This window comes from Desmodus rotundus, chromosome 9, assembly GCF_022682495.2.
Source record: "Desmodus rotundus isolate HL8 chromosome 9, HLdesRot8A.1, whole genome shotgun sequence".
NCBI classification, from domain to species: Eukaryota; Metazoa; Chordata; class Mammalia; order Chiroptera; family Phyllostomidae; genus Desmodus; species Desmodus rotundus.
Genome location: NC_071395.1, coordinates 47216490 through 47496568, shown reverse-complemented (window position 1 = coordinate 47496568; position 280079 = coordinate 47216490). Strand labels below are relative to the sequence as shown.

Here is a 280079-nt window from a genome sequence, read left to right as displayed (position 1 = left end):
GTGTTCAAATGTTCGAGTCTTTTCTAATCTCTTTAAAAGATTTTGGAAGATAAAAATGAAGATGGAATGGCCCTGGCTGGTGTAGTTCAGTGGATTGAGCGCCGACCTGCAAACCAAAGGGTTGCTGGTTCGATTCCCCATCAGTGCATGTGCCTGGGTTGTGGGCCAGATCCCCAGTAGGGGGAGTGTGAGAGGCAACCACACATTGATGTTTTTCTCCCTCTTTCTCCCTCCCTTCCCCTCTCTCTAAAAATAAATAAATAAATAATTTTAAAAAATGAATGTGAATGTAAGTTTTTCAGTTTTCAGTTTTCTCCTCACATGAAGTGCTACTAATGCACAATTCGTGTGTGTGTGTGTGTGTGTGTGTGTGTAAGCACCCTTCCCATTGCAGTCTGTGTGAATGGCGCCCTCCCCCCGCCCCAGGTTAGTGCAGTGCACTACTTTCTCCACTGTTTTCCTAGCGGCGCTGTTTCATTCTCCTTGGAACAACTAGCCTGCTTTGCCTGCTCTGCCTGCCCGACTTCGACAATATAGCTGAAGCGAGTCCATTCTCTTGTTGTGGGATGTACTCTAACCTCACCTGCTTGGCATCAGGATTGTTTACAATATGGCTTCAGTTGACCTTGCCAGTCCCCTCTACAGTTAGTTCCCATACCCTCTGTCTCCTAAAATCATGCTTTCTCAAGCCTTAGGACCTTTGTACATGCAGTCTCTCTGCTAGGAGTGCTCCCATCCTCCAGACTAGTGATTCCTCACACTCTGCTCCCCAGGCCAGGTCCAAAGCTCTTCTTTTCTCCATGACATTTTTCCTTCTCTGCTCACCAACCCAGGACCCTTGTTTTGGCCCATCCCTAAACATTTGGGCCAGTAGTATCTGTGTCCAGCTCTGTGCGTCCACCACAATGGGAACTTCTCAAGGGCAGGGTCTTGAACGGAGCTTTCTCTGCTTTCCCAGTACCACTCGGCATGGGGCTGGGCGCAGTGGGCTGGCAGAAGGTCAGGCACTGTCGTTGAAACAATAACCAGGGGTTTCCAAGAGGACCTTGTGAGCCAGTATTCACATTTTTGTAATGGGATCATGTGGATTTTGAATTGAGTGGAAATACTGTACAAGAACAGATCTCATGCTCATGAACCTCTTCATTCATTCATTCATTCATTCATTCAATTGTTATTGAGCATCTACTATGTGCCAAGCCCTAGGCCAGGTGAAGAAAACATCTTGCCCCTCACCCAGCTCACAGCTGAGTGAAGAAGACAGGCAGAAATCTATATTTGCACAAATCACAAGTTTATGGTTATAATGTGATGTGAGCTCTGAAGCATGTGATGCTAGGAAAGAGGGGCCACGGGGACCTGATCTGTGGTCAGAGAAGGCTTCACTGAAGAGGTGCTTCTGAGATGAGACATGAAGAATAAGTAGGAGTTTAGTTGGCCAAAGTGGGAAAGGAATGGAGTCAGGCAAAGGAACAGTGTTTGTGAGGGCAGGAGGCTGGCTGGGGCACCCTCAGGCACTGCGCTCTTGGCGGTCCTGCCCGTCCTCATGGCAAACGTGTTCAAAAGCATCATCATTACATCTGTTTCTTCCTCTGCTTAAAAAGTGGAAAGAATGGTTATATTTTTTCTTTTGAAATTATTTAGGTGCCATGAAAAACTTTTACTTATTGTGCATCTCCAGGAATTCTTGCAAACAGAGAATGTCTAACCCAGATAACTTTTCAATGTAATGACCTTTTGGGGAAATGTTATGCCAACAATGAATGAAGTCGACATCGTGTTGGCCTAAGAAGAAATTTCATTAGAAAGTTTTAATTTTGATTTAGCACACTTCTTTTTATATTTTCAAACATTAGACTGGTTTTTAATTTTTTCCTGGTCTTGAACAATCTCAGAAGACTGTTGGAAAACCTACTGGTGCGGCGATATACCAGCGCCCCACAGCGTCCATACCGGGAAACGCACACTGCGAGGATGTAGATCAAACCCAACTCGGGGCTGCGTGAAAATCAACTTAAAGCCGTCGATGGCCTCCCAAATCCTCCTCCTCTTCTCTCACAGTTGTCCTATCTCCAAGAAACCCAAATTCCAATGAGAAAGAAGTGCTCTTCTCCCCCGATACAACATTCTTTTCACACTTCTTTGCTTTTGTACCCAAAGTTCCCTCTTCATTCTTTTATTTATGTCGCCATTACTCCTAATTCTTTAGAGGAAGACTTCGAAGCACGGGGAGTCTTCTTGGTCCCAAAGGCCTCTGTTATTAAACATTTTGATATTGGAGCCAGTACAGCTTACATATATGAAGACTTTCTGGTCCCATTTATACAATATGAAGACAAATTAGTCAGGGCTCAGAGAGGCAAAGTCTCTTGCTCGATGTCACACAGCAGGTTTGGTTGACTCCAGAACTCTTGCTCTTACCTTCTGCTCCCACCTGTTTACCTTTCTCCCCACTTAACTGGCAGGTGAGTTATGGTGTCAGGCACTAAGCTCAAGGTGGCCTCTATAGTTCTGCTTTCTGGATCTGGTTGTATCTGTTGAGTGGTAAGCTGGGTTGCGTGGAGAAGGGGGTCTGAGGCTTCGAGTGGTAGGAAGGTAGGTATGCAGTCCCTCAGGAATGAACCTGAGTGCTCATATCCCAACCCCCGAGTGCCTTGTTAGAGACTGAGATGCCAAATGATTGTCTTGCCTTAGGTGGAACCGCTGCTAGATGTGACCTCTAGAGGAAAGCAAGCAGCATCCATCAGTTCTTTCTTTTTCCTTTTCCTCCACTTCTACTGATCCTCGGGTGGTGAGAGATGCGGATCTCTGAGTCACTTATCCTGAGGAGAACTTTCCTCAAAAGCCGTACAGTACAAATGGCAGCATTCCCCGTGGCAAAATTTGCCTTTGGAGAATCTTGGGACCGACCTACTTGATTTTGAAACGCTAGCGCCCCCTAGCTATTGGTTTGGAATACAGGCATGGAACAGTTAAGGATTAATGTGAATGGGATTGAGGAGTGAATTCATCTATTTTATATATGTGTGTGTGTGATATATGTCATACATATATTCTGCATATTTATATATAAAGATATATACCTTTATAAATATATACCTTATAAGTATATAAAAGATATATCTATCTTCTTAATGAATTGACCTTTTTATCATTATGAAATGTTCTTCTTTACTTCTGATAACCACCATTATTTTCAAGTGTGCTTTGTCTGGTATTAATACAATAGTCCCCTTTATCCACAGTTTCACTTTCTGTTTCAGTTACCCTTGGGCAACCGCAGTCCAAAAATATTAAATGGCGAATTCCAGAAATAAACAACTCATACACTTTAAATGACATGCCATTCTGAGTAGCAGGGTGATGCAATCTTGTGCCGTCCCGCTCCATCCCTCTCAGAACATGAATCATCCCTTTGTCCAGCGTATTTACCCTGTATACACTACATACCATTTTTTTTCTTTATTTCTTTTAGCCCTCACCAGAGGACATGCTTATTGATTTTTTAGAGAAGGGGAAAGGAGGGGGGAGAGAGAGAGGAACATCAGTGTGAGAGGGAAACATCGATTGGCTGCCTCTTGCATGCGCCCCAAGTGGGGACCCAACCAGCAACTGAGGCATGAGCCCTGGCTGGGAGTCAAACTCACAGCCTTTTGGTTTATGGGATAACACTCCAACCAACTGAGCTACATCATCTAGGGCTCAGCAACTTTTCTATGGTTAGTATTTTCATGATTTGCTCTGCATACTTTTTACAAGAAATCCATAGTCAAGGAAATTTGAACATCTAATAAACTTATGAGAAGATGTGCGTCCTCACTGAAAATCGGGGATATATTAAAAGTAATACAATCAAGAAATACAATTTTTCTCCAGGAAACTGAGAAAAATGTGAAGTTTTATCACTCACAATGTTGGTGACGTATTTGGGGAAGTGAACACTCTCATTCACAGGTGGCAATCTTTGCAGGGTATTTTGGGACTATCTATTAAAGCAAAAAATGTGTACACTTTAGTTCATCTTTTAGACATCTCGACTGTGTGAGAGAAGGAAGAAGGCAGGGGGAAGAGGTGAGTGATCCAGGCCTTCTGACAGGTCGATGGTGCGGGTGAGGGAAGGGGAGGCGTGGCAACCAGGCTCCTCATTTTCCCCACTGAATGTGGCTTAAAGCCTTTCACTCTTTCTGCAGTGTCCATGAAATGTGTAAAAAATAAAGCCAACTGGCTCTGGCTGGTGCGGCTCAGCTGGCTGGAGCATCATCCCGTACCAAAAGGTTTCAGGTTTGATTCCTGGTCAGGACACATACCTGGGTGGCAGGATCAGTCTCCCATCTGGGCGCCTTTGATTCCCCATCTGGGCGCATGTGATCCCCGGGCCAGGTGTGTACAAGAGGCAATCAATTGATGATTCTCTCTAGCGCTCTCTCTCTCTCTCTCTCTCTCTCTCTCTCTCTCTCTCTCTCTTTCCTTCAAGGTAATTTTAAAGTGTCCTCGGGTGAAGATGTTTTAAAAAATGCTTAGGATGACATGCCAACTGAGCCTTTGTATGCATAGAAATGGCTGTTATTCTTAATCCAAAGATTCATTAGATAAACATCTCTGCAAAGATAAAGAACAAAGATAGATCATTCCTCTGGAAATCCTTAACTGAGTAATCTTAACTCTTGTTCGCATTGGTGCTGATAACAGAAGCTTACTAATTGGAATATCTAATCATACATCATCCTGACGAATCATTCAAGAGTGACCTGTCTGTTCTGTGGTGACTGAGACGGCAAAAGTAACACCTGCTTTGGCTGTCTAACCAGGGGCATGTCTGGTGACAGTCTTCCACGCTTGTAAAATTTAAATGTGACTCAGACAAAGACACTGCTAAGAACCAGCACAGGCAGGGATCGTCCGAGCATCACTGCCGGAGCACCGCCCCCGAGTCCTCCTTCTTGCTTGGACTTTAAGGATTGGATCTCCAACACTTCACTCACTGTGCAGAAACGTATAAGAGTGACTGTAAGGCTGGACACTACCAGGTGACCAAAATATCCATGAGCTGGGGCCCATCTCTGATGTTGGATTGTCCTTCATATAGTAAAAATTTCCTTCTATTTAAGACTAAATAACCCAACCCCTCCTCTTTTTGCTATGAGATCACTATGTTTGTGTCCTGCAAATCCACAACAGAAAAAGTGAGTCTCGGCGGAGGAAGGGAGCTGACTGCAGTACACCTTGCACCACATGGACTGCAAATGGAACAAAGGTCTTAGATATAAAGGAGGGTCCCCTGGGCAATTCAGCACCCACTATAGGGTCTTCTCTTTGATCTGAAACTGGTTCTGCCGAGGACCTTGACCAAAGCCACTTGAACTTCTTGGTTCCTCAGGCTATAGATGAGCGGGTTGAGTGTGGGGGTGATGAGACTGTAGAAGAGGGAGACCACGTTGTCTTGCTGTGGGCTGTGGTACGTTCCTGGCACCATGTACATGAACACGGCTGCCCCATAGAAAAGCCCCACGACTGTGATGTGCGAGGAGCAGGTGGTGAAGGCCTTGTGTCGGGCCTCAGATGAGCGCATGCGGACAACAGCTCCCAACACCTGGCTGTAAGAGGCAGCGATGAGGGACAGGGGAAGCAGCAAGATCAGCACTCCCGAGATGGACAGCGCCAACTCATGGGCAGAAGTGTCTGCACACGAGAGCTTCAGCAGAGCTGGCAGCTCACAGAAGAAGTGGCCCACAGCATGGGAGGCACAGTAGGGGAAGTGCAGAGCGACAGAGGTCTGGATGGAGGCCACAAGCACACCTGACATCCAGGAGGTGCCCACCATGAGCAGGCACACCTGACGTCTCATGAGCACAGGATAATGGAGGGGGTGGCACACAGCAACATAGCGGTCATAAGACATAAGGGACAGCAGAACGCCCTCAGCGACACCCAACAGCATCAGGGAAAACATCTGAGCTGCACAGCCCCCAAAAGAGATGGAACTCTCCCCCTGGAGGAAGTCAACCGCCATCTTGGGGATGGTGATGAGTGGGAAGCCAACGTCCAACAGGGAGAGTTGGCTGAGCAGAAAGTACATGGGTGTGTGGAGCCGGGAGTTTGTCTGGATCAGGAAGAACAGGATGGCATTGCCCAGAAGGCCCACAGTGAATATGGTGACCACAAGGGAAAATAGGACCATATGTGGCCCTGAGTGGCTGAAGAGCCCCATGAGAGTGAAGTCCAAGGTCATTGATTGATTTGATTCCCCCATCCTCTGGGAGGCATTATTCATCTGCGGAAAGAACTGAATATTTGGCAAGAAGTCTCAGTGGGGAGTAGTTTCACCTTATGTACCAACTGCAATCGTTTGACAGGGGCTGCTGGAGTCTCCTGGGAGGGATGATGAGCACATTCAGTTGCAGCAGGAAACAAAGCACCGTGATTGATTCGTGATGCCTGATCTAGTCAGGAGATGGAAAACAGCAAAATGGTGCCCTGCTATTCCCCTTTCTTTGTAAAATTCTTGCCTTCACCCTCCAGGCAAGCACTATTCATTAGCACTTGCAGTTAAACTGTGTGTCCCCAAGCCACAGAGTGCAAATCAGCCCCAGTGGAATATTGGAATACACATTGTTCCAGATACCCCGGGGACAAAGTGGAAGGAGGATTCTGAATAGACTAGAATATGAAGTAGGGAGACTGTCAAATGATGGGGGTGATGAAGATGGATCCAATATTAAAACCATGAGGAAATTCTCATTTCCAAATTTGCCAAATTGGGGGGCAATGTCTGGAAAGAGTCATAGGTGGGATGATATTTAGGATGTGGACTCAAGGCATCTACACAGTAAAAAGGCACACGAGTGACAGAGGTTGGAACCGGATGGTCTGGAATGGTGGATGGCAAGTTTTCCAGAATATCAGACGTCATCTTGAGGCTTAATTTCATAGGGTAGGAGTGGAGAGCATTATGCTCATGTATTAAGTGCTCAGTAAAATCCTGCTGAATGAATGCAGTGGACAAAGGAGATGAAGGATCAGGATGGACCGCCTGTGCCTAACTAAGAACACTTATATGTGACCTTCTTACCTTCAACATCACCTTGAAGATAGCCCTGGAGTATTATTTACACACATCATCTTCAACTTCTGACAACTTCTGAGCCAAAGTGGTGTCTGCTGCCACCATCAATGGGGAAGAACAGAGATGTGTACAGGTAAGTATAGAGAAGCCCACATTTTAAGACCAGGAGGATTCGACCTTGCATAGACCTTGAACAGCTTTGCTTTACCAGATGTCCAAAGGAAGTGGGCTGCTCAGAGACCAGGAAGAGTCAGTGTTGGGTCGGTGTCTACTCAATGCCTGCACTGAATGGTGTGGCTCGGTTGGTCAGAGCATCATCCCATAACAGAAGTGTTGTGGGTTTGACCCCTGTCTGGGCTTGTACAATCCCAGGTCCGGGCACATACGGGAGGCAACCAACCATGAATCTCTCACGCTGATGTTTCTATCTCTCCTTTCTTTTCTCTCTAAAAACAATGAAAACAAATGTCCTTGGGTAAGGTTAAAAAAAGAAAAAGACCCTCTGGTGCCCAAACCATTGATTTTACTTAGTTTGGCTGTCTTTCATCTTTTCTGACTTGGTTCCTTCTAATCATGAAACTTGGTCAAGGGTCTTTCCCTTGTCTAACTGCTGACTGTCCCCTTCACTCTGTCTCTCTCTCTCTCTCTGTTTCACTGATGTCGATGTTGCACTAAAGTCAGCCCTTTAAATCACTGCCTATTCTGATCTTTCATCACACAAAAGCTTGTTATTATCCCATCCCCAACCATTCATTCAATGAATATTAATTCAGTTCCTCCTAAGTGCCAATCCCTGAAGGAGCCATAAGCTACACAGTGGTGAAAAAGATGGACAAAGCCTCTGCTCTCATGAGACACAAGAAACAAAGAAACAAGTAAGGCATATACTTTTTCATAGAAATAGACGTGAAATATAAGCAGAGTGATCTTTTAGGAACTTGCTAGTTCCTAAACATGATGTGGTTGAGGGCAGCAGCTCTGGACAGAAGAGAGCTGCCCTCAAAAGCTACCTGTTAATAAGAAGGAGGGAGAAGATCCAACTGCCTGTTTCTAGCTGTGGGTGGAAACTAGACAGGCCAATTATGGTTGAATGGAGAGCTTTATGAGGTAGTGTCTGTCTTATTCGATCCATGATGTATGAACTGGAGGTACAAAGACCTCTTAGCACCACCCTCAAAGAGCTTAGAGTTTGACAGGAGGTGCAAGTAGGTAAGCAAACCACGTTAGGACAGTGTATATTATGCTGGGGGTTCCCAGGGGCTCATGCCCAACTCTGCCTGGAGGGTGTCAGAAAATGCTTTGCAGAAGGGGGGACCTTTGCGGTGAGTTGTGAAAGTCAGGTAGGGTTATTTTCTAGGTGTGTAGAGAAAGAAAGGTCATTCCAAGGAGAAGGAACATGGTGTGTGTAGATTGTATGGCATATAATGAAGAGAACACACTCTGGGCTCAGAGCAAGATTTGAATGTCAATTCAGCTTCATCATATCTTTGGGACTTTGTGACCTTGGGCAGGTTATTTAACCTTTCTGGAGCTCAGTTTCCTCATCTGTCTATTGGGATAAATGAGACCTTCTTCATAGGAGCAACTACAAGCATTAAATGAGACAACGAATTAAAAAGTTTAGCACAATGAGAACTGTGTGGCAATTTCTTAAGTTCACAACTATTATTCACACCGTAGAAGAAATGTAAACATTAGAAAAGATCAGGTGGGTGACTTCTGAAACATTTTCACATGGCTGGACAATGAATGTATGCTGGGTGCTTAGCTCAGTGTCTGGAATTTAATAAGATTGCTCAATACATATTAGCTTTTTTGTTGACATTATTCAACACTATAACTCTTGCCCAGTAGTATGGCAAAAATTTATTAATTTAAGTTCATTCTCAGTAATGTTCTTCTACACGACAATCCCCCTGTTACTAGTTTAACTCAGTGGGTCTCACCTAGAGGTGCTTTTGTCCTTTTCCCTGCCCAGGAGACATTTACAATCTCTGGAGACACTCTTGGTTGTCACAGTTGGAGGTGTTACTGACATCTCATGAGTAGAGGCCAGGGATGCGCTGAACACCCTACGATGTGCGAGACGGCCACAGAGAATTATATGTCACAAATTTCAATAGCACCAAGGCTGAGAAACCTGTCCACTGAAATCCCACACCTTCCTCTGACCTTACCTGGAGGCTTCTGGAAGGTCTTGAGTCCACTGATGTGGTTGTTCAGTGTCATGTCCCATACATACCTAGAATTAATTGTGAAATTGAATTTCCAGACACATTTAAGAGGAAATATAAGTAAAACTAGTCCAAACCTAAATCCCTGGACAATTGCATTGTCTCCACATCTCTGTATAGAAAGCTTGTTCTTTAATCTTTATCTTTTGGGGCCAACTCATAGCCAAATAGTCCCACTGGACCTTGTCAAAGGATTTCCAAGTGGACAATGTACTCGGTTCTTTTGATCTCTATCTCCACCTGCCCCCCCATTTAAAGGGAAGAAAAGAGAGCTGATTTCTATTAAGCATTTACTACATACTGGGCACCAGGCTAAGATCAGAGAATGGCTGACGGGTTTCAGTTGATGGGTTTCTCAACCTTGGCACCATTGACATTTTGGGTGAGATAATTCCAAGTATTTTACAGGCACTTTTTTCACTTGATTCTTACCAGTAGGTGTTATTATCTGTCTTGTATGGGAGATGGAACAGAGACGGAAAGAAGTGTAGTCACTGACTATACTGGATTAAATGAATAGTGTTGTCCCGGTTTCGCATCAACTTGGTACCAGTGACTGTGACCTTATTTGGAAGAGGGTCTTTGCCGATGTGATTAGTTAAGGATCTTGAAATGAAATTATCCTGGATTTAGGATTTAGCCCTAAATCCTGTGACCAGTGTCCTGATGCAAAGAGGAGAAGCCACACATAGAAACAGAGAAGACGGTCACGTGAAGACAGAGGTGGAGACTAAAGTCACCCAGCTGTGAGTCAGGGAACACCAGGGACTTCCAGAGCCACCAGGCATGGAGTCTTCAGACAGGTTCTCCCTCGGAGCCTCCAGAATGCATTGACTTTGTTCACACCTTGATCTCGGACTTCTGGCCTCCAGAACAAGGAGAGAATAAATTTCTATTTTTTTTAAGCCACCAAGTTTGTGGTGTTTTGTTACAGCAGCCACAGGAAACTCATACATTAAGCCGAGATCACCCAGGAAACAAGTGGTAGGATCAATTTTTAGACAAAAGCTGGTACAACCTCAGAGTTCCTGCATTTCCCTTCATATCTTACTTTCCAACTAAAGATAATGGATTATTCAGGTACTGCTTCTCCAAGTAAACCTTTGGCTTTCCTGCCCCAATCACATGATGTTTACCTCTTCGATTGGATCACTGTCTTACTGCCTGGCCTGGGGCAGAAGCCACCTCACCAGTTAAGGGATCCAGGGTTCTCTTGGATGTTCTTGCCCCATGTTCCCTCTGGTCACTCACCCAGTTCTGGCATGGTGGTCATCTCAGCTGATTGGCCAATGGCCACTCAGTCTCCGCCTTGAAAAATACCATGCAGGTCAACTCTGGTTTACCTCCAAGGAGTGTCGACTGCTCTGGAACATGATGTGAACTCACCACCACCAACTGGTACTTCAGATCCTCTGCCTCTGCAGACTATACAGCATCTCTCCAATGTCTTACCCATAAAGGCCCCCCTCCTTCCTTCACACACTCAGGGCTGGGTTTCCCTGACCTCACCTTCCTTTCCAGAATTACCAGGTGGTGGAAATGGTGAATCCACAGAGCAGAACATCCCCCGCCTCCCCTCCCCACCACCAGATTTTGGGGTCCCTGTAAATAGCTTCTCCAACAGGACTGTGACCCATCTTGTCATGGTTTGCCTTGGGCTTTCCACATATTCTTCCTTCAGGACATTTTAGGTAAAAGACAGTTCCCTCCACTAAACCCACCTCCCCAGTCAGGCAGGCAGGGCTAGACAGAGACAAGTCTTGGCCTAGAGTTTGTTCTCTTCTTGTCCTAAACCAGCCCCTCCACACCTTGGGTTGAAGAACCCCTCCAGCCAGTTTTTTGAGTTGACTTTCAAAACCCTTCCTTTTCTTGTTTTCCTCTTTGCTGCCTGCATTTCAGACCTGATGCCTTTTGCTTGAAAATGAAAGACGAGAGAAGAGGCATTGGGCCAATAAAACCCTCACAGCATCTCTCACCTATGATGGAGCGAGCATGAGCCCTTTCTCCATCAGACATAGAAAGGCCACAGAAAGGTTTTGATTTCTTTTAAATTCAAAAGAAAAAAAAAGGAGTCTATCCAATCTGGAGTACATGTCTTTATGCCAACAACAAGCTATAAAATATAATTTTAATGTTATTTGTTTATGGAGGAAGAAGTCCATAGAAGCAGAAGTGCCTGTGACCCATTCAAGATCCTCTGCCGGCCCTCCTTTGCCTCTCTTGACGAATTGGTAATCAAATGAGTGACTTGAGAGCCCAATTCACAAACCACTTCTGCTTTTATCGTCTATTCGACCCTCCCTTCCAACCACATAGCACACCAGGTGCACAGCAAGCACTCCATAAGCACTTTCTGAATGAATAAAACTGTGAGGAAAATACTTAGCGTAATGGCGTGTCTTAGGTGATGAAGGGATTGACTGTCAGAGCTGCACCCATTCCGACCAGTTCCAAGTCACGTGTTCCCCCTCCTCTGATGGTCCCCCGGGGGCCTGGTGCTTTCAGCTCTGGCCCTCCAGGCTAACCTGATCTTATCTCTGAAGCTGCATCAGGGTGGCCGTGTTTTAGACCATCCCTAGCAGACCGCTGAAGGGGTCTCTGGGCTGTGCCAGGGAGTGTGTCCTAAGTCCAATCTCTCAGCAATGATCTTCCCAGCTCGGCAGCTTCTGTGCCAGTTCAAGTCTGGACTTTAAAACAGATGACTTCCCCTGGCACGCTCAGGCTCCTGGCAGTGCTGATCAGCTGAGATAAAACAAATGGTTAGATGCCCACCTGCAAGCTGGGCAGGATTAAGAACAATGTACTATCACTCTCCCTCCAAATGCCTGCATATAGTCAAACTCAGTGTATTTATGAAAATGCATTCTAAAACCATCAGTTCCTGGGGCTTTCTTGCTATCAATACCTTCCCTCTAATCATGCCCAGGACCCAGACACCCCCACAAGCAGAGGGGTACCAGACTCTCACCTCCGTTTGCCAGTGTCTGAGAGAACTCCCCTTGACACCCACACACACTTCAATTCTTGTCCTGGGACATCTTGTTAGAGCCTGCCTGGAATCCAGCACCTTCAGAGAATGAATCTTGCCTTGGTCTGTGGGGTGACTGACAAAATTGCCTGAGGATAGAGACTCTGGGATACAGTGTTGCATCAGAAAGCTCCTTTTTATCTCCCCACCCTTTATTTTTTGTCAGAGAGAAAATGAACAACCATGGGAGCTAGGGCCCTTGGGACTGGAATTATCCCGGGACATACAGTTTTCAAATCGCAGTTCCAGGAAAGTGGAAAGCACCGCGGTGGATAATGGAACTTTCCACAGAATCTAAATTCAAACAATTGTGTCAGGTCATTCAGAAGTCCTTCTCTCACCCTGGCCAAGTGGGTCAGCTGGTTGGAGCCCTGTCCTGTACACCAAAAGGTTGTGGGCTCAATCCCCATTCCGGGCGTATCTGGGAGGCAAGCGACGGGTGTTTCTCTCTCACGTCAGTGTTGCCATGTTTCTCTCTCTCTCCTCCTTTATCTCTCTCTAGAATCCATGACTATATCCTCGGGTGAAGATTCTTTAAAAAGTCCTTTATCCTCTTCTGGGAAAAGGGGACGTGAGGGGTTTTTTTTTTTAGCATGGACACACGTGCACAACAGAAAATAACGTTACTGATTTTCAGAGACTCTCTTCTGAGTGAAAAATCACCAAAACTAGCCCAGCCTCCTTAGTCTACTTATTTGGAGTAATGCCTTCTCAAATCCATATTCTTTTTTCTTTTCTGAACAGATTTGATTACGCAAGGGCATGGGGCTCAGTCCTTCTTGGCTGCTGCCTCCCTCAAGGCTGCAAGGACATTGCCCAGCTCCTCTCTCTTCCTCTTGGACCGGATGTGTGTCCCCACGCTTTTCTTGATGAACTTCAGGGCCCTCGTGTCCTTGGAGACCTTGAGCAGCCCCATGGCGCACTGCTCGTAGGGGGCAAAGCCACACACCACTCGGATCATGTCCCGCATGAACTTGGTGTGCTTGGTGAGGCGCCCGCGGCAGCAGTGGCTCAGCTTGCTCACGTTCTTTGTCACTTTGTGGCCCTTGTTGAGGCCCATGGCCATGGGGTAGCGGAGAGCCATGGCTGCTGTTCCTCCATGGCAGCCGTGGCGGAAGGGTCAAATCCATGTTCTCTGAAGCTGCTCACAGAACTCACGTATGCTTCAGAAAAGCATTGAAGGCATCAGTGCCCACGAGGACCTTGGCAAGGTCACTGAAGAAATGGAAAGGGTCTCGGTGTGTGTCTCTGGATGGCATATTGTCAAACGAAACAGACAGGGGGAAGCCCAGGCCCCTGGCATTGAAGGGTGTGAGTCACAGCCCTGCCAGACACGATTTTCTGCCCAAGGTTGTAAACACACACCTTCCCCCTAGACTGCCTCCAGCACACGGCACATCTAAGTGCTGACCAGCTTAGCCTTCGATTTGTAAAACACGCAACACCTGTGAAGCCCAATACAGCAGGACGCTTGTGTATAAGAGTCAATACTCTCTGCGGTTTCAGACATCTGCTGGGGGTCTTGGAACATATCCCCCTGGATAGGAGGGCACTGCTGTATTTGTTTTTATGGTTCCATGAACCCGCCCATGCCTCATGGGTGAGGACACCAAGTCAGGGAGAGAGACAGAGAGAGCTGTCCATCTCTCTGTCTGGGAAAGGGAAAGTTTCCTTTCAAGGGCTGGGGGAGAATAACTGCAAGGTGGAGACAGCTCAAAGCAGAGCTGGCTGCTGCCTGGGCTGAAGGCAGGTGCGCGCTGGAGGACTGCGCAGAAAGTCAAGACCGCCGGGCCCAAACCTGCACCCAGACCACAGGCAGCAGGTGAGACAAGGGGTTGGGCAAGGAAGACCTTTAATGCACTTCGACAGGCTGGAGTCTGATGTGATGCTCTGACCCTGGGAGGCGGTTGTGGGGGAGGCTCCTCTGACCCCATGAGCTTCCATACCCAACAGCAAAGGAACCTCAGCTAAGCTTGTAAACTATTTTAATTTTCAACATAAATCATACTTCAACCTAGCATCCCACTGGAGACCAGGCGGGAGATCATTGTGGGGGATGGTTTTCTCCTCTAATCTGTCAGAGAGAGACCCAGCACCAGACAATTTAACGTTGGGAGCTGACTAATCTGACCTTACTGAGGAGTGCTGTAAGATGTGACCAGACGCACTGCCAGGGGCAGCTGCAGGGGGTTCAGAACAGGATGAATGAGTGAGATTTTTTTTCTTAAAGATTTTATTTATTTATTTTTAGAGAGACTGGAAAGGAGGGAGGAAGAGAGGGAGAGATACATTGACCTGTTCCCTCTCATGCTCCCCAACCAGGGAACTGGCCTGCAACCCAGGCATGTGCCCCGACCAGAAATCTAACTGGAGACCTTTCCTCAATCCATGGAGCCACACCAGCCAGGGCTGTATGAGTGACTTTCATGAAAACACGTTCTAAGTGTACCTGGGACGTTTTTTCATTGAGGTGTAACTGACGTGTAGCATCGCGTTAGTTTCAAGCGTCCAGCGGGACTCAGTATTTGCACATATTGCGAAGTGCTCACCACGGCAAGTGTAGCGCAGTTAGCACGGGTCACTACGCAGTCACAGAAGTTTTTCTGTACACTACATCCCGTGACTTGCTTATTTTATAGCTGAACCTGGACTTGTTTAAGCAGGCATGGCAAGGCCCACTCACCTGGAAATTACTGCCATCGAGGAGGGTTTTACTCCAGATGCAGGAGGCCAGGCGTGCCCTGCGAGCCACGTGGGGAAGCCCCAGGATCGGGCTGGAGCAGAGGGAGCGGGAGGAAGGAATGGGTGTGGGAGGGTGAACAGGCTTAGGGTTGGCCAACTTGAATAATTTTGGCAGGCTCTGGGGCAATTGTTCCTAGTCCTGTACAATCTGGGCCTGGGGTGACTCAGGCAGGTGGATAATGGCCTGATGTGTGAGGGCCCATCAGAGAGGTGGTTGGGGGTAAGGGCTGCTTTGCGTATGAAGGGCGTGCTCGGGGCGAGTTGTCGGCTTTCCTCCAGAGCTCGGTCTGTGTCTCCAGAACCCACAATAGGTGCCGAAACATCAAGAAATGAAGTCACGACTAGTGCAGAATGCCAGCGCAGATTCCATAACTGCGCACTGTGACGCAAGGGGGAGGAGGCACATCGACCGCAGCTTTAACGCCGTGGAGATGAAGCTGCAAATCCGCCATAGCTCCGCGCCCACCTGCAGGTTACACGCGTGCATCCTGGATGTTTTCTTTGTTCGTTAATAAATTTAGCTAATCCTATACATAGAACTTGGCGTGTTCTTTAGGTCTTGATTTTTATTTCCCCAACTCCTCCAAGTGGCCAGACAGTGAGTCTGGGTGTATGGAGTCTCTGTCTTTACCTTCGACCTTCCTCAAACAATTTCTCCCCCGGACGGTGGAAAAACAATTTATGGGAATTAGTTAGAAGACCCTATTAGCCAATATCGGACAGACAAAGATTCCGAACTGGTAGTCATGTAAAAGCCAACGGTGCTGTGTAAAAACCAGACAACATGACTACTGCGCCGGCCTCTGAAACAGATCCCCAGAAAACGCTGTTCGGTGCAAAGACCTCAAGCAGGCCATCCGAACTGAAAAGTTAGTCTGTTTTTACATTTGATCACAAAAAGGAAAAGAGGGTAATAAAAGCCCCTTATCCTATTAGTATATATACTAATGTGTATATATAGAGTTGTATATCCCAATTATCCATATATATTGTATACATAATGCTTAGCAGTTATATAGCAGTTTAACTTTGCAAAGAATTTTTTATATCCCTTACATTTTTTGCCTTTTATTGTGAAACAGAATGCACATGCAAAAATATATAAATGTATGTGTTTATGGATATTTACTATGTAACTGTGACAGTGAGTAGTCACACAGTGAAGGTCCACACACCTACAATGCAGGCATGACGAGAGGTGTCTGCCAGACCAGGAGCCCATGGTCTCTCTCTCATCACATGGGCTGGTTCTCCGGAGTTTGCTGTCAGCCTGGAGTTCTGAGAGACACTTCCACACTCTGGGTGCACCATCTTCCCTTCACCTCAGCATGTTCACCTACCCAGAAGTTCTCCAAATTCTGTTATTTATTTATGCAATTTATGCAGGTTGCATCCCCTATGCTTGGTTGATTAAATCAGCAGCCAATCACTGGTGATTAACCACATCTTCAACCCCATTCCCCTCCCCAGACGTCATGGGGGTGGGGCTGAAAGTTCCAGCTCTAATCATGCCTGAGTCCTTCTGGTGCCATCCTGAAGCTTCCTCGGGCCCCCAGCCAGCGGTCACCTCCCCAGAGTCCCAAAACACAAAACACTCATCACTCTGGAGAGTCTAAGGATGTTAGGAGCCGAGTGTCAAGAACCAGGGACACAATGAGGGCATCTCACACCTGTCAAAATGGCTATTATAAAAAAAAGAATAAAACAAGAAATGACAAGTGATGTTGAGGGTGTGGACAAAAGGGAGCCCTTGAGCACAATTGGGCTTGTAAATGGATTCAGTTACTACAGAAAACAGTATGGAGTTTCCTCAAAGAATTAAAAGAACTACCATATGATCCAGCAATTCCACTTCTGGGTATTCAAAGAAAACTAATTTGAAAATGAAAGTGTTCATTGCAGCATTATTTACAATAGCCAAGATATGGAAACAACCTAGATGCTCACCAGTGTATGAATGAATAAAGGTGTGGTGCATGTGTACAGTATCACTCAGAAATGAAAAGAATAAAATCTGCCATTTGCAACAACATAGGTGGACCCGAGGGTATTATGCACCGTGAAGTGAGTTCGACAGAGAAAGACAAATACCTTATGATTTTACTTAGATGCAGAATCTAAACACAGCACAACACAAAACAAATGAACAAACTAAACGAAACCGAACTCACAGCTACAGAGAGCAGACTAGCGTTTGCCGGAGGGGAGCGGGTGGAAGGCTGGATGAAATGGGTGAAGGGGATCAGGGGGCACAAAATTCCAGATATGAAATAAATAAGTCATGAGGACATGGTGTAAAATCTGGTGACTACAATTAATAACAATATATTTCACATTTGAAAGTTGCTGAGAAAGTAAATCTTAAAAGTTCTCTACACAAGAAAAGGTTTATATAACTGTGAGTGAAGACAGATCATAACTAGCATTGTTGTGATCATTCTGCAATGCATACACACACGAATCACTACGGTGTACATGTGACATTGATACAATGTTGCACATCAGTTACATTTCCATTAAAAGAAGAACTAGGAACAAAGACCAAGAGCAAATATTTATGTTTTACTACATCACAGGGAGGAATGAATATCCTAATGTCAGACTGCCTGGCTTGGACCTCTAGGACAACGGGAATAGGGTTGAACTTGATTGAGAAGAGAAGTGGGACTCTCCAGTTTGGCCAGAAGACCCTGGACACTTCTGCTGTCCAAGAGAAACCGCTCTGTAAGACCCACTGCAGTTTACCTTTTTCTGGGAAGCCTCCAGCTGCCCGCACCCAGGCCACATCCCTGGACTCCCACTCTGGGCTCCTTCAGCTTCTGCCTTGCTCTCTGACCTTCCCTTGACCCCAAGGGGTTGAGGGCATCTGCATCCTGCCCTTGGAGGGTTTTAGTCAGAGGAGGGAAGGTTGGTACTGCCTAAGATGGGAAGGGGGCAGGCAAAGCAGGCAGGAGGGCAAGACTAAGACACAGCCAAAGGAAGAACTGCCCTCCTAGGCTCAGCTTCAGTATCCCTGCTGGCAAGGTGGTCCACCTTCCTTCAGTGGGTGTCCCGCAATCTAGCTCTGACCACAAGGAGGGGTGTGTCTATGCCCGGCTTTGCCTCTCCCAAGACAGAGGGCTTCTTCAGTGCTGGGTGATGGCAGGCTTCTCTTTAGGGTGTCAGATCCCGATGGAGTTCCTTAGCCAGGGCTCAGTGAAGACTTGCTAGATGGATGAAGGAAGAAGGGAGGGAAGGAGAAAAGGGGAGTGGAAGGATGAAAGGAGGAAAGGAAGGGAGGAAAGAAAGACAGAAGGGAGGGAAAGAGGAGGGAGAGAGGGAGGGAGGGAGGAAGTTAGGAAGTTAGGAAGGAAGAGCTCTCAGGGCCCCTGCTGCCCTCTTAGGATGTGGAGGCCCTGGCATCCCACATGCCCACGCTCCTGGGACACACCTGAGGGAACCCACCCCTGGGAAAATGCCTGCAAAGATAAAGCTCGCCCCCCACCCCACTGTTGGCCCCGGCCAGGCTGCAGGCTGGCTCCCCCCAGAGAGCAAGGCAAGTGGTGCTTCTGTTTTTACCATTTTCCAGGAGCAGGTGATGAGAGCTATGGGAGCTGGAAGGGGGAGAACATTTGAATCATGGAGAACTTGGGCAGAGGGAGGCCCTAGCTGAGAAAAGGACGTAGGGATGAGGAGGACAGAGAGGGGAGCCTGCAGCCCCAGTTCCAGCTCCAAGCTGGGTGAACTGGTCTGGGCTCCTGGTCCCACACTGAGAGTCCATCTTGGCTGCCTTCTTCCCCCACAGCAGCCCCAGTTGCCAGGGCCTGTGTCCAGGCAGGGAGTGATCTTTGTATCAGGTTAGGGGAAGGGTCACACTGGGTGTGTCACATGCGTGTGTGTGCTCCTGTGTGTATCACCTGTGTGTGCTTCTGAGTGTGCTGAGGGTGTTTGTGTATGTGTAGTCGTGTGTGCCTGTGGTTGTTTCCTATGGCTACTGTAGCAAAGTACCACAAACCAGGTGGCTTAGAACACCAGAAATGTATCCCCTCCCATCCAAGGTGTCAGCAGGGCCACGCTCCCTCTGAAGGTTCCAGGAGAGGACCCTTCCTTGTTTCTTCCAGCTTCTGGTGGCCCTCAGCTTTCCTTGGTTTGTGACTGTGGCGCATTATGCTGTGCTGGAGGCTCCTACTTTTTCCTAATGTTTAACCCAGTGCTATGTTGTAAGAACCATCCATGTTGCTATGTGAGGTCTGCTTCCCCCACCCCCAATTTGTTTAGGGTTTCATGGTGCACCCCACCACATTTTATTTCTCTACTCCCACAGATAGTGGGTGTCTCTGAGATTGTCCCCAACTCTCTGCCAACACAGATGGTGCTGCAATGAACATTCTTGACTGTGTCCCCTCACTGACCTGTGTGAATGTTTCATTCAGGTGTTTGCGGGACCGAGGGCACGAGTTCCCCTCATTTGGCCGCCAGGCACCCGCCAGGAGGACTAAGGTTCACTCATCTTCGCATCTGGGCCACCCCAGCTCAGCATCCAGCTTTCTAATTTTTGCTTCTCTGACAGGCGTAACTCTGACAAGTTGGTGCCAAGTTGCTGCTTTAAATCGCATTCCTCTAACTGCTCAGGAGTGGCAGCCTGTCTTCATTTCCTATCGACGGCTCCGTTTCCCCTTCTGCACATCACCTGAGCCCGCGCTCTGCCCACTTCCCTCCCAGTTCCAGTCTCTTTCCCCTCGGTCTGCAGACATTCCTCGTAGGGTCTAGGTGTCAGTCTCCTGCTGGTGTTTTTGCAGGGTTATTGAGGTACACATAATCAACAAACACCTGCACATATTTAAGGTGTGCATTTTCACGGGGCTGGACAGACACCTACGTCTGCAACGCCATCGCCACAATCAAGGTGATGAGCATGTCCTTGGCCCCAGAGGTTTCTCGTGTGCCTCTACTTTTTGTGTGGTAACAATACTTAACATAAGACCTCCCTTCTTAACAAGGCTTTTAATTGAGATATATTTGACATATACCCATGTAAATTTAAAGTGTACATCTTAATTTAATACATTTATATATTGCAATATGATTATTATTGTAGCGGTAGCACCTTTGTCAGGTCATGTAACTAGCATTTCTTTTATGTGGTGGGAATAATTAAAACCTAGCCTCTTAGCGAGTCTGATGATTACAATGCAGCCTCGTTGTCTACACTCCTAACAAGCTGTTAAGTGTGCGCGAACATGTCGTTAACTGCAGACTGATGGGGTCCGGCAGGCCTCTAGGACTTCTTTAACGTTGCCAATATGTTCCTGCTCTCTGTCATCTGTTAACGTTGTCCACGGTGCTCTTTGTTAATATGATTTCTAATTTTTTAATTTTTATTTTTAACCCTTATCCAAGGATATATTTATTGAATTTAGAGAGAGAGGAAGGGAAAGACAGACAGAGAGAGAGACAAACAGCGATGTGAGAAACACCCATTGGTTGCCTCCTGTGTGCGCCCCGAACCCACAACCTTTGGTGCAGGGGGCGATGCTCCAACAGAGCCATTCGGCCAGGGAAAGATTCATAATTTTGATGTAATGGAATTAATTATTTTACAGTTTGTGATTTTTCACTTTAAAGAACTCATTTCCTGTTCTTAGGTCACAAAGATCCCACTACACTTTCTTTTATTAGCTATGTTTTCATTTTTCAATTAGGCTATTAATCCATCTTGAACCTCTCTAATTGAAAGTCCAATTTTGTTTTTGTATAGAGAGATGCTCTCCCCTACAGCATCACTGGACAATTTGTCCTTGTCTGATTTATCTGTGGCGTAGCCTTAACCATGTCTGAATGGCTTCATATCTGAAGCGTCCACTGGTCTGCCTGTCCTTGCAATAACCCTACACCCAGCTTCTGGGGAATTCTCAGATTCTCCGAAGGCAGTTTCCACCCCCTCCTCCCACTCTTCATTTCAAGGTTGACTTAGCTATTCATGGCTCATTATCTTTTCATAGAAATGTTAGAATACGTTTACCATCCTTCTCAAACTTGGTTTTTCTGAGAATATTACATTGAATATAGAGATACTGTCTTTCCATTCTGTCCACTTATTTACATCATCTGCCGTGGTTTCTATTAATTAGAGGTTCCCTTGTTCTCTGTGGAGGTCTTGTGGGTACTTATCTAAATTAATTGTAGATACTTGATAGATTTTGTGCTACTTTGGATGGTACCTTGTTTTTTAAAACTTCTTCTTTTTAACTAATTTTAAACTTTAAAAGTTGCAAAACCAATACCAAACATTTTTGTGTGCCCCTCACTCAGCCTCCTCAAATGTCAGCATCTGACAGGACACCAGAACAAAGATCAGAACCGGGAAGTTAACATCGGCATAACGCTGCATAGCAAGCTACAGCTCTTACTAGATTCTCTCTAGTTTTTCCACAATATCTTTTTTCTATTCCACGGCACAATCCATTACATTTAGTTGTTTCAACTTTTCATTATCACTCTGTTCTTGGTATTTCTTAATTTTCTGTTTAGCCCAGAGTTTAGTGAGTAATATGTTACTATGCCGCTGTCAAAGGGTTCCACCCAATACTGAGTTCCGAGTGCATGGGAACTTCCAGGCATCCTCTTCTTATCGAGGCCCAGTTTCGGCGCAGCGTGGTAAGGTACCCGGGTCTTTGGAATAGTGGCTCTTGGAAATTTACCTAGACTTCCTTTATGGCCTCACACAGGTCCTTTTTGGTGAAAGTTCAATGTTCTTACTAGGTTGTTTTTTTTTTGTCTATTTGTTGTTTGTTTTTTTTTAGCATGTGTATTTGGTTTAGCAGATAGGAGTATGTGCATATTTTTGTCTTTGTATATGTTAAATATGCATGTATATGTATATATTAGCTATTTTTATTAATGTATATTTACATTTTGCACAAGTATTAAATAAAATGATGGAATTAAGTCCAAAACAACAGTAATTACCAAAAAGAGACATGTATTAAATGCACCAGTTAAAAGAGAGATAAACCATAGATTGCTACATTTTAAGAGGATCCACTTCTGGTCAATCAGGCCCGTCCTCAACCTTAACCTCCACTGTTTACAGCAGGCGCTGTGAAAGGGCCTTATATTTCTATCTTGTTTAATCCTCATAACAACCTCGTCGCTGAGGGTTATCAGGACCAAGTTCCTTTAAGGGATGAGAAAACTAAGGTTCAAAAAGATTCAGGAACCAACCCAATGTTGTTGCTGAAGCAGTGTTTTAAAACAAAACTTTTTAAAGGAGGTGTTTTTTTTTTAATTTTTAATTTTTGACTTTAGAGAAGGGAGGGAGAAAGAGAGAGAAACATCAATGAGAGAGAAACATTGATTGGCTGCTTTCCGTGATAAGAACCTGCAGCCCATGCACGTGCCCTGACAGGGAATCCAACCGGGATGATGCCCAGCTAACTGAGCCACACTGGCTGGGGCTCAAAAATTTTTAACTCATGTGAATAACATGTAGAGTTTTGTGTGAGAAGAAAATAGCTGCCACTTACTGCTGAAGCCTTGCAGACGGTTCAGGAATATTTAGGCACAGTGATCACAGGATTTGCATTATCCTTTCAAAGGCAAGCTCTAACCAGCACCAGATTTTTCCAATTCAAAAAATTTTATTAAAGATCCCACCATATGGTGCAGCCACTGTGGAAAACAGTATGGAGGCTCCTCAAAAGTTAAAAATGGAACTACTTTATGACCCAGTGATTCCACTTCTGGGTATATCTCTTAAAACCCAAAACACTAATTTGAAAGAATATATGCACCCCACGTTCATTGCACTGTTACTTACAATAACCAAGATTTGGAAGCAACCCAAGTGTCCATCAATAGACGAGTGGATAAAAAAAACCCTGATGCATAATATTACTCGACTATAAAAAAAATGGGTGGACCTAGAGGGTATTATGCTAAGTGAAGTCAGTCAGTCAGAGAAAGACAAATACCATATGATTTCTCTATATGTGGAACCTAAAGAGCAACATAAACAAACAAACAAAACAGAAACAGACTCACAGACACAGAGAACAGACTGACAGCTGCCCGAGTGGAGGGGGCTGGGGGACTGGGTGAGAAAGCTGAGGGATTGAGAAACACAGCTGGCAGTCACAGATAGTCGTGGGGATGTAAGTACAGCATAGAAAATATGGTCAGTAATACTGTAATAACTATGTGTGGAGCCAGGTGGGCCCTGGAAATATCAGGGGGTCACTTTGTAAAGTATATGATTGTCTAACCACTGTGGTGTACACCTGAAACTAATACAAAATAACACTAAATGTAATTGAAAAAATAATTTTTTAATAATTATTTAAAAAATAAAAGATCCCACCATAATAATTTTTTAAAGGACTGAATTGTTGCTTTCTTTTAAATTTTTCATTCCTATTTAGAAAAATGGCTAAAAACAATGAAAAATTCTAAAGTGTGGACTCTGTAACTGCAGAACCAGCTCAAACGGGCCCTGTCCTGTTTCTAACAAGACCCTGGGACCAAAGATTAAACTTTGGATACACCGCTCAGCGTAACCCATGTGAACCCTCAGCTGCTCCTCCCACGGAAACAAAGGACGGGACCCTCACCTGAACCTGTCCTCCCACACTCTTTCAGAGGCGAAGGGTCTGCTGTCCAGGAAGATCTGGTGCTGAAACCCCTTAAATCCTGCCCCCACCCTGGACCTGGGAAACAGACTGGAGCCTTGCCTCCAGTCTCCTTGGCTGAACGCACACACAAAAGCTCTTTCTTTTCTCATGAGCCGGTGCCATAGTCCTGGCTCCTGTGCACGCCGTGCAGCGAGCTCTTGCTCATTAACAACTCCACACAGGTGTGACTGAATAGAGACCCTGAGTTCCTACTACTGGGATTTAAAAATAGTAGTAATTATTATTATTATTATTATTTATTCATTGAACTCTTACTATGTGTCAGGACTTGTGGTAAGCATTTTAAATGCATGATTGTATTTAAACCTCAAGTGGCTCCATGAAGCACAGCCCATTATTATGAACGTCATTTGCAAATAAACTCACCATAACGTGGAGAAGTGAAGGAGCTCCTCAAGGAAGTCCTCCCAGACAAGCTCACTAGAGACCTCAAGTTTCTACCTGCTGAGGTCTTCCCTCTCTCCCATGCCAGCTGTGACCGCCATGCTGGGGCTAAACCACACCTTAGTGTCTGAATTCATCCTTGTCGGCTTCTCCACCTTCTCCCACCTTCAGCTGATGTTCTTCCTGCTGTTCCTGCTGATGTACCTGTTCACGCTGCTGGGGAACCTGCTCATCATGACCACCATCTGGGGTGAGCGCAGCCTCCACACACCCATGTACCTCTTCCTGTGCGCCCTCTCTGTCTCCGAGATCCTCTACACCTTCACCATCATCCCGCGCATGCTGGCCGACCTGCTCTCCACCCACCGCTCCATCGCCTTCGAGGCCTGTGCCAGCCAGATGTTCTTCTCCTTCACATTTGGCTTCACCCACTCCTTCCTGCTCACGGTCATGGGCTATGACCGCTACGTGGCCATCTGCCACCCCCTGCGCTACAACGTGCTCATGAGTCCCCATGGCTGTGCCTGCCTGGTGGCCTGGTCTTGGGCAGGTGGCTTGGTTATGGGGCTGGTGGTGACAACAGCCATTTTCCACCTCACCTTCTGTGGGCCCAATGAGATCCACCATTTTTTTTGCCATGTGCCACCTCTTGTGAAGTTGGCCTGTGGAAATAATGTACCAGATGTGGCCAAGGGTGTGGGCCTGGTGTGCATCATGGCCCTGCTGGGCTGCTGTCTCCTCATCCTCCTCTCCTATGCCTCCATCGTGGCTGCCATCTTGAGGATCCCCTCTGCTGAGGGCCGGCACAGGGCCTTCTCCACATGTGCATCCCACCTCACTGTGGTGGTCGTGCACTATGGCTTCGCCTCTGTGATCTACCTCAAGTCCAAGGGTCCCCAGTCTCTGGAAGGAGACACCCTGATGGGCGTCAGCTACACAGTCCTCACACCCTTCCTCAGCCCCATTATCTTCAGCCTCAGGAACAAGGAGCTGAAGAACGCCATGAAGAAGACCTTCCTCAGCAAGCCCTTTCTACAGAGCTCCCAAAGTGGCTGGTGTCATGGCAGGGGATGTGGTGGGTGAAGACACTTCAGTCTTCCACTTGTAAAATGTGTAAAATTATGCTCCACTGGTGACGATTCTTATATGTGAACTCCCCCTACCTTCACCCATAGCAAGTGCTCTGTAAGCTCTCTCCTTTCCCAGTCTGTCTGACCTCATTTCTCCTGGATTCACTGGGGTCATGACCTTCCCAATATTGACCTTGTGTGACAATATTCCTGTTTCCTGTGCCTGAGAGTGGCCTAGAGGAGGGGATGCCCACATTGTGGTGTTGGGGGACTTGTGTTCATGGCTTATATTGAATGAATGAGTGAGGGATGCTTGCTCTGCCCAAAACAACAGGGACATAAACAGTGACAGTGGTTTGGCGCCTCCTGTGTACCAAGCATCACGTTCTGTGCTACAGACACATCATTCCCTCTCATTATAACTATTGTCTTGAGAAAAGGAAAGCATTTTTATGGTGAAATGATATTTCATTTTAGTTCTTCGTGTTTTTGCAGGAAGGGTGTTTCCTCCTATGAGGGGCCTCTGTTGGCTGAGCTGAATGACAGGCCTCAGGGTGCAAATTACAAAGAGAAAGGGGACCTGGATTTCTCCTTGGGAGAAAAGAGATGTGTAGAGAAATGAGCTGAGGGTATGGGAGAAGAGTGAGAAAGTGGTAGCTGACTTAAGGGAAAGGGAAGGGACAGGAAGAAAAACCCGATTCCTGGCACTGGACCCAGACCCAGTGGCTGGTGAAGACATTAGAGGAAAAAGCAGGGACATGAATATAAGGTTGCCTGTAGAGTGTCTGATACAGATCTCTTTCCCCAACTCCCTTGAAATCCTCAATAAAATGTCATTTCTCTTTCATGTGTTGGGAGTCACGTATGTTGGGCAGGTGCACCTGCAGGCTGGGCCCTACATCAAAAGGGAGTGCTCAGGCAGGTCAGGCAGCCCCTGTGGTCACACCGCATTTAAAGATGAGGAGATGGACACAGTGAGGTTTGGGACTTGCCCAGGGTCATGGAGCCAGTGAGGAGCAGGGATGTAGTATGAAGTCGGCCAAGTGAGTCCTCTTTGGCAACAGGTCTGCAACTTGGGGGCACATCAGAGTCACCAGAGGGGCTGGTTAAGTCACAGGCTGCTGGGTCTCACCCAGAGTGTCTGATTCAGTGGGTCTGGGAGGCGCTCTAGAGTCTGGTACTCTAGCACAGATGCTGCTGGCGGTGGTCTGGGGATGACACAATGGGGACACTGCTCAACAGAATCTATAGCTCAGAATAAAGCTGGATATTTGGACTGGAGACAGAAGTAGCCCCTTTCCCTCCTTCCTTCCTTCCATCCTTCCCTCCTTCCCTCCTTCCCTCCTTCCTTCCTTCTTTGTTAATAGTTATGCTGATAACAGCTTCCATTTTTTTGAGCATTTATCATGGGCTAAGTATGGTCTTTTTAAAATAGCTTTACTGAGCTATAATTCACATACCATATAATCCACCCACTTAAAAAGGTATGTAATCACCACCACAGTCAACTTAGAACATTTTCATTACCTCCAAAAGAAGCCCTACAACCTTTAGCTGTCCTCCCTCTTTCCCCCTTTCCTTCAGCCCTAAGCAACCACTAATCTACTGTCTCTATAGATTTGCACTTTCTGGAGATTTTGTGTAAATGGAATCATTTATCTAACCCTTTGGGTCTTTTATTTAACATAATGTTTTCGAGGTTTATCCATGTCGTGGCCTGTATCAGTACTCTCATTCCTTGTTATGACCGAGTAACATTCCATAGTTTAGATTTACTACATTTTTGTTTATTTATTCACCTGTTGATAGATATTAGGATTATTTCCACCTTTAGCTACCATGAGTGTTGCTACTATAAACATTCTTGTTTTAGTTTTTGCATGGACATACGTTTTCATTTTGGGGCGCATTTCTACCCCCCAGTGGAGTTACTGAGTCCCAGGTAGCTCTATGTTTCATCATTTGAGGAGCTGCTGACTGTTTTCCGCAGTGGCTGCACCGTTTTACACCCCCACCGGCAGTGCGCAGGAGTTCCAGTTCTTCCATTCTCACCGACACTCACTTATCTAACATTTTGATTATAGCTATTCCAGGAGTTCCTTATTGTGGTTCTGATTTGCATTCCCTGATGACTAATGATAATTATGGTCTTAAACGCTTAACACATCCACTATTTTATTTCACAAGGAAGATCAAATTATTAGTTCCATTTCTGAAGATGAGAAAACTGACATATAAAGAGATGAAGTCTGTTAACTTAAGGTCTTATCCCTGAAGTGAAAAAACTAGAATTCTTTAAGTCAGAACTGGGGCTCAGAAGCATACCCAGCGGGGGCCTGTCTGTTCCAAGAAGGGAAAAAGACCTGGATTGGAAAGAAGAGACCAATATTAGCTGGCAGCAATGAAATGAGTCCAGAACTAAAAATACGCCATCCTCAAGTGCTTAGAAAGAAACGAGCAGCGTGAGGGAACTGGGGAGACACATTGTACATCCAACAAAACTGGCTGTGGAGTCTCCTGCTGCAGATGCACTAGTACAGAAAAGAATGTCATCTCAAAACACGAAGTTTTTTGACCTGAAGAAAACTGTGACTCCTTTTAAAGCCAGGCTCCTGGGCTATCTTGGGAAGACCTAACATTGTTAATGAGAAAGATCTGGGGACATTTTTTGCCTCCCGTACAGATTGTGAAGAGTACAGATGGGAAGACTGTCCCTCTTGGAGTTGTCATGTATGAGGGATATGTTTTTTAATTTTTTAAATTGATTCTTAGAGAGAGGAAGGGAGAGAGAGAGAAACATCGATTTGTTTTTCCACTTATTTATGCATTCACTGGTTGATTCTTTTTTAAAAATATGTTTATTGATTTTAGCGGGACAGAGAGAAACATTGATTGACTTCCTCCCATATGCACCCCAATCAGAAATTGAACCCACAACCTAGGCTGTGTCCTGAGCAGGACTCGCATCCCCGACCTTTTGGTGGACGGCGTGGACGATGGAGCCACCCCGACCAGGGCCATCGGTGGATTCCCGTACGTGCCCTGACAAGGGACTGAACCCACAACCTTGGTGTCAGGATGGTGCTCTGACCAACTGCGGTGCCTGTACGACGTGGGTAAGGAGCCAGCAATCTGAAGGATGGCCCCTCTGCTTATAGCCCGAGGCTCCAGTACAAACCTTGTGTGGTCGAGTCAGCGCTTCATCTGCAACTCCATCCCCCAGCCCTCCCCAGCACTTCAGCTCCACTAGCTCCCTGGCTGCTCCTGCAATAAACCAAGTGCACTCTGACCTCAGGAATTTTGTACTTGCTTGTCTTCTGCCCGGAACTCCCTTTCCTTACTCCTACACATCCTTAGGTCTGACCTTAGATGGCACCTCCTCAGGAAAGCCTTCCCCAACTCCCAGGGCTCTTTAGCTGATCAGGGATGGGGAGGCATCTTGAAATATACGGTTGTCCTGGAAAATAGGTAAGAGTCAGACTGTGAATGTGAAAGAACCGACAGCAAAGCTGGCGTCCGGGTGATGTCTGGGAGGCGTCAGCGTGGTTCCCTGCAGTCATCAGAGAACAAACGGGCTGGTTGTAGTTTGGTTGACCGATGTCAGTGTATTCTGGGGTTTAAATAAACCTTCCTTGTGCTCTTTTACTTTAGTTTGAATTCTTGTTTTGTAAATTTAAAACAACCTAAGAAGTTGAACTTAGTGAACAGCTGTCAGAGCGAGATGGGTGAGGCAGGGCTGAGAAAGTGCAGTGTTGTACCCTGTCTTTATTTAACATTGATTTCTTGTTTATCATGGAATTTTTGCATTAATTTTGGCTTTTCAAAATATTGCATTAAATGTGATTTATCTTAATCACTTACCTGAAATTTGGAAGTCAAGGTGTGTGTCTCCCTTGCCTGACCCCAGATTCCTTCACCCCTCCAAAAAACCCTTGCATTTCTTTTCTCTCAAAAGACCAAAAGTAGAAGCCATCTTTACCATCTGGTGATGGAAAATAAGGATAAATGCCAAAAGGTAAACAACCAGGGTTTTGGGGTGCTGGCCCTCCACACCACAGCCCGGCCCCTCTGCTCACTGCTGTCATCCAGGACCCCCAACCTCCAGAGACCCTATCCTCCCTTCCCCTCTGTTACTTAGCTTCCACTTTCTGAAGTACACCCATGCCTGCATTCCTAGGTGTTTGTCATTCCTGGCTAATGGTCCCCTCTGCGCTGCACCCTTTGGTGTCCCAAGGCAGGGCCAGGGCCCAGAGAAGTGATTCAAGGGCCTGGAGAACAGAGAATGGTTGTTGATGGGGAGATCGTCCGGCTATAAGGGATGGCTCCCTGTGCTAGCTGGAACCCCCCTCGGTGTTTCAATGCTAATTGTTGGGGGCAAAGGCCAGCTTGAGAGATGCAATTTACTGCCTTCACCTCTCTTGCTCTACTCTTCTGAAATGTTGACCCCATGCCCTTGCTTGTGGGTGAAAGTTGGGTCCTCCCCCTCAAGGATGTTTCCTTCCTCCTCCCTCTGTCCACCACCCAGCTGTCTCTGTCCAGCAGTCAGACAGATCTTCATGAAGGGAAAATATAAAAAATCACCCCTCTGCTTATAGCCTTAGGCTACAGTACAAACCCCAGTGTGGTCAGGTTTGTGCTTTATCTCCAACTGCATCCCCCAGCCCTCTCCAGCATTCCAGCCCCATTAGTTCTCTGGCTGGGAACTAATGCAATAAATCAAGCATGCTTAGACCTCAAAAACTTTGTACGTGCTGCTGCTTCTACCTGAAATACCTACTCCTACACAACTTTAGGTCTGATCTTAAATGTCACCTCCACAGGAAAGCCTTCCTTGATTCCCATACTGAGTCACCACCTCTATTATAAGCTTTAATAGCATCCCCTTTCTTTTCCTCATAGCTTTTATTACAATTTATCTCATATTCATTAGTGTGATTATTTGTTTAATATCCACATCTTCCCCTCTCAAATGCAAGCACAGGGGTCGTGTCTAATTAATTCAACATTGTATCCCCAGTGGTTTCTAAAAATGTGCCTGGCACAAAGTAAGTGCTCAATAAATGTTTCCTGAATGGATGCATTGTCATCCTTCAACTGTTGAAATTGGGGGCTGGTTCATTCTTTTTTAGTACAGTCTGTTCTTTGCATTGTAAGATGTTGAACAACACCCCTGGCCTTGACCCACTAGATATTCTAGAACATTTCTCTCTCCTGCAGTTTTAACAACCAAAAATGTCTCCAGAAACTTCCAAGCATCCTCAAGGCAAGGGGGAACACTGGTGGGAACCATTGGATATAGGAACAAGGGAAGGCCTGGCTGACGCACCCCCAGCTACAGCAGCCTCGCCCTCTTTGGTGGCCCTTAGCACTTGGTCTGCCTCCTGGTGAGAGCACTGATATTTCTGTGTGTATCATTCCACCCAGCACCTGGAAACTTCTCAAAGACAGGGAATAGAAGCAAGCCCATCTCTGTACTCCCGGAAGTAGCACAGGATTTGAGACACAGAAGGCCACAAATAATTATTAAATAGATCTTGAAAGGCTGGCATTTATTGAGTGCTTCTTGTGTGCCAGTCACTGTCAATTGCCCTACAGAGATGATGCTGTTTAATTCTTGGAACTATCCTAAGAAGTAGAGACATCACTATTAAACCCATTTTGGTGATGGGAAACTGAAGCTAAGAAGTGAATGTGATTTAACTAAGGCCTCTATGCTTCATCACTTAACCACCGCACAGACCTTTCTGCAATTCAGAGCATCTTTCTTTATCTCGTGAGAGTGCAAGGACTCCTTTGCCATTCTTTGCCATCTGCTGTTGATGAGTCATGGGGACCATTCTTGGAGGCTAAGAGCCATAGAGAGGAAGCTATTCCTGGGGTAGGAGGTTCAGGGAGAAGGGAGTCAGGTGAGGCAGCTCAGTTGGAGAAGCACTTCTCCCTGTGGCGCCCCCTGCTGGACGACAACACTCTTCATGAGGACCTACTTTTCCCGTCGCACTGATAACCCAAAGTAGGTGGCTCCAGTTGGTCATTTCCTCAGCTTACTCCTTTCCCTCTGACCTAAGCTCATCAAGCAAAACATGAAATTATATCGCCCTAACTACTGTTCAAATCACCCGCGGATTAAAGGCTCTTAGGATGCTGGAGAGTTTAATTTGAAATGGACTAGTCCTCCTTGGACAGGGGACACAGGAACCCCACTGTAGCAAGACGGTGTGTGAACTATTGGAATCAGAAAAGACTTATCTTGGAAACCTGGGCCTACAAGGTTGCGTGATCTTGGATAAGTCACACAACTGTTTGAGCCTCAGTTTCCCCTCTTTCAAATGAAGCGGTTGAGTTTATCTGCCCTGAGCCTCCACTGTGAGGCTATGATGAGATGATGTACTGAGGCGCAACAGGAAACATGCAGTATATTCCGCAAAGAAAAATGCTTTGGCCTCCCCAGTTTTGACTGAAATTGTTTTCCAAATCCTCCCACTTCATGTTAACATGGGATGTTTTTACTGCTCAAGTTATGGAGAAAGACTGAATTCAACTCTAGGACAAATGATGCCCAGTTGACTATTCAACTTAAACAGGAATACACCTATTTTTCCTTTTTTTCTAACTTTGGCTAATTTGATTAATTTATTGCTTGTGCATTTTAATTACATGTTGTTATATACAATATAGCATCACCATAAACTCGTGTCCATTAAGTATTATAAATTGATATTTTAAAATAAATTGTATAAATTCATATCCAGAAACAATTTAAATTTTCAAGGAAACCTTTTTAAAATTGCTATTATAGTTTACATGTAACCATGTAAGTTGAAGTTATACAATGTGTTCATTTGATACATTTATATATTGCAATATGATTACCACTGTAGCGTAAGCTAACACCTTTATCACATCACATCGTTATTTATTTTTTGTGTGATGGGAACGATCAAGGTCTAGTCTCTTAGCCACTTTGAAGTTTATGACACGGCAAAGCTATAACCACTATATTTTGCATCAGACCTCCAGGACTTACTTATATCATGGCTACAAATTTGTGTCCTTGAACAGCTCCACATTTCCCACATGCGTCGGCTTGGTAAGCACCATTTTACTCTGCTCTCACGAGTTCGGCTTTTTTATGTTCCACATATAAGTGATACCATACAGTACTCATTATTCTCTTGAATACACATATTTTCAACAAATTATAAATACTGAGCAGTACAGTCGACCTGAAACTCCCCCTTATGTCCATGAGGGGGCAGTAAGCCAGTGTGATCATGGGTACAGCTTCATCTAGGACTCTGTACCCACTGAGGTTCAACGAAGAGCTCCCCTGCTGGCCGGGGGGCCACATCACTCTGACATAGCAGGTGACTTCTCATCGTGGGACTTTTCCCCTTGAACTAACTGTAGAGACTTTTCTGTCTCTGCAGCTGCTCAAGCTTCACCCTTAAGATGCAGAGGTTTCCTTGAATTTTTCTTCAAGTCTGCTTGTTACTGTTTCTAACTGCTATTGCACAGATCTGTGCAATGCTGATATTTAGGGTGCTTTGGTCTCCTTTGCTGGAATATGGTTTTGTCTTTTGTAGCCTTACAAAACCAATGTTGTAGCTACCTGTTGCTACCTAGTAGAGGGTAGGGGTCTGACACACTCCATTTCTCTTTGCAATATGGGTTGATAGTAGTGGGGGTAATTAGACCACCCTGGTTTCTGGCAGGAGAAGAACAGATTCCTGGTTTAATGCTACCTGAAAAAGCATCCTGGAACAGATGGGAATAATTGAACTGGATTTTCTCTGTTACCATCTCATACATCCTTCCACGCTGAATACACCCTTGATGCTGCTTAACCCTTGTTTGTACATTTGAATGTTGCCTGCAAGGGTCCTTGCAAACCTGAAAGCATCAGACAAATACAGATTATTAGTGTTTATGGGGTGCCATTTCTAATGGTAGCATCAAGTAACCCAACTCACTTGTTCCAAGGAATTCCTCCCAGATTGTCATATGTTTTCTGGGTAGAGCTTGCTGAGGAAGGTCTTCTTCATGGCGTTCTTCAGCTCCTTGTTCCTGAGGCTGAAGATAATGGGGCTGAGGAAGGGTGTGAGGACTGTGTAGGTGATGCCCATCAGAGTGTCTCCTTCCAGAGACTGGGGACCCTTGGACTTGAGGTAGATCACAGAGGCGAAGCCATAGTGCACGACCACCACAGTGAGGTGGGATGCACATGTGGAGAAGGCCCTGTGCCGGCCCTCAGCAGAGGGGATCCTCAAGATGGCAGCCACGATGGAGGCATAGGAGAGGAGGATGAGGAGACAGCAGCCCAGCAGGGCCATGATGCACACCAGGCCCACACCCTTGGCCACATCTGGTACATTATTTCCACAGGCCAACTTCACAAGAGGTGGCACATGACAAGCAAAATGGTGGATCTCATTGGGCCCACAGAAGGTGAGGTGGAAAATGGCTGTTGTCACCACCAGCCCCATAACCAAGCCACCTGCCCAAGACCAGGCCACCAGGCAGGCACAGCCATGGGGACTCATGAGCACGTTGTAGCGCAGGGGGTGGCAGATGGCCACGTAGCGGTCATAGCCCATGACCATGAGCAGGAAGGAGTGGGTGAAGCCAAATGTGAAGGAGAAGAACATCTGGCTGGCACAGGCCTCGAAGGCGATGGAGCGGTGGGTGGAGAGCAGGTCGGCCAGCATGCGCGGGATGATGGTGAAGGTGTAGAGGATCTCGGAGACAGAGAGGGCGCACAGGAAGAGGTACATGGGTGTGTGGAGGCTGCGCTCACCCCAGATGGTGGTCATGATGAGCAGGTTCCCCAGTAGGGTGAACAGGTACATCAGCAGGAACAACAGGAAGAACATCAGCTGAAGGCGGGGGAAGGTGGAGAAGCCGATGAGGATGAATTCGGACACTGCTGAGAGGTTGGTTCTCAGCATTGAGGCCGTGCCTGGGTGGAAATGTGACAGGGAGAGGTCAGCTGTGATGGAGAAGGTCATCATCTTCCAACTGGACCTGTCCAAGGGGCTACTTCTAGTAAATGACAGCTAACATTGATTGAACTCCCACTCCGTGCCCCCTGTGATTTAATCCTCTCCTCAACCTAGTAAGGAAGGTGCTGTTTTCATCACTGCCATTTTGAGTATCGTGAGCATACTCATTGAGAATATGGGGGTGCACAGAGTCTAATTAATTTGTTCAGGTGAGGCTGTTAAAATGGCAGAGCCAAGACTTGCACCCATGGCTGACTATTTCTAGGTTTTCTCCTAAAATGAATATGCTCCTTCAGCCCTGGCTGGTGTGGCTCAATGATTGAGTGCTGGCCTGAGAACCAAAGGGTCACTGGTTCAACTCCCAGTCAGAGCACATGCCTGGGTTGTGGGCAAGGTCCCCAGTAGGGGATATGTGAGAGGCAACCACACATTGATGTTTCTCTCTCTCTTTTTCCCTCCCTTTCTCTAAAAATAAGTAAGTAAAATCTTAGAAAAAAGAAAAGAAAATCCTCCTTCAGAGCAGGCTGCCCCATCTTTCTACTCCTCTTCCCATGGCTTCAGATGCCAAGAGATGTTCCCTACCCCATGTCTACAGCTCCTTGGACCGGTGTGCATCTCTAACTTAATGTGAGTCAACCATGCCAACAATGAGAGGCAGGAGACTGTGTGGAATTAATGTTCTGGATTTCTCCAGCTCCCATGAAGCAGGTAAGTGCTTTCTGAGGCGATGCAACATAGCCACAAGGCCAAAGGACAGGACAGTCAGCCAACGTGAGTTAGAATCCCAGCTCTGCCTATTGCATAAACTTGAGAGTGTTTCTTCACCTCTCTGTACCTCCATGTCCCCTTACCTACCTTAGACGGCTGTCGTTAGAAATAAATGAGCTATTCTTAGAAGGTGGCCTGGCACACAATTGACGCTACCTGTGATAATTAAATCAGTACACTAAGTGAGCAAAAGTACATAGTCTATGCTCACTAAATAACATCAATTTAATGAGATCAATGATTCTTTATGAATAACTTAACTATTTTCAAATCATCTTATTGTATTAGGCAATGTAAAGTTTAAAAAGCAGCAAACCACTAACCTCCTTTCTGTCTCTATGGATTTGCCTGTTCTAGACATTTCATGTAAATGAGATCACATGCTATGTGCCTTTTTGGTCAGACTTCTTTCACCTGACATGTTTTTAAGTTTCACCCATGCTGTAGCATGTGTCGGGTGCTTCATTCCCTTTCATGGTCAAACAGCATTCCACTGTGCGGATGGAGCGCGTTCTGTTTATTCATCAGCTGATGGACATTTGGGTTGCTTCCACTTTTTCACTGTTGTGAATAGTGTTTCCATGAACATTCATGTGGCAGTTTAAAGTACATCAGTGGATGCCAGGGGCTGGGGAAGTGGGGGTATGGGGGGCAACTGCTAGTGGGCATGGGGTTTCCTTTTGGGCTGATAAGAAAGTTCTGCAACTACACATAGGTGGTGGTTGCATAACATCATGAATAGTTAACATCACTGAATTATACTATAAAATGGCTGAAATGGTCAATTTTATGTTACGTGTATTTCACAATTTTAAAAACAGGACAAAACTAGTAAATACCCTCGTAAGTGGGCTGAGGTCCTTGGTCAAGCCTTGACAGGTTGATAACAAGACAGGAAGGAGGGAGCAGGCACTCTGGTGAGTGCAGCCTGCATTCCCCAAACATCACTGGTTTCCAGAATTTCTTGGCTTCCTTCTCCTGGAATCGCTTGCATCTTTTCTCTACTTCCGGGCAAGCACCTGCCAGTACATCTCTAGGATGGTGGCCCAACAGCCCCGCTCAGTCCTGTGACTCTGAGATCTTACAGGGCTGAGTCAAAGTCAATGACTTAGAAACAAGAGCCTCTAAGAAGAGGCTGAATGGGCCCTGGCTGGTGTAGCTCTATGGATTGAGCACAGGGCTGCGAACCAAAGAAGAGGCTGAATAGATGAGACCAGGGCCATTGGGCTGTGCACACAATTCTCTGTGCCCTCCAATGTCTAGTGCAAGGTTTCTCAGCTGTGGAACTTTTGATACTTGGGGCCAGATCGTTCTTTATTATGGGGAGCCATCCCGGGCACTGTAAGCTGTTTAGCAGCATCCCTGACTTCTACCAGTTAAATGCCAGTAGTCCATGATCAGTCATTACAACAAAAAATGTCTCCAGACACTGCCAATGTCCCCATGGGGGCAAAGTCTCCCGAGCTGACTGGAGATCTAATAGTGAAGTTGCAATTCTTTGGCACTCTCCCTCTGCCCAGAGCCCAGTTTCTTCCCTTCTCCACCTGCAAGTTCCTATTTATTTTGAATATTCAGCTTACTTGTCACCTCCTCTGTGCAGCCCTCCTGGACATTCTCTTCACAAAGCAGATTTAGCCCTTCACTCCTGGGTGCTTCCAAAACAACGACCCCTGAGTGAGTTTAAAAATCCTTGTTTCATAAACAATAAAAATGAAAAGAGACTGGCAAAAATCTATACAACAGATGTAATAACAGTTTAATTCCATTAAGTATAAATGGTTCCCGAAAAATCCTTGCTCCTAACTTTGTCACAACCCTCATTGTTATGAATCCTGTTTGAGATACAATTGTCTCTGGCACTGGATTTTGGGTTCTTGATGAGAGTAGTTACCTGTTATTGGATGTGCCTTAGTGTAACCGCAGAACCAGCTCAGACTGGTCTTATCCTGTTTCTCGCAAAACCCAGAACCAAAATTTAGGAGCAATACTTGTGAACTCTTTCCTGATCTCCCCGCAGAAACAAAGGACCCGAACACGACCAGAACCTGACCACCCTTTCAGAATTGAAGGATCTGAAGATCCTGTTGTCCAGGAAGATCTGGTGCCGAAATTCCTTAGACCTTGCTCCAAACCGGATCAGGGAGACCGATTTGAGTGTTGCCTCCTGTCTCCTTGCCAGCCAAACTTGCAAATAAAAGCTCTTTCTTTTCTCGAAGGCCAGGGCTGTGTAGTATTGGCTTCTATGTGCTTAGGCTGTGAGCCCTTGCTTGGTAACACTGTGGTCCAAGCTCCTGTGCTCATGCATTTCTTAGTTGTTTATTGTTTATTGAATGTTCATTGAAAGCTTGTGAAGCACGTGCTATTATCCCTGTTTTACCAGTGTGGCGGCTGAAGTCCACAGAAGACACATCACTCGCACAGGGCCCACAGCTCCAGATCTGAACCTGTGTGTTATTGACCCAAAGCCTGTCCTTTCCTAACCTCTGTTACACTCACCACTCACTGGTGGCTGTTAATGCAGAAGCCACTTCCAGGACCAGAGAGATGTTGGCTTCACCATGCCATTCCACTCACACACTCCCTCCTCATCAACTAAGATCACAAAAACCCACAGTCATGAAGGAAGAAGGGGAAGGGACTGAGAAGACAAGAGCTCGCCGTGGCCTGGGGAGGTGGCCCAGGGCTGCATGTGCCGCCCTATGAAATGATGGGGATGCAGAGTGCAGCTAAGGGTGCTGCCCATTCATTCTGGAAAAGGCAAAACTATGCAGACAGTGGAAACATCAGTGGTTACCAGGGCTCAGGGGGAGAGAGGAAGGGATGAATAGGTGGAACTCAGGGGATTTTTTTAAGGTGATGAAACTACTCTGTATGATACTGTAGTGGTGGGTAAGCGACATTGTGCATTTGTCAAAACTCATGGGGGTACAGCACCAAGAGTGAACCCAAGTGTGAACTGTGAGCTTTAGTTAATAATAATGTGTCAACATGGGCTCAGCCGTGGTAACACAGCACCTCAGTAATGCAGGGTGTTCATAACGGGAAACTGCAGGGAGAGGGATGGTGTACAGCAGTGCTCTCCTACTGGCTGAATTTTCCGTAAACCTAAAGCTGCTCTAGAATGTAAAGTCTATTCACTTTTAAGTAAGAAAAAAAAAAAAAGCCATAGAGCCATGATGGGTGTGGGTCCAGGACGCCAGAGAGGACCACTAAAAGCCTCCTGGCATTAACCCACCAGAGCACCTAGTGGGTTCCTCTGTCAGTAAACCGAGCGGAGTGAGAGGGCGCACATTCAGGGACCAGTCCTGCCCACGTATACCCCTAGACCAGTGTGTCCCAACTTCAGCATTAGGGACATCTGGGGGCTGGATCCTTCTTTATGGGGGGCTGTCCTGTACATTGTGGGGTGTTGAACAGCATCCCTGGCACCCATGGATGCCCGTAGCATCTCTCAGCTGTGGTCATCAAAAGCATCCTCACACATTGCCAGATGAGAACCACGGGCTGGCTAGGTCTGTCTTGTCTCTCAGATCCCATCTTGCCTTACCTGTCTGCCCCATCCTGGCTGTCTCTTCTTAACGTGATGTTTAGTTTCCCTCCGAATTCTCCTTCATGTATCAGCCACCTCCTCCCTCCATTTTCTCTCCCTCTTTTCACCCTCAAATCCTTACCATTACCCCACTTACTCCCCCCTCCTCCATACTGCACCCCCCTGGGAAGTGGTTGAAGCCTTCAGTCCCGAAGCCTCTTCTCTCTCTCTTTGCTCTGCCTGCCTCCAATTCTTCTACCACTGGTTTCTGGCCAGGACAGAGAGGGGAGAGGCAAAAGTCAGACAGGTGTGCTGGCTAACTTTGAGTAGCAGCGATTCTCTATGCACCTGAGCTTTCTCACCTGTCCACTGAAACTTCCATATAAAATAATAGTCATCACATGGCCTTGAACCTAGGAAGTGGGACCCACCCCATAGGCTCAAATTGCACCAGGAGTTGTATAAACAGGGGTGCTTCTCTGAGTCCAGGGCAGATGCTGGTTTTCCAGGTGTTTCATGGTCAGGTGAAAGGCAGGGAAGGTGACTTACCTGGGGCCCTGCATCTGCTTCTGTCTTACCCCAGTGGAAGGCCTAGCTTGGCATCTCCCTGTGTAGGTGAGGGTTAGGCTGCAAGGTAAGGAGCCTGCTGCCCTGAGCATGCCAGCGGGCGGGGGGTTTGTTTGAACCTCACCTTCATTACTTATGTCACCTCTGCTCCCTGCCCTCCGCCTTCACCATGGTCCTACTGCCTCTGCCTCTGCTACTGGGATGCTGGGACTCCTGGGGATCCCGCAAGGGAGAGGACAACCTCAGGGACACTGTGTCCTCCCCTCCCTGCCCTCTCTGCCTGCCAGAGGTGAATCAATTAACTGAGCTTCTCAGGGGCTGGAGCAGAGCCTAATGCTGGGCAAACCCGGGGTCTGGGGCCCTGGCTGCTGACTTTGGCAGGAGAGCAGCCCTGCCGTTGTCCACCAGGGCAGAGGAGGCTGCCTGACGTGACCCTCTACCTTCATCCTTCCCGACCCATGTCTTTTGCCCAATTAAATGTCTTTTTAAAGCTTTAAAAAAATCAAACGACACACAAATATTTGTTTCTTCTTAAATAATCGAAATGTCACAAATAAGGCTATAAGTTATGCAATGGTCAGCCGTGCGATCATGAAAATAAATTTGATGGGCGTCCTTGCAGACTTGTCTGCATGTGGAGTGCAAACAAACACAAACCGTAAAATACGGGTGCAATGGTGGGGTTTCACTGTACTTTTTTTTTTTGTTTTATTTTTGAGGTAAATTTCACATAACGTAAAATTACGCACTTTAAAGCAAACGATTCAGTGGCATTGTGCAACATCATCTCTGTCTAGTCCAGGACGTTCTCTTCCCCCCAAAGGAGGCCCTGCCCTCACGGACAGTCACTCCCCATTCCCGCCTCCCGCTTCTGGCAACCACTGATCTGCTTTGTATCCCTACGGTTCTGGAGATTTCATATGAATGGAACCGCACATGTGGCCGCTGAGGTCAGGCTCCCCTCACTCTGCACCATGTTTCTGAGATTCATCCGCGCTGCAGCCCGCGTCAGGCTTCGCCCCTCTTTGTGACCGAGTGACAGTCCCTTGCGGGCATGGACCGCGTTGCGCGCATCCATTCACTGCGGGCTGCTCCCACCTTTTGGTTATTGTAAATCGTGCCGCTGTGAATATTCGTGTGCAAGGATTTGTTTGAATTCCTTTCAGCTCTTTGGGGTACCTACCTGGGAGTGAAATTGGTGGGTCACAGGGTAATGCTATGTTTAATTTTTTTTTTTTTTTTGGTTTATAAGAGCTTTTAAAAATTATTTTATTTTGTATTTCTTATTATTTATTCTATTAAAAAGTATCCCAATTTTTCCCTTTTGCCCCCCTCTACCCAGCCCATCCCTCTAGCTCACAGTCCATCCCCTCTCCATCGCCCATGTCCATGGGTCATCCTACATGTTCTTTGACTAGTCCAGCCCCCTCCTTCCACCATCCCCCCTCCTTCCACCATGCCCCCATCCTGCAGCTGTCAGTCTGTTCCATGTCTCCATGTCTCTGGTTCTATTTTTCTCATTAGTTAGTCTTGTTCACTAGATTCCAGTAATAAGTGAGGTCCTATGGTATTTGTTTTTCACCAACTGGCTCATTTCACTGAGCATAATAACCTCCGGTTCCATCCATGATGTCGCAAAAGGTAGAACTTCTCTCCTTCTGCTGTGTAGTATCCCATTGTGTAAGTGTACCACGGTTTTTAATCCGTTCATCTACTGATGGGCACTTGGGCTGTGTCCAACACTTAGCTGTTGTAATCTCACCCTAATTTTTTGATGAACTTGCCTAACTGTTTCCCATACTGTGTGCTTTAACACAAATACGATTGTCTCTATCACTTGGCTTTTTCATTCAGCATCTTGGAGTGATATCCATGTTGGTTTATACAGACCGCACTTTCTCAGCCTGGGCACTGGTGACCTTTGGGACTGGATCATCCTTGTGGTGGGTGTCATTCTGTGCACTGCAGGACATTTTTAACAGCATCCTTGGTCTCCACCCACTAGATGACAGTAGCCTTCCCACCCCAGCCATGACAAAAGAGTCTCCATGTCACCATAGGCAGTCAAAGTACAGTGGGGGGAGGCCTTCCTCATTGGTCAGGGGGGAGGTTCTTACACTCAGTGGCACCAAAAGCTAGAAAGATGAATGGCTAAGGACCCAAATGCACCAAAGGCTGGCAAGATAATTGGGTAGAAAAAGCCCTCCCCTCCCTACCCCTATAAGAACTGAAGGAGGAGGAGGAGGTGGTCTTTGAGATGGAAGTCCACCTCTCTCCTAGGCTGTGTGGCACCTGAATAAAACCTCTTTCCTTCTGCACCAGCCTCACGAGTTTGGCTTTTGTTGTGGCAGGCAGCCGGACCTCTGTTTTGTTCGGTTTCATCCAGACATTGCCAAATGTCCCCTCGGGGGGCAAAGTCACCCCTAGGGGAGAACCGCTGCTACAGAACCACCTCACTTTCATAGAATTGGTTTAATATTCAATTTCACGAATATATGCAGTGTATATTTAACTGATAGACACCTTGGTTGCTTCCAATTTTTTCACCATCATTAGGTGTAATTGCAATAACTATCCTTGTACATCTTCTGTTATATAAGACACTATTGGATTCAAATAAAAATTAAGTAATGAGATAATCAGGTCACAGAAAATGTGATTCCTGAATTTAAGAAGCATTGCCAGACCAAGCTCTTAAGTGGCTGTGCTGACTCACACTCCCAGCACCTGTTGTCGGAGGATACATTTCCCACACCCTCACTAGTGCTTAAGAGTGTGAAACTTAATTGTTTTTGGCAGAGCCAGCTGAGACTTTATTTTTGGAAAAAAACATTTGATTTGGCTTTTAGTCGGGGGCCTGGGTAAGAGGCCGTCCCCCAGGCAGTAAGCTCCCCCACCCCAAGGTTGAGCTGAGGGCTGGGTCTGAGCCTCCGGCGGGTCTCTGGTGCCCACCGCTCCCCTGCACAACTCCTCTCCCACTGGCTCAGAGGACAAGGGGGACTGCAGTGGTCCTTCGCTTAGGCAGGACATCAATGACTCAGACACCAACTTCTCATCACAGGTCTCAATCTTCTTCACAACCACTGTCTTGGAGGAGCTGGTGCTGCTGCAGCTGAAGGAGCCAGGGCCCCCACCAGAGCCCAAGCTGGCCTGGAAGCCCAGGCCATAGTTGAGATTACCATAAGCCTGGCTTAGCCCACCTGGGTAGCTGCTGGTGGTCTTGGTGTGGGTACTCATGTTCTGCACCCCAGGCTCCAGGCGGTTCTCCTCGCCCTCCAGCAGCTTGTGGTAGGTGGCGATCTCCACGTCCAGGGCCAGCTTGGCATTCATGAGCTCCTGGTACTTGTGCAGCTGCCAGACCATGTCCTGCTTGGTGGTCCTCAGAGCAGCTCCAGCTCAGCCACCTTGGCCTGAGCATCCTGGACATCCAGCTTGCCATGCTGCTCAGCATCAGCGATGGCAGCCTGCAGGGAAGCCCTCTGGCCTTTGAAGTCCTCAACTTCAGCCTGGATTCAGCTGATGTTCTGGTTCATCTCAGAGATCTCCACCTTTGTGTGACATAGGTCATCGCCGTGCTTCCCAGCCAACATCTGCAGCTCCTCATACTTGATCTAATTCATTCTCCATCTCTGTGCACTTGTTGATCTCATCCTTGCACTTATTCTTCAAGTCCTCCACCAGCCCCTGCATGTTGCCAAACTCCGTCTCCAGACTCAGTTTCTCCTGGGCCGCTGTTTCCAGCTGCTGCGGCAGGTTGCTGATGTAGCTCTTGAACGTATTGTCCATGTTACTGCGAGTCGTCTACTGCTGCGGGGGAGTCCACTTGGTCTCCAGAATCTTGTTCTGCTGCTCCAGGCTCCGCACCTTCCTATCGATGAAGGAAGTAAGCTTGTTGAGGCTCTTGATCTTCTCCTGGTTGTGCATAGCCTGGATGTTGGGGTCTATCCACCTCAGCAAGCTCTGGTTCAGTTGGACGGCTTTGAGGCTCCCCATACTGCCAGCTCTGCCAGAACTCCCAGCCAGATTCATGTTGGCGCCCAGGCCAACCCAGTAGCTGCTTCGCACTTGGGAAATGGCTGAGGAGCTGATGCTGGGCCCACTTGAGTACAAGCAGCTGCTGAAGGCCTAGGGGCCAGAGGTGGACATGGTGGAGGCTGGAGTGGAGGTGAGGAGGCAAACCAGACAGATATTCGAGAAGGAGCCAGAGAGCTGCTTCTGAAACTTAACTTTGCGATATGGTTGTCAAGTGGGCTCCTGGTATCACTTTAATTTGTGTTTCCCTAATCACTAGCAGGATTTTAAATCTCCATTGTTTATAAGCCACATGCATTTTCTCTATTTGTTATGTCTATTCAGAGCCTTTCCTCATTTTTCCATTAGATTGTCTTGTTCTTATTGATTTGCAGGCATTTTTAAAAGAGATTCTAGTCCTGGCCACATGGCTTAGTTGGGTGGAGCATTGTCCCATGTGCCAAAATGTTGCAAGTTCGATCCCCAGTAGAGGCATATATGGGAAGCAACCAATCGATGTTTCTCTCTCACATCAGTGTTTCTCTCTCTCTCTCTCAAATCAATACACATATCCTTGGGTGAGGATTTTTTTTTTTTTAATGGGGAGAGAATCCCAAACACTAGCATTTTTTAAAGATTTTATTTATTAATTTTTAGAGAGGGGAAAGGAAGGAGACAGAGAGAGAGAGAAAATATCAATGTGTGGTTGCCTCTCGCACACCCCTCATTGGGGACCTGGCCCGCAATCCAGGCATGTGCCCTGACTGGGAATCAAACCTGCAATGCTTTGGTTTGCAGGCCAGTGTTCAATCCACTGAGCACACCAGCCAGGGCTTCCTTGGGTGTGAATTTAAAAAGAGAGATTCTAAATACTAATTTTGCCTATCAGTCTTTTTCCTTTGCCTTCTGTTTCTTGTGCTGTAATACTGTTCCTGTCGGAAACATTCTCTTTTGTTTCTTCTAATGTTTTTTATAGTATAGGTTTAGGGGTGAAAAACTACAGCATGTGGGTCTGCTGCCTGTTTTTATAAAGTTTTATTGGAACACAGCCATACCCATCCATCCATATCCTGGCTGCTTTCGCGCTACGATGCAGAGTTGAGTAGTTGTGACAGAGACATGTGGCCTACAATGTTGAAAATGTTTACTATCTGGCCATTTATTTTTTTTAAAGTTTACCAAGCTCTTAAACTTCCACCTACAAAAAAATATTGTGCAAACATTTCAGGTTGGGTTTTAACTTTTTTTAAGACTATTTTTTTAGAGAAGTTTTAGGTTCACAGCAAAATTGAGAGACAAGCACAGCGATTTCCTGTGCACCCGACCCCTACCATGCGCACAGCCTCTCCGGTCACCAGCCCCCCACCCCTGGGTGGTACACTCGTTACCACTGATGAACCTATACTGACACATCGTCTTTGCCCAAAGTCCATAGTTCACATTAGGGCCCACTTTTGGTGTTATGCGTTCTAAGGGTTTTAACAAATATATTATGAAATGACATCATTACAGTTTCACTCAGAGTATTTTCACTGCCCTGAAAATCCTCCGAGCTCTGCCTGTTCATCCCTCCCTCTCCTCTAACCCCTGGCAACTGCTGATCTTTTTACTGTCTCCATAGTTTGTCTCTTCTAGAATGCCCTATAGTTGAAATCATACAGTAGATAGACTTTTCAGATGGGCTTCTTTCCCTTATTGATATGCATTTAAATTTCCTCCATATCTTTTTATGGCTTGACAGCTCATTTCTTTTTAGCACTGAATAATATTCCATTGTGTAGATGTACTACACTTTATTTATCCATTCATCTATTGAAGGACATCCAGTTTACTCTAAGTTTTGGTAATTATAAATAAAGCTGCTATAAACATCCATATGCAGGTTTTTGCATGGCCCTAATATTTTAATTACTTTGGGTAAATATCAAGGAGCATGATTGCTGGATTGTACGGTAACAGTATGTTCAGTTTTGTAAGACACCACCAAGCTGTCTTCCAAGGTGCCTGTACCATTATGCATCCCCACCAGCAATGAATCAAAGTTTCTTTTGCTCCACATCCTCATCAGCATTTGGTGTTGTCGGTGTTCTGGACTGTAGCCATTCGAACAGATGTGTAGTGGTAAAACTTATTTTTCACTGTCTAATTAATTGTTCCAACATGATTTAATAAATAGGCCACTGATTTAAATGTCACCTTTTATATAATAAATGTATTTATACATGGACGTGAGAGAGACTTGGGAGTAGAGAGAAGGAAAATCATTATCCTGGAAAGATCTAGAAGATAAGTGGGACAGAATTTCATCACCAAAGTTCAGCTCTGGCAAACTGTTTGTTTTCCAAAGTCCAGTAAGAACGTAAAAACAGAACACCAGCAGATGAAGCTGAACTTGTTGAAAGGACTACCTCAAAAATAAAAATAGATAGTTTCCTGTAGCAATAATTAAATTCAATGATTTTGGGCTTTCTTTATTGTTTTTTTCTCTAAGCCCTCCCTTTAAAAATAAACATTGTATGTCAGCTTGGCACAAAGGTGGGCATTCACTCTCAGGAGCACTATAAGACTTTGTTTTTTCAACACTGGTGTTTTCTTCTGCCTCAAATCCTGCTGCTTCTCATGAACTGACAAAACTTCAAATTCTGGGGGCTTTTTTCAGGGCATTGTGGCTTAATTTTTTTAAAACAGAGTTTAAAACATTTTTCCTTTATTTTTATCATTGGCACTCATACAAATATCTACAAATATCCCCATTTTCCTCCTGTTGGCCCGCCTCCCCCCATCCTCCGCCTCCACTTTCCTCTGGCCAGCACCACACTGTTGTCTGTGTCTAAGAGTTATGCATATGTGTTCTTGGCTCATCCTTTCACATTATTTCATCCAGTGCCCCTCCCTTCCATCCCCTGACAGCTGTCAGTCTGTTCCATGTGTCCATGCCTCTGTTTCTACTTAGTTTGTCATTTTATTTTGTTCATTAGAATCCACATATAAGTGAGATCACATGGTACTTGTCTTTCTATGACTGGCTTATTTCTCTTAGCATAATATTCTCCAAGTCCATCCATGCTGTCGCAAAAGTTGTTTTCCTTTTTTATGACAGTGTAGTATTCCATTGTGTAAATGTGCCACAGCTTTTTATCCAAGAGTTGAAAACATTTAAAAATAAGTCCAACAAATAACTTTGCAATTCTTATTTGAAAATAAAATAGTGTTAAGTACAATCAAGCATATTTCATTTAAAATAGATTTTTAGTTTCTTGAACTTGTGGTGTCTGTCTTTTTCAAGCCACAGAAGTCTGATTTATCTAGTGCTTCCTATGTACAGAGCTTCCTGTGTATGTATGATAATTAACTTACATTGTATTTGATGTAATTCTCACAAGCCCGCAGGGAGATTGGTACCATTGCTAACTCCATTTGACAGCTGAGAAAACAGTATCACTGAGATGTGAGCTTAGCTGATGAAACAACAGGGGAGAAAAAAAGTGTTAAATAGCCCCACTTTGCGAAGAATTCCCACTCAAAGAGAAAGTGAGAATAGATAAGAGATAGCCTATTCACAGGCAAATGACAGAATTTGAACCCAAGTCTGTCAGAATTAAAAGCCAATGCCTCCAAACCATCCTGAAATTCCAGTCTTTTTGCTCTTGACTCAGCATGGACAATCTCTTTAATCCAGTATTCCCACTCCTCAGGCTACATCTGAGTACCACAATGCCAGCATTTGCTCAGTAACTGTCTTTCAGCTGAAGTCTTTAAACCTATAAAGTTCTTCATTATACATGCATAGGTCACTGGCATACATAGAAAACCAACACCGTTTGGTAAGTGTGCCAGCCAGACATGTTCTCCATTTTCTCACCTGAATCCCAACTGTTACAGAAGAGTAAAGAGAACAGCAAGAAAATGAGAGAAGGTTGTTTAAATTCTAGCCTGCTGAAACCTGTAAGCCCAAGACCCTCCTCATTTTCTAAAGGGATGCTATGTGAGAAGTGTTGAAGTAATAGTAGCACTAAACCAAGATGTTCTCAGATTGTGAGCAGAAGGACAGAAGGAACTAAAAAGGGAATACCTTTTGTGAGCTATTTAACGTGTCTATGGGCCGAGCAAAGCCACCCTGAAAAGCTTTACATTTCAACTAATGTTCAACAGGGAATCCAAAAACACCCAATGGGAGAAGGACAGTCTCTTCCACAAATGGCGTTGGAAATACCGGTAAACACACGCAGAACAATGAAACTGGACCCCTATCTCACACCACTCACCAAAATTTACTCAAAATGTATCAAAGATGTATATATAAAACCAGCTACCATAACAGTCCTAGAAGAAAGCGTAGGGAAGAGGCTTCTTGATATCGGTCTGGGCGATACTTTTTTGGACGTGACACCAAAGCCATAAACAGAAACAAAAATCAACAAATGGAACTCTATCTAATTCAAAACCTTCTGCACAGCCAAAGAAACAACAAAATGAAAAGACAACCTACAGAATGGAAGAAAGTTTTTGCAAACCATGTATTGGATAAGGGGTTACTATCCAAAATACATAAAGAAGTTATACAACTTAATAATACAAAACCTAAAGAATTTGATTAAAAATCAGCAAAATTAGATAGAAAATTTTCCAAAAAAGACATCAAAATGGCCAATAGGCACATGAAACAATACTCAACATCCCTGATCATCAGGGAAATGCATATCAAAACCAGTGAGATATCACCTCACACATTTAGAATTACCATCATCAAGGAGATAAATGAAAACAGGTATTGCCCAGGATGTGGTAAAAAGAGAATCCTCATATACTGTCGATGGAAATGTAAATTGGTGTAACTGCTGTGGAAACAATATGGAATTTCCTCACACAACCCAGCAATTTCACTTTTGAATATATACCCAAAGGAAATGAGAACAGGATTTTGAAGAGCTATATACACTCCTGTGTTTATTGTAGCATTGCTCGCAATAGCCAAGATGTGGAAACAACCTAAATGCCCATCAATGAACTAATGGATAAAAAAGGAAGTGGTATATACTTGCATATTTAAGTGGAATATTAGGTAGCCAAGAGAAAGGAGGATATCCTGCCATTTGCAATAACATGGATGGACCTTGAGCACATTATGCTAAGTGAGATAAGTCAGGGAAAGACAAGTCGTATACGATATCACTTATATGTGTAATCTAAAAAAATCAAACTCATGGAAAAACAGAGAATGGTGGTTGCCAGGAGATGGGGGTTGGGAGGACAAGACTGGTGTTGTTTAAGGATATAGACTTGCAATGAGTAGTGAGTAAGCCATAGAGATCTAATGCACAGTAAAATGAATATAGACAACAATATTGTGCTACAACCATCAAACTTACTAAGAGGATAAAACTTCATTATTTCAACTACTAAAGAGAAAAGAGAATTATATAATGTGACAAGTACTAAATCACTACCACAGCAATCATATTACAATATATAAGTGTATCAAATTAACACATTGTATACCTTAAATTTACACAATGTTACATGTCAAATGTATTCAAAATATATTAAAAATAAAGTACTTACATGAATAATAATTTTGTTTCCACCTTTAAAAAAGAAAAATTAGGAAGAAAATCCACTGTGAGCTCTAACATTGGGAAGCAGTAGTTTGTTTCAAAAGCGGTTGGGTATAAGAACGATCTTCAAACAAACTTAGCAAAGTGGTTCTTGCTGAGCAGTTTCCTGAGGGCCCTCTGCAGCTCTCGGCTCCGCAGGCTGTAGATGAAGGGGTTCAGCATGGGGGTCACCATGGTGTATACTATGGTGGCTGCTATGTCCGTCTGGGTGGTGTGTGTGGATGTGGGGTTGAAGTAGACCCCAATGATAGTCCCGTAGAAGAGAAAGACGACACAAAGGTGAGAGCCGCAGGTGGAGAACGCTTTCCACTTCCCCCGGGTGGAGGGCACCTTCCACACAGCCACAGCGATAGGTGTGTAAGAGGCCACGATGCACACAAAAGGGACCAGAACTGCCGAGCCCCCGAGCACCAACACCAGCACCTCGTCGACTTGCGTGTCAGAGCAGGAGAGCTTGATTAAGGTGTTGAGGTCGCAGAAGAAGTGTGGGATCCTATTGGTGCAAAAGGACAAGCGGGTCATCAGAATAGTGTGGACCATGGAGTTGAGGTTGGCCAAGACCCAGGGTACCGCCACCAACAATGCACACCGAAGGACGCTCATGATTGCCACATATTGCAGCGGGCAGCAGACGGCCAGGTAGCGGTCGTAAGCCATGGCCGAGAGGAGGATGCTGTCGGCGCCCCCAAAGGCGAGGAAGAAATACATCTGGACCAGGCAAGCAGCTGAGGAGATGGTGGTGCTCCCACAAAGGTGGTTCAGCAGCATCTTGGGGATGGTGGTAGAGGTAAAGCAAATGTCAAGAAGAGACAAGTTGCTGAGGAAGAAGTACATGGGGCTGTGGAGGTAAGGATCCGAGATGATGGCCAGGATGGTGAGCAGGTTCCCCAGGCACCCAATCAGATACAGGCTGCAGGACAACCTGAAGAATGCCTGCTGCTGCAGGGGCTGCTGGGAAAGGCCGAGGAGGATGAATTCAGAGACTTGGGTCTGATTGTCCATGTCCGGGCAGTTCTAAAACCAGAAGCAAGGGTATCAACAATGGGTGGACTCCTGGGGAGGAAACAAGTCACCTCATTGCTGTCCTTCCTGTTCCTCTTTCCAGGTTTATCTCAACTTCTCTGAGCCTCCGTTTCCTCATTTGTTACATGGGACTAATAATTCTTACCTGTTAGGATTGTTACAAAGATTAAGTGAGAAAAACACGTCTAAGGGGCTTACATTCCTACCTGACATATTATATGGACAATGATTTTTATTAGTGAGAGCTCTTAGTGATGCTATCGAAATAGTGATGTTAATTAGCTTGACTGTGACGATGAATTTACAGTGTATCAACACATCAAGGTTTGCACCTAATCATATATAATTATTTATTTATTTATTTATTTTTAGAGAGAGGAAAAGAGTGGGAGAAAGAGAGGGAGGGAAACATTGATCAGGTGTCTCTTGTATGCACCCTGACCTGGGACCAAACTCACAACCCAGGCATGTGCCCTGGCCAGGAATTGGACCAGTGACCTTGCAGGATGGCACTCAACCAACTGAGCCACACTGGTCAGAGCTAATCATATATAATATCAAACAGTTGATCATACCTCAATAAAGATAGGAAAATAGAAATAAATGCATAATAAATAGCATCAAGATTTCCAGGATTTAAAAAAATAAAAATAAATAATAGAGTTACAAGGGCATCAACTACAAAGCCAGACAGCCTAGGTTTAAATCCCAACTCTGCAACTTATTAGCTGTGTGACATTAGGCAAGTTACTTAACCTCTCTGTGCCTTAGTTTTCCCATCTGTAAAATTAGGATAATAATAGTATCTGCCCCATACAGTTGTTGTGAAGATGTGATGGGTTAATATGTAAAATGTTGAACCTTATGAATTTTTCTGAGAATTAAGATCTCTTAGAACAGACAGGTGATTGCCAGAGGCAGGGTGTTGTGGGTGGGGTGGTGGACAGAGTAGATAAAGGGAGTCAGAAAGTACAGCTCTCCACTTTCAAGTAAGTCAGTCCCGGGGATGCACTGTTCATCATGGCGACCATAGTAAACGACACTGTGTCGTATATTTGAAAGTTGCTAAGAGAGTACATCTTAAAAGTTCTCATCCCAAGAAAAAAACCTGCAACTACGTGTGGTGATGAACATTAACTAGACTTATTGTGGTGATCATTTTTGTAATATATGCAAATATATTATGTTGTACACCTGAAACAAATACAATGTTGTATGTCAATTATACCTTGATCTAAAAAATCTCTTAGTGTTTGAGAGCAAGAGCTCTGGGGTCCAGATGAACCCTGTTTGAATGCCATTCCTGACACTTATTAGCCATATGAGCCAATGACAGACAAGCCCAAAGCCTCAGTTTCCGGAGAGAATTAAGTGAAACAATGAGTGTGGAGCTCTGTAAAGGATGCTTTTTTGAAAAGGCGCCACTCTGAAATGTCCCAATAACTCATCTTTCACAACACTGATGTCTCTCTCCTCCTTGGGCTATGAGAGCATACAGATTCATTGTGTCCTGGGGCAGGTTTTTTCCAAAAGGAGCTAATTTTGCTCATTTTCTCTTTCTTAACGTCAATCTTAGAGACAGAGGATCTTAATTTGTCCACAAATTCTGGCTTCTTGCACCAGGTAAGACTTGCCTGACCTTGAGCCTGGCCTCCCCTGGACAGCCCATTGCCTCTGTATTAGTGAGTGTAGGCTAAATTATGCTGCAGTAACATGCACGCCCCAATCTCAGTGGCTGACAGCAATGAAGGCTTATTTCTCACGCAGGCTACATGTGCATCACAGTGGGCTATGGCTGTGCCCCTCACTGTGATGGATTCCCTCCAGGACGCAGGCAGATGAACAAACCTTTGTCTGGGACACTGCCGATATGGCAGCAGTGGGAAAAGTGAATTGTATGCTGGCTCCTAAGTGCTTCTGCCAGGACACACCCTGCTCTCACCCTCACTCACATGTCTGTGGCTCATCCTGGTGTCAGGGGTAGAGAGGTAGAAATCTCTCCCAGGGAGCAGCAGCAAATATATGTGAAAAATAATAGACTCTCCAAAGCTTTGCAGTGGCCATACTATTCTATTGAAGGCTGAGGAGAGGAGTGCACTCATTTCTCTGTGAGACAACATGCCTAGTCTTTGTATCGCTGGAGTCCTATTCTCAGAACCCAGGAGAGCTGTTTACCCTGCAATCCACACACTGGATGCCACGTCAGGCTCAAGGCACATGTGAGGCATAAACATATTTGTAATACAGGTGGTAGATGTCTTGATGCGGAGGACTCGGTTATCTTCCACACTACCTTTACTCGTTTCAGTCAGTGACTGAACTTCTGGCTCCAGTATCCACTTCTCTCCAAACTCCTACTTGATTATCCTGTTGTTTCCCGATCATCACTCCTGGACACCTCCTTCCCCAGCCACTCAGTCTCACGAGGTCCGAAATGGGATCTCCCCCACCAGAGCTGCTGAGGTGTGGACTGCACACCTGGGAGTGGTGCACTGCACAATTCCACGGGGTGCACAGGCTACACAGCCCTAGCCAGCACCACCAACTCCTCTCTTGCCTCTCACATCCCATCCATTCCCAATTTGTGGGTTTAAAACATCATCTTCATCTCTTGGACAGAAGGAGAGAATTTATTTCCAGAGTGAACACCCCGATCCAGGCCGCCATCATCTCCCACCCGGATGACCCATCGTGGAGTGGGCTCTCCATGGCCACTCTCGCCCCATGCAGTCCTTTTGCATACTGCAGCCAAAGGGACAGTGAAATGTAGATGGCAGTCTTGCCCCCCACCAACCGTCACCCTGCCTGGCTCAGGACTGCTCCTCTCACTCCCAACACCCTCCATTTCCATCTTCCTGGTTTTGTCTCCTGCCTTGGAGCCTTGCACCTGCTGCTTCCCCTCACCTGCATTGCCTTCTATTCTACTTTCCTAATGCCCCTCCTTTGAGTGGAGCCGAAGGGCTCTCTACCTGGACAATACTGACATTTGGAGCTGGATCCTTTGTTTGTAGTGGGGGTGCCCTCATGTATTATTGTAGGAAGCTGATCCCTGGCCTTGACCCACTGGATGACAGGAGCACCCCCTCTCATTCTAGTTGCAACAAGCAAAAATGTCTTGAGGCCACCTGGGAAGGGCTCCAAATCCTCCCCCACCACCTTGAGGATCATGGATCTAGGTTAAAGCCCATGAACTCTCTCCTGCAGCACCTGCTCAGGCTTTGAGCGGGACCATGACATTTATTGGATGCAATCCATCTTTGAGCTAACAACCACTTGGTACACATCATTCTACTGAGCTCTCCACAACCCCACGAGGCATCCACACTTAACTCCTGCTTGGAACTAGGATCCCATCCAGGCTCTGGTTCTAGTGTCCACTCTCTTGACCAGCTCCCGACAATGCTGCCCACATGTGAGGCTCTGTGCAGAGCACCTTGAGTCCTCATGGGTGGAACTGAGCAGAGAGCACCTCAGCCTCTGAGGGGGAGCTCCAGGGCAAGTAAGACCACTCCCCTGTACTCATGCACCTCACACACTTACTTGACCAACGACTTCTGTGCCTCCATCAGATGCCAGGGCCTCTTAGCCCCCAGGTGGTATGTTTCCAGGGGCTTGGGACTGCTGCTGCCTCAAGTTTGTCTGTGGTTATGTGGCTATGGAGGAGGGATCTGCTTTCTCTGGGAGCACACAGAAGAGCCACTGTATCAGGTTTATACCAGACCCTGTGGCCCCTGGGGTGTGTGCCCGGAGAACCTCATTAGAATGAATACAATGAACTCATCTTCCCTAAAGGGGCCTTTGAGGCTGGCACCCCAGTAGGAAAAAAAGAATTTTGTCTCAAAAGCATCTTTCTTTAGACCTGTCTCTCCTGGTTGACAGAGAATAGACTAGGAAGATTTTAAGATTTTATTTATTTATCTATTAGAGAGAGGGGTAAGGAATGAGAAAGAGAGGGAGAGAAACATCAATGTGTGGTTGCCTCTCACATGCCCCCAACTGGGGACATGGCCCACAACCCAGGCATGTGCCCTGACTGGGAATCAAACCGGTGACCCTTTGGTTTGCAGGCCCGTGCTCAATCCACTGAGCTACACAGCCAGAGTAGCTAGGAAGAAGTTTTAAAATATATTAGGACTAATAATGGTTTAGTATGTTAAGTATTTTTTATGTGGTTGGAGCTGTGGTAAACCTACAATGTCCTATAACTCTCAGAAAAGCCCACTGAGGAAGGAAATGAGAATCTCACTTGCCCATTATCACACAGCTTGAAGTGGCAGACCTAGGATTCATTTAGGCAGTCTGGCTCCAGGGCAAAACTAATGAACATAAAAGGCTCTGAGCACACACACACAAAGATTTTAATTTCCTTTATATGGCTGAATAATATTGCATTGTATGTATATAATCCAAAAGTTTCTAGTATATTCACAGAGCTGTGCAACTACCACCATAATGAATTTTAGGATATTTTCACCAAAACGAAGCTCTGTACATTTTAGCACTCACCTCCAATTTTCTACTTCTCCTCCAGGCCCAGGCAATCATTAACCTTCCTTCTGTTTCTTTAGATTTGTCCAGTGTGGACATTTCATATGATACAGACTTATTAAAAGCTTGTATATTTGGTCTGGTTTCTTTCACTCACTATGTCTGCAGATTCATCCATGTAGTAGCATGTATCAATAATTGGGGATACAAGGTTTTCCCAGAAGGTACCCAGCCACGTACTATGAAAAAATAAAGACATTTATTGAAGAAGATACAAGAAACATTGTACATAGGACAGTGACACCTCAGTCCCCTTCAAAGCAGGCACCTTGGGACCTCACACAGTTCTCCCAAGTGCCATCATTTATATTTTTCTAGGAATATATTTTGCCTAAGTTTATAAATGTATTGGTGTAAAGGTATATTCTTGCATTATCTTTTTATTGAGATATATTATACATATACTAGAGTGTATAAAACATTTGTATACATTTTAAATAATAATAACAAAGCAACACTTTATAATTAGCATGCACATTAAGAAATAAAACACTACCAAAAAAACAAAGAGAAAAAGAGAAACTATAGGTTCACTAGTATCATAAGTGAAAGTCTAATGACTACATTTTTAGCACCTTTTCATGTACTGACAACTGCTACAAGGTGGATAAATCTCAAAAACATCATGGTAAATGAGAGAAGCCAGACACTTACCTGGTAACATATTATATGATTCCTTGTATATGAAATGTCTAGCACAGGCAAATCCACAGAGACAGAAAGTAGATTCATGGTTGCCAGGGGCTAGAGGGAAGGCAGAGTGGGGAGAGACTCTTTCATGAGATGGGATCTCCTTGTTGGGGTGATGAAGATGCTCTGGAATTACAATAGATAGAGGGGATGATTGCACAACATTGTGAATGCCTTAAATGCCACTGAATTGTTCACTTTACTGTTTAATTTTATGTTAAGTGAACTTTACTTCAATACTAAAATAGATCAATCTCCCTCATGGCTTAAGTAATTCCAGCAAGAACAATGAAATACAGCTTTGGACTGGCAGACTGGTAGAAATGCACAACATGGATAACAGTATTGGCAAGGATATAGGGAAATGAGCATGCAAATTAGTACAACTCTGGGGACGGCAGTTGATGGGTGGAGTTTGTCTTGTTGAAAAACGATAGTCTTGGGATCCTAGACACCTCAATTATAGCTTCTCCCAAAGTCCATTGAAGCACAGAAGACTCAGAGCGTCCAACAAGACCTGGCCAAGTTTCTGAGATGGATTTGCAAATAGAGCCCTCTACCTACTGTGTGCTTGCTCAGGCCCTTCCAGAAATAGATGCCAAAACGGGATGAGATATGCATGCGAGGGTCCACTAGGGAAGGTTCAGGGAACATTTCCTGAACCTTTCCTAAACCATGAGGGAAAATGGGAAGGTTCTGGAAGAGGCTGGGAGAACTATTAAGTCTGGGGCAGTTTGGGCCCCTGTGGAGAAGAAAAGAAAGAAACTAAGATTGGGTAGAATTATCCTTGACCACAGCGCAGTTGTAAGAAAGTTTTGGTAAAGCTGATAGGGAGTGCTGGGGCCTAAGTCTTCATCCTTGGAGACCCCTGCTCTCTGACCTTGGCCTTGGCATGAGAGCAATGGTGATTTTAGGTTGTCAGTCACATACGTTCCCCACAGTTGTAGGCACGAGATATTCACGTCCCCATACCTAGACTCCTTTGTCAATGGGGTCTCAGCATTGGGACTGCATGGGTTTCTAGGCTTGGAGAATAATCAGACTGAGTTGGGTCTCGATCACAAGAAAGAACTGTCTCAAATTTTTCACTCCTCTTTGGTGGCCATCACCTGTCATGGACAGCACTGGCCCCTGTTTCTCCCTTTTGTGGTACTCTTAACTCTCAAGCCCACATAAAGTGTTGACCAAAGCCTAAAATAGCTCTAAGGTTTGCTTGGTGGCATGAAATTTATTTTACAGATATGTCTGGGTTGTGACAACCTGACGGTGGTAAGGCACTGATTTGAGAGGACATTTGCCATGGACCTTGGGAGAGGTCAGGGATCTGGGATACAGATGCATCGACATCACCCCGGAGCCTGAGTTGTGCATTGTCCTGGGCAAGTGCTCTTGTGTGTTCACTTCATGATGTGGTCTCCGGTCCTCAGTTTCCAAATGGGGCAGGGATGATGGCAGAAGTCCTTTCCCCTGAGCATTTTCTGCTGCTGGCCTCCAGTGGGGTCTCCATAGGTCAGCTACAGGCTCTGTACCACATGTCCGGCCACCCACCATGATGTCCACGTCCCTCTCCTCTAAAGGCTTTTGACATTTTCTCTAGTCCCTGTCAATCAATGTCCTCTTTAGAGTCCAGGTCCCCGGCTCCATTGTCAACATGTCATTTGAGCTCAGAAAAAAATTAATTGTCAGAATGGATCTGACAAGGGGTCATGTTCATGTGAACACACTATGTGCACTTATTATGCCCACAAAAGCACTGTATCTCTGAGTTATTACAGGACATCCAACACCAGGCTTGAGATCTCGGACTCTGGGCAATAGGAATGGCTCTGCCGTTGAACTCCATATGAGGCATAGATGGTCCCCAACTTACAGTGGTTCAGCTTATGATTTTTTCACTTTACAATGGTGCAAAAACAGTCAGTCGATACCATGCTTCTAGCACATGCGGTACTCTACTCTCTCCTGACCTGGTCAGACGCAGTGCACTGTGGCTGCCCGCCAGCCATGCAATCACGAGGGTAAACAACAGACACTCTAAAGAGCACTCATTGTGCTGGATGATTCTGTCCAAGTGTAAGCTAACGCAGGTGTTCTGAGCACATCTAAGGTGAGTTAGGCTAAGCTATGATGTTTGGTAGGTTAGGTGTATCAAATGCATTTTCAACTTACTATCATTTCAATTTATGATGGGTTTATCAGGATGTAACTCTATTGTAAGTCGAGAAGCATCTGTATATTGAGCTTCACCTGCATTCCCAACACTGTTACAGGCCCTGGGAACACAGAGATACATCATATCCAGTCCGAGACGCACGATCCACCAGCCACTGTAGGACTGTAAGGGAGAAACCTGACGGAGACTGCAGGAGAATGTGGAGGAAGGAATGTTTTCTCTGGGACTTAAAGGATGACATTCTCTAGGCTGGTAGCAGGGGAAAAGGAATTCCTGCCACAGGGACTGAAATCAGTGAAAGTGTGAGTAGGAAACTTCATGGTTGGATCATGCCCACATGCTGGGGCACTAGTGAGAGATTAGCTGTGGACGAAAGGCTGGGTTTGGAGTGGATACTGCAGGGACAGGGGCATGACCATGCACTGTCTTGGGACGGGCCCCAAAGGTCCCTCCTGTCCTCTCCGCCTCAGTTTAACTGTTGATAGTGATTAGGTGAGCACCCTCGTGTGCAAGGGAGCTTTGGCTTAATTCTGGAAGAGTTGTCTGTGGAGAAGTAGGAGCCCCCAAACACCTGCCAGGCATTGGGCTGGACTCATAGGAGGATCTGGGGGAAGAGGTAGGCTGTCCTAGGACTGAAAATTGGGCATGTCTCCTCCAGTTCCAATACCCTCTCTCCAATTTTGTATCTCTGAACTAAAATGAGATGGAAGTACTTTCAGTGTCTTGAATGTGCCAGACTCTCCCTTTCTCCCCAGATGCCACCATATCCTTCATATCTCACTCCCATCTGCCTCGATTAACCAGTCTCAGGTCACATGTTACCACCTCCAGGAAGCCTACCATGCTTCCCACACCCGTGACTGAGTCAAGTGCCTTTCTGACTCCTGGCTTCTCCTGAAGTCCCTCACCACAAGGTGTTGTCATTGTTTGCTTTATGTGTTTGTGTCACCCACTAGATTCCTATGGACCCCTGAGGACAGAGGTGGCATCTAGCTGGTTACTGCTGTTTTCCCAGCACCTTACATGGTAAATACTAAATAGGATGGTAAATATTCAATAAATATATACACTGAAGAAAATAATGAATAAAAGTCCTGCGTGACACCATGAGACCCTATAGCACAAGCAGAGGAGTAGGGGAGGTGCCATCTGAGCTGAACTTTGAAGGGTGGACAACAGTCCCCAGCACACATTGCCAGGGAAGGAATTGCAAGCAAAGGAACAAGCATGAGCAAAGGCATGGAGAAGTCCCCAGAATGAGGTCAAGGGGCTGGGAAGTCAGACTGGGGCCAAAACATGAAGGGCCTTGAAGGGACCTTGAAAACATCACTCTAGAAGCCCGGGGAAGGGTGGGCTTGAAGGATAGTCCAGTAAGGGGCTGGGACTGCCAGCTTGGCAGGGCAGGTGTCATCCTGGACTAGACAAGGGTCCAGCCAACATTATCCTGTAAGCTCTATCACATTGGGACAGCAAACAACCCAGAATGTAGGGAAAATCTCGGGGGATTTCCTGGCATAACTCAAAGCGGGGAAGGACATCAGAGGGACAGGTGTTCAACCAAGAAGTGAATCCAGGACAAGGAGAAAGCTCCTCAGTGCCACTCCTGGATGCCCTGAGAGGTCAGTCAGTGTGGCAGGCTGAGGTCGCAGAGCAGGTCAATACTAAACCAGGGTTGGAGTGGAGGAGACCAAGGTCACACAGTTCACTTGCACTTTACAGGTAGCGCTGTGACCTTGGACGAGTGACTTGGCCTGTCTGGGACTTGCTTTCTCTTTGAAAATAGGGCTGAATTAGGAACACAGTATGTGTAAAGAAGTTGGCACAGAGTAGGTGCTTGGTCAAGGTGAACTCCCCTCCCTTAAACCCCATTTCAAATTTTTCTTCAACTATGGGTGCTATGCTTTTATTTATCTCAGCTTTTTTGAACACCTACTGTGTGTCCACTCGAGAAACAATGATGAGTTACCAAAATGTCTCTGAACTTTATAGCTTTGCTCAATTTTTCTCCCAGGCAGGAGCCATGCACTTCCAGATCTCTCCACTGAATTTGACCTAGGGCAGGGTTGTCAAACTCATTTTCGCCGGGGGCCACATCAGCCTCACGGTTGTCTTCAAAGGGCCAAACATAATTTTAGGACTGTATAAACATAACTACTCCTTAACTAGGGACAAGGAACTCAGTGCTGCCGCCAGGTAGAAACAAGGTGCCTGGCCAGATAAAACAAGGTGGAGGGCCGGATTCGGCCCGCGGGCCTTGTGTTTGCCACCTGTGACCTAGGGGATAACCAATAAATATTGGTTTGAGTTGTTTCACTGCCCAAACATTCATCAACCGCTGCTCTGTGCCAGAACCGTGCAGATGAAGAGGTGGGTCAGACTCCAACCTCCCTCATGAATAATGTTCCCAGCTACTTCCCTCTATAGCCATGCCCTTGACTTTGGAGTGTGGGGCAATTTCCCATGTGTCCTCAATCTGATCCCAAATATATTAATCTGGCAGATACTCTTTAGTGTTTACAGTAAATTGATTGTCAGTGGATTTCCTTTCTGGATTTTTTTTTTACCTCAGTGGGTTAAAGGAGCAGTAATCTCAGGGGTATGCCCCCTCTTCCTGGCACATATCGCCTGTCTCCCGCCCTTGTCCAGAAGCTCTTAGAAGTAAAATTCGGGTACCGGTCATCCTTCCTGTCTACCACAAACTTGGTATGTCATAAATATGTATAGGATAAAATTCCCACTGAGGGTTGGACAGTTAAGATGAGTTGAAGAGCTCTTCAAATCTTTGGTCCACGTTTTGCTCAAGAGGTCTCCTATTCTTTGAGATCAGTGGCTGTCTGATGGTAAATGGAGAATTGGTAGCTCATGTTTGATCTACGCATTGACAACTGAGTACAGTTAGAACTGGCCACACTAGCTGGTTAGTTGGTAAGCATGACCAGCCTAAAGACCATGCATAAGATAGCTATTCTCCCCAGCTCAGAGAAAATCCAGCCACAGAAACCGTGCATTCAACAGATGTGTCAGGAACATCTGAGCCCAGCACGAACACAACACCCGCTCTCATAGACATTACAGGGGAGGGGAGAAGGTAGATGGTGAATAACTGAATTTAGTAAAGAGGGTGAGGAGTCTGAGGATGGAAAATATTAACCTAAAAATAAAAAGGCCTTTCAAAGCAAGAGGCAACAAGCATTTATTTGAGCTCCTTAAGAATAGTTATTCAGGAAGCACTGAGTCGCACAGAAGCCCAAGCAGGGTTCTGACTAGGAGACAAAGGCAAAGGATATTTATAAGAAAGGGAAAAGGAACAATTACATCAGCAGAAGGAAGGCATTTCTATGGATGCAGATAACACAGTGACAGTAATTTTAAATAATGTTTTTAAATTTTAGTTCGGTAGTCATCCGTCCAGTAGTCATCGTATCTGCTTTCTTGGCATCGTCGCAAACATTTCTCTGGGGCACAAGGTTGCTTTAGGCTCAGTCCAAAGGTTATTTTGCCTTTCAACATTCCAAATGTCTGAGGCATGAGACATGCAAGGCAGTTCCTCTGGAATGGCAACTCTGGCTTCATTTTTAAGTGGCTCCATTTATTTACTAATTTATACATTTTCTCCCTTTTGATCAAGATCTTTCCTAGAAAGCAGCATTGATCAGTTATGAAAAGTATCATTGGTCCTCCTTTGGCAGATGGTTCATTCCTGGTATGTCGTTTCCCCCTAAGAGGGAAAGTAGTTTGCTTTTTTCTTAGGAGCCTTAAGCAGTTGGCTGAGACAGCCCACAGAGAGGGCAGGCTGGGGTTGTTTCAAGGACAAGGTGGTATTTCAGCTGAGACATTCTGCTCCAGGGGCAGAGGCAGCAGAAAGGGTGCACCAGGAAGAAGAAACAGCCCACGCAAAGGACCTGATGTGGGAAGATGATTGCCCATCCGAGGGACAGAAGGCCGATACAACAGAGGATGTGAGCAGCAAGGTGGAGGGGCAGCTCAAAATGTCCTAAAAGAACATACGGGGTCAGATCACCAAGGGCATTACCCGGTAATACCAACAGGCATGAGATGACACTCCTTCACACAGGGGATACAGACTGTGATACACATGCAAGGGAAGGTGGGCTCCTGTGACGTCAATCACACCTGCAAAGTGAATTTCAGATAAATTTAGGGAATGTCCATTCACATTTCAGAGCGATTTTGCAGCTCACAGACTAGCTATAAGATTTTGATGAGTCATTTGTTATTCTCAGCAAGTATTTATCGGGTACCTATTAAGTGCCAGGCTGTGTGAACACAATGGTGAGCAAGTCCAGGTGGTCCTACCCTCTCAGGGCTGCAAGTTCAGTGGGGGGGTGGGGAGGGCAGGTGTTGATCATGTAAGTTATACAACACATTGCAGTGAGCATTACTGTGGAAAAAGCCTCAGCATGCTCAGAGCTCTGGAGACCTTCACCTCCATGCCCACCCAGCAGCACAGGGTGCTCACTGTGGCCACGGTCAGCACCGGCTGCTTTGGGTTCTCCTGCCCTGGGCACCACAGTGCATTTGGCTATGGATCTCTGAGCATCTTGTGGCTCAGGGAGAGAGAATGCCACCTCTGATTCCCACTTGTGTCTCTTGATACTAATCAAGTGCCCAAGTTTGGGCTTCAGCCTAAGGGGGAAAACACCTGGGGACCATCGCTGGGAAGTGGGGTGAGCACGTGGCTATCTCCACTTTGCCCTGAGCTATGCAGCAGACCTCATCTGCCTGCAGCTTTGCAGCTGCTCCTTAGGGACTCTTTAATTTGCACAAAGGAGGTGGAGGTGGGGAATTGAGAGTCAACTTTTAATGAGCTCCCAGGTGTCATTGAAAATCCTGTGGCTTGTTCACTAGGAAAACTTGAAATTGGCTCCTTGGGGTTATTATGCCAGCAGAGTTTGGCAGAGTGTGCAGGATGCATGTCCCATTGGGCTCTTTAATACAAGTCGAGTCCATAAGATTCTTAATCTATCTGTGTTCTCAAGAAAGTATGCCCAGGGACCTTGACTGATGGGCACAGAGGGCACTGGGGTGGGACTGGAGGTGGCGGGTTCAGACAACTTCTACTAATTGCCTTCTAAGAAGAACTTATCACATCCATTGAATTCTCTGGGGACTTGTTTTCTTTCTTTTCTCCTTAATTAATTGTTTTCATTTATTAAACAGAGACTAGCTGGCCATGAGTGTGAATTGTTTCTTTTCAATTCTTAAGCAGATTAATAGGCAAAAGGAGATTTGTGTAGTAGCAGATAGCTTCCTGCTTTAGGGTGCTCATTCCACTCAGACAGATGTGGGCTCAAGTCCTGGCCCTGCCACTTGGATGCCATCTCTGAGTCTCTGTCTGTAAATCGGGAAGCTGATAGTACTAGCACCTGCCTCATGGTGTGGTGCCTATAAACTTGCTGGCCCTTCATACATGCGCATAAATGCTAGGTGGTATCATTCCATCACTCCATAGAGTTCAGTTGGGTGTTTGAGCCAACCAACTCCTTCATTTACCTGAGCCCATGCTGTGAGAACTCATCTAGTCATTCATCCAAACCAACATTTATTGAGCACTTTCTGGGTTCCATGCTCTAGGAATTCAAGCACAAAGCAAGCAAGATAAGGTCCCCTGCCTTCTGATGTTTATCTCCTAGGGGAGTGAAATGAATTCACAAGAATATGAGTAAGTGAATCAAAGGGTTGCACATTTGTATTAACGTGTTAAAGGAAATGAACAACATGCTGTGGTTTTCGAATCATGTGTCCTAAGCCTTGAACTAAACGTACCCATGTTTCTGAGATTGTTACACTAACACCCATACGCGTGAGTATTCAAGGCCTGACAGTCCGGGGGAGAGTTTTCTCATGATTAAAGACACCCAAAGAGGAAATGACCTACCCAGGGAGGAAGGGAGACCTCAAACAGAGGTCATCACCACTTCCCCCATTGGATATGGAAGGGGTGACAGACTCCTGAGTTCTTTTCTGATTTGGTGGGGCTGTAGAAATGTAAATTTTAGGGGGAAAAATCCCCAAACAAACAGAAATCCTGTCCTAGGACATGCAGGTACTGGGGGAGGGTATCTTGGGACTTGAAGTCATGTCCTCAAGGCTCTGTTGCTTTGAAATTTCCAGTTCACCTGTGTGATTTTATTTTATTTGCTCTTTATGCAGACAAGCATCCTTTCAATTACTCTAGATAGTAGACCCCACTGAGGAAGAAGAGGGCTTCTCTCTCCCACCATCCACATGCTTTTCTGTTTTACGGCGAAGACCAGTTACTACTGTTCCTGCTCATAGAGGAAGAGCCACGCCTCAGTTAGTGGGAGTTGTGTGGCCAGTGTGAATGAGCGTGCTACAAGACGTGGTCAGCTTCCACCTGTGACCAACATCTTCTCAGTCCCCTCACCCTGCAGCCTCTGGCAACCACAAATCTACTGTTTCTATGATTTTGGCTTTTTTAGATTCCATATGTAAGGGAGATCATACAGTATTTGTCTTTCTGCTTGACTTATTTCACTTAGCATGATACCCCCAAGGCCATCTGTGTTGTCACAAAAGGCAGGATTCCCTTGTTTTTTTATGGCTGAGAAATATTCGTGTGCGTGTGTGTATACCCCAGATTTTCTTTATTCATTCATCCGTTGATCACTGATAGACATTTAGGTTGTTTCCATGTTTTGGCTGTTGTGAATAATGTTGCAATGATCGTAAGGGTACAGATATCACTGTGAGAGAGTGATTTCAATTCCTTCAGGCAAATACTCAAATGATATTGCTGGATCATATGGTAGTTCTATTTCCAATTTTTTGGAAGAACCTCTGTACTGTTTTCCATAGAGGCAGCACGAGGGTTCCCTTTCCTCCACATTCTCGCCATTGGGCCATGTATCCAATTGTATGCTTTGGGCCAGCTTAGCATGAGGCCCTTGCTGTTTCCCACAGATGTAACTAATGGATATTTTAACCTCATATATATTGCACACAATTAACAAATAGGATTATTTCAGATGGTGATAAGACCTATGAGAGAAATAAAAGGAGCAATGGGGTGGGCATTAACTGGGATAGGGTGCTACTTCTGCAGTGAAGGAAGAGCCTCTTCAAGGAGGTGACATTTCAGTCAAACTCCGAATGATGAGTCATAGGCACATCCCCAGTGGAGGGAGCAGCATGTGACAAGGCCCAGAGGAAAGGGAAGATTGAGAAAGCAGGAGGTCAGAATGGAGCCAGGGGGCCGAATGTAGTAAGGGAGGGAGATCAGTTGGAAGAGGAGGTTCAAGGTGTCAGCAGGGGTTGGTGGGGCACAGTCCCTTTGGCTATAAAAGGAGATCAACATTTGTAGCAGGATACTGCTTTGAGCCATGAACTGAGGTTTCTCTCATTCTCCCACCCCCTTACATTTTTAGGCACCCCAACACCCTCAGCAATTACTTCTGATATGTGTGGCCTGTAAGGGGGAAAGAGAGCTGATGCATAGATACTGGAAGGCTTGCCTTTAAGTTCCAAGAGAAAATCTTAAAACTCATAGCAGAAAAAAACAGGTGTGAGACACAACATGCTTTTAGACCCAGGCTTTCTGCATTTTCCTTAAGATCAGGGGCAGGGATGTCCACTTTCACCACTTGTATTCAACTTAATACAGGAAGTCCTATCACAGCACTCAGACAAGAAGAAGAAATAAAAGGCATCCATTGGAAAGGAAGAAGTAAAACTATCATTACTTGCAGATAACAGGATACTATATAAAGAGAACCTTAAAGATTTCACACACAAAAAAAACTATTAGAACTGATAAATAAATTCAGCAAAATAGCAGGATACAAAATAAATATTCAGAAATCAGTTGCATTTTTATACACCAATAATGAACTGTCAGAAAGAGAACTACATAAACAATCCCATTTATAAGAGTATAAAAAATAGCTAGGAATAAATTTCACCAAGGAGGTAGCCTGTACTTGAAAAATTATCAGACATTGATGAAATAGAAAAAGATACAAATAAATGGAAGCATATACCATGCTCATGAGTAAGAAGAATTAACACTGTTAAAATGGCCATACTGCCTAAAGCAATCTATAGATGCAACACATTTCCTAGCAAAATATTAATGACATTTTTCACAGAACTACAACAGTAATGCAAAAATTTACATGAAACCACAATGGACCCTGAATAGCCACGGAGATATCATGCTACTTGATATCAAACTATACTGCAAGGCTATAGTAATCAAAACAGCATGGTACTGGCATAAAAACAGACACAGCCTCAGCCAGGTGGCTCAGTTGGTTGGAGTGTCACCCCATACACCAAAACATTGTGGGTTTGATCTCCTGTTAGGGCACACACCTAGGTTGTGGGTTCAACCTGTGGTTGGGGCATGTATGGGAGGCAACCAGTTGATGTTTCTCTCTCACATCAATATTTCTCTCTCTGTCTCTCTCTCCCTTCCTCTTTCTCTGAAATCAATAAAAACATATCCTCAAGTGAGGATTAAAAAAAAAGATACATATATCAATGAAACACAATAGAGGGCCCAGAAATAAACCTATGCCTATATAGTCAATTAATACATGACAAAGGAGGCAAGAACATACAATGGGGTAAAGACAACCTATTCAATAAATAGTGTTGGGGAAATTGCAGATACATGGAAAAAATGAAGGTAGACCACCTTCTTACACCATCTACAAGAATAAAGTCAAAATGGATTGAAGACTTAAATGTAAGACATGAAACTATAAAACTCCTAGAAGAAATCACAGGCAGTTAACTCTGACATTTCTTTTAGCAATATTTTTTTTTTGATATAACTCCTCAAACAAGGGAAACAAAATAAAAATAAACTAAAGGGACTATATCAAACTAAAAAATTTTGCACAGCAAACTATCAACAAAACACAACCACTGAATTGAAAAAGACATTCACCAATACATCTGATAAGGGGCTAATAAAGAACTCATACAACACCAATCAAAACCCTCCAGCCCCCTCCCCCAAACAATCCAATTAAAAAATGGGTGTAAGACCTGGCTATCAGGTCTGTCAGAATGGCTGTCATCAATAAATCAACAAACAACAAGTGTTGGGGAGGATGTGAAGAGAAGGAAACCCTCGTGCCCTGTTGGTGGGAACGCAGACTGGTGCAGCCACGAGGGAAAACCGTGGAGGTTCCTCAGAAAATTAAAAATGGAGCTGCCTTATGACTCAACAATTGCACTTCTGGGTGTATATCTGAAGAAACCCAAAACATTAATTCAAAAGAATATATGCACCCCTATGTTCAGTGCAATGTTATTTATAATAGCCAAGACATGGAAGCAACCAAGTGTCTATCAACAGACAAGTAGGGGAAACAAGTTGTGGTACATATACATAATGGAATATTACTCGGCCATAAAAAGATTAAAATCTTACCATTTGCAATAGCATGGATGAACCTAGAGGGTATTATGCTAAGTGAAATGAGTCAGAGAAAGACAAATACCATATGATTTTACTTATATGTGGAATCTGAAGAACAAATTAAATGAACAAACAAAATTGAAACAGACTCATAGATACAGAGAACAGACTCATGGTTGCCAGAGGGAGGGGGGGTTGGAGGTTTGGATGAAAAAGGTGAAGGGATTAAGTACAAATAGGTAGTTACAAAATAGTCACAGGGATGTAAAGTACGGCATAGGGAGTATAATATTGTAACAAATACATATGGTGTTATGTGGGTACTTGAAATATTGGGGGGATCACTTTGTAGAGTATATGATTGCCTAATCAATATGCTGTAGACTGAAACTAATGCAAAATGATACTGAATGTCAATTGTAATTTTAAAATAAAATTAAAAAGTAAAAAGAACCAGGCTTTCTGAGAGGGAAAGTAATAATGGCAACATTTATTGAGCATTTACTGTGCACCAAGCACAGGTGGTCCTTGAGACCACCCTGAGATACATACTGTTGTTGTCTCCTTTGCATAGTTGAGGAAACCAGGGCACAGAGAGGGGAACTGACTCGTCCAAGTCACACAGCAGAGCTGAGACTTAAACCCAAGCAGCCTAAGTCTGAAACCCATACTCTTGGGGGTGTTGTTTGTTTCCAATGGTCTGGCTTTGAACTTCAAGAGTCAAGGGATGGTATTCCACCCCCACCACCCCACCACTCCACCCAAAGACAGGTCAGGGGTGGCCTGTGAGAATAAAAGAGGAACTTGGAGGTGAAAGGTCAGAGATGAGAGCCCTTCCAAACACACTCTTGTGAGTTCCCGCTACACAGTGGGTGCTCAACCAGTGTCTGCTGGATAGGCTGCGTGGGCAGCATCAAGGGGTCCAGAGAAGGAAAGAGAGAGGCTTCCTAAAGGCAGGTCAGTGGGTCACCAGGGAGACAGACTGCGGGGGAGGGATGCAGGGTAGACACTGGGGTGGAGCTGTTTACAAAAGAAAGGGAGTTAAGAGTCCTGGAGAGGATGCCCGGTCTCTGTGTTCTGGGCTGGCCAGGGACATCTGTTTTGGGAAGCATCCGCACCCCAGAGGAATGAATCCACCTCCCTGGGTTCTCAGTGATTCGTCACCTCAGCTGTGCCCCTCAAGTCCGTCTTCAACCGTGCTGCCCCTCCTGCTCAAACACCTCCCATGGCTACCAGTACTCCACAGGATAAAATCCATAACTGGTCTCTGAGAGAACCCGCAATCGGCTTGGGGCCCTGCTGAGGGCTGGAGAGGCAGGCAGGGGCTCCGCTCAGACACCCGGGCCCAGCCACGCCCACGCCCTGGGACCCCGCAGAGGGAAGTGTGTGGGGGCGGGGCGGGGCGTCACTGAGCGCCCGCGCCCCCGCCCAGAGGCTGCACCCGCAGCCACAGTCCGCCCTCCGCGCGCAGGATCAGCTCGGGCTTCCTGCGCGGCTCCGCGCCGTCGGGCAGCACGCGGAAGCGCAGCAGCGTGAGCGCCAGCACCGCCTTCATCTCGGCCATGGCGAACGTCTGCCCGATGCAGTTCCTGCGGGCGCGAGGGAGGGCGTGGGGGCTCCGACTTCGCCGGGACCTGGCCCGGGACCCCCTATTCCCTCCCGCAGGGGAGGCGTAGAGAAGGGGGCTAACCGCGCCTGGGACCCCCGTGCGGACTGGCATATGCCCTGGCTCCAGCCTGGAACTCAGACCAGCACACAGCGGGGAGGGGGTCTGAGCCCATCGGGGTCCCCTCCTTCGGCCCACCCAACCCCCGTTCCTCAGACCCTTACCCATAACCTCTGGAGGAGGGAAAGGAAGGGGAGTCAGAACTCTTATCTTCTATTTTCCCCCTTCCCCGCCCCACTGCCCTGCCTGGCATCTCAGTCTCAGATCCCCGCCCCCATCACCCCTTTCCTGCCTCAGATACGTGCTGTGCTCACCTGGGCCCCGCTGAGAAGGGAATAAAAGCCAGAGGTGACCTCTCCCGGGCGGTTTCTGGGTCGAAGCGGAAGGGGTTATAGACCTGGGGGGAGGCCAAGACAAGGCGGCTGGATGAGGTCTCCCAGGACAGCCCGCCTTGGAGAAGCAGAGGTGTGTGCGATGGGGCGCAGGGGTGTTTGATTTGCCAGGTCAGAACCCTGCTCCCTCCCCTCGGCCCCCAAAGGGGAGTGGACAAGAATGAGGGAACGGGAAGGCAGCACCTCAGGGTCTGGCCACACGGATGGGTTGTGATGGGTCCCGAAAATACTGATAAGGCAGATAACACCTATGGGAGAGGAGGGGCCAGTCAGGTCAAGAGGAAACCCCTGCCTGACGGGCTTCTCTTTCTGCTGGGGTGGCCCCTCCCCCTGCCATCGCCAGCACCTTTCGGGATGACCCGGCCATCAGGGAGCGTGATGTCCTGGGTGCAGCAGCGGGAGATGACCGTGACTGGGGGGTGCAAGCGCAGGCTCTCCTTGATGCACATGGTCAGGAAGGGCAGCCGGGCCAGGTCGTCCCTAAGGAACACCCCCGGCAGTTATCCAGGGAGCAAACCAGAGACCCACCCCCACCAGCTCCGTCAGGTTCTCTCTCTCTGTAACAAAATAAATTCCAGATGGGTCAAATATCTCCAAACTCGTATGTACATTAAATATCTACAGCTTTTTGTATGTCAATCATACGTCCACAGAGTGGTTTAAAAGAAAAAAGAAAAGAAGCTCATTGTCACAGAAGTACTAGAGAAAATTTAGCTGGGTATTTTTAGGGGCTTTTCTAAGTAAAACACAGTACCTGAACAACCATAAAAAGGTTTTCAAATTTGCACAAAAGCATTCTTTAAGGCAAGAGAACAAAATCAAAAGGCAAATAAGTAAGAAAAAACAGATCCAATATTTTACTTACTATGATACTAGAGATAGTAGCTAATGCAGTTAGACAAGGGGGGGAAATGGAGAGTAATGTAGTTGGAAATGTAGGGGTAAATTGCCTTTTTTGGCAGGTAGTGATTTCATACTCAGAAAAAAACCACAAGAGAATCCACTGGAAAACTTGTATAAATATTGCAGCTCCAGTAAGGGGGCTTCATTCTTTTTCTTCAACCCCCATCTTTCTGTGGGGCGACTTAAATTTTTCATAGCCAGTACATCGCTAACCGGTCCGAAACTGGAAAATTGCAGAGCGCCGCCCCGAAAGGACTCGCGGGCCCGCACTAGTGGAAGTCACTCTGAGGGTGGGGGTTAAGAAGGAAGCTTATTTTCATTATAAAGTTTTGTGTACTCTTTTTCTTTTGAACTAAGTGCATCATTGTGTTTGAAGTCTTGGAGGAAAAAGCATAAATTTTTTTCCTCACCTCACAGGACTGCTGTGCTAAGCAAAGGCTCACGGGGAGAACATTACCTGCAAATTGCTTGCCCAGCCTGATGCTTCCTCACCATCCCCCAGGCCCTGGCCTAGCTCAGGCCTCAGAATCTCCTCCCTGGGCCCCCACGCTGTAGCTCGTCCTGTCCAGCATGTCCCTCACACTAGCCCCAGAAAGATCTCTCTGGTACCAGATCCGACCTGTCCACCTGCTCAAACGCCCCAGTAGTTCCTCATCATCCTTGGGTTAAAAGTGAAGCCATAAACATTGCTTTCAAAGTCTTCCGCATCTCTCTGCCTCTCTCTCTCTCGCTCCTTTCCTTTCTCTTCTCTCTCTCCCTTTGCCCCTCTCCCCCAACTCCTTCACTTGGCCCAGGCTGCCTTTTTTTTTTAACCCAAGTGCACCCAAAGTGCAGGCAAGTATCTACTGATCAGCATTCAGGGTCTCAGCTGACACGCCCTCTCCACCCTCAGCCTTGCCCATCTTCCTGGCAAGCCCATTTCTGCCCATGTGGACTGGGAGTGGCCTGAGCTGGGACTATTCCCCCACCAGGCTGGGAGCTCCTGAAGGGCAAAGGCTTGCTTTGGCTCCTTCCTGGGTCTCTAGGACACAGAATGGGCCTTGGAAGGATTGGAGGAGGCACAAAATTAGAGATGGAAAGGCAGTGTTTGTTGAATAGGGGCTGGATGAAGATTCAGGTGTTCCTGGACAAGAGTTGAGAGACTTTAATCCCTACATGCCCCCCTGTGCATCCTGGAATAAAAAATATGGGAGGAATTAGGAGGCAGGAGACAAGCAAATATTCCAGGAATAAAGATATTTGGAAAGAAATGTGATTTCAGAGAGAAAAGGAAGGGCGTGGAGGGAAAGTTCACTTACTGAATATGTGCTCAGGAAGTGGCATCATCTGCCCTCACACATTGTCTCTAATTCTCTCAGCAGCCAAGATCGTTCTGTCCCTAAACCTGGCAAACCTTCCCCTGCTGTCTAAGCTGGCTACGGGACCCTGCCTCTGCGCTCTGCCTCCGTTCCCACTAAATGGGATGACAGAATGGCAGAATCAACAACCACAAAGATCTTCCCTCTTTCCCACTTCCAGAGCAGAGCAAATGTGGGGGTGGTGGGGGCTCAGGAAGAGCCATGAGAACCTGCACTCACCACTCAATCTCTTTAGGCTCCCGGTCCCCCAGGAGCTGTTGCACCTCCTGCCGGCAGCGCTCCTGGTATTCTGGGTGCCGTGCGAGGTTGTACAGGACCCAGGACAGGCCGCTGGCTGTGGTGTCATGGCCTGAGAGGCATCAGACAGGTTGGGTGTCTGGGCTGCTTGCGCACCAGAGGTGGGCAACACCCTTATGTTAAGGCCCTCAGGGAGGGTGGGGAGGATTGAGCAGGATGGGGTGGCCAAGGATCCACCTGCCAAGTCCCTGGGATGGTGAGACCCACCCCCTCTGTGGTCCCACACTGGGACCCTTACCCTCAAACATGAAGGTATCAGCCTCGGCTCGGATGTCCTCATCTGATAATCTCTTCCCATCTTCATCCTGCAGAGAAAGCAAGACTCCCCAAATCACTCCAGCTCCTAGGACCCCTGAGACAATCTCTGAAGCTCCATCATCTATTCAGAAACCTGAGCCCACACTGCACACCTGGATCTCCCTGCCTACTGTCAGCAGAGGCCTCAACCCACAGGCCTCCTCCTTGGCCTCACTGCCTCCTGGTGAGAGGAATCAGTGACCCATGAGTATTTTCAGGTCTCTACGTGATGAGGGATTTCTGATTTTAAGAAGTTACTGGCAACCTGGGTTACAAATTATTGAACTGCCTTGGAAGTTAGAAATGGAGCGTTGCTGCAGAACCAGTTGCTCGTATTCAAGGCTGGTAAATCCAGAGGCTCTGTCTTCCCTGGAGATAAGGAATGGGGTGTAAATCTATCAAATCTATAGACTTTGCCTTCCCAAAGGATTTGTTTATGCTCCAAAGCAATAACAACCTCTTTGTCTCCTCCTCTTTCTTCCTTCCTTCCTCCCCACCATAGGGCAGAAAGGACAGATAGGTCAGCTGATTTATATAAGTTCCAAGATTCAAACTGTGCAGGTACCTCTCCTGCGACGCAAGCAGGATACATGTCCAGGTAAAAGCATCATGCAGCCCTCAGAATAATTTGGGAACAGGAAACCAGAGCTACAGTTCTACTCTGGCTACTGTTACTGTGATGAGTAATGAATGGGCTGCTCTGATCCACGGTTCTGATAAAAAAAACCTTAGGCCCTTCACAGTGTCAGACATAGCAATCCCCTACAGACTGCACTGTACACAGTCATCTCTAAAACTTATTGCTGACTCATCCTTCCCTTCCTCAAGCACCTGCCATGGCTCCCCAGTGCCCTCTGCATCAAATCCATTTTTCAGTCCAACATTTGAGCCCTCGCTGGTATGGCTCAGTGGCTGAGTGCTGGCCCGCAAAACAGGAGGAGACTGGTTCGATTCCCAGGGAAGGCACACGCCTGGGTTTCAGGCCAGTCCCCAATTGGGAGCGTGTAATCAATGTTTCTCTCACACATTGATGTTTCTCTCCCTCTCTTTCTCCCTTCCTTCCCCTTCTTTAAAAATAAATAAATAAAATCTTTAAAATAATCTGACATTTGAAATCAAGGGCCATTCTATCTCTTCAATTCAGATGCAAGAGAAGCCCACCTTGGTCAGCAGGAGCACATCGATGAAATCCAAAGTCTTGGTCTTAGCCTTGGCTTCCAGAAAGTCATCAACACCCTGATCAGGGAGGGTGCGGCGCCGCTCCTGGATGACAGCGTCTGTGAAGTCATGCACCAGGCGGCAGGCCCGACGGAAGCGCCGTCCATCAGGGGTGAGGTGGTACAGGAAGTCCATGTACAGGAAGAGCTGATCGTGCCGTTTGGTCACAAGGGCACTGAGCTCCAAGATGGCGGCAATGTATTCACTGGGCTTCCTGCAGGATGAGGGCAGGTAGCGAAGCAACAGTTTAGCTCACTGAAGTCCAAGGTGGACCTCCCACCAGAAGCCAGGAGCGACCTCCCGTTAGGAAACTTAGCGTCCAGGAACAGACGGCCCCATAGATACCGGGAGGGGAGAATCCAGGAGACACAACCCTGCAGACTTTCCTCTCTCCCTGCCTCCTGTCCCTGTGCACTGCCTACATGCCCCAGGCACCCAGAAACAGCTCAGACACATGTTTCGCTCCTCTCTCCCACCAGGTACCTGCCCCTCTCTGTCCCAGACTTTATACACAGCTCAGACTCCGTCCTCTCCTAGCTGGTCAGTGGGCCCAGCCCCTTGCTTGTCTCCTTGCATTCAATGCCAACACCTTTCCAGTGTCTATACAACAGTTGGTCTTCTCTAGAGTCACATATCTACGCTCAGTTTTGGCCAAACGTTCATCTGCTCAAACACCTGCCATGATTCCCCGGAAACCTCAGGATAAAGTTCATACCTCTTTGCCTGGCTTTTTAATGGCCCAAATATCTAACCCCTGCCAAGCCCTCCCACCTCATTTCCAAGATGTCTCCTCATTGGCACACACACTCTGCTCATTTTAGTCTCCTGGCTCTTATCAAACATTTCTACCTACCTGAAGGGATCACTCTTTCTCTTTCCCCGTCCTTGTCCTTCAGTGTCCAGCTCTGACCCACCTTTTCCAGGAAGGCCCTTGGGATTACCCTGGTCAGTCCTCCCTCCACCTACTCCCTTATGTCTATGGCTCATGTTCCCAGGCTCTAGGCAGAGACTCACTCCTGGCAATTGCTGTCAAAACTGAAGACACATTTCTGCAGACTGTCCAGGGTCATGAGGCTGATGTGTTCAAACATGTCCAGGCGGGTGTTACCCTCTGAGGCCAGGTGCTGCCACTTGGCCTGGACAGAGAAGGGGACAGAGCTGGGTCTTCCCTGAGCCCTTCCCCCAGGGCAACCACCTGGATGGACTCCCCTAGACCCTGCCTCTTGGTCCTCTGCCCCAGGCACCCATACCCAGGGAGGACCGGGCGTGAGTGGGAGTGGAACTGTTACTCTTAAGACATGAAGACTCCATGGCTGGGAGCCAAGAGACCTGGGTCCAAGGTTCAGCTCTGCCTCTTATGCTCTGTGTTCCCTTAGTCAACTCATTGTGCTCCTCTGGGCTCCACCTGTCAAATCTTGAGTAGTAGTTAAGATAACCTACTTTGGTGTCAAATAAACCAGGTTGGAATCCCAGATCCATTTATTAACTCACTTGCTAGATGGGTGAACATGGGCAAGCCTCCTAACCAATATGAGACTCAATTTAATCATTCGTAATGGGGAAAAAAGAATCTCTACCTCTCAGAGTGGTAAAAATTAAAGAAAACATATGTAATGGAATTGGCACATTATTTCTGACATATAGTATATACTCAATTAATGTAAGCTTTCACCATCTTCATTGTTATAAATTGACTAGGAAAATGTCCCTTGTGTTGGGAGAGTTAACCTTCCATGGTCCCTGAGCACCCCTGCACATTCTTGATAAATATGCCAAAAATGCACGGCCCTGGTGTTCTTTACCTGGGCCATCTCTCAGAGTTGTGTTTGCTGCCAAAAGCCTTGAAGGACGAGATAATGTCTTCCCCTGGACAAATATCAGGCTTTCTTCCAATTGCTATAAAAGTCAGAGACCCTGAACTTGGTGCCCCCCATAATGCAACATACCACATGAGCAGGCATCCACTTAAGCCCACCTGTGTCATCACCTGAGATCTGGTGACTTGGAGAAAGAATGCAAACCCACAGAGGCACGTGCAGCTTGCTGTGCCATGAGTAATAAACGTCCTTTGTCTCGTACCCAGACATCTTATGTCTTCTGGCAGAATCCACAAAGCAGTAACAAGCTCACTTGTTAGCTTGCAAGTGAAAAGGTATTTTTTCCCAGCACTTTCCCAGCACTTCCCTGGGATTTTTCCCAGCACTTCACAAAACCTTACCTCCAATTCCTCACTTCCCTTTATATATCCCCATTCTTTGCAACATGATTTTTCAGCAACTCCCATTAGGAGTTGGAGCCTGTTGCACTACCCTTTCTGTGCTGGCCTTTTGACTTGCTTTGGCCAATAGACAGTGGTGAGAATAGGGAGGTGATGATCCTGAGCCTAGATCTCAGGAGGCATTGCAGCTTCCTCTCAGTCTCTAGGAACCCTGCCTCTGCCATGTGAACAGACTGAGATGTCCAAGGAGAGAGAGAGAGAATCTCATGGAACTAAGTCCAGTTGTGCCAGCTGAGACCATCCTAGGTCAAGCCAGCCAAGGCCTTATCATGTGAAAGGACTGAGCCCAGATCAGCAAAGCTGCCCACAGCTGATCACAAGTACATGAATACCTCATCCACATGCAGAAGACCCAGCCAACTGACTCACAGACTTGTTCACAATAATAAGCCCTTATTGTTTTGAAATGGTTTGTTACTCAGCAATAACTACATTATTCATCATTATTCATCAGTAATGCAATATTCATCATTATCATCAACCATGTCTCAGGACTCCAAGGCTTCTGTGAGGGAAACAGAAACGAATGCCTTCTGAACACCGACTATGTATCAGGGACATGGCTCCATTATGTCATCTTGACCACACTACAAAATGATGACCGTTATTTCAATTTTACAGCTGAGGAAACTGAGGCTCAGAAAGGAAGAGCAATGGACCAGAAGCCAACCAGAAGAGCCAGAATTCCTCTGAGAGATGCCTCTGAGTCCCCATTACTCCTGAGGCTCCAGGTGTGACCCTGAGTTCAAAAGACTCACGTGCATAATATTCACGCTGTCATTGAAAATCTTCATGTAGGGCTTCAGGATGTTAAAGTGGAAGGCGGGTGTCAGCATTCGACGATGGTGGCTCCACTTGTCGCCAGCACTCAGCAAAAGCCCATCCCCTAGTACAGGCAGCCACAGGGAGTGGGCAGGGGCAGCGTCTTCCCCTGGCCTCCCAAGGGTCCCAATCCCCATCGCCCTCAGTTACTCACCCAGCCAAGCCTTCAGGAATCTGTAGAAGACCATATCCTTGGGCGCGATGGCAGCTAACATGAATGAAGACCATCAGTGGCCATGCAGAGGGGGAGGAGAGGGACTCTTGGAGGGGGGAGGAGGCACCCAGCATAGCAGAATGGGACAAGCACAGAGGAAACAGTGAGGAAGGGAGAGGTGAGGGCCATGACACAGAGCAGAGCAAAGGCAGAGCCCAAAGGCACACCTCTACATGCTTAGATACACCCCAACAGGGCACAACAAAGAGCACACCTTGACATGGCTCCTACATGATCCAACATGTTCTACACCCAAACACAACCCAGCGCTCTACCAGGTGCCTTTACAGGGACCTCAGACACCCTGTCTATCCCAGCACACTCTTTGACATCTCCTGGGACACTGGACATGTCCCAACCTATGTTAACATGCCATGTCATGGCTTAGACATGCACGGCACACCCTGACATGATGCAACATATTCTGACATGGATGAAAAGACAATCTGACATGACCTCAATGTGTCCCTCAGATGAGACCCAGATAGGACTAAAAAGTGTCCCATTAATGTCACAGATGTGGACCAGGGGTGACCCAGACATACTCTATGACCTGCCTTGAACAAGACTCACATAAGGTCTCAGACATGTCTTAGAGGGGCAAAACAAGAACATAGCCCAGACATGATCAGCAGCAAAACCAGACAATCTCACATGGCATCTCAGACAAGCACCACACAGTCTCTGACATGCCTCAGACATCACTGGCCACAGCTAAGCCCCTGACGTGACTAAGGCTGTCTCCGTTTGATCCCAGGTGTAAACAAATATCAGCAACAACTAGGCACAGGTGGAAACACAAATGTGACCAGACATGGCCAAACAGAAGACATCACACAGGCACACCCTTGGCGTGAGCAGACATGACCAGAGGTGGGGCAGGTGGGGGTCCAGGCAAGACAGAGGTAGTGGCATCTCAGTCACAGCCTCTCCTGTCTGTATCCAGGTGACCTGCCCAGCTGGAGGCAGCACAGAGACCTCAGCAGTGAGCAAGCTGTGGCCAGAGGGATGACTACCTGGAGCAAAGAGCACAGGTTTGATGTAGTTGGGATGGAAGATACGGACGACGGCGTGCCAGGGTCCCACCCACCAGCAGCACACATCCCCATAGGCGCTTGCCAGGCCCTGTGTGTATAGGAGACCTTCTTCCGAGCTCCGAATCTGGAGAGGAACAAAGAGGAACCAACTCGCACTCTTCTGGGTGGCCAAAGGGAAGAACATTCAGAACAGAGACCCAGACCTGAGCCCCATGAATCTTATCCAGCAGGTCATCTTCTTCCTGGGGTAACCCCCACACACACCCTTAACACAGAGGCAATCAGGGTCTTTTCTCATTTGGATTCCAAACACCACATTCACCTGACTCCTCTTCTGTTCCCATTTTCCAGATAAGGAAACTGAGGCTCAGAACAATGGAGACACTTACGCACAGTCTCCCAGACAGTGGGTGGCATGCCTGAGACCTGAGCCCAGGTCTGTCTGCATGCAGGTCCTGAGTTCTTAACTATAGAACTTCTTTGAACTTCAAGACAATAACTCTGAGAACCCTATGCCTGCCAAGACTGGGCAGTCAGAGTGGCAGTGACTGGAGGAGGAACTGGCCCAAGCCAGGCAAATTAAAGTGAATCCTGCAAATTTGCCTGGAACTGTTGGGAACAAGCTCACTTTTCCATGGGGGTTGAATTTCTGGGATTCATCTTTACCAGCATGAGAGTAAAGATCTCACAGAGGAAAACAACTAAAAAAAGAAAAATGAAGACAGAATACTGAGAACATTGTTTGACACCTGGACCCAACTGTGCCTGAAGGCATCGTTCATGGGCTTGACAGTGGATCGATTCCCTTTCTTTGCTTAAACCACACAGGTTTGAGTTTCCACCACTCAGAACTGAAAGAGACCTTAGCAATCAAGGAGAGTCACCCAGAATTTTGGTTCTGAGCCAAGCTGTCTGTCCAATGCTGCCTTTTTTCCTGCTCAGCCTGAGCTATGTGTGGGTGAGAAAGGTAGAGAACAAAGGAAGGGATCCAGGCTGGAGTGGGCTTTCCTTGGAAACCTTCCCAGGGCCTTCAGCCAGAAGGCAATCAATTTGAAGTGCACGAGCTGCAGGGTAGGGTAGAAGGCCCACCAGAGGTGGACATCACAGAAAGAGCAAGCCCTCGTTGCTCTGGGCCTTGGGGGAGGGGAGAAGGGGCAGGTCTGGGATGCAGAAACCTGGGATGCTAGCAATGCCCGCGGCTTCGCTCTACCCTCTGCTTCAAAAAATCTCTACTCATTGTTCCAGACCCAGTTCCAGGAACTGCTCCTGCAGGAAGCCTTCCAGGCTGCCACAGCCTGCCTCTGGCCACCTCCTGACCACCCCGGGTTGGGGGTCCCCCTGTCCCTATGTGTCTCCTCAAGTTTGGGAGCTCCTCCAGAACAGAACCTTGGATTGAAGCCTGTTGGGGCTCCAGGGGTGCCCAGGACACAAGAGCAGAAGACAGATGACACTGGAGGGAGGAGGTAGTGAGACGCGGGTTTGAATACATGAAGAAAAGAGGAAGATGCTAAGAGAGAAGGGAGGAAGAGGGCCAGATCCTGCAGAGGCCACACAGAAGCATGGCAGGGAGGAGCTGGAAGCCTCAGATGTGCCACAGCACCCACCACCACGAGCTCTGTCAGTACCTGAGGCGCTGGTGATAGCCCGGATCATGTCTGGGTGGCAGAAAACAATGAGGGGGAAGATGGGGCCCTGCCATAGCATAAATCCCTGGGGGAAGGTGGTGACCAGCCGAGTGATGTCCCTCATGCCCTGTTCATTGGGGGGGACCTGAAAGCAAGGCAGGGTTGTCACTCCTCCAAAGGAGCCTACAGCCTCCGTAGTGGACAGCGTGTCTGGATTTTGTGTGGATGAAAAAGATCTGCTTCCTCCTGCTCTTTCCCTCTCAGAGCAGGTGGGTCCTGGAGGCCCCCCTACATCCTCAGGGTGCACCCCAGGTTGTGGTGAGAAGACCTGCTCTCTGCCCACAGAGAGGCTAACCTTGGCTCAGAAAGATGGATTTTTCTTGTCCTGAGAGTGGTTCCAGGCTTGGGGCTGGGGACCACAGGAAAGGTCCCCTGGGGGAGGTTTGTGGGCAGCACAGTGACCTCAGGATTTGTCCCTGAGTCTTGGTCCCATATCCTTTCATGTCCTGGCTGGTCCACAAGGCCTTCAGTTTCTCAAATGGTGAAGGTCTGCAGACCTGGGACCCTCCAGCCCCAGCAAACCCCAAGGGACAGATGTGAACTCTGCTCAGTGATCAGAAGGGCGGCTCCCACCTTCTGAGCCCCTTCTGCTGACCAAGCTCTGTGTACAGTGCGCCCTATCTATCCATCTACCTAGCACAGTCTGTCCTGTCTGTCTGTCTGTCTTCTATCATAATGTATCATGTCTGTCTGTCTATCTTTGTAATAGTGGGTCCTGCCTACCCATCTATCTATCTATCTATCTATCTATCTATCTATCTATCTATCAAAGTTCATCCTTTCTGTCTCTCTAGCTGTCTCTCTCCTCAGCCTATGGACACACCCACCAATCATGCTATTTAGAAATGAAGAAACTGAGGCCACATCCCCCCAAAGGGGGAGGAGGATGGATCACCTGCTGGTGAAGCGTCCTCTCCAGTCCCTCAGGATGCCCCATCAGAATCTGACAAATACTCCAGGTGCTCCAGGCAGGTGAATATAAGTCATTGTCACCCTAGTGATCTGCTCCTGGGCACCAACGACCATGAGGGGAAGACCCAAAGCCCTTGATGAGATTGGCCCAAAGAGGGAGAGTGACTCAGCTGAGGTCACACAGCAGAGGGGCTGGAGGAGAAAGAGTGGCCTAGGCCAGCTCCCGTGGCTGAGCCCACAGAGCGGGAGTCGGAATGGCTGTGACTTCGATTCCAAGGCCCAGAATCTCAGGCAACCTTCATGCTGAGCTTGGGAATGTCCCACTGTGACCTTGGCCATAATAAGTAGTAAAATCACAAGAAGTCCTTCCCCAAGCTGTAGTTCTCACCCTGGGCAGGAAAGGAAAGCTGGTCTGGGGGTAGGCAGGAGGCAGACACTCATCTTTTTGGCCTTGACCAAGAGAGGTGACAGTAAAGTCATCACATAAGGGCTCAAAGAGTTATTGAGTCCCTGATGTGTGCCAGCCTCTGGGCTGGGAACTATAGACAGAGCATCTGCTCCCCAGAGCAACCATCAAGTTGGAGAGCCAGATAATAAGTAATTAAACAATTAACTGTGTAATTACGGAGGAGCAGGACCAAGTCAAAAGTCCAAGCCTGGGGTGTGGGTGGGGAGTTGAAGAGGGCTTCCAAAAAGAGATGTGAGAGGCCAACTTTAACCAGGTTGTGCAATGGGCCTGTTGAGACATCTTAGGAGGGAAGTGTAAGACAAGAGGAAGATGTGCCAGGAAGGTGAGGGGATGGAGAGCTGAGTCCTTGGGGGTGGGGGTGAGCAGACACAGGGAAATGGACCAGTCACAGGGAGCAGGCCTTGGAGAGTACCCCTGAGGTGGTCTCAAGACTAGCTGTAGACACTGGGAATGCTAGGGGACCCAGCTCTGTGCACCCCACCCTGGGAACCCCTCAGAGGTGAACTAATATGGGGAAGACAGGCAGGAGGTGGACCCAAAGCAGGCCAGGGGTGGGGAAAAGGATGTGGGAAAGGCCAAGGATGGCAGAGTGGAGGAGTGAGGAAAGAGGGGCTCCTCTTGACCCCCCTTGCTTCTCTCCTGCCTTAGACCTCAGCCCAGCCCCTGAGCCCCATTCCCAATCCCTTGGTGAGCCCACCCACCCTGATGTCCAAGACTCATTTTGCTGCCCACACTCACCAGGCCCAGGTGACCGAACAACCAGTTCCGCTTTGGGGGCTCTGGGAAACACCGGAGGCGACGGCGGTTGTCATAGAAGGTGTAGGTCCAGGCCAGGACACGGGCCAGGAGCCAGGAGGCCCCCAGCAGCAGCAGGAGTAGCCATGGGGAGGCTGCCAGTGGCCCCAGTCCCAGCCAGGACAGGCTCAGCTGTGGCATCCTGCAGGGCAGACACAGGGGGTGCTCCTGAGGCCAAGGGCAGGGGTAGGGAGGCGGGAATAGGTGAGCTCAGAGGTAGAGACCAGCTCACAGACAGAGGGAGAGGGTGGAGGGTGTGAGGGACGGGGACACAGGGGCAGGTGAGTGCTGGGTGCAGGGCAGGGAGGGCTTGGAGATGGATGAATGGGGGCTCAGGAGAGAAGGGAGACCCAGGGAAATGCAGAGGAAGAGACAGAGACAGAAAGACACAGAGAGGAAGAGAACTGAGTTAAATTACCCACTGTTTTCCGCTCAACTCCCAGGCCAGTCCACTCTCTGGAGCCACCCCTGCCTTGAGCGACACCTCTCCCCACCCTGGGCCAGGATCCCCAGCTCCCTTGCCCCAGGTCTGGCACCTTCTGCCCAGAGTCGCTAGTCCCACACGACTTCCTCTCCCCTCTGCCTGGGCAGCCTTTGCCCCTGGTTTCTGACCCAGGGGAAGTTGACAGGGGCTGGACTAAACCAGCCAATCCCCAAACACCAGCTTTCCTCCACCCTGTTGTCACTGGCGCAAATACAGGGTGGGGGTGGGGGCTACCATGTTGGCTACATGGGCCTAGGACTAGCTCGGGGTCACACAGTGTGGACACTGGATCCTCAGGACTCAGCACCCCCCAGTGGGATGGGGGCAAGTTGGGGGATAGTCAAAGATGACTCTGGGCCCCTGAGTTTACTGTCTTCCCTCCCCTCCCACAACCAGGATGTGGCAGGTCAAAGCTTGAACTTGATTGTTTAGTTGCCAGGTGAGCCTTGTCCCCAACATCTCCCCGGCTCCTCTCTTCCAAACTGGGCCCAGTTTGTCATGAGGTTTCTCTGCTCAGAATCCGGAACCTCAGAGGTTACAGCCTCTGGCCTCCAGGGGCACAGCCTGACAGGAGTTAACGTCCTGCCTCCAAACAGAACTTTCCCTCGGATTCAGGGGAGGAAGGGCCCCGTGGCAAGGGAGCAACTGGAGGTGAGGGGGTAGGTCTGAGGGTCCCAGACAGGGGAGGCAGAGCTGGGAGGCCCCGGAATGAGTTTACCTTGCCCTTGCTCTGACTGCCATTGGGCCAGCCCCTCTGGGATCAGTCTTCCATCTGGGATGTTGAAGGAGGTCTTGAGAGGGAGACAGAGAGGAAGGTCGCACAGGAAGGGGGAAAGAAGGATCAGGAGCCCCTCCAAAAAGATGAAGTGAAGGGAAAGAGCTGGCAGCCAGTACTTGTGCTGCTGTGTACCAGTATACCACATAAAGTAGACCTGCTCCGCACAGATGACTGTATGTACAGCGTGCCTACTATGTGCTGGGCACACTATATCAAACATGCCTACTGTGTGCCAGGTGCACTGTATAAAGCACATCTGTGTGCCACGGCTCTTCACAGACTGTGCCTACTGTGTACTGGGTAATTCAAAAAGCATGCCTACTCTGTATCAGCTGCATACATAAAGTGTACCTACTATGTGCCGGGTGTGCTATATAAAGTGCATCTGCTGTGTGTCAAGTACTCTAATAAATACTGCCTACTGTATGTGAGGTGTTGTACATAAAGCATGTCTCCTGGATGCTGGGTATCCTCCATAAGGCATGCCTAGGAAGTACCAGGAGCTCCATATAAAGCACACCTACTGCATGCAAGGTAGTGCATGTAAAGCATGCCTATCGTGTGCCGGGTACTCTAAATAAAGCACACCTATTATGTGTCAGGTGCTCTACATAAAGTAAACCTACTCTGTGTGTGTTGAGAGCTAGGAAAGAGGGCTAGCCAATTTTAAGCATTGCTAAGCAGAAAACCTCTTGAAGGTCACCAGAATAGATAGGGGAGAGAAACAACATTGTCGGCCAAAGTAAGGGTAAAGGTAAACAATACGTGATTTGCAGAGGGCTTATTCTGAGTTACAGCCAATTAGAGGGCCATAAAACTTTGGGTGCCAGACTCATCTCGGGTCTGGACCCTTATCTTTAAACTGAGGGTACAAATTAAGTGGGACAGACAGATGGTTCTTATCAACAGGAGACAGACAGATAGTTCCTCCTGACCCCAGAGCTATGCAGAGATAGCCGCAACTCCCACTTTTGTAACTTGCTTGCTTGCTTCTCACCGTATAAAAGAGCTAGCCTGTGAGCGTTCGGCGCGACTCCCCTTTGCAGCCTTAACGGGCACCCTGGGAGTTCGCCCCTGCGCAGGTAAAAATAAAGTACCATCTAAGTGCACTCCACACGTCTCCATTTGATTTTCTGCTCGCGTACGGGATACAACATTTGGAGGCCCCAGCGGGATCTCCCTTTTGGGAGTTTTGCTTTCGGAGACTGGGTGGACAGTTCGAACTCAGTAAGTAATTTGTCAGGATCCTGTTTCGGTTTTGGTTTCAGTCCTCCGGAGGCTTTGCCCTGAGGTAGTAGGCAGGACGCTGCCGGTACCCTACCCAGGGGTTCGGAGAATAGTGGGACGCCACTTCCGAATATAGGTTTTGTCTCTGTGCCGCGCGGCCTTGTCGTGTTTGTCTGTGTTATGTTGTCGGAGGTATGTTATTAATGTAGTGAGAATGAGAGTGTGATTGTGTCTGTGGCTCCACCGGCATCAGCCTACGGAGCGTGCGTGGGCCCCAACCTGCGGTTCCTTAGTCTGTCATACGGCATAACGGCTGGGAGTTTAACCCGAATTCTACGCGGGCAGCCTTAGCTAAGACAGACCTAAGTCCTCGCGAGAGGAGAGGCCAGGCGGGCGAGGCGAATATCCTCCGACCTCGTTAGCTGTTTGTCTCGATATTGTGCTTGTCTCAGTTACGTGAAACTAACCCTTGTGAAAATGGGCCAGCGGGAGTCCACCCCCGAACTCCCCGCTTGATTGCATCTTGAATAACTTTTCTGATTTCCAGCGTCGTGCACGCGGCTACGTGAGCGTGCAGCTCGATCCGGAGTTCCTGCGGACTCTTTGCCAGCTAGAGTGGCTGACTTTTGGTGTCGGATGGCCTGCAGAGGGGACTTTCGACCTCCCGGTATTGTTTGCAGTTCGGGCCACAGTTTATAGAGCCCCACACCCCGATCAGATAGTTTACATCAATGTGTGGGTAGATATAGCCCCAGACAAGCCAGGCTATATTCAGAAATGTCTAAGAAGGAGTGCTTCCCGCGGAAGAACGGTTCTGTTAGCCGCGGGAAGAGGAAAACAAAAAGAAATTCCCGGAGCCCTCCGCGCCTAGAGGGCGGAGGGTGCCTAAACTCTACCCCCACCACTACCAGGACCTGGGGAGGACATGTTAGACCCCTTGAATGCGCTCCCTCCCTACCCTAGGAGGGAAGTGCCGCATTCTACCCAGCCGGAGGAGGGAGGGACACTCTCGAGCCCTCCTCACACCCGAGGGGGAACTAGAGAAGGGGAGGAGGCTCTAGTATTCCCAGCACCTCCGGCACTTCTGCCACTCCGTGAGGCACCGCCCGGACCGGGTGCCCCTGCTGGAGCACCCCCTCGGTTGATATATGTTCCTTTCTCCACTAGTGATCTGTATAATTAGAAACACCAGAATCCCCCATTTTCTGAGAAACTGCAGGGATTAATTTCCCTACTAGAAACTATATTTAGGACTCACCAGCCAACCTGGGATGATTGTCAGACTCTATTTACCTCAGAAGAAAGGGAAAGAATTTATAGGGAGGTTGCAAAGATTGTGTTGGGAGAAGGGGAGGGAGGAATCTCCCGCTGCTTTCCTAGAAAGATTACTGCAGGCAGGTGCGGTAGTTCTTAGGAGCAATAGGATAGTGCCGCCTCTGGATTCTAGGGTTTGCAGAATTGGCCAAGCCTCTCCATGAACTTACGAGGGGAAAAGAGGGAAATATAACTTGAACTGAAAAAGAGAACCAAGCCTTTGAGGCGCTTAAGGCAGCTTTGGTATCTGCACCTGCCAAATTTAGGAAAGCCATTCCAGCCGTTTGTGGCAGAAAACGGAGGCATTGCAAAGAGAGTGCTGAGCCAGGCTTTAGGACCCTGGGGAAGGCCCGTGGCCTATTTGTCCAAGAGATTGGACCCAGTAGCCTCAGGGTGGCCAGCCTGCTTACTTGAGCTCTAGTTGCCACAGCCATGCTAGTGAAGGAGGCCAGCAAGCTCACCCTTGGACAGAATTTGCAGATAATTGGGGAGCATCATATAGAGAGAATTTTGAAATCCTCTCCTGATCGCTGGTTGTCTAATGCACGGCTAACTCAGTACCAGGTGCAGTTGCTGAATTCCCCATCAGTCCAGTTCCTGAAAAGTGCCGCCTTGAATCCAGCCACCCTGCTTCCAGCCCCTGATCCAACCATCATGCATAGCTGCCATGAAATATTAGAGCAGGTCACAGGCATGCGCCCAGACTTGCGGGATGAGGCATACAAAAAACCAGAGCTCGCTCTGTTCTCGGATAGCAGTAGTTTCCTTAGGGAAGGGCAGCGGTACACGGGGGCTGCGGTAACCACGGAAACTGAAGTCCTTTGGCAGCAAGCCCTGCCAAAAGGAACTTCAGCCCAGAGGGTGGAGTTGATGGGGCGTTTGCAAGGTCTAATCTTAAGAAAGCTGCAGGATATCTCTGCATATCTAGGGACTTTGAGTAGAAGATGCCTGTACTGGTAGGGACTTTTGGCTGCCACGTACTGAGTTTAAGTGCTGAGTTTAAGTACAGTCCTTCCCAGGGTGGGAAAGGAGCAGGGATTAAAGGTAGACTGTAGTTAAATCTGGATGGGCAAAAATATGTAGAAAGGTTGTGAAAGTTTTAAACCTGGAGGAAAGGAAACCTCAACTACTTGTTTTCTGGTTTTATGGTAATGTAGTTTCATTTTGCTTCCGTTTCTAATCAGAAACCCCCTGTATCTGAAGACCTAGTTAGGGTCACCTGAAGACCTAGTGAAGGTCGCCTGTAACTGGTTGGAGAGAATGCCTTTGCCACTCAGGACCCAGGAAGGGTCATTTGGGCCTGATGTGTGTTTCAGCCTGAGGCAAAGGAGCATGTCTCTGCCAAGAGACCGGACCTGAATGGCATGTCTCTGCGGAGGCTCCAGTAGACGCACCGGTGCAAGAGGATGCCTCTACCTGTGTGCTGTTCTTATAGAACTCCGTCTGTGTTTTAGATTTTGTTCTGTATCTGCTCTGAAAAGAAAATTGAGGATTCCAGGGATAGTTAAAACTTCACACTCTGTAGGAAAGTGAACAAGGGAAAGTGCAAGATATGTAAATGAAGATGTATGAAAGGATACAGAAGGTTAGTGGATGTTGCAGAAGGTCTATGGGAAGCTGTAAAGATAGAAGAGGGTTTGTAAAAAGGTGTGTAAAAGGTTATAAAAGTTTGTGAAAGTTTTGGAAAGAAAGTGTGTGGGGCCAGTAATAGAAGGTATAAGGCATAGAGATGCAATCTTAGTAGATATCAGAAGGAAAAGGATTTTCCTTCGCACTTGGTATTTTTCTCCCTACCTGATCCCTCCAGAATTTGGCATTCTGAAGGAGTGAGTAATGACATAAGGTTTCTCTGCATAAATCCATTAAGACCAGTCATTAATAATTTGTTAACCGATGCTTTGACTGGAATGTCACGCCTGAAGGAGGCATGTCTGGGTTCTGGTTGTCACCAGGAAGCCCCGAGGAACTGGGATTGACTTGAGAAGCTAGCAAAAGCCCACAGGAAGAAGTTTGGTACCTTGGTTGATTGTGTGGTTCGTGGCAGTCTTTCCAGGGAAGGAGCGAAGGTTGCTTTCCTGAAAGATGGATAAAAAGGAACCTGTAGGCACAACGAAAGCCTCAAGGATTTAAGTGAAACAACTGGTACAGGCGAAGCCAGGTGGCAGATGTGTGGCTCTGCTTCTGTGCCCTGAGGGGCGGACTAAAAGTCAGTCTAAAGGTTCCCTGAGTTCCAGCGAAGCAAACTTAAAGATCATAGGCGATCCAGGCTGCTCTTGGTGTGTTTATGCAAACAGACAGGCAGAATTAAAAGTTGGACTCAAAGTAGTCTCTTTAATAACGATGAGGGTGATCTTAAGGAGAAAAATCATGGTCTAAGGAAAATCACAATGCTCAGTATTGGATATAGGAATCATGCAGCTGTCTTGAAAGTTTGCTTTCATTTGAAAGTTGAAACTGGGTTTGTAATATTACCGAAGATGTTCAATTTACAGGTACGAAGGGCCTGTCAAATTGCCATTGCTGTATGTCATCGCAGCAAGGGCCTTGCAACTGAATGTCTTCCCAAAAGACAGTCTCACCAGCATAGAGACTGGCTTGGGAGTGGTTGTGTAAATTAACCTGCGTGTTCCTCCTTCTGTTTTCATAGGGCGTGGGACTATGGCCTCATTACCTGAGAGAATGGTTGCAATATAGGCCTCACTTAAGGATCCCATCTTCATCATCTACCCCTGAGACTCAACTAGTTTGGTTAAACTAGGTAGTTGGGTTGGTAAAGGGTTTGAGAGATCTGTGGGCTTCACTTCAGAGCTTATCTTCCCTTTTCTGTCCTAATAGCCAAGACAGAAAGGGCCCAGAGATCTGAAAGGAGAGAAATCCTGATATATTCCCCTCAGCCCGAGTGAAGTGTAGTGAGCCACAGGGTTTTGGACAGGTGTAGCATGTCTCATACACCTTCCTCCAGATAAGCCATTCTTTACCTAGGTGCCTGCCTTTCTGATTCGGTAATTATGATTTAATTGTGCCTTCCAACTCTCTTGCCAAATCTGTCACCTCCAGAATATGACGAGGATGCCAACTGTCCAGTAATGCCAGCCTTTGGACACCGAGCTTGCAACTTCGCAGTGACAGCCAACTGACTTGGATTAAATAAGGTCCTTCCCCTTACAGGAAAGGACTACCTCCGTGCTGCACCCCCTTTCAGGGCACCCCTGACCCAAGGTTAGGTAGGACAACGTCCATGTCCAGCCGGAAGCAGTTACAAGAAGATGAGACCTTCGCCCATTGTCCTTTATATAATTATAAAGGGGTTATATATCTGAAAGGAAGGATTGAAGCAGGGTGCCGCCAAGAGGAGGGCCCAGGAAGGGATTTGTAATAGGGTCCAGAACTCAAGGTGTACCATTCCTAGGCCCCTTACTCATAATTCTTCTGGGGATTAAGCCTAGGGCCTTGCATCCTACAGACCCTAGTTCAGAATCTAGAAGCCACAGTCACTCGTACTGCAGTAGCTAAGGTGCTGGCCCTTCAGAATTATCAGCATCAGTACCAGAAACTAAGGCAGTTTACTGATACCCAGAACTATGGCCAGCTCTATAGTGATGCTAAAGGAGCCGAAAACGACTTTTTGCATCAAAAGGGGGGAATATAGTAGATAATGGTTTAGTTAGTATGCTGCTCCCAGTTACTATGCTGCTTCCAGGTTGCCCCTGGCTGCTCACTTACAGGTTCAGTGAGCCCAGGTGGCACTAAGGGAACCTGTGCTCAGGTTTGGGGAGGAAGTGAACCCCTAGGCTCTATAAGCTGAGCCTGCATGAATATTAGGAATTGGATACTAAGCCATGTAGGTACACCACCATTTTAGGTAAGCCGATTATAGAAATCGTTGTTTAACAACAAGGAACATGACCCACTCCTCCGAAAAGAATCCAGGATTACTGAAAGCCCCTGAGGGCATTTGGTTTATATGCCTCCAAGGAATATATCTTTGTTTGCCACCAATTTCTTATCCAGAATTTCGTGTAACTGGGTACATAATTCCCCAAGTGTATCTCTATGCAGGAAACCCAGATTTTGTTCTCCCCTCTAGGACTAGGAAAAAAAAACCTCCCCTTCTTATACCCATAGTAGCCACTGTTAGGATCTTAGGGTCCCCCGCACTCAGTGCCGCAGCCCTCATTCGGGAGATTTAGAGTTAAGGCAGCTTTCGCAGACTTTCTCTAAGGACATATCTCTGCTGCAAGATCAGGTAGCTGATTTAGAAAGACTGGTAGACTCCTTAGCAGAGGTAGCTGTCCAAAATCGGAGAGGATTAGATGTATTGTTCTTAAGGAAAGAAGGATTATGTGCAGCATTAGGAGAAACTTGTTGCTTTTATGCTAATCATTCAATTAGAGATAGTATCAAGGTCTTAACCCAGAGACTAAAAGAATGAGAAAATCTAGAAGAACCAACATAGTACACAGGAATCTATTAAGATGTCCCCATAGTTGACTACCCTGATTTCCTGTATTAGTGGGCCTTTATTAATTATACTCCTCTGTTTAACCTGTGGCCCCATCATTAGTATGATTCAAGGATTTGACTCATAAGTGCCAACAAGGAAATGGGGGAATGTTGAGAGCTAGGAAAGAGGGCTAGCCAATTTTAAGCATTGCTAAGCAGAAAACCTCTTGAAGGTCACCAGAATAGATAGGGGAGAGAAACAACATTGTCGGCCAAAGTAAGGGTAAAGGTAAACAATACGTGATTTGCAGAGGGCTTATTCTGAGTTACAGCCAATTAGAGGGCCATAAAACTTTGGGTGCCAGACTCATCTCGGGTCTGGACCCTTATCTTTAAACTGAGGGTACAAATTAAGTGGGACAGACAGATGGTTCTTATCAACAGGAGACAGACAGATAGTTCCTCCTGACCCCAGAGCTATGCAGAGATAGCCGCAACTCCCACTTTTGTAACTTGCTTGCTTGCTTCTCACCGTATAAAAGAGCTAGCCTGTGAGCGTTCGGCGCGACTCCCCTTTGCAGCCTTAACGGGCACCCTGGGAGTTCGCCCCTGCGCAGGTAAAAATAAAGTACCATCTAAGTGCACTCCACACGTCTCCATTTGATTTTCTGCTCGCGTACAGGATACAACAGTGTGAAGTACTTACATAAAGTAAGCCTACTGTGTGCCAGACATTCTACATAAAAATTGCCTACTGAGTACCAGACATACTATATAAAGCATGCCTACTATGTGCTGGGTGCTCCATATAAAATGCTCCTTCTGTGCATCAGGTACACCCCATGAAGTAAGCCTACTATGTGCCGGATGTTCTGCCTGCAAGGTGATGCATCCTCCTGCCCTCTGCTCTCTGGGCCAGCGCCCTGGGGAATCACACAGAGAGACCCAGGTGACAGCATCCCAAGGGGGAAGACACCTACTTACATAAGAGCAAACTGAAGCTCAGAGAGGGCAAGACTGTACCCCACATTGCAGGGCTGGTGGGAACCCAGGTTGGTCATACTCTCAACCCAAGCCTTTCCCTCTGCCATGCTGCGCCACCCCTGTGAGGAAGGCCTGTGCCCTATTAATCCAGGGACATTTACAGTGGTAAATGTCAGGCAATATGGTGACTCCAGAGGGGAGACATCCTCTCAGTGGTCCTAATGCTCCACTCCTGGCCATCCCTGGGTCCCGCTCAGAATTGCCTTGGGGGTGATCTCAGATAAGGGAGGGCTTGAAGGATGGAGGTCCTGATGGAGCTGCTGAGCAGAAGAGCAGGGAAAAGACAGGCCCCTGACACTGGTAGAATGTTGGGGAGACTCCAAACGTCCTTCTCCCCCTCCCACCGGTTGGGGCATTCAGGTGGCTTCCCCCAGAGTCCTCAATGAGGTGGGGTGCACCCTCCCCCCAGAATCTCCTCCAGTCCGCAGGGGCAGAATTCGCCTGCTGGCAGGTCCATCCACAAGAGGGGCAGGGGCAAGGCCAGGGTATGATAAACCACACAGAGGCCTGGACACATGGGAGAAAGGACCCCCAGTGCTCATAGGGTCCAGCTCACTGCACATCTACTGAGCATTTGACAACATAAGCCACTGAATCTGTTTTAAGCCCTTTAGATATATTAGCCTTTTTTTTTTTTCATTTTACAGATGAGGAAACTGAGGCTGAATTCCATATGAGTGACATGTCCAAAGTCACATAGCTCTTGGAGCCAGAATGTGCCCCAGGCCTTACACGGGGGGTGCCCTGAACCAGTGGGCATTTCATCAGCACCCCCTACAAGACGGCGGGAGTAATTAAAACAGACAATGTCTGTGAGGCATTTGAGAGGGAGGACTCAGAGGATGCCAGTCATCACTATTGTTGCTGATGTTGTTGCTCTTGCTGGTGTGTGACCATCCAACAGCCCGTCAGTATCATCCTCATGAGCCCATTTTTACAGAAAAGGAAGCAGAGATTCAGAGAGGTGAAGCAACTTGCTCCGGCCTCACAGCAAATTTGGTCAATATGACAGCAAAGCCTGGCATTTAGTAGGGGTTCATTAAATACCTGGGGAAGAAAATGAGCTCTGCAACCATGAGCTCTAAGACTCAGCTACACAAAGGGTGGTCCTCAGCTGAGAGCTTACAAGGAGTACAGAATGTAGCGCCCTACCCCAGAAATACTGACCGAGAGCTGCATCCCCACTAGGGCATGGTGAACACTTGTTCAATTTTTAAGACATGTGGCTTTAAAGCCTCCAAGTCCAGATTCTGCAAGGGAAGCAGGGAGGGAGCACCTTCACCTTTCTGATTCACAGGGTGGTTTTTGTTTCAGTTATAAAATAAGGGCGGGGGGAATCTATACCTCCTGGGGCTGTTTATGTAACCACGTGTTTATTGCACATCTATTATGTGCTGGGCACCATTCTGGGCACTGGGGATGCAGCAGTGAGCACAGCAGACATCACCCGTGCTGTCCAGGGGCTCACATCTTGTGGAGAGATGGGCAATGATTAAATGAATGATCAGACATATATATCAGACAGTGATCAGTGATGTGCCTGCGAGAGGGGTCCTACTTTAGGCCAGGGATCAGGGTGAGCAAAGACCAGAATAGAGAGGGAGGGCATCCAGGGACAGGCTTGGAATGGGACACTCAGGCTGCACCAAAAGCCAGTTGGCTCTGTTCCTCTGACACTGGAGCTGAGAGCACTAACCCATGAGTCATGCAGTGAATCCTCGGGAAGGCCAAGGTACGCAGCAGAATCTGACCCCAAATGGCAGCTATAAGCGGGGTTGAACTTTCAGTAGCCATGACCAAGGACTCGAACTTCAGCAGGGCTCCGCAGCCATCATGAGGCCAGCGTCTACTCGTCCAGGGCTCCCCACACCCCATTCCTGGGTCAAGTGATAGGAGAAAGGATGCCTCGGGTGGGGACTTGACTCAGGGCCTGAGGAAGCTGCAGCATCCCTAGAAGGTGAAGGTCTCAGCTTCCAAATCACACAAGCCTGGCTTAGGAAACGTCCCCCAGCCAATATCGGGGCTTCATGGTTTGCAGGCACATCCTAGGCCTGTAGCTTCCTTGTCAAAGGTCAAACTTTACCTTGAGTGAGCCGGTCTATTGTCCTCTTGCATCTACAATGACTCACCTTTGGGAAGTCAGAGCAATCTCCTTTGCCAGACCCCTCAGGGCACAGCGACCGCACCAGAGCAGGAGACCACAGAGCCCCTTATCGTCATCTCGCTCCCCGAGTGCCGTCTCATGTGCTGTAAATGTTAATTACTAACTATCCTCTGCCCACCAATGTATAAAGCGTGTGTACCTCTCTATTTTACTTCTTATCCAGTCCCAGAGTTTTCCGGGTTTTGCTTCCTCCCACCCCCTTAATCTACCGCCAGTGGATTTCCTGTATCCCTCCTTACACCTCGGCCTTTGATTGTAACGCATGACAAAAGCTGCAAAGCTGCCATTCTCCAGAGCATTTTCTCAGTCCATTGAGAGTTTGCTCCCAACAATTGTCAACTGTTTGGCTCAAATAAACAAACAAACAAATAAAATTCTTCACAGGTTTGAACATTTCTTATGTCAATAGGAACAAGTTCCAGATTCTGCAAACCAAGTTCAAATCCCAGCTCTGCCACTTGTTATGTGACCTTGGGAAAATTGCTTGTCCTCTCTGAGACTCATGTCCTTCTTGGTAAAATGAAGACGTGGATGTATATATCCCAGGTTGTTCATGCCTCAGCAACAAACTGTGCTTGGGCACTTACTCTGTACCAGACCCAGTGCTCGGACCTGAGACCTGGGAAGAAGAAGGCAGATAAGGCTTCTGGATTGCAGTGCTCATGTCTAATGGGGAAGCCAACAGGAAGTAAGACCAAGTCAGATGGGGGGGTGGGGGTGGCAATAAAGATAATGGACAAACTGAGATGTAGTAGAAAGTGACAAAGGGGGGACTGTTCTGGATGGGACAATCTAGGAGGGCCTCTCAGAAGAGGCGGCCTTTTCAAACACACCTGAATGACATGGAGGAGTGAACAGTGAATAAACATCCCCCACCAGCCCACAGGCACTCCAGGACTGTAGAGACCCAGCACAAGGTGTGGCAATTGAATGGCCTAAAACGTGTGTCATTTTTGCTTCCTTCCTCAGACATTCTGAGACAAACAGATGAGCAGAGCAGGTGAGGCAATTTGGGTCAGCGGCTCAGGGAAGTGTGGGAACCAGATCTGCAAGAGACCCAGGGTGGTGATGAAATCTGGGCAGGCGTGGCCCTGAAGGCACGTCCAATGAGAGCCAGCTCTGCACACTGGGGCTGCTGGCTTCTCGGCAGTGGCACCAGGTGATCAAAGGAACTGGTTGGGGGGAAAATAAGGTGCAAGGAGAACTTCAGCCAAGTCCTGAGAACCCACCCTCATTGGCATCAACTTCCTCTGGGTGGGATTTTTGGGGTGAAAAGTAGCCTGACCACACCCACCACTCAGAAGGGGGGGTTCCTCAAGAGGCTCAACAGAGACCATCCTCATGCAGAGGGAAGGGGTGCTTCTCATCCAAAAACCAACAGGGGGGACCCCAAGGATGTTGTTCAAAAGGAGCAGAGGAGACTGCAGGAGAAACAACATTTTGCTCCCTGTATGGGAACCTGCTTAGTCAGCTTGCAAGGGGCCCTCCCAGGTGTAGAGGAGCTGAGTGTATGCCCATCGGGCGCACGTGCAGCTGACATTGACCCGGGCTGAGCTGACGGGCTGCATCAGGTGTCTTTGGCCACCTTCCTGCAGCTCCTCTGAGTCAGTCAGATAGTGTTTGGTCAGTGGGAGGCCACTGCAGGCAATCAGAGGGGATTAGGGGAATGACATTTGTCCTCTGCCAAAGGCTACCTCCACCTTCAGCTTCAGCTACTCCCTATGGATTCCAGGAACAGCTTGCCCCCTGGTCCCATCAGTCAGGGAGTGGTGGCAGCCCCCAGCTGATGCCAGCCTCTAGATGCTGCAGCTCTGTAAATGGCCCCTTCTCAAACCCTCTTTATTTAACTCTGAGGTGGCTGCCAGAACTGGACCATACATTCCCCAAAGGGATGAAAATTCCAAAAAAACCCAGTTATGTGGGCATTCGTCGATGTATGTCTAGGCACAGAAAAATCTGGAAAAGTACTTCCAGTCCCTGGAATGGGAGGGGGAGAAAAAGGAGCAACTTTTTTCTTTTAACTGTCTACACTTACTACTTGATTCCTTTTCTTATAGAAAGCTGCACCGCACTTTAAATAATGATTACTAATATATTTAATTATAAATTATATTTTTTAAAGGAAAAATGCATAGTGCCACGCCTGGCACATAGTAGGACTGAATATATAAGGCCTGTGAGAAGCGAGAGGCCATTGTGTTAAGAACAAAGACTCCAGTTTCCAGGTCAAGTCCGTTCCAAGCTCATATCTTTGTTCTGTCATCAAATAAGAAAAATAATGGCAAACACAGGCTTGGAACGGGCTGCGTGTCGGCGGACGTCGCTACAGCACTATGTTCATTTCGGCCCATCTGACTTTCATAACCGTTTCGTCATTACCCCTAGTTCTGGGTGAGAAAACTGAGACACACAGAGGTAGAGAGACCTGCCTCGATTCCCACGGCTGGTCCTGGTGGGAACCCTGGTGTGCTTTTTCCTAGGAAGCCTCATGTGGCAAGTATCTGAGGCCCTGCGCGGCCTGTCAGGTTCCCCTTCTCCCCTTCCCCCTCGTCCTTTTATTGTGTTGGCCACAAAGTCTGTTTCACTTTTTCCATAAAAGACACGTTTTTCATTTTCACCAGTAACTTAATTAATTTGGATATTCAGAGGATGTCCTCTATCTCCCACTATTGGTGTCTAGTGGGCAGAGGCCAGAAGCTGCCAAACATCTTCCAATGCAAAACGCAGCCCCACAGCAAAGACTTATTTGGTCAAAATGTCAATAGTACCGTGAAACTTCATGAACCACTTTTGACACGTTCGATCAGTCACAGCACCTTCTCCATACACTGCACACGTCTTTTTTTGTGTTTCAGTTGTTTTTACCTTTCTTGAAATAATAAAGCATAATATGCCAAAAATGTTGCATGTTTCCTTCCATATTCAATATTAAAAGGGCTGCACAAAAATTCACCAGTTTTCATGTTTTTTAAAAAAATGATGCTGATACGACAGCTGTCACAACACAATCTAACAAAATTGTTTCGAATGAAGTTAAAGGCAACTAAGTGCTACTAGAACCACTGTACAGAAGAAACATAACAGACTTTTTGGCCAACCCAACACAATCCTTTACAAACAGAAAACAATTATTAGTTTAAAACAGGCCAGACTGGGTTCATAGACCATAGCTGGCTGGCCCCCGGAATACAGGAAGAACAGAATTAATTTTGTATATGGACCGCGTATCCTGAACTCTGTTGGATCATGCCTCCTGGAGTAAACTTGTGCTGTTATTTACTCAGTCTTAAAAACTCTTCCTTTGACCCCACTTTTCCACCAGCTAAGGCACATTTCTTTTCTCCATTATGCAGCGAACCCCTACAATGACAAATGTCTCCTCTCCCAGTGCACACGGGCTTTGAGTTCCCACTAAGGGTCTTGATGGTGGGTGAACGAGGGAGGAGGGGGCCTGAGTGGCCTTGGGACTCACTGCACCTGTGTGTGTGATTCTTAAGACACACCTGGGCCTGGGCCTGTCACTTGTGGCTGTGGAGCCTTCTTCCTCTGCTGAGTGGCATGTCTGAGGCTCTCATTGCTGGAAGGTTCAGAGACGACAGGGCCTGGCCTCCATTAGCGTAGTGTGTATGAGTGAGTGACTGAGTGTAAGTATATGTGTGGCTGTGTGTGCACTCGTGCAGTTGTGTGCATGCATGTGTGAGTTTCCGTGTGTGCAAGTAATTGTATGCACACGTGACCGTTTGTGTGCACATCTGAGTGTGTGTCTGTGTGCACACATGTGCGTATGGCTGTGTGTGGCTGTATGCAGTTGTGTGCATGTGAGGGTGCATGTGTGTGTGCAAGGGTGTGAGTGTGTGTGTCTTGAAGTCAGTGGACCACTGTGACTGTCTGCCCCAGGCTGTGCTCCTGCTCACCAAGGCAGCTGCTGTCAGAGGTCCCCACACCAGGCCCCAGACCTCAGCCTTGCAGCAGGTAGGACATTCTGGAGAAATAATTTCCCGGCATGCAGCCCTGTCTAATAATTGTGGGTGCCTGTTCTCTGCTCTTTCCCATATGTCCCCAGAGGGACTGAGCCACAGGTGCCCACAGTGGGAACTTCCTTTCGGAGCACATTTTTTTCTGCTGCCTCCCCTCCCCACTGCCTTACAGGCATCTCCTGGGACCACCTCCCAAAGAAGCCACTTGCAGTTGAATTCTTGTCTCAGGGTCACCTCTAAGTAAGGTATTTGCACTCAAGGCTTTGCATGAGAGTTTGCTTCTGGGTAACCCAAATTAAGACACACAGGAAGCCTTGCTCTTCCAGTCCTCACAGGCCTTTTTTTTATTTCCGTTTTACCGAAAAGGAACAGGAGGCTTAGAAAGGGCAAGTCACTCACCCAAGGTCACATAACTGAAGAGTTATACAGCTGGGCTTTGACCCCGAGCCCTCTGCCCCAAGCCCATCGTTCGTTTCCCTCCTGGATCCCCCTGCTTGCTAAGGGGCAAGGGCACAGGAGAGACGTTCACAGACAGTTACATAAATCTAACAAAATATGTGCAGGATCTCTGTGATGAAAACTTCAAGACACGGATGAGAGAAATCCAAAAAGACCCAAATTAATGAAGAGAATTGAGACTCCCTTCCGTCTTCCTCTCAACTGCTGCAGACACAGGAGACCTCCATGTCCTGGAACATCTAGGGGCCAGGGGTGTCCCACCCACGGCCAGCAGCCCGCATTCGGCCCAGGATGGCTATGAATGCGGCCCAGCACAAAATCCTAAATTTGCTTAAAACATTCAGATTTTTTTTTTCATTAGTGTTTGTGTGTTTAATGTGCAGCCCAAGACAACTCTTCTTCCAGTGTGGCCCGGAGATGCCAAAGGGCTAGACACCCCTGATGGGTGAAAATAAAGTCCAGGTCACTGGACTTTATGCATCACTAGAGGGAAAAAGAAAAGTGTTTGTTTCCCAGTTCCTAGCTTCGGGCCAGCTTCACATCAAAGACGCTTGTAATTTCTCAGATGTGACCATGGACATTTTAAATTTACTGAATCTTCTTCTGACAGCTTTCTTTTTATTATTTGTTCTTTTTTTTCCTTAACATTTTGTGGGGTTTTGTTGTTGTTGTTGTTTTATAGTTTCCTTTAACAGCAGGTTGACACATTTCCCAAAATTTAAAATTAACTTTTAAGAGTTTTTTAAAAATTCAAAATTTGGAATGTGATGCAAAAAAGAAGGGAAAGGGAGGAAATGAATCCTCACTAAGGACTGGCACTTACTAGATGATGACTCTGTCCTGTTGCACGCGCTTACTTATTCAGACCCCACAATGGACAACCAAGTGGCCCCTGTTGATTAGCGAAGGACTGAGGCTCAGAGAGGGACGCGATGTGCCCGGAGCTAAACAGCCAGTGAATAGCAGACTGCGGTTGTGATTTTGAGAGCACAAGTCCGGGCTGTGGTGGATCCCGGGTCATCTGACCCTGACTGCTCCTGGGTCCCCCCTCCACCTTCCTTAAACAGTCTTGTCCTCAGGATCCAAGGTGATCCTTACCTTTAAGGAGACACTGTAACAGCGACCATAGGGACATTGTGAAGGATTCCAAGGCGGGTATATTAGGAGATCAGAACTGAGATCAGGAGGACCAGAGGCAGCATTACTATGGGTTCTCCTGTGTGACTCAGACTCAAATGTACCCTTAAAGCCCATCCTTAAATCTGGTCCTTCTCCTGTTCGGACACCTGCCATGGTTCCCCACTACCCGCACTATAAAGTCCCTGCTTGGGCCCTAGGAGAACCCGCAATCAGCGTGGAGCCGTGCGGTGGGCTGGAGAGGCAAGCAGGGTCTCCGCTCAGACACCCGGGCCCAGCCACGCCCACGCCCTGGGACGCCGCAGAGGGAGGTGGGTGGGGGCGGGGCGGGGCGTCACTGAGCGCCCGCGCCCCCGCCCAGAGGCTGCACCCGCAGCCACAGTCCGCCCTCTGCGCGCAGGATCAGCTCGGGCTTCCTGCGCGGCTCCGCGCCGTCGGGCAGCACGCGGAAGCGCAGCAGCGTGAGCGCCAGCACCGCCTTCATCTCGGCCATGGCGAACGTCTGCCCGATGCAGTTCCTGCGGGCGCGAGGGAGGGCGTGGGGGCTCCGACTTCGCCGGGACCTGGCCCGGGACCCCCTATTCCCGCCCGCAGGGGAGGCGTAGAGAAGGGGGCTAACCGCGCCTGGGACCCCCGTGCGGCCTGGCAGTATCCCCGGAGCCCAACCACCCACACCCCATCCCCACTCAGACACCCGCGGGCCTCACCTGGGCCCGGCTGAGAAGGGAATAAATGCCAGAGGTGACCTCTTCTGGGGTGTTTCTGGGTCGAAGCGTAAGGGGTTGTATACCTGGGGGTGAAGAGAGGCGGGCCTGCTGAATGGGGTTTCTCAGAACACACGGCCACCCCCAGAAAAGACATGTGGATTCAACGGAGGGGCAGTGCCCGGTTTCCCGGGTCTGGATCCCGCCCCGTCACCGGGTCCAGGATGCCAAGGGGGTCGGGGCAGCACCTCGGGGTCCGGCCAGACTGACGGGTTGTGATGAACCCCAAAGATGCTGATGAGACAGATGTTTCCTGAGGGGCGAGGAGGGGCCAGTCAAGATGAGGTCCCCAGTTGATGGACTACCACCCTCCTCCCCCTGCCATCGCCAGCACCTTTCGGGATGACCCGGCCATCAGGGAGCGTGATGTCCTGGGTGCAGCAGCGGGAGATGACCGTGACTGGGGGGTGCAAGCGCAGGCTCTCCTTGATGCACATGGTCAGGAAGGGCAGCCGGGCCAGGTCGTCCCTAAGGAACACCCCCGGCAGTTATCCAGGGAGCAAACCAGAGACCCACCCCCACCAGCTCCGTCAGGTTCTCTCTCTCTGTAACAAAATAAATTCCAGATGGGTCAAATATCTCCAAACTCGTATGTACATTAAATAAACAAAGACACCCACTCCCCACCAACCCCCTTCATGTCCTCCTGCCCCAGAAGATCCTCTTCCCACCTCATTCTAACTCTCCCTCCTATAACAAAATAAATTCCAGATGAACCCAAAACTTAAGCAATAGAAAGTCAAATCACAAAAGTTGCTAGAAGAAAATGTAGACTGGTGTTTTTAGAACCGTTTCTGAGCAAAACACAACGGTCACAGGGTAGTCTTAGAAGCATTTGCACCCGCACAAAAAATAAAAGGCGCACAAGGCCTTTTAAATTACATGATTACCAAAATATAAACATCTTCAGCACAGACTTAGAAGTTTATTTGAATAAATAAGCTCCACTCCATACTCTTTAGTTAGGATGACCTAATGTAAAAGTGCCAATTGAGTGTAAATTAATCAATATTTAATGCAATCCAACAAAAATCTACTTCGTGTGTGTGTGTGTATGTGTGTGTGTGTGTGTGTGTTTGGAACTTAGCTATGTTATTCAATTTGAAAGAATTAAAGTTCATTAAGAGCTAGGTCAATTTAAAAAGAAAAGATCAGCCCTGGCTGGTGTGGCTCAGTGGAGTGAGCACTGGCCTGTGAACTGAAGGGTCACCGGTTCAGTTCCTGGTCGGGGTGCATGCCTGGGTTGCATGTCTGGGTTGCGGATGGGGTCCCAGGTTGGGGCCTGCAAAAGGCAGCCAACTGATGTTTCTCTCCTTCTCTGTCTCCCTCCCTTCCCCTCTCTCTGAGAATAAATAAATAAAATCTTTAAAATATATACAAATAAAAGATCAAAGACAGGGAACTAAATCTACAAAAGAGCAGTAATTAAAAAAAAAAAATCAAAACCAAACACCTGTGTGGTAACACCTGTGTGGTATTGTCCAAGAACAGGAAAACAGACGCATGGAACAAAATAGGGAACTTGGAGACCACATGCAAATAGGCGAAATTTGAGCATCTGGTAAAGGAGGCCCCACAAACCCCTGGGCAATGGATAGATGGTTTGATAGAAGGTGCTCACAACTGATGAACAACTGATGACGTGGAAATGAAAAGAACTAGGTCCTCATCTACTCCCCGTACAAGGTGATGAGTGTGTCAACTAACCTCACTGTACTCCTAGTGCAATACACACATATATCACTTCACCACATTGTGCACCTTAAACCTACACAGTGTCGTATGTCCATTACAGCTCAACAAAACTGGGAAGAAAAAAAGACGAAGGCTTGCAGTCATTGTCAACCATTTTGCATTATACTATTTGAATTTTTACCAACTGTGTAATTTTTTGAAGTTGGGGGAGAAACGTTTCTCCACCTTACAGGACTGTGGTGCTGAGCAAAGCCTGGAGGTGGAGGACAGCACCTGCAAGGTGTCTGGCCAGCCTAACATCTCCTTTCCACCCTTTGGAACTTGGCCCAGAATCTGGCCCCTGGGCCCCCAGGCCCCAGCTCATGCCCTCCAGTTTGTCCCTGCAGTCACAGGAAGATACTTCTAACACCCATATCTGACCTGTCTCTCCCCTTCTCAGACACCTCCCATGGCTCCCCATTGCCCGATGTTTGTCATGGCTCTCCCTTCGAGAAAGAGTCTGCTGTGCAGCTGCAAGGAGAACAACTGGCTGACAGCCTCCCTTGTAGGGTCCGTGGGCACTGCTGCATCATTCACGCCAAGGCCACACTTACCTGGGCAGCCCCCAGCCAATGACTGAGCACGTGGCCACTGCTGCCTGATTATTTCTGCCCAATGGGGGACCCTAATAGCGGCATCCCTGCCTGCTTTTATCTTTTATCCAACATCAACTTCCCAGAAGAATTGAAGTGACATCCTTGGCAACTCCTAACATGGTTTCCAAAGCACTCTCAGGGGGGCTTCCATGACCAGCTTGGCCTCATGGGGGGCCCCTCTGGTTCTTCACACTGTAAATGTTACAAGGATCCAGCCACCTTTACTCCCTCCCAAACATGCCAAGCTCACTCGCACTTGCTTCTCTCCTGGCCTTTGCACAAGCATTCCCCCTGGTCAGGAGCACTGTTCACTCAATGTAGTGAATCACATTCACTGTTCCGTGACCCCGCCTCACCTCCTTTCCTCTCTGCCCCAGCCCTGCCCAGGTGGGACCAGATGGGACTGGATGCTGAGCTAGGAAAGGACAGGCAGCATGGCCATGTTTAGTGAATGAAAAGATGGATGGTTTTTTACCCCCAAAGACATCTTGGGAATCCCTGGAATAGACTATTAGGTGGGCATTAGGAAAAAAAAAGCAAAAATTAAGGGGAGTGGGGGTCTTTGGGAAAAGATTGTGACTCCAGGCAGAAATGCAAGGGAGGGGAAGAGAAGTTCATTTACTAAATACAGGCTGGGTGGCCTCTGTTTTACACACGTCACAATTCTCCAAGCAGCCCTGTGGGCGTGAGGTTCAGACACACACACGCACACGCGAACGCACGCACACACAATTTACAGAGGAGAAGAGTGGCATGCAGAAAGGGAAACTGACTTTATTAAAGTCACATAGCAAGTTAGTAGGGCAATAAATGGGGACACTCAGATCTTTCTGTCCCCAAAGCTGACAAACTTTCCTCTGCTGTCTAAGCTGGATACCAGACCCTGCCTCTGTGCTCTGCTTCCGTTCCCACTAAATGGGATGACAGAATGGCAGAATCAACAACCACAAAGATCTTCCCTCTTTCCCACTTCTGGAGCAGAGCAAATGTGGGGGTGGTGGGGGCTCAGGAAGAGCCATGAGAACCTGCACTCACCACTCAATCTCTTTAGGCTCCCGGTCCCCCAGGAGCTGTTGCACCTCCTGCCGGCAGCGCTCCTGGTATTCTGGGTGCCGTGCGAGGTTGTACAGGACCCAGGACAGGCCGCTGGCTGTGGTGTCATGGCCTGAGAGGCATCAGACAGGTTGGGTGTCTGGGCTGCTTGCGCACCAGAGGTGGGCAACACCCTTGTGTTAAGGCCCTCAGGGAGGGTGAGGAGGATTGAGCAGGATGGGGTGGCCAAGGATCCACCTGCCAAGTCCCTGGGATGGTGAGACCCACACCCTCTGTGGTCCCACACTAGGACCCTTACCCTCAAACATGAAGGTATCAGCCTCGGCTCGGATGTCCTCATCTGATAATCTCTTCCCATCTTCATCCTTGAGAAAGGTTAAGATGCCTTGGATCACACTGGCCCTGAGGATGTCTGTGTCTAACCTCAAACAGTCCTTGAAGCTCCATCATCCAGGCAGGATCCTTCCCTCATCAGCTCCAGAGCTCACCCCACATGCATCCTCCCTGGTCTCCTGACTCCTGTTTACTCCTTCCAGACAGCCTTCTACACAGTCATGGCTACAGCTTATCTCAGACCCATTCCTCCCTTCCTCAAGCACCCTGAATGGCTCTGCTGTGCCCTCTGCTTCAAGTCCAGGTTCTTTGATCCAACATTTGAAATCAATGTCCATTCTACCTCTTGAATTCAGATCCCAGAGAAGCCCACCTTGGCCAGTAGGAGCACATCAATGAAGTCCAAAGTCTTGGTCTTAGCCTTGGCTTTGAGGAAGTCATGAGAACCCTGACTGATGAGGGCGCGACGCCGTTCCTGGATGACAGCATCTGTGAAGTTGTGCACCAGGCTGCAAGTGCTGCGGAAGCGCCGCCCATCCGGGGTGAGGTGGTACAGGAAGTCCATGTGTAAGAACATCTGCTGGATCCGTTTTGTCACGAGGGCACTGAGCTCCAGGATGGCAGCAATATATTCGCTGGGATTCCTGCAGGAAAGGGCAGAAAAAGCAGCTCCTTAACACACATGAAATCCCAGGAGGCCCTCCCAGCCAGAGCTCAAGACCATGTTCGATCCAGACAAGGATGCTCTGCAAACATGCTTCCATCTCTCTGAGCTGCCCCATGTCCTAGACCCCAGAACAAAGCATGCTTATCCCCTTTCTCCCCTATGCAATATCTGGCCCTGCCCATTCTTCCTTGTTTTCTCTCAGATATGTCCCATTTTCTCCACCAAACTCAGTCCTCCTACTCACTCTCTCCTTGTATCCTCCGGGTACACACCAGTCAATCATCTCTAGACTCTAGAGCTCAGCTTGGAGCCAAAACCTTCATCTGCTCAAATGCTTGCCATGACTCCCTGGAAACCTCAGGATAAAGTTTATACCTCTTTGTCTGGCTTTTAAATGGCCCAAATATCTAACCCCTGCCAAGCCCTCCCACCTCATTTCCAAGATGTCTCCTCATTGGCACACACACTCTGCTCATTTTAGTCTCCTGGCTCTTATCAAACATTTCTACCTACCTGAAGGGATCACTCTTTCTCTTTCCCTGTCCTTGTCCTTCAGTGTCCAGCTCTGACCCACCTTCTCCAGGAAGGCCCTTGGGATTACCCTGGTCAGTCCTCCCTCCACCTACTCCCTTGTGTCTATGGCTCATGTTCCCAGGCTCTGGGCAGAGACTCACTCCTGGCAATTGCTGTCAAAACTGAAGACACATTTCTGCAGACTGTCCAGGGTCATGAGGCTGATGTGTTCAAACATGTCCAGGCGGGTGTTACCCTCTGAGGCCAGGTGCTGCCACTTGGCCTGGACAGAAAAGGGGACAGAGCTGGGTCTTCCCTGAGCCCTTCCCCCAGGGCAACCACCTGGATGAACTCCCCCTAGACCTTGACTCTTGGAACTCTGCCCCAGGCACCCATACCCAGGGAGGACCGGGCGTGAGTGGGAGTGGAATCTGTTACTCTTAAGACATGAAGATTCCATGGCTGGGGGTCAGAAGACTTGGGTTCAAGGTCATTGCCCTCTTCTGTGCTCCATCTGTCAAATTTTCAGTAAAGTTAAGAGGACCTGTTTTGGTGTCAGACAAACCAGGTTAAAAATCCTGATCCATCACTCATAACTCACTCCCTAGCTAGTGAACTCAGGCAAGCTCCCCAACTTCTCTGAGCTTCTGTTCTATCATCTATAAAGTGGCAATAATAATCATCTCATCATTTCCAGCCAAGATGGAGATGTAGGTAACTTTGCCTCCTCCCACAACCAAAAGAAGGACAACAACAAATTTATAAACAAAAAATAACCAAAACTGCCAGAAAATCATACTGCATGGAAGTCTGACAACCAAGGAGTTAAAGAAGAAACATTCATTCAGACTGGCAGTAGGGGTGGAGATGAGCAGCCAGGGTGGAGAGGACATGTGGCAAGGCAGTGACTGGCAGACTGGGCAGTCCCACATTTGCATGTGGATAAACCAGGAAGAACAACTGGGGAGCGAGACACACTGTACAACCCAGGATTTCAGGGAAGGGAAATAAAGCCTCAAAACCTCTGGCTGTAAAAATCTGTGGAGGTTGTGGTGGCAGGAGAAACTCCCAGCCTCACAGGAGAGTTGTTGGAGAGAACCACAGGGTCCTAGAACATACACAAGCCCACCCATCTGGGAATCAGCACCAGAAGGGCCCAATTTGCTTGTGGGTAGTGGGGGAACTGACTGAAAGCAGGGCGAGAGCCAAGCAAGTGGTATTGTTCCCTCTCAGACCCCTCCCCCACATTACAGCACCACAACACACGGACTGGGTTGCTCTGCCCTGGCAAATACCTAAGGCTCCACCCATTACTATGTAACAGGCATGTAGAGACAAAAAAATATATATGCCCCAAGTGAAAGAACAGATCAAAGCTCCAAAAATACAACTAAACGGTGAAGGTATAGCCAACCTATCAGATGCAGAGTTCAAAACACTGGTAATCAGGATGCCCACAGAAATGGTTGAATATGATCACAAAATACAGGAAAAAGTGAAGGCTATGCTAAGTGAAATAAAGAAAAGTATACAGGGAACCAATAGTGATGGGAAGGAAACTGGGACTCAAATCAACGTGTGGACCAGAAGGAAGAAAGAAACATCCAACCAGAAAAGAATGAAGAAACAAGAATTCAAAAAAATGAGGAGAGGCTTAGGAACCTCCAGGACGTCTTTAAATGTTCCAACATCTGAATCATAGGGGTGGCAAAAGGAGAATAGGAAGAGCAACAAACCAAAAACTTATTTGAAAAAATAATGAAGGAGAGCTTCCCCAATCTGGCAAAGGAAATAGACTTCCAGGAAGCTCAGAGAGTCCCAAAGAAGCTGGATCCAAGGAGGAACACACCAAGGCACATCATAATTACATTTACCTCAGATTAAACAGGAGAGAATCTTAGAAGCAGCAAGAGAAAAGGGCACAGTTACCTACAAAAAAAGTTCCCATAAGACTATCAGCTGACTACTCAAAAGAGACCTTACAGGCAAGAAGGGGCTGGAAAGAAGTATTCAAAGTCATGAAAGGCAAGGATCTACATCCAAGATCGCTCTATCCAGCAAAGCTATCATTTAGAATGGGAGGGCAGATAAAGTGCTTCCCAGAGAAGGTAAAGTTAAAGGAGTTCATCACCAAGCCCTTATTGTACAAAATATTAAAGGGGCTTATCTAAGAAAAAGAAGGTGATCGAAAATATGAACAGTAAAATGACAAGATCACAACTATCAACAACTAAACCTAAAAAAAACCCCAAAAACAAACTAAGCAAACAACTAGAACAGGGACAGAATCACAGAAATGGAGATGACGTGAAGGGTTATCAACGGAGAAGAGGAGAGGGAAGAATGGGGGAAAAGGTACAGGGAATAAGTAGCATAATTTGTAGGTACAAAATAGACAGGGGGAGAGTAAGAATAGTGTAGGAAATAGACAAGTCAAAGAACTTATATGTATGACCCATGGACATGAACTAAGGTGGGGGAATGCTGGTGGGAGGTGGGGTGCTAGGCAGAGGGGAATAGAGGGGAGAAAAAATGAGACAACAATAATAGCATGATCAATAAAATATATTTAAAAATAATAAACAATAATCATATTTACTTCATAGGGTTGTTAAAATTAAATTATACAACATATGCCATAGAATTGGCACATCATTTTTAATATACAGTAAATGTTAAGTAAGTAACTGTTAGCTATCATTGTCATCTTCATCATCATCATAGTGTAGGTGACTGCAAAAATGTCTCCCTTTTTTTTGTCCCTCCCTATATCCTCATTCTTTTCAATGAGACACTGAAGTTCTTCCATTAGGAGGTGGAACCTTTTTATCCACCTATTGAATTTGAGCTGGATATCAACATGCTTCAGCCAATAGAAGATGGAAATGATGATGTGCTAATTCTGCAACTGGGCTTCAAGAGGTACCACAAGTTTCTACACCTTCTCTTAAAATGTAGTCTGCACTATGCAAGAAATCCCAGGCTAGCCTACTAGAAAATGCAAGGCAAATGCAGGAGTCCAGTTGTATGACCAAGGCCATCCTAGACCAGCCAACAGCTGGTCAAGCCTCAAACATGAGACAGAGCTGAGCCTGAATCAGCAGAGCTGTCTACTGAACCCCATCGGGACCCCAGACACTGTGTGATTCCAGCCAAGACAAGAACCACTCAACTGACCCATCATCTCATGAACAATAACAAATACTAATTTTTTCAAGTCCATGAGTTTTAAGGTGGTATGTTATGTGAAATAGGCTATTATTCAATATTTCTCGTTATTATCTTGAATTTAGAGGGCTTCAGGGAGCAGACTAGAAACCAAAGCCTTCTGACCACTAGTGCCAGGAACAGGATTCATTATGTCATCTTGACCACCATTTAAAGGAGATTATTATCTCGATTTTACAGATGAGGAAGCCGAGGCTTAGAGAGGAAACACATTGGCCCCACGACCATCCAGCAGAGCCAGGACTCCAGACCATGTGTCTGAGGCCACCTCCCAGCCGCTTTCCCAGGGCTCCTGCTGGGACCCTGAGTTCAAGAGACTCACATGCATGATGTCTGCACTCTTGTTGAAAATCTTCATGTAGGGCTTCAAGATTTCAAAGTGGAAGGCGGGTGTCAGCAGATGGCGGTGGCGGCTCCACTTGTCACCAGCACTCAGCAGAAGCCCATCCCCTAGTAGAGGCAGCCACAGGGAGTGGGCAAGGGCAGTGCCTTCCCCTGGTCCCCCAAGGATGCTCCAGTCCCCTTCACCCCTAGTTACTCACCTAGCCAAGGCTTCATGAAGTTGTAGAAAAATATATCCTTGGGTGCGACGGTGGCTGATATAAATGAGGACCATTAGGGGCCATGCGGAGGGAGAAGAGAGGGACTTTTGGAGGGGAGAGGAGGTACCTAGCCAGGGGTCTGCATTCCCCCTCCAAGTTCAGCATAGCAGAAATAGGACAAAGGCAGAGGAAATAATGAGGAAGGTGGATGTGAGGGGAGACCAGGGCCCAAAGGCACACCCCTGCATTCTTAGATGTATCCCAACCTGGCATGATATGCCCATCATACCTTGACATGGCTCCTATATGATTCAACATGCTCTACACACCAGAGCATAGCTCAGCGCTCTACCAGATGCCTTTACAGGGACCTCAGACACCAAGCTACCCAAGAACTCTCTGACATCTCCTGGGATATCCAACATGACCCAACATGTGTTAGAATGCCCTGACATGGCTCCAACATGCATGCCACACCCTGACATAACACAACATGCTCTGACATGGACCAAAAACCCATCTGGCATGACTTCAGTGTGTCCCACAAACAGGACTTAAATACGGTTCATTACTGTCCCAGACATGGTTCAGGGGTGACCCAGGCTTTCTCAGTATTCTTCTCCACAGTGTTCTCACTCAGCAATACGTGCTTAGCTCAGGGGCTCTTCTATCCTTAAAGAAACCAGGGGATGCTGCCCCTCTCACCCTGAAGAGCTGTCACTGTTCCTTCTAGAACACACCCCAAGGCCAACCAGACAGTTAACCAACCTGGGGGTCTGGTGGATGTTCCCCACGATAGTCTGGCTGTCTGTCTTCCCATCCCAAATCACCTTCAGCTTAGGGTCCCTCCCATCAAGGTCAGCTAGGGAGGGCAGCTGAGAACAAACAGAACTAAGAGGGAAGCTTCTGCATCCTCTGTGGCCTTGAGAAGTCACCATGCTTCTCTGAGCCTCCGTTTTCTCACTCAGGAAGTGCCCACCTAGCAAGGATGCTGGTGGATGGACATCTGGGATCGGCCTGTCCAAGGTCCATCGCCTTCTCCTGGAACCAGCACTCCATCCCTCCTCTACTCTCAATCCAAGTGGTCAGGAGGGTGGCCATGCCAACCCAACCCCCAACTCCAAAGCTCGGCATGTGGCCCTGAGCCTGGGCAATCAAGTCACAGTGATTAGATGAGGAACTGGTCCCTGTAACCCAGGCCAGGCCAATTCAAGGAATCCTGTCATTTTTCCTGGGTCTGTAAGGAATGAGATCCTTTTTCCAGGGCAGGGGAGCTCTAGGATGCCTTTTCACGAGCATGAGAGTGAAGCTGGCACAGAGGAACACAGGACTCTGAGATGAAGACCCAATTCCAATGGCATTCTTTAAGACCTGGATCCAGCCATGCCTCAGGACAGCCCTCCCTGAGCTTTTCAGTCAATAGATCTCCCTTCTTCACTTAGACCAACAGTGCTGAGGTTCTGCCACTCAAAACTGAAAGAGATTTTGGCAACTGGAGAGAGCCAGGGACCTTCCCAGAGTCACCCAGCAGGTGAGAGTCCCAGCTACGGTCTCTGTCAATGTCGCCCTGTCTTCCTGCTCAACCTGGTCTCTCTAGGGGTGGGAAGGGCTGGGAGCAGAAGCAAGGGAAGGGGTTGGGGGCTCCTGGGAGAGATACCTGGGGCCTGGAGCACGGGGGCAATGAACTTAGGGTGGACGAGCCGCAGGACGGGGTAGAAGGGCCCAACCCACCAGAGGTGGACGTCACGGAAGTAGTGGCCCAGTTTCTCCATCAGCTGCAAGCCCTCCTCATTTGTCTTCACCTGGGAATGAGTGGGAATGAGGCAAGGCCTGGCAGGGGGCTATGGCTGCCCACTGTACCCCCTACCCACCACACCCCACTCACCCCCTTAACTCCTTCTGCCTGGATTATTGGTCTACACTTGTCTCCATCTCACTACGTCAGCTTCTGTCTGTTGGCCTCTGTCTTTTCTTGTGTCTATCTACCTATGTCTCTCCCCTGTCCCCTCTCTCTTTTTATCTGTTTCTTTAGGAGATAGATGATTGATAGATAGATAGATAGATAGATAGATAGATAGATAGATAGATAGATAAGGGATGGATGGAAAGAAGTAGATTACTCCAAGTTCTGGAGGTGAGAGAGCCAGCACCCGGCTGTGAGCAGCAGGAGGGAGTTCCGTGCAGTTGGAGTGAAATGGGTGAGAGGCAGAAAAAGGCAGAGAGGGCCGCAGATCAAGCAGGGAAGCACGAGTGGGTAGAGGCAGGAGATTGATTGCAAGGGTGATGGGGAGCCATGGAGGGTACGGAAATGAGGAGACACTGATGGGGAGTTGGAGAGAGGGACAGAGAAATAAGGGTAAATAAAGAGAGAAACAGAGAAAGAGGGAGCGGGGACAGAGAAGAGCACACAGAGGGACAGGTAAACAGTACATACACAGTGTGCATGCACCTGTCTCCTGCTTCTATGTATGTATCTCTCTACCGCCTATTCACCTACCATCTCTCTTTATCAATCTATCATTCATCTATATACACATCATAGATCTATATCTACCAATCTATCAGTCTATTCATCCATCATCTATCATCTATCCACTCGCAATCTATTCATCCATCTAGCATTTATCCATCCATCCATCCATCCATCCTCTATTTTTCTATCATCTGTCTATGTATCATCTATCTCTCCATCATCTCTCACAGTACATCCCATCTATCTATCTCTCCTGAAGCTATGGACATTCCCATTAATCGTACCATTTACAAATGAGAAACTGAAGCCACATCCCCCAAAAGGGGAAGGAGGATGGATCCTCTCCTGGTGAGGCATCCTCTCCAGCCCCTCAGGATGCCCCATCAGAGCCTGACAAATACCCTAGGTGCTCTAGACAACTGAACATAAGTTGTTTTCATTTTGTGACCTGCTCCCAGCTCTCCAAGGACCCTGAAGCACTAGATGGGATCGTTCCAAAGAGGAAGAGTGACTCAGCTGAGGTCACACAGAAGGTGGGACTGGAGAAGGGAAGAACACCCGAGGCCATGTTCCACGCCCAAGCCCTCAGAGGGGGAGTCAGAGCTGCGGTAACGTTCTAATACCCCCTCTGCCTCCAGGGCTCCTGAGATCGTTCCGAGAACCAAAATCTCAGCCAGCCTTCAGGATGAGCCTGGAACCTCCACTTCTGTGATAAGCTGGCGGGAGGAGTGGGGAAGAGGGGAGAAGAGCTGTTCACTCATCAGCTTTGTCCTTGGAAGACCAAGAGAGGTGAATGCAAGTTCACCCAGGCCCAGAGCATGGCCTCCACCATGACATCATCAAACATTTGTTTGTTAAGTGCATGGACACTGTAGATATTGTGTCTACCTCCCGGGGCCATTACCTAATGGGGGAGATAATAAGTAACTGGACAATTTACTGTTTAAGTGTGAGCAGGACCAAGTCAGAGGTCAAGGTCTGGGGGTCAAGAACAATTTCCATGATGATGTTACATTTGAGCTGAAAGTGGGAGGATGAGGAAGAATCGACCAGGAATTGACAGGAGAGAAGTGCTTCCAGTCAAAAGAGCAGTCTAAGCCAAGGCCCTGGGCAGGAGGGGCTTGGCTGATGGCAGAAATAGAGCAGCAGCTCGGAGTGTCTGGGGTGTAGGTGGGGCTGGCAAGGGCAGGCAAAATTTAGTCTTTATTTTCCGAGTGACGTGATGGGCACTCATCAGTTTTTAACCAAGAAGAGGCACGATCTCAACTAAATTTCAGAAAAATCTCTCCAAGCCTAAAGAGAGAGAGGAGAATAGGAAACGAGAGCCAAAATGAGGAGACCAGAGAGGGAGCTGGGAGAGGCTTCCGGAGAAAGATGATGGCGGATGGGGCCAGGGGTGGCAGGAGGATGAAGAGAGGGGGCAGACTGAGGAGAGATTGGGGAGGCGGCACAGTCAGGTGTGACAAAGGACCAGATGTGCAGGTGAGAGAAGAGAGGGTCCAGGAGACTCTAAAGGGTGGGATGTGGGCAACTGGAAGAATGAACTAGACCAAGGGCAGAGGCAGGATTGGGGATGGAGTCATAATCAGATTCCGCCTTGGTGGAATGAGGTATTTATGAGATCCCCATGTAAGGAGGGGAGGAAGGGGCCGAACACATGGCCTCAGACTCAGAGGAGACAAGAACTTGGAATTCAGTTATGCAGCGGGGACTGCTGGTCTGTCTACTCAGGAGTTTGAGCCATAGGTAAGGAGGTGGCCTTGGGAGAGAAAGGAGGGGTTAGGACTCTGGGGGATTCCCACGTGGAAAGGTGCCACGACTGGAGACAGAGTCACAGGGCGGTTGAGAAAGACTAGGGCAGGGACTTGAACTGGAAGCAAGAAAACAAGTAGGTTTTAAGATGGCAGAATGGTCAGCAAGGTCAGAGTCGCTTGGAGGTGGATGAGATGGGATTGAGGGACCAGGAGTTCACATGCCCCTCCCAGGAGCATGGTGGAGGTGGGTCAGACAGGATCGAGTCGGGAAACAGAGGCAAGGAGGGAAGACAAGCCTTTGTCCACGAGGAGAGAGGAGAGAGCGGAGCAAGCAGATGGGAGGTTTTGTGCGGATTGCGGTGCACTGGAGATGGGCGGGTGCGGGTTAGCTGTCACCCTGCCATCCTGCTTCCTGACCTTCTCTAGCATCATTGTGGAGAACCAATCAGATGACATGGTGATTGAGCTCAAACAGGCAAAGTTTTTCCAAAGGGCTGTGAAGGAAAGCTCGAGTGGCAAGAGACCTCAGCCCATGTGCAAAGGGTGGAATCCAAGCTAAACGCATCCAAGGAAGAGGGGTCAGAAGGAAGCCCTTGGTCTGGGACAGGAAGGGACTGGAAACCCTGGCAGGGTCTAAGATGGGAGAGGAAGAAGAAAGAAGCTGGAAGGAAGAGGGGCTTCTGCTCAGAGGATGCAACACTCAGATCAATGGCTTTGGAGGTAGAGCCTTCACAGGTGACAACAAAGTCCAAAGTGTGATTGTGGAAATCGGGGGAGGGGGCAGGATGGACAATAGGTCTCTGGGGAAAAGGCCAGGAATTGGGGGAGGGCAAGAGCCCCCTCCCAGGGAGCTTGGCCCTGAGGGCAGAGGCCAGAGTGATTTCCTCTGAAAGGTGGAGTGGTCGACTTTGATCCAAGTTGGGCAACGGGGCCCACAGGTAAACCTGGGGGTGGTGGGGAGGCAGGGTTGGAAGGCCAAAAAAGAGAAGTACCTGAGGAAGGAGAGGAGGAGAGACTGCAGCCCAGCTCTGCCCCCGTGGAGGAAGGGATCGCAGAGGTCACAGTTAATTCCTTTGGGGAAGCAGAGGCCCAGAGCGGAGCAGACACCAGGCTGAGGACAACAGAGATGTACCAGGCGGGACTCAGGGAGGCCTCCGGCCCGGTGGTGGGAACTGTGGGGACACCAGCAGACCTGGCTCTGTGCAGCCCACCATGGGAAACCCTCAGAGGTGCACTGATGGGAAGAGACAGGCAGGAACAGGAGTCGGAGCAGGCTCAGGGTGAGGAAAGGTAAAAGCAAGAAAGGTTTCAGGGCATGGGATGCACAGAAGAGAGGAATGGACCTGGTGGGGAGTGAGGAAAGAGAGCCCCCTCACCTCTCTGCTGCCCTAGACCTCAGCCCAGCCCCTGAGCCCCATTCCCAATCCCTTGGTGAGCCCACCCACCCTGATACCTAAGACTCATTTTGCTGCCCACACTCACCAGGCCCAGGTGACCGAACAACCAGTTCCGCTTTGGGGGCTCTGGGAAACACCGGAGGCGACGGCGGTTGTCATAGAAGGTGTAGGTCCAGGCCAGGACACGGGCCAGGAGCCAGGAGGCCCCCAGCAGCAGCAGGAGTAGCCATGGGGAGGCTGCCAGTGGCCCCAGTCCCAGCCAGGACAGGCTCAGCTGTGGCATCCTGCAGGGCAGACACAGGGGGTGCTCCTGAGGCCAAGGGCAGGGTGGGGGTGGTGTGGGGGGGGAGGTGGTAATAGGTGAGCTCAGAGGCAGAGACCAGCTCACAGACAGAGGGAGAGGGTGGAGGGTGTGAGGGACAGGGACACAGGGGCAGGTGAGTGCTGGGTGCAGGGCAGGGAGGGCTCGGAGATGGGTGAATGGGGGCTCAGGAGAGAATGGAGACCCAGGGAAATGCAGAGGAAGAGGCAGAGGAAGAGACAGAGACAGAGAGATACAGAGAAACAGAGGGAGAGAGAAACAGACAGAGAAAGAGGGAGAGGGAGAGCAAGAGGGAAGGGAAAGGGAGAAAGAAAGACTACTGAAGAACCGCCGAAAGGAACCAGCCAGTGGAAGGTTGCCAGGGGCTCCTGTTTCAAGGAAACCATACTCCCTGGGGCGAGCTGGCTCCCTGGAGCCACCACTGCCTTGGCCAGCGCCATTCCCCACCCTGGGCCAAGGGCCGGCAGCCTGGCAGCCTCATCCTGGTACCTCCTGCCTGGAGCACCTAGTCCCACGCAACCTCCTGGCTTTCCCCTGTGGGGTCTTCGTCCCTGTCTGACCTCTGAACTAGGGAAGGCTGGGCTTGAGTCAGCCAATCCCTGCACACCAGGCTGCTTCCTCCCAGATGGCAGCCACCCAGAACTTGGAGCCAGAGCCTTCTGGGTCCCAAGAGGAACCGGCTCAGTGTCACAGGGTGTGGGTGCCGAGACTCAGGACTCAGCACCTCCCTTGGGGGGGGGGGGCAGGGGGGGCGGTTTGCAAAGGTGACTCCAGGCCTCCAAGTTTGCTTCCTCCCCTACCCTGCCAAGGCTAGGGTTCGGCAGTTAAAAGCTTGAACTTGAACGTGGAGTCTTGTTCCAAGCATCTCCCCTGGACCTCCAGGGCACACAACCCTGCCTCCAGGCAGCCCAAGGCCTGCGCTGAGACCTGCCTGCTGTGAATGGGAGCAAAGAAACCAGCCTGACTGGGGACTTTCCCATCAGATTCAGGGGTGAAAGGGCCCTTTGGGAAGAGGGCACCTGGAGGCGGGTGGGGTGGGTCTGTGGGGCCATGAAAAGAAGGTGCAGTCTGGGGAGGGAAGAGCTGGGAGACCTGGGGGGAGTTCTGTCTGTTCCTCACCCTGCCTGCTGGCTTGCTGGCCCCTTCTGGGCTTAGTCTTCCCATCTTGGATGAGAGCCCAAGAGGGGTCACATGTTGTCCATCTCCTTCCCAAGTTTCCCTGTGAGGGGTTCTCAGCCCCTATGAGGTCTCCCCCCAGTCAGGCTCCAAAATGAGCGAGAATTTGAAGAATGGAGCTGAGTGGAAAAATTGGGGCAGACTTTCCTCCTACAACTGATAGAATGTTGGGGAAATGTCCAAACTTGCCCCCCACCCCTGCCCCTCATTCCTTCCAGTCCTATGTGACCCAGCTGCAGGTGGCTGTTCCTGGAGCCCCCAGCAGGTTGGGGCACACTGCCCTAGATCCTCCTCTTCTGCTGGGCTGGGACCACCTGCTGGCAGGTCCATCTGGAGAAGAGCCAGGGGCAGGGCTGGGATGGATGAGAGGCAGCCGGGTTGGCCAGAGAGGACTGGGAAGCAGCAGGAGGAAAGAAGAAGAAACAGTGGTCCAGAGAGGTGCGGGGCCTTGTACCAGCCACACGGCAAAGCCATTCAACATGACAGCACAGGAGAAAGTGGATCCTGGCACATAGTAAGTGCTCACTAACTATTTAGGAAAGAAAGGTACTTAGGAGCCATGAGCTGAAGAACTGTCTGCTCAAAATGTGGTCCTCAGACCAGCAGCCTGGCTGTCACATGCAGCATCTTGGAAATGTAGAACCTCAGGCTCTAACCCAGATCCACCGAGGAGATGACTGCAGAATTTTTGCCATTTTCCCCAGTAAAAGGAGCTTGTTTTCCTTCTCCTTGAATCTGGACTGGCCTGGGATGCTTCATCAATAGGATGTGGTGCAGGTTGCGCCATGCCAATGATGGCCTTGAAAACAGCTGGCAGTGTACACTTCTACTTGCTCACAGGGCACGTCGGATGCTGTCAGGAAGCTGAGGCCATGTGGAAAGTCCTGACATGTGTAAAACTGATCAACAGCCCCCACTGACCTCCCTGCCGACAGCCAGTTATCAACTGCCAGCCGTGTGAGAGAGCCTTTTGGGTGGTCCAGCCCAGTGGAGCCTCCAAATGACCGGTTGATGTGCAGAATCATAAGAGAAAATAAAATGGTCATTGTTTTAAGCTACTACGTTGGGGGGGGGCTCTTTGTTATGTGGTGATAGCTCACTGATACACCGACTGCATCTCTCCCTCAATCTCTCTCTCTGTTTACTGGGTGAGGGCTGTCCACCAAAACTAGTCTGACTACCACCACACCCACAGGGGGAGACTTGGGAAGTGTGGTGTGTCATAAAAAGAAGTCATTTGTCCCCTCTCCTTCCCAAGTAGTAGAATATATATACATACATATAATCTTGAAAAAATATATATGCTTTAACATAAGTCTGTATAAATCTTAAGATATAAGTGTATATATAAGATTTATATCACACATAAATCTCAGAATAAATATAAGTATATACAGAAGACTGACAGATGATAGATATAGACAAATGATAGCTAGGCAGATGATATAGATAATAGATAGGTGATGAATACATAATGGATGAATGGAGAGATAAATAGATGATCGATAGATAGATGCTATTAGTTCCGTTTCTCTGGAGAACACTGACTGATTCAGAGGCAAATCTAATTCCTCTCTCCTTGAACTTGAGCTGTCCTCAGTGTCTTCCAGGACTTGGAGTCTAGATCACGAGAAGACTTTCAGCTTCCTTCCAAGCCCCTTAGAATACACCCTCCCGGACACAGTTGCCATGTGAAGAGGAAGCCCAAGCAACCCCACAGAGAGGCCCTGCGCTGGCAGGAACTGAGGACCCCGGCCAACGGCTGGCACCAAACTGCCAGCCATGAGAGTGAGTTCTTTTGGAAGTGGATCTTCTGGCTTCAGACAAGCTTCCCAGGTGAGGCCACATAGAGTGGAGAACACCAACCCAACTTAGCCCTGTCAAATTGCAAATTGATGAGCAAACTAAAGTTTGTCAATTAAAGATACTAAACTTCTTGGTAGTTCATTATACAATAATATTCTAATGGAACAGACTGTATTTTTTTAAAAGATTTTATTTACTTATTTTTAGAGAGAGGGGAAGGGAGAGAGACAGAGAGGGAGAAACATCAATGTGTGTTGTCTCTTGTGCACCCCCTACTGGGGACCTGGCCCGCAACACACGCATGTGCCCTGACTGGAAATTGAACCAGGACCATTTGGTTCACAGGCCAGCACTCAATCACTGAGCCACACCAGCCAGGGCCAGATTGTATTTTTTAATGTTTGGAATCCTCAAAATATGATTATGTGTGGAAGCATTTGAGATCTTGCTCATTGGCATATGTCATCAGTTTGGCTCAAATAAATTCTTATAAAAAATTCTCTTGCCCTGACCGGTGCGGCTCAGTTGGTTGGGTGTCGTCCCATAGAGCGAAGGGTCGCCAGTTCCATTCCCAATCAAGGCACTTGTCTGGGTTGTGGGTTCGGTCCCTGGACAGAGTGTGAGGGTATGAGAGGCAACCAATTAATGTTTCTCTCCCTCTCTTTTTCCTGCTTTCCCCTCTCTCTGAAAGTAAATAAATAAACTCTTTTTTAATTCTCTTTAAAAAGTGGTTATGTCAGGTTATATAAGTGTATATAAGTGGTTATATAAGTATGTATATATATATATATGAAAATATTCATATATGCAATTTTTAAAACTAAAAAAAAAATCAAACCAAACTGCTGGCCTGGGGATGGGGAGTAGAAGTAGAATTTCCCTTTAAAATGTTTACATTTACAACATTTTTTACACCAAGCCCATACAATATTTGGAGACAGGAGATAAATAAATGAAATGCTTATAACAACATTCCCTTAACACACAGTCAGCGCCAAGCGTGTGTTTGCCATTATTTCTCTTATTTTGTGACAGAATGAAGGCACAGGAACCAGCCACAGTGAGTCTAAGGACCTCTGGTATACACATCATGGACTTTGCTAGCTGTGAAGGACCCCATTCCCTTGGCACTTTGCAAGGATGAGGGCTTCCAGGAGGGAAACAAGCACTGGGCTTGGGGTCAGAGGGCCCAGGGTCAAAGCCCAGCTTTGTCACTCTCCAGCTGTGGACCTTGGGCAAGTGACTTGCCCTCTCTGATCCTCACACCCCTCCTCAGTACAAGGGGCATAATAACAGGCCCATGGAGATTGGGGATCAGGCATAATAACAGGCCTATGTGTGTATGTTAGTTTGCGTTCCCTGAAAGCAGACTGTGATACAAGGATTCAAGTGCAAATATTTTATTCTGAAGCAAAAATTCAATGCAAGTTGCTTCTTTAGGAGGTGACTTCAGGAAAGTAGGGAAGTGGAGAAGTGAGATAGGGAAGGGAAGGCAGCAAGGAAAAGTGCTTTAGAAAGGAAGTCCCACTGTGGGCACCTGGGGCTCAGTCCCTCTGGGGACCTCTGGGAGAGAGCAGAGAACAAACACCCAACTGTCATTAGTCAGGGCTGCTGCAAGCCTGTGATTTCTCCTGAATGTCCTGCTTTCAGCAAGGCGGGATGGGGAACTCGACAGGGGCTCCTGCCTTGAGCAGGAGCACAGCCTGATGTGGACAGTTACAGTCGTTCAATGAGTGGGGGTCTCCCCTCCTCTCTCCCCAACACACCCAGCCACACACAGTCTCTCTCACACACGCGCTAAATGGAGACCCAACTCCTTAGAGCCTGTCGCCCCCGAACCGTCCAGCAGAGGGAGCGTCTGACACGCTCAGGAGGGAAATGAGCCCTCCTCAGCAGTCTGAGCCAGCAGCAGGTGTGTCTTAGGAACCACACGCAGTTGGAGCCCAGTCCTGGGCCAAACTGACCCCAAGCCTCCTCTCCTGCTTCATTCGTTCACCAAGACCCTACGCCGAAAGTCAACGTGCATTACACGCATGATGATCCCGTAAAATCCACAGGAGACCAGAGGAGCAGAGAGGGGCAGTCGCGTGCCAAGCCCACCGCAAGAATCAGAGCCTGGGATTGAACCCATGTACGTCTCCTCCCAACGTCAAGATATTTTTGCGGGCGGATGACGGGTTTGCACCCAGGCACTGGTTGGGGCTGAGGGGTGAAGTCGAGGGAGGCCGGTGGGATGTTTGGAGAATGATGAGTGCTTGGAGAACCTTGGTCGGAAGGGAGTGTTTGAGAGGCAGCGTCAGCACGGTGGTTTCTTCAGGGCCCAGGACCACATGCTTTCAATTGATCTTAAAGAAGCCTCGCACAGAGCACTCCCACCAACAACCCCAGCACATGCCACCCGAGGGAGCCCCAGCATCAACAGCCCAGCTTTGATTCATCACATCCGCCACCCAGCCTTATCTGCTGACTCTCCTAGGCAGAGAGTCTGAGGACCCAGAGCAGGACCAGGAGGCCCAAGAAATGGGTTATAAAAGGACTCAGGGCCCCTCTGAGCTCACATGATATCGCTGTTGGACCTTGGGTGAGTTACTTCACTCTGAGGCACTCAATTTCTACCTCAGTTAAATGAGATAGTAGCAATACCCATGTCATAATAATAGTACCTGTGAGAATTGGTTGAATTTGGTCACAAAATAGAGGAAAAAGTGAAGGCTACACTAAGTGAAATAAAGGAAAATGTACAGGGAACCAATAGTGATGGGAAGGAAACTGGGACTCAAATCAAGGGTGTGGACCAGAAGGAAGAAAGAAACATCCAACCAGAAAAGAATGAACAAACAAGAATTCGGAAAAATGAGGAGAGGCTTAGGAACCTCCAGGGCATCTTGAAATGTTCCAACATCCGAATTATAGGGGTGCCAGAAGGAGAAGAGGAAGAGCAACAAACCAAAGACTTATTTGAACAAATAATGAAGGAGAACTTCCCCAGTCTGGCAAAGGAAATAGACTTCTAGGAAGTCCAGGAAGCTCAGAGAGTCCCAAAGAAGCTGGATCCAAGGAGGAACACACCAAGGCACATCATCATTACATTAGCCAAGATGAAACAGAAGGAGAGAATCTCAGAAGCAGCAAGAGAAAAGAACACAGTTACCTACAAAGGTCTTCCCATAAGACTGTCAGCTGATTTCTCAAAAGAGACCTTACAGGCAAGAAGGGGCTGGAAAGAAGTATTCCAAGTCATGAAAGGCAAGGACCTACAGCCAAGATTGCTCTATCCAGCAAAGCTCTCATTTAGAATGGAAGGGCAGATAAAGTGCTTCCCAGATAAGGTAAAGTTAAAGGAGTTCATCATCACCAAGCCATTATTATATGAAATGTTAAAGGGATTCATCTAAGAAAAAGAAGGTAAAAAATATGAACATTAAAAGGTTGGCAAACTCCCAGTTATTAACAACCACACCTAAAACAAAAACAAAAGCAAACTAAGCAAACAACTAGAACAGGAACAGAACCACAGAAATGGAGATCACATGGAGGGTTATCAACAGGGGGGTGGGGAGGGGGAGAGAGGGGGGAAAGGTACAGAGAATAAGTAACATAGATGATAGGTGGAAAATAGACAGGGGGAGGGTAAGAATAGTATAAGAAATGTAGAAGCCAAAGAACTTATAAGTATGACCCACGGACATGAACTAAAAGGGGGGAATGTGGGTGAGAGGGGGTGTGCAGAGTGGAGGGGAGGGAAGGGGGGGAGATGAGACAACTGTAATAGCACAATCAATAAAATATATTTAAAAGAATAATAGTACCTGTGAGAATTGAATGAGATTATTAAATGGGAAGGACACACAGGAAGCACTCAATCAATTTTAAATATCTTTATTGTTATATTAATTGTGCAGACCCCCAGGGCTCAATCCTTGATTCCCTCCTTTGTACACACACACACACACACACACACACACACACACACATCCTGGTATCTCACCCAGTCTTTGGGCTTTAAACACCATCTAAATGCTGAGGCTTCCCAAACGCATATCCTAGCCTAGAACTCTCCCAAATTTGAGACCAATCTATCCAACTGCCAGCTTGATGCTCCAGCTCCTCCTGGCCCAAACTGACACGCTAATCTCACCCCCAAAACAACTTACTTCATTCAGCATTCCCCATCTCGGTCGATGGCACCTCCATCTTTCTTTCCAGGTGCTCAAGCCTGGGGTCCTGCCCTTTTCCTGAACCCCACATTCTATCCATTGGCAAACCTGCCAGGACGACCTTCATAAAACAATCATTCCTCATCCGAATCCAATCGCCCCTCTTCAGCTTTACAGCTCCTAGTTTGCTTGGAGCCACTGCCGTCTCTCACCTGGGCTAATGGAGCCACCCCCACCCCTTCTTCCTAGCCTATCCTTGCCTTCCACTGTCTCCATTCAACACAGCAGCCAAAGACTATAAGACAAATCTCGTCTGTCCTCTGCTCGGGACTCTCCATGCCTCCCTATTTCTCTCACAATAAAATCCGTGGTTTCTAAGGCCCTGTGTAAATTTACTTATTTATTTGCTTGTTAATCATTTATCAGCTCCCCTTTCTAGAATGTCAGTTATGCAAGAGCTCAAACACTGCCTGGCTCACAGAAGATTTTCAGTTTGATGAATTAATGTGATTCTTGTAGACACTGTCATTGCGCTACCTTCAGTATCACCACTGTACTCCGCCATCCAGTTCCCCCAGCCAAAGACTGGGGACTCACCCTAACCTCCTCCCCCCTCAGCCCCCGCCCTTCCCATCCCACTTGAACCTCTGCCTCCCTCTTCCCTGGGTCTCCAGCCCCACATACTCTCTTCCAAGCCACTTCCCTGCCAGCCCAGATCCGATCGCTACATGTGTGTCCCTCCTCACACCCCCCCTATAGCTCCCTATTGCCCTCACCACAAGATCTGAACTGTGACATGGCCCACAGTTCTAAGCAGTTGGCTCCTGCCCACCCTTCCTCCACTCTGCCCCATTCTCCAGATCCAGCCACGCTGGCTTATGAGTTCTTCGAGCTCTTCCTCATCTCAAGACATCTGCAGATGCTGTTCCTTCTGCCAGGGATGCTCTTCTCTCCCTTGTCAGCACTCAAATTCTACTCCCACTTCAGTATCAGTGAAGCTGTCCCGGAGCCACCCTCACCAGCTGTTATGCTCACCCAGTACCAACGACCTCTCCCTTGGAGCACTTGTCACAGGTGTAAGTAAATATTTATATGTAGAATTATTTGCTCAACATTTGTCACCCCCATCCTCCTGAAGGCAGGAACCAGGCTGGCTGTGCTCCTGGCCCTGTGCCCACAGACAATTACTATGCAGTCTGTTGATGAAATAAATTAATACACACTGTCCCCAAAAGTCTGAGTTTATGTCCGAGGACAAATGGCTTTCCAGCCTTCTGGCTCATAGCTTCCCTCAGCTGCCTCCTAACTGTTCAGGGCCCCTCATTTCCTCGCTGGGCTCCAAGTGTCAGGGTCTGGTCATGCTAGAGGGTGGACGGTGGTGGGTGTCTGTGTCCCTTGCTTTTATTCTACAAAAATCAGAACACTTAGAAAAGGGCCTTTGAGTAAGGGAGGAAAGAAGGTGCTGGGAGGGAGGGAGGGTCTGAGTTTTAAAAACAACAAAAGCAAACAGCCATGGAATGTAGCCTGATGCCTGGGAGGTTCACCCATCTGAGCTGGGGTGGCCTCAGGAAGGTGATGTCCAAGTTGAAGGCTCTGACCTCAGGCTGCATCCTCCATTTAGAAGCCTGCCAGAGTCCATGTGGGGCCGGGCCTGAGCCCAGGATGCCTTAGATGTCTGGTCTTAGGGTCTTAGAAGGCTAAGTGGGCGGGGCCTGAGGACCTGAATCCACGGGATGCTGGGGACAAGGTCTGGACCCGAGGGGTGTGGCCTAGCCTGGTCCTCAAACAAGAGAACTGGACCAGCACTCAGGTGGATGGGACCTGGACCTCAAGGGGCGTGGCCTGTACCTACCCGCTGCTCTAAGGAGGACCCTGACTCTCTAGGAGTGGAGCCAGGACTTCGAGGGGCGTGGCCTATGCCACAGGTCTGTGGGGGCGGGGCCTCGCCCCTTGAGGGTGGGGCCTCGCCCTCTGGGCGGGGCTTGGGCTCAGGGGCAGGGGTGCACCTGCGCTCAGGCCCTTGGAGGTAGTGGCTCCACATTGAGCCAGAGGCCATTCTCTGTGCGCAGTATAAGCTCCGGCTTCCGCCGCACCTTGTGAGTCCGGTCCACGCTCAGGCGGAAGCGCAGCAGCGTCAGCGCCACAACCACGCGCATCTCGGCCATGGCGAAGCTCTGTCCGATGCAGTTCCTGGAGGAAGGATGACTGTGTGAGCGGGGTCCCTGAGACCGAGTAAATGACCTCCCCCTCTGGGCCTCAGTTCCCTCATCTGCAAAATGGAACAATGCGGCAAAGAGCCTTTGGGAGCCTATGAGCCCAGAACTCAGGGCCTGGCACACAGTAGGTGCACTTAATACCCAGGGGTGCTATCGCATATCTGATTTGGGGGCTTACAGGTTATTGAGGATATGAAGAGGGTTAGCGGAAATGACCTGTAGGTGTGATGTGGTCTCTGTCCCTGATAGGCACATCCCTGACTATCCTTGGCCACGGTGTTCCTCCTATGCTTGGCTTGGACTGGGGGAAATAGAAGAGTTACCTGGGTCCTGCGGAGAAGGGCACGAAGGCCAGTGGTGAGCGCTGCTGTGCGTTGTCTGGGTCAAAGCGATAGGGATTGTACACCTAAGTAGGAGCAGCCTGGGTGAGTCTGAGGACTGGCACATCCATATCAGCTTGGCCCCCTTCCTCAGCCTCTGGGGAGCAGCCCAGCTGGACAGAGAACCACACTACAGTCCAGCCAGACAACCTCCTTGTGCTGTTCAGGCATGCCAGACTCATTCCCACCCCAGGACCTTTGCACCTGCTATAAACAATGCCTGGAACATGCTTCTCTGTGCTCTTCAAACTTTTCAGGTCTCAGCTCAAACATCTCTTCTTCCACAAGATCTTTCCTTACCATGTGAGCTAAAGCGCTCCCCTATTCCCCACCCCACTCCGTTTTTTATTTCCTTTGTACATTTACCAATACCCAAAATCATCTTAGTTTTGCTCTTCTTGCACTTCACTGTGAGGGTAAAGACAATACCTCTCTCTGTCCTCAGTGCCCAGCACAGGATCTGGCACACAGTAGGTGTTCAACAAACATTTGTGGACCTGTGAATTCACACTAAGTGGGGGGCGGGGTGCTCAAATCCTGCACTCAGCCCTGCTGTCTGGTTCCCTGGGAAGCAGGGCAGGGGAGGCCCTGCTGTCTCCCCCCACCCCACCCCCTCGCCCACTGCCCCTTCTGAGGACCACGCTGAGGGGGAGGAGGAGCTCACCTTGGAGTCAGGCCACACTGTAGGGTTGTAGTGGATTCCGTAGATGCTGACCAAGCAGATGATTCCTGTGGGGAGGGGTGGGGTCAGTGGGGCATAGGGGAGTCAGGGCCTCCTCTGGGGACCTACCCCCTCCCCCCACTTCCTCTGGAGCATGGTGTTCCATGAGCCATCTGCCACCTTTCCTGCCTATCCTTCCCTGAAAAATTCTGCCACATGCCTCCCTAAGAGGTCCCCAGCATCTTTCTGGCTACTCTGCTGGCCACACAGGGATCTTTCTCACTCACATGTCTGGCATTTCTCCTCCTCAGCTCAAATGCCACCCATGGCTCCCTGCTGCCCTGAGGATCAAGTTCAAGTGCCTAAATCTGACATTGAAGGCCTTTCACTATCTGTACTCTGAGGTTCTCACTCTTTCATTTCCAACCTCCAAGGCTCACCTCCCACATTTCCTCTTCCAAGCAGCCCTCCTTGCATTCTCCCCCAGATAGAGCCATGGCTCCTTCTTTTGGGCTGCACCAGCCCCTGTCCCGCCCTTTAGCCCATCCATGACCCCATGTGGCTGGGAATGTCTGTGCGCTGCTTTATTCCCCAGCCTGGTCCTGGGGATGAGGCCTCTCTAGTTCCCTAGCATCACCCACAGGGCCAGGTCTCCAGGGGATATCTGTCAACTGAATGAAACCAGCCCTTCCCTATTTCTACCTATAGGTGGGTCTACCCTGCCATACCTACTGCTTCTTTCCACCTGAACTCACCCACCTCTATCTCCCCCTACACAACATCCACACAGAGCTGCCCCATCTATAGGGATGGTGCACCTGCAGCAAGCATGACCAGGCCCCCATGAACAATAACACAGCCAGGCAGCAGGGAGCACACAACGCGCACCTTTTGGGATGATGCGCCCATCTGGGAGCTTGATGTCCTCTGTGCAGCGGCGGGAGACTAAGGTCACAGGTGGGAACTGGCGTAGGCTCTCCTTGATGCACATAGTGGTGAAGGGCAGCTGGGTCAGGTCATCCCTGGGGAGCATGGAATGGGGGTGTGGGTGACTGGAGGCCAGGCCACATACACACACATACTTGGGAGCAACCACACAGGAAACTAGCCCAGGATCTTGGAGTCGACCCAACTTTGACATTTGCAGCTGTGCCTTGCACACACCACTAACCCTCAACATCTGACTCCCAGCAAATCAGACCAACACCAGCAGGCTCCTGAGGGCCCAGCACTAACCTTTCAACTGATGAATTATGTGGAAATCAGGGGCACTGGAGGAGGTGCCAGGAAAGCCAAGGGGTCTGGGCAGCAGCAATTTACCAGCTCGTGTGGATCAGTTTCAGTATTTAAAACCCATACATCCTCTCCTTTTACTATTACTTACTTATTTTTTTCCTTTGAACTTCAGAGTCCAGAATTGGACTAATTATAACTCTTGGATTATAATCTAGATTGTTTTCTTTACACCAACAGGTTCTCTTTTAAAGAAAACCTTATGTTGCTACTTTAAAGGGCAAACAGCATGCCTCACATAAAAGTGTCATGAACATAAGCACCGCTGGGAAACCAGAAGAGAGTTATTAAGTTCTGGCTAGAGACCAGCTCCTGCACAGTTCTCAGAACCTGGGGCATCTTCCCCCTTAGTTGAAAAGGCAGGTAGCAAGGTGTTGAAGACCCAGTAGCACCCAAGTGAGAGTTCGTAATCTGAAGGGTTGACACTGAACCACTTTCTCGCTGTTCTACGCTATTTAATGTTGTGCTCTCTTTGCATCACCCAGCTCTATACAACACATATCCAAAGTCAATTGGATTATTGTCCTTGATTCTTCACTTCCTTTTGTATTCAAATTATACACTTGTGCCCTGTGATTCTGCAGTGTGTTCCACTTAGGCGGGCAGAGCGTATGTCCCACCCCATTCATGTTGGGCTTGGCCATGTGACTCACTTTACATAGTGGAAGGTTACAGTGCAAGCAGAGGTTTTAGTTGTGTGGCTCTCAATGGTGATGGAAGGAGATTTGACTTGGGGTGGTGAACACACGATACAATATACAGATGATGTATTGTAGAATTGTACCCCTAAAACCTGTAATTTTATTAAGCAATGTGAATCTTTTAAAAATTTCTGTGGCTCTTTGTGCTTCTGGAGTATGCCTTGAGATGAACATGCCCAGAGTAGTTGCTGGTTCAAGGACAATGAGGAGGAGGCATATGGAGCAGACCTTAACCTGAACCTCAGTTTGGAAGCAACCTCATTCAGTTCAGCATCACCCAGCAGTAATGAGAGTAATATGCCGACGAGAACAAGAAATATGTGCCAACAAGAGCAAGAAATAAATGCTTACTGCAAACCCTGAGTTCGGAGGCTGTTTGTTATGCAGCATTACTGCAACTATTGCTAAGACACTCCTGAGAACTACATTATGACGTAGGCAGATGCATTATCATCATCCTGTTTTACAGTTAAAGAAGTTGAAATTCAAGAATCTTAAGTGATTTGTCTGAGATTCAGAAAGTCAATGAGTGGTAGAGGAAAGAGATTCACACCCAAGGCTCAAGCTGCCCCCACCATGCCCATAACCACAGACTGACCACTCCAGCTCCTCCAGCGCCCGGCCTTTCATGACTTCCTGGATCTCTTCCCGGCACTTCTCCTGGTACTCTGGGTACTTGGCCAAGTTAAACAGCACCCACGACAGCCCACTGGATGTTGTGTCGTGACCTGCAGGCAGATGAGGAGTTCAAATGGAGGCTTCCTGGAGATAGCAGAGATGCTATCTTCAGACAGTGGGTGCCCCCCATGCTCCCCTAGCCTTGCCCCACATCCTCACCCTCAAACATGAAGGTGTCTGCCTCAGCTCGGATGTCCTCGTCTGTCAGTTCCTTGCCATCTTCGTCCTGGAAAGGGCAGTAGACAATGCTCAGTCTACTTCATCCCACCCTCCACATGCTAGGGGCTCCTCCAAAGTCAAAGATGCCCGCCTCTGTCTCAATTCACGAGGAGGTGTCCTGGGCAGGGCCCACCCTCCAGGCCCAGCCTCACCCTGGCCAGAAGCAGCACATCAATGAAATCCAAGGTCTTGCCCTGCTTGGACTTAAGCCAGGCCTTAGCCCCCTGCTGGCGTAGAGCCAACCGCCGCTCCTGGATGACCTCCGTGGTGAAGCGGTGCACTGTGTCGCAGGCCTCACGGAAGCGCCGCCCGTCTGCTGTGCGATAGTAGATGAGGTCGATGTAGTGGTGCAGGCGATACTGGCGTCGGACCACCAGTGCGCTCAGCTCGATGATGGCTGAGATGTAATCGCTCATCTTCCTGCCAGGGAGAAGAAGGGCTGTGAGTGTAGACCCATTCCCTAAGACAATCACCCTCTCCCAGTGGGTAGATGACAAAGAGAGGCCCTGGGTTGACTGTATTTTATTTTTGTATATTTCTGATGCTCTACCATCAGGGACCTCGCTGCCTGGAGTGACACTGCCCCTCTCAGGACTAGCCTATTCCTGGAGACTCACTCAGAAGCATGCCTTTCTTCTGCAAACCAACCACGCCATAGCCCCTACTCCAAACGTGATCCATCTGAGCCCCTATTCTCCTACTGTAATTGCCCCAGAGCCGGTTACTGGACAACACAGGCACCCCCATGCCCCAGAGCCCACTGAAATTATCTGAGCTAGCCAATCCTGCATATCCTGCATTTCCCATTGCTTCCTAGGACCGCCCCCCAAAGGCTTTGCCGTGCTTCCTCCTGGTGCTTCCCCACATGGCCTGTGTGGTGTGGCGTCCCCCCCACCCCCAAACCTGGGAATGGGGAGGAATGAACTATATTTTCAGTAGCAATCATCTTCTGATCTGTTGGCCTCACCACACCTGAGTAAAACCGAAACCTGGGTGCATTTTAACACAGGCCCAAAGAGGGATGAGGACTTTCAAATTGATGTAATGTCACTAAAACTAAATTGCCACATTTGCAAATCATGTATATGATGAGGAACTTCTATCTAACCTGCGTAAAGAACTCTTGCCCTGGCCAGGTGGCACACTGGCTGGAGCATTGCTCCGTGCACCAAAAGGTTGTGGGTTCAACTGCTGGTCAGGAGGCGACCAGTCAATGTTTCTCTCTCACATTGATCTCTCTCTCTCTCCCCTACTTCTTCTCTCTCTAACATCAATAAAGACATACCCTTGGGTGAGGATTTTAACAAAAAAAAACTCTTAAATCTCAATAACAAAAAATAAACTCTTAAATCTTAAAAATGGGCAAAGGATATGAATAGACATTTCTCCAGAGAGGATATAAAAATGGCCAACAAGTACTTGAAAAAATTCTCAACATCATTAGCCATTAGGGAAATGTAAATCGAAATCACAGTGACATACCACTTCGCCCTGACTAGGAAGGCTATAATAAAAAGAGATAATTACAAGTATTGGTGAGTGAGAAGAAATTAAAGCCCTTATATATTACTGGTGAGATTGTCAAATGGTGTAACCACTTTAAGAAATAATCTGGCACTTCCTCAAAAAGTTAAACATAATAGGTTAGCATATAACCAGCAATTCCACTCCTAGGTATATACACCCAAAAGTGAAAACACACATACTCAAAAACTTGTGTACGAATGTTTATAGCAGCATTATTCATAATAGCCAAAAAGTGGAAACAACCCAAACGTCCATCAGCAGATAACTGCATAAATAAAAGGTGGTATTATTCGGTAAATAGAATATTATTCAGCAACTTAAAAATGAATTATTGACACATACTACAATGTGGATAAATCTGAAAGATTATGGCGAGTAAAAGAAACCAGCCACAAAAGTCTGTATAATTCTGCCCATGAAGTTTCCATAATAGACTAACCGATAGATACAGAAGCCAGATTAGAGATTGCTGCGACCTGGAGGAGAAGTGGGCACTGGGGGTGAGCGCTAAAATGTGCAGGGGCAGTTTGAATCACGGGGTGACCTTGGAGGCAGCGGATCTTGCTGGGTGTCTGACTAGTCCTTTCTCTGCTTTGCTTGTTTGAGTTTCAGCAGAATTTGAAATGACTGGCAGTAAGGCTGGGAAGGACTCTGGGAAGGCCAAGGCCAAGGCCATTTCCTGCTCACAGAGAGCTGGCTTACAGTTACTAGTGGGCCCTGAAATCTGGGACGACCAGTCATGGACGCGTGGGTGCAACTGCAGCTGTGTACAATGCAGCCACCCTGGAGGACTTCACTGCAGAGGTACCTGAATTGGCAGGAAATGCCTCAAAAGACTTAAAGTATAATTACCCCTCACTTGCAACTTGCTATTCATGGAGATGAAGAATTGGACTCTCTCTCATCAAGGCTACAATTGCTGCTGGTGGTGTCATTCCACCCACCCACAAATCTCTGATTGGCAGGAAGGGACAGCAAAAGGCTGTCCAAAGGATGCTTGGATTTCTCATTATCTCAGGGCTAACAGCTGACCAGTATTGGTGATTCCAGTGGGTTGTATCTCTATGAAAAACACAATTTTGCCTTTCTGTAATTATATTTGAGCAAGTTGGAAGTTAATTAGCTTCCCAACCAACCAAATTTCTGCATTTGTGTCTTAACCATATTTAAGTGTTACTGTGGCTTCGAAGAAGCTATTGATTCTGACATAGTGAATTTTGATTGAGTTGACTATTTTTTAAAAACTGGACTTTAATTGTAATGCAAAAGTTATAGTAACAAACATTTGGTTTTATACAGACATTATTTCTACTCTGGCAGGTAAGCTCAATAAACATCATATCCCCCCCAAAATAAAATAAAATGTACAGGGTTTCTTTTTGGTGAAAGTATTCTAAAATTGATTGTGGTGATTGGAGAGCTCTGTAAATATACTAGAAACCATTGGATTGTATACTTTCAATGGGTGAATTGTATGGTATGTGAATTACATCTCAGTAAAGCTGGTATTAAAACAGTAACAACAACTAAATCAGGGGTGTCAAACTCATTTTCACTGGGGGCCACATCAGCCTCACAGTTGCCTTTAAAGGGTCAAATGTAATTTTAGGACGGTATAAATGTAACTACTACTCCTTAACAGTTAAGCAAGAGCTCAGTGCTGCCACTGGGTAGAAACAAGGCACCTGGCCAGATAAAACAAGGTGGAGGGCTGGATTCCACCCGCCGGCCTTGTGTTTGCCACCTGTGAACTAAATCATTGGGGCAGGGTTTTGAGGAGCTGTCCTTGGTTCTGAAGTGTGCTTGTTTTTCATTCACTTAACACAGTTTATCAATTTTTTGTTTATTTGTTCATGGTTACCGTCTTTCTTACCACCAACATATAAGTTCTAGAAGAGCAGGACCTTGTCTGTTTTATTGACCACTGTATTCACAGTGCCTGGTCCAGGACGAGCACATAGTAGGCACTCAGCAAATATTTCTTAGATTGATTAATTAATTAATTACTAAGGCCATCTCCACTTTACCCAACTGAAACACACCCCTGCAAGACCCAGAGTAACAAAGTCAGAAGCTTGTTATTGAGAGCCTATTATGTACTACAAACTTAACATTCATTACGTCCCTTATTCCTTATATCCCCCCCTAGACTGAGCTCCAAGGAACTGAAATTTCATCTGTTTCCCTACCATACTCCCAGTAGCTAGCATGGTGCCAGGTACATAGTAAGTACACAGTGAATATCTGATGAATGAATGAATGAATGAAAAAACCAGGACAATGGTTGTGCAATGGTTATGTTACTAATTCATTCAACAAATACCCACTGAGTGTCTATTGTGTGCCAGGGCAGTGCTATATCATTTTATCTTTAAAGCATCTCTCAGACAGTCAGAGACTGTCATCAAACAAGAAAACAGAGGCTCACAAAGTAGGCAGATACTTTCCAAAGACCACATAGTCTTCGTAGGGAAATGAGAGAAACTAGCATTTACTGAACAGGCTCAGAGAGATGACATGAGTTTCCTGGAATCACACAGCCTGTCGGGCAGAGCACCACAGCCCAAAGGTGCCTCATACCACCTTCCTTCTTCTACCACCTTGCCCCTAAAGCAGCTGGTTCTGTCTTCCCCAGGTAGGCCACACTCACTCCTGGCAGTTGCTATTGTAGCTGAAGACACACTTCTGAAGACTGTCCAGGGTCATGAGGCTGACGTGCTCAAACATGTCGAGGGAGACCACAGGACCCTCCGCCAGGCGCCGCCATTTAGCCTGGAAGAGAGAGACATCAAATGGGCACAGAGACCACAGACTTAAAGCCTGGCTGACAGTGACCTAGCTGCATGACAAGCTTGACATAGATAAAGGAAGTGAGGCTTCATGACATCGCATGGCTCACCCACGAGCTGGAGTCTAGACCAGTCTCACTACAAGGACATCCTCTTCCCATGAACCCTTGGGACTCACATGCATGATGTTGGTGCACTGGTTAAATATCTTCATGTAGGGCTTCAGGATATCAAAGTGGAAGGCAGGTGTCAGCAGGCGGCGGTGTCGGCTCCACTTGTCACCTTTGCTAAGTAGCAGCCCATCCCCTGGGCCACGAAGACTGAGATTAGGGATCTCTCCTATTACTCTCAAACACTCCAAGAAACCTCATGCTCCACCCCTCTTCCGTGAAGCCCCTGCCTACCCAGTCCTGCACTCACCCAGCCAAGGTTTCAGGAAGCCATAGAAAAAGTCATCCTTGGGGGCAATGGCAGCTATGGAGACAAACAAGGCAATGATGACTTAAAACAGAATTCTGACCCTTGACCTCTGCTTTTGATCTCTTTGGGGCTCCTCTCTGGGCTCCAACCTCCCACTTCACCCCTCCAATCCATCCTAACACCTACCCCAGAAAGATCCTTATAACATGCTGACTTGAACATGAGGCTCCCCTGCTCAAACACCTCCCATGGCTCCCTATCACCCTGGTAAAAAAAGTTCAAGCTCAGGTTAACATTGAAATCCCTGTCCCATCTTGCCCCACTGTGCCTTTCCCACCTTGTCCTTCAACATACACTCAGTAACCCCACATGCTGTCTCTTGCTTCCAAACCTGGCTGTGCTCCCCATGCAGAAGGCCTTCTGCAACTTAAAGCATCCCCACTTTTCTGCTAGCCCAGGTTCCCAGCCCGAAGCCTTGCCCTGGCCAGGCTATCCTGAACCCTGGCCCCATGGAGATCTTATCTGACTCTAGATCTAACCATGTCCCTTCCTGCACCAGTTGCTTGGCCCATTTTCTAAGCCCTGAATAATCTACTCCAGTCCAGATGTCTCTCAGACTTCTCTATCCCCACCCCCCAATGCACACTCAATGTTCTAACATCACAAAACTTTTCTTGGCTCCATGAAAAAAGCTGTGCTGTCTCTCTGCTCTGAGTCTTCTCACCAGATGCCTCTCTCTGCCTAAACACTCTTTTCTCATCCTTCTGCTTGCATGCCATACCCTCTCCCACCAATATCTCTCTGGATTGTGTCCATCCACTTACAAGCCCCTTCAGGAGAGGGACCACGTCGGTCACTGATATACTGGTGCTAAATAAATTTTTATTGTATGAATGAATGAACCAATCAAAGAATGCATGAATAAAAAGGTGAGTGAGCTAATGAATGGATGGATGGGTGAGTGAATTTCCTTTCTTTTTTAAAAAAAAATTATTTCATTTATTTTTAGAGAGAAGGGAAGGGAGGAAGAGAGGGAGAGGAACATTGATGCTTGAGAGAAACATTGATTGATTGCCTCTCCCATGTCCCCAACTGGGGACCTGGCCTGCAGCCCAGGCACTTGCCCTGACCAGGAATTGAACCAGCAACCTTTCAGTTTATGGGACAGTGCCCAACCCACTGAACCACACCAGTCAGGGCAATTTTCTTTCTATATGCTAAACAAATGTGGGACAGAATGGGCAGGAGCCTAGGAAGGAAGTACCTGAAACTCCAGTGACGTCACTTTTTACCTGAGCTGTGACTCAGCCTCCTACGTACACACTCCCCAGGAATTGGCCAATCGTACACATAGTCATCTGTCCACTCATTCTCCCATTTGACACACACCTCTTCTGCTAGCTTCCTGTGCCCAAACCATGCTGCGTGATGCTGGAAACCAGAGGTGACTCAGCTCCACGCCCTGCCTGGAGGAGCTTGGGGTGGGGTGGGAAAGGGAAGCAGAGGCATGCTGTGCAATTATCAAGAAGGTAGAAAGTGTGCCAGGAGAGAAGGGAGGCACAGGGAAAAGGCTGCTGGAAATCAAGGCAGGCTTCCTGGAAGAAGAAATATTAGAGAGAAAAGTAGGAATCTTGTTGTTCCTCTCCTCTCAGGCAAGGCCCTCCAGAAGTCTCTCTGACTCTCAGACCTATCCAATGGTTGTCTTTCTCAAACACCTCCCATGGCTCCCTATCACCCCCAGAATAAAACACAAGTTCATTCACTTTGCATAAAGGCACTCTGAGTCCAGCTCCTGTGTCATTTTTTTACTTCTCCACACATATCATCTTTGCTCCAGACAGCCCAAGTCACCTGAATTCCCCTTGCACTTTCATACATGTGCACCTTTGCACTGGTAGGGTCCTCCACCCAAAATTACTCATCTGGCAAAGTCTTATGCATCCTTCAAAGCCCAGCTTCACTAATGCCTCCTGCAGAAAGCCTTCTCCAAACCCTCTCTCCAACTGCACCCTTGCTTTCCCATCCTTGGGTCCCTCCACCACTCCAATGCTAGCCACTCAATGCCAGGAGAGTTTTGCCCAGCCTGCCTCTTTCATCAATTTTCCCTCCAGTAAAAAGGGGGTGGTAAAGTCTATCCTGCAGGAGGTCATAGAAGAAAAGCCCCCACATGATGCGCAGTAGAAAGCTGCATATCACTCTGGTTGAAAGCTTTGCCTCTGGGCCGGCAAAGTCTACGTTCAAATCCCAGCGCTACCACTAACTAGGTGTGTAAACTCCGCCATGTTGCCACTGTGCCCTGCCATATCCTTACCTGCCAGAGTGGAAATAGAACAGTGCTGCCTGCTTTGTGGTCCCCTTACAAAAACTCAGAGAATGATCTAATATGCTCGCCTGGGATGGGACAGGCCTGGACCAAGTCTCAGACTTCATTTCCCCCTGGGGCGTCCTTGGGGGACCACCCCTGGGGGTCTTGCTGCTCTGAGCTTAAACCAGCACAGCTGATGAGCCCAGAGAAAAGCATGAGTCCTCTTAGAACCTCTGTGTTTGTTTTTGTTTTTTTAATCTCCTAGTGGGCTTTTGGGATAGAGAACATTAGTGGGGAAAAATAGGCGAAGATGCTTTACCGAGGACAAGACATGCTGTACAGGCATATAATAGCCTGTATAGAGCACAGGCTATTCTATTATTATATATTACATAATTATTATACAGTCCTGGCATACAGTAGCTGCTCATTAAATATTTGTGCATGTAAATGAATAACCAACTGTTGACAATTTTTACTACTATGATTATAATTAGTGGTCATTGGTGTCAAGAACCTGTGAGGTGAATATCTGGGTCCCCAGCTCACAGCATAATGGGCCCCTCTTAGTAAAAAGTGGTTGCATAGCTGCTGTGGAAAACAGTTTGAAGGTTCCTCAAATGTTAAACATAGGATTATCATATGACCCCACAGTGTTTTTTGGTAGATACTCCTAGGTATAAAAATAGATGTACACACACATGACAAAACTTGTCGTGTGCGTGTGTGTTCTTATCAGCATTATTTATAACAGCCAAAAGGTAGAAACAACCCAAGTGTCCATCAGCAGATGAATGGATAAACAAGTTGTGGTCTATCCATACAATAGACCGTTCACTCAGCCTTTGAACCTCAAAAACATTATGGCGAGTACAAGAACTCAGTCATAAAAGACCACGTTTTGTATGTCCTTTCCTATGATATATCCAGACTAGGAAAGTCCATAGAGACAGAAAGTAGATTAATATTCACCAGAAGATGGGGAGAGGAGTGAATGACAAGTGATTACTTAATGGGTGTAGGGTGTTGTATGGGGCCATGAAAAAACTTGGAAACTAGAGAGAGCCAATGGTTGCACAACAGTGTGAGCATATTAATTACCTTACACTCTACACTTGTACACTTGAAAATGGTTAATTAGATGTTATGTGAATTTCATCTCAATAAAAAATGAATGTATAAAACCAAGCTCTAATTACATGCCTGTACAGCATGTCTTGTCCTCGGTAAAGCATCTTCACCTATTTTTCCCCACTAATGTTCTCTATCCCAAAAGCCCACTAGGAGATTAAAAAAACAAAACAGAGGTTCTAAGAGGACTCATGCTTTTCTCTGGGCTCATCAGCTGTGCTGGTTTAAGCTCAGAGCAGCAAGACCCCCGGGGTGGTCCCCCAAGGACGCCCCAGGGGGAAATGAAGTCTGAGACTTGGTCCAGGCCTGTCCCATCCTAGGTGAGTAGGCATGGAGGGGCCAGGACACCCTGAGGCCAGGCCTCACTTGACTCACAGCCCCACCCTCCCTGACCTGAAGTCCCCCATCCTGTTCTTCTACTGGGGAAGGCAGTAGATATCCTGCCTGCTCTGAGGGAGGAGAGGGAAGAAGAAGAGGCTCAAGCATCTGCTAAGTGCCCAGCCCATGCTGGGGGCTCTACTTCCTGAACTACTTGGGAGTCTCACACCACACAGGATGATACTCATGAAACTGATGCTCTGGGGGGAGGGGAGGTCAGGAGAATAAGGAAGAGTCAGGGAGACAGAGAAAAGTATATTAAAAAGGCAGAGAAGAAACCTTTATTAGCACCTAGCTGCATTGTATTTTTGAGTGTTCACAATGGCCCCATTTTACAGATCAGAAACTGGGGCCCTGATGAATTTCTGGGTCAGATGGCAGGCGTGCATTCCAGTCAGGACCCTAACTCAACCCACCCAAGTGCTGGCCCCAGGGCTCTTCTCAAACCCAGTGCCAATCCCTTGGAAGAGTCACCTCTTCCTAGGCCTCAGTCTCCCCCTTTGTACAATGTGGATGGTCACCCCCTCACAATTGCAACAGTGGGGGTGGAGAGGCAAGGGGAGGGCATCACTGGAGGGGGAAGGGATGGCAGTCCCTTACTCTTTCACGGCTCCTGGTGGCAGCCTTGAAGGCGGTCTCCAGATGTGTGTTTGTAGAGGCCCAAGCTGAGGCAAGAGATCCTGAAATTCCTGGGGCTTCCTTTCCCATCCCTGCTCTCTCAAATGTCCCCTGATGCTTTTGGAGGTACCCAGCTAGCTACATGCAAGGCCACACTGAGGACCAGAGCCCCACTTATGAAAGAGGTTGAGCTGGACACAGACACACTCAGCCCTTCACTGTCAGGACTGAGAATGGGAAAGTCTGGGAGAGAGGGCTAGGTCCTCTGGGGTATCAGGGAAGACTTCCTAGAGAAGGAGGTCATTGGAGCTGGGTGTTGAAGGCTGAGCAACAGCTTGCCAAGCACACAGGAGTCCTATACCATGGGGTAGGTATGGATTGCGGAAGGAAGAAATAATCCTACATCTCTCTCTCCACTAGTCAGGGTCACACCAGGTGAAGAGAGCAGGGTACAGGCTGGGACAGTCAGAGTGGGAGTGTCAGAATCCAAATGATGGGAGTGCCCGTAGAACTGGGCAACAACCAGCTGACAGAATCTTGGGCAACTACTTATCTGAACGTGTTTGATTCTGACTTCCCAGTAGAAGAGCATCCTCTCAAAGTTCCTGGGACACTATTAGTCACACCTTTCTCCATGCTCTCCCCACTATCTGTATTGCCATTTCTGCTTTGGTGAACTCCTATTCATCCTTCAAAGCCTTCCTCAAATAACCCTTCTTCTGGATAGCCCACCTGCCTAGAAGCCAGAAGTTGAGGATTTACCCATCACTCAGAGGCCCTGCCCACCTACCTGAGGCACCCACCACGGGTTTGATGTAGTCAGGGTGCACCAGAACTAGCAGTGGCAGGACAGGTCCGATCCACACCAGGACCACGTGGTGCATGCTGTCCAGCACCTTCTTCTCATCCTGGAGGCCCGTCTCATTCGGAAGGTACTGTAGGGGATGGTAGGGAAGGATAGTGAGGAGGTGCCCAGCCCTGGCTTCCCCCACTCCTTCCTTCCTGCCACCTCCCCTGCCCTCAAAACAAGCCAGGAAGGGCTATATGGCTGCAGGGAGTTGGCTGTACCTCACTGAGCCTCCACTTCCTCATCTGAAAAGTGGGAAAGAATCAGCTCCCCATCTGAGGACAGTTGAGGGGATTCATGAAATAACAAAACATGAGAACCCCAACATGGGGCCTGACACCCAGCTGGCATTCAAGAAATAAAAATGGGAACAGTAAACACAAGGATAGTGGCTGGCGTTTATCGAGTTCTTGCTCTGTCAGTAATAAAACATCACTAATATTGTCATATTTAACACATACGTATGCTTGCAATGTTGGGTGTAGCTTGGGGCATTTTTCATAGATGTATATTCAACCCACAGATGAACCCCGAGACAGTTGCTACTATTTCCCCATTTTACTTTGTCTGAAGTTACAGGTGAGGAAGTGACTGGCCTGGTTGGACCTCCCCAGAAGCAGGTCCTGAGACAAGAGCTCTAGGGCAAGGAGCTTTTTTCAGGGTGGTGATCCCAAAAAACATGGGTAAGGAAGCAGGGAAGTGACAGAGTGAGGGAAGGCTGTCAACAAAAAGTGAGCTGTCAAGGAAGTTACCGCCATGGGCAACCAGGGGGGACCCCTAGGAGACACACATCTCTGTCAACCCGCCTGAGGGTAGAGGGGGCTGAGGTGTTTATACACGAACTCACAGAGCCCCATAGTCACTGGTGGGGGGACCGCTCTTAAGCTTTCAGTACACACAGCAGAGTGGACTCCAGCTGCTAGAGAAAGCCCCAGAACGCAGGTGCTGGCAGCCGGAAGTCAGGCCATTGTATCCAGAAATGGGCCCAAAGAATGTAGACAGGCACTGGCACCATCTGCCACTGGGCAGAGCCAGGATTTGAACATGGGCCACCCAGCTACAAATGCCTGCTCTTAACCAACATGCTCTATGAAGCAGAAGCACTTCAGGCTCAATGTCAGAAGTATCTGAACTAAAATCCACCCTCAGCTGCTGTGTGACCTTGAACAAGTCACTTAGCCTCTCTGAGCCCCAAAGATCAAATCCACACTGTGAGGCAGATGCATCCCTAATTCACAGGCTGTGAGAATTACAGGAGAGCTTAGATATGAAGGGGCCTGACTCAGTGCCTGGCCAGTGGTAGGGCCCAGCAATTATCAAATGAATAAATGAACAAATGACTCCTCTCTGGCTCCTATGTCTCCTTTTCTATCAGGATCAGCCTTGAAGCTGTTCCCACTCAAGGGATATCATGGCCTCCCCCAGGTCTTGTGGCCCAGGGAGGTGGGCTGGGTCTATGAGGTCAAGGCTGGACTTCAGAACAAGCTCTGGTCAATTGCCTGGGGTACCAGGGCCTGGCTATTACCTCTAGGACCACCATCCAAACCAGAGGGCTTCCTGGAGGAAGGGCACTGGAGATATGGCATGAAAGAGGAATAGATATTCATCTGATGGAGAAGGATATTCTGGGCAGCAGGCACAGTTTCCAGCAAAGGTCATGAAGCGGGGAGTGGGAGTCTTGCTATGGGAACAGGAAGTCATTCATTTGGTGGGACAGAGGGGCATGGTGGCACAGGAGAGGACGGTAGGGGTCAGAGTCAAAAGGGCCTTGAACACCAGCTAAGGAGCTGGGACTTTCCCCAGACAGCAGTGGGGAGCCACGGAGGGTGTATGAGTGGGGAGGGGGAGGTGGCTGAATTAAAGAATCCTTCTAGGGGCAGGATGATGTATGGACTGAGGAGGCGAGACTGGAGGCAGGAGCCCAAGGAGGAGGCTGGACCAGGGTCCAACGAGGGAGGATAAGGCCTGAGCAGGGCTGGAAAGATGGGAGAGGGATGGGGTTCAGGCACAAACAGGCAAAATTTGGTGAGTGCTGGCCCCAGGGAGGTAATTCAAAAAATAAAATAAAATAAATGTCCTTTGAACTACTGAGTGGAAATGGATCTCCTACTTCCTTCTTCTGAGACACTCCCTCTAGGCAGTATCTAAAATGTTTCTAGAATCCCTTGATATTTCCTGTCCCTGCAGGATCCAAGAGTTGAACAGATACACCTACCACTGTGTAGCAGGCTCCAGGCAAGCCTGCCCCCAGATGTGGCTGCAGGAATCACCAAAACAATCCCATGAGGTTATAGGTGAGGTTATAGGTGTGATTACAGCCCCTGCATTGCAGAAGAGGAAACTGAGGCATGGGGGTGTGCAGGAGCTTGCTCACAGTCTCACAGGCAGTAGGTGGTAGATAAGGACATCAAGTGCACACTGAGGACGGCTGCCCCGAACTGCCTCTCCAAAGTCCAGTTCCACACTCAGCATGGGGGGCCTCAGCACCCTCAGGAGTCCCCTGACCTCTGGAGCCCTTCTAGAAAAGTCCAGCCTTTCTTATCCAGAAACTAGAGGTACCAGAGGGAAGAGAGCTAAGAGCAGGGGCACTGGAGCCAGACAGCTGTGTTTGAACCCAGCTCTGCCACTCACGAGCTGTGTGACCTAGAGCCAGCTACTTAAGCTCCCTGAGCCTCGGTATTCTCAGGTGCAAAATGAGGACAGTCACAGGACCTACCTCCTAAGACTGTCAAGAGGACTCAATGAGTTAACATTTATAAATTACCTTGGCACATACATGTGAAATAAGAAATGAAATGCAAGGAAAGGCCTGGGGTCCAGTCCTGGGAACACAGCATTAAAGAGGGAGAGAGAGTAGGAAACCACGTTGGGGTTGGGGATGGAGCAATAAAATCTACAGGAGCGTGCCCCCCACATCCCCAACCAGAGTCCATGAACCTGACGAACTTCACAGGCATTCTGAATTCTGTACCTATATTCTGATTATATCATGTCTCATTATATCATAGGACATAACATATATCATATAAAAGGTATAACAATAGCCTGGAATTATACAGAAAAGTTTGGAGTAAGCTCTGCCTCATCCCAGCTATGTGACCTTGGACAAACTGCTTGCCCTCTCTGAGCCTCAGTCTCACATCCTGTAAAATGGGTATGTTCATGGCTCCAACCAGATTCTTATTGTGGGAGTGGGGGGGTGGGGGAAGCAGAGGTGGTAGGAAGCCAGCAGTCCATTGGACTCCTTGAATACCTGGGATCTGCTCAGCCCTGCCCCGCCCGGCCTACACACCATGCCCAGGTGGCCCAGCAGCCAGTTGCGCCGGGGCGGCTGGGGGAAGCAGCGCAGCCGGCGACAGGTGATGTAGAATTGCCAGGAGAGCCTCAGGAACCGCAGCAGCAGGCGGAAGAGGAAGAAGAGCAGGGAGAGCAGGATCACAGACACGGCATACAAGCGGAAGGTGGTCTTCTCCAGCCCCAGAAGGTGCAGCAGGTGTTCCGTGATGGGCAGCATCCTGGGGGAATACATGGGGCAGGGGTCAGCAAAGGTGGGAACCGCCATCTAGCCACATGCATGCCATACACCCAGTGACCTGTGGAGTCAAGCATGCTGTGCCTGGCACACAATAGGCACTCAATACATTGAGTCCCAGATGCCAAGAGTACATATCTCTCCTGCCCCCAGTAGTGACCTCCAGCCAGTTGGCCAGATGGATGCACCAGTGCCCCACCATGTGGCCTCAGCCTTGACTTTGCGGGACATCCCTCCTGACTTCTCTGCCCCCACGGCTGGCCAGGGTGCTGGAACGTTAAGACGCACCCCACCCCAAAAGCAGCTCTCATCAATGACTGATGAGGTGGCTGGATAAACACTCCAGACTTTTTTCCCCTTGGGCGCAATGGCCCCGAGTGTGGGTTCCACATGCACCACCAATGAGATTAAACTCCTGCTGCCCACAAGAGAAAGTTTCTCTATTAAAGGCCTCACTTCCTTCTTTTGCCTCTTCTTCCTTCTTTAAATTGAGGTGAGAGTCACATGACATAGAATGAACCGTTTTAAAGCACACAATTCAGTGGCAACCAGTACATTCACTCTGTTGTGCAACTATCACTTCTGTCTAGTCCCAAATGCTGCATCACCCCAAAAGGAAACCCCATCCCCATGAGCATCACTCCCCATCCCCTGTATCAGCCCCTGGCCTCCACCAATCTACGACCTGTCTCTATGGATCTGCCTATTCCGGATATTTTATATGAATGGAATCATACACTCTGTGGTTGTTAGGGTCTGGCTCCAGTCACCCAGCATGATGTTTTCGAGGTTCATCCACATTGTAGCCTGTGTCACTGCTTCACTCCTTCTGCTGAGTGACATGTCATTGTAAGGGTTTATCACAGTTTGTTTGATTCATTCATCTGTTGATGGACATCCCAGATGTCTCCACCTTTTGCTTTTGGGACATGTGCTGCCATGAACCTGCATGGACACGTGCCAATATTTGCTTGAGTCCCTGTTTTCAAGCCTTTCAGGTTCAGTTTCTTCTTCCTTACTGTCTTTTTCTGTGGTCACTTTCCAGACAAACTACTTGCACTCGGGTCCTTGATCTAGAGTCAGCTCCCGAAGGAACCGAAACAAAGTGGGCGGGTAACAATAATATTAACACAGCAACCAGGTGTGGAGCCCTTACTACGTGCCATGCAGCACACTAGGGAATGTGCATGCCTTGTCTCATGGCATCTTAAAGTAACCCTTGCAGGAAGGTCCTATCATTCTCTCCATTTTCCAGACAACTCAAACTCAGTGCCCCCAGCTCAAGGAAGACAGGAGCTGGCAGGGGCCCCCAGAGACCCACCAGAGATTGGCCTCAATCACCTTCACAGTGAGAACCCATGTATCTCAGACAATGCCAAGGAAATTCCTGAAAATGGTGGGCTCTGTCCTCACCTCTTCTTTCCAACCAGTCTTACTAGCCAAGGGTTCCCTACATGCTCCTACCTCCTCTGGCAACACAGATAAAGAAACCCTGCACTCCAGCCCTAGCCAGGTGGCTCAGCTGGTTGGACTGTTGTCCTGTGCACCAAAAGTTTGAGGGTTCGATTCCCACCTGGGGCACATACCTAGATTGTGGGTTCAATCAATGTTTCCCTTTCTCTCCCTTCCTCTCTCTGTAAAATCAATAAAGAGAAGGAAAGAAGGGAGGGAGGGAAGGAGGGAGGAAGGAAGGAAGGGAGAAAGAGAGAAAGAAAGGAAACCCTGCATTCCCAAGTCTTTAGCTGAGCCTCGGTTGCCACCTGCCTTAGCCGCTGGTGTCCCCACTAGGGGCTCAGACCCAGGCTTGCCACCAGCTGATGTCCAACCTCATCAGCCATGAGGAAGACATGAAGTTTCTATTGATTACTACAGCCTGTGAAAAGATCTGGGTGGATCATCACCAAATTTGGAGAGGCCCACTGGGAGGGTGTGACTTAGAATGAGGATGACATGACCACTCATTTTTTTATTTTATCAAAATAAAAAAACACAAGTGTTGACAAGGATGTGGAGAAACAAATCCATATGCATTGCTGGTAGGAATGTAAAATGGTACAACCATATTATGGAAAACAGTATAGAAGTTCCTCACAGAAAATTAAGCAGAAGTACCACATGTTTCAGCAATCCTATTTCCGGATACATATCCAAAAGAAGTAAAAACAGGGACTCAGATATTTGTACATTCATGTCCATAGCAGTGTTATTCATCATGGCCAAAAGGTGGAAACAACCCAGGTGTCCATGGATGAGCAAAATGGGGTATGTCCATATAATGGAATATTATTCAGTCTTGAAAAGGAAATTGTTACACGTGCTACAACACAAATAAGCTTCAAGGGCATCATGCTAAATGAAATAAGCCAGTCACACACACACAAAAATATGCCCTGGCTGGTGTGGCTCAGTGAATTGAGTGCCAGCCTGTGAACTAAAGGGTTGCTGGTTCGATTCCCAGTCAGGACACATGCCTGGGTTGCAGGCTGGATCCCCGATTGAGGGCATGCCTGAGGCAACCAGTCGATGTATCTCTCACATATCAATGTTTTTCTCCCTGTTTCTCCCTCCCTTCCCATCTCTGTAAAAATAAATAAAATCTTTAAAAATATATATACTGTGTGGTCCCACTTACATGAGGTCCAGAGAGGAGTCAGATTCCTAGAGACAGGAAGTAGAAGGTGGGAGCCAGGGGTTGGGGGAGGAGGGATGGGGAGTGAGTGTTTAATGGGGACAGTTTCAGTTTGGGAGGATGAAAAAGTACTGGAAGTGGATGGTGGGGATGGTCACACAACAGTATGAATGTACAGAATGTCACTGAACTGTACCCTTAAAATGGTTAAGGTAGTAAATGTTGTGTGTATTTTACCACAATTTAAAATCTTTTGTAAAATATAGGCTGCCTGGCATAGGTGATCTGCCCCCTAAAAGGTCCAGGTAAGGGTAGGGGTGGGGAGTAGGCAACCTCCCAAAATGAAGCACAGAGAGGTCCAAGTCACAAGTCCCAGGCAGATGCTCTGAACTGGGGACTCTGCTGTGCAACTGGGCTGCCTCTTGCACAGGGAGTGCCAGGTGACACACTTGACAGGAAGTAGCCATGGGTCTTTATTTCTTTACCAATTTAATGGTGCATAATGGTTCTCCAGAGGGAAGCCAGCTAGTGATTACTCCTGAGAACTGCGACCCATGGGTCAGGCCCTTCACCAAGCACCCTACATGCATTTCTCCAGCATTCAGCTGGCAAATCATTTTTGAGCCCCTGCTATGTGTATGACTCTTTTCTGGGCACTGAGGATATAATGTTGAGCAGGACAGACATGTTCCTGGTCCTCGGGGGAGGTGACCACCAACACACATGATAAAATATCACACAGCCCTGGCTGGGTGGCTCAGTCGGTTGGAGCATTGTTCCATACACCAAAATGTTGCAGGTTTGATCCTGGGTCGGGGCACATACCTAGGTTGTAGGTTTGATCCCTGGTCAGGGCGTGTACAGGAGGCAACTGATTGATATTTCTCTCTCACATAGATGCTTCTCTCTTTCTCTCTTCCTTCCTCTCTCTCTAAAATCAATAAACAGGTCATTGGGTGAGGATTAAAAAAACACACCACATAAAGGCTATGAGTCAAGAAGGAGGTAAAATGGAGGGGTGGCTGAATATTGTCCCTCCCCATCAAAGACACTGCATCCTAATCCCTGGAACCTGGGAATGTGACCTTATATGGAAAATCTTTGCAGATGGGATTAAGGACCTTGAGATGGGGAGATTATCCTGGATTATCTGGGGGAGTCCTAACTGGAGTCACAAGTGTCCCTTAAAGACAGAGGCAGAGAGAAATTGGACAAACAGAGGAGAGGAAGGCCATGTGAAGATGGAAGCTGAGACTGGAGTGATGTGGCCACAAGCCAAGGGACGCCTGGGGCCACCAGAAGCTGGAAGAGTCAGAAAGGATCCTGCCCTACAGGCTTCAGAGGGAGTGGAGCCCTGCTAGATTTCAGACTTCTGGCCTCCAGACCTGTGAGAGAAGAAAATTGTATCTTGCGGGGGTGAGGGGGACAATATTCAGTTAGGGGTCATTTGTCACAGCAGCCCCAGGACACTAATACACAGAGTAAGAGGAGAGAGGGCAATTGTATTAGAGGAGGCTGTCCAGGAGGGCCTCTCTGGGGAGGGGTGTCTGAGCAGAGCCCTGAGCGAAGTGAAGAATGTAAGTCAGGGGCTTTCTTATTAAATGCACACACATGGCTGAAACAGCTGGGTACTAGTCCTGACTCCTCCACTGACTGGCTGTGCCCCAGGCCTGTTTCCCCACCTGAAACTGGGCTGGCTGTAAAAGATGACCTCTAGGCCCGCCCTAGTGTGACCTTTCCTGCATGTGGCAGTGGCAGGGGTGGGGAGGCGTAACCATCTTGGCAGGGGCAAGACCCCCAGGGCTAGAAGAGTCAACATATTCAGCCAACGGGGGTCACACCAATTGCCTCTAACCCAGGGCAACCTGGCTGCAGTCTGGATCCCATCTCAGTCACCACAGTGACCTTTCTGAAGGTCTGCCACTCCTTTGCTCTAATGTCCTCCATGGCTCCCCACTGCCCTCAGCCTGGCATCCAAAGCCCTTCAGAAGCTGATCCCTGCCCATTCTCCACATCAGCCACAAGGACCCCTTTTCTCAATCTGTTTTGGGCCCTTCTTCATTCAATTTGTAAATGTTGGGGTTCTGTGGAGCTTGGCTCTGTGTCTTCTCTTCCTCTCATTATACACCTCCCTCTTTCCCTCTCCGGTGGTTACTGTGACCTCATCTCGGAAGCACCTCCCATGTTTTGGTGTCTGGCTCTGAATACCCCCCTGGCAGGTCCAGCAACCTCCTGGATACCCACTGGGGGCATCCCCAGATCCTCAGATTCATCTCACCTCCCTCTTTCTCCCCACATCCAATCTGTTGTGTGCCCTAAGCATCTTTCACATCTGTTCACTTCTCTCCATCTCCATCATCCCAGCCCAGGTCAGGCCGCCACTGCAGGCTGCTCCCACCCCCAGCAGTCCATTCTCCACACAGCAGCCAGAGGGACCTTCCTAAAATGAAACAAAACCATGGCCTTCCCCAGCTTGGTATCCTCCTGTGGCTCCCCACTATACTCTGAACATCATTCAGAGTCCTTTCCATGTTCCATAATGCCCTGTGTGGCCTGGCCCCCACTGAGCCCTCCAGCCTTGTCTCCTATCACTCTCCCAGTCGCTCACTCAACTCCGGCCACTGCTGCCATGTGCCAAGTTCATTCCTACCTCAGAGCCTTTGCACATGCTGTTCCCTCCACCTGTCATGCCTTTCCCCCAATTCAGCCTATGGCAGCTCCTCAGTCTCCTCCTCCTCCTCCAGACCCAGCTCTGCCTCAATAGCCCGTTTGTCACCACCATCAGCCAGCCCCCTTCCCTCACTTTCTAAAGAATTACTGAGCACGCACTGGATGTGGTGTCTTTCGCCATCATTCCCAGTAGGCCTCACAGGGAGTTGGGGGACTTCTGAGTAGAGTCACAGCAAGAGCCCCACCCCCACCCAGAAAGTCCCAGCTGATATCCAACAAAGAAAATGTTTTCCTGAAGGATTGGAACAAGAGAAAGCGCCAGCCCTGGAAAAGGGGTCCCTGCTCCAGGTTAGTGGGTCCATGGAGAGGTCAGAGAAAAGAGTGAGTGAAGCCCTGTGCCCGTCTCACAGGTGGGTGGGTACCTGGGGAGGTGGGTGCATGAGGAGGACGAGGGAGGACAGTTCTGAAGCCTGTGCCCACCTCACCATCCCCCTAATCCAGGTGTGGGCTGCAGCCTTTCCCAGGACAGACACCAACCAGCTCTGCTCCTAGCAGAAAGAGCACAAGCTGTGGGTCCCAAACCGGCTCTCACCCTGGGAGCCTCAGTCTCCTCCTCTACAAAATGGAAATAATAGCAAGAGGTCCAGCTGATGCTCAGGGGAAGAGCTCAATAAATGAGGGAGTTGTCTACTTTCTGCAGCTGGGTTGCCCTTGCCCCCCAAATGACAGCACTCCTGCCCAGCCCCCAAAAGAAAGTGCCACAAAAAGCTTTGAGATGCTGCAGCCACTGTTGGAAACAGTTTGGTGGCCCTTCAAAAAGTTAAATATCGGGACTTCCGGCCAAGATGGAAGCATAGGTAGACACACTGTGCCTCCTCGCACAACCAAAAGAAGAACAACAACAATTTAAAAACAAAAACCAACCAGAACTGACAGAAAATCGAACTGTATGGAAGTCTGACAACCAAGGACATAAAGAAGAAACATTCATCCAGACCAGTAGGAGGGGAGGACACGGGCAGCCAGGCGGAGAGGACACACGGCAAGGCAGCGGCTGGTGGACCCAGCGAGGTGGGCAAAGCTGCAGCTGGCAGGGAGGCAGCAGCTGGTACACCTGGCCACAGACCGCGCAACCCAGAGTTCCAGCGTGGGGAAGTAAAGCCTCAAACCACTGATTGAAAACACCTGTGGGGGTTGATGCGGCAGCAGGAGAAACTCCCAGCCTCACAGAAGAGTTCGTTGGAGAGACTCACAGAGTCCTAGAACACACACAAATCCACCTGCTCAGAAATCAGCACCAGAAGGGCCCACTTTGCTTGTGCGTAGCAGAGGAAGTGACTGAAAACTGGCGGGGAGCAAGCGCCACTGCTCCCTCTCGGCCCCTCCCCCACATACAGTGTCACGCTGCAGCAACCAGCTTCACCCTGCCCTGGTGAACACCTAAGGCTCCACCCCTTTATGTAACAGGCACAACAAGACAAAAAAAATGGTCCAAATGAAAGAACAGATCAAAGCGCCAGAAAAAATACAACTAAGCAACGAAGAGATAGCCAACCTATCAGATGCACAGTTCAAAACACTGGTAATCAGGATGCTCACAGAATTGGTTGAATTTGGCCACAAATTAGAGGAAAAAATGAAGGCTATGCTAAGAGAAACAAAGGAAAATGTACACGGAACCAATAGTGATGGGAAGAAATCAATGCTGTGGACCAGAAGGAAGAAAGAAACATCCAACCAGAAAAGAATGAAGAAACAAGAATTCAAAAAAATGAGGAGAGGCTTAGGAACCTCCAGGACATCTTTAAACATTCCAACATCCAAATTATAGGGATACCAGAAGGAGAAGAGGAAGAACAAAAAATTGAAAACTTACTTGAACAAATAATGAAGGAGACCTTCCCTAATCTGGCAAAGGAAATAGACTTCCAGGAAGTCCAGGAAGCTCAGAGAGTCCCAAAGAAGTTGGACCCAAGGAGGAACACACTAAGGCACATCATCATTACATTATCCAAGATTAAAGATAAGGAGAGAATCTTAGAAGCAGCAAGAGAAAAGAACACAGTTACCTACCAAGGAGTTCCCATAAGACTGTCAGCTGATTTCTCAAAAGAGACCTTACAGGCAAGAAGGGGCTGGAAAGAAGTATTCCAAGACATGAAAGGCAAGGACCTACATCCAAGGTGACTCTATCCAGCAAAGCTTTCATTTAGAATGGAAGGGCAGATAAAGTGCTTCTCAGATAAGGTCAAGTTAAAGGAGTACATCATCACCAAGCCATTATTATATGAAATGTTAAAGGGATTTATCTAAGAAAAAGAAGATAAAAATATGAACAGTAAAATGACGACAAACTCCCAGTTATTAACAACCACACCTAAAAGAAAAACAAAAGCAAACTAAGCAAACAACTAGAACAGGAACAGAACCACAGAAATGGAGATCACATGGAGGGTTATTAACAGGGGAGTGGGGAGGGGGAGAGGGGGGGAAAGGTACAGAGAATAAGTAGCATAAATGGTAGGTAGAAAATAGACAGGGTAGGGTAAGAATAGTATAGGAAATGTAGAAGCCAAAGAACTTATATGTATGACCCATGGACATGAACTATAGGGGGGGAATGTGGGAGGGATGGGGTGTACAGGATGGAGGGGAGTGAAGGGGGGGAAATGGGACAACTGTAATAGCGTAATCAATAAAATAGATATTTTTTAAAAAGTTAAATATCAAATTATCACATGACCCAGCAATTCCACTCCTAGGTATACAAGGTCTGTCTGGAAAAAGTCCAGCCATTGTTAATATAACGAGAACAGTTTGCACGACATTGATGAAACCTGGCAGCAAAGGAGAGTGGACTGGAATGCGCATGCATGAACAATGACAACTTCACTGTACTAGTCAGTGGGGACTATAGACGCTGTTGAGTGAGCATGTGTACTATGTGGCTGTTGCTTTCAAAACAACTGAGCAAGTAGAGCAACGAATCTGCATCAAATTTTGGTTTGAGCTTCAACATTCCTCCGCGGAAACTATTTGAATGATTCAGAAGGCCACAGCTATGGACAACTGGTGATTGGCAGCTTCATCACAACAATGTACCCACTCATGTATCACATATCGTGCAGAGTTTTTTTAGCAAAATATCAAATCACCCAGGTGACTCAGCCCCCCTAAGGCTATATTTGGTGCCCTGTGACTTCTGGCTTTTCCCAAAGCTAAAATCACCTTTGAAAGAGAAGAGATCTCAGACAGTCAATGAGATTAAGGAAAATATGATGGGGCAGCTGATGGCTATTGGGAGAACTGTGCGAGGTACCAAGGTGCCCACTGAAGGGAACTGAAATGTCATTATCCTCTGTACAATGTCTCTTGTATCTTGTATCTTCTTCAATAAATGTCTCTATTTTTCATATTACATGGCTGGATACTTTTCATATACCCAAAAGAACGGGAAACAGGAACTCAAACAAATACTGTGTACAAATATCCAAAGCAGCACTATTCACAGTCGCCGAAAAGGTGGAAATGACCCAAATAGCCCTCAACTCATTAATGGATAAATATCATGTGGTCCATCCATACAATAAAACATTATTCAGCCATGAAATGGAATGAAGCTCTGGTGTATGATGCAGCATGGATGGACTTGAAAACATGCTGAGTGAAGGAAGCCAGAAACAAAAGGTCTCATAGTGTATGATTCCATTTATATGAAACGTCCAGAGCAGGCAAACCCGTAGAGAGGGGAAGCGGATTAGTGGTTGCCAGGGGCTGGGGGACAGGGTCTCCCTTTGGAGTGATGGAAATGTTTTGGAATAAAATAGAGATGGTAGTTGTACAACATTGTGAATGTACTAGATGCCACTGAATTGTTCACTTTAAAAAAAGTTATTTTGCATTAGGTGAACTTTGCCTCAATTTTTTTAAGGGGTAGAAGGGAGACTTAACTTTCCCGCTTCATTTTGGGGGACTTTCTGATTTTCTATACCATGAGTACATATTGTTCATTCAAAAACATTTTTGTTGTTTTTTTAAATAAAATTAATGAGTTGACTGTACAACCCAGAGAGTGAACTCTAATGTAAACCATGGAGACCTTAATTAATAATCACGTGTCTATATTGGGTCATCAATTGTAACGAACACACCACACTAACGCCAGACATTAGTTAATAACGGGAAACTGTAGGTCGAATGGTGTGTTGGGACTCTATACTTCCAACGATGTTTTCTTTTCTTTTTCTGTAAATCTAAAACTACTCTAAAAAAAAAGTCTATTTAAAAATTAACTACTTGAAATTAATGAAAAATGAGTTAAGATGCTTTCATTGGCGGGAAGAGGCATGTTCTAGGGTGCCGGCAGTTTTCCTTCTCTTGATCTGGGTCTGGTGACATGTGTGGGTTCAATTTGTGACAATTCCTGAACTGTCTAGTTCTGGAATGTGCACTTTCTCTACATATATTACATTTCAACTTTACTAAATAAAAATGAAATGAAAAGTTGTTTGGGGATGGAATCACCCTTTACAATGTGTGGTTTTGACTCAGACAAGCCTGGGTTCACACCATGACTCTGCCCCTCCCCCATAACACAGCCTGGAGCAAGTCCAGTCCCCACGCTCAGCTTCCCCTCACCCACCTGGGAAGTGGATTCCTAAGAGCAGGACCTACCTGTTGAGGTTGTTTGGGACACTTCAGCAAGATGAGGCTTGGCTGGTAGCTTGCAAAATGTTAGCCATTACTCCTATTTCTACTGTTACTTACTGTTTTACAGAAGCAAGAGAGACTCAAAACTGACACTCAGGATGCTGTGGGAGGCCGGCCCGCCCACTCCTTTCTGCTCCAGCCCCAGATCGCATCCCCAACACCAGGCAGAACACCCAGCAGCCCTGCCCTGGCAGAGGTAGCTTAGCAGGTAGCCCAGCTAAGGTCCCAATTATCTGGAGATGGAAGTGCCAGGTGCTCCAAGACTGACGCCCATGGAGCTCTGGTTTGTCAGGTTAGCCCAGCAGCCAGTCAAGGACTTGTCATACGAGGTGTGTGGGCTCCTAAGAAGGAATGCAGGACAGACACCCTGACCTGCCCGAAACCCCCTATCTGCCTCTCTTTGAACCACAGGTGCTGGGGCTCTCCAGCCTGGCAGCCAAGCACGTGACACTGGTCCCACTGCCCCACATCCAGCTCTGCTCTCCACCCCCTCTCTAAGCCTGTAGTCAAGATGATCTGCCCCCACCCTGGCTCATGGCACCTCCTTGACCCCATCTATGCAAAAGCACTGCCCCAACCAAGACTCATACTCTGCCAAAGTGCCAGGCCCCAGAAGGCCTGAGCTGAGAGGGAGCTTACCCCAAATTTCTGGAGTTCTGAGAAAGAACTTCGGGGACAGTTCTGAAGACAAGGCCAAGTTGACAAATTGGCGTGGGGAGTGGGGAGTCTCACTGCAGCTTTGGGCATACTGTAGGGGATCCTGGCAGAAAAAGAAGTTTAAAAACCACCAGTAGTAATCTACATTATTCCAGGGCTGCCATTGTCTCTGAGCACCATCTGGAGCACGACCGGCCACACTTAAATGTGAGACTCCCAGGAAAGGATTCTATAAAGCTCTGCTGTGTGACCTCAGGTTAGTGTCTGTACCTCTCTGAGCCTCAATTTCCTCCTCAGTAAAACAAGAACCACATTACCTACTTCATGAAACTGGGATGACAACACAGAATTTTTAATGTGCTCAGCTTGGTGCTTGGCACCCAGTAAGCCCTTGATCAGAGGTACCTCTTATTGCTGTTGGTGCCACCATCATACTCAATATTGTTACCCAGCCACCTGGGATTTGTAGAATCCCGCCCAAGTCTTGCCAGAGAGGAGAGGGAGGGTCACATTCTGTGAATGACTCCTGAGTCATCCAAGCCCCTCTGCAGATACCAACCCAGGTCACCGCCAGCCACCAGCCCAGAGCTAATGTTACCACTTAGAAACCCAAGCTGGGCTATACAGAGAGGCCGGGGCCATTGGATAGTGCCCAGGATGTTGGGGTTACACAAGGCTGGCTTGTTCAAATCCCAGCTTACCCACTGTCCCCCTTGTCTTCCTCCCACCTCCAGCCTGATATTCCCCAGCTGGTGGGCCTCAGCCACCTCATCTGGTCCAGGAACAGTCCAAGGGGTGAGAGCCTGGCCCCTGGGACCCCAGAGGGCATCGTGGCACCAGTATCCAACAAACATCAGGTAGGATCAAGGGCAGGACCTCACATGACTCTCATTCTGGGGGCCCAGGAGGGCATCCTGTTCTCACAGAGGGGCAGTCAGCGGTGCTGTGCCTGCCGTGGGTAGGTAGAGCGACCTGAAGGCAGCCAGAGCAGAACATCAAGTCTGTAGGGTGCCCTCTTTTAAGACAATGAAATTCCACTGACCTCAATCAGCCCTAAGGAGGCGTCCCAGGGCAGCGCTTGGATCTGTCTGAGATGTCCTGACTGGGAGGTCGGGGGAGGGCAGCGGGGAGGTCTTCTTGAGGACCCTGCCCACCAGGGACACCCAGGAAGGATATACCTAGGACCCAGCATGCACAGAAAAATCCGCGCTCAAACACAGGGACCGTCTGGAGTACAGCCTTATTCCCCTAACCTGAGTGTCCTGGACACGTAGCTCTGTCCTGGGTCCTGGGGACCCACGAGTCCCCGTGCGCATACACTCGCACTTGCCCTGTCAGCCCGGGAGCCCGAGCCCGTAAGCCTCGGGTTCCAGAGCAGGGCGCGCTCAGGTTACCCCCATCCCGACCCCCGCAACACACACACACACATTTCCGGCTCTACTCACCTCTCGAGTCTCGGCCTCAGGCCCTCAATCCGGATCCACCGGCGCCGCCACCCTGGTTCTGACCACGCAGTCCCGAGGTGCAGCCCTTTAACCCCGCCCGATGGTGCGGTGAGGCCCGCCCCCGGACTCTGGGCGGGGACCTAGGCGCTGCCCGCAGAGACAGACAGAACTAGAGACGGAGTCAGGGAGGCACGAGAAGGGTGGTAGGAAGGCAAAGACGGCGAGGCTGAACTGAAGAAAATGACAGATGGAGAGATGGAGAGAAAGACTCAGAGAGACAGCGAAAGAGACATAAGAACACTCAAAGCCTGGGACATCCAGCAACGGCAAATGCTCGGGCTCCTTGCACCCCTGCTCCTGCCTGGTCCCCATTAACACCCAGATCCTCCTCTTGCCATCCTCCCTTAACACCCTTCTTCCATACCAGCATTCCTCATGGCCCTCACCTCATGGTCTGCTGCCAAGCTTGGACAGAGGTCCCTAAGCTAGCAGCCCTGACTCACCAGGGCCCCCCAGGAGCCTCCTCTGGGTCCACCAGGAATCCTCAGACTCCACCAGTGTTGGGAGCCAACCTTTATGCTCCGTCTGGATCCTGTGTCCAACCCACCCCTCTGGGGGTCTTGGCTCTTCCCTCCAGGAAGACCTCTGGCCTCAACAAGCAGCTCCAGACTCTGGTTCTGCTCCTCCCAACCCACCCACCCAATGCCAGCCACCTTGACCCTCCCTTGATCCTACTGTTGTTGTTGGCCCGCCCATCTGCTCCAGATGTGTCCAGACAAGGTCAGCCCCACCTCTGGATGTAATAAAGACATACCATTCTTGGCCCGGTGGGTGGCTGGCTGGCTGGCTGACCTGGGCAAATGCGCAGGCAGATGGGAGAACTCACAGCTGACCTCAGGCTCCCCATCATCTCAGGGCCGAGCAAAGCAGAAGCCCAGGAAATATCTGTCAAGTGGAGAAAAAAGACACGGGAGACTAGAGAGCAAAGGCACAAACTATTATTGCAGGCCCATCTGGGGAAACTGAGGCACCAGCTGAAGGCTCAAGGAGAGGTGTGACTGCCTGTGTTTTGGCAGGACCAGGTCAGACACTGAGAAGCCTGAAGCTATGAGAAAACAATAAGTTCAAAAGATAAAACCACAGTAAACACGGCCTGGACAGGTAGTTCAGTTGGTTAGAGCATCATCCAGATGAATTAAGGTTGTGGGTTCAATCCCAGGTCTGGGCGCCTACAAGAATCAACCAATGACTACATGAATAAGTGTAAAAATAACTTAATATCTCTCTCTCTCTCTCTCTCTCTCTCTCTCCCCCCCCGCCTTCCTCTCTCTCAAATCAATTTTAAAACATTTTAAATACTTTTAAAAAAAGGAAAAAAAACTACAGTAAATAAACCATAAAGAAGCTGAGGATCCCTGGCTGGTGTGGCTCAGTGGATTGAGTGCCAGCCTGTGAACCAAAGGGTTGCTGGTTCAATTCCCAGTCAGGGCACATGCCTGGGTTGCAGGCCAGGTCCCCAGTGGGGGGGTGAGGGGGCGTGAAAGGCAACCACACATTGATGTTCCTCTCCCTCTCTTTCTCCTTCCCTCCTCCTCTCTAAAAAATAAATAAATAAAATCTTTAAAAAAAGAAGCTGAGGAAAGGAAGTGCAGATATTTTTCCCCAGGAGGGCTATTCCAAAGTCTTATGATTCATCAAAAATGAATTCTGGATGCAGTTATAGACTTAGTGCCTGGCAGGTGAGCAAACCAGCTCAGATGTCTGCCCTCGGGGCTGGTTAGGCAGTGATGTCAAACTCATTTTCACCGGGGGCCACATCAGCCTCACGGTTGCCTTCAAAGGGCCGAATGCAATTTTGGGACTGTATAAATGTAACTACTCCTTAACTAGGGGCAAGGAGCTTGGTGCTGCTGCCTGGTAGAAACAAGGTGCCGGACCGGATAAAACAAGGTGGCTAGATTTGGCCGCAGGCCTTGTGTTTGCCACCTGTGGTTTAGTGGATGGGCTGAGAGGTGAAGCATGTCCAGAGCAATGCTGACCTCTCAGAGCTCAGAGCCTGGGGTCCAAGTACAAATTCAAAGCCATGTTGCACAGGGGTTAGAGCATGGACTCTGGAAGCAGAGGGTTCAAATAACTCCATTACATACTCACTGAGAACCTACAGTGTTTCTCACTTAAGGCAATTGTCTCCTACCCCACCCAGGGGACATTGGGCAATGTCTGGAGACAAGTTAGGTCCCCACACCTGGGAGTGGGGATGCTATGGGCATCTCGTGGGTAGAGGCCAGGAATTCTGCTAAACACCCTCCAGTGCATAGGACAGCCTCTCACAACAGATTGTAATCCTGCCCCAAGTGTCAACAGTGCCGAGGTTGAGGAAGCCCGCTTCAGCGTGTAAGAAGCACTTCTGTATTTTAGCACATAATAGGTGCTAGGTAAGTGCTGACTGCTATTCCTAACAACCAATGGAGTTTTCAGGCTTCTCCCTCACCAGCAAATCCCGACTGCTAATCCCGTGCTCTGCCCACCTCAGTTTAGAGAAAGCAGTGGCTTTCCAACCCATCCAAGTGCAACCTTCAGTCAGGTAGGTCCTGTGTTAGCCTGACTTTCTACCCCCCTGAGACTAGGGTCTCCATGGAGGTGGGACCCCAGGGCCAGCTGGTGTGGGGCTGGGCAATGCTTTGCTCATAATAAATCTGTACCAGTGGCCACTCTGCTCTGAGCACAAGAATATAGCAGAGAATAAAGAAAAACCAAATCCCTATTCTCATGGATCGCGACTTAAGTAGACAAAACAGAGAAGCATCTCTATAGGAAATTTCCATCAGTGAAGGGGTGTCTAAGGCAATGGGGCAGAGGGGATGCTGCTGTTCGAGGTTGAGTGTTATGTCCCTTCCTTTTTGGAACCCAAGTCATGAGAATGAATATTGAATCCTATTTTATACCTTAAATGTATAATTTTTATTTGTCAGTTGTACCTCAGTGAAGCCGAAGGGGGAGAATAGATGTTGAATGAATGAATGAATGAATGACTTTGCACAAGTCTGAACCTCACAGAAAATACTGTGACTGGTTCCCAAAGTCTGATACAAGTATCCTCAGCCGTTAAGCCTGGTAATTTTAGACGGCACACAGAGAAACATTTTCTATTTTATTTTCTATGTTATATATTTATGTTAAATAAGATTTGGTTTGATAAGTAAAGAACACATTCTTGATGGTACGACAGTGATGTAAATTTTTTAAATAAATAAGGTTTAAAAGGAAGACTACTGAAAGAAAACTATTAATTAAGCAATAGGAACATAATCCATAGATAGGGCAAACGTGGTAACAGAGGATTGTGAGTGGTTGAAATTTCAGAATCAGACACCATATGTCTGTGTTAACAAAAATGGAAAAAGACACTCAAGATCTCTAAACTTGAGTTTTGGAAATATTAGAGCACCAATCTTTCCCAAATTCCAGAAAACAAGAAGCAAAGGGCTCACAACTTAGAAGAGAGACTTTAAAAACAAGTGTAAGACGCCCCCTTGGCCTAGCAGGTGGTAAACTTGGACTCTTCATTTCAATAATGTTCCCTCACTTGGTGCTGGCCCTTGGCCAGGGTGGGAGGGGGCGGTGTTTCCAGGTGAAGAAGAGTTGACACAAATAATTGAAGCTTTGCTGCTTGGAGGAGGCAGAAGGGACACCAGGGAAGGCTACGTGAAGGATGTGACATCTGAGCTGGTACTTCAGGGAGAGGTTGGATTTCAACAGGTGTGGGAGAGGGGGTGGGGCTCAGGCACAGAGAAACCCAAGGGTGTGGCTGGGCAGATGACTTTTCCTGGCTTAGGGGTGTGAGAGTCAAGGAGGCTGGAGGGGTACAGGGGTGGATGTGAAGGGCCTTGAAAGCCAATCCCAGTGTCTAAGGGTTGATGTGGTGGGCAATGGGTAGCCACAGATGGTGCTCGAGCATGGGAGGATCTCCCTTTTGATTGATTTGTTTTAAAACACATTAGTGAGATTGGCTTTAGCTCAAGTGGTTACTTCGTCATGGCAGACTCTAAAACATGTTAGTGCTTACTGAATTTTTAAAGGGTGTGAATTTTTTTAGTGATGTGAGGCACGTCCTCATTAGTGACTCGCTGGATGTGAGGTTCCAGGGAGCAGAGGAGGAGAAAAGCGTGTGTCAGCCCAGTTTCTCTGCCCTCAGAGATGGAAGGAGAACCAAGTTAAAGGGCCTGCGGATGAGCAGTCACTGAAAGTAGCCTTCCTGGCTGTGTGACCTTAGTCAAGTGCCATGACCCCTGTGAACCACCATCCCATACAGATAAAATAAAGGAGAGAATCACAAGATGAGGTGGTGGTTACAGGGTGCTCAGCCTCCTGCTTGGCACACAGCTTAGTCTGGACAAACTGCAACACTTCAAGTCTGCCATTTGATTTGGACTATCTTAGAGGGTCTCATCCAGGGCAAATTCTCCCCCCAGGGGACATCTGGCAATGGCTGGAGATAATTTGGTTGTCACACTGTGGAGGGAGAGGTGCTACTGGCATCTAGTTGGTAGAGGTCAGGGATGCTGCTAAGCACTCTAGTGTGTAAGACGTCTCCACCCCAGAGAATGATCTGGCCCCAAATGTCAACAATGCCAAGGTTGGGACACTCCGGGTTACCTTGATTCTAAAAGGCCTGTGGGCCACTCAGGGAGACACCCAGGATGCAACAGGGCCCAGTGTCTCTGAGTCTCCTGATTGGGTAGACAGTGGATGCCCTAGAGTGGGTCAGTGAGGTCACTCGGGGAGGGAGGAAGACATCAAAGAGGGTGGGAAGCCAGCAGCTGCATTAGGGAGAGGACAGGCAGAGGCCTGGCCCTGGAGGTGGAGACAGCCACATCTGGAAGGTTAAGGAAGAGTGGCAATAGGTATCAACACCTGTGCCCAGAGGTCAAGGAGCCAAAGCCCCAGAAAGGGGCAGGGTTATGGGATTAGCAGGTCACCAGAGTCCTCACCCTGGTGGCAGCCAAGGTCCCAATGAACTAAAGTCAGAGTGGGAGGATAAGAAGTGGAGGTAGTGGCTGGATTAAGAAGATGGTACCAGAAAGACATCTGGAAGTGGGAAAAGGTGGAACATGGCTGGGGTGATAAAAGGGCTTTTGCTGGGGCTCCAGAAGCTCATGGTAGACTTTTAGAGGCAGAGATAGAGATAGAGGTAGAGATAGAGATGATAGAGATAGAGAAAGATAGAGATAGATATCCCATCATACATTGTTCATGGGAACATAAAATGGCACAGCTGCTATGGAAAACAGTTTGATGGTTCCTCAAAAACAGAAACATACAATTACCATATGACCCAGCAATTCCACTCGTAGTATATAGCCAAAAGCATTGCAAACAGAGACTCAGACAGATACATGTACATGTGTGCTCATAGCAGTACTATTCACAATTGCCAGAACGTGGAAACAGTCAAGTGTCCATCAACGGGTGAAAGAATGAACAAATGTTGTCCATCCACATGATGGAATATTACTCAACTATAAAAAAGTATGAGGCAGCCTCAGCTGGTGTGGCTCAGTGGACTGAGTGCCGACCTGTGAACCAAAGGGTCGCTGGTTTGATTCCCAGTCAGGGCACACGCCTGGGTTGTGGGCCAGGTCCCCAGCAAGGGGAGCACAAGAGGCAACCACACACTGATGTCTCTCTCCCTCTCTTTCTCCTTCCCTTCCCCTCTCTCTATAAATTAATTAATTAAATAAGTAAGTAATTTAATTATAAGAGATGAAGTACCCACACACTACAACATGGATCAGCCTCAAAAACATGCTGAGTGAGGAAGCCAGGCAAAAAACCACATAGGGTGTGATTCCATTGATATGAAGTGTCCCAAACAGGCAAATCCATAGAGACAGAAAGTAGATTGGTGGTTGCCAGGGGCTCGCTGTGGGGGTGAGGAGTGAAGCCCAAACTCAGGGAAAAGGGGTATGAGGTCTCCTTTTGAGGTGATAAGAAAAATTGGGACCAGATAGAAGTGGTGGTTGCCCAACATTGTGAATGTACTAAATGCCACTGAATTGTACACTTTAAAATGGTTAACTTCATATGATGTGAATTTCACTTCAATAAAAAATAACAAGGAGTTCTGGCAGGAAACAGGGCACTCAAATGGGGTGATTTGAATAGAGTTTGATAAAAGCACTATTTTCAAAGGGATAGTGCAGCATCCTAGGGGCTAGGAATAGCCAGACCCATCATACTGCTGGGGGCTCAGGCCTGGGCCCAAGAGGCTATAGTATTAATGGTTACTGGAACCTGGACCAGATAGGGCTATGTGGGGAAGACTGCCTGGCTGGGGCTGTGAACCTTCAGTCTGGGGACACAGCCAGCATGCATGGGTTATTAAAGAAAGGAGATGAGGTACAGACACCCTGACCTTACTGTCCTCCCTCCCTCCAATGACTGCTGTGGCTCCCCATTGGCTGGACCCAACCAGAGCCACAAGGCAAAGGAACCTGTTGAGTGGTCCATGCAAGTCATCCTCCCAGAACATAAAATATGGTGCAGAAGGGCTGGGGACAAGACAGGAAATATCAGAGATTTGAAGCAAAGACCAGAGTAGTTCAGAAGTGTGGGGTGAATGGGGGAGCAAACCACCCCTTCCAACTCATTACTCACCACTCTCTTGCTCAAGGCCCACAAACCAGCCACTTGGGGCCATTTTTTCCAAACTCACCACGACCATCTCTGCCACCTTTGCATAGGCTATTCCCTCTGCTTAAAATTCTTTTTCCTCTCACCCCACAGCTAACTCCTACTTATCCTGCATGTCTCAGCTCAAGAGCCATTTTCTCTGAGGACTTCCCCCTCTCTCAGCTGGCTGAGTTCAAGCCGATACTCGATGCAGCCACATCTCCTGTGCATCCTCAGTCTCAGCAAAATTGCTCTTGGGATGATTTGTTTAGCGACTATAGGTGGATGGGGCTATGAGCTCCATGCAGATAGGCAGGGTCTTTTGCATACCCCTTTTTTCCCCCAGCCTCAGCAAGTGGAGATCACATATTCCTTCAACAAACATCAAGTTCACCGAGAGTAGCAGATGTGGTTTACACTGAAAAAAAGGGATCACATTCCTGCTCTCTGGAAATTACATAAAGCACAACTAGAAAACACATAACAAAAGGGGGTATTCTATGTGATATGTACTACAGGGGAAAGTCCAGCAAGACAAGGAGATGAGGATGGGCTCTCTGAGAAGGTGGTATTTGAGCAGAGACCAAAAGGGAGGATCTCTGGAGGAAGAGCATTCCAGGCACCAGGCACAGAGACCAGGGAGGCTGGAGCAGAGTAAGCAAGCGGGAGAGTGGGAGGAGATGAGGGTGAGGTGGTGACAGCACAGATCATGCAGGGCCAGAAGGGCCAAGGGGAGGACATAGGGTTTTGGACATCAAAGATGGCTGAAGTCTGAATGGTCTTCCACCCTCAGCAGTCCAACCTCCATCTTTTGGACACAGGCCTCTGTGAAAGGCGAGAGCCACAGATGGTCTGAGCCTAGGAGGAGGGGGCCTGACTTAAGCTTTAGCAGATTCCCTCTGGCTGCAATATTGTGGACCAACTGAAGGGGGCACAAGAGCAGCAGGTGGTGGCTGCAGCCCTGGACCTGAACAGCAGCAACAGAGGTGCTGAGAGTTCTGAAGGGTGGTGGAATTTGGAATTTAAAGGTGGAGCCGATGGGATCTTCTGACAGATTGGATGTGGTTGTGAGATGTTAATCTAAAAATAAAACGGTCTTTCAATGTGAGAGGCAACAAACGTTTATTTGAGATCAATAAGAATAGCTATTCGGGAATCATTAATTCAGGGAGAAGCCCAAATAATGTTCCAATTAGGAAACAAATACAGGGGTGTTTATAAGAAAGGGAAGGAGAACAATTACATCAATGGGAGGAAGGCATTTCTACTGGTGCAGATAACAATAATATAGTGATGTTAATTCTAAACAATGTTTTTAACTTTAAGTCCAGTAGTCATCAGGCCAGTAGTCATCATATCTGCTTTCTTATTATCTTTGTAAGCATTTCTTTGGGGCACAAGGTTGCTTTAGGCCCAGCCCAAAGGTTATTTTGCTGTTTCAACATCCCAAATGTCTGAGGTATAAGACGTGCAAGGCAGTTCCTCTGGAATGGCAGCTCTGGCTCCATTTTAAAGTGGCTCCATTTATTTATTTACTTATTTATTTATCTATTCACAGAGAGAAGAAAAGTCACAGGTGACTACAAGGTTTTTGGCGTGGGTCACATTAGGCTGGTACTTTTCAATGGAGAACAAGAGAAAAGGAAAAATGGGATAGAGCCCTGGCCAGTGTGGCTCAGGTGGTTGGAATGTCATCCCATACACCAAAAGTTTGGTTGTTCGATTCCCAGTCAGGGTAGATACCTACATTGCAGGTTCGGTTCCTGTTCAGGGAGTATATGAGAGGCAAACAATCATTAATGTTTCTCTCTTTCTCTCATCAATAAACGTTTTTTGTTTTTTTTAAAGATTTTATGTATTTTTAGACAGAGGGGAAGGAAGGGAGAAAGAGAGGGAGAGAAACATCAATGTGTGGTTGCCTCTCACACTCCCAGCACAGGGGAACCTGGCCTGCAACATAGGCATGTGTCCTGACTGGAAATCAAACCAGCGACCCTCTGCTTCGTAGTCCAGCACTCAATCCACTGAGCCACACCAACCAGGGCTTTTTGGGCTTTTTGTTTTGTTTTGTTTTGTTTTAAGAAAAAAGGGATAGGGAGGAAGATAGCAAATGGGGCAGGAGGGAGGCATGGAGGGGAGGGCAGACAGGGGGAGGAGGAAATGTACAAGAAGGAGAGAATTCCCAAGGGAGGAGAAGGACAATAGCAATTGAGAGCCAGATGGGTGAGGGGAGAGCCTTGGAGTGGGTGCAGAGAGGAGAGGTCCTGGTCCTCAGAAACTAAGGAGAGAGATGGAGAGGTGTCCCCCTAGAAAGTGTGGCAAGTGAGGATGCTGCAGGGAAGGAATAGGGAGCTAGGAGGACTAAGGCTTGAGGACCTTGCTCTCCACCTGGGAAGTGGCTCCTCTTGCACCTGGGCCAGAAATCCTGATGGTCAAATCAATCTAGAGGAGGGCAGATAGGCAAAGTCTGAATTGCCTGGGATTAGCCAGAAGGATGAGTTCACAGGAAGGGACTGGGAACCTAAATTAGATAAGGTGATCAGGGCTAGGCTTCTAAGAGGAAGTAATGTTTAAGTAATCCCTGAATCACATAGGAAGACCTGAATTGGAGCAGTGCAAAGTAAGCCTCAAGTGCAAAGGCCCTGGGGCTGAATGAGGGTGGCATCCTCAAGGAGCAAGAGCCTGGCGGGCTAGAGTGGGGAACCCACTAGGAGAGGAGGTCAGAGGGGTTGGTGAAAACCAGATCATGATGGTTCTAGTGTATACAAGGCAGAAATGAGAGAAAAGGGGAAAGAGTGCCCTGAGCAGAGGGGCCAGCTGGAGCCAACACCTGGGGGCAAGCAAGTACCTGGCCCACGCCTGTTTGGGGCACAGGAAGTCAGACTGCCTCTGGCTGTGCTGATATAAACTGTACAGCAAAGAAAAGGAGTGAGCGGGTTGGGGCAAAAGTGACTTCCAACAGGGGACCAGTCGTTGTGGTTTGTGACCACAGGCCACTCAGTCTGATTCAGCAAGATTCTGTGTTGTCAGAGGTCAGCTCCCCCAAAGAGCAAAACAACAAAGCAGCAAAGCGGAGGACCTGCCCTAGGAATCTCTCCTTCTCACTAGCTCCCAGAGGGGTTAAGTTTCAGGAAACTTCTCAAAAATGCTTGCAGGCTGGATTAGGTCACCAATGGCTGTGTGACTTTTGGCAAGTTACTCCACCCCTCTGAATGTCTTTTTTGTTTGTTTGATCCTTCTGTAAATCAAAGGCACCATCCTCTGCCTACATTACCATAGTCACTCTCCACAATAGGGCAGCGACTCTGATCATGGTCACTTATAGGTAGAGAAACAACGGCTTGGAAAAAGGAACTCACTTGCCCAAGCTGGGAGCTAAACCGAGATCTGTCAGATTCCAGCAATGGTGAGGCTTTTGGGGACCCAAGCCTAAGATCCTCTATAGCAAGTGTCTGGCACCCAGTGGTCACTAAGCAGACAGGAGCTATTCTTATAGTCATTAGCCTTAGGATGGTGTGGGACCACCTCTCCTTTCCCAACCCTAGTTTCCTAGGTTGCAAAATGGGGACTTAGAATCCTCCACTTAGAATTCTCTCCTTACCAGCTTTGGGAGACATCAGAGATATAAAGTGTGTAAAAATAAATGGTGGGCCTTTGGCAATTCCTTAAAAAGTTAAATGTATAGTTATCACATGACCCAGCAATTTCTCTCTAAGACATAGACCCAGAAAAATTGAAAATGGTACTCAAACAAGAACATGTACACACAGGTGCATAGCAGCACTAGTCACATTAGCCCAAAGTAGAAACAACCCAAATGGTCCATTATACAGTGATAAAAAAAAAGAGTCAACATAGTATTGGAAGTCCTAGCCACAGCAATTGGATAAGAAAAAGAAATAAAAGGCATCCAAATTGGAAAGGAGGAAGCAAAACTCTTATTGTTTGCACATAGAAAATCCTATAGACTAAAAAAAAAAAAAAAAAAAAAAAAAAGGAATGAAGCCATAAAAAGGAGTGAAACACTTACACCACAACATGAATGAACCTTGAAAACATTATGCTTGGTGACATGAGCTAGACACAAAAGGACACATATTGTATGATTCCTTTTTGTATGACATGCCCAGGGTAGGTAATTCTTAAAGACAGACAGTAGATTGGGAGTTCCCAGGGGCAGAGGGGAGGAGGGAATGGAGAGTGATTACTTAATCGATATTGGGTTTCTATCTGGGATGAAAATGTTCTGGAAGCCTGAATTGTTCGTGGGATCTCCCTGACCTCAGACAGGTTCCACTCCTCTGCCAGAGAGCCGTGCAGGTGATATACACCCACAGTGAAGTCACCACCCTTGGTCACAGGTGACTCAGCAAGAGGGCAGGTAGCAGAACCCAGGATATTGGACAGTCTGACCTGGTTCTTTCCCCCTGGCCCAGGAGCACCCAGCCAGGCAGGACCAGAGCTTAGGAGCTGTCGCAGGGTTGTCAAACTCATTTTCACCAGGGGTTACATCAGCCTCATGATTGCCTTCAAAGGGCCGAATGTAATTTCAACTCCTTAACATTTAAGGAGCAGTTACATTTATACAGTCCTAAAATTATTTTGGTCCTTTAAAGGCAACTATGAGGCTGATGTGGCCCCCAGTGAAAATGAGTTTGACACCCCTGATTTAGAGAGAAAATCCTCTGTTATTTTCACTTCTCTATGCTCAGCCTTGTGCTGATACCCCAAGAAGACTCAGCTCTGGAGCCAGCACTCAAGGAGCTCCCAGTCTGGAGAGTATGGAATTGGACATAGACACTCCCAGCCTCTCAGAGTCAGGACTGAGCCCAGAAAAGAGCCTGGAGCTGGGAAAGCCGATCCAGAGAAGAGAAGGCCTCCTAGAAAGGGGAATATGGGAGGTGGGTTTTGAAGAATAAATAGGAGTCCACCCGTGCAAATGAAAAGGCTTGTATTTTACATACATGCATACTTTACTAGTGGAAATGCAAAGTGATATAAGAAAATGAAAAAGTTTGTTAATTTTTTACACACTTGAGTACTTTACTAGTGGAGAGGAAAATGGGTGATATCTGGCAAAATTATGTATGAATTTATATAGTTGTGTGAATATATCCCAATGATTCTTTTGCAAAAATAAGAAAGATGAATGAACAAGGCTTTTCATAGCAACACTATTTAAAGTATCAAAACCCCGTAAATATCCTGTATGTCCATCAGTAGGGGACAGGTGAATAAACCATGGCACAACCACACTCTGGAGTACTATGCAGCTGTAAACAGGAATAAGAAAGATCCCTGTACACTAGAAACAGTGTTAAGTGGAAAAACAGCAACTTGGATTCATATATATATATATATATATATTTATTTATTTTAATTAAAAGCTAGACCATGAAAAATTATAAATGGTGGCCTCAGGAAGAGGCAGAAAACATGATAGAAGGCACAGGAATAGAAGGTAGATATCTCTCTGTATACTATGTTTTATAGATTTGACTTTGAAACCGTGTAAATATCTTACATAATTCTAAAATAATATTATGTTTTAAAAATAAGGGGTTGGGTGCTGGGCTCTGAGCGGCGCCTGACCAGATGGCAACAGTGGTTCTAGGGGGAGACACCCTGGGCCCTGAGCATGTCTTCCCCAATCAGACTGAGGTCCGCCCCAGGGCCCTACAGAAGGCACTGGGAGCAGTGAGGAGCCTGAGGAAGAGCAAGAGGAAACCAGGGCAGGTCCAGCTGGCTACTCCTACCAGCCCCTAAACCAAGATCCTGAACCAGAGGAGGTGGAGCTGGCACTAGTGGGGGATGAAGAAAGATGTAGTTGTTGATATCCAGGATTGGATCCAGGCCCCGGGGGTTCATTTACCAGACCCACTGTTAGAAAACACTGATGAAAAAGAGGAGGGAGGTACAGCATTGAGCAACACACAGCTCTATTCCCATGGGCCCAGAATATGTGCAGCTGGTGAAAAGGCCAATGGCTGGAGTAAGCCTGCCTACACCAGGAGCTCCTGCCTGGGCTCAGAAGATATCAGGTACCCAGTGGGAAGACATGGTACAGAAGGCTCTCCAAGCCCAGCAGGCATCCCCTGCCTGAAAGTGACCATCTTGAGAGCTGCCTTACCTGCCAGCATTCCAGACTGGAAGCAGCACAGGACTGAACACAGTCCTGGTTGTAATGCTCATCTCCATCCTCCCCATCTCCCTTCCCACATCAAGGCAAACCAGACTGCTTCTCAGAGACCCATCTTATTTATTCAGTTCTGTATGTATGGGGACACCGGCCCAAGCCCAACTCACCACTGCATGTATCACTCTGGAGAATAAAGCACCCTATGTACACAGCCAAAAAGTAATAATCCCCTCAGTTCACACCCACTAGGATGGCTATTATAAAAAAACAAACTAACAAGTAGTGGTGAGAATGTGGATAAACTGGAACCCTCGTGCAGTGCTGGTGGGAATGTGGGATCGTGCAGCAGTTGTGGGAAACAGTGTGGAGGTTTCCTGAAAAATTAAACATATAGTGACCATATTATCCATCAATTCCACTTCTGAATAAATACCAGAACTAAGTGACAGCAGGAACTCAAACATATTTGCACACCTGCGTTCGTAGCAGCACTATTCACAATAGCCCAGAGTAGAAACAACCCAAATGTCCACCATCAGATGAATGGATAAAAAGCACAGTCCATCCATATAATGAAATATTATTTATTCTTTCAAAGGTAGGAAATTCTGACACCTGCTTCAACGTGGATGAAACTTGAAGACATTTTGCTAAGTGAAAGAAGCCAGTCGCAAAAAACAAACATGATTCCAGTTATATGAGGTCCCTAGAGGAGTCAAATTTACAGAGACAGGAAGTAGATGGTGGGTGTCAGGGGCTGGGGGAGGGGGAATGCGAAGCCAGTATTTAGTGGGGACAGAGTTTGAATTTGGAAGATGAAAAAGTTCTGGAGATGGACGGTGAATGGTTGGTCAATAATGAGATTGCACTCGATGAGAATGCCAGCTAAATGTACACTTAAAGATAGTTAAAATGGTAAACTTTATGTCATGTATATTTTACTGCAATCGAAAGTAATGTGGTATTATCTCACTTGAATGACTCAGTTACTCTCAGCTGCATTTGTTACAATACAATATATCAGAGATATTTTTTAATGGGGAGGGGAAAATGAAGAATGAGGTTAATTTTTTTATCATAATAAAAGATTGATAATAGTAATTACAACAATATTAATTCTGTTTTTTGAGATTTTTTAAATTACACACTGACCCATTTCAGTAAATTCATGGGTTCACAAATATGTATATAGGAAAGGAATCTCATTCTTTACCTTGGGAGGACGTAAAGGAGCCCAACAGCCATTTTGGAAACTAGAGAGAAAGAAGAGCCAAGCATTTACCTTGCCTTTCCCATGCAAATTGTACCATTGGGGGACCAGGTGGCAGAGGAGAGGATGTTTCTTTTTCCAGAGGTATTCCAGCTAATAAGTGAAGAAGCAATAATATCATTCTAATATTACTCTGTTGTACTTCTAATGAATTAGTTGATCTAGACGATGATCAGTAATGTGAGATAACATTGTGGAAGAGAGCCAGTGGGTGGAGGTCACAGAGAAATAAGATGGCTCAGGAGTTGGCACATGTCAACTGGATGATGGATGTACATGGGGGTACATTATAAATATTATAAAATATTACACAATATTTTTTAATATGTTTGAAATTTACTATTTAGAGAAAAATGTTTAAAGTCCTTTGCCTTGTATCATTCTATTGAAACAGGGTGATGACAGCTAGGAGCCTGTAGATCACAGGTGGCAAACACAAGGCCCAAGGGCCCAATCCAGCCCTCCACCTTGTTTTATCCAGCCTGGCACCTGGCGGCAGCATCGAGCTCCTTGTCCCTAGTTAAAGAGTAGTTACATTTGTACAGTCCTAAAATTACATTCGGCCCTTTGAAGGTAACCGTGAGGCTGATGTGGCCCCCGGTGAAAATGAGTTTGACACACCTGTTGTAAGTGCTGGGTAATTAAGTCCCAGGGGGTGCCAATGTCTGGCCCTGTTTACCCCACCTTTGGTCTTGGCCTCTAGCATACTGCCGAAGGCTGAGCTCATGATTTCGCTGTAGTATCCAGTGTCCTCAGTTACAAAACTCCCGTCTCTCCTGTTCCAGGACCAGGTGTCCTAGAGATTAAATCTTACCTCTACTCTCCTAGAAAGATACAACTTCAGTCAACTTCTACCCACCGGGGAACTGTAGAATAGCCCCAGCTGCAGGCTGTGGGATTGATTGCTCACACCATGACTTGCTTTTCCCTTTGGCAAATTAGGTTCAGCCAATTCTGGAGCTGGCCTGCCCTGACTTCAGTGATTTGGCTGGGGTTCCAGACTGGCTTAAGGCCCAGCCCTAAAGCCCAGCTGGCTGCTGAGGGGCCAGAGCCAGTAGGGAAGCCTGGGGTTGGACAAATGCCCCAGCTGCAGAAATAATACATGACCAGAATGTGGGAGTCAGGTCATAACAGATTATCCTGTGGGCTGGCCTCTGCTGGGGAGGCTGGAGCAGGTGGGTAGATTGGCAGAAATGACTCCTTACTCACCGAACGCTTTCCACATGCTAGCACAGTTTTAGCTAGTTTAACCCTCACAGTAACCCTATGAGGTTGGTACTATTGGCCTATTTTAGAGATACACAAAATGAAGGACAGAGATTAAGCCACTTGGTCCAGCTAGTAAGCCACAGACTGAGAACTGAATCTGGGTGGGCTGGCTGAGCATGGGCCGGCAAACTTTATTAAGAGGCCGCATAAAAATAATTGTACAATAGTTTGTACATAAAGCTTGATTAAAACCCATTTTGAAAAATTTTTTAAAGGCCACATGAATTTGAACTAAATGAAATCACTATTCTGAACAGATATCTGCACCCAATGTTCACTGATACATTATTCACAACAGCCAAGACATGGAAACAACCTAATGCCCATCAATGGATGAACAAAGATAGAAGAGATACATATACGTGTGTGTATGTGTATATATATGAATATTATTCAGCCATCAGAAAAAAAGGACACCCTGCCATTTGTGACAACATGAATGGAAGTTGAGGGCATTTTGCTAAGTGAAATAAGTCAGACAGAAAAAGACAAATACTGTATGATCTCATTTACATGTAAAATCTAAAAATAAAATCAACTCGTAGAAACAGAGAGTAGAATGGTGGTTGCCAGGGCCTGGGAGATGCTGGTTGAAGGGTGCAAACTTCTAGTTACAAGTTAAATAAGTTCTGAAAATCTAATGTACAGCTTGGTGACTATAATTAACAATATAGTATTATATGCTTAAAATTTGCTAAGAGAGTAGATCTTAAAAGTTCTCATCACACACAAAAAAGGTAACCACGAAGTGATAAATGTGTTAACTAAACTTACTGTGGTATTGCATTTTGCAATATGTACACATATCAAATCAACTCACTGTACACCTTAAACTTACACACTGTTATATGTGGGTTATGTCTCACAAAGCTGGGGAAGGGAGAAGTCACACAGTAAGAAATATTTTCAGCTTTGCAGACCAGATGGCCTCTGTCAAATCAACTGAATTCCACTGTTATAGAATCAAAAGTCATAGACAACATACAAACAAATGGGAAAAGATGTATTCCAATAAACCTTCATTTTACATAAACGAATTGTGATATATCCGTACAATGGAATATTATTCAGCCATAAAAAGGATCAATCCCTGATTTTAAAAAAGCACTGATTCGTACTATAATGTGAATAAAACTCAAAAACATTATGCTCAGTAAAATAATAAAAACCAGACAGGCCCTGGCTGGCGCACCTCAGTTGGCTGGAGCATCATCCCCTAGCCAAAAGGTTGCGGGTTCGGTTCCTGGTCAGGGCACATGACTAGGTTTTGGGTTTGATCCCTGGTGCAGGCACATACAAGAGGCAACTTGAGGCAACCAACTGATGCTTCTCTCTTGCATCAGTGTTTCTCTCTCCCTCTTCCTCTCTCCCTTCCTCTCTTCTCTAAAAGCAATGAAAAAAAAATGTCCTCAGGTAAAGATTAAAAAAGTAAAAATAAAAATGAATGCCAGACACAAAATGTCATATATTGCATGATTCTGTTTATATGAAATGTCAAGGCAAATCCATAGAGACAGAGAGTGGGTGGTGATCGCCGGGGACAAATGAATACTGGAGAATGACTACTTAATGGGTACAGGGCTTTATTTCAAGTTGATGAAAATGTTTTAGAACTAGGTAGAGGTGGTGGTTATACAACATTGTGAATGTACTAAATGCCACAGAAGTTCATACTTTAAAATTAGTTCACTTTATGTAAGATAAATTTCACCTTGAGGGGAAAAAAAAATATTGTTTTTTTCCATGTTGACAGCTTATCCATAGGCTGTAGCTTGCTGACTCCTGCTGTACAACATCTCTTCACAAAACCCAGAGCCAAATGAGAACACACAGGCATATAAAATCTTAGCTTAGCCCTGGCCGGGTGTCTCAGTTGGTTGGAGCATAGTGCCCATACATCAAAATGTTGCAGGTTAGCTCCTAGTAAGGGCAAATACCTAGGTTGTGGGTTTGATCCCTGGTCAGGGTGTTCGGGAAGCAACTGATCAATGTTCTCTCTCTCTCTTTCTCTCTCCGTCCCCCCTGCCGCCCCCTTTCTTCCTCTCTCTCTAAAATCAATAAAAACATATCCTTGGATGAGGATTTTTAAAATCTTAACTCAAAGCTCTGCACACGGCAATTATTATTCCTACTATTAATTATCAAGGTCTTCATTATTATCACATTACTGCTTCCAAACTGAATATTATTAACTCTGACCTTGGCTCCAAGCCCAGCCCTTCTCCAGGTTCCTTTTCCTCTGGCCCCTGGCCCTGATGGCAGCCTCACTTCAGATCCAGGGCCCAGGGCTCTGCCTGTCTGTGCCAATGCTACTTCCACTAGGGCTGTCCCCAGGCCCTGAACAGTAGCTACTCTCACAAAACTCCTGGTCGGTCTGCAACCTGGAGGGGCCTTGACCTACCCTGGCAGGTGGCCTCACGAGGTGGGAGAAAAGTAGGGGTGGTGCTCACCCTTGGAGCCTTAGCCTTTCTGCTTCCTCCCAGGCCCAGCCCAGCCCAGGTGTCTGTGTGTCTGTATATGTGTGTGCGTGTGCTTCATGGCCCGATCCCAAACTGACCCCATATCCTCAGTCAAGCCTTTCATGTACTCAGCAATTCCTGCCACCTCCCTGCCACCCACTTGGTCCTTGGCCTGTGCTGGGCATTTCTGGGCACTCTAAGAGGACTCGGTGTCTCCTAGTCTCAGGGAGACAGAACTGGACAGAGAAACTCGCAGCCCTGAATGGACAGGTCTGGGTCGAAAGGAGAAGCCCTAGGCTAGGGAGCCAGGAAAAGAAAATGGGGCAGCCAGGGGTAATCAGGGCGGCTTCCTGGAAAAAGAGTCCTACACTAGAAGGTCACAAGTTCCAGACAGACCCTAAGGGAAATGCTGGCCGGTATGGCATTCCCCTAGTTCAAACTCGATCCAGCCTCTGCCACCAACTTCAAGCTTTAAAAGGGAATCAGCCTCTCTAGCTGGCCCCTGAATTCCTGGGTGAAGTTGCTCTACAGCTAGTCGGCAAACACTTCCCCAGGGTGAAGGGTCATAATTACATTGATCCGGACCCAACCACAGGATAGTGAAAACATGCACTGGCCTTGGAGCCCTACTCAGTTTCTAGCTGTGTGACCTTGGGTGAGTTACTTAACCTCTCTGAGCCTACCCGCCTACTAGATAAAATGGGCATAAGACAGTTAAATAAAACCACAAGCTCCCCCACCCCTTCTAGGTGCAATCAGTGGGAGAATCAGAGGGACAAACTCAAAATTTATAATGCTGAATAAAGGCCGTTCCCAGACCAGGTGGGCATCAGGTGGGATCTCATGGACAGCCACCCCACAGCATCCCAGGGCTCCCCTCTGGTCTACACAGGGCCACCAGGACTAGGGCGAGGTGAGTGAGGCACAAAGACAGGATCAGAATTCTTGATTTTTCCTTTTACCTCTGACTCCAGTAATCTCTGCACGGCACTGTCCCTGACCCTACCTCTATCAATTATAAAATGTTGATATTTTATTCATCATGGACTTCTTGCATTCACTTTGGTCTATTAAAATATTGCTTAACTTGTTGACTGAGATTTTTCGTACCACCTTAAATTTTGTGCCAGAGGAGGATGTTTCACTCTCCTCATTCTAGTCCCTGCCCCAGGTGGACACACGGACCTCTTCCTGCATGTTGCTCTACCAGGCAGAGCCCCATTCCCGTTGGAAACTGGGACTCAGAGGAGATTTCCTTGATTCCCCCGGGGAGTGACCCCCATTCATTCCCTCCCCCAGGGCCCTACTCCCTGAGCCTCCATTGCATCCCCAGCTCCATGCTGGGTGATGCTGAGTCCCCAGAAGGAAGACACTCGATATCTGAGCAGGCTCCCCCTGGGGAATCCCAAGACTGGCTCAGCCTGGGCATTCCCAGGCCTGCCCAGGGCTTGCCCTTTGCTGAGTGCCCAGCCTAGTGGGTCTCCTGGAAACTCCCCAGGCTGGTTCCAGGGTGGGAAGCCCACAGTGAAGCAATTTGCACAGCACCCCAGTCACACTGAGCCCATCCCACCTGACACTCCAATAAAGGGAGGCAGGCTCACTTCTGCAGGACTCGGCCACAGCCTGGGAGAAGGGGAGGACCCTTCACTATCAACCCAGGTGAGCCAAGAAACCAGCTCCTGGGACAAAGCCAGGGTCCGAAAGGCCCTGGGCCCAGTCCCTGCTGTCAGCTACATCTGGTGGCTTTGGATCAGGAGCTGGAATTGAATAAGAAAAGACATCTCCTGGTCCCCTGGGTTCACAGCAGGCCCCAGTAAAAATAACCCCCAGCCCCTGCTCCCATTCTCTGCCTGAGCCTGAAGTGCTGGCAGCAAAGGCAGGAGGTAGTCCCAACTTCAGGCGCATCCTCCTCTCCTCAGCCCCAGAACATTTCAGTCTTACCAGTTGGACTGGCACCTGAGAGTCCCCTGTAGGGGCCAGCAGCAGCAACCAAATGATCAGGAAAGAGGTAGGACTTGCTGGATTGGCCTCAGTCTGCTTTTCTGGGAATGGGCAGAGTATGTTGGAGTCTAAACTACTTGGCCTCCAGGTGCCTCCTGGGTTGGGCTTGGCTTGCTAACCCTTGACCTCAGCCTGGACAGGATTGGATGGGGAAGCCCCTGGGAACCATATGACCTTCACCCAGGGTACTCTGTCCCTATGCCTCTGCTGCCTCCCGCCCACAGCTCTGCAAGGGACAGCCGTATCATTCACCCCTGGACTTTGACAGTGACCAAAGACACCACTCCGCTCTCTGTGCCTGTCTCCCTACAGCTCTGCCGAGGTCTCTGCTGAAGTCAACCAGATATGCCCCCCAGAAACTGGAATCCCACAACAGTAGTCCAGGGTATCCTCTGGATCCTGCTTGGACTGTGGCCGTGGCCGGAGCCAGGGACAGGTAGGTCAGAAGGCAGAGGCCTGCAGCCAGGACAATCGATTCTACAGAAGTGTACTGCTGTCCTCTCTGTGACCAGTCCTATACAGGGTAAGACTAGAGACCCCAGGAGACCTCAGTCTCAAGGAACCTCCAGTGTGGGGACACAGATGCTTCCAGCTGCACAGGGTCAAGGCAGGGGGTGAGGGAAGGACCTGGGGCCAGAAGAGCAAAAATCATGAAGGCTTCCTGGAGGAAGGGACACTGATCTAGGACAGAAAGGAGAAGAATTTTACTTGGACAGAAACAGGAAAGGGCATTTTAGTCAGAGAGAAAAACAGAGGAGTTATAGTGTGGACCATCCACCCAAATTTCTGGACTGATAATCCTGCTTCTCCCACTTCCTGTCTGTGTGAACTAAAACAGGTCATTTAATCTCTCTGAGCTCATGAGGTCATCGTGAAGATTAAATTTGTTAAGTTATCTAAGTCTCCTGGCACATAGTAAATGTTTAATAAATGTTAGCTATTATTCAACAACCTGAGCCCAGCCCTATTATTCAGCTCTGAGCCCAGCACTTCTAGGTTCCAGTTCAGCTGCTGACATTTCCTCTACAAGACACAGGCCCACCCTCTCCCTCCCTGAACATTCTCCAGACACCTTGCCCTTTAAAATTCCCCAAACTCCAATCCACCACCAAAAACTGTCCATCTTTCCCTTAGAATACCTGGGGACTCTGCCCACTTTTGTCCATCACACTGCCACCATCCTAGCTTTGGCAATCTTTATTGCTCACCTCCACATTATTTCCCTCTCTCTACCCTAGCCTCCTGAAAGTTCACTATCCACAGGCAGTCAAAGGAGCAATCTTAGAACACTCCTGGTGATGAACCTGCCATGGCTCCCCAGTGCTCACAGATAGTCTAAGCACCTTAACCTGTTGTCTGTGCCTCAGTTTCCTCATTTACACCAGGATGGTGTTGGGAGTCACAGGGCTGTCAGATGGAGAGCATTGAGAAGATGTGGAAGCAGCAGCGGGAGGCTCAGGAAGAGGGGGTGCTGGGCTGCTGGGCTAACACCATCCCTCCTCCTGCAGCATCCCTGCCCCTCCTCATGGACTCTGTCATCCAGGCTCTGGCTGAGCTTGAGCAGAAGGGGCCGGTCACCGAGGCCAGCCACACCGCCTCTGTGTGGCAGCTGACAGCCCAGAACTCTGGTCCTCATGATCCCCTCCATCAGTTCCTGCTAGAAGGACAGAGTTTCAGGACCACCAAGCTGGATCTCCTTGCACTGAGTCCAGAGCTGCGAGGCCTGACTGAGGAGGTGGCTCGGCACGATGTGCAGGGCAGGCAGGAATACGGGGTGGTACTGGCACCCGACGGCTCAACGGTGGCTGTGGAGCCTCTTCTGGCAGGGCTGAAAGCAGGGTTGCAGAGGCACAGGATCATAAACTTGCCTTTGGACAGCACAGCCACCCCTCTGGGTGCCGGAGCCACCTTTCCAGATGTTGGAGCCATGGTTCCTGATGTAAGAGCCACCTCCCCAGGACTCAGGGATGCCTCTCCACATGTTAGGTCTGCAGGTGTTGGAGCTATGTCTCGGAATGTTAGAGCAACAGATCTCAATGTGGGAGCCATCTTTCCAGATGTCCAAGACCCCTCTTCAGATGTCCAAGTCACCTCTCTAGATAACCAAACCTCCTCACCAGATGCCAAAGCAAAGTCTCCGGCGACCGTGGACAGCCTCCTGGTGGTTACCTTGGCCAGAGACCTGGGCCTGACCTTCCTCCAGGGCCCCCAGACCCAGAGCCACCCAGGCCTGGGAGCTGAGGGCTGCTGGGACCAGTTGTCTGTCCCCAGGAACTTCACGCTCCTGGACCCTGGGGCATCACTGCTTACGACGGCCTTCCTCAATGGTGCTCTGGATGGGGTCCTCCTTGGAGACTACCTGAGCCGGGCTCCTGAGCCCCGGCCACCCCTGAGCCACCTCCTGAGCCAGTACTATGGAGCTGGGGTGGCTGGAGACCCAGGACTTCGCAGCAATTTCCGAAGGCAGAACGGAGCTTCTCTGACTTCAGCCCCTGCCCTGACCCAGCAGGTTTGGGGTGCCCTCATCCTGCTACAGAGACTGGAGCCAGCACACCCTCAGCTTCAGGGCATGAGCCAAGAACAGCTGGCACAGGTGGCCACCCTTGCCACCAAGGAGTACACTGAGGCTTTCCTGGGTAAGAAGGGTCCCCTCCCCCAAGATCCTCCCTCTCACAGTCACAGACACTCTCAGCCCTATGTGGTCAGGGGGAGCCAGGACTAGGAATTCCAGAGGGGGAAATAGGGCTCTCGCTGGGGGGACAGGGCAGCTGCAGAGGTAAGCAAAGGCTAGATTTAGGTCTTGAAGGATGAAAAGGAGTTCATGTAACAAAAAAAACTTGAGGAAGCAGGCATTGCAGGAGGTGGGCTCAACACATGCAAAGGCACAGAGATTGGAATAAAAATTCAACCAGTTATTCCTTGCATCTTTAGGTGAGTTGCTTCACTCCTCCGAATCTCACCTTTTTAAGTGAAGTGGGGTTAATCTGCTACCTCTTGGATTTGCTGGATGGTTTGAGAAAGAAAGCAAGTAGTACACAACTAAAGCATAATAATTGTGGGCCAAGATTGCTCTTCCTCAGTGTGGCTGTCTCTCCTAGGGCTCAGGGCAGGGCCAGCTGCACAGAGTGTTACCTCCTGGATTGTAAAGAGCCTTGAAGTCTGACCTATAATTCTTGGGGGTTATCCTGAAGGGGGTGGGAGTCATAGCCGATAATTCCGATGGGACTGGGATGCTGTAAGATTTAGTGAAGTTAGATCCCAAGGGAGGCCAGTGTGATGTGAGACTGAACTGTCCCCAAATCTGGAAGGAGGCTGGGGGAATGGCCCACAGATGCGCTCTAATGGGGGTACAGGCGGCAGGAAGAGAAACGCTGACTGACCCCAGCCCTGTACGCCCTTCCCCACAGGATGCCCGGCGATCCACCCCCGCTGCCGCTGGGATGCAGCACCGTATCGGGGCCGCCCAAAGCCCTTGCAGCTGCCTCTCGGGTTCTTGTACGTGCATCACACATACTTGCCCGCATCCCCCTGCACTGCCTTCGCGCGCTGTGCGGCGAAAATGCGCTCCATGCAGCGCTTCCACCAGGACACGCGCGGCTGGGACGACATCGGGTACAGGTAGGCGGGGCCTGGAAGCGGGGGAGGGAACAGTTACTAGACGCCGGAGCTTGGGTGGGCAGAGCCTAACCCAGGGGGCGGGTTGTACCGGAGCAAACCCAGCGAAAGGAGTGGGGTGGGTGGGGCCAATGTGGAGAGGGGCGTGGCCTAAACTAGGGTGGGACCCTCAGGGGCTGGAGCCAGGCAGTGATGGGGTTAGGCCTAAGACAGAAAAGTGCTGTGAATTGGGCAGGAGCTAGACCTGAGACAACTTGGAGAGGCCGGACAGAAAGGGGCGTAGCCAATGCCAGAGAAATAGGAGGGTTACTGGGTGGCATCTGGTGGAGGAGTGGGATGAGGCAGTGCCAGGCAGAGACAGTGCGACCAGGCAAGACTTGGCACAGATATCCGGCAGGGCACCCCTGACGCCACGCGTTGGCTGCCCCTTTCTCCTCCGCAGTTTCGTGGTGGGCTCAGATGGCTACGTGTACGAGGGCCGCGGCTGGCACAGGGTGGGCGCGCATACACTAGGCCACAACTCCCGCGGTTTCGGCGTGGCCTTCGTGGGCAACTACACCGCAGAGCTGCCTGCAGATGCTGCCCTGCGCACGGTGCGCGATGTGCTTCCCAGGTGCGCGGTGCGCGCTGGCCTTCTGCGGCCGGACTACGCAGTGCTTGGCCACCGCCAGCTGGTGCGCACCGAGTGCCCTGGGGATGCGCTCTTCCACCTGCTGAGCACCTGGCCTCACTTCAACGCAGTGAGTCTGTGACACCTGTATTACCTCGGCCTACGATCCATCTGACACTAGCTCAGCTCCTGACCCCTGCCTGCCTGCCTACCCAACCTCAGCAGGCCCCTCTCTTTCCTGTAACCCCTATGCCCACACAGCCTCAACCAAGTCCCTAACCTCCCTTGCTGCCTTTCTATTCAGTCAGCCTAGTCCCAGCTTTTAAGTTGTTTTGATCGCAGCATTTCCTACCCACTGTCCTCTCCCTGCGCAACCTCAGCCTAGCCCCTGATCCAGCCAGCTTGTTGTTTGCCCAGCTTCCAATATGTCTGCCCTCCCAACCAGGTCATGAACCCTGACTCCTCCAGCAGCCCCTTTGCCCTCGCAACTTCAGCCTGGCCTGCATCACCTATACCCGAGTCACAATGCTTCTGCCTGCACAACCTCATCCCAGCCCACCAAACCTTGGACTCACACCTGGCCCCTACTCAAAGGACCTCTGTATACACAACAGTAACCTAGCTGGTGTTTCCCTACAGAAAACCCCTTTGCCTGCACATCTGTCCAGTTCCTAACTGTAGGTTTCAGTCTTCTGTCCAGACAATCTCATCCCTGGGGATGCTTGCACAGCCCTAGCCTCCCTGACCCTTGATGGCAATTCTTATGCTGGAGCAATCTAGGCCCAACCAGCACAACCTTGGCCCCAGACCCTGACCTCAATCACCACCAAAACACCTCTACTCACACACCTGCACAATGTCATGCTATCTGCATACTACCACTCTACTTCATTAAGCTGGCCTGCAATTAGAGTTGTATCTACCCGCTCAGTTTCTCTTCTTCCTCATACAGTGTTCCACCATGAGGAGAGGCAGCCCAGCCTCCCCCTCTCTCCAAGCCTCACACTCTCTTGTCTTTTCTAGAATGTGAAGCCAAGAATTGCCAGGAGGGCCTCTAGGAGATCCAAGAGGAAGCTACCTCCAGGGACCCTGCCAGCCACAGGCTTCCAATAAAGAGACTGTGGAAAGAAAGCCTGTGTCTATGCATTATCTGTGTTTGCACATGTTGTCTTGGTTTGGATTTGCTCAGAATCAGACCCTGAGACAAAAATTCCAGTACAAGTAGTTTGGGAGGTGATCCCAGGACATGTCATTTGGGGAACAAGGAATAGAGGTAGGGAAGGGAAGGCAGCCCAGAAACGGTGCCTTATCAAGCAAGTTGGCACTGGGGGCACATGGAGCTCAATCCCACTGGGGACCTCTGGGAGACAGCATAGGACACACCCTAAAGTCATCCCATCGAAGGAGTGAGGAAACTGGAGTATTAATCTTCCAACTCCCATAGCCATTTAGGGAGGTGCTAATTCTCTATTGGGCTGCTTGTTGCATGGGCTCCATCTGTCAGAGAAAGTCCTTCAGCAAAAATGCAGGGAGTTGGGAGTGGAGCCAGAATGCAATGAGGTGGTAAATGCTCAGAGACATGGAGGAACACAAGAAGACTCCACATATGTGTGTAGTGGGTGGTCCAATGCAGTATGAATAAGACAGGTATATCTAAGGCGTGTGCACCTGCCTGTTATATCCAGCTCCAGAAGGGTCTTTGGCCCTCAGAGAACACCCTTCTCTTCAGGATGAGTTATAGAATTTGTGAGGCCCAGTACAAATGGAAATGCAGGGCCCCTCGTTCGAAAAGCAAGAACTTCAATGCAGCAATAGCAGGGCACTAAATCAAATGTAGTATGGAGCCCTCCTGAGTGTGGAGTCCTGGGTGACTGCACAGGCCACGTGCCCATCAAATAATTCTACCCACCCTCCCCTGCGGATTCTGGTCACCTTTGCCTCTGCACAAACCATTTCTTCTCCCTAACATGCTCTTCTCACGTCCAGCTCCTTCTCACGCTTCAGGTTGCAAATGTACCTCCTCAGGGAGACCTTCTGGGATTTTTCCAGCTCAAAGAACATCACTTCTGTTCAGCTTCTCCATTCCAGTCCTCCTCACCAGGTAGAATTGCTCTGCACTGTGAGTTCCAGGAGGGCAGGAATCATGTTTGTTTCATTCCCCATGGCTTCTGTGGCACCTAGCACGTAGTGGGCACTCAAAAACTTTTTTTTTTAATAAAAGAAGGCTCCTATTATAAACCTTCTGAAACTGATATTATCATTGTGTTGTACAAATATGGAAATCGAAGATCAGAGAGAGGAAGTGACTTGCCTGAGGCCACACATCGAGTAAAGGACCAGCTGGGACTGGAACCCACTCATGGGCTAGGATTCTACTGACTCTCATGTTGACTCACTTATTTCTCAGAACGGTAATTGCCTGCCTCTTTTTCAAGAAAACGTTTATTAGGAACGCGCATCAATGAATTTTCACCACCTAACACATCCAAGTATCCAGCATCCCACTCAAGCAATAGACACATTAAATTCATGTTATGTGGCTTTCACCTCAAGTTTTTTTTTTTACTCCTCACCCGAGAACATGCTCATTGAATCTTTAGACACAGAGAGAGGGAGAAACATTGACATGAGAAACTTCTACCGGTTGCCTCCCGACGAACCCCAGCCAGAATGGAATCCTCACCCTTTTGGTGTATGGGATGATGCTCAACCAACTGAGCCACCCAGCCAGGGCTTGCACCTCAATTTTAAAAGCAGAGACAAAATTATGATCAGCTCCCAGAATCCTCCCTCATGCCCCTCCCCACTAGCCCCTCCAAAGGACACTGACTTCCATACTTGTTGCATATTGTCTTGTTTACTTTGGAACTTAATATATATGGAACAATACACTGTATAGTCTGTTTTTTCTTAGTGTTGTTTGTGATTTATCTGAGTTCAATCACTCAGTAGTTTGTTCAATCTCCTTGCTGCATACCAATTTATCCATTCTACACTACGTGGACACTTGGGTTGTTGCCAGTTTGAGGCTATTATGAATAATGTCAGTGGGCATGTCTATTGGGGGTGAACTGCTGGGTCAGATGACAGGTATATGGTCAATGTTTGTCAAACAGACCAAACAGTTTTCCAACTTGGGTGAGTTGGTCTACACTCTAACCAGCAGTGGATGAGAGTTCCAGGGGCTCCATGTTCTCACCAGCCTGTGCCCATTTTGCAGAGAAGGCAACTGAGGCTCAGAGAGGGGCATGTACTCCCTCCTGATCAGTGAGAGATTCTGGTTCCTGCTCTGTCACCTCCTCTCCCTCTGCATCCTGCCCTCACGGTGCCTTACCAGCCTGATTGTGGGGTGGGGTGGGACAGATAGGGTCACGTGGAGTAGCGTTCAGTAGGAGGAAGCCAGGCAGTGTTCAGAAGGCTGCTGTTCTGAGGCTGGTCAGGAAATCAAGGTAAGGGAAGGAATGCGTGTGGCCCCCTGGGGGGTAGGGGGAGGTTTCTGGGGGCAGAGCTGAGAATGGAGAGGGGGCTGAGATAGGGTCAGCATGTGGGCAGACACAAAGCATAACTGTCACCCTCTCATCCCCCAGGAGAATCCCCACCATGGACCCACCACCTACAAACCAGTCCTCTGAAGCCCAGCCTGCAGCCCCATCCCCACTAACCTCCTATCGCTGGCACACAGGAGGAGGTGGGGAGAAGGGGGCTGGAGGGTTCCACTGGGGCCGCCTTACAGTCTGGGGGAGAGCACTGAGCCACCAGGAACCCGCAGTCAACAGCCAACCAGCTCGTCGCTCACTGTTCCGTCGTGTCCTCTCTGCGCCCCCCAAGGAATCACGCCCAAGTCGCCCCCGAATATCCAAGAGCTTTTGGGGGAGGCATAAGAGCCCACCACTGGAGCCAGACCCAAGATCAGAAGCTTCAGGTATGTGGCTCCCCCACCCAGAGCTTGGGCCGGATGCTTGGGTTTTGTCCGCCTCCAGAGAAGCAGCCTTACAGACACAGGAAGTTGTGGGGAGTGCAAAAGCCCAACAGGAAGTGGCTGGGACCCAGCTGCCCTCTTCCCCCTTTCCCCCTTACCCAGGGCCTGAGGGAGGGAGGTGTGGCCAAGGGCCTGTGGGCCAGGGGGTCCACTGAGGAAGAGACAGGGAATAAGCTCTTGGCCCCGCCCTGGTCTCTTCACATATTCAATGTCCCAGTCCCATCCTCTCCTGCCTGGATATCCATTTCAGCCTCCTCCTGCTCTCCAGCTTCCATGTCTCAGTTTCTTCACTTCCTTTGGCCTCAGCTTCCCCATCAGTTAAATGGGAACCATGATCCCTACCTGGAAGGGTATATGATTTCATTCATTCATTCATTTATTCATACATTCAAGCAGAGGTCTTTGAGCATTTACTATGTGCCAGGCCCTGATTTAGGGACTGAGGACACAGCAGTGAACAAAACAGATGTCACTGGCTACCCTGTGAAGCTCACAGTATAGTGGGCATGAAAGACAGTGAACAAGTATAAACGAGAAAATGACAGATGGGGCCAGGTTGCACAGAGGGATCTAGAAGGGTACTCTGAGGATTGGGGCTCATGTGTGAAGCACTAGCCCAGGGCCCAGCACATTTTAAGTAGTCCGTTAACAGTGGGAGTTATCATTTCTTCCCGTAGGGGTAAGACAATGGGACAGACAGGTAATCTGGGAGGATTGGTTCAGCCCTCGTATTCCTGGAAGCTCATTTAATTCTCATCATTCATAGCCCCATTTTGCAAAAGCATCCCTTCAAATCTCCCCAGATATCAAGTATTGCCCACTCCATAGAATCCAGCAAGAATTCTTTAACAAGCAGATCTGATCTTTGCTTGCTCAAGTACCTCCCATTGCTCCACACAACCCTGAGGATAAAACCCCTTCTAACTGGCACCCAAGGTCCTGTATCAATCTCTTCCTGGACCTTCTTCTTCTCTAGCCTCTGAGTCCCCCAGACCCTTTTGCCCTTCCCTTTACTTCCCTGGGCCTTGCCACATCTCAGCCTTTGATCAAGCTGTTCCTGCCATCAAGACCTAGCACAAATTTGCTGTCTCTGGGAGGCCACTGCACTACCTGCCACCACCCCCTACCCTGACCTTTTTCTGTCCCTTTCTCAAACATTGAATATATTCCACCTTAGACTAGTTATTTACGTAAGAAAATAGGGTGTGTCCTGCTGTTTAACTTATTGGACCTACACACTGAATTGGTTCAGAGAAGAATGCTTGCATCTGAGGCCCAGCTCAATCACTCACAAGCTTGTGAATGTAGGAGAGTCACTCAGTCTCTCTGGGTTTCAGTTTTCTCCTTGGTAAAATGGGGGTTATAATAGCCCTTTCAATGGCTTTGAAGGATTAAATGAGAGAAAGCATGTGGAGCAGTAAACACAGAACAGGTTACATAGTAGGTGGGCTAAGTCCACTACCCATGGCCAATGGGGACAAGGCCCAGAGAAGGACCTTGCTCAACAACTACTTGGCTGCTTGGGGTTGGGGGGGGGAGATGAAGGAAAGCGGTGGCACTTAGGAGAGAACCCCCAGTGAGCCTCGGGGAATGAAAAGGGTGGTCTAAGGTTCAAGGGGAACTCCCAGATCCCCAGCATCTCCTCCTCTACCCAGAGCCGGAGCCAGAGCCGGAGCCCCCTAGCCTTCAGATCCCTGAGGCCCCCACACCTGATGTGCCCATCTGGAATATTGGGGCCTTCACTCTGCTGGATGGGAGGCTGGTACTGCTTGGGGGTGAGGAGGAGGTGAGAGAGGGACTATGGGCAAGGGGAAGGAAGGAGGGGAAGGGAGTGGGGATAATGGAAAGGTGTCTGCCTCTCCCTCAATCTGTCTGCCTGCCTCCCCTTTCTGACTAACCACTCCTGTGGATGAACAGGGTCCTCGCCGGTCCCGGGTGGGGAGTGCTAGCTCTGAGGGCAGCATCCAGGTGGCCATGGGGAACCTCAGGGATCCAGGTAAGTAAATGTGAATTGGGGGAGGGCAGGGGCATTTGGGAGTCTGTCAAGATGGGGCAGAATCCAAGATGATCCCATCCCTCAACCTTCCACCCCTGACTACTACCCACAGACCGGACCTCTGGAAAGACCGAACCAGAGGCTGCTGGACCCCACCAGGTCCACAATGTTCGGGTGAGACATCCAGTGGGGGGTGGAGGGAGAGCAAAGACATCCAGACCCTCAGAGGTGAAAGGGGACTATTACTGGGCAATTCTGGGCGGGTCACTGAAATTCTCTGGGCCTCAGTGTCTCTATCTGTCAGATGGAGCTAATGGGAAAACCTCCCTCTCCGGGCTCTTTGAGAAATCAATAGAGAATGCAGGAAAGCATGTGATTGGGGTTTAGAAATGGAAACTATTGGTTGCCTTTATTATTCCTACTAATACAGCCTGAGCTTGTGGTTGCCTAAGCTTGTGGTCCCCCAAGACTAGCAGACCCTCCAGGACACCCTGAGGAAAAAGGAGCTGAGGAGGGAGCACAGAGTTCTGCCCAGCTGATGTTCCTCTCCCCACAGGGGTTGCTCAAACGGCTGAAAGAAAAGAAAAAGGCCAGGTCAGAGCTAGGAGCCAATGCCTCCCGGGATGGGTAAGAGTCTCTGAGGGGCTAGAGGGCCTGGGATTCAACATTGCCCCCTCCTCCTCATCCTGCCTATCATTCTGACCTTCAACACACACCTTCTATCTCCCCCTCTATGTCCTGCCATGTGTGGGGCCATGTTAGGGCCACTGAAAGACCCTAGCATGGAGCCAGTTCCTCATGGAAGAGTGGGAGTAGAGTCTGACAAAATAATTCTAAAATAGGGGCCAAGTCAACATCCTGGTCTGGGAGTGTCAGGGAAGGGAACTGAGCTGAAATCTGAAGGATGGGTGGAAGTTAACTAGGCCAAGAAGAGCAGGGACAGCATTCCAGGCAGAGGGAACAGCATGTGCAAAGGCCAAGAGGTCAGGTGAAGACACAAAAACAAGGCCAGTGTGACTGGAGTTCAGACAGTGAGGGATTAAGTGAAGAGAAATGAGGTCAAAAGATATCAAGAGCTATACTATGTAAGATCATGCAGGCCACCATGAAAAGTTGGGTTGATCCTAAAAGTGATGTGCTCAAGTCCAGTTTAGGTTTAAGTCCATCCTGGCCTCTCCTCACCCTTGAGGCCATAGGGGATGGTGGGAGGAGAAGGGAGAAATGACCCTTGTTCCCCATTCCCCTCCCCAGAGCCCCCAGTGCTCTGGGCTCTCGGGAATCTCTGGCCACACTCTCTGAGCTGGACCTGGGCGCTGAGCGGGATGTGCGGGTCTGGCCACTGCACCCCAGCCTCCTGGAGGAGCCCCACTGCTTCCAGGTAAATGTAGGCAACTCTTCACCTCATCCTGACCCTTTGGGTCCACCCTTGGTCTCAACTGCAAACTGAAATCCCCCTCCCCAACAGGTAACCTGGGCAGGAGGGAGCCGCTGCTTCTCCTGTCGCTCGGCTGCTGAAAGAGACCGCTGGATCGAGGACCTTCGTCGCCACTTCCAGCCCAGCCAGGTCAGTACTGTGGAAAGTCTGGAGCTTGGAGGCCCAGGCCACACCTGGAACCCCAGCCCTTTCACCAACCCTGGCATAGCTCGCTCCTTAGACACTCTTGCCTGCCCACACCTGTGCAAGTACTCCGAGACCTTCCCCATCTAGTACCAGTCCCCTGCACAACGACCCCCGTCCCTTCTTTTCAATCTGAATCTTATTTACACCCAAAGCTCCGCCTACCAAGTAGTCTCCAAGAAGTCTCCAAGTCCCCACACCGCGGCTGTTCCACAGCACCCTGTAGAACCCATCTATCCGGGAGATCATAGAACAGCTAAAGGTCTTCCGTTTGGCCTCCTTGGGACCCCTGTGGCCCGACTTCCTTCCCCCACGGGCCCAGCGATCTCCCAGGGGACATAGGCCTCTAATTTCACATCTGGTGCCCACCACCGAGCACCCACTCCGCCCTCCACCACTCTGGTCCGCAGGACAACGTGGAACGAGAAGAGACATGGCTGAGCGTGTGGGTGCACGAAGCCAAGGGGCTGCCACGAGCGGCGGCGGGGCCGCCAGGAGTGCGCGTCGAGCTGTGGCTGGACGGCGCGCTGCTGGCGCGCACCGCGCCGCGGGCTGGTCCGGACCCGATCTTCTGGGCAGAGCGCTTCCACTTCGAGGCGCTGCCGCCAGCGCATCGTGTGTCGTTGCGGCTGCGCGGAGCGGGCCCAGGCAGCTCGGCTCTGGGCCGCGCAACACTGGCACTGGAGGAGCTGGGCGCCCCCAGAGCGCCCGCCGCGGGCCTGGAGCGCTGGTTCCCGCTGCTTGGGGCTCCAGCGGGCGCGGCGCTGAGGGCGCGCATCCGGGCGCGGCGCCTGCGCGTGCTGCCGTCCGAGCGCTACAAGGAGCTGGCGGAGTTCCTCACTTTCCACTACGCACGCCTCTGCGAGGCACTGGAGCCCGAGCTGTCCGCGCAGGCCAAGGAGGAGTTGGCGGCTGCCATGGTGCGAGTGCTGAGGGCCACAGGCCGAGCCCAGGTGCGGTGCGGCGACAGGGCGGATCCTGGTGTCCAGACTAAGTGGCACCTGCGAGGGGCGGTGCTCCCTGAGGGGCGGGGCCTGAGATTCAGCTGCGGAGGTCTGGGCCTGAGCTGAGCCTCAGCGCTGAAAGGCTTAAATTTCTGCTGTGAGAGACAGAGGTTTCGGCCTGTTAGTTGCCGCAGCAGAAACGGCCGGGCCTGAGCTGTAACTATGGGGGGCAGGGCCTGTGCCCAGGTGGGAAGGACTCGCCAAGGGCAGGGATTCCCCCTGGCTGAGTCTGTGCCAAGGCAACATGACACCCGCTATGCCCAGGCACTGGTGACAGACCTGGGCACCGCGGAGTTGGCACGCAGTGGAGGCCGTGAGGCGCTGCTGTTCCGGGAAAACACATTGGCCACCAAGGCCATCGATGAGTACATGAAGCTGGTGGCACAGGACTACCTCCAAGAGACGCTGGGTGAGCAGTGCAGGGGAGGGGGTGTGACATAAGCCTGCTGGGAGGACTAGGGGATCCCAGGGGAGATCTGGGAGTCCCTGGGTAAACGGGATTCTGGCAGTAGGTGATGCCTTGGGGGTGCTGGGATCCTGGAGGAAACTGGGGACTCCTCAAGATGTTAGGTGTCCCCGCAGTAAATTGGAGATGGGTTGGAGGTTGGGTGTGGTGAGTCCTGGTGGTCATGGCCCTGGCCCCTGTCTGGCTGTGCTGGATGTAGGGCAGGTCGTGCGGCGTCTCTGTGACTCCACCGAGGACTGTGAGGTGGACCCCAGCAAGTGCCCAGCCGCAGAGCTGCCCCAGCACCAGGCCAGACTGCAAAACAACTGTGAGGAGGTCTTCCAGAATATCATCCACTCCCACGAGTAAGAATCGCGGCTCCAGCACCTGAGCCCGCCCCTGCCTCGCAGCCACTGTGCTAGTTGCTGGATAAAATACAGGGTGCCCATTAAATGTGATGCAATATTTGGGACATAGTTATGTTTAAAAATTATTTATTTTTTATCTGAAATTCAAGTTTAACTTTAAAGTTATTTCAGAGTTTTATTTGCTAACTCTGGCGACTCACTCCCAGTGTTATGCCAACTGAACCCATTAACCTAGGATGCAATTCCTTGCCCTCTAAACACAAGTGACCACATACCCTAATTTCATGCCACTTGACCACAGTTCACATAGGACCTTAATCTTATCACCTCTGATTTGAGGTGATATCATGCCCTCAATCCCATGACCCTCTACTCCAAATCCCATGCAACTGATCGCAGGAAACCTGGGATTCCAGTTCCTTGACCTCTGACCTGTATGCCTAATCCCATGTCACCTGGGACATCAATACCATGATTTCTGAACCTAGGTGACCCTGTGAGCGCATTCTATTTCATATCATGTGCTCTGTCTGGCACCACAATCTCATATTACAGCTAGGTCCCTAGATCATGGCTTCTGTCCCCATGCGAACCTGTACCCCCACTGCAAGATTACTGACTCCAGAAGTCACCACAGTAACACCACCATAAATCCTGACCCCAAGCATCATTATCCCCGATGGTGTCAATCTTGGAACTCAAAACTGAGGTGACTCCTGATCCCTGACCTTAGGAGTTTGATCATCCATGAACTTTATTCCCATATACTCCCCTTTTGACCATTGCCTATTCTTCCCCAGCTGGTTCCCAGCAGAGCTGGGCATCATTTTCTCAGGTTGGAGAGAAGCATGCAAGGCCCGTGGCTCTGAGACACTGGGCCCCCGGCTGGTGTGTGCCTCTCTCTTCCTGCGGTTCCTGTGTCCCGCCATCCTGGCACCCAGCCTCTTTGGCCTGGCACCAGAGCACCCAGCACCTGGCCCAGCCCGCACCCTCACACTGATTGCCAAGGTCATCCAGAATCTCGCCAATCATGCCCCGTAGGTGTTGGAAGGCTGAGGGGCAGAGTGGGGCCATGGGGGTGGCAGATGCAAGACCTGACCCACTCAGTTGGACTCTTACCCAGGTTTGGTGAAAAGGAGGCCTACATGGACTTTATGAATAGCTTCCTGGAGAATCATGGACCTGCCATGCAACACTTTCTGGACCAAGTGGCCATGGTTGATGTGGACGCAGCACCCAGTGGTTACCAGGGCAGCGGTGATCTGGCCCTCCAGCTGGCAGTCCTGCATGCCCAGCTCTGTACCATCTTTGCTGAACTTAACCAGGTGTGAACTGGGCCCAGAGCCCAGGATATGGCACAGGGAGGCAAGAGGGAAGGGAAATTCTGTCCCCAGAGAGTTTGCTCAGCATCTTCCCTACATGCCTCACCAGGCAAGCCGTGACAGCCTGGAACCTCTGCCCACCATCCTGCAAGCCATAGAGGAAGGCCGGCCTGTACCTGTGTCTGTGCCAATGCGTCTACCACCACCCCCAGCTCAGGTCCACTCCAGGTAACCTGCCTGCCTCCAGTCTGGTCCAGTTCTGACAGGTGGGAGAAGGGGCAGGGCCAAAGGCAAGCACAGGGTCAGAGTAGGATCAGAGGTAAAGGCAGGATTATGTGAAGGCAGGATTATGTCAGGGGTCAGGGACGGGATCACATCAGGGTCAATGTCAGAAACAGTGTTGGGTAGAAGTCAGAGGCTGGAGATGGGGTCATCCAAGGGGTCAGGGAGAGGCTCACGGTGTGGTCAGATGGTAGGCACTGGATGGTAGGCATCTTGAAGTCCAAGATGGAAATTGGTCATTTCACAGGTAAGGGAGAAGTCACATCCAGTGTCAGAGAGAGAAAGTGACATTGTGGTCAGCAATGAAGGTCAGGTTTCAGTGAGAGGTTGTCGATGGGGTTAAATTAGGGGTCAGAGTCAGGGCAGATATTAAGATGCACTGTCAAGGGTTATGGACAGGTTAATATTGTAAGCAGAGGTCAGGGTCAGATGGGTCAAGGGTATGGGCAGAGTCATGTTTGGGGTCAGAGGTCAGACCATGGTCTTTCAGGGGGCAGGTCAGAGATAGGTCAGTGTAAAGTCAGAGGTTGGGGGTACAAGGGGATCATTTAAGAAGGAAGAGGATACCCTTGTGAGCACAGATTGAGCCCAAGGTCAGATTGAAATTGAAGTTACAGAGAGGGTCAAGGCAAGGGTCATACTGTGTCAGAGTTCAAGACAAGTCTAGAAAAGAGTCAAAGGTTAGAGTGGGGTTGGTGTCAAGGATCATAGAGAGGACAGTACTGTCAGAAGTCCAGAACAGGGTCAGAGGCCAAAATGTGATCCCATCAGCGACTGTGTTACGCAGGAGTAAAGAAATCATGGGTGTGGTCATTTCAGAACAGAGCTAGGAGTAGGATCTGCTCAGGGGCCAGTCAAGGGTCTGAGCTCTTCCATCTCACCCCCAGCTTTTCATCAGGAGAGAAGCCCGGCTTCCTGGCCCCTCGGGACCTCCCCAAGCACACCCCTCTCATCTCCAAGAGCCAGTCCCTTCGCAGCGTTCACGGCTCGGGATGTTGGGCCCGGCAGCGGCCAGACCAGGAACAGCCTCCACGGCTGCCCCGACCAGTGCAGCGCACGCAGAGTGTACCGGCTGGCCGCCCAGCTCGCCGCCGCCCGTCTGCAGGGCCGCGGCCGCGACCCAAAGGCTCTGTACGCACAGGTCCCGCGCCCCGCGGCTGGCCCTGCACCGGGGCATCGGCCTCGCTTCCTCGGAAGCCGTCAGTACCCTGGCAGCGCCACCTGGACCAGCCGCGAGACAGAGACCAGGCGCTAGGCACGCACCGACCCGTGGGCAAGGTAAGGTCCAGCCCAGGTCTGGGCACCGAGAGCAGAGACGAGACTTGTAAACCAGGCAGGTCTGGGTTCAAATATGAGCTCCCTCAGTCGTGCTACCTCGGGCCTAGCTCAATCCTCTCGGAGCCTCAGTTTCCTCCTCTGTATAAAAGAGCTATGTTCCCCCAAGAGGCAGGTAGTGAGGAGGCAGAGAGCAAGGACCAGGGAGGTCTGGGTCTTCCGGGAGAAAAAGGAGTGGGGCTGCGGTTCAGGTTACAGTGGCTCCCTGCCCTACAGCTGGCCGAGCTGCAGTGCGAAGTGGCCGCCCTGCGCAAGGAACAGAAGGTGCTGTCCGGCCTCGTGGAGTCGCTGAGCACCCACATCCGGGACTTGACTGAGCAGCAGCAGCAGCTTCGCGGCCAACTGGAGGACCTGGACTCCAGGCTCGGTGTTAGGTGAGTCCAGCCTCTCTACTAGCTCCGCCCCCAGGTAGACCCGCTATACAAAACCAGATTACTCAGGCCTTACTTTCATTCAGACTCTGTTTCTCAGTCAATCAGTCGCACTCAAATCCCGCCAGGCACGGTGATGACCCAACTTACCTGTCTAAAACCCACCTAGGTGAGCCCGACTGCAGGTCCCTGGCAGGTCGTCCAGTCAGGCCCCATTCCTCAAACAGGCCGTCCTAAACAGGTTGGGCTAAGCCCTCTCAGTCTGGGCACGCCCCCATCCTGGTCACCACCCCACCCAGGATGGGCCAAGCTTCGCCTCCAGGGTTTAGTTTATCCTTTTATCCTAGGCATTCTCGGCTCTGATTGAGCCCCGTCAAGTTTACCAGTTTACCGAGGCCTCTTTCCCTATTCTGTACAGACTCCACCTCTAACTTCAAGCTCCGCCTCCCTGGATCCCTAGCTCTCCAATCAGGGGCTGGAGGGGAGTTCCCCAGTCTCAGAGCTTCTCCCTTGCCCTTGATTCCCACAGGACCTCGCTTTTGGATCTAGGGCGCGACCCTGCAAGCAGTGAAGCTCACTGGCTGAAGAATCTGGTGAGACACCCACCCCCCGTGGCCGAATTCTGGGGCAGATCTGGGAGGTGAGGAAACGAGAGTTGGGGTGCAACTTTCCACTGGCTCTGAGCCCACTGCCGCTGCCTCTCCAGGAGCGTCGCCTGGCTGAGATGGAGAGTTCTCAAACCCAGCTGAGGGATGCCATCCAGAGCCTGCAGTTCCTTCCATGGACGCCAGGGACCCAGAGCCAGCCCTTGCCCCTCAAAGCACCCTGCGTCAACGGAGACACCACCTGAGCTGCCCACGCTGCCCCACATGGTCTGGGAGCAAAGAGAGATCCGTACTAGGGGTCTTACCTCTACCTCAGCCCTACACGGCCTACAGTGTGGAGTGGAGCTGTAGGTGGCAGCCAGTCTGGCACTCTGAGGTTGCCCAGTAAAATTTTGACTTCAGTAAAATCAATGGTTTCTTTGTCCCTAAGTATTGCCAATTAGAAAGCAACCCCTCTCCTAAATTATCTTCTAATCGGAGGAAATGAAGGGGGAGATGTAAAGAGATTCTCACTAGCTTTGTGACTTCAGGCCTTCACTCTCTTAGAGCCTCAATGTCCTCATCTGTAAGTTGGATCTAAAGGTCCTTACACAGTAAAAGACCCGTTGTTTAAAGTATTCAAAAAAAAGGTATTCATCATTTGTTAGGCCCAACATCCACTTCTTAATGAAGCCCAGGTCCCACCTCCACCAACCTCCATGCCCCATTTGATAGTATCTTCCAGGGTCCCTAAATCCCATACCAGCTCCTTCATGGCAGGGAGAGCATGAGTCTGGGAAGCAGATGAAGAAATAGGTGGGTAAGTGTGGAGGTAGTTGAGCTCTGTGGCTGTTGGCTGGGTAAATGAGTGAACATTTGAATTATGGGTGAGGGGTAGAGTGGATGGGACATAAGCAAATGAATAAGTTAGCATTTGCTAGATGTTTGCACTGGTAGGTGAGTGTAGCTTGGATGGGTACATCTGCCTAGAAAAAGCCCGTATCATACTAGAAAATAAATATTTGAATTAATTGAGTATGTGGTTATACATATTGTATGAACATTTGTTAAAGTGTCCTGAGACTCTTGAGCTGGCAGTGGGGAAACAGTAATGAATTAGGCAGACAGGACTTCTGTCCTCAGGGAATGTACACTCTAGTGCAAGAGGCAAACAAGTAAATATGCAATTGATGGATGGATGGATGTTTGGGTAGGTGGGTGGAAGGTTCAGAGTAGGGAAGGGTGGAGTTGTATGGATAAGTAGGTATCCACTTGGTGGCAGATAGATGGACAAATAGATGAGACATGATGGGTGAGTTCAGTGGATGTTCAGATAGGTCGATGGTGTGGGGATTTGGGACTGTGGTTAGCTGTCTATAACTGGATCAGACATTGGTTGAGTGGTAGATGGATGAGTAGGTAGATGAGAGGTGGATGGGTGGTTTGAGTGGGTCTTTGGATAGATGGATGGGTAGGTGTTGGAGGGGTGGATGGATAGGTGGTTAGTTGATTGGATGGGTAGATGTATGGTTGATCAGTTCAGTTGTGTGGATGAATGGGTGGAGAGCTGCACGGTTAGACATGTGGATGAGTGGTGGCTGGGAGAAGGCAACAGGCCTATTATGTGAGTGTAATAGGAGGCTGCAATACTGGAGGTTGGGTGGAGAAGGGGGCCTTAGCAGTGGGAACCTAGGGTAGATCCTAGGGCCATGGAGGTTCTGAAGGCCAGTGTGGATAATGAGGAAGGAGAGAGTGAGCTTGAGATTGGAAGGTAGCTGATTGGGGACTGAAGGCTAAGGAATGACTGGGTGGAGTCCTCAATGATCTAAGTGACCCATTAGGGAAGTTCTCTGCCCCTTTCCCACTCTGCCCCTTCTGGTGCTATTAGCGAGCATAGCATTGGAAGAACCAGTAGAGTGATAAGGAGCCATGGGGGGGCGGGCAGGAGGACAAGAGTGTTGTCATGGTAATAGAGCCCCTCCCTGGACTCCCAGGCCGCGGGGCCCTTTAAGGGTGACCCGCTTGGCCATTCCCAACATGGCGCGCCCGCACTGACCGCTCCCCGTTCCGGGGCGCCGCTGAGGGGGGCGGAGGGGAGGGGGGCTGCCCGGACCTCCCCATCATGGCGGCGCGGCGGGGCTGTCGCGCTTAGGTCACGGCGGCGCGCCGGGGGGGCGGGGCGGCGGGGGGAGCAATTTAAAGGGACAATGTCCCCCGAGCGTTGGAGGCAGCGGCGGCTGCGGAGGCCGCGGCACCGGTACCGGTAGCGGCAGCGGCGGTAGCGAGAGCGACTGCCGCACCGAAGAGGGGAGTTCCGAGCCCCGGTGCCTGGCCAGCGGCGCTTCCTCCCCGGTGAGGCCCGGTCTGGCCTGGGGAGCCCGCGGGCGGGGCGGAGCCGACGCGGGGAGGGGGAGGCCCGGTCGGGCCGGGCCAGGCGGGACCCCCCGGGGCGGGGGGCGGGGGCGGGGCCTGCAGGGGCGGGGCCTGGTCGGGGGCGGGGCCGCACAGGTGGGGGGAGGAGCGGGGGTCCTGGGGCAGGTGTCCCCCCCCAGCTCCGCGCGTCCCGCGGGGTCTCCTGCCCCGAGATGCACGGGCGGAGGGCGCAGCTCCTGGACCTTGGTCCCCCGAGGGGTGCGCTGGCGCGGCGCCACTCCCACCCCTGCGACTCCCTGGGGGTGTCCAGGCAGGAGCCCCCTTCCTCACGCTGCCAAAGTGCTCCGAAGTTGCGATCCCACCGGTTCCCCGCCGACATTGCCCATCTGGTGGGCACCCGCAGGTGCTTCCTTCAGGCCTGGGCAGGGACCCCCGCCACGACTGCCAGTCCTCGGACGGGCCCCCTGGGAGCCCCTAGGCCCCCAGGGCAGCGCCTGCAGCCAGGCCTGGAACCCCGGCCCCGCCCCGGTTGCCTGGGCTCGGCCTCCCCTCCATCTCCCCAGGGAGGGCGCCTGATTCCTGCCCTTCACTTTCCGCCGTTACCTTGAAGGTATTTATAGGTGTAGAGGACAGCCCCCACCCTCACAGCCTCCTCAGGGTCCTCATTTCTGGACCAGGAGCCCCATCCGTCCCTATTGCCTACAGACTAGAGAGATATTGGGAGGGTCGAATGGAGGAATCCAGGCTGGGTGTGCATGAGGGGTAATATTGGGGGAAAGCAAGGGGTTAATCAGGGGTCACTTGAGGATGTTGTGAGGGTGAAGGTGTTAATGCTGGAGAACCCAAAGATTGTTGGGGGAAGGCTAGAGTGTGGGAAAGTGCAGGGGTAATGATGGGAGGGACTTTAGACAGGGTCTAAGATCAGAGCGTTGAAGTGGCCGGCATGCATGCCACAGCACCGGCATAGAAGTGAGGGCACTCTGCAAGAAGTGATAAGATTAATGCTGGAAGAAAACAGGTGGCTGAGTGTGCATGTGTAAAAATGGGTAAACTGAGGCATCAGAGGATCTATGTAAAGAGTGTTTTCTGTACACCTGTATTAGCACCCCAGCACCATTTATGTAGCTCACCTGGCCAGGAAGTAAACTGAGGCACTGGCCTGCAAGGGTGAGGACTAGGGCTCAAGGAAGGAGAAACTGAGGCAGTGTCTCTTTCCTACCTCTCCTAAGCACCTGTCTCTCTGCCCCTAGACCTACAATGCCTCGCTGAGCCAGCCCAGCAGCTCAGTGGAGCCAAGCAGAAAGCATCCATGGATGGACCCCTGGCAGGCGGCCTGGCTGCCCCAGATCGTCCTCGGGGCCCTGAAAGACTGCCGGGCCCAGCACCAAGGGAGGACATCGAAGGTGGAGCTGAGGCTGCTGAGGGGGATGGTGGCATCTTCCGATCCACCCATTACCTGCCTGTCACCAAGGAGGGCCCTCGAGACATTCTGGATGGCAGAAGTAGCATTTCTGGTAAGAGAGTGGGCCCTGTGGCCCTGGGGGAGCATCCAGCCCCATTCCCAAGGCTCAGACAGGGCCAATTCACTCAGCCCATCGGGCGCTGAGTTGGGATTCAGATTCTGCTTGGGTCCAGAGCCTTCTCTTTGCACTCTGCTTAGTTTTCCATTTTACAGTAGTTAAAACAGAGGCCCTGCGAGCAAATGACCTGACCAAGACCCCACAGTGGGTGGCAAGGAGCTAAGACTTGAACTCAGATCTGCCTCGCTCCCTCCTCTGAGCACTAATTGGGTTCAGGGGCCCAGCTTAGAACCTCAAGCTCCCTGCCCCAAGCCCACTTGTCCCCCAGCAGTCTGTCCTCACTCTGTCTTGCTGCACTGTCTTGGTGAGTCCTCCCCATGAGCCATATGCCAAAACAGCTTGTGCCCTCTAGTGGCTGGGGAGAGACTGAGTTGTCAGGAATGCCAGCCACCCCTTTGTGCCTCAGTTTACCCAGCAGAAGGAGATTTCACACTGTCTCCACCTGAAGATTTGTTATTCATTAAATTCTCAGCACCTACTAAATGCCAGTTTTTGTTCTAGGCTGGGAATACGGCCATAAACAAAAGAGGGACAAGTCCCTGCCCTCAGGGGCTTAACATTCTAGTAAGGGAGATAGACAGCAAGCAACCAAATAAATTAGGGCAGGTAGTGACAGACGCTGTGAAGGTATTCAATAAAGTACCAGGCATGTGCCTGGGGGACCTGGGAAAGCCTTTCTGAAGGGGTGGAATTTGAATGGAGTGTGGAATGAATGGTGGGAAGGGAAAGCTGGGTGGAGGAGATGGCCAGTGCAAAGGCCCTGTGGTGAAGAGGAGTCTGGTATGGCTGCAGAGTGGTGGGGGCAGTACAGGCTGATGCGCCAGACACATCTCCCTTCATCTCCTTGACCTTAAGACCTTGGTTTCTAGGAATCTGCAAGCACCCCGTTGGGGGGTGGGGGATCCTATATGCCAAGCCCTTACATGATCATCTCCTGTCATTCCCAAAAGAACCCTGTGGGGTAGCTTTGGTTATTATTATCCCAAGTTAGAGATGGGGAAAAAACCCTGAGGGTTTAAGTTGCCCAAGGTCTTAAAGCTAGTTAGTAACCTGGCTTGACAGCCCTCCCTCATCCTTAATCACCACACTCCATCAAGGCATCCTTGACCTGCCCCCGTTCACTGTAGCAATGCTCATGATGCTCAGATATTTACAGAGCATTTTCTTGGCTGGGCACTGGGGCACAGCCTGTGACCAAGCACTCACACCATCCCTTCCCTCATGGACCCTGACGCCTGGGATCGGGGTGACACACCAACCACCAGGTGTTATGATACAGTCAGTGGGGCTGCAATGGGGGAAGCCCATTTGGACCCAGCTTGGAAGGCATCCAGGAGTCAAGGATGAGGAACAGTGAGTTAGGCAGCAGGCTCCACATATGCAATGGCATGGAGGTGACTGGTGGCACCTGAAGGTGTTATGCCAGAGGATGGAAGGGGGGACCTGTGGGTATCAGAGCTCAGGGGCCTTAGCAATCCCATCTTCCAAACCCTTAGTAACCAAGGCTGAGAGAGGCAGGAGGACCCTGTCCCAGGACACACTGCCCCCACAACCTCCCTACAGAGCAGGCCCAGGACCTTGACTGTGGGAGCCCCAGGGAGCCGACCCTAGGTTCCAGGGCCTGGTTCTGAGGAGTTGGGTGCCTCTCTAACTGGCAAAAGCCCCAGGTAGGCAGGTAGGTAGGTAGGTGTCTCCTCAGCAGCCCCCAGCAAATCAACCAGGGTCCAGTGCATGTGCCTGGGGAGGAGGGGAATATGGCTGCTGAGGGGGACCAGGCCCACCCTTTGTGGTGTCCCTGAGCAAATGGAGCATAGGGTGGGGATGGCTTGAAGTGGGGTCTCGGACTGGAGGTTGGAAAAGGGCCTGGGCTTTGGACATGGCATTCCCCCTATCCCCTGCCGCCCTCTCGGCCTGCTCCACCCCCTTTCCCTGGCAAGGGCACCTGCCCTAAGAGTCTTGTGATGTCTATAAATAGGAATAGTTTCTTGGGCTGCTGTTCCACCCTGAAGCCTGGGCCCTCTGTCAGCCCCACCCAGCCCTCGGCATCCCCCAAGGACACCCCTGAAATGGCTACATCTTTTCCACCTGGACATGGATGTGTCCACTGCCTCTTCTGTCCTCTAGTAAGGCTGTTGACCCCCACAACTTCCCTGCAGTCGCCCACCAATGTATGCCCTCTCTGGTTGGCCTCCCAGGAGCAGCCAAGGTTCGGGGATTTAAGATGGTCCACGCGGATTGATGAAGAGTTTGGTGTGTACTGGCTTTGGGACCAAGGGGTCAGGGGATGAGCAACACATCTGCCCTTGCGGAGCCTCAGGCTGGAGAGGAAACCAGAGCATGGAGTGAGCAGGGGCCTGAGACTCTGGGGCCAGCCTCCAGCTTCCAACCTGGGATGTCTGGGGGTCCCCCTGACCCCATGGGCTCTCCTACCTCTTTCTTTCCCCACTTCCGCTGCCTCTGTGGATGGAACATTTATTGTCATCGTGGCACCAGTTGCCTGCCATGTGAGACTGGGTCGGTGGCTATTCCCACTATGCAGAGGAGGAAACTGAGGCTTGGAATGGGAAAGGCATGCCCTTCCTGTCGCCGCTGGGTCTTAAACTAGGATCTGTCTGACTCCAAAGTCTAGTTTTTTGGCCACTCAGCCATGCTGCCTGGCTTGGGGTTCAAGCTGCTCACAGACACCCTTCTTGTATTCCCTCATTTTCAAACCTCTTGGGGATCCTTGAAAGCGGGAGTCCATGAAGGCCCCTTGGCATGGTCACTGCTGAGGCCTGTGTCCTGGGCACCTCATCTGACCCATAGAGACTTCTGAATCCCTGTTGGCTGGGTGAGCTCCTGGCTCCCAGGTGTCTCGGATATGGGGCTGTGCTTGGCCTGCTTCCTTCAAAGTCACTGACACTAAAAATAGGAGCCTCACTGGAGCTGCTCAAAGAGGCCAGGGGGGCCCCCTGGCTCATGGCATTCTTAGACAATGGCAGTCACAGAATCATCAGATCTGGGATGCCCAAAATCCTAGCAGCTTGAGGTCCCAGAATCTCAGAAGCAAGACACTGGACCCTGAGACTTGGAGCTGTGCGGGGGCTGTTGCCAGAGAACTGGTTGCCCTATCCTGAGAAGCTCACACCTTTGCTCCTGTGGTCTTGTTCCCTTGGCTGGTCCAGGCCTGGCTTTCCACCCTCTCCAACAGTCCCCCTGCCCCATCCCCCTGCGCTGACACTGGCCCTTGCATCCATCCACACATACCCCAGGCCCGGCTCTGCTCCCTATCTGTCTACTCCAGGGGTTCTCAAATGAGGGGCAGTTCTGCCCCCTGGGGACACTGTAGCCATTTCTGGAGACATTGTTGGTTGTCATATCTGCAAGGCGGAGGCAGGGATTACTGACATCTAGTGGGTAGAAATAAGGGACGCTGTTCAACATCCTACTCTGCATAGGGCAGCCCCACCAAAGAATAGCCCCAAATATGAATAGTACCAAGAGTGATAAACTGCTCTGGACAATGAATTTCTGTACTTCCCTCAGCATCCTTACCTTCCTGAGGCCACACAATAGTCACAGCCCTGCTCTGCAGAAAGCCCCTCAGGCAGCGGTCAGGACTCCCTGACCTTTCTACCTGTTCCCACCCATACTTTTTATTCTTTGGCTCCTGACAGTCAGCTCTCACTGTCCTGGGCAAATTTGATGGTCCTGGGCAAATTGGGGGGATTGGAAAAAAAATGAGCCCCAGCTCTAGTCCTGTTTCTGGCCCTTCCTCAAATTGATACTAATCCAGCAATTGCATCTGTCGGGCTCTGGACAGGGTACAAGTTCCCCAGTGTGTTAACCTTGGCCCAGGCTGTTGGCGGGAGCCCCAATTGGCACACTCGCCTTGTCAGGCAGGGGTGGCGGGCCGAGGAGGCACAGGCCAGGATCCCTGTGGTCACTCCAGGCATTGGCTCCACAGGCGGATAATGGAGAGTTGGCTCTATCTGTGTGAGAGGTCCCAGGAGATTTGATTCTAGGATGTAGGCCTGGAAGGTATCTGGAAGGCAGGGATGGAACCTCCCCAGCTCAGGCCAGAGGGCTCCTCACTCATCTGGCCAGTACTGTTTGAGCACCTATTGTGTGCCAGATGCTGGGTGCTGCAGTGAATGAGGTGGAAAAGTTCCCCCTGCTTTCAGGGGGTGCTTACATACTAGCAGGGGACCCGGGCATGCAGTCATCCAGAGAAGGAGCTAGGCAGTTCGGAGAGTGCTAAGAAAGAAATGAAATAGGTGATGAGAGAGAAAATCATAGGAGCTCACTTTAGCAGGTGACTAGGGAAGGGCTCTTTGGGGAGAGAGGATAGCCAATGCAAAGACCTAAGGCCAGAAAGAGTTAGGTGGGCTTGAGGCTTCAGCAGCAATTGGGGGTGGAGTGAGTGAGGGCTGAAGAGAGGGAGGTGAGGCTAGAGAGACCTGCAGAGGTCTGACCTCGCAGGCCCTCATAGGGCCTCATAGGTGGTGCTTGGGTCTGACTCTTATTGTAGGTGTGAGGAGCCAGTTGAGTTTTTACCAGTGTGTGACTTTAAAAAATCACCCTGGCTGCCCATCAGGGACAAAGAGAATGATTGAAGGCAGCAAGCCCCTAGTGTCTCCCAGGAGAGCTAAGGGGACTCCTCCAAGGAAACCCCTTTCAAGGCTCAGGAATGTAGAGGCCAAAGGCCTCTCAGGGGAGAGGGTTGGGGAGCCAGGCCCTTGCAAGGCACCCAGTAGGGCTCCCAGAGCTGGCGCATGAAGGGCCCCAGCCAGGGGACACCAGCCCCTCAGGGTCTCCCCTCTCTGTTGCAGACGGGCAGCCCCATCCTGGCCTCAGCGAAGCCCTCCCCCGTGCCACCTCCGCCACCCATCGGATCAGCAGCTGGTGAGTGCCATGCTGGCCCTGACCTCAGGGAGGGCAGGGGGGCAAGTAGGATGTACCCAGGCCTGAGGAAAGCCCATGGAGTGAGAAGGGGACCGGAGGGAATCAGGAGTCCAGGCAGGAGGAGGTGGCTCCCAGCAGGCAAGCCCCTGGGCATATGCAGGGGGTGGGGGGAGGACTGGGATGAACACAGACGGTCAACTCTCATTATCCCTGCCAGGAGCAGAGCCAGAGGGGTAGGAACCTGGAGGTTGGATCCTTGGAGTCCTATCTCTGCCAGGTGACCCTTAGAATGTTGCCAGGCCTCTCTGAGACTCAGTTTCCTCATCTGTAAAGTCCCTAAGATGCATCTCATGATCTTGTCTTGAGGATCCGAGGGATGTTGAATAGAAACAGGAATCAATAGCAGTGCAGATGGCAGTGACCCTTTAGTAAAAGGCTTGGCGGGTGTCAATATGTACTAATAGTCATACCAGGATTAATAGCAGCTCTCTGTTATGAGCACTTACTGTGTGCTGGGCTCTTGGCACAGGTTTACCCCACTGAATTTGTTCCACAGCCCTGGGGGAGTGGTCCTGTTAGTATCTCATGTCACTGATGGGGCTTAGGGACCTGGCTCCGTGATTTCTGGCCGGCCTCTTGGTGTGGTTGACAACCCCTTGTGGAGGCAGGATCTTGGAAATGAAGGGAGATGGATCCGGAGCAGTCATAGTAAGGGCCCACGTTAGTCATGGGCTGACCAGAAGCCAGGCTTCGGGCCGAGTGAAGCATTTCCTCAGCACTGTGTTGTGCCATTTTCACCCTACACTTCATGTGGTCAAGGTCCCCATTGAAGGGCTGTGGTTGGGATCATGTAAATAATTACCCATCACATGTTAAGTTTTCTTCAATTATGGATATCAGAGAGCTCCTTAGATGTTGCATAAGGGCATGGAAGCTCTTGGTTCTTGGGACTTGTCCCATTTTTAGGATTGGAAAACTGAGGCTTAGTGAGGTGGCCTTCACTCACCTTCTTCTTCCCCCAAAGGAGGTCAGGGTCACTGGGGCCAAAGGCTTAGTGGGAACTTTGCACCTCTCTTGGCTGCTCTTCCAAGAGGGGACACATGGCAGGGCAGTGGGGGGCAAGGATTGGCAGGGGCAGCTATGTCCCTAGAGCTGTTTATGCCATAGAGTTTCAGCAAATTTGCTGAAAAAGTGAAACTAAACAAACTAAATCACCCCAGTTCGGGAGGACTAGTACAAAAGCAGCCTGGAGCATGGGTCAAAGCCTTGGGGCTTCCCCGGGGACAGATGAGAGTTGACTGTGCCAGCAGTCTTGGGGACATACCTTATGACCCCAGTGTGGTCTCCACACACTCCCCTACAATGCAGCAGGGCTAGGCTATATGCACAGGTACCTCCTCGGAGCTGAATCTGGCTTTTGGCCCAATAGCTCTAGAAGGGTCCACCTGTACTTCCCCCACCTCCCCATCCTCATACCCATATTCCCGGCCACTCTGAGGTCACCCTTGGGCTGGGTTTCTGGGGCCTATCTCAGATTGCCTGGGAGGACCACTTTCCCCTGTTCATGGCTGACTGAGGGAAACTGAGGCCCATGGCTAACCTATCCCCATTGGCACTTCCTTGCAGCTGCTGGGATGGAGGCAGCCTGGACTTCCGGCCGGGCTCCCCACCACCCCATCTCCTGGGCCACTTCCCTGGCCTCCCTGATGGCCCAGGGCCCTGGGAGCACCCCCTGGTCCAGGAAGCCGGGGAGGGCATCCCATCTGAGCAAAGGTTCGAGGATTCGGTCATTATAAGAACCGTGAAGCCCCGTGCTGAACTCGAGGGCTCTAGAAGGTTCTTGTACCACCAGGGTGAACCAAAGCTCTTGGAGAAGCCCCGCCAGGGCCACCCAAGGTTCAACTGGCTCCAAGACGCAGATGAACAGTCCCCACCCCAGGATGCAGGGCTACCCCTGGACCTGCCATTTCCACCACCACCTCTCACCTCCTTCAGGACAGTTCTGGTGCCTGTAGAAGACACCACCAAGACCTTGGATGTGGCAGTGGTGGGCACCAGAGAGCACTTGACAGATCTGGAGGGTTTGGCCCAACCAACTGCGGAGTGGTGCCTACCTAGGTCAGCCACAGAAGTGGCCACTCAGACATGGATGGTGAACTCCGAGGCATCTGTGGAGCGACTACAGCCACTGCTGCCCCCAGTCAGGACCAGTCCCTACATGTGTGAGCTGATGCAGCAGGTGGCTGAGGGGGTGGCCAGCCCGGATGAGGACGAGGATGAGGACCCAGCTGTGTTCCCGTGTGTGGAGTGCAGCATCTACTTCAAGCAGAAGGAGCACCTTCTGGAGCACATGAACCAGCACCGCCGAGCCCCAGGCCAGGAGCCCCCAGCTAACTTGGCCCCGCTGACCTGCGGTGAATGTGGCTGGGCCTTTACTGACCCCCATGCCCTGGAGCAGCACCGGCAACAGCACCAGGCCTCCAGGGAGAAGATCCTTGAAGAGATTCAGAAGCTAAAGCAGATTCCAAGCGATGAGGGCCGGGAGGCACGGCTACAGTGCCCCAAGTGCGTCTTTGGCACCAGTTCCTCCAAAGCTTTTGTGCAGCATGCCAAGCTGCATGTGCGCGAGTCTTCCGGCCAGACTGCCAAGGAGCCCTTTGGGGGCAACAGTCCAGGCCCTGATGCCACTGCCCTCAGCTATCAGCCCTATGGAGCCTCCTCAAGCCTCAATGCTTGCGTTTTTTGTGGCTTCCCAGCACCCAACGAGCACCTTCTCAGGGAGCATGTGAGGCTTGTACATGCCCGTCCCCACTGGGAGGAGGATGGCGAGGCTTTCGAGGAAGACCCAGCCAGCCAGCCTGGCACCAGCCAGGGTTCATACGCCCGCTTCCCCGAAGCTGCTGAGGACTACTTTGGCAACGCGGAGCCTGTTTTGGCCCCTACATGGCGGGAGAACCCTACTGGATACGACCCCAGCCTGGCCTTTGGCCCAGGCTGCCAGCAGCTAAGCGCAAGGGATTTCCTGTTGTCAAAGCCACTACCACACAGCATGGTCCAGAGGCCCCTGGGAAGGCCAGCCTTTCCCTCACCACTAACATCTACCCCCTACTCCTTACAGCCCAGTAATAGCAAAAACGCTGTCTACCTACAGGGGCTCCCAGCCCAACTGGGGGACCAGAGGCACCCCTGGAGTGAAGAGGAGGAGGAAGACATACAACTGGCTTCGGAAATGGACTTTTTCCCTGAAAATGGGGTCTTTCCACCCCTAGCCATCCCTGGCCTCATCCCAGAGCAAGCACTGGAGCTGAAGCAGACTTTCCGAGAAGCCCTGCAGGCAGCCAAGGCCTCACCGGCACAGCAGCAGCAGCTCCTTGGGATGGTGCCGGTTGTGTTGGTGGCTAAGCTGAGGTCCCAGGTCCTGGCTGCAGCAGCCAGGGCCCCCACAAGGCTGCAGCCCGAGGAGCTGGGGCTAGGGGGCACCCACCCCCTGGACTTTTTGCTCCTGGATGCCCCACTGGGTGGCCCACTGGGGCTGGATGCGATCCTGGATGGGGACCCGGCAGTGGCACTGAAGCATGAGGAGCGGAAGTGCCCCTACTGCCCCGATCGCTTCCACAATGGCATCGGCCTAGCCAACCATGTTCGGGGCCACCTAAATCGTGTGGGCGTCAGCTACAATGTGAGGCATTTCATCTCCGCTGAGGAGGTGAAAGCCATCGAGCGCAGGTTCTCCTTCCAGAAGAAGAAGAAAAAAGGTAGGGGGGCTTCGCTCCAGCACTCTCCTCCTTCCGAGGCCCCCAAGACATACAGCTGGGCAGCTGAGTCTGAACCAACCAACCCTCACTCTAAATCCTCCCATAGTGCCAAGCTGGGTGAAGTTGGGGCCTCCCCTCTGGGAAGACCTGGGAGCCGCAGCAAAGGCAGTCACCTCGGTGGAGGTGTGGGGATACCCCCATGCCCTGGCCCTTCCAGCAGCTGGAGGAAGGAGTATAGGCAGAGGAGTCAGTCCCAGGCAGGGGATTTCATTGGTTTCTTCATTCGACAAATATTTACTGAGCGAGGTCCCCTCTGTTCTGGGCATTGGGGCCACAGCAGTGAATGAAACAGCAGTCCCTGCTCTCCTGGATTTCGCAGCCCAGTCACAGCAGTGGTGGGACCCTGGCTGGCTTCAGAACCTCCGGGGCTGCCTGTGAGGTATGCAGAGTTCCAGGCACCAAGGTTCTGATTCCAGGGGTCTTTCTCCAACATGAATGCCCTGGGTAGTTCTGATGCTGGCAGACATGGAGACCACTTTAGGAGATGCTGGTATGGTGTTTGAGAGTGTGTGTGTGCACATGCGCTGGGGGCGAGGGTAGATAGCCACAAAACCAGGCAGTTAAGTGATGGTGAGTGACCTGGGCTGTGATAGGGGAAGAAGCTCTGGGAACATGAGCTCTAGACACGAGAAGGTCTTAATCGATCACTCACCCAAATGATTGCAAATCTACTACTGGAGAAGTGTTTGAAGGTGGGGTTCCTGATGCTTCAAACTGTTGAGTTGGGGGAACCTAGCAGGTCAGGAGAGAAGGTTTCTTGGAGCTGGGGGGAGACTTAGGAGCTGACACATCAAGCAGGAGCATGATGGGCAAATGGGAAGGGAGGCATCCAAGTGAGGAACAGCACCAAGTGTGTGATCCTCAGAGGGTGAGCAGTCCCGGGAGAGGGAAGGGCTGGGGTTGGAGAGTCACTCACCCTTTTCCTTCTCAGGCAGTCCATGTCCACTCTCTCTCCACAGTGGCTAACTTCGACCCTGGCACCTTCAGCCTGATGCGCTGTGACTTCTGCGGGGCTGGCTTCGACACGAGGGCTGGCCTCTCCAGCCACGCCCGGGCCCACCTGCGTGACTTTGGCATCACTAACTGGGAGCTTACCGTCTCACCCATCAACATCCTACAGGAGCTTCTGGCCACCTCAGCCACCGAGAGGCCTCCTAGCCCCCTTGGTCGTGAGCCCGGGGGTATGCCTGGTGGCTATCTGACCTCCCGCAGGCCTCGTTTACCTCTCACAGTGCCCTTCCCGCCCACCTGGGCTGAGGACCCGGGGCCAGCCTACGGAGATGGTAAGGGGAGAGAAGGTGGGCAGGCGTGGAGCCCTGACCCTTCCCAGGAGCCCAGAGGGATGAAGAGATGGGTGGGGGCAGCCACTCCTCTTTCCTGAAAATGTTTCAAGTTACTCTACAAAGTATGTTGACAACTGTCCTCACAACCACCCTGCCACTTACAGGTCACTTCTGTTTTACTCAGGCTGGCCCAGGGCTCTTCCTAGATCCAGTTCCACCCTGCCTTGCCTGACAGTTATTTTAACACACTTACTGGGCTCTAACTAGGAGCCACTTACTGTTCTAAGCACTTTACAAACATGAATTCATGTACATCCTTCTAACAACCCTATAAGGGTGGTATGATGAGCCTCATTTTACAGATGGGGAAACTGAGGCACAGAGAGCTTAATTAACTTGCCCAAGGTCACACAGCCAGACATGGTGGAGCTGGGATTTGAAACTCCAGGCAGGTCAAGCTCCTGATCCTTGCTCTTAATGACATCTTCTATCTAGGGCAGTGCCATTTGGTAGAACTTTCTGAGATGATGGAAATGTGTTGTCCTACTAAGTCACCACTGACCACATGGGGCTATTGAGCACTTGAAATTTGCAGGGTTAGTCTGATCCTATTGGACAGTGTGGTTCTAGAATCTACACTTTAGATTTTCAATGGTGCCTAATTTATCCAGCAGCAATGATAATTTAGTGCTTGCTGTATACTAAGGTTTCACCTCGTGTATGCCACAAAGCAATTTCATGGGGCTAAGGATTGTTGTGTTCCTGTTTTATGGACAAGGAAACTGGGTTATGTGCTTTGCCGTGACCACGAACCAGTAGAGCTAGATTTCTGAACATCATGTTCGGTGGTCTCTCTAGTGAGAGGGCTTGCAAAATGCAGAAGTAATATTCTGGTGAAGAGACCTGGAGCTTGGCACCGTGAAGGGACCCAGCCTTGGAAAGCCTGACCTTGTGGAAGCCTGTATTGAACCCTGAGGCAGAGAACTTGGCAGTGAGGAGTAAGTGGGTTTTGGGGAATGGAGAAGGTACCTGAATGGGGTGGGGTGGGGGGTTGTCCAGGGGCTGCTTGGGGCTGAGGCTCCCTTGTTTCTCCTGTCTGGAGCTTCCAGGGTCCTACCTCAATCTGTACTCTGGTCCCATCTGCGAGACCCCTTAGCAGTGTAGGGCACTTGAGGGTCTGCAAAAGGGAGCGGAAGGCTATCAAAGTCCCCTTTCCTCCTTGGACCAAGAGATGACTGAGGCACAGAGAGAGGATAGTGGCAGGTTGAGGTCACATTTTGGGGGAGTGGGGGACATGACCTCAGGCTTCTTGTCTTTGCTGGAGATTGCTCCCTGGGCATTCAGCTTACACACCTGGCTAGGTTTGTGGTGTCTCAGGGGTGGCTTCAAGGCACAGCTGGCAGTTCGTAGGCTCTAGGCCTGTGACTGAATGTCGGGCATACACCCCTTACACACCCAGCAGCCAGGTTGAGCTCTGGCTAAGCAGTTTCCACCAGAAGATCAGTGTGCCAGCTTCCTAGTTAGCGCTGAGGGAGCCTGCCAACCATGAGATTGCAAGGAAGCAGCCCAACATTGCCCTGGCCTTATCCCTGTGAGGGGTAGCCATGATCAGTCTTTCAGTGGGGGGAAGGGCGGGGCGGTGGGAGTTTAAGGAATGGTTAAGATCCTGGGAGCCTTGCCTTGAGAAAGGATGCCGAAGATTAGGGCTAGGTTTGGGCACTGACCCTGCGAAGCTGTCCTGAATAGCTTCTCCCACCCCTCCCTAAGTGGGCCTTAAGGGGCGGAATCTAAATTGGAGGCGGATGTTAAATTGGAGGCGGGGCAACAGTCAGATTCTGGCCCCACCCAGCTGTCAAGGAACAGCTGGGGCAATCGGTTTGGTTTTGTAGAGAAGAGTGTTTTGTTTAAAATGTGGTTTCGGCCGTGTGGAGAGTTTTGTAGGGACAGTGCGGTCAGAATGTTGGGGGGATCCTTGTGGTTGGAAATCAGGGATCTTCCGGGATCTCCGACTCAGATGAGAGACTTAAGGGAAGGGAAGGGAGCAGGGTCCCAGAGCAGGTCCTAGCTCCGTTCGTCGGGTTCTGAGACCCTGGAGGCTGTTAAGGAGGATGCGTGTGACTGGAGGATTCCTATCCTAGCCTTGGGGCTGTTCGTACTAGGGAGGCCGTTGGCAGCCCCTGGAGCCCGGCTTGTGTGCTTCCGCGAGCCGAGGTGCTGGCGAGGCCGGGACGAGCGTTTCGCTCGCTGCGCTCGGCGTTCGACTGGCCAACCTGGGAGCGCACCGAGGGGCGGGGCGAAGCGGAGCGCAGTGGGTTCGGCGGCGGCTCTCGGCGCTCGGCTGCTCCCGCCTGGGGCGGCCGCCCCGCGTGCGCCGGAGCCAAGATGGCCGCCTCCACCGCCCAGTGCCGAGTGACAAAAGCGGAGAGCAAGGCGGCGGCGGGGCCGCGCGCAGGGGGCGTCCGGGAGCGCGCGCCCGCGGGGGCTCTGCCGCCGGGTCCCCCGAGCCCGGGCCCCGCGGCCCTCCCCGCGCCGCTGCCGCCGCCGACCCCACCCCCGCCGCTGCCGCCACCGCCGCCACCGCCGCGGGACGGGCCCAAGGCCGAGTCGGAGCCGGGGCCCGGGCCTGCGCCCGCGCCGGGTAAGAGCCCGAGCCGGGGAGGGTTAGGGAAGGGCGAAGTCGATGTCCCGTCCGCCCCATTGCCCCCAATGCCCACCGTCCGGTCTCCGGGACTGCCCCTCCCCCCAGGCTCTCCAGTCGCGCGGGTCCCGGGCCTCCTGTCGCAGCTCTTAGGGCTCCGGGCTTCAGAAACACTAAACCGCCACCCCATGGGACCCCCGCCTGGTCTGACAGAGTCCTGCGATCGTCCCTCGCCAGAGTTCTGATCCGTACCGCGTGGAAACCAACTCCAAGTCACTTTAGTCTTGACACAGCCCCTGTTTCATCTGACAGACGCACCCACTTCACTTCACCCGGAGACTTTGACAAAGTTCTCGGTGTCCCGGCCCCACTGGTCCCCTCTGCCCGCCTTCTACTTGCTTCCGTAGGGCTCAGCTGAGCAGGGGACCTACTAACTACCCGTCATAGCACTGAGTGCCTCCAAGACCCTGTCTGACACACTGGTCCTTCCTTCTCAGAGCCCTGTCCATGCTCTAAGCACTAAACCTGGGGCTCAACAGGCCTCTCCGGCCCTCTTCTCTAAAAATTAGAACATGAAAAATGCATCTTTGACTCCCTGTACTAATGCACATCTAATTCAGGGAGGCTTACTGACCTGATAGATGATGCTTCACAAACTTTATACTTAAGTTCTGTGGTTCACATCCTGTCTCCAGTCATCTCCTGGTTCTCACCTTACCCTATTTGGGGCTCAGCTTGAGATAAGTAGGCCAGCCCAAAGTCCCCCTGTTGTCTTTGCAGCTCCAGCCCCAGGTGTCTTGCCTGGTTGGAGATTCCCCACAAGCCCTTTGGAGCTTCCTTCCTGCCCTCCTTCCATCTCTGCATTGCTTCTCTGCCTCTGACCCTGGTCTTTTCTTACTGAATTCCCACTTTGACCATCCCCCACCAGCCCCTAAGACTAACAGATGTCCCCCCTCTACAAGTTCTGCCCAGAGAAAGATGTTCTCTGAGATCTTCCATGATAGGAGCCTTGGCTCAGATAGGCACTGTGTCCCTGATCTGTCTGTGTTCAGAGACTGGTGGAAGCTGTTCCCAGTCTCTGCTGTCAGAGGGCATCCTTGATATCCTTGCATTATACTGGCTCTGAGGGTTATGTATGGAGCCTCAACTTTCATGGGGTGAGCTGCCTCCAAGAGTGAGAACAGGCACTAAAGATGAGGAGGAGGGCTCCCCCACCATCATGTCCCTGCTCTCAGTCCTTATGGGGGTAGATAGCCCATGCCTTGTCTGGGCTGAGCCTGTCTTCCCAACCTCACAGGCCTGGGTTCTGAGGAAAACACCATGGTGGCCATGGACTTGGGCTCCCCCCCGCTCCCCAAGAAGAGCCTGCCTGTTCCCGGGCCCCTGGAACAGGTAGCCAATCGGCTGAGCAGCAAAGTGGCTGCAGAGGTTCCTCATGGCAGCAAGCAAGAGCTGCCAGACCTCAAGGGTGAGTGGCCCAGGTGGCAGGGCGGGTTGCTGGTCAGGCTGGTCACGCTCACAGGGAGCCCTTGGTCCTGGGGATTAATGTGGGGCCCCAGGTTGGCCACAGCTTTCTTCTCTTTGCCACCGGGAGACAGCAAGGAGACACCAGCTGTCTTCTTTTTTTTTTAAGATTTTATTTATTTTTATTTTTAGAGAGAGGGGGAGGGAAGGGAAAGAAAGGGAGAGAAACATTCACGTATGGTTGCCTCTCGCACGTCTCCCATGGGGGAGCCTGGCCCAAAACCCAGGCATGTATCCTGACTGGGAATTGAACCAGAGACCCTTTGGTTCACAGCCCGTGCTCAATCCACTGAGCTACACCAGCCAGGGCCAGCTGTCTTCTTTTTTGAGCTGCTTCTGCCCTGGCCATTCATGGCCTTAAGCTTCACCCTTATTGGGTGAGTGAGGGGCCTCTGGAGAAGCAGTGGGCATGGTTAACAAGGACTCACACTCAGACGGCAGTTCATTGGCTGACTTTGACCCTTGTTAGCTGTGTGATCTTCCTCATGACATTGCCTTATCTGTGCGTGGATTCTCAGGTCATTGAGTAGTGACAGGCACTGTGCTGGACTCCAGGGATGTGAGAGATGTAAAATAGACCTGGTCCTTGTCCTTGGGGTCATGATGTTGGGGAGCAGGGGGGCAAAGAAGCAGAAGACAGGCAGGGATAAGGGCTCTGCAGAAAAGGGTGAAGGGTACCACAGGGACCATGGCTGGGGCCTCCAGCCCAGTGTTTGGAGCATGAGTTGAGTGGCATATGGTGGCCAGGACTTAGCTCTGTGAAGGGTGTGGCTGGCAGGTCAGCGATTGTGTGAAAACCTGTTGCCAGGACACTCTGGTACTTTGGAGATCTGAAAGGCATTTCACTGGCTGGATCACAGTAGGGATCTGTCTTCTGCTGTGTGCCCTTGGGCACAACTCTTCCACTCTCTGAGACTCAGTTTCCTTATTTGCAAACTGGACAGGCCAGTTCCCACCTCATTATGATCGTTTTAAGGATCATGAGGGCTTGAGTATAGCAAAACCCTTGCAAGGAGCCTGGGTGAGTGGGGCCCTGGGGAAAGAGACGTGGGAGAACAGGGCCTGTGGGGCTCACAACTGGCTCTCCTGGCCTCTGTCTTGCCCTCCAGCCCAGAGCCTGACCACCTGCGAGGTCTGCGGTGCCTGCTTTGAGACACGCAAGGGCCTGTCCAGCCATGCGCGCTCCCACCTGCGGCAGCTAGGTGTGGCCGAGTCCGAGAGCAGCGGTGCCCCCATTGACCTCCTCTACGAGCTCGTGAAGCAGAAGGGCCTGCCTGACACGCCCCTCGGGCTGTCCCCAGGCCTGGCTAAGAAGTCCAGCTCGCCGAAGGAGGTGGTCGCTGGGGCCCCCCGACAGAGCCTGCTCACCCTGGCCAAGCCCCTGGATGCCCCTGCTGTCAACAAGGCCATCAAGTCGCCTCCTGGCTTCTCGGCCAAGGGCCTGGGTCACCCACCCAGCTCCCCACTCCTCAAGAAGGCACCACTGGCCCTGGCAGGCTCCCCTACCCCCAAGAATCCTGAGGACAAGAGCCCCCAGCTGTCCCTGAGCCCCCGGCCGGCCTCCCCAAAGGCACAGTGGCCTCAGTCTGAGGACGAGGGGCCCCTAAACCTCAGTGAGTGTGGGTCCTGGGAGCCAAGGGAGGTGCTAGCACTGGGAGGGTGGGGGCATCTTATTGGGCTATGGGCCCAGGGTAGGGGAAATGGAGACTGCAGCTCCTGTGCCCTGGGTCACCTTGGTCAGAGTGTTGGTCACAGTGCTGTGTCTCCTGTTGTGCTGGCTGTGCTGCATATTATCACCTGTCTCCCACTTTGCTGTTCTTTCCCTGGAGGCTTGGTTGTGGCTGCTAAGCCAGCCAAGGTCGTCCTTGCTACTTAGGGGCAGCTTTTGGCCTTATCTGGGCCTACGGGTTGGGGCAGTAAAGGGAACCAGGGTTCCCTTGGGACATCTTAGGTCCTGCAGGTAGACAGGGGTCTACCTGACAGGAGGTCCTGTGGTTGGCCCTGTCTTCACATGCTCTTGGCCATCAGTTCTGTGCAGAAGCACCTCCAACTGCTGGCACCAGTCTGCCTGTGGGTCTGGCTAGGTAGGGTGTGGGAAGAAACCACCTCAGACTCAGTGAGCAGGTTTAACTTGGGCAGCCCTTAGAAAGTCAGCCTTCCTTCACATTGGTGGCCCCTAGAATTTAGGGATGAGCATCCCAGTTGGCACCTCAGGTTCCAGTGAAGCTATTTCCACGGTCTGCTATGCTTCCAGGAGCAGGGCCCTGAGCAGGTGTTCCCTTGGCTGCATGATGCTGGGCAGCCAGACAGAGCCCTGCTTTGTACCCGCAACTTACCCTGCATAGCACCCATAGTTGGGGTCCCAGGGAAGAAGGCCTGGGAGCGTCAGATTAGGTCGCTGGAACTGGGCTACTGATTCTCTACCCCACATCCTTGAGCTTTCCACACTCATCTTGATGCCAAAGAGCGGGACAGGTAGCAGGATTTCCCACTTCCCAGAACCTCTCAAAATCAATCCGTGGCACAAGTCTCGGACCCCGGATGGCCTGAGCAGCCAAGCATCACACCAGGCCCTCCTGCCTCAGTCCCCCAGGGCCAGCCAAGGTGGCGGCCGTGAACCCCCCCTGTGTTTTGTCTCCGCAGCTTTAGATAGTGACGGGGGCAGAGAGCTGGACTGCCAGCTGTGCGGTGCCTGGTTTGAGACCCGCAAGGGCCTGTCCAGCCACGCCCGTGCCCACCTGCGCCACCTGGGCGTCAGCGACCCGGACGCCAAGGGATCCCCCATAGACGTACTCCACGGGCTCATCAGAAGGGTCGGCGTCCAGAATCGCCTCCCACCCGGGCGCGGCGTGTTGGCCCAGCTGGGGCGGCCTCCTGCCTCCACAGCCCTCTCCTTGCTCCCCCCCCCACCGCCGGCCAAGAAGGCCAAGCTGAAGGCTGCGGGTATGGCCAGCCCCTGGGGGAAGCAGGACCTCTCGGCCGCCGCAGCCGCCGGCATTTTCTGGGCCTCTGATGTGGAGCCGTCTCCTCTCAACCTCTGTAGGTTCTCGCTTCAGCTGCCCCCTCCTCCCTGCGGGCCCTTGAGCCCCTCCCGGGGGGGTCGCAGCCCCCTCCCTACTCCCTCCCTGCTGGGGCAGGGAGTGGACAGGGGCCCTTGGCAGTGGGACGGTTCTGCCCAGAGATCTTGTTGGCAGTCGGCTGTTAGGCCCTCCCTCTTGGCCTTTGACATCCATGACTGTGACCTTCCCTGAGAATGAAGGCCAAGGGTGGGGTGCCGCCTGTTGGTGTGAAAGGTGTCCGTGGCTTTCCCTGGTCCGGATGACATGTGGCATTTAGACTGCCACTTCCTGTTCTCCTGTCCCAGTCATTGTTGGGACCCGCAGAGCTGTGAAATCTTGGTTCTGTCCTTCTCCGCCAGGACTGAGGGCCCATGGCCCTCTGGAGTTTCCCCTTGCTCCTACTGGGTGTCTGGCCCCCACCCCTATCCTCAGTTCCCTGGTCCGCACCTGCCCTTCACCACCACCCTAGCCTGTGGGCATGCTGCTGCCCACTCCCAACTAACCAGGAGACCTTCAGGTGACAGTGCTGATGGTGCCCACGGTATTAACTGCCCCTTTCTCCTCCTGCTGCAGCCTCAGGCCCAGAACCAGCTCGTGACATTCGCTGCGAATTCTGCGGTGAGTTCTTCGAGAACCGAAAGGGTCTGTCCAGCCATGCGCGCTCGCACCTGCGGCAGATGGGTGTGACTGAGTGGTATGTCAACGGCTCGCCCATCGATACACTACGGGAGATCCTCAAAAGACGGACCCAGTCCCGGCCCGGCGGACCCCCTAATCCACCGGGACATAGCCCAAAAGCTCTGGCCAAGGTGGTGGGCAGTGGAGGTCCTGGTAGCTCACTGGAAGCCCGCAGCCCTGCAGACCTTCACCTCTCGCCACTGGCCAAGAAGTTGCCACCGCCACCAGGCAGCCCCCTGGGCCACTCACCAACTGCCTCTCCTCCTCCCACGGCCCGAAAGATGTTCTCGGGCCTGGCCACATCCTCCCTGACCAAGAAACTGAAGCCTGAGCAAATGCGTGTGGAGATCAAGCGTGAGATGCTGCCGGGGGCCCTTCATGGGGAGCTGCACCCGTCTGAGGGTCCCTGGGTGGCACCACGGGAAGATATGGCCCCCTTGAACCTGTGTAAGTGTGACCTTGGGGCAAGGCATGGAGAACAGGTCAGGTTGGGGGTGACCTCCCCCTCTTCCTCGGGATACCCAGAGGGCCCAGGGTTGAATGGAAGGAAGGATACACAGGTCCAGAGGACCGGGGGCTGGCTGTACAGTCCTGCTACACTGACCCTTAACTGAGCTGCTTCTTAATTCTCCATATATTCAGTGATGGCAAAAAGATTCTATTTCTTGTGTCACCTTAAATCAGCTGGTTAGTGGCTACCAACCGTATTCCTAAAGAGAAAGATTGTAGGGATCAGTTAATGATATCTGCCATGGGCAGGAGTAGAGACCCACTAGAAGCCAGTGTCTAAACTGTCTTTCTGACATTTGTGGTCACTTAGTGCTTGACATTTGGAGTCAGGTTCAAGTTAGGGTTTCAGCTGCCCCACAGTCTAACAATAAATGATCTTGGGCATGTTTCCTGTTTTGGAAGATGGAGATCAGCATGGTCCCCACTCTGTATGGTTTTCTGAAGTATGAAATGCTCAGCATGGTGCCAGGTAAAAAAACAGCTCTGTGTATGCAGTCAGTAGTTGTAACATCCCTGTCACTCACTTCCCTCTTGCACTGTCAGGTTGGCTGAGCTCTTACTGCTTGCCCAGCCGATGAGGATGGCCCAACCCTAGGCTTTAGCGCTTATGTGATTCCACGCTGCTTGGTGCTATGTGCTCTGAACTGGTCCCGCTTTAGGCCATCCCTGTAACACTGGGAGATGGAAGTTTATCTCCATTTTGCAGAAGAGGAAAGCCCAGGATCAAGGGAGCACTTGCTCCTTAACACATCACCATGTCACAGGGAATCTGGAAGCCAGCTAGACTTTGAGGTGACAGAACAAGCAGAAGAACTAGATGTACACAAGGGCCCCCGGAGGCAGATGAGGGAGCAGGGCAGTTAACACTAGCCTCCAGTTTGGAGGCCTCCTGCCAGTAGCCACCTCCCTATTTTCCCCTCTTCCCCAACTCCTTGCAGCATCTCGGGCAGAGCCGGTGCGAGACATCCGCTGCGAATTCTGCGGTGAGTTCTTTGAGAACCGCAAGGGCCTGTCCAGCCATGCGCGCTCCCACCTGCGACAGATGGGTGTGACTGAGTGGTCTGTCAATGGCTCGCCCATCGACACACTTCGGGAGATCCTTAAGAAGAAGTCCAAGCCGTGCCTCATCAAGAAGGAGCCCCCAGCTGGAGACCTGGCCCCTGCCTTGGCTGAGGATGGGTCCCCCACAGGGGCTCCTGGGCCTGTGCAGCCTCTCCTGCCACTGGTGCCCATGGCTGGCCGGCCAGGCAAACCAGGAGCTGGGCTGGCTCAGGTACCCCGCGAGCTCAGCCTGGCACCCATCACTGGTGCCAAGCCCTCAGCCACTAGCTACCTGGGTTCAGTGGCAGCCAAGCGGCCCCTGCAGGAGGACCGCCTCCTCTCTGCAGAGGTCAAGGCCAAGACCTACATCCAGACTGAACTGCCCTTCAAGGCAAAGACCCTCCATGAGAAGACCTCCCACTCCTGTAAGCAGTGGGTGGCAGGGTCTCGGGAGGGCATCTGCCGGGGCCTGCAGGGCCGGGCACTGCCTCATGCATGCCCACCCCCAGCAGGGGTCAAGGCCCCAGTGGGAGGCGGGACTGGCTCCCGACCTGGGCAGCGACTTCTGGGTACCCTTGCTCCCTTGGGACTGGGGCTCAGCAGCGCCCCCTCTGCCTGCAGCCACCGAGGCCTGCTGTGAGCTGTGTGGCCTTTACTTCGAAAACCGCAAGGCCCTGGCCAGCCATGCTCGGGCACACCTGCGGCAGTTCGGCGTGACTGAGTGGTGTGTGAATGGCTCACCCATCGAGACACTGAGCGAGTGGATCAAGCACCGGCCCCAGAAGGTGGGCGCCTACCGCAGCTACATCCAGGGTGGCCGCCCCTTCACCAAGAAGTTCCGCAGCGCCGGCCACGGCCGAGAGGGTGACAAGCGGCCGCCCCTAGGGCTGGCACCTGGGGGCCTGTCCATGGTGGGCCGCAGTGCTGGGGGTGAGCCAGGGCCGGAGGCTGGCCGGGCAGCTGACAGTGGTGAGCGGCCTTTGGCAGCCAGCCCACCAGGCACTGTGAAAGCTGAGGAGCACCAGCGGCAGAACATCAACAGTGAGTGTTGGGTACAGAGGGTCATGAGGGCAATGGACACCAGCAGGGTCCACTCACTGCCCCCTCCCCATCGGGTTTTCTGCTGTGCATCTGCCCTGGAGTCACTTCCTCAGTTGCTCAGCCATTCACTAATCCATCTACCATCCCATCTGTCACCAGGGCCAGGCAGCATCCAGGCACCAGCTGGCCCATCTTATAAATCCCTACAGTAATTGCCCATTACTTGCTGAAGGCAGGAACCTCCCCAGGGTCCTTGCCCCCCAGCTTATCTCCTATCCCTCTCCCTCCTCCCATCTCAGAATTTGAGCGTCGACAAGCCCGCCCTGCAGATACCTCTGCGGCCAGGGGGGGCGAGGAGGCCAACGACCTGCAGCGGAAGCTGGAGGAGGTGCGGCAACCCCCACCCCGGGTCCGGCCAGTCCCTTCCCTGGTGCCCCGTCCCCCCCAGACGTCACTGGTTAAATTCGTCGGCAATATCTATACCCTCAAGTGCAGGTATGAGTCCCCTGGGAGAGGGAGGGGAGGAGGGAGGCTACCTGCCTGGAATTTAGCCACTCAGAGCCTCTGAACAGGACAGAGGCTGCTCAGGGTTGGGATAGGGAGCCTCAGTGATGCCCTGGGGTAGGCTAGGCCCAGGCAAAGGGCTCCTCACAGACAAAGGCCCCTCAGAGCATTAGACTGGGACCATGAGCTTTGTAGCCAGGGAGACCTTGACACTTAGCAGCTTAGTGACTTTGGCAAAGGACTGTCTGTTCCATGCCTCAATATTCCCATCTATACAAAGGGGTTGATAGCAGACCTACCTGAATAATTTGTTATGAGGATTAAAAGAGTTGAATGTTTATAAAGCAGTCAAACTGTGCCTAGAATACACCTCTCAACAAGTGTCTGCCTGATTAAGAAAAAGTAGGTCTTAGTTCATTTCTACCAAAGTGTAAAGAAGTATAGGTGGACATCAGAGGCCAGGAAACTGGGAGTCTGGGATGTGAGAGGGCCACCTCCGGCCACACAGGCCAAGTCAGAAGTAGGATTTACACCCACATCTCTGCAGCCACACATGAGCCTGGGTTTGGGGCCCATGTGCTCTGAAACCTCCCTTAGGGCTGTGAGGGCTGGGAGCTGGTGAGTTGGGTACATGAGTAGGGTGGGTGCTTGTTAGTGCCTGACCCTCCTTTCCCCAGCTTCATCCTTCTGTCCTGGAACCTGCCAGGGCAGAATCTGTTTCTCTGCTCTCTCCAATCAGCGTGCATGCTTACAGTCAGATGGTAGAGGTGCTTGGGAAGCCAGATGGCCTATATCCAGCACCTGAGCCAGCAGACTGCCCTGAGCATAGAGGTGGGGACTTCAGGGGACCTGCCAATACCCTATAATGGGTGGAGGTAGCTGTCCACATGGTAACATCTGGCTTCTGGGCTCCCCTAAAATCCTGGGTTTGCTCTGTCCACACTGAGCAGCAGCAGGTTTGCTGGACACTCAAAGTGTAGCCAGGGCACTGGCCACTCCTCCCTTTATCTGTCTCCCATGCAGGTTCTGTGAGGTGGAATTCCAGGGACCTCTCTCCATCCAGGAGGAGTGGGTGCGGCACTTACAGCGGCACATCCTGGAGATGAATTTCTCCAAAGCGGACCCCCAGCCCGAGGAGCCCCAGGCCCCGCCAGCACAGACAGCGGCGGCAGAGGCCCCCTAACACAAAAGCATTCCAGATCTCGTGCCACCTCTGTCTCTTCCTCCCTCTCCTTCTTTCTTTTCTGTTCCCAAAGGAGCAAGCCAAAACCTCAAACCGGCACCCTTGGGGGCCGGGCACACTACAGCCGGGGCACCCTTCTCCTAGTTCAAGGACTCTGGGGCCAAACCCAGGGTGTCTTCCTTCAGGCCACACCCTTCCGATCCAGCCAGGGTAGTGGCCAGGTCCCTGGTGGCAGGTGATCTGGTCACAGGAGAAAGGCCAGTGCTCTCCCAATGTCTAGCGGCAGACGGGGCTCTGTTTGCCATCTGTGGCCATTCGCAAAGACCCCAAAGACCCCCCTGTCCTTTTGCCCCATGAATATCCTCTCACACGCACGTATGTACGCACGCACCTCGTGAGGCCCGGGATCTGCCCCAGCCCCCCAGTTCCCGAGTCAAACGACCACATCATGACAAGGTGCTTGCTCAGGGGAAGGCACACTCCCTCTGTGGGTCACTGGGGCCTGGGAGCCCCCACTGAGCCCACAATGCCACGGAAATCCTTCCCTCCCCACCCAGAGTGGCCTTCCCAGCTGGGAAGTGCCCAGAGCTGACAGCTGCCTCCTGCCATGTCCAGGCCCCCTAGAGCCTCTGGGACTCTGGGCCCTGGAGGGGGTGGGGTGGGACTCTCCTCCCCCACTCCCATTCCCCTCCTTCTTTTCACTGTTCCTTTCTATGTATAGCTCCCTAGACCTTTCACTTTTTTAAAAATGCGTTTTGTGTAGAGAATAAGGAACGTGGATCTTTTTATTTTGCAATCCTGGGCCAGCTAGAAACCGGGAGCTGATCGATCTTTTAACTTTTTTCAGTGGCCACATTTTGGTTATCGATGTACTTAGAAGTATGTAAATTAGATTAAATTTCTCTTCTGGAAACACTCTGGGGCAGGCGGCCAGTGTGTCTTTTTCTGACGAGTGGACAGGCTGGCATCACCTGGTGCTGAGATCAAGCCGCCTCCACCCAGGGCCCTCAGAGGCCCTGGGTTTTCCCACTGGCCGCCGAGCCAACCAGATCCAGCTGGGGATAAGTTCAAGTTTCCAGCTTGTTGGCCCTCCATGGCATGGCCAGTGGGGGGGCTGTGGCCGGGTGGTGTAGGGGCTCCTGTGTGCATAGGAGGGGAAACAAGGCTCTGAGCAGCTGGTCCAGGAAGGGAGCCAGGATGGAGAATTGGTGGAGACCCAAGGGCTGTCTCTAGGAGGCAGGAGCTGACCAGTATGGGTGTGGGGACACTCTGGGTGAGGGAAGAGTACGCAGCTGCCAGGAGCCATTAGAGAGCTGGGGCTGGCCTACCATCAAGACACGTAACCTGCCGGAAGACATGCACCCTGAAACCCAGTGACAAGGAGAAAGGAAGTTGCTGGCTCTTCTGTAATGTTATTTATTTTCTCGCTCTACAAATGTTTATTGAACATTTCCGAGATTTTAAGAGATTTTGTTGGCTGCTCCTTCTTGTTTATTACATGTGGTTTTTCAGCTTATCCTCACTCGAATGGCTAAGGACTAGAAAGTGGGAGTGACCTCATGGGGTATAGACAGAAGAGGCCTCCTCAGCCCTCTTTTACCCTACTAGTTCCCACCATGTACCAGGCTGGAAAGGAGGGGCTAAGAACTGTGATGATATGCCCATAGGAGTGGTCTTGGCCTGCACACTTGGCTTTTCTGCTTGTGGGAGGTCAGGACACATATCTTGCCCAGTGGAGGAAGGCTTCTGCCACTGCTGTCCATCCCAGGCTGTGGGTGGGTGTGTCTTAGACTTTGAAGTCAGGGAGGAGAACTCACCTAAAGGCACCTATTTCAACTTTTTACAAATTAGTTTTAAAAATATAAAAGTGTTGTAAGCTGAGTTTTCAAAAAGTTCAAATGAGGCAAGAACTTACAAAAGTTACCTGGAAGCCCTTCCTCACCCACAGTTGTGTAGTGATAGCTGTGTGAGGCCTTAAAAGGGTCACATAGAGGTCTTACCACTAAGGGGTCTTTTCCTAAAACTTCTGAGTACACCCCTTATTAAGTCACTCTGACTCTTGGAGGCAGAAGGTTGGATGTCAACAAAATCATCAAATGAGAGTAAAATGATGGCTGTGGTATTTGCTATGAAGGAAGCTCCCCAGGGAAGTATCCAGGGGACTGCTGTGGAAGACAGGCAGGCAGGCATCCCTGAGGGTGACACAAATGAGCACCAAAGCTGGAATGTGTGTGTGTGCTTCATGTAGGAATTTTCTCAAGGCATCATAAACCTTGTCCCGTGAGGCAGCAAGTTCTGCAGAAGCCCCCCTTTGTGGGGAGAGGAGTCGTTTTACTAAAATTTTATGGAGAATTCTAATCCTATAAAAGTAGAATAGTACAATGAACCCTCTCATCTACTCATGGATTATTAACTCATGACCAACCTCTTTAGCTATTAATTCTCCACCCATCCTCCCCTTACCCTGTCTGAATTATGACAGGAAAACATGTAAAAGCCATAATTGTATAGCTTGATAAATTTTCACAAACACATGTTAAAGTCATTTTCAATGTCTGCAGCTCTGTTGAGTAATGTCTCAGAAGTTATGAGATGTCTCTGACAGTGGATGGCACATACCCGGTGATGGTGGTGTAGACAGGGCTGGAGCCTGGTCCGGCTTTGGAAGGATCTCAAAATCCAGAACCACCAAAAAGGTTCTAGACAAGTCGTTCCAGCTGTAACACTTAAGTGTGAAGGATCTTGAGCAAGTCATGAATTCCAAGTCTGTTTTCTTATCATTTTAAGTGAGAATTTTTTATTATTTATTTTATTTTTAAAGATTTTATTTATTTTTAGAGAGGAGAAGGGAGGGAGAAAGAGGTAGAAAAACATCAATGTGCGAGAGAAACATCCATCAGTTGCCTCTTGCATGCCCCCAACCAGGGACCTGGCCCACAACCCAGGCATGTGCCCTGACTGGGAATCAAACCAGCAACCTTTTGGTTCACAGGCCAGTGGCACTCAATCCACTGAGCCACACCAGCCAGGGAAGAGAAATTTTTTTTTAAAGGTCCTGGCATGTATGAGGAAGTATTCAAGATGACAATCCAAACATTTATTACATATATAAAATAAACATGCTATATAAATATATTTGCTATTATGCAAACATTGATAACAAAATATAACATGTAGTGCACCCGGCACTAGACCGATTGCTTTACATATATTGTCTCACATGCTTGAACCTGTGCCCAGCATCTTGTTTGGCGCTTAGTTGTCACTCTCATTCCAATATGGCTTTACCGTGCTCGCTTTGGAGCTGAAGGCCAGAGATATTAGAAACAACCCAGTCTGACAGAGCACTCCGGTGGCCTGCGCCGGCTCCTTCTGGTGAGCCTCGGAGGCACAGACCCTTCTCTAACCCGGCGCTCTTGAACCTTAGGGTTTTCCGTAGTGCATGTCTCCGCCCCTTCGAACCCTACAGGACTCCGTCTCCAGAGCGGCGTATTTTAGCCAATCACCGTGGGCTTGAGTTTGCGGAAGGCGGGGGAATAGGGTGGGGCGTTCCTGAGATTGGCAACGCCCCCTGCGTTTGGTATAGACAGCGTGATGGCCCAATAGGCGTGAAGCCAGAGCCGGGAGCGAGCCAATGCGATTGGGAGGCGGGGCTCGGTTGTGTGCAGAAAGAGCCCGTGGGATTGTCTCGTGTATTTCGGCGTCCGATGTGCTGTGCGCCTGTCAGAGTCTTCAAGTGCAGTGTTCGCCGCTGCCATGAGCTATACAGGTGAGCCCGGCAGGATTAAGGGTCGGGCCTACTGGGACGGGGACCTATCAAGGCCGCGCCCGGCTCACCCGCTCCTCCCCCGAGGCCTTGATACTGCCCTCTCTGCGGTCACAAAATGGCGCCGGTAGCCGGTCGCCTATGATTCGTGCTCCTCAACCTTCGGATTCACTGTTCTCTGTGCTTGCACCCTCGCGTCCCAGCTCCGGGCCGCCGGAGGTCAAGACTTCTTTCGCCCGGCCCGAGGTCTTTTCTTTCACCACCCCCGCTCCTCAGACTTCGCAGCCACAGGTCGTCCTTTCTCAGGTCTCGCCCCTTTAGACCAGTCAGCGGGCTCGGCTGTCGCCGTTGCTGCACCCTCCCCTGCACAGTTTTCCTGCAAGATGTCGCAGCTGCCCCCCCCTCACCCCCGCCGCTTTGTGGGCCGCAGGCTGGGAGAGGCAGCGGCCCCGGGGCGAAGAGTAAATATTTGGAGGGTTTGGTCTTAGCGGGGTAGTTCGGGCCTTGAGGAGCTGAGCCTGAGCCTTGAGAGGAATGGCTGGTTGCCATGGTAATTCATTCACCATCTGTCAGATTCATCCTGTCAGGTGCTGAATCGGCACTGAAATACTGGCAAGAATACCTCAAGCAGTTTATAGGCCGAAGCAGACCAAAGCAAGCAAACAAATGAATATGGGATATATTCTGGGCTGGTCAGTACTCCGAGGGGGTTGTTCTATTACATGGGCTGGTTGGAGATCTCTAAAAAGGTAACGCTCAAGCAAACGCCGGAGTAGAGTAAGGGAATTAAGAATATCTGGCCCAGGAAGCCTTTGACGTAAAGGCCGGGGGGGGGGGTGCTGGAGCGGTCTGGCTCCTTAAAAGATCTTCCAGGGAGGCCAGTGGGAATTGAGCAAAGTAGAGACTGGATGATGAAGTCAGAGAGGGGGGCCAGGGATATGCTTGGGCAATTGTAAATCATCCCTGGATGAATTGGACTGCTGCGTTTGTGTTGGTACTAACCAATGAGGCTGCTCAAACTGGAGCGACAGACAACCTCCCCTCCCCACCTGCACCCACCCTTCCCGGTTGATCGGGGTTAGGCTGACCACGTGTGGTTGCCGGGTAACCTGGATTCTACTCTGGAATGTTGGGAACTGAGAAAGGAACCTAAGCCTCTGGTGCTCCTCTGCAGGCTGCTTTACGTTGGCCTGGGCATGAAGGTGGTGCCAGGCCTCCCAGGTCAGGAGCAATCATCCCTTAGCCCAGTGGTTCTCAACCAGGGGTGATTATACAGGGGACGTTTGGCAATGTTGGGAGACATTTTTGGTTGTCATGTCTGGGAGGAGGGGTGCTACTGTCATCCAGTGGATAGAGACCAGGAATGCTGCTAGGGTCTTACAATGTACAAGGTGGGCTCCCACCACAAAGAATTATCTCACTTGCCCTGACCAGTGTGACTCAGTTGATTGGGTATCGGCTCGCAAAGCAAAAGTTTGCTTGTTTGATTCCCCATCAGGACACATGCCTGAGTTGCAGGCCAGTCCCCAGCTGGGACAAGTACAAGAGGCAACTGATCGATGATTTTCTCTCCTTTTCCCTCTCTCTAAAAGTAAATAAATAAAAGCTTTAAAAAAAAAAGGAAAGAATCATCTGGCTTGCAAATTAGTAATGCTAAGATTGGGCAACCCTGTCTTCGCATTTCTGTAGCGTCCCTGATTCAGGAGGAAAGTCATTAGGTTGTTACTGACATCTGTGTAATTGAGATGTAGTCTTTTTCACCAGGTCTTACCAAGCACTGGAAGACAGTTCTGTGTCTAGGGGCAAAACTGCTGAAGAAGCCACAATAGGAAGGTTAGGTACTGTGGAGTAACTTAGAAATGGAGCATTTATATTTATAGACAAGGAAACTGAGTGAGAGAGGTCCCTAATGGCCAAGTCTGAATTCGAGCTCCAGATCTTGTAGACTGTAGGTTCCGGGTTTGAGTGAGTACTGAGTTAGCAAAGCTAATGAGGTTATGATTAGTTTTTTCCTCGATCTTGATCAACTGAAAACCCCAATAGCTTTATAATGTTTTTCATTTTAAAAAAGCAGACCACTAAAGTAAAAGGCACTTTAATCGTATCTCAGACAACCATTTTGCCTTTAAGGAAAAGTTCTGGAAGCCTTGAAGCAAATGTTACAATTACTATTACTAATAGAATGTGATTAAAATAAATTATCTTTCTGATAACTTGTCCAGCTTTTGAACTTAGTTTATGTGTACTTGGGATAGGAGTCTCCATTTCTGGCATGAGGGGAAAGATGAGAGCAGTGGAAACACAGGACAAAAAAGCCAGAAGCAGGCCTTCAAACAAGGGTCTTAAATGCTACCAGTATTTTTATAGCAACATTTATTATCTCACAGTTTCTGTGTAAGAACACACAGGTGGTTCAGCTGATGGTTCTGGGTTGGGATCTCTTGTGAGATTACTTTTTTTTTTTTTTTTTTACTCCTCACCTGAGGTCATTTTTTCGTTGCTTTTAGAGAGGGGTGGGGGGAGAGAGAGAAACATTTACCTAACAGAGAACCATCTCTTGGTTGCCTCTCGTAGGCTCCCTGACTAGGGACCCAACCCGCAGTCTAGGCATGTGCTAGGACTCAAACCCACAACCTTTTGGTGTACGGGTCCACAGCCCTACTGAAGGGACCCCACAGCATGGTGACTAGTTTTCCCCAGAGTGAATGATCTGAGAGAACACAGGGTGGAAGCCTCGGAAGTCATACTCAGTCATTTGCAATCTTACTGATTACACTGACTACCTCTATCAGTTTGGGAAGGGACAACATCATGGCAGAAGGCAAGAATCATTACAGGTGATCTTGGAGGCTGGTTTCTACCACATAGTTTCTCCTTTCAGAAAAAGAAGGAAAATAAACTGAGAACCTTTGTTCATTTTTATGTGAAAAAGATGTCAGGGAGGCTGGCCAAGAGGAGGCAGCTACGATGCATAGTTACTATAAATCCATGGTCTGACCCTTAGCTTTCTAGGACCAAAAACTTGCTCATTTTTCACCCAGAGTAGGTCATACTGGTTCATCAAACCAAGAAGAGAATGATGTATGAACCGGACAGGAAAGAATTTACTCACAGTTAGAGCGTAACTGGCTACTGAAGGTCCTGACCTGGAGACGGTGTTGTGGAACAGAAGGTTAATGTATGGAGGACAGAATTAGAGCAGAGGTTGCCACTGAGCTCTTAGGGCTGGGTAGATTGCCTTCCCTTTTTCCCAGGGAAGAAAGAACCAGAGCCCCTCTCCCCTGAGTAGACATAGAGCTTTTGCTCTGCAGCTTTCATACTGTGCTCCAGTATGTGTTCCTGTTAGCATGTGGTAGGTTCCAGTTGCAGCTGCAGTACTTACAAACCACATTACTTAAAGTTTGGTGCCATGTTGTTGATGGCCTGATTGCTAAACAAAAAGGTTTCCAGAAGCTGTTTCAGCAAACAGTGGAGAAAGTCGGTGTAGGGTACCTTTTTACACTGAGGCTTTCCCATAGGTGAACCATATGAAGAATGCTTTCAGTGTTTCTTGATCTGTTTTATCAATGCTTAGAATTTAGGTATCTCAGGAAGCTACTTGGTCCCTGGAGAGAATCCATTTGAATGTGCCCTCTCTAATTTTTTTTAATTGATTTTAGAGAGGAAGGGGGAGAGAAAGAAACATTGATTTGTTGTCCCACTTATTTATGCATTCATTGGTTGATTTCTTGTGTGTGCCCTCATCAGTGATCAAACCTGCGACCTTGGTGTATCAGGATGATGGGACAATGTTGTATCCAACTGAGCAACCCAGCTGCCCGGTCAGGGCTGAATGTACCCTCTTTATTTATTTACTTTAAAAAAAAAATTTAAGATTATGTATTTATTTATTTATTTTTAGAGAGAGGGGGAGGGAAGGAGAAAGAGAAGGAGAGAAACATCAGTGTGTGGTTGCCTCTTGCGCACATTGTACTGGGGACCTGGCCTGCAACTCAGGCATGTGCCCTGACTGGGAATGGCACTGGTGACCCTTTGGTTTGCAGGCCGGCACTCAATCCACTGAGCCACGCCAGTAAGGGCTGAATGTGCCCTCTTTAATTAGGGAAGGTTAAAAAGGTTGGGTTTGTATACTTTAGGCTTTTTCCTTCCCCAGTGCCTCTTCTCAGTTCCCTCTGGAAATTAAAGTGTGGGTCCACTGATCCTTGTTTGAAACCCTTGGTGATGGGTGTGTTTTGGAATTCTGGCTTGAGAAAAGGACATTCCACAGCACCCACACTGGGATGTGGGCTAGCACCCAATAATTAAACGCATTATTTCTGTACCTAGTGGTGTAAAGAAACATTGTTCTCACAGGTCATTTTTGCCCCCAAATGAGTATTGTACCACATTTGAAGAGAACACTTGGTTTGCCAACCTTTTTGAGCTATAGGATTGCGGGGTAAGGGATATTAGCCCTGTCTTCATTGTTGGTTGTGGTAAGGACAAAATAAAATAATGCGGGTATAGCTCTTAGCACCCTGTGGAAGAGACCCTTGTTGAGTATTGGTTGCCGTTGCTGTCATCTTTGTTGCTGTGGTCTTAAGAGATGAACTAGAGAGACTGTCAACAATACATGAGTGCCCACCCTGGGGAAAGGCACTTAGTGTATGCTTTTGTTCTAAATAAGCTTTTGGAGGTGCTGGCTTTTATTTTTAGGTCATGAGTTGGTTCTGGTGGAAATAGGCAAATATTACCTTTTATGATATCTGTCATAATTTCCGTGTTGTGGGTAAATCATTTTAAAAAATTATTTTAATGTAGGTTTTCTTTTTTTAATCCTCATCCAGGGATATGTTTATTGATTTTAGAGAGAGAAAGAGAAACATCGATGTGAGAGGGAAACATCGATCAGTTGCCTCCTGTATGCACCCTGATGAGGGATCAAACCTATAACCTAGGTATGTGCCCTAACTGGGGATCGAACCTGCAACCTTTTGGTGTGTGGGACGGTGCTCCAACCAACAGAGCCACCTGGCCAGGGCTAATGTACTTTGTTGTTGTTGTTGTTTTAATTGATTTTAGAGAGAGAGGAGAAACATCATTTTGTTGTTCTACTTATTTATGCATTCATTGGTTGATTCTTGTACGTGCCCTGACAGGGATTGAATCTGCAACCTTGTCATGTGGGGACACTGCTCTAGCCAACTGAGTGACCAGGCCAGGGCCTTGATGTAGTTTTAAGGATAGCGTTAGGGTTGATCATAGTCTGTTACAATAAGCATTTAAGAGCAGTAGTGTCTGTAAAAGGTTCAAATTTTCCTTGCCTGGGACTAATTCATTTTAAGCTGTGAAATAGTTGAGAAAATGGTATATAATATATATGTAATATTTATTCCATATAAACATGCTAACCCAAGTAATTACATTCAAAAGGCAATTGTAATGCATATATTTTTCTAGGAAAACTAAAAATACAAAGCAGTTTTGGTTTGAGATTTGGGGGAGGGAGGATATTGTTTTAACATTGTTCAAAAATAACCCCCATCCTTGTTTGAATCGGAGGCAGCTCATGTCCAATAACCAGGATTTTGATATGAGCATTTTCCTCATTTAAGTGGATGATATTTTGAACACTCAAAATTATCAAAACTGGTTACTGGTTTCAAGTACTTGAAAATTTTTATCCAATTCTTCTGGCGCAGCAAGTTAAACATAGCCTGCCTTTCCATTAGTTAATGTGTTCTGGAGGTGTAATTAGAGTGAGTGTTCAGAAGCTAGAGTTTTTGGTAGCTTTCCAGTGAGGGACGGGCCTGTTAGTATATGCTAAAGGGTAGTCTTAGGTCATTGACAGATGGCTTATTTGGGGAAATTAACCACACTCTGCATATGTTTAGGCTTTGTCCAGGGATCTGAAACCACTTTGCAGTCAACGTACTCAGACACGAGTGCTCAGCCTACCTGTGATTATGGTAAGTGTGGGCCCCTGGGAACCAGAGAGTAGGTGAGTGCTCTGCCTTCTAGTGCCACAGCAGCCTGATTGGTATGAGCAGAAACCAAGCCATTGATTTAGCTCCATGGGACTGCTATGCCAGAGAGGCTGCCTGTCTGAATCAAGCAAGCTTTTGGAGATGTCAGGCCATCTCAAGCCAGGCAGCTCCTCTCATGTAGGGTTGAGGGAACATCACTGGTTGATTTCTCAATTGTGGACAGACGTACTAAGTCTAATTCAGAAGTAGCCACCAGCTGATAAAGCTGGTCTTTCTATGGCCTGTCAGTTGACAAGGAGCCTTCTTTGGAATTAATAAGGATAATGTCTTATTTGCTGAGATGGTTAGTTTGTTTTACTACCAAGGTCTGGGAAAAGACAGCCTACAATGGTGACATTCCCTCACTGAGTAAATAGACATAAGTGAGCTACCTGAAGTATTGGCAGCTAGTCCTTACAGGAGAGGAAGACTTAAAATATTTTAAAATTGGTGAGGAGTTATCAGGTATTTCATAAACGAGGAGAAACTTCGTTTGCATGGCTTCCATCTCCTGCCTGCCTTGCCTCACCCCTTTTAATCAAACACAGTACCAACTTGCACATTTTTTAAAATTGTTTTCCCTCTGGTGTATGTATTCTGGGTATAAGCATTTTATCAGATGTGCCATTTGCAAATATTTCCTCCCAGACTGTGGCTTTTCTTTTTACTCAGTGTCTTTTGAAGAACACAAATTTTTCATTTTGATGAAGTTTAATTTATCAGTCTTAAATAGATTGTGATTTTGGGGTTGTAAGAAATTTACGCCTAACCCAAGGTCACAAAGATTTTCTTCTAAGATTTCTTTAGGTATTTCGTAGTTTTATGTTTGACATTTATTTGTTTACTTACTTATTTATAAGATTTTTTAAAATTATTTATTTTAGATAGAGGGGGAGGGAGGGAGAGAAACATCAATGTGTGGTTGCCTCTCACACACCCCCAACTGGAGACCTGACCTAGCCCATCACCCAACCTTGTGCCCTGACTGGGAATCGAACCGGTGATGCTCAATTCACTGAGCCACACCAGCCAGGGCTGTGTTTGACATTTATTTTGTGATCCATTTTCAGTTACTATTTCCACAAAGTGTGCAATATAGGTCAAGATTATTTTTTACCTTTGTTAAAAGTCAATTGAACATTTATGTATGAATCTGTGGCTGTATTCTTATTCTGTTGCATTGACTTACATGTTTAAATACCTTCCAGTACTACACGGTCTTGATTACTTTATAGTAAGTCTTGACATCAGTTAATGTGAGTCATCCAGGTTTGTTTTTCCAGAATTGACTTGGATATTCTAGTTCCTTTGATTTTTTGCATATAAATTTTAGAATTAGTTTATCCATTTCTGTAAAAATTCCTGATGAGATTTGAGTGGGATGGCCTTGAATATATGGGTTAGTTTGGGAGAATTAACATCTTAACAATATTAGGTCTTCCAGTCCGTAATACTCCATTTATTTAGATCTTAGATTTCTTTCTTAAGTGTTTTGTAGTTTCCAACACACAGATCCTTCACATATTTTGTAATTTACACCGAAGTCTCTCTTAATGCTAAGGTAAATGATGTTTTAAAATTTTCAGTTTCCAATTGTTCATTGCTAATATGTAGAGATTGGGTTGATTTTTGTATATTGACTTTGTAATAAACCTTGCTAAGCTCACTTATTCTAGTAACTTGTAGACTGCTTGAGGTTTTTGGATTTTTTGTTTGTTTTTTTAATGTAGACAATCATGCTGTGAAAGACAGTTTTATTTTTCCTTTTGGCTTAAATTTCAAAAACAATATAACAACATTTAAATAACATTTTGAAAAACATTCCATCAAGATTCCGCCATTTTAATATTTAACTTGTATCAGCATACCTATCTTAGGTAGTTGAATAATTTATAGGTGGCTAGAATTGTGTATCCTGCTTTATTTTTCTTACTGTAGCAAATTTCCTTGTGCTACATAAAGCTTAGTAGATTCTTTTTTGGTGCCTGCATGAAATATTTCACCGAGTATTTATTTTTGCTTTATAAGTATTGCTTACTGTGACCATCTCCTTTTCTCTGATTTGTTTCTTTAAAAAATATATATATGTATGCATATGTGTGTGTGTGTGTGTGTGTGTGTGTCCCGGCCCTGACTGGTGTGGCTAAGTTGATTGGGCATCATCCTGCAAACCAAAAGGTCATGCATGGGTTTGATTCCTGGTTGGGGCACATCCCTAGGTTGTGGGTTTGCTCCCTAGTCAGGGTGTATATGAAAGACAATTGGTTGATGTTTCTGTCTTACATTTCTCCCTCCCTTCTGCTCTCTCTAAAATCAGTGAGCATATTCTCAGATGAGGATTTAGAAAATAATTTAAAAGGAAATGTCCTAAAAATTCCCTTTGTTAACAATGATCTTACCTTTCTAGGAATGGAAGTGAGTTTGGATATTCTTTTGGAAGGGGCAAGTCTTGGAGGGTGGGGGTTGTGTTTCCAAATGCCGTAGTGTCGATAAATAAAGGTTTCTTCCTGAAAGGACCCAACCAGGGAGCCCATCAGGGAGTCTGGGTTGCTCCGGGCATAGCAATTAGTACATAGGAACTGCTTGTCAGAGCCCATCATAGCAGCCAGCAGCCTGGGCTTGTGTTCACAGAATCAGTGTCCATTCCTTCCTCCCCTTGTGCTTCCTCACTCTTCTGGTAGGTCTTCAGCAGCCTCACTAACAGCCTCAATGGGTCTGCCTTGCCTCTCAGTCCTTGTCTCCTTTTGAATAGTTAGGGTCACTGTTTCTTATGCAAACAGCCACATGGCCAGGCTCTTGTAGCTGCCAGGGCTAAGTGTATTATTCCTTGTGTGGCTCTGCCAGCCTCTCTTCTTTCCCATCCCTCCTTACGTGGTTTCCCACTGCTGACTGTCCATTGCCACTCATTGGTTTGTATTGTCTCTCTGTTTTAACATGCAGTGCTCTGGGCCTGAGCAGTGCCTGCATCTGCCAGGCTCTGCTCTGTGTGCTCAAGATGATAGTTTTTGAATAAATGAATGAATGAGAAGACTGCTTTGGTTTCCCCAGATGAAGAGCTTTTTTGCTTCATGAGCTCTTTTTTGCTCATTCATTCAATGTAATGGTCCTCTAAAGTCCCTTGCTGGTTTTTGACACCTCCCCATTCTGTTTGTGCACTGGATTAAGGAGGATCTCAACCTGTCCCACGTTCTGCCTAGTTCTTTTCAGTGTGTGTGTTCTTGCCCCAGCCCCAGTATGGCTGGATTCTGCCATTCATCATGCTGCCATCTTACTAAACTTTGGTCCTGCTCTGGAATGAGCATGGCCTCTCTGCAAGGCAGAGAGGACCAGGAGTAGGAGATGACTCGGGGCTCTCACCAAAGACACTGGGAAGGTGCTTGTCTGTTCTCAGGGATTCCCGTGTGAAGGAAGCATGTCTGCTTGACTTAGAGTTCCCACTTGGCTTCATACTTTGTCAGTTCTAAATGGCTTTGTGTTCCTGATGGAATGAATTTTTCTCATGTGCTGTGGTAAAGTACAGAGCGTATTTAGTTTACAATCCAGATTGGAGTTGTGTCTTGTCTTTCCTTCTGCTGATGTGTTCCACTCACACAATTCAATGGCTTGGTGGCCCTTCCTGACATTTGAGGGACTAGCGTGGTCAGTTTCTCTACTCCACAGGACTTCATTGGACAGTTTGAGTGAAATGACTTCAGAGTGGATGTGGACTTGGTGCTGAGCTTCTTGTACAGCAGAGTCTGTGTGAGGCGCTGGGAACCACTCTCCTTTTCCTCTGATAAGTACTTAGCCAGGAGCAGGGGTAATCTTCCAATTCTGGGTCCTTTAGAGGGAGTATGGGAGCCAAATTCCCTAGCTGAGAGTGTTTTGAAGGGGAAGCTCCTTGAATAGCAGGTGGTCAAAGCCACAGAAAGTGGAGCACCAGGGCAGCAAGTGGTCTGGATCATTTATGTGGTCCTCTCAAGCTCCAGGCTTCTCCATTAAGGGAGGTTCAGTCTCCTACAGCCAGATAGTAGAAGTCATTGTCTCCTTTCCTGAACTAAACTCTCATTGTATTGTAAGATGTAACTACCCTTTTACTTTTTGTAGGATATGGAACTTGGAATTCTGGGACAAACAGAGGCAAGTATCATTTTTATGATCACTCCTTTCCCTTGGGATTGAGCTGGTTGTAGGTTTCTGCCACTGCCCAGCCTGGCCAGGTGGGATGAGTGTTTTTGAGGGCTCTGGGCTGGCTACTCCTTCACAGGAGAACTCCTCGGGTGGCTAGGGTCCCCACATTGTCTCTAACAGAAAATGTCCTTGTGTCTGTGTTCGGCTCTGTCTCTGCCTCTCTTCTCCCTGCCATCTCTGTCTGTCTCTCTCCCTGTTGCAGGCTACGAGAACTATGGTTATGGCTATGGCTATGGCCAGGATAACACCACCAACTATGGGTACGGTATGGCCACTTCAAACTCTTGGGAAATGCCTAGCTCTGACACAAATGCAAACCCTAGTGCTGTGGGTAGCGCCAGTGCCGATTCCGTTTTGTCCAGAATTAACCAGCGCTTAGATATGGTGCCGCACTTGGAGACAGACATGATACAAGGAAGCATGTACAGCTCAGGTGGAGAAAGGTGAGTGGGCACCTGCCTAGGGGCTGAGGCTCTGTAGGGGCGCCTCCCACCTGCCGCCTGCTGCCTGCTGGCTTCTCCCTCTCTGAACCATCTATGTGTCTGCTTCCTCCCTCCTTGCTTTCTTGCTGAGGCTCCCAGAGACTCTGCTGGGGTCCAGTACACTATCCTCTGGCTTTGCCCCACTGCCCGGTGGCCAGCCTCTCCCCAGGCTTGTAGCAGAGGAAAACAACCTCAGAGCAGGCTGGTTTTACTGTACCCTCCAAATGGCTCTTAGGAGCAGAGTGTTAAGTAGCCTTTCCCTCTGGTGACAGCTGTTTGGAATTTGCACAAGACTTTGCATCCTCCCGCTGTCAGGGCAGGACAGATGGGTTGGGTGTGAAGAATGGGATGAGCCTGTGGGGCTGAGCACAGTGGGCTGGGCCATCCTTACATACAGGACAGGGTAGACGTGAACACTTCCTGGCTGCCCTTCAGTACCTGACAGACGTGTGCACCTGTTGAGCCTCCGAAGTACCCTGTGAAGAACTGTCCTGTCCTCATGCTGCAGATGGGCAACATGAGGCACAGGCATGTCACACCCATGCCCAGAGGCACCCAGGAGTAAGTGGTGGAGCTGGGCCTGGCACCCAGACCTGCCCTACTCCACAGCATCACTCTGTAGGCATTTGTCACTGTCTGAACTGGTGGTGGCCCAGGAATTCTCGTGCTCTAGCAAGAAGCTTCAGTGAGGGGGCACATGGGTTTCTAGCACAAGGTAGAGTAGAGTGGTCTAATGGCTCCAGCTGACAGATGGGGAGAGCAGAAAATAAGGAGGGGCCTGGCTGGGTACTGGTGGAGTCAAGTGAGACTCCCCAGGGCCACTGGGAGGCAGAGGGACTTGCTTGCATGGGTTATGTAGAAAGCAAGAAGGGTTGGGGGAACTCCAGGCACAACCCCTGCCCTCGTGCTGAGAGACACAGTGCTTGAAATTGAGGCTGCCAAAGGCAGGGCAGGGCTTGGCTCTTGTCTCCGTGGCCATGTGGCCCCCGTGCTGCTGCCTATGTACCAGCTTGCCGCAGCCTGGAGCCAGGGAGCAGGTGTGGGGGATGAAGTGCCAACTGGGTAGCACTGGCCACTTCCTGTGCCTGTGAGACAAGTGGGGTCTGGACCTATAGGGCTGTGGACTACAGCCATGGATAGAATGGTTCTCCACAGTGCCCTGTCTCCTGCCATAGGAGGTTTAGCCTACCTTTTTCTCATTGCTATGTAGAGTTCGATGCCCTCCCTCTGCCCCTTCCCTCCCCTCCCCCCAAGGCTCCAGGTTGATATAATAGAGCATTTTTTTTTAGTCCTTGGGCAAACTCAAAGTGTTTTTCCTGGAAAACATTTCCCATTTGTTCCCCTTCTCCTTTTGGGTAATAAGGGGCTTTGGAGGGTTTGGGGATTCCCCTAGCCTTGAGGGATGATATCAGTACAGGTTTCCCATGGGTGTTATCAGCCCATTAGACAAGCATTTCATGTGCTGGAGGATGTTGGGTTACTCAGCTCTGCCCCTGCCAAGGCACAACCTTGGGTGGAGTGGCTACCACAGATACATGCATGTGCTTCCAAAGGGTTAAGGGATCTGTGGTGTCTCTGCCCCTGAGACCTACTCCACCCCGGTCCTCAGTCCTCCTTAGGGTCCCCAGGCGGGTGATTGTCCACACGCAGGCTTGGGAACATTAGCTGAGGGGGCCATTCCTACTGTTAGAACTCTGCTCCCGAGAGGCCTTTTGCCTGGCATTTCTGAACATTGAGCCTCTCCAGCAAGGTGGGTGGGTACTGGAACAGTGCTTCCTGTCCCCAGGACAGGGGGGTTTGGGGGAAAACAAAGGCAAGAGGACCTGAGGCCCTCCCTGATCCTTGCCACCTGCCTCTGCAGATATGATTCCTACGAGGCCTGTGACTCAAGGGCTGTCCTGAGTGAGCGTGACCTTTACCGGTCGGGCTACGACTATGGCGAACTTGACCCTGAGATGGAAATGGCCTACGAGGGCCAGTATGATGCCTACCGAGACCAGTTTCGCATGCGTGGCAGCGACACCTTTGGCCCACGGTCTCAGGGCTGGGCCCGGGACTCCCGGAGTAGCCGGCCAATGGCCTCAGGCTATGGGCGCATGTGGGAAGACCCCATGGGGGTCCGGGGCCAGTGCATGCCTGGTGCCTCCAGGCTGCCCTCCCTCTTCTCCCAGAACATCATCCCGGAGTATGGCATGTTCCAGGGCATGCGTGGTGGGGGCGCCTTCCCAGGCGGCTCCCGCTTTGGCTTCGGGTTTGGCAATGGCATGAAGCAGATGAGGCGGACTTGGAAGACCTGGACCACAGCTGACTTCCGGGTGAGTAGAAGGGGTCTTCCTTCCGGGCTCCTGACTAGGCAGAGTAAGGAGCTCAGAGCCACCTGCCCTGACCCAGCTCCTTCTTTCTGACCTAGACCAAGAAGAAGAAGAGAAAGCAGAGTGGCAGTCCTGATGAGCCAGACAGCAAAGCCTCCCGGACTGATTGCTCAGACAACAGTGACTCGGACAATGGTGAGCAAGGGCATTGGTCACTGCCCCTGCCTCCTGCCCCTGGGACTCCTGGGCTAAATGTGTCTCCTCTTCCAGATGAGGGCACTGAAGGGGAAGCTGCTGATGGCACTGAAGGTGCAGACGCTGTGGAAAGGGGCTCCAGAGTGGTAAGTGGCTCTGGCCCTGTGTGCTTCGTCTGCAGGGGTGCCAGTGAAGAGTGGGTGCCTGAGCCCCTGAGCCACAGAGCAGGGCTTTCACAGACTGGCCTGAGGCAGCTCAGCACACATGCATGATCAGCACAGGGAGGCAGGGAGCTCTGGTAGAGGGAGCAAGGCTGTGGGGAGGCTACCCAGCCAGAGGTGGAATGAGCCCTCATTGCAAGGGCTGCTGGGAGGGTGTGTGGCACCTGGCCCAGCGCCTAGCATGTTCAGCCTTGTCATTTATAGCCGTTGTAAACAACTGCAAATGCTTGACATTGGGTTTTTGAAATCATGTCTTAGGAAGGAGAAGACGAAGAGAGAAAAGAGGAGGGGAAGGAAGATGGCAAAGAGGATGCAGACAAGGGTGAGTCACCTGAGTGGTCTGTGTATTGCGGCAGCTCTTCTGGGTGCTCGCGGTGGGAGGCATCCAGCTGACGGCAGGGTTGTGGCAGAATCATGCCTAGCTTGGGCCTTACCTTGTGGGGCTGTCAGGGGGCTCCTCTTTCTCTGGCCCCTTTCTACTCTCCCTATTTTCAGACAGAGGCTATGGGTGGTGATGGCCCCTCCTAGCACATTGATTTTGACTTCAGGTGGGGGCAGCAAACAAAAGTATGGGTGAACTGCAGGCACACCACCTGCCCTCGGTCCCTTAGTAATATGAAGTCCAAGTCCTCAGTGGCTGGTGTCTGAGCTGGGACCTTTGGTGCAGTTTTTATGGCCCTGGTTTGCGTGATCTCTCCCTTAGCTCCTCTCCAGCCCCTGTATTGGGAGTCTGTGTCCCCCCACCCAAGTGATGAGCGCCAGCAGGTACCTAACAGTAAATCCAGCCTCAGCCCACTATTGCCGTGGTGTCCAGTTGGAATGGGCAGGGCCATGTAAGCTTTGGGGTCTTTGCCTCTGGGGGCTGCACTTAGCCCAGCTGTAGCCTCACTGCATCCCACACATAGGCACTCCCCACAAGGTAGCCTCTCTTTGCCTTCCAGCCTCCATGTGGCCCACTCTGCAGAGAGTGGGTGTCCTGGAGAGTGGTGGGGTCAGTGTGTGTCTTCCCCTTTTAAGGCCAAGACCTAGGCCAAAACTGCTCCCTGTCCAGCCCAGGGTACCCACCTGCTCAAGGCCAGAGACCTTGCTGAAGCAGCTGCTCTCAGAATGGACCCCCTGGAATAGACAGCAGGTGATGCAGCTACAGGCCATAGGGCCTGCGCTGACCTGTTGGAGCCAAGCTGGTAGCTATGCTCCTTTGTTCTTATTAGGGTCCTTGAGCACCCAGGATGAGAGCGGCCAGACCAAGCACAAGTTACAGGCAGGCAAGAAGAGCCAGGACAAGCAGAAGAAGCGGCAGCGAGACCGCATGGTAGAAAGGTAACCAGCTTCCCCCCGCCCCACCCGTTTGCCTCTGCCTCACAATGGGGCTGCTGCCAGGAGAGCAGGGCCATAGCTCCGCCGCCTCATCACCCTCTGGCCTCCCTTGGGAGCTGCCACCTGCTCGGCTGTGCATGGACCCTGCTTCCCACCCAGTCCAGCTCCAAGGCCTGGCTCGTCCCCTGTCTCTCTGTGGCCACCTGGCGACCACTGGTGTCTTTGGCCTGAGACTGGACACTGCTCAGCACCGTTGCCCAGAAGCTCCGGCGCTCGGTCACTTGGTGCAGGAGCCTCAAGGTGCACTGGGGGCCTGATGCCCCTGCGGGAGGGGGCCAGCTCATCAGAGACTCAAGGTCCAAGGCGCCTGTGCCACCCCAGCTAGCTGCCAAGAGGCCGCCACCGTACCCAGGAGAGATGGCAGCACCTGTGGGCTGTGGCAGCCTCGGGCCTGCCCTCTGCCCTGTCCACTGGCCCTTTCAGGCCGGGCCTATCTGCGGCAGAGCCCTTCACGCCCCTTGGTCGGGTCTGTCTGCCCTCAGGGCTCCCGTACTGGCGCTTGCCTCCTCCTCCTCCGCCTCAGACTCTTGCTCTTGCTGGACCTTCCTCAGCCTCGCCGGTGCCCGGCCCCCTGGGCTCTCCAGAAAAAGCTGACCCCGTGGCCCAGATAAGGACGTCCGGCAGAGGTAGGGACCTGCCCCGAGGCCTCGGTGGCGGCTGGCCTCCTCTGCCCCTTGCCACGGCGGCCTGCTCCAGCCCAGGCCCCAGACCCCAGGCTTCTGCTGTGGACACCAGGCCCAGACAGAGCACCTCGCTCAGGTGACTCCAGGCTGCCCTCTGGCAGGCCAGGCAGGCATCCTCCTTCTAGCTCAGACTGGTCTCTTCTTGGAAGAGGAAGATGAGGCAGCAGGTGCCCAGGCCTGCTCGCCTCCCATCCCTCCCGACACCACCCCCAAGCACTTTGAGCAGAGGATGGGCTGGGCCTCTCAGTCCCCCAGGCCCCAGGAGGAAGATGCAGCACCTTTTCGGGCCCTGCCTCGGGACTGCGTACTCCACTCTGCACCTCAGGGCCACCTGGCTCATGCCAGGGCATCCTTCCTTCTGGTCCCCAGTTGGGCCAAGTGCACAAGCTCCTGCCCAGCCTTGGTAGAGAGGCCCTCCGGCTACCTTCCAGCGACTCCTTGCCTGTTGCAGCAGCTGCTGCTTCAGCCTTCTGCCTGTGGGAAGGAAGAGTTCCTCCCCTGTCCCCTGTGTTGCAGTAACTGCAGCCTACAGACTTTCTGTCCCTTTCTACTCCCAACCCCACTGGTCCTAGCCTGTCCCCCTGCTGGGACTGTACTTCAGAGGCCCATGAGCAGAGCCTGTTTGGGGCTCACAGCTGGGTTGGGTGAGGTGACAGCACTGTTCCATGGGACCCTCAGGCCTCAGTTCCTCATTTCCCTCCTGTGGCAGGATCCAGTTTGTGTGTTCTCTCTGCAAGTACCGGACCTTCTATGAGGATGAGATGGCCAGCCACCTAGACAGCAAGTTCCACAAGGAGCACTTTAAGTATGTAGGCACCAAGCTTCCCAAGCAGACGGCTGACTTTCTGCAGGTGAGCTTTGAAGCGGCACAGCTGCTCCTCTCTTTCCAAGTCCCCTCAGGACATAGAGCAGCCCACACGAACCTTGGTGGGGTTCTCTCCTTGCTATCTCTGGCAGGAGTACGTCACCAACAAGACCAAGAAGACAGAGGAACTCCGAAAAACCGTAGAGGACCTTGATGGTCTGATCCAGCAGATTTACAGAGACCAGGATCTGACACAAGGTGAGAAGGTTCCATCCCACTCCAGTGACAAGGCCTCAGCCTGCCCTCTGGTCATGACTCCCCTCTTCCCCCAGACAGGGTTTGTGAGAACAGTCTTGGGCTCACGTGGAACTCGCAGGATGAAGTGAGGAGCTAGTCTGTGTTTTTCCCAAACTCTTGGGTCTGTATTAGACACCTGGTGCCAGTGGCAACTCTCTCCTTTTTCCCCTACAGAAATTGCCATGGAGCATTTTGTAAAGAAGGTAGAGGCAGCCCACTGTGCAGCCTGCGACCTCTTCATTCCCATGCAATTTGGAGTCATCCAGAAGCACCTCAAGACTGTGGATCATAACCGGAATCGCAGGGTGAGTGGCCATCCTGTGGGGAGGTGCTAGAGCTACATAATCTGCCTTCTAGTGAGGGACTGCAGGGGATAGGTAATATAGACATTTCTGGCCCGGTGCAGTCACAGACAAGGGTGGGAAATGGGAACTCTGCCGGAGAAGGTAGCATCAGAGCTGGATTGTAAGAAGCAAGTAGGCTGTGGGAAATGGGGGACTCCCACGTGCATAGGGGCCAATGGCCAATTAGGTTCAGAAACCAAACATAAGCGTACAGTACACGTTGCTGGAGGAGGGGTTGGACTTCAGAGATTCATGATGGGTGGGCTGAGGGGTCTGAGCTTGTTTCAATAGACAGCAAAGTTTGTAAGTCGGGGACTAACAGGATTAGTGTTGGTGTTAAACTAGAGACTTTGGGCACCTGGTATGGGAGGGAAGCTGGAGCCAATGACTAGACTGCTGCATGAAGGTGTACCTATACCTTGGGAATGAAGGGAACAGCAGAAGATCTGTTTAAGGAAGCAAGCAGGTCAGCTTGAGGGAGTGACCAGGAGTCTGGGATGTCTCAGATTTCTGGCCTGAGTACCTAGAGGACTGTGGTGCTGCCATGACGGAGAGGGCAGAATATGGTACACACAAAGGAACAAGTTTGGCAAGAAATTGAACAAATTCTGTCTTAATTTTTTCATTGGATCCTCAGTGCCTAGCACAGAAGCCAGAGTATGTGGGGGTGAGGGGGTTGTTTTGTTTTGTTTTGTTTAATGGGTGGTGACATGCTGGGTTGGAAGAAGCTGTCAGAGATTGGGTGGAGTTAGAGGGGGCTGTACAGTAGTGAGAGAATTGAGAAGATGGGCCTGGGATAGAGAGAGGCTTGGCTGCCATCACCCTGGAGGAGGCCGAAGGGATTTATGAGCAGGTGATAGCAGTCAAGGGGAGTCATAGGAAATAGCATCTATCAGTCTTTCTCTGTGCACATTAAATTCATCCCTGGTCTTTCTTGGTGCAGTGGTTCTCAACAGTGAGATGAGGTTAAGGGTCTGGCTTGGGTAGTTGAGGAGATTCAGCCTGGGTATTTGCCGCTATTAGAGCTGGAAAGAGGGAAAATGCCTGTTGGCTTTGGCAACAGAGAAGCTGTAGGGATCCTACAAGGTCAGATTCTTGGGTTGGGAGCTAATAAGAGGTAGGAAGAGAACAGAGAGCAGATTGCAGAGGGTGGACGGTGCATGGCATTAACTTTTGGAAAATCTAGGTGAAGTGAGTGATAGCTAGCAAAATATAAATTCAAAATTGACCCTAAAGTTAAAAGAAAAAGAAAAACAACCATAACAACTAGAAACCATAGACGGGTTTAGAAGGGTGATGAAAGAAACTTAACAAGGTACCAGAAGTAGTTGGTTTATAGAGATAATTTAATACAATGTAAATACTGGGTTTTTTTGCCCTGACCTGTGTGGCTCGGTTGGGCATCCTCCCACGAAGCGAAAGATTGCCAGTTCAGTTCCGGTCAGAGCGCATGTCTAGGCTGCAAGAGGCAGCTGGTCAGTGTTTCTCTCTCAACGTTGATGTTTCACTCCCTCTCTTCCCCCTCTCTAAAAATAAATAAATACTCTATATTTTTTTAATTCTAGACTGGAGAAATGAATGACAAAGTTTCTAATTATTACTATTTTTTATAACAGCTTTATTGAGATATAATTCACATACCATACAGTTCAGCCATACAGTTAAGGTGTCAGTTCAATAATTTTTTCCCCCAATTACAGTTGACATTCAATATTTGTAAATACTACTTTTAGGTAAACAACGTAGTGGTTAGGTAATCACATTCTTTATAAGGTGTTCACCCTGATATTTCCAGTACCCATATTTACCATATGTAGTTATTATAATATTGTTGACTTTAATTTCCTGTGCTCTACTTTACATCCCCACGACTATTTTGTAACTACCAATTTGTACTTTTTAATCCCTTATAATTAAGTAATTTTTAATATATTTACAGTTGTGCAGCCACCACCATAATCAATCATAGAACATTTTCATCACCTCATAAAGAGACCCAGGCCCTTTTTCCATTACTCCCCAACCCTCACCGCTTCTGCCCCTGCAATTGGCAACCGCTAATCTATCATCTGTCTCTATGTATTTTCTTAGTCTGGACATTTCATATGATTGGAGTCACATAATACATGGTCTTATGTGATTGCCTTCTTCTACTTAAAATGTTTTCAAGGTTCATTCACACTGTAGCATGTATCTGAACTTGTATGGCCTAAAAATACTATCTCGTATGGGTATATCACATTTGGTTTATTCATTCATGAGTTTGGCTATTTGGGTTGTTCCAGCCTTTTGGCTATTGTAAATAATAGCCAACATTGCTAAATTTGTGTGCAACTTTTTGTGTGGACATATGTTTTTATTTCTTTGGGTTATGTATCTAGGAGTGGAGTGTTTGGGTCAAATACTAACTCTTTAACTTCCTGGGGAACTTCAGACTGTTTTTTGAAATGGCTGCACCACTTTATATTCCCATCAGCAGTGTTTGGGGGTTCTGAGTTACCCGCATCTTATCAACACTTGTTATTTGACTTTCTGATTCTAACTATGCTAGTGGGTATGAAGTAGTATCTATTGTATTTTTCTATGTGCGCTTCCCTGATAATTAATGACATTGAGCATCTTTCATAGGCTTTTTTTTTTTTTTTTTTTTTTTTTTAAGCCATTTGTCTATTTTCCTTGGAGTTGGAAATGTTTGTTCAGATCGTTTGTTCATTTTTTAATTGTGTGGTCCTTTTGAGTTGAGGGTGTTTTTTTTTTTAAGTTTATTTTAATTATTTATGTTTAGAGAGAGGGAAAGGGAAAGAGAAAGAGAGGGAGAGAAACATCAGTGTGTGGTTGCCTCTCGTTTACCCCCTCACTGGGGACCTGGCTCAAAACCCAGACATGTGCCCTGACTGGGAATCAGACCAGCGACCCTCTGGTTTGCAGTCCGGCACTCAATCCACTGAGCCACACCAGCCAGGGATGAGTTGAGTTTTTATTGTATTCTAGATACAAGTCTCATGTCAGACATAGGATTTGCAAGTATTTTCTCCTACTCTACAGGTTGTTTTTTCACCTTCTTGATGTGTCTTGCAGCACAAAAGTTTAATTTTGATGAATTCAGTATATCTGTTTTTTCTTTCGTTGCTTATGCTTGGGTGTCATCTCTAAAAATCCATCGCAGAATGCAAGGTCACAAAGATTTATATGAGTTTTAGTTTTATCTCCTATAATTTGGATCTCTTCTCCATTTGAGTTAATTTGTGTTCATGGTGTGAGGCAAAGGTCCAGTTTCATTCTGTTCCGGGTGCAGTTGTCCCGGTACCATTTGCTGAAGAAATTGTTCTTTACCTATTGTGAATGGTTGTGGCACCCTTGTCATCAAATCCAGTTGACCATAGCTACTTGGGTTTATTCCTGGACTTTCAATTCTATTTTGTTGTTCTATATATCTGTCCTTATGCTAGTACCACACTGTAGTTTTGTAGTAAGATTTGGAATCAGGAAGTGTGAATCTTCAACTTTGTTTGTCTTTCTTAAGATTTTTTTGGCTAGTCTGTGATCCTTGAGTTTCTGTGAGTTTTAGGATGAACTTACCAGTTTTTGCAAAGAAGCCAGCTGGTGTTGTGATAGGATTGTGTTCCGTTTCCAGATCAAGTTGGAGGAGTATTGCCATCTGAGCAGTATTGTCTTCTAATCCATAAATAAGGGATGTCTTTCCATGTATTTAAATCTATAGTTTTCAAAGTATGTTTGGCACTTCATTTTGTTGTTAAATTTATTCCTAAGTATTTTATCCTTTTTTTAAAGAGTTTATTTCTTTTTAGCCCTGGCTGGCATGGCTCAGTGGATCAAGCTCTGGCCTGGGAGCCAAAGGGTCGCTGATTGGATTTCCTATCAGGGCACATACATGCCTGGGTTGCAGGCCAGGTCCCCGTAGTGGGTGCGCGAGAGGCAACCACACACTGATGTTTCTCTTTCTACCTCCCTTCCCCTCTAAAAATAAATTTAAAAAATCTTTTTTAAAATAAAAAATAAGTATAAAAAAAGAGTTTGTTTATTTTTAGAGAGGGGGGGAAGGGAGGGAGAAAGAGAGGAAGAGAAACATCAGTGTGCAAGATAAACATCTATTGGTTGCTTCTTGCAAGCCCCCAACCCAGGACCCAGGCCTGCAACCCAGGCAGCTGCCCTGACTGGGAATCGAACCAGCGACCTTTCAATTTGCGGGAAGACACTCAACCAACTGAGCTACGTCAGTCAGGGTCAGGGCAATATTTTATTCTTTTGATACCATTGTAAATGGAATTGTTTTCTTTAATTCTGTTTTTGGGTTGTTCTTTGCATGTGTATAAAAATACAATTGAGTCCTGACCAGTGTGGCTTAATTGGGCATTGTCCTGCAAAATGAAAGGTTGCCAGTTCAATTTCAGGTCAGGGCGCATGCCTAGGTTGCAAGTTTGGTCCCCAGTCAGGGCACCTACAGAAGGCAGCTAATCGATGTTTCTCTCTCACGTCAATATTTCTTTCCTTCTCTTTCTCCCTCCCTTCCCCTTTCTCTAAAATAAAACATTTTTAAAAATACAGTTGAGTTCTGGCCGGTTATCTCAGTTGGTTAGAGTGTTGTCCCCATACTTCAAGATTGTAGGTTTGATATCCAGTCAGGGCACATAGGAGAAGCAACCAATGAATGCATAAATCGGTGGAACAACAAATCAGTGTTTCTCTGTCTCTGTCTCTGTAATCAATAAATAAAAAATTTTAAAAAGAACAATTGATTCTTTTTTTGACTGGTGTGGCTCAGTTGTTTGGACAATGTCCGGCAAAGCAAAACATTGCCAGTTTCATTCCCTGGTCACGGTATATGCTTGGGTCACGGGTTCTGTCCCCAGTTGCAGCACGTACAAGAAGCAGCAACCCATTGATGTTTCTCTCTCACTTCAATATTTTTCTCCCTCTCTCCCACCTTTTCCCCTTTCTCTAAAAGTAAATAAATAAAATCTTTAAAAAAAAATAACAATTATTTTTGTATATTTATTTTGTCCTCTGGAACCTTACTGAACTTGTTCATTAATTCTAATAGTTTTTAGTGGATTCCTTAGGATTTTTTGTGTACAAGATCAGTCATCTGCAGATAGAGATAGTTTAACTACTTCCAATCTGGATGCCTTTTCTTTCTTTTTCTTGCCCAGTTGCTCTGGCTAGACCATCCAGCACAAGGTTGAAAAAGAAGTTAGAGTGGATGTCCTTGTCTTATTCCTGATTTGGGGGGTAAAGCACCAGTCTTTTACCATTAAATATGTTGTTATCTGTGGATTTTTCATAGGTTCTCTTTATCTGATTGATGTTTCTATTTTGTCTGTTTCTATTTTGTTGAGTGTTTTTATCCTGGAAGGGTATTGGATTTTGCCAAATGTCTTTTCTGCATCTCGTTGAGATGATCATGTGGTTTTGTTTTTTATTCTGTTGTAATGGTATACTAAAATTAATTGATTTGGGGTATTAAACCGCCCTTGTATACCTGGGATAAATCTGCTTGGTCATAATATATAACTCTTTTTATATGCTGTTGAATTGGGTTTGCTAGTATTTCATTTGAGAATTTTTGCATCTGTATTCATAGAGATACTGGTCTGTGGTTTTTGCTGATGTCTTTGGTTTTGGTATAAAGGTTATACTGGCTTCAAAGGATGAGTTAAGAAGTTTTCCCTCTTCTTTTTTTTAGAAGAGTTTGTGAAGAATTGGTATTAATTCATTAGGAGTTTGGTAAAGTTTGCCTGTGAAGCCGTCTGGACCTGTGCTTTTCTTTGTGAGTAGTTTTTCTATTGGGTTGGCCAAAAAGTCCATTTAGTTTTTTCTCTAAAATAAAACACACATATTCTTATTTTCACCCATAACTTTATTGATTTGGATATTTTGAGTATGTCCGCTAGCAAAGAATTATTTGGCTAAAATGTCAATAGTACCAAGAAACTTCTCAAACCACTTTTGACACATCTGATTGGTCACAGCACCTTCTCCATACACTACACAAATCTTTTTTGTGTGTTTCAGTTGCAATTTTACCTTTTTTGAAATAATAAAGCACAATGTGCCAAAAATGTTGCATACGTTCTCCCATGTTCAATATTAAAATGACTACACAAAAATTCACTGATTTTGATTTTTTTTAAATATACACTGATATGACAGCTATCATGATACAATCTAACAAAATTGTTTTGAATGAAGTTAATAGACAACTAAATACTACTAGAGCCATCATATGGGGAAAAAACTAGATGAACTTTTTGGCCAACCCAGTATTACTAATACAATTTCTTGTAATTGGTCTATTTAGGTTTTCTAATTCTTTTTGACTCAGTTTTAGTAGTTTTCATCTTTCAAAAAAGGTATCCATTTCATCTAACTTACCTAATTTATTAGCATATATTTGTTTATAGTATTCCTTTATAATCCTTTATATTTCTGTAAGGTCGGCAATTCCCTTCTTTCGTTTCTGATTCTAGTAATTAGAGTTATCTTTCTTGGTCAGTCTTGCTAACGTGCTAAAGTTTTGATAATTTTGTTAATCTTTAAAAAGAACACAGTTTTGGTTTCATTTGGTTTCATTTATATCCCCCAATCCCACTGTTTTTCTCTTCATTAATTTTTTAAAATATAGTTATTGATTATGCTATTACAGTTGTCCCATTTCCCCCGCTTCACTCCATCCTGCCCACCCCCTCCCTCCCACATTCCCCCCCTATAGTTCATGTCCATGGGTCATACTTATAAGTTCTTTGGCTTCTACATTTCCTACACTATTCTTACCCTCCCCTGTCTATTTTCTGCCTACCATTTATGCTACTTATTCTCTGTATCTTTCCCCCCTCCCTCCCCCTCCCCTGTTGATAACCCTCCATGTGATCTCCATTTCTGTGGTTCTGTTTTCTAGTTGTTTGCTTAGTTTGCTTTTGTTTTTGTTTTAGGTGTGGTTGTTAATAACTGGGAGTTTGCCATCATTTTTACTGTTCATATTTTTTATCCTCTTTTTCTTAGATAAATCCCTTTAACATTTCATATAATAATGGCTTGGTGATGATGTACTCCTTTAACTTGACCTTATCTGGGAAACACTTTATCTGCCCTTCCATCCTAAATGAAAGCTTTGCTGAATAGAGCGATCTTGGATATAGGTCCTTGGCTTTCATGACTTGGAATACTTCTTTCCAGCCCCTTCTTGCCTGTAAGGTCTCTTTGGAGAAATCAGCTGACAGTGTTATGGGAACTCCTTTGTAGGTAACTGTCTCCTTTTCTCTTGCTGCTTCTAAGATTCTCTCCTCTTTAATCTTGGGTAATGTAATTATGATGTGCCTTGGTATGTTTCTCCTTGGGTCCAACTTCTTTGGGACTCTCTGAGCTTCCTGGACTTCCTGGAAGTCTATTTCCTTTGCCAGATGAGGGAAGTTCTCCTTCATTATTTGTTCAAATAAGTTTTCAATTTTTTGTTCTTCCTCTTCTCCTTCTGGCACCCCTATAATTCAGATGTTGGAACATTTAAAGATGTCCTGGAGGTTCCTAAGCCTCTCCTCATTTTTTTGAATTCTGTTTCTTCATTCTTTCCTGGTTGGATGTTTCTTTCTTCCTTCTGGTCCACACCGTTGATTTGAGTCCCAGTTTCCTTCGCATCACTATTGGTTCCCTGTACATTTTCCTTTGTTTCTCTTAGCATAGCTTTCATTTTTTCATCTAATTTGCGACCAAATTCAACCAATTCTGTGAGCTTCCCAATTACCAGTGTTTTGAACTGTGCATCTGATAGGTTGGCTATCTGTTCGCTGCTTAGTTGTATTTGTTCTGGAACTTTGATCTGTTCTTCCATTTGGGCCATTTTTTTTGTCTTGGCGCACCTGTTATGTAAAAGGGTGGAGCCTTATGTGTTCACCACGTGTGGGATAACGCTGGTCGCTGCGCTGTGATGCTGTATGTGGGGGAGGGGCTGAGAGGGAGCAATGGCGCTTGCTTCCCCTCTCTGCCAGATTTCAGTCACTCCCCCTGCTACCCACAATCAAATTGGGCCCCTCTGGTGCTGATTCCTGGTTGGTTGGGCTTGTGCACACTCACCTGTGGGTCTCCAACAAACTCTCCTGTGAGGCTGGGAGTTTCTCCCACTGCCGCCTCAACCCCCACGGGTGTTTTCAATCAGAGGTTTGAGGCTTTATTTCCCCTGTGCTGGAGCCCTGGGTTGCGAGGTCTGCTTTGCTCCCCAGCCAGCCTGGTTTATCTGTGCGTGAATGTGGGGCCTCGGGGTTTGCTAGCTGTCGCACTGCCTGCCAGTTCCACAATCCGCCACCTCACTGGTTCCAGCCAGCCACTGCCTTACCTCAAGTCCTCTCTGCCCCACTTGCGCGTCTCTGCCCCTCCTACCAGTCCGCATGAATTTTTCTTCTTTATCTCCTTGGTTGTCAGGCTTCCATACAGTTCGATTTTCTGTCCGTTCTGGTTGTTTTTTGTCTTTAAATTGTTGTTGTCCTTCTTTTGGTTGTGCGAGGAGGCGCAGTGTGTCTACCTACACCTCCATCTTGGCCGGAAGCCCTCTTCATTAATTTTCACTTTAATCTTTATTCTTCCTTTTTTTTGCCTTTTAGGTTTAGTTTGTTGTTTATTTTACTCGTTTCTTAAGGTGGCGTGATAGGTCTCCCACCACTTCCACTGCACCCTGTAATATTTGGTATGTCGTATCGTCATTTTCATTTACCTCACGTTATTTTCTAATTTCTCTCTGATTTCTTTTTAGACACATTGATTTTTTAACTGTGTGTCATTTAGTTTTCACATATTTGTGAATTTTCCAAATTTCTTTCTATTACTGATTTCTAATTTTGTTCTCTGTGATCAAAAAATATACATTGTTATTTCAGTCCTTTTTAGTGTACTGAGGCTTGTCTTATGGCCTAGCATATGGTCTCTCCTGGAGAATATTTCTTCTGCACCTGAGAGAAAAATGTATATTCTGTTGTTGGGTGGAATGTTCTGTAGGTCTGTTATGCTTATTAGCCTCTCCAACTATTGTTGAATTGTCTCTTTCTCCCTTCATTTCTGTCTATTTCTATTGTATGTATTTCTGGTGCTTTGTTAGGTGCATCTATAATTGTTATGTCCTCCTGAACCTTTTTAAATCAGTTGAGAAGACAGGAAAGGAAATACACATTTATAGTGTCTTTTACAATTATACCTTTATTATTTTTTCATGTGAATTCACATTACTCTGGAATCACTTGCTTTCAGCTTGAAGAACTTCCTTTGATATTTCTTGTACAGTCCGCTAGTAGGAAATTCTCCCAGTTCTTTATTACAGAATGTCTTTTTCACCTTCATTTTTGAGAAAGCTTGGCTGGGCATAGGATTGATGGTTAACAATTTTTTCTTGAACATTTTAAATGTTATCCCACTGCTTTCTGGCCTAATTTCAGATGAGAAGTCAGTTTTTTAACCTTATTGGGGTTCCCTTTTAAAAAGTGATGATTCATTTTTCTCGTTGCTTTCAAGATTTTTATTATGATGTGTCTTTGTGGATCTCTGTGTTTATCTGTTCAGAGTTTTGTTCAGCTTCTTGGATGTAGTAAAGGTTTTTCATCAGATTTCTGAAGTTTTTAGCCATTATTCAGATAATTATTCTGCTCCTTTCTCTTGTCTTCTGGTGCTCCCACTATGCATAGTTGGGTAACTTCATGGTGTCAGAGGTTGTCTGAGACTGACTATTCATTTTTGTTTATTCTTTTTTCTCTGTTTTTCAGATTGTATGATCTCTACCTAGCTACACGTTTGCTAAATCTTCTGCCAGTTCAAATCTGTTAAGCCCCTCTAGGGAATTTTTCATTTCCATTGTATTTTTCAGCTCCAAGATTTTTACTCATTTTTAAAAAATACCCTTATATTAATGTCTATTTGATGAGACATTGTCATTATGCCTTTTCTTCTTCCTTCCCCCCAGGTCTTGTTACTATATGTTTGCTTGTCTATTTGTTTAGTTGCCTTGTCAAATTATTTTAGTGTGCCCTGGCTGGTGTGGCTCAGTGGATTGAGCGCTGGTCTGCGAACCCAAAGGTCCCTGGTTTGATTCCCAGTCAGGGTGCATGCCTGGGTCACGGGCCAGTTTCCCAGTTCAGGCGTGTGAGAGGAACCGATCTATGATGTATCTCTCACACATCAATATTTCTCCCCCTCTTTTTCTCCCTCCCTACCCCTCTCTAAAATAAAAAAAATCTTTTGGTTCGCAGGCCAGCAGTCAATCCACTGAGCCACACCAGCCAGGGCTAAAATAAAAAAATTTTAAAAATCTTTAAAAAAATTACTTTAGTGAAGTTTCTTTCATCCCCGCAATGTAAAGCTTCTGATCGTGCCTTGGAGAGAGAAGCCATAGGCAAGTGTACAGCCATCCTGGGATAACAATGGTTTGACAGGCTGTCTTTGACTGTTTTCTTTCCCAGACTTGACACTTAGCGGTTAAGCTCCACAAATTGTTGGGTGATTTCTCTATTGTTTTCAACAATGCCTTGAGTCATGAAATTACTCCCCAATCTGATCTAAGTAAATTTGCGCTACTTTACATGGATCATTTTTAAGGTCATTGTTTGAGCTTTATTCTGAACTCAGGGAGGTTATTCTTAGCTGCTTATTTCACTTGTCCTCTCTGGCAACCCAGCCAACCAATGGTTTAGTTTATATTGCTGTCAAATCTACCTGTCTCCTTTTAGTTTTCTCCACACACTCCACTGTTTTGAGAATGCTGTTAGTCTTGAACTTCCCCACACTCCTGCAAATGAAGTATATTCCTTTGGGACGAGATTTGAAAGTTTATTGTTCTCAGGCTTTCCTTTCTCCCTGGGCAAAATCCTTGAGTGTAAACTCCAGAATTGGGGTTAGGGACAGTGGAATGCTTCTCTCTGAATGAGTCTGCTGCTTTAGAAGAGATGGGTGGAGTGACAGCTGTAGCTTCTGATATTCTTGGTTTGGCTTACCTCTCCCAGAATGGGACCTTTGCTTTATGAAAAAGCCAGTATTGTTAGCATGTCATGTCCAACCAAGCCTCCATGGATAGAAGAAGGGAGCACCCACCTCTCTACTGAGCTCGCCCAGAACTTAGCCTCAGCAGCAGGTAGTTAGATGTTGACATCCTCTCCCTCCTGGGAAGATACAATCCTTAATTGTAATGAGCTGGGTAGAAAAGGAGGCCGGTGTTCTTGGTGGTGCCATCTGTAGTGGAGTTTCCATCATGCTGAGCTGAGAAGCAGAAAAGCTACAGGTCATAGTTAAACCACCACAACTTGCCCTGGCCAGTGTGGCTCTGTTGGTTGGAGTGTTGTCCCATAAATTGAAGGGTTGTGGGCTCAATTCCTCCTGGTCAGGGTACACGCCTAGATTGTGGGTGGTTCCTGGTCACAGCACGTGCAAGAGGCAACCAATCGTTGTTTCTCTCACATGGATGTTTCTCTCCCTCCCTTTCTCTTTCTCTAAAATCAGTAAAGCACATCTTAAGGTGAGGATTAAGAAATCAATCTGCAGAATTTCTCAGGATGCCATGCTGGAAGTCTATTCTCAAATTCATTTTTAGGAAGCCTTTTTAACCTTAATTCCAAAAATTTGATAAAGGTAACACCAAGATGAAACTGTAAGTTAGTTTATTATGAAAAGATAAATGTGCCCTGGCTAGGGAGCATCATTCTGTATATCAAATGGTGGTGGGTTTGATTTCCGGTTAGGGCACGTACCCAGATTGTAGGTTTAATCCGCGGTCAGGAAACGTATGAGAAGGCGACTAATATTTCTCTTTCTCTCTCTCCCTCTCTTCTCTCTGTGAAGGCAATTCATCCTCGGCAGAGGATTAAAACAAAGTGCTAATAAAATATTAATAATTATCAATCGAGTAGTGATTCAAATGTGTGAGACACTATAAGTTTGTTTCTGGAATACAAGGATGGTTCAATAAGAAATAAGCAACAGTATCAGTATAAAGATACTGGAAATGAAAACTTTTTACATGCAAATAAATGAGTCTCAGAAAAGATGAATAATTCCAGCAAAATGTTCTTAATTCATTGAATTGGTAACTGGGTTGAGATTTAAGATAACATACAAAAAGTACTAGTTTTCCCCACTCTTGTAATAACCAGTTAGAAATGTAAATGGGGGGACGGGTGTCAATAACCACAAAATGCATGCAGTAACTAGGGATTAGCTTTAAGAAGAAAGTTATGAGATCTTAAATTTTGGACAAATAAGACCTCCGTGCATGGAGGAACAGACTGTGGTCTTAGGTGGGAGATTTAATAGAAAAACAACAAAACCAGTGTTCCCCACATTAGCATAGTGCAATTCCAGTCAAAGTCTGGGGAGGAAAGCTGACCGAAATTATTTTAAAGTTTTATTTGAAGACTATAGTTTATATAGGAAGTAGTAGTGAGTTCAGGGCCTTAAGCAGATGCAACTAACTGCAAAACCATTGCAATAAGAAAAAAGTGATAATAGCACAGTAATAAAACTGGAACCAGAATAGCATCAGTCTAGTGAAAGGTCCCATGTGTTTTGGAACTTGGTGTTTGTTGGCATCAGTACAGGTTCCTTGTCTGAAACCCTGGGGCCAGGTCTTTTTGGATTTCAGAACACAAGATATGGTCACTTGGATCTGGGAAAGTTCCTTGTAGTTGAACCCTCAATAATTCTTCAGGTGACTTTTATGTAAGTTGGACAAATAAAAATGGTATAAAAACATAATGTCAGCTCCTGTTTTACCACCACATAAGTTTTAGGGGAAAAGTTTTGGGTTTCAGTGGAAACTGGTTTATCTTATAAATTTTTAGAAGGATAAGTTGACTCCTACCTCATACTATGTAATTAAATTCTAGAATTCTTAATGGAAAAAACAAAACAAAATATAGATTATTTGTTTACCTTGATATTTTAAAGGAAAGTCGGGAAACCCAGGCCACGTAAAAACACTGGGCCGGTGGCCACTCTGCATCTCAGAGCACTTGGATTCACTGGTGGGCAGGGACATGCCATGGGAGGCAACAGAAGTATCCCACAGTGATGATAACATCTAATGGTGACCAGGAGGCAGGGGAGACAAGTACATTGTTTTAGTGCAGTTGGAGGAAGCATGCTTTACAACTTTTTTGCAAAGTACTCCTGCACACAGCTTTTGGTAAACCTGTTAGGTGGAATTAAAAGCACCAGCATATAAGTATTTGTTTATTCTGGTGATGTTTGGTCATTGCAGCAGAAATCTGGAAGGAATGTAAATGTACCTCATTTGGGAGACATTGTCCTGTGTGCATCTCTGCTCCTCCCAAGAGGAGGACACTGTGTTGGCATGTGAGAAAGTTGGGGAGGAACTGGTCTGTTGTTATGTCCCAATTATGCATCTCTAGCTTGTTTCATTTTGAACATGCATGAGTTCTGTTAATATTTTCCCCAAGTGGTAGAACACGTAAAGAAGAAAGGTAAAGGCAGATAAAGGGAGTAGAAACAGCAAGTGAAACGTGATGTAGAGTTGAATGGGCTTCATTAGGAATCCAGGAAACGGAGTTTTCCCCCAACAAAAATGGCTTCTCAGTTACTTTCCTGCTTACGGCTTTATACATACATTACCTTTGCAGTGATGAAAGTGTAATTTGCCTGTAATCTCGCTGAGGTTATCTGAGGAAATCACCTAGCAGTTTGTTGTAAATCCTCCCAGGCAAAAGATTCTGGCAACTATACAGAGAGTCCATCATACAACTTTATTACCATGCCAGGGGAGAGAGATGAGCCCTATTTTAAAGACTGCATGGTGTTCTTTTCAATGTATGATGTTTAATCACTTCTTCACTGAAGAACATTTAGGCGCTTTCTAGTACTTCATTACTGCAACCCACTGCTCACACCATTCCTATTCCTAAATTTAGGACAGGATAGATTCCAGGAAAGAATTACAGTACTCAAAATTTTTACTTTTGATACTTTCTACCAAAGTGCTTTCCAGAAAATACAAGTAAACAGTTTAGCATCTTTCCAGCAGGGTAAAAATGCCATTTTTCAACCTTGCCATTAGGGTATAATTCTTCATCCTGGGAATTCTATTGATTAAAAGGATGTGTATCATTTAAATGTACTGTCAGGTACTTGTATTCTTGCTTTTATATCCTCCTTATTGATCCTAAAGAGTTCCGTGCTTATTAGGGCAGCTCTTTGTTACAGATTGCACATTTGGCTTTTAGTAGGTTTTTAAAATATGTTCACTGCTTATAGCTTTTATGTAAGTGAATCAGATTTCTGCAGTATAGCTGTAAAGACATGTCTTTAATCAGCTGCATACAAAGTATGGTGTGGAAAAACGGAGCATTTCAGCAATGATAAAATCGGGTCGTGGCTCCATGCTTGGAGGGTTGGCCAGCGGCACGCTTGTACCCAAGGTACACTTAAAAACCTAAGAGATCTGGTTGGAGTCAGGTGGAGGTGTGTGGTGTGGGAGGGCTCCACACCCAGAGCAGCCTCTCTAACCCCTCCCCGCCTGCCCTATCCACAGCTCATGATGGAGCAATCGAAGAAGTCATCACTCATGGTGGCCCGCAGTATTCTCAACAACAAGCTCATCAGCAAGAAGCTGGAGAGCTACCTGAAGGTGAGGCGCAGGTGCCTGGCACAGGCCCTGGCTGCGTCTCCAGCCCCGGTCCCGCGGGTCCTTTCTCCCTAATAGCATCTGTGCCCTTTCTACAGGGCGAGAACCCTTTCACTGACAGCCCTGAGGAGGAGAAGGAACAGGAGGAGGCCGAGGGCAGCATCCTGGATGAGGGGGCAATGGTTGAAGCGGCAGGGGGCACTGAGGGTACCGAAAGCACGCCGGTGCAACCCCCGGTGCCCCCGGAGCCGACCCCTGGAGCTGTGTCGCCCCCACCGCCGCCGCCCGAGGAAGACGAGGAGGCCGTGCCCTTGCTAGGCGGGGCGCTGCAGCGCCAGATCCGTGGTATCCCGGGCCTTGACGTGGACGACGACGAGGAAGAGGGCGGCTTGGACACCCCCTGATCAGGGTCAGAGGCAGGCAGGGCTTGCGACAAGGAGGCTGGAAGAAGAGCTCAATAAAGTTACTCCCATCCCACCTCCAGGCTTGTTTCTGTGGGCGGTGCCGGCGGCAGGTGGAAGCCAAGACCTCCCTGAGCAGGGTGCAAGACTTGGGGGGAAGGGCGGGAGGGATGAGTTGTGCGCCTGCGTAAAGTGAGGCCCCCACGGGCCGACCCAAACTCCCATGATGCTATGAGCGCTAAGCCGACCAACCAGCTGAGGCGATGGGGGCGGGCCCACCATGAAAGCCAGGCAATGGTACTAAACGCAGAATTACGTATGCGTCTGGTCTTCCAGTAGCTGACGGCGGGAGGTGCTTTGAGCGCAAGCGTCTGGTGGCAGCTTAGGAAAAGGGGCTGCTGGCCGGCCGAACCTGAAACATGGAACAAGGCTACGGAGGTTCGTACGGTCAATCTGGTGCAGTATGGTTCGGGCAGGCCTTATCCATATATGTCGCCGGTCAGAGGGCCACAGGGCCTGGGCCTACGCCCGAATGCGGTTACTGCAGCCTGGCCTTGCGGAAAGGCGGACAGGGCGCGCGCACACCGCTCATTGGGCTGCGACGCCGTCGCTCCTGCGGCGCTGCATACGATTGGGCTGCGGCGCTTAGGGAGGCGGGCAGAACTCGGCGTCCCGACGCTGCAGCGGGCTTCTAGGGCCGCCTTGTGCCGACTGGGCCGTTTCTACCCTTCACCCCCCTGCAGGGCTAAGTTCCTTGCCGACTGCGCCGCTTGCGGGCCCGCCTTCCCCTTCGGAAGACCACAAAATGGCGGCCGGGGGGGCGGAGCCACTTTTCGAGCTCGTGGGGCGCTGAGTCCTCTCCTCAGGCGACCGGGCCTGTCCCGGGAACCGCGGAGCTCAGCGGGGACCTGCACGCGTCGTACGTGACGAGGGCCTCCCATTCCGGAATGCGTCCGGGCGGCACAGGGTTGGAGGCTTCCCCACCAGTTCCGCAGTGCAGCGCAGCCGGGCCGGGTGAGGCCTCTGGGGCTCAGCCGTGGACCTGACTTGTGCGGGCCTAGGATGAGATTGAGGGTCATATGCTGGGTATTGTGCAAAGCTGGAAACCTGATGTATCTCGAAGTAGTGGCAGATTGGTGGCTCTCTCTCAGGTAATGCCTCAATGTGGCCTGGAGGTGCTAGAAGGTTGTGTAAAGAGGGGACGTGTTCTTTCCCCACTTGGGTTGTAGGGCCTGCGGCAGGTCGAACCTTCCAGGGTCTTACTCTTCGTCTTGAGAATTAGTATTCTGGGAAGCCTTTGTTTGTGTGCTTGGAGTCGAGTTTGCCCTTTAGGAACAGTTGGCTTGACCAGGGGCAGATCCCTATCTAAGTACATTATGTTCGTTCGAGAACCACGCGATCTGATCTTGGAAAAAGGAGCTAGAGAAGGCGTCTACCTGGAGAGGTGGCAGCCTGCGTTAGCAGGATCCAGATGGCAAGGGCAGGACTTGCGGAAGCAGAGAGGTTCTGTGGTGCGTAGGTGTGTCCGGGGTCTTGGAGTGGCTCAACCTAACTTTCCTGGTCTTTTCTGCATCCTGACTGGGTCTCATCCTTCTTCCCTTGCCTTCCCACCAGATCTTTCAGCCAGTAATCAATCCTTCCTCATGTAGGACCTTATCTTGAAGAGGTTATCCCACACCACCCGGCCCCACTTCGTAGCTGCTGAAAACCTTTCAGACTCGGTTTAGATGCTGCAGCTTCCCTGAATCAATCTGTAGCTTTTCCACCTGGAGTTATTTTCTAGGGCTTACTGACTCTTGACAGTGCTTCCTGACTTTATTTCCCAGCTCCATGATCTTGGGCAAGTGACTTGGCCTCTCAAGGGTTTTACAACAGGAAAAATAGTAACCTATCTTAAGGGATATTGTGAAGTTACGTGAGTAGTATATGTCATTTGTTAGACCAATGTCCCATAGTGAAGCAGTTAATACCCTGCCGTTGGTCACTTTCTGTTAGAACCACCACTCTGCCTTTCTCTGCAGATGTGGAAGCTGTGTAGCATGGGGAGAGTGTACCTTGCAGAAGACAGTCTTCAGCGTGACTTTGGATCAAGTCCCCTAACCTGGGTCTTAGCTCCCTGGTTTCTGAATAGCATTCTGTGATGCTGGCTAACATGTTGTTCATCGGCCCACAGTAGGCAGGTCAGCTAGTGGTTTGGGTTGTTCAGGTAAGGGAGACCAGATGTGTTCTTGCTTCATTAAGGTGAAGTCATTTGACAATATGGATGGCTACATGTCCCCAGCTCTGTACCACATCAAGGGTCACAGAGATGAAGAAGGACCAGATAGATACTGTTATTGGGGTCTGGAGGGGAAAGGGAGCCACCACAGAGGGGAACACAGTCTGATGCCTTAGGGCCAGATGAAGCCCTTGGACTTGAAGGCCCTTAGGAGCTTTGAAGAGTTCAAAGCCACACGTAAGTAAGGCCTGGAGAGATACAGTTGTCTCCAAATTCCAAAGTTTCTTCACTTATGGCTACTTGGTTGGTAAGGCAAGGAGGGGGAATGGGAGTGTGTCCTAATGCTGAGTTAACTGGTGGCTCTTCTGTGTCATCCTCAGTGGTGAGTTGAGACTTAGGCCAAGGTCTCTCAGCAAGTGACCAGAGCTGGCCCAAGGCCCATTCCTCTTCCCTTTTTTTTTCTGCTTTGACCTCAGGCAGGTGGGGTGTGATGATGCAATCACCTAACTGTGGGATGACCTTTAGGGAGGCAGTGTTATGGTTCTGCTATCTTGGAAGGCTGTCACTGAGCTTCTTTGAGGATATCCCTTTAGGCTCTTCAGAGCACCTCCAAAGCACCTATTCTCTAGTCTGACTCCCCGCATCCTAACTCACAGTTCTCTCCACAGGCTACGGGGCATGGAGTGCTGGACCCACCAACACCCAGGGTAGGTTGGACCTGCTTTCCGGGGAGGCAGGGGCTGCATGGGGGGACAGTGGCCGGTAGCCTGGAGAAACATGGGGTAAGGGTAGGGGGAAGCCCAGGGACCAGGAAACCTTTTCTGTAAAGAGCCAGATAGTAAATTTTTTTCACATCTGCAGGCTACATGATCTTTGTAGTGCAGCAGCCACCATGGACAATTTATAAACAAAATAGACGTGGCTGTTTTCCAGTAATGTGTACTGAAGAACATTTGACATTTATGCACCATATAGTTTTTCGTGTGTCACAAAATGGTCTATTTCAGCAACTGCTGTTATTTTATTCTAAGTTAAGTATCTGGTTACATAACCAAAGGTTTCCTAAATCAATAGATTTTATTTCTTTTTTTTTTTTTAAAGAATTTATTTATTTATTTTTAGAGAGGGGGGAATGGAGGGAGAGAGAAACATCAATGTTGCTTCTCAAGCGCCCCCCTACTGGGGACCTGGCCCACAACCCAGGCATGTGCCCCAACTGGGAATCGAACTGATAGCCCTTTGGTTTGAAGGCCAGTGCTCAATCCACTGAGCCACACCAGCCAGGGTGGATTTTATTTCTTGGTAGGTTTAGATTTATAAGGTAGAGTAGATAGTATATAGAGTTCCATATACATACCATATCTTCACCCCTACACAGTTTTCCATATTATTAACATCTTGCGTTAGCGGGATACACTTACTACAATTAACAAGCCAGTGTTGGTACATTATTATTAACTATAACCCATAATTTACATTAATATTTACTCTGGCCCTGCCTGATGTGACTTGGTTGGAGCGTTGTCCTGTAAACCAAAAGGTTGTAGGGTTTGATTCTCAGTCAGGACACAGGTCTGGGTTGCAGGTTCAGTCTCCAGTCGGGGTACAACATGCAAGAGGCAACCAGTCGATTTTTCTCTTCCTCTTTGTCTCCTGCCTTCCCCTCTCTCTAAAAATCAATAAGCATGTCCTTGGGTGAGAGTAAAAAATATATGCGTTTACTCTGTATTATATAGTTCTGTGGGTTTTGATAAGTGTATTAATGATGTTTTTGATGTCATTAAATATTCACTTCATTTTCCTTTTCTTCCTCAACCACTTAAAAACATAAAACCCATTCTTAGCTTGTGGGCAGCTGTACAACAACTGGTGATGGGGCTAGATTTGGCCTGGAGCCTGTTTGCTCACCCTGCTCTGGAATCCAGGTCATGGTGCTGAGTACATTTGAGGGACCAGCATGTGCTCTGGTTGCCAGCTTTATGCAGTATCTGTCCCAGGGGGTAGGATGACGGCTTCCTTTGTTTTCTGAGCCTGGGACTTGCCCCTAGCACCATTGGGGACAGGGTCACTTCTTCACCCATCCCAGGAAGAGGCCTTCCATCTCACTCAGACATATATTGTCCCCTTGCTCAGTTGAATTGGGCACATGATTTCACACTGGTGCATTCGTTCTCCATGTTTTTGGTGGTGTCTGAGCCCTGGATAATTGGTGCGTGCTTGGCACTTTAGAAGGGCTCTGCCTGGGGACCTGGCCTGCTAGCCTCTTGGTGGTGGCCTATACTGGATGAACTTCCTGGGAAGGATGCAGCATCCTTCCCATTGTTTTGATGGGGGAGACTGGGCTTGCCTAAGAGGGAATCCCTGTTTATGCTTAGCTGAGTGCTCTGGAAGAAATTAGTTTTACTGCTAGTGGCCCAGCCTTTCCTCGCCTTAATAGACAACCAAGGGTGCCTCCCAGAGTGTTGCCACAGAAACCTGCGGCCCTGGCCCTGTGGTTAGTTGAGTGAGGTGACAGCTGTCCTTCAACATCTGGGGGGTGGGTTGTGTCACTTGCCTTTGTTCTGCAAACAAAGCTCTTGTGTGTTCTTGTTTCCTCTAAGGTGCATATGGAACTGGTGTGGCCAGCTGGCAAGGTAGGCCCTTATGGGGGTCAGTGGGTGGGTGAGCGGGCCTCTGATCAGCCACCCAGAGGAGATGGGATGCAAGGACACCCCCATCTCCTGTCCTAGCTATGCTCACAGCTCTCCTGAAGGCTTGGCAGGCTAGGCCTGAGGTACTGAGGAGGCCTCAAGGGGAACTTGCAGGAGGTGAGGGGGTTGTGGTCATGTTCTGGGAGCAACATCTCCATGGTAGATCTGTCAACAACCCCAACTGTCACTTGTGGGTTCTCAGCTACCTCTGGATTTGGGTGGGAAGCAAGTCTTAGGATCTGGCACAGAAAATCCACTGCTCAGAGTTGAGGTCTTGCCCATGCCCTCCTGTAACAAGGCAGTGTAGGTGATACCAGCGGCACTTGGTCCCGTGACCCTTTTCTCCTATGGCAGCGGGTGTTCCTCCCCAGGTGTGCTGACCATGGACAGGCCTTGTGGCTGCTAAGGTCTGACTTAGCTCTTCTTCCCTCCAGCAGGTTATGAAAACTACAATTATTATGGTGCCCAGAACACCAGCGTCACCACAGCAGCAACCTACAGCTACGGCCCAACCTCCTGGGAGGCCACCAAAGCCAATGATGGCCTAGCGGCTGGGGGCCCTGCCATGCATTTGGCTTCTTATGGTGCAGAACCATGTACTGACAATTCCGACTCACTCATTGCCAAGATCAACCAGCGTTTAGACATGATGTCCAAGGAAGGAGGCAGGGGTGGGAGCAGCGCCTGTGGGGAGGGCATGCAGGACCGGGACAGGTAATTATGTACCTTAGCCCTTCTCTGGGGATCCAAACACTGTGCTTTGTCCAGAAGGGAGTGGGCACCCGCTCTCCCAGGAAGGCTCTCCCCAAGCACCCTCCTTTGTTGGGTCAGAGATATTGTAATAGGACTTGCTTGTAATACATTTCTTGAGTGGTGGGGTTTAGGGTATGACTGTGTATAAACTGTGCCAGATTCCCTTGTTTCTGCACCAGGAGCTTAGCAGAACCAACAGCTTGTGCCCTCATTCATCAGTGTTCCATTTTGCTTCTGAGCATTTAGGAGGGATGCATGGCAGTTTGGTTTTCTTTGCTGTTCTTAGTGTAGGAAGGTCAGCTTTGCAGGAGGTGTTGAGGTTGCACCCAGAGTGTGTAGTGATGGTTGTGCTTTCTTTGCAGTTCCTTCCGCTTCCAGTCATTCGATTCCTACGACTCCAGGCCTTGTCTGCCCGAACACAATCCCTACCGCCCCAGCTATAGCTACAACTATGACTTTGACCTGGGGCCTGACCACAATGGTGGCTTTGGTGGTCAGTACAGCGACTGCCGGGACCCTTCCCGTGAGCGGGGCTCACTTGATGGCTTCATACGGAGCCGGAGCCAGGGTCGCTTCCAGGACCGGAGCAACCCCAGCACCTTTATGCGCAGTGATCCATTCATGCCATCAGCGTCTTCTGATCCCCTGTCTGCTCCCTGGACTGAGCTGAACTATGTGGGTGGGCGGAGTCTGGGAGGCCCCTCCCCCAGCAGGCCCCCACCCTCCCTCTTCTCCCAGTCCATGGCTCCCAACTATGGGGTAATGGGCATGCAGGGGACCGGAGGTTATGACAACTCTGTGCCCTACAGATGTGGCCAGTCACAGACCCGGATAAAGGATCGGGTAAGCCCTTGCAAAGTTATCTGCTTGCTTTTCTTTTCCTTTATAAACAGCTTTATTGAGATAAAATTTATAGATTGTAAGATTTACTCATTTTCAAATGTACAATAGGATCTTTAGTAAAAGTGTACAGAACTGTGCAGCCTTTACCACCATCTAATTTTAGAGTATTTCTGTCAACCCAGAATGAAACTTCCGCCTTTAGCAGTCATTCCCTATTCTCTCCTCCAATCTCTGACAACCACTAACATAGTTTCTGTCCCTATGGATTTACCTATTACAGACATTTCATATGAATACAATATTGCATCCTTTTGTGTCTGGCTTCTTACATCCAACATAACTCTTGCGGGGGGAGCACATAAACTATGTTGTCTTCTCTTTCTGAGAAGACCTTGTCTACTCTTACTCTCTCGTCTCAAAACCTCTTCATTCTTTGTTTTTCTGGGGTATCTTAATGGTCCGGGTAAGCTGAACATGAGGATATGCTTGTGTTTGTAGCCCAGGTGGAGAGGGTTTGACCGCTGTGGCCCAGATGGCATGAGCAGGAAACGGAAGCAGTTGCAAATCTACAATGAGCCGGATGCCAAACAGGCCCGGGCTGACAGTGAAGGAGATTTTTCTGAAAATGGTATGCCCTGGGGGTGGGATACAGTGAATTTTCTGTTGGTATACGAGGAAACAGTCGCATGCTTAGTGGTCTGCCCACCTGTTTGCACAGTGGATACACAGGAACTCAAGGGTGCCGTGTGTCATCCAAGCGCCCATAGCCCCCACTATAGTAAAGATAAGCTCAGTCACTGGACAGTGAGCTTGGGAGGGTGAAAATCAAGTGGGCCAACTGCTGAGGGGCTGACTTTCCCTATTCCTTTTGTATCTGGTAGATGATGGAGTTGGTGACTTCCGGTCAGGAGATGAAGAATTCAGGGGTGTAAGTCCACCTTCACTGGTCAGCCTCATTTGTCTCCAGTGCAGGATTTCTTCCTTATTTCAGCTTGTTTCTCTCAGAGGCAGGAACTGCCACTGTGGTAGATTTCATCTCTATGTTATGAGTGGATTTAATACCCTGACTTGCAGCTGGGTTTCTAAGAATATTCCACTTGCAACAATCCTTCCTTTCTGGAAAAAATTCCTAGTCCCCTCCCCAGCCGCTCCAGTGTCCCTTGTAGTGAAGCACCTAGCTGCTCATATGGTAAGTGCAGTGGCTGTGCAGGCTGAGGCTTCCAAACATGTACTGAAGACTGCCAGCTTCATGTTGGTGCTGAACTGCATCCATGTCATTCAGGCCTTCCAACCAGTCATGGTAGACAGGTGTTTAAGGCCGGCTCATAGCCAGAACCACACCTGAGGACCTGGGGAGCCAGCCTTTGCCACCCCCTGCAAATTCTGATCCAAGTCTGGGGTAGGTTTGGGGTGTATGAAGGCTTTGTCCAGGTGCTTCTCATGGTCAAGTTGGTTAGGGGTAAATGGGAGGGGTGGGATACAGTGAAATTTCAGCTTTTCTAAGGATCTTGCTTGCCCCTTGTCTATCTTGCTTCCATCTTGAGTCTAGGAATCTCTGCACTAACTGATTGGTAATTTAATCTTTGGCTCAAGGAATGGGCTTCTTTGCCCTGGCTGGATTGCTCAGTTGGTTGTAGCATTATGTCCCGTATACCAAAAGTTTACAGATTCAGTCTCCAGTTGGGGAACGTATGGGAGGCAACCAGTCAATGTTTCTTTCTCACATCAGTGTTTCCTCTCTAAAATCAATTAAAAAATGTCTTCAGGTGAAGATTTAAAAAATGTATATCTTCTAACTGAAATGCAGAGAGCCCATTCCTTTTTTTTTTTTTTTCCATCCCCACCCAAGAATATGTTTTTATTGATTTTAGAGAGGGAGGAACAGGGGAGAGAGAGGAAACACTGTGGTATAAAAAAAGAAACATCGATCGGTTGCCTCCCATACAAAGATTGGACAGGCAGCCTAGATATATGCTCTGATGGGGAATCAAACCCACAACCTTTTGGTGTGTGGGATGATGCTCCGACCTACTGAGGCACCTGGCCAGGTCTAGGTGATCATTTTTATCTCCACCTGGTTTTTTTATAGCCTTTGGTAAATACAAACAAATGGCTGGGAAACTTGGTAAAACCCATTTTCAGTAAAGAGTGCCTGAAGTAGCATCCTGCAGATCGAGGTTTCTTGACATACAGTTGATGAATGAGCTCCTGGTATTCCAATGTGCAGAGCTGTGCAGGTATACATTGCCAGAGGCCATTCTTTAGCTTTAGAGAGAGCTGAAAGAAGGTCAGTGTCTTTAATAGAAAAGCAAGCTAGTTATCATCACAGAATCTCAGAGCACCCAACAATGACAGGACACACTGAGGCTCTATCCCATAGCCCTGGGTCTTGTTCTAACACATTGTGACTGGGTTCCTGGTGGCACAGTTTCCACCAGGTGGTGTCAGGGAACTGGGCTGGTGTGGAGAGTTCTGAAAATTCCACCTCACTGCCCAACTTCGTGTGTGTCCTTTTTCAGGAGGATGAATTCTTCGACTCCGGGAGGCAGAGAGGTAGGCATCACCCATTGTCCCCTTGAGCTTTCTTGTGTGTGCCTGGCTGTCCTGTACTCACTGCCCAACTCCCAGCTAAGCTGGGCTTCTGAGAAGCAAGCCTGGGTGGGGCCTGAATGGAAGTGCTTGCTGACAGCTCAGGGCAGAGAAGGGGCCGTGACTGCTGGGTGGGCCTTGGCTACAGCACTCACCCCAAGGCTTTGCTCCATTGTATGGAGTAGACTTGCTGCAAATGGGTCTGTTGGCCTCATTCAATGCAGGCTGTGGAGAGTGGGGGGAGAAACTCATTTGTGGGTGTCTGAAGAAGCTCACAGTGGTAGTGAAAGTAGTCTCAGAAATGGAAAAGAGAAAAAGAAACGGTGCCCTACAGCCTGTCTTCTCAGTTCCCCTTGACCAATGCAGGTCCTCATACTATATTCTGGGCTTCATTGTTTCCACATTTTCCCTCAGTTACCAGCCCAGGGCCATGCTCTCAGCCTCCATGGTAGGAGTACTGGCAGTTGCAGTGCATTTGCTGCACAGGACAGAGTTTGGGCACCTACCTGGATTGGCAGTTCAGGGCGGGGGGGGGGGGGGGGGGGGGGGGGGCGGGGAGGCTTTCAGATACACCCAGCTCCAGATACTCCAGAGGCGGTCATTGCTCAGCAGGTCCCATCATTTCCAGTGCCAGAGACCTAAGAGTCCAAAGTCAGTGGCAAGACTAAAGCCAGGTTAAACCTATTGGGGGAGCCTGGAGAAGCAGCCTGAGACATGGTGGCCTTGAGCTTACTGGAAAGCCACTTTTCCTGTTCCCATGGGTCTGTCCATAGCTGTTTCCCCCATGAATCACAGGCTGGCTCTGCCCCCATAAATTTTGAAGGACCCTGGCTTAGATGTTCTTTCCCTTACGTGTTCAGGTTTAGCCAACCCTCTGAGGTCCTCTCACCCTATTTATTGAAGCGATTATGTTTGTAGCATGGGACCATACAGCATTGAGCAGCTCATGCAGTGGGGAAAATGCTAAAGCAAAGGTGACATGTTTATTGCGCACAGGTCCTGCTACCTACCCGGGATGACTTTGCTATTAAACAGCAGTAATAGTTTCAGGCAGTGACCTCTTGCCAAAAATCCCACACGCCCTTTTGAGAGGCTTCTGAGCAGCGCACGCCGGTCGCCATCTTCGTGGGACAGTCTCGTGACTGGCATCAGGGGTAGGGGTTACAGTTCAGATGCTATTCCAACCTTTTTTCAGTGTTTAGCCCTGGTCCCGAGCCATGGTAACCTGGCCTGGCCTCACGCTGGGATGCTGGACTGCACGGCTCTCAGAGGAGCTCCTGCACTGGCCCCAGGGGATGGATGGAGGACCGATAGGTCTCTTCCCACTTTAATTTCTAGGACTGCTTTCTCTATAGCCATGAGAAAGCCCTAGAGTAACGGTTTTTGTGAGTGGAAGGTAGAGTTCGGGCCAGCAAGGACTGACAGACCTGCTGAGGCCCTAGTTCAGAGGAGGCATAAGAGACGGTTTTCATTGTCCACCTAGAGATGGGACGGAGGGAGGTAGAACAGCTTTATATTCTGAGGCCTTCCAGCTGCTGCCTCTTTACGTAGAACTGTTTCCCTCTTAACTGATTTTGGGAGAAGACCCACTTATAGAGCACTGAATTGGAAAAGCAGAGAAGATCAGAGTGCAGATGGGCCACAGTGTGAGTGGGACAGGTGGGCCATGTCCCTGGCCCATTCCAGCCTTATCAGGCTATGAGTGAAGTGAAGTGTCTCCCCTGGGAACTCCCAAGGGTCCTCATCAAAGTCCATCCTTGTTGGGAGCCTTTGGTGCTTCAGGGTGTCCTGACCCTGCCGTGTGTGGAGGCAGCAGCGGGGCACAGGGCGCAGTGGTCAAGCTGCAGCCCCATCAAGGCCCTGATGCCCAGTTCCTCTGCAGGCTCAACAGAGGGTCTTGAAGGGATTTCTCTGTTGCAGGAGAGAAGGATGATGAGGATGATGAAGTGAAGAAGAGAAGAGAAAAGCAAAGGAGAAGAGACAGGATGCGAGACCGAGCAGCTGACAGGTGAGTGGGAGGTCAGCTGGACCTGGGCACTGTCAAAGCTGAGCTCATTCATCTTCACTCCATGGTGTGTGGCTGGGTGGAAGGGCAGGGGCGGGGGCCTGTCTAGTCGGGAAATCCTAGTCAAAGTGGTGGGAGACAAAACTTGGGAAACACATATGGAATTATATCCTTGCCAGGGGTTCCCTGTGGCCCTCATGTCCCCAGCAGAGAGCTCTGTTGGCCTTCTCCATACTTAATAGGGAATTACCTTGTCCCCTGGCTTGTGTCTGTCATGCCAGTCAAATGATGTTCATTCAGCAGAGCTGCTAAGAAAGTGCCTGTTGCTTTGTCCAAATCCAGACCGCCTCTGGAATTTGACTTAGCAGTTATATGTGTATAGATGTTACCTTCAAGATTGTCTTTGAATAGAAAAAAGAAGCACAAAAGTGCAAAGCCCAAAGCGTGTTGGTGTGACCATACCATGCACTTCTCTCCCTGCTCAGTAATGAAGTAGCTGCTGACTAGAAACGTAAACCACTGCTGGCCATGGGAACACTTGCTTGCCAAGGCTTTAAGCACACAAGGCTGCTTCTCTATGCACAGGTTCTCAAAAGGGCTAACACAGGCAGGGAAGCCAGGAACCGAAAAGTTGGAGCTTTCAGGTATTTAAAAAATTCATCAACCCTGACTGGTTGTGGTTCAGTGGATTGAGTGCCAGCCTGTGAGGGAAAGGGTTGCTGGTTCAATTCCCAGTCAGGGCACATGCCTGAGTTGCAGACCAGGTCCTCAGTAGGGAGAAGGTGAGAGGCAACCACACACTGATGTTTCTCTCCTTCTCTTTCTCCCTCCCTTCCCTTCTGTCTAAAAATAAATAAATAAAAACTTCTTAAAAAGTTCATCAAAACCCTTGTTAAGCAGATGAATAAGTGATGGCTAGTTTTGATCTATTTTCATGCCACATGAAAACTGAGATGACTTTTTTTTTTTTTTTTAAGAATCTTTAGATTCCACCATAGTAACTGAGGATTCTCAGAGCAATTATCACTTCTTGGAACAATTCTCATAGGGGAGATGAAGATGCTGCTGGGAAGCATATTTCTTTCTGACAGTTCTGCACATAGGGCCTGGGTGATTTTTTTCCTCTTCACTCCTCTGTCAGGGTTACCTACACATGTGCTTGTGTAGAGATCTAAAGCCAGGTGTTGGAGGCTGGCAGAACTCTTGAGTTGGCCAAGGAGGAGTCCTGAGTATCACAGGGCTTGTGCTCTTACCCCAGAAGATCCACAAAAATCCTGGGCACAGCCAAGGGAAGCAGCACTCCCCTGTGGGGGTGTGGCAGTCTGCAGGCCACTCTTCCCTCACCTTACAGCATAATTACATTTGTGAAACTTTGGAAAGACGTGACAAAGAAACCTCAGTTTCTATTCATGAATTTGACATAGCATGCCTTTACATTGAGTCCTGTGGGAGAATTGATCTTAGATCCTGTGAATTTTTATTGTGCAAGGTCTTTGGGATTTTTCCACCACATAAAATGGAGTGGTCTTGTATCATCCCTATGACTGCAAAAAGAAACACATCTGAGAAGCTATGGTGTTAGGTACTGTGTCCCCAGAGCAGTGGGCTAGAGGCTTAGGGAGTCCACAGTTCTGAATAGTCTCTACCTTAGGGTGTTCTCTTAAGGGCCTTTGCTCCAAAAAGACTGTTATGATAGTAAATTGCTACATGAATCCTTTTCCTGAAGACTTTTGAGGTTGTACTCCCATTCTTAGGATGAAGAAACAGGGTAACTGCTACTCTTGACACCCTGTGAGAAGTCAGAAGTCTTGGTTCAGAAATTGCTTTCTCATTTCCATTTCAGTCCTAACCAAAGATGAACTGGTTATCCCAGCATCACTGCTCTTGTTTTTGTCTTTCTTTTCCAGGATTCAGTTTGCCTGTTCAGTGTGCAAGTTTCGTAGCTTTGAAGATGAAGAAATCCAGAAGCATCTGCAAAGCAAATTTCACAAAGAGACACTGCAATTTATAAGTACTAAACTGCCTGACAAGACTGTGGAGTTCCTCCAGGTGAGGCACACTTGTTCTCCATCAGTGGTTCCCAGCGACCCAATGACACCTATAGGTGTCAGATTCCTCAAAGGGAAGGGAAAGGGAAATAGGAGGTCTTAACTTGGTTGGTCAAGGTTTCTGTTTCCAGAATAACAGCTATTCCAATCCCCAAGTCAGAGGTACAGCTGAGAACTCCAGCCATTGTAGTTCCCTTTAGTTCTGCCCACAGAGCTGCTGTGGTAGCCACCTTCCCACCCTTGGGACAACTGAGACAAGACTGTCATCCAGTAGGGGCTTGGCAGCCACTAGTGGTGAACTGCCTCTGGTGCATTTGAGATAATGCCCACACATGCTACCCTGTCCTGATTTCATTTGGTGCCATCTCCCAACTCCTCTAGGAATACATTGTAAATAGGAATAAGAAGATTGAGAAGCGGCGTCAGGAACTGATGGAGAAGGAAAGCATGAAACCAAAACCAGATCCTTTCAAAGGTGAGTTGTGATCGTGGGAGGTGTGCTGTTCCACGTGGCACTAAGGTACATACTTGGTGTAAAGTTAACACGGATGCTGAGGATGTGATTGAAGACCTGGGGGAGGGACACTTAGCAGTGGAACAAGGTCCTTGAGTAGATCTCAGCTCTATAAGCAACTTACCAGAGTAATACAAAGTACTCTGCAGTTATTTCTTCTTTGAACCAAGGGATGAGAAAAGTTGGCAGTAATAAATGACCCAGTGCAGAGGCTTGTTGTTCCAACCCTATACTCCTGCTAGAAGGCAGATGGCACCTATCTCAGATTCTGTCCTAACTGAATCCCTGGAGAGGGCTGCAGGGAGAAAAGGTGGACCTTCTTGGGGGCTGGGAGGAAAGCATCACATGCATGCTGTCCCAGATTCCACATGAGTTGGATTTCATCAACAGGGATTGGCCAGGAGCACTTCTTCAAGAAGATTGAGGCTGCTCACTGCCTGGCTTGTGACATGCTGATCCCTGCACAGCACCAGCTCCTCCAGCGGCACCTGCACTCTGTTGATCACAATCACAACCGCCGGGTGAGTCCCTCTGGATGGATGCTGCTGGCAGGCGAGCCTTCTCAGGCTGCTAGTCGAGTTTCAGAACCTTCTGTGTCTTATAGGAAATGCTAATATCTTTAGGGGCTCTTGCCATAATCCATCAAGTCTGTCACTTCATCAATTATTTGTATGGTACATCCCAATTTGTGTTAAAATACGAGAAAATATGTTGCTTAGAATTGATTAAATGTGTAGCTGAAATTGTCCTGGTTTGAGAATATTCCCTGTAAACCACATAAATCAATTCCCTAGTTGCTGAAAAACTGGATTTTCTTTAAATTAAGGCCAAGGGCCACTCAGAACACAGTGTCCTGGGGGACCCCTTTGGTCCTTACTAGCTGGTGGGGCCTGAGACTAAAAGTTTTGTCCGGGGTCAGCAAATTTTTCTGTAAAGGGTCAAATTGTAAATATTTTCAGCTTTGCAGGCCTTAGGGTCTTTATCCAACAAGTCTGCTCTTGGTGGGGAAAAGCAGCCACAGATACTAAGTGAAGGAATTGATGTGGCTGCACTTGGCCCCCTGGCTATAGCTTGTTGACCCTTGATTTAACGTCTCTGTGCTAGTTTATCCACCTATGAAGTAGAGCAGTTGATACCTGCCTGCCCATCTCCCAGTTTTATTAAAGTGCAGCCAAAGGCACTGTATAAACAAAGGGTTACTATATGTGTGACTAGCTCTGTTTTGGAGCGTGCATACTTTTATAATAAACTTATGGTAAAGTTAATATAACTCAAAACCAAAAAAGTTCTCTCCTTTCCCTACTTAGTTCACAAAGCTTCTAATCTGTAAATGCTTATTTCATCCTGGCTTATGCACATCGTACCTGTATGTCAAAAGTGTGTCTGTGCTTTTATCTTTTAAGATGATCAGACTTCTACACTATTTCAGTGTCAGTTCTGATGTCTCTGGTGCTTTCTTTCTCTCACTCTTGGAGTCTGGCACATTGGGATTTGCCTCAGTGAAGAAAGAATTAAGTCATCTCTGCGTATGGCTGATCTCAGGACAACGTGCTGTGGTCTGGCTGGTGTGTTCTCTTGCTCCTCTGTATGTGCCACTTTTTAAAGTCTATATTTGGTTCCCTTTGCAGCTGGCTGCTGAACAGTTCAAGAAAACAAGTCTCCATGTGGCTAAGAGTGTTTTAAACAACAGACATATAGTGAAGATGCTGGAAAAATACCTCAAGGTTAGGAGTCCAATGAATGGGAAAAGCTTTTGAAATGGAGAATGAACAGGAGTATGGAACTATATCTTGAGTGCAGTATTTAGCATTTCTGAGGTTTTTTTTGAAGAATTGAGAGATGTAGGAATATTATCAGGCTTGGGAATTCTACCACTGTGGATTTCCTGAGACACAGTGTTTGCCTGGGACTCTGGGATATGGTTCTGCTTGATTAATCTGTACAATAATGCTGACTCTGACCATGAGAAACCTTGACTACCTATCCATAAAATACTGAGCAAATGATGGTGGGATGCTTTTAAAAAAAAAGAAAAGAAAAGAAAACATATCTAATGTAGGTAATTGTCCCAGAAAGACGCTGAAAATAGGTTTTGCTGACAGATCCAACTGACAGCGGAATGGAGGCTCAAGGCAAAGGGAAGAGCCAGATGTGCCGCAATCACTGAGCCACAGTGACAGGAGCAGAGTAATAAAAAGTCCCAAATAGGATTCCTGGGAGGGAAGTTGGAGGAGCCCCTAGTTCCCCCTTGGGAAGCCCATTTTGCTAAACACTCAGCCCCATGACTTCGATATTTGAGGCTAGCAGCTAACCTCCAGCATAGCCTGGCTAGGTAGGACCTATTGGCCTTCCTCTCGTTTATGAAATGTTTTAGTACTTGATGATTCATTCTGTCCATTAAAGGCACAGAATCTAAATACAGCCAGTCCTCAAATAATGTCTTTGTTTAATGTCATTTCATTATAATGTTGATGAGATACCACAGGGACTTAACTCTTACATCAATTAGCCTATGTTAAAATTAATTTAGTTGTATATTGTTTATCCGTAGTTCCAAGAACCTGTTGATGACTTTAAGTGAGGATTTACTGTAACCAATTTAATAGCCATGACGTGACTTGTCAGTGTTTTACCAATGTCCTAGACAGGTTTAGTCTCTGGAGTCAGGTATAGACTTAAAGCTTCTAATCAACATATTTTAAAAACACATTTTCTAATCTGGTAGTCATAATAATTTAGTTCCTTTTTTCTAATCTGGAGACAATCTGCTTGTGAGAAGTTTGACTTCTGAGAGTCAGACTTGGATTTGACTCCTGACTGATGTTTAATAGCTGTTTGACCGCTGGCAAGTTACTGATCTTTAAGTCTCATTTCCTTATCTGTAAAATGGGGACAGTCCTCATGCCAGGGCTTTGAGCCTAAATGAAACTAAAATTTAAAATAGTCTTGCCCTGGCCAGTGTGATTCAGTTGGTCGGAACACTGTCCATAACAAAAAGGTTGAGGGTTTGATTCCCGGGCAGGGCACGTACCTAAGTTGCAGATTTGATCCCCGGTTCAGGCACATATGGGAGGCATCCAATCGATGTTCCTCTCTCACATCAGTGTTTCTCTTCCTTCCTTTCTCTCTAGAGGCAATGAAAAAATGTGGGGTGAGGATAAAAAAAATTTTTTTTAATAGTAAAGAAGTAACAGTAGCAGTGACTTCCTGTTAGTAGTTTTTCTTTCTGGTTTAGATACTAGGTGTTACTGAACTCTTCCTCATGGTTATATGCTTGAATGAAAAGTACCAAATAGTTCTGGTGAAGATTTTCAGACATGTCCTTTCTGAATCTTATCGGCTCTGAGAACCTGTAGGATTAATTCACCTGGTATAGTTTAAAGTATTGTTGACTCTGCCATTGTGAAAACAAGCTCCCAGCAACCTGGGCCTCCTTCCATCTCTCATTTGGACAGTTCTTTAGATTGCACTGACCTGTATTTCTTCTTGGCCAGGGTGAAGACCCTTTCACCAATGAAGCCGTTGATCCAGAAATTGAAGGAGATGACAATTTAGGAGGTGAGGATAAGGAAGAGACACCTGAGGAGGTAGCTGCAGAAGTATTAGCTGAGGTGATTACAGCAGCAGTGAGCGCAGTAGAAGGAGAAGGAGTACCCCCTCCAAAAAATATTGAAATGCTGGCCGAAGTGGAAGGCCCTGTGGACACGGCAGAAGCCACTAGTGAACAGCCACTGGAAGCAGACACACACTGTGAAACGGCATCTGAGAAGGAGAATGCTGAAGCAGAGGCCAGTGGTGAAGCTGCCCAGGCTGCTGAGGCTGAAGATGAAGCAGAGGCAGAAAGCACCATGACAGTCACTGTTCCTACCCCAGCTGCTACAAAAGCTGAAGTGGAACAAACTGATGCAGAGTCCAAAGATGTTATTTCCACAGAATGATCCTCTCTCCCTGTTTAAAGGGATGTTTATATGATGCATTGCTCTTTCTCCTTTGGTTTATAAGCAGTACTAGGGTGTGTGTACTGGAATATGCTGAAAACGTGTTTTGGTGAAGAGACCCAGCCATTTCCTTCAGAAAAATGTACCTCACAGGCTTGTCTTATAGAGTTGTGTAGCTTTCTGCCTCGGTTTGAAGGCTGCAGAAGTATTGTACATTCCCCCAAGCAGCTGTGCCCTCTCTACACTGCAGTTGGAATAATAAAATTTGGGTAATTAGATTTTGATGAAGCTTTGCTTATTAAATACAGCCATTAGTTGAATGCCTTTTACAATGATGATGATGATGATGATGATGTCCGGGAGCAGCTCATTACTAGGATATACCTTGCTTTATGATGGGTTTTTTTGTTTAAGTTTCAAGAATTTGTTTTGGCATCAGTTTTTGATCCCTGCTTTTGTAGTGCACTGAATGGTGTGTGATCCTCACAAGATGTAGCAGAGTCTTGCTAACATGTGATGCTGGTTCTATCACATCAGTGAACTCTCAAAGGCCTGGTGAATCTGACACAACCTCACCACTGGAAACACACGTAGTTGCCCCTCAAGACTAAGAGACTGCTTCGGGAGTCGTTTTCCAATCTTTAACCCTTGGTGAATCACCTTCAGAATTTATCTCATGTGTTCCACCTCTGCATTACTTCAGGGTTTCCTCTATAAATTGAAGTATTTTCTCTAAAACATTTTAAAAGAAAACTTGATGTCACTCCCATGAATGGAAAAACCAATATAAGTTGCCACAGATAAGATGCTATGTGTAAAAAATTAATATAATGGAATAAACATTTATTTTAGATAAGTACTCTTCCTTTGGAGCTGAGTCTGTGAGAAAGGAAAGCTAGCATGTGTTAAAGTCTGGCAAGTACCGGTTATCAAAAGAATTGGAAGAGACCTCCCATTTGAAATGACATTGCTGGGGCTGTTTTCCTGTAAACTTTTGAACTCACATTTAAGGAAGCATTTGGCCAGTGGGAAATTATTTAAAAAGAGGTAGTAAAAGTATTCGACGAGCGCCCTGGCTGGTGTGACTCAGTGGTTGAGTGCTGCTGGCCTGCAAACAAAAAGGTCGCCAGTTCAATTCCCAGTCAGGGCACATGCTTGGGTTGCAGGCCAGGTCCTCGGTAGGGGGCGTGTGACAGGCAACCACACATTGATGTTTCTTTCCCTCTCCTTCCCTCCCCTTTTCTAAAGAATAAATGAATAAAATCTTTGAAAAAAAAATTTGATGAGCATCTACAGTGTACCAGGTGCTAATTCATGATGAAAATAAGATAGGGCACTGCTCTTGTGGAGCTTTATTGGAGATGTGAGGTAAACATATATGAGAAAATTCAATATTAGAGCTGAAAAATAAATGCTCATAAGCAAGAAGATAGTGCCTCTGAATTCTTTCTGCCCATCATTCCTTAAAGTCCATCATTCCTTAATACCTCATCGATGTGGCTTAGTTCCAGGTTCAACATGCCCTTTGAAGCTTATTCCCTTAAGGCAAAAATGTCTGAAAAATAACAAAACTATAAAATTGCTTTGTTGTGTTTTTCTCGTAAAAGTAATTCAAGGGCTGTTATTAAAGCTAAGTTTCAGTGAGGTTCTTCCACCCCTGACCCAGTGTGAAATGATACCAATCATTTTATTCCTAAAAGTAGATTGAACCAGACCATCATTCCCCAAGATGGGGAGTAACTACTTGGGTACACAAAGGAATGCCCTTAGTTTCCTAAGATGACTGGGACTAATTGCAAGCTTCCTCACTGGGAACTCATATTTGTCAGTTATTTCCCAATTACAGACTCCTGGAGGGGAAGGTTAAGGAATTTTAGGGCCATACCTCAGAAACGTGGGGATACCCAAATTAATACATAGGTCTGTTAAGTGCCAATGGCCATGAACTTTTCATAGAGTACCTTTGTTTACAAACAGGTTTAGTGAACATGGCAATCCTTGCTGTCCAAGCAAAGAATATTTTGGGAATGGCAGCCTAGTAACAATTTAACGTAATCATATTGCTGGCCTGTGTGATTTCATTTGGTTTTTATGAAATTAATACAGTTGCTAAAGGGGAAACTTTAATGAGCAAAGTGCCCATTCAGGAGTACATATCATTAGTATCAGCTCCAAAATTAGATTTTTGGACCATAAAAAATCATATGTACTGCCTGATAACCTGGCTGAAAGTGGTCCCTGCTCACCAGAAGTGGGCTTTTGGCAGAGTCGGATTCAAGTAGACTTTAGAATTAATGGAAGTAGAGTAGAAGAGCCTTTTAGTGTTTTTTGTAACAGCTTTCTTGGGGGTCTCAATAAATAGATGGGCATGGGGGAAAAAAAAACATGGGTGTGACTTTGCACTCATTTAACACAAGTGGTTCTGGTATCTGAGAAGGTATTGGGCTACTTTCCATCATCTTATACAAGGACACTGAAGCCTAACAAGGTACTATAATTGGGTTTTTGCAATTAGTCTACATACCTCTATCTGGGGAGTATATACTTTATACAGATAAGACATTAGAATTTAGTTTGGGGAAAAATATGATGGAATGGGGCAACCAATGCACTCTCATGGGGTTGGCTTTCAGAATTGAGTTAATAAACACTTGGACTATTTAAAGAATGGTTTGCCAAGCTCAGCATTTTTTTTTTTTTTAGAGGTAAAATTCATGTAAAACGAGCCATTAACCACTTTAAAGTGGATGATGCAGTGGCATTTGTTACACACAATATTATGTAACCCGATCACCTATAACTGGTCCAAGACATTTTCCTCACCCTAAAAGGAAACCTTTACACCTTAATAGTCATACCCCATCCCCTAGCAACAGCTAATACGCTTTCTGTCTCTGGATTTATTCTGGATACTTCATATAAAGGGAATCACATAATACATGACCTTTTCGGTCTGGCTTTGTTCACTAAGCCTAATGCTTTTGAGGTTCTTCCAGGTTGTACCCTGTGTCAGTACTTTGTTTCTTTTTATGGCTGAATAATATCCTATTGTATATATATACTTCATTTGTTTATCCAGTCACCCAATAATGGACATTTGAGTTGTTTCCACCTTTTGACTATTATGAAGATTGCTGCTAGGAACATTCTTCAATAACCAAGTAACTATTTTCACTTCTTTTTGGTATATACCATGGCATGGAATTATTGGGTCACATGGTAATTCCACGTTTAAGTTTTTGAGGAACCACTAAACTTTTCCATAGCAGCTGCTCATTTTATAGTCCCATCAGCGATGTACAAGGGTTCCAATTCCTCCACTTCCTTACTGACACATTTTCCATTTTTTAATAAGATTTTATTCATTTACTTTTAGAGAGAGGGGGAGGGAGGGAAAAAGAGAAGGAAACATCCGTGTGCTAGAGAAGCATCCATTGGTTACCTCTTGAATGCCCCTAACCAGGGACCTGCCCTGCAACCCAGGCATGTGCCCTGACCAGGTATCGAACCAGCAACATTTGGTTTGTGGGACAATATCCAAACCACTGAGTCACACCAGTAAGGGCTGTTTCCATTTTTTTGATTCTGACCATTTTAGTGGGTGTGAAGTAACATCTCACTATAGTTTTGATATTCACTTCTCTAATGACTAATGATGCTGGGTATTCCTTCATTTGCTTGTTGGTCATTTGTTTATCTTTGGAGAAATGTCAATTCAACTTATTTGCTTATTTTTTTAATTTGGTTGCCTTTTTAAGTTGTAGGAGTTCTTTATATATTGTATTATAAAAGACACTTATCAGATGTGATTTGCAATTTTTTTCATTGTCTAGGCCATCTTTTTGCTCCCTTAATAGTAGCCCCTTTGATGCAAAAAATATTTTTTTAATCAAGTCCAATTTATTTTTTCTTTTGTTACTTGTATTTTGGTGTCATATGTAAGAAATCATTGCCAAATCTAAGATCATAAAGGGTTTACTCCTTTATTTTCTTCTGAGAGGTCTATGGTCTTTAACTCATATTTAGTTTTATGATCCATTTTGGGTTAAATTTTGTATATGGTGTGAGATAAGGGTCTGATTTTACTCTACAACTATTCCAGGTGGAGATTCAGTAGTTCCAGGACTGTTTGTTGAAGAAACTATCTTTCCCCATTGAATGGCCATGGTACCCTTGTCAACAAAAGTCAGTTGGCCATAGCTACGTGGGTTTATTTCTGGATTCTCAGTTCTATTCTATTGTTTTATGTATGTGTCTTTATACCAGTGTCACGTTGTAGCTTTGTAGTAAGATTTGGATTTGGGATGTGTGAATCCTCCAACTTTATTCCTCTTTTTCAAGATTGTTTTGGTTATTCTGGGTCCCTTAAATTTCCCTATTAATTTTAGGGTCAGCCTATCAATTTCTACAAAGAAGCCAGCTTGTATGCAGATAGAAATTATGTTGAATCAATAGATCATTTTGGGTGCTGCCTTCTTTACAGTATTAAGATACAATATTCAAATTCATGAACCCAGTTGTCTTTCTGTTTAGGTCTTTTTTCACATCTTTAAGCAGTGTTTTGTAGTTTTCAGCACTTCTGCTGAAACTTCTGTGCTTCTGTTAAATTTATTCCTAAGTGTTTTAGTCTTTAGATGCTATTGAAAATGGATTTGGTTTTTTAATTTCTTTGTTGAATTGTTCATTGCTAGTGTATAGAAATAAAGCTGATTTTTGTGTGATCTTGTATCCTGCATCTTTGCTGAATTTTTAAAAATAGCTCTGATAGTTTTTTAGTGGATCTTTTAAGATTTCCCATGTATCAGGTCATGCCATCTGTGAATAGTGATTTTTTTAAAATTCTTTCTTTCCTATGTGGATGCCTTTCATTATCTTTTTCTTGCTTGATTGCTCTGGCTAGAACTCCCAGTACAATGTTGGCATTCTTGTAACATTTCTTTTTTGTTGTTTTATTCCTCACCTGAGGATATGTTTTCATTGATTTTTAGAGAAAGAGGAAGAGGGGGTGGGAGAGAGAGAGAAACATCAATCAGTTGCCTCCTGTACATACCCTGACAGAAGATCGAACCTGCAACTTAGGCATGTGCCCTGACCAGGAATCGAACCTATAGCCTTTTTGGTGTATAGGGTGATGCTCCATCCAACTGAGCCACCCACCCAGGGCATAACATTTCTTTTTAAAGTTATTTATATGCTTCCCTGGCTGGTGTAGCTCAGTGGATTGAGTGCTGGCCTGTGAACCCTTGCCTAGTCAGGGCACATGCCTGGGTGGTGGGCCAGGTCCCCAGTAGGGGTGCGTGAGAGGCAACCACACATTGATGTTTCTCTCCCTCTCTTTTCCCTCCCTTCCCCTCTGTATAAATAAATACATAAATAAATAAATAAATCTTAAAAAAAATTATATTCTCAGTAATCTTTCTCCTAACTGTGAATTCCGTTAAGTTTACATAGAAGACCATTTGTCTATGTTCTTGCAAATATTCTAATTCCAGCCAATACAGTTAAGCTGGATTCTTTGAATAAAGAACATAAAGTAGATAAAATCTCCTTTTTTGATCTAAACTTATGAATCACAGGCCAAGAAGTTGGGTATTTAGTGACTATAAGACTCAGGCACTGTGGGTGCAAGTTTCACGTCTTTGCTTAGTAACCTGCCCAAAGATACCCACTCAGGACAGATCCTCAACCTGCCCCATGGGAAATGCCTTGGGATTTTGGATTCTCAGATACTTCAAAATATTTGGGACATTTCTCTAAAGAGGAGTGGCGAGAGCTCATAAATTCATCACAAATTTTCTTCTATTTGCTGCCATAAAATTCTCTATGAAAGAATTCGTCTTTCGAGATAACCCCCAAGAGCCAATGACTAACTTCAGGGTAACTGAATGTGTAAATTGTCTACTACAATTGTTCCCATAAGGAAAACCGTTGCTTCCTTAGAGAGACATAAGTCCCTAATTCCTTCCCATTGGAGGACAGTGAGAATGAAAATACTGATCATCTCAAATAAACTAAGACCACAATTTTCCTCAGTGTTTGAAATACACTTTTTCTAGCTCAGCAATGGCAAAACCAGAGAAAGCTAAGGGAATATTCTCTGAGAAAAGAACTTGTCACTATTCATCAACCTCAACAAAGCCGAAATATGTCTTGCCTAGGGGAAGGGAATATTTGGTTCCAGCATGTATGTTAATAGTTACCTACTGCTGCTTAACAAATTACTCCAAAAGTTAGTGGCTTAACATAAAAATATTATTTCATGATTTCTGGGAGTCATGAATCCAAGTGTAGCTTAGATGGGTCTTTGATTAGAATTACAAGACTAATCAAAGTATTGGCCAAGGCTGTGGTCTCACCTGAAGGCATGAGTATGGAAGAATCTGCTTCCCATGTTGCTCGTGTGGTTGTTAGCAGAATGTACTTCCTTGCAGGTGTTGTTTTTTTTTTTTGGGGGGGGGGGGCTTTAGCTCCTTGCTGGCTGTTGACCAGAAGACACCCCAAGTTCCTTTCCATATGTTTCTCTCTTATATGGCAGCTTGCTTTATCAAAATGTGCAAGCTGAAAAGGAAAAAGTCCGGCTAGATTAAAGTCAGTGTTTTAAAATCCAATCAGGAAAGTGTTATCACTTTTTCATTAGCAGCAAGTCTCTAGGTCTAGCCCACACTCAAGGGAAGATTACAGAAGTGTAAATTCTAGGCGGTGGGGATTGATACTAGTATTGTGCCTACCACACAACACTAGTATAAATCTAGATGAAGATGCCATGATCAAAATTTTACCAGTGACACTTTTCATGCTTAACCTCTAGGCTTTCAAATCATCAGTCTTTTGTGTGAGTCTTAAACTAGAAGGTATGTTGCAGTGCTGCTTATTTCCTAGTGATACTGAAACATTCAGGTTTGCACATTTAAGTTCATCACTGAGCTTTTCCATTCACTTCTCTTAGATACAGTTTTCCTTATATGTAAGATTTCTTTTCCTGCAAACCAAGGGCTCTCCGGTTTGATTCCCAGTCAGGGCACATGCCTGGGTTGTGGGCCAGATCCCCAGTTGGGGGGTGTGCAAGAGGCAACCACACATTGATGTTTCTCTCCCTCTCTTTCTCCCTTCCCCTCTCTCTAAAAATAAAAAATAATAAGATCTTTTTTTAAAAAAAAAAACCTAAATTTTAAGCCCTGGCTGCTGTGGCTCAGTTGGTTGGACATCATCCCGCAAAGAGAAAGGTTGCAGTGACTGCCAGTCAGGGCACATGCCTGGGTTGTGAGTTTTGTCCCCGGTAGGGGTGTGTATAAGAGGTGACCGATGGATGTTTCTTCCTCACGTCGATGTTTCTCTCCTCCTCTTCCTCCCTCCCTTCCCCTTTCTCTAAAAACAACAGCAAAGAACCTAAATTTTGAAAATGAAGAGAAATGGAAATCTGATATACTTTAGAAACTGACCACCCCCATCAAATCTCCTCATCCTTTCCTAATCACCCACTCAGGTAACCAGTGGTATAATTACATGCTTATTTTTCTTATAGTTTTACTTCTTTAAAAACTTCAGCCTACTTATGTCTGTTTTAGAAATCCAGATCGAAAAGAGATGATCACATATATATGTATATCTTGCTTCCCTGGTTTCCCATTACATTTGCAAGATTCATCTGTGTTGTGGGTGGCTGTGGTTTGTTCATTTTCATTATGTTATGTTATATTCCTTCTGCCATGAATGGACATTTGGGTTGTTTTCAGTGTAGGCTCTTAGGAAAAATGGTATTTTAAAAAAATCCTCACCTGAGAATATGTTTATTGATGGAAGAGAGAGAGACAGAGAGAGAAACATCGATGTGAGAAACATCTATGGGTTGCTTCTTGTACTTGCTTTAACTGTAGAATGTATGTACAACACAAAGAGTGAACACTAATGTCAACTATAGAGCTTCATTAATAATGATGTATCAATATTGGCTCATCAACTCTGACAAATATACCACACTATACAAGATGTTAATAATAAGGGAAGTCAGAGAAGAGAAGTGAGGGGGTATATGGAAACTCTGTACTTTCCACTGAATTTTAGTATGTCTAGAGCTGCTTTAAAAATCTATTAATTAAAAAAAAAACTGCAAGCAGAATAGCTTCTGTATAATGGTAAAGAAATTTCCATTTCTCTAGACTTTGAGTCTAGGGCAGGGGTCATCAAACTACTTGCCTGGACTGGACTGCTGTCTGTTTTTCTACAACTAAGAATGATTTGGGGGGGGGGGAAGATCAAAAGAATATTATTTTGATTCCTATAATTTACATGAAATCAAAATTTTAGTACCCATAAAATTTTACTGGAATACAGCCACAAATTTGTTTACATATTAACTATGGCTGCTCTTGTGCTACAATGGCAGTGCTACAAAGATTGGCAATGCTATAGAGATTATTTGGCCCACAAAGTCTAAAATACTGACCACTTGGCTCTTTATAGAAAAAAAAAAATTGTCAACTCCTGGGCTAAAGGAAAGATGTTGGCTATCTTAATGGAGTCAGGAATTCTGAGTTCTAAACTGTGTAATGTGTGATCTTGAGTGAGTCACTCACCATCTCTAGGATCAAACTATAAATTCCAGAATGAAACCTCATGGGCAAGTTATCATTGGAAAGTGGGCCTGAATTCAGGCCATAACGAATTAAATACCCCCAGCTTTTCCAAAGCTGATCATGCTACATAGATTTATTCTTGCTTTTAAGAGAACACTATATAATTTTATTAACCTGGAAAAATCCTGGCAAGTATGAAAAGAAAATGAGAGATGTATAAGGATCATTGTAATTCTGATTATTACAATGGAAAAATTGGCAATGAATTAAATGTACATAATAGAATAAATTATTATATATCCAATGTCATCTTCAAGTTATCGCCTAATTAGGCAGATTTCCAAGTATCCATGTGGAATGACTTCAAATATGTATTAAATTAAAAAAGTGTTACAAATTAACAGGTACAGAATGATCCCCTTGTTTTATTTTTTTTAGTATATTTTATTGATTATGCTATTACAGTTGTCCCATTTTTTCTCCCTTTATCCCCCTCTGCCCAGTGCCCCCATTCCCTCCAGCATGCCCCCACTTAGTTCATATCCATGGGTGACACATATAAGTTCTTTGGCTTCTCCATTTCCTATACTATTCTTAATATCCCCCTATTTTTTACCTGCCAATTATGCTTCTTATTCCCTGTACCTTTCCCCCCATTCTTCCCCCACCCACTGATAACCCTTCATGTGATCTCTATTTCTGTGGTTCTATTCCTGTTCTAGTTGTTTGCTTAGGTTTTTTTTTTTTTTAGTTCAGTTGTCGATAGTTGTGAATTTGTTGTCATTTTACCATTCACAGTTTTGATCATCTTCTTTTTCTTAGGTAAGTCCCTTTAACATTTCATACAATAAGGGCTGGGTGATGATGAACTCCTTTAACTTGACCTTATCTGGGAAGCACTTTATCTGCCCTTCCATTCTAAATGATAGCTTTGCTGGATAGAGTAATCTTGGATGTAGGTCCTTGTTTTTCATGACTTTGAATACTTCTTTCCAGACCCTTGTTGCCTGCAAGGTTTGAGAAATCAGCTGATAGCCTTATGAGAACTCCTTTGTAGGTAACTTCATTTTTCTTGCTGCTTTGAAGATTTTCTCTTTCTCTTTAATCTTTGGCAACTTAATTATATGTGTCTTGGTGCGGCCCTATTTGGGTTCAACTTGCTTGGGACTCTCTGAGCTTCCTGGACTTGTATGTCTATTTCCTTCGTCAGATTGAGGAAGTTTTCTTTTATGATTTTTTCAAATAAGTTTTCAGTTCCTTGCTTTTCCTCTCCTCCTTCTGGCACCCCTATGATTTGGACGTTGGGGTGCTTAAAGTTGTCCTGGAAGTTCCTAAGCCTCTCCTCATTTTTTTGAATTCTTGTTTCTTCATTCTGTTTTGGTTGAATGTTTATTTCTTCCTTTTGTTCCAAATCGTTGATTTGAGTCCCAGTTTCCTTCTTTTCACTGTTGGTTTCCTGTATATTTTTCTTTATTTCCCTTTGTGTAGCCTTTACTTCTTCCTTCATTTTGTAGCCATACTCAACCATTTTTCACAGCATCTTGATTACCAGTGTTTTGAACTCTGCATCTGTATCTGCATTTGATTCTCTCCTTGTCACTTAGTTATTTTTCTGGAGTTTTGGTATGTTGTTTCATTTGGGCCATATATCTTTGGCTGCACCTGTTAATGGTGTACGGGGCAGAGCCTTAGATATTTGCCAGGGTAGGGCAACCCACTGCTGCGTTCTGGCACTGTATGTGGGGGAGGGGTCAGAGAGAAAACAATGCTGCTGCTCAGCTCTAGCCCTTCTTCCAGTCACTTCCCTGCTTCCTACAAATGACTGGCACCCTTGTGGTTGCTGCCCTGGTGCTGATTCCTTGAGTGGGTGGGCTAGTGTATGTTCTAGGACCCTTTGGGCCCCTCCAACAGACTGTTCTGAAAGATTGGCAGTTTCATTCACCACTGCAACCCCCACAGATTTTTACAGCCAGAGGTTCTGAGGCTTTACTTCCCAGTGTTGGAACCCTGGGTTGCACAGTCTGTCTCATTCCCCAGTTGTTTGTCCCAGTTTAACCTTGCAAGTGTGGGACTGCTCAGTCTGCCAGCCACTGCCCTGCTATGTGTCCTGTCTGTCCCAGCTGCCCTTCTCTGCCCCTCCTACCAGTCTGGATGAATGTTTCTTCTTTAATTCCTTGGTTGTCTGACTTCCATACAGTTTGATTTTTCTGGCAGTTCTGGTTATTTTTATTTTTAAATTGGTTGTTATCCTTCTTTAGGCTGTGTGAGGAGGCGAAGCATATCTACCTATGCCTCCATCTTGGCCAGAAGCCTGATCCCTTTGTTTCATAACACTACAACTATTTTTATATGTATATTATTGCATAGAATAAAAAGTTTAGACCAGTGTTGGCCAATAGAAATATGAGAATATTGCTAACCATATATGTAATGTTATATTTTCTAGTAGCAACATTAAAAATGTACAAAGAAACAGGTTAAAATGAAATTTAATAATATTTTATTTAACCCACTATAGAAAAACTTATTTCAACATGTAATCAATATAAAAAGTTAATAATG

General features: G+C 48.5%; 13 protein-coding genes, 2 long non-coding RNA genes and 3 pseudogenes across 59 annotated transcripts; 9 read left to right on the top strand and 9 right to left on the bottom strand.

The window, feature by feature from the left end:
- Window positions 1-4457: 4457 nt before the first annotated feature.
- Window positions 4458-7414, bottom strand: LOC112305038 (olfactory receptor 2Z1-like). The gene has a single exon (XM_045195827.2). The coding sequence runs from the start codon at window positions 6269-6271 to the stop codon at window positions 5288-5290; it is 984 nt and encodes a 327-aa protein (XP_045051762.2). The 5' UTR covers window positions 6272-7414; the 3' UTR covers window positions 4458-5287.
- A 1601-nt stretch (window positions 7415-9015) lies between these two features.
- Window positions 9016-9834, bottom strand: LOC123479767 (uncharacterized). The gene is made up of 3 exons (XR_006655512.1): window positions 9730-9834; window positions 9241-9305; window positions 9016-9135 (listed from the first exon to the last, which is right to left on the bottom strand). It is a non-coding gene; the product is annotated as an uncharacterized lncRNA (long non-coding RNA).
- Window positions 9835-13094: 3260 nt separating this feature from the next.
- On the bottom strand, window positions 13095-13409 carry LOC112305274 (large ribosomal subunit protein eL36-like). The gene has a single exon (XM_024561006.1). The coding sequence runs from the start codon at window positions 13407-13409 to the stop codon at window positions 13095-13097; it is 315 nt and encodes a 104-aa protein (XP_024416774.1).
- A 10062-nt stretch (window positions 13410-23471) lies between these two features.
- On the top strand, window positions 23472-28944 carry LOC112305039 (olfactory receptor 10H2-like). Its single transcript, XM_045195575.2, has one exon. It carries the CDS (start codon window positions 24202-24204, stop codon window positions 25201-25203), a length of 1002 nt encoding a protein of 333 aa, XP_045051510.1. The 5' UTR covers window positions 23472-24201; the 3' UTR covers window positions 25204-28944.
- A 3751-nt stretch (window positions 28945-32695) lies between these two features.
- Window positions 32696-39310, bottom strand: OR10H1 (olfactory receptor family 10 subfamily H member 1). 3 transcript variants are annotated; one of them, XM_024560996.4, is made up of 3 exons: window positions 39036-39129; window positions 33161-34146; window positions 32696-33080 (listed from the first exon to the last, which is right to left on the bottom strand). In XM_024560996.4, the coding sequence occupies exon 2, from the start codon at window positions 34133-34135 to the stop codon at window positions 33188-33190; it is 948 nt and encodes a 315-aa protein (XP_024416764.2). In that variant the 5' UTR covers window positions 34136-34146; window positions 39036-39129; the 3' UTR covers window positions 32696-33080; window positions 33161-33187. The 3 variants fall into 3 exon arrangements, with proteins under 3 accessions (XP_024416764.2, XP_053767158.1, XP_045051732.2); XM_053911183.2 differs by lacking the exon at window positions 39036-39129 and adding an exon at window positions 39178-39310 and having other exon boundaries at window positions 32696-34146; XM_045195797.3 differs by having other exon boundaries at window positions 32696-34146.
- Window positions 39311-42036: 2726 nt separating this feature from the next.
- On the bottom strand, window positions 42037-43199 carry LOC112305040 (keratin, type II cytoskeletal 8 pseudogene; annotated as a pseudogene).
- Window positions 43200-48682: 5483 nt separating this feature from the next.
- Window positions 48683-53321, bottom strand: LOC112305041 (olfactory receptor 1F1). The gene is made up of 2 exons (XM_024560694.3): window positions 53243-53321; window positions 48683-49847 (listed from the first exon to the last, which is right to left on the bottom strand). Exon 2 carries the CDS (start codon window positions 49679-49681, stop codon window positions 48746-48748), a length of 936 nt encoding a protein of 311 aa, XP_024416462.1. The 5' UTR covers window positions 49682-49847; window positions 53243-53321; the 3' UTR covers window positions 48683-48745.
- A 13663-nt stretch (window positions 53322-66984) lies between these two features.
- Window positions 66985-81460, bottom strand: LOC112305042 (cytochrome P450 4F3). 6 transcript variants are annotated; one of them, XM_053910439.2, is made up of 13 exons: window positions 81287-81460; window positions 80812-81010; window positions 78633-78777; window positions 75911-75964; window positions 75693-75820; window positions 73671-73792; window positions 72600-72870; window positions 71380-71446; window positions 71064-71193; window positions 68930-69063; window positions 68767-68831; window positions 68506-68588; window positions 66985-68114 (listed from the first exon to the last, which is right to left on the bottom strand). In XM_053910439.2, exons 2-13 carry the CDS (start codon window positions 81007-81009, stop codon window positions 67931-67933), a joined length of 1581 nt encoding a protein of 526 aa, XP_053766414.1. In that variant the 5' UTR covers window position 81010; window positions 81287-81460; the 3' UTR covers window positions 66985-67930. The 6 variants fall into 6 exon arrangements, with proteins under 6 accessions (XP_053766414.1, XP_053766418.1, XP_053766415.1 ...); XM_053910443.2 differs by having other exon boundaries at window positions 71067-71193; XM_053910440.2 differs by lacking the exon at window positions 78633-78777 and adding an exon at window positions 76987-77131.
- Window positions 81461-83365: 1905 nt separating this feature from the next.
- On the top strand, window positions 83366-88937 carry LOC128779183 (uncharacterized). The gene is made up of 2 exons (XR_008425072.1): window positions 83366-84024; window positions 87319-88937. It is a non-coding gene; the product is annotated as an uncharacterized lncRNA (long non-coding RNA).
- Window positions 88938-96600: 7663 nt separating this feature from the next.
- On the bottom strand, window positions 96601-113877 carry LOC112305133 (cytochrome P450 4F3). 5 transcript variants are annotated; one of them, XM_071219217.1, is made up of 13 exons: window positions 113761-113877; window positions 113035-113233; window positions 108983-109127; window positions 107326-107379; window positions 107106-107233; window positions 103717-103838; window positions 102749-103019; window positions 102341-102407; window positions 102025-102154; window positions 98994-99127; window positions 98848-98912; window positions 98603-98685; window positions 96601-98413 (listed from the first exon to the last, which is right to left on the bottom strand). In XM_071219217.1, exons 2-13 carry the CDS (start codon window positions 113230-113232, stop codon window positions 98230-98232), a joined length of 1581 nt encoding a protein of 526 aa, XP_071075318.1. In that variant the 5' UTR covers window position 113233; window positions 113761-113877; the 3' UTR covers window positions 96601-98229. The 5 variants fall into 5 exon arrangements, with proteins under 5 accessions (XP_071075318.1, XP_053766411.1, XP_071075317.1 ...); XM_053910436.2 differs by lacking the exon at window positions 98848-98912; XM_071219216.1 differs by lacking the exon at window positions 98848-98912 and having other exon boundaries at window positions 102028-102154.
- An 8383-nt stretch (window positions 113878-122260) lies between these two features.
- CYP4F22 (cytochrome P450 family 4 subfamily F member 22) lies at window positions 122261-189361 on the bottom strand. 8 transcript variants are annotated; one of them, XM_053911048.1, is made up of 18 exons: window positions 189122-189361; window positions 153031-153161; window positions 152217-152447; window positions 151814-151949; window positions 150754-150874; window positions 143560-143665; window positions 139866-140088; window positions 136517-136661; window positions 131295-131348; window positions 131053-131180; window positions 130736-130857; window positions 126711-126978; window positions 126499-126565; window positions 126260-126389; window positions 124556-124689; window positions 123671-123735; window positions 122950-123032; window positions 122261-122600 (listed from the first exon to the last, which is right to left on the bottom strand). In XM_053911048.1, the coding sequence occupies exons 7-18, from the start codon at window positions 140085-140087 to the stop codon at window positions 122423-122425; spliced, it is 1596 nt and encodes a 531-aa protein (XP_053767023.1). In that variant the 5' UTR covers window position 140088; window positions 143560-143665; window positions 150754-150874; window positions 151814-151949; window positions 152217-152447; window positions 153031-153161; window positions 189122-189361; the 3' UTR covers window positions 122261-122422. The 8 variants fall into 8 exon arrangements, with proteins under 8 accessions (XP_053767023.1, XP_045051687.2, XP_053767022.1 ...); XM_045195752.2 differs by lacking the exon at window positions 143560-143665; XM_053911047.1 differs by lacking the exon at window positions 151814-151949.
- LOC112304967 (histone H2A.Z pseudogene) lies at window positions 128709-129129 on the top strand (annotated as a pseudogene).
- On the top strand, window positions 164478-164991 carry LOC112305115 (male-enhanced antigen 1 pseudogene; annotated as a pseudogene).
- Window positions 171592-177382, top strand: PGLYRP2 (peptidoglycan recognition protein 2). 2 transcript variants are annotated; one of them, XM_045195746.2, is made up of 7 exons: window positions 171635-171684; window positions 171945-172033; window positions 172339-172462; window positions 173535-174662; window positions 175434-175644; window positions 176084-176381; window positions 177275-177382. In XM_045195746.2, the coding sequence occupies exons 3-7, from the start codon at window positions 172372-172374 to the stop codon at window positions 177362-177364; spliced, it is 1818 nt and encodes a 605-aa protein (XP_045051681.2). In that variant the 5' UTR covers window positions 171635-171684; window positions 171945-172033; window positions 172339-172371; the 3' UTR covers window positions 177365-177382. The 2 variants fall into 2 exon arrangements, with proteins under 2 accessions (XP_045051682.2, XP_045051681.2); XM_045195747.2 differs by lacking the exon at window positions 171945-172033 and having other exon boundaries at window positions 171592-171684.
- Window positions 179614-190608, top strand: RASAL3 (RAS protein activator like 3). Of its 2 annotated transcripts, XM_053911045.2 has the most exons (18): window positions 179614-179700; window positions 179839-180173; window positions 181886-182016; window positions 182148-182226; window positions 182339-182400; window positions 182783-182853; window positions 183478-183604; window positions 183692-183790; window positions 184255-184797; window positions 185113-185257; window positions 185514-185658; window positions 186462-186698; window positions 186785-186986; window positions 187093-187211; window positions 188153-188543; window positions 188817-188974; window positions 189501-189564; window positions 189678-190608. In XM_053911045.2, the coding sequence occupies exons 2-18, from the start codon at window positions 179852-179854 to the stop codon at window positions 189819-189821; spliced, it is 3039 nt and encodes a 1012-aa protein (XP_053767020.1). In that variant the 5' UTR covers window positions 179614-179700; window positions 179839-179851; the 3' UTR covers window positions 189822-190608. The 2 variants fall into 2 exon arrangements, with proteins under 2 accessions (XP_053767020.1, XP_053767021.1); XM_053911046.1 differs by lacking the exons at window positions 179614-179700; window positions 179839-180173; window positions 181886-182016; window positions 182339-182400 and having other exon boundaries at window positions 182125-182226.
- A 1154-nt stretch (window positions 190609-191762) lies between these two features.
- On the top strand, window positions 191763-216590 carry WIZ (WIZ zinc finger). Of its 12 annotated transcripts, none has more exons than XM_053910933.1 (13): window positions 191763-191907; window positions 193179-193442; window positions 198320-198392; window positions 200019-202147; window positions 203167-203490; window positions 207426-207596; window positions 208762-209265; window positions 210296-210691; window positions 211285-211836; window positions 212838-213365; window positions 213562-213981; window positions 214281-214476; window positions 215509-216590. In XM_053910933.1, exons 2-13 carry the CDS (start codon window positions 193238-193240, stop codon window positions 215666-215668), a joined length of 5658 nt encoding a protein of 1885 aa, XP_053766908.1. In that variant the 5' UTR covers window positions 191763-191907; window positions 193179-193237; the 3' UTR covers window positions 215669-216590. The 12 variants fall into 12 exon arrangements, with proteins under 12 accessions (XP_053766908.1, XP_053766910.1, XP_045051663.2 ...); XM_045195728.3 differs by lacking the exon at window positions 191763-191907 and adding an exon at window positions 192142-192331; XM_024560854.4 differs by lacking the exon at window positions 191763-191907 and adding an exon at window positions 192366-192538.
- A 2690-nt stretch (window positions 216591-219280) lies between these two features.
- On the top strand, window positions 219281-251422 carry AKAP8L (A-kinase anchoring protein 8 like). 7 transcript variants are annotated; one of them, XR_008425121.2, is made up of 16 exons: window positions 219316-219437; window positions 224261-224371; window positions 225308-225382; window positions 229526-229558; window positions 229812-230052; window positions 231953-232406; window positions 232502-232598; window positions 232674-232744; window positions 233078-233141; window positions 234031-234139; window positions 235589-235730; window positions 235837-235942; window positions 236156-236286; window positions 242030-242113; window positions 250853-250948; window positions 251044-251064. XR_008425121.2 is itself a non-coding variant. In XM_053911028.2 (16 exons), the coding sequence occupies exons 2-16, from the start codon at window positions 224347-224349 to the stop codon at window positions 251347-251349; spliced, it is 1848 nt and encodes a 615-aa protein (XP_053767003.1). In that variant the 5' UTR covers window positions 219317-219437; window positions 224261-224346; the 3' UTR covers window positions 251350-251422. The 7 variants fall into 7 exon arrangements, 6 of the variants coding, with proteins under 6 accessions (XP_045051695.1, XP_024416563.1, XP_053767003.1 ...); XM_053911028.2 differs by lacking the exon at window positions 242030-242113 and having other exon boundaries at window positions 219317-219437; window positions 229812-229869; window positions 229972-230052; window positions 251044-251422; XM_053911029.2 differs by lacking the exon at window positions 242030-242113 and having other exon boundaries at window positions 219317-219437; window positions 229812-229869; window positions 251044-251422.
- A 215-nt stretch (window positions 251423-251637) lies between these two features.
- Window positions 251638-269803, top strand: AKAP8 (A-kinase anchoring protein 8). Of its 8 annotated transcripts, none has more exons than XM_024560781.3 (14): window positions 251638-251784; window positions 254233-254271; window positions 256165-256197; window positions 256692-256968; window positions 257370-257850; window positions 258349-258478; window positions 258732-258778; window positions 260370-260403; window positions 262360-262447; window positions 264352-264493; window positions 264874-264967; window positions 265397-265527; window positions 266635-266730; window positions 268501-269803. In XM_024560781.3, exons 1-14 carry the CDS (start codon window positions 251766-251768, stop codon window positions 268942-268944), a joined length of 2055 nt encoding a protein of 684 aa, XP_024416549.1. In that variant the 5' UTR covers window positions 251638-251765; the 3' UTR covers window positions 268945-269803. The 8 variants fall into 8 exon arrangements, with proteins under 8 accessions (XP_024416549.1, XP_024416548.1, XP_045051617.1 ...); XM_024560780.4 differs by having other exon boundaries at window positions 251639-251784; window positions 256689-256968; XM_045195682.2 differs by lacking the exon at window positions 251638-251784 and adding an exon at window positions 251821-252265.
- Window positions 269804-280079: the final 10276 nt, after the last annotated feature.

Excerpts from the sequence above, each read along its gene's own strand:
- LOC112305038 (XM_045195827.2), bottom strand. The coding sequence starts at position 6,271 with ATGAATAATGCCTCCCAGAGGATGGGGGAATCAAATCAATCAATGACC.
- LOC112305274 (XM_024561006.1), bottom strand. The coding sequence starts at position 13,409 with ATGGCTCTCCGCTACCCCATGGCCATGGGCCTCAACAAGGGCCACAAA.
- LOC112305039 (XM_045195575.2), top strand. The coding sequence starts at position 24,202 with ATGCCAGCTGTGACCGCCATGCTGGGGCTAAACCACACCTTAGTGTCT.
- OR10H1 (XM_053911183.2), bottom strand. The coding sequence starts at position 34,135 with ATGCTGAGAACCAACCTCTCAGCAGTGTCCGAATTCATCCTCATCGGC.
- LOC112305041 (XM_024560694.3), bottom strand. The coding sequence starts at position 49,681 with ATGGACAATCAGACCCAAGTCTCTGAATTCATCCTCCTCGGCCTTTCC.
- LOC112305042 (XM_053910439.2), bottom strand. The coding sequence starts at position 81,009 with ATGCCACAGCTGAGCCTGTCCTGGCTGGGACTGGGGCCACTGGCAGCC. Across the intron at positions 72,871-73,670 it reads TTTGACAGCAATTGCCAGGA|GAAGCCCAGTGAATACATTG; the intron begins GTGAGTCTCTGC and ends CTCATCCTGCAG. Across the intron at positions 68,589-68,766 it reads CCGTGTGGCCAGACCCTGAG|GTCTATAACCCCTTCCGCTT; the intron begins GTGCTGCCTTCC and ends GCCTCCCCCCAG.
- LOC112305133 (XM_053910436.2), bottom strand. The coding sequence starts at position 113,232 with ATGCCACAGCTGAGCCTGTCCTGGCTGGGACTGGGGCCACTGGCAGCC. Across the intron at positions 103,839-107,105 it reads AGAGTGCAGACATCATGCAT|GCCAAGTGGCAGCACCTGGC; the intron begins GTGAGTCTCTTG and ends TTTTCTGTCCAG. Across the intron at positions 102,155-102,340 it reads TGATACCTTCATGTTTGAGG|GCCATGACACCACAGCCAGC; the intron begins GTAAGGGTCCTA and ends GATGCCTCTCAG.
- CYP4F22 (XM_053911048.1), bottom strand. The coding sequence starts at position 140,087 with ATGCTGCCCATCACGGAACACCTGCTGCACCTTCTGGGGCTGGAGAAG. Across the intron at positions 131,181-131,294 it reads CTTCCTGAAACCTTGGCTGG|GGGATGGGCTGCTACTTAGC; the intron begins GTGAGTGCAGGA and ends TTCGTGGCCCAG. Across the intron at positions 126,566-126,710 it reads ATGTGCTGCTTCTGGCCAGG|GACGAAGATGGCAAGGAACT; the intron begins GTGAGGCTGGGC and ends TGCCCTTTCCAG.
- PGLYRP2 (XM_045195747.2), top strand. The coding sequence starts at position 172,372 with ATGCCCCCCAGAAACTGGAATCCCACAACAGTAGTCCAGGGTATCCTC. Across the intron at positions 174,663-175,433 it reads GTACACTGAGGCTTTCCTGG|GATGCCCGGCGATCCACCCC; the intron begins GTAAGAAGGGTC and ends CCTTCCCCACAG. Across the intron at positions 176,382-177,274 it reads CCTGGCCTCACTTCAACGCA|AATGTGAAGCCAAGAATTGC; the intron begins GTGAGTCTGTGA and ends TGTCTTTTCTAG.
- RASAL3 (XM_053911045.2), top strand. The coding sequence starts at position 179,852 with ATGGACCCACCACCTACAAACCAGTCCTCTGAAGCCCAGCCTGCAGCC. Across the intron at positions 183,791-184,254 it reads GCCACTTCCAGCCCAGCCAG|GACAACGTGGAACGAGAAGA; the intron begins GTCAGTACTGTG and ends TCTGGTCCGCAG. Across the intron at positions 184,798-185,112 it reads GGGCCACAGGCCGAGCCCAG|GCACTGGTGACAGACCTGGG; the intron begins GTGCGGTGCGGC and ends CGCTATGCCCAG.
- WIZ (XM_053910933.1), top strand. The coding sequence starts at position 193,238 with ATGGATGGACCCCTGGCAGGCGGCCTGGCTGCCCCAGATCGTCCTCGG. Across the intron at positions 209,266-210,295 it reads CGAGGGGCCCCTAAACCTCA|CTTTAGATAGTGACGGGGGC; the intron begins GTGAGTGTGGGT and ends TTGTCTCCGCAG. Across the intron at positions 213,366-213,561 it reads TGAGAAGACCTCCCACTCCT|CCACCGAGGCCTGCTGTGAG; the intron begins GTAAGCAGTGGG and ends CTCTGCCTGCAG.
- AKAP8L (XM_053911027.2), top strand. The coding sequence starts at position 224,347 with ATGAGGGATCAAACCTATAACCTAG. Across the intron at positions 229,559-229,811 it reads GAATTCTGGGACAAACAGAG|GCTACGAGAACTATGGTTAT; the intron begins GCAAGTATCATT and ends TCCCTGTTGCAG. Across the intron at positions 250,949-251,043 it reads AGCTGGAGAGCTACCTGAAG|GGCGAGAACCCTTTCACTGA; the intron begins GTGAGGCGCAGG and ends CCCTTTCTACAG.
- AKAP8 (XM_045195681.2), top strand. The coding sequence starts at position 251,836 with ATGTCGCCGGTCAGAGGGCCACAGGGCCTGGGCCTACGCCCGAATGCG. Across the intron at positions 256,198-256,688 it reads TGGTGTGGCCAGCTGGCAAG|CAGGTTATGAAAACTACAAT; the intron begins GTAGGCCCTTAT and ends TCTTCCCTCCAG. Across the intron at positions 265,528-266,634 it reads ATCACAATCACAACCGCCGG|CTGGCTGCTGAACAGTTCAA; the intron begins GTGAGTCCCTCT and ends TTCCCTTTGCAG.